The sequence below is a fragment of the Stomoxys calcitrans genome, chromosome 1 (assembly GCF_963082655.1).
Source record: "Stomoxys calcitrans chromosome 1, idStoCalc2.1, whole genome shotgun sequence".
Classification (NCBI taxonomy): Eukaryota; Metazoa; Arthropoda; class Insecta; order Diptera; family Muscidae; genus Stomoxys; species Stomoxys calcitrans.
This window is the reverse complement of record NC_081552.1, coordinates 54264839-54525431: the sequence shown is the minus strand read 5'-3', so window position 1 is coordinate 54525431 and position 260593 is coordinate 54264839. Positions and strand designations below refer to the sequence as shown.

At 35.9% G+C, this 260593-nt stretch overlaps 1 protein-coding gene across 3 annotated transcripts; it reads left to right on the top strand.

The window, feature by feature from the left end:
• The first annotated feature begins 42349 nt into the window (after window positions 1-42349).
• Window positions 42350-238924, top strand: LOC106090504 (uncharacterized). Of its 3 annotated transcripts, XM_013256715.2 has the most exons (7): window positions 42350-42574; window positions 43024-43831; window positions 228497-228829; window positions 228900-229064; window positions 229133-229233; window positions 238196-238361; window positions 238455-238924. In XM_013256715.2, the coding sequence occupies exons 3-7, from the start codon at window positions 228601-228603 to the stop codon at window positions 238742-238744; spliced, it is 951 nt and encodes a 316-aa protein (XP_013112169.1). In that variant the 5' UTR covers window positions 42350-42574; window positions 43024-43831; window positions 228497-228600; the 3' UTR covers window positions 238745-238924. The 3 variants fall into 3 exon arrangements, with proteins under 3 accessions (XP_013112169.1, XP_013112168.1, XP_013112170.1); XM_013256714.2 differs by having other exon boundaries at window positions 42350-43831; XM_013256716.2 differs by lacking the exons at window positions 42350-42574; window positions 43024-43831 and adding an exon at window positions 178897-178917.
• Window positions 238925-260593: the final 21669 nt, after the last annotated feature.

Below are 260593 nucleotides of genomic sequence, written 5' to 3'. Positions count from 1 at the left end.
TTTTGAAACTATAAAAAAGACAGGTATTTTTATGCTGCTTTAAGCTTATTCAATTGATATGATCTTTTTGAAATTTTCTAAAGTTACCAATGATGATGTCCGTTTTGTTGCATACTTAAAAATTCCCCTTTCGTTTGTTTAATAGCTCATTTTTTAAATAAATACTTCATTTGAATAATACATATAAGTTATAATAATCTCAATCATTGTATAATTCTTGTAATTCTGTAAAATTTATAGTTTTGTTTTTTTTTCTTTTTTTGTAAAGAAAAATTTCATATTTTTCCAAAATGTTTTTTTTTCGTTTTGTATTTTTAAGCCGTATTTACGGGAAATGTTTTCTGTTATTTATTCTTTAATATTTTGTTTACCGTCATTTAAAAATTAAAATCATATGTGTATATGTGTCTATTAGAATTTAAGAGCAAGAAAAAATTGAAATATTATTCAGCTGACCAAAAACCAAATCAGATAACCCTATATCCAATAAAGTTTATTGAAAGCCGAAACTATAGATAGCTAGAATTCTATTCAGTTGGTTAAAATCAAATGTAGCTGGAAACAAGTCAAATTCAGCGGAATAAATACATATTCAGTTCACTTATATCAAATTCAGATGGATTAATATATATTCAGCTCACTAAATTTAGTTGCCTTATAACTCAATTCGGTTGGCATATAATTGAAATTCGATTCAGTTGGGTTATAATTCGATTCAGGTGCCTTATAATTTAATTTAGTTGGCTAATAACTTAATTCGGCTGAACAAAAACAAATTCAGCTGGTTTTGAATCCAATTATGTTCAATAAAAGTCCAACTGAGATAGCTAGAATGCTATTCAGCTGCTACAAATTTAATTCAACTGAATGGATTAAAACTTACTACGTATAAATCATATTTAGCTGATTTATAATTCAATGTAAAATAGCTAAAACTTAATTCAGCTGGTTTAACATGCCATTCAGCCAGATAAAAATGCATTCAACTGTTAAATTCAATTCAGCTGACTAATATTTCAATTCAGCTGATTAATAATTCAATTCAGCTGGCTCAAAACTCAATTCAATTTGCTAATAACTCAAATCGGCTAGCTACAATAACAATAATACAGCTGCATAGAAACGCATTCAACTGGCTCATTACTTAAATAAGCTTATAGAAACCCAATTCAGCAGGGTCAAATCAAATAAAGCTGGCTAAAAACCTATTTAAGCTCATCAATAATAAAATTTAGCGGTATATAGACATATTCAGCTGGCTCATAACACAATTCAATTTGCCTAACTCAAATCGGTTAGCTAAAAGCCAATTTAGCCTATTAAAGTCCTATTGAGATTAAAAAAAATCAATTCAGCTGGTTAAGTTCAAATTAAGATGGCTTAAATCTTATTCAGGTCAGGATTGCCAAAATTAAAAATTCAGCTGGCTGAATTCAAAATTTAATTCAGGGTTTCCAAAAATCAAATTCAGCAGGCTGAAATTAAATTAAACAAGTTTTTTCTAATCCCCATATATATATATATATATATATATATATATAAAGATATTTTCTACTTAAATTACCATAGAGCCTTATTTTTGTTGCAAAGTTTTGCGTGAGATTAAACTTCCCTTCAGAATCCATAGATTGAACACACAAACACACATTTTAATGCTTTAAATCAAATTATTATTTTTTTTAGTCCTTTAAATCAAATTATTACACCGATATTCACAAAACATAATGTAGATTTGAAATTGGTTTGTTTGACAGATTTTCTTTATAGAATTGTCAAATAAACCTGTAATAAGGCTTCATTAAGTTTGGCGGATACGGTCGTAACAATCGAACATTTATAGAAAAAAATTTTTCGAGGTGCTTACAACTTCTATATACCCAATGCACTGAATAAATTCGATATGAGTGATTGATTTTTTATTATCCGTAACTTTGATATGACCGATAACTATGATATTCCAGGAATTCAGCAGGCAATTATATAAATTTTTTTCTAATGGACACATATATATAACTAGATATTTTTTACTTTAATTACCATAGAGCCTCATTTTTGTTGTAAAGTTTTGCGTGTGGTTAAATTTGGTTCAGAATCCATAGACTAAAATGTTAGATTTGGTTTAGAATCCATAGACTAAAATGTTAAATCAATTTTCTACAATCGAATATTTATGGAAACAATTTTTTTAAGGTACTTCATAAATGGGATATACCCAATGCGCTGAATATACTCGATATGAACGATTAATATGAAGGTATAATTTCGATATGACCGATAACTATGATATTCTCAAAATATGAAATATTCTCCATAAATTCGATATACCTCTATATGCCCGATAGCAAGTCATAAATGGAAATATATATATATATTTACTTTGACTGATTTGACTTAATTTGAGCTAAACTTCAAAGGGCTCTTGTCTATCGCGGTACGACCAAAGCTGCAATTGGCTGTTTCTTAGATTTCTCCAATTTGCTACAATCGAATATTTATAGAAACAAATTTTTTAGGGTACTTCATAAATGGGATATACCCAATGCGCTGAATATACTCGATGTGAACGATTAATATTAACGCATGATTTCGATATGACCGACAACTATGATATTCTCAAAATAAGAAATATTCTCCATAAATTCGATATACCTCAATATGCCCGATAGTAAGTCATGAATGGAAATATATATATCGGGCATATTGAGGTATATCGAATTTATGGAGAATATTTCTTATTTTGAGAATATCATAGTTGTCGGTCATATCGAAATCATGCGTTCATCCGGTGTTTTTTTAGAGGTTTTGCCATTCGAAAATAAATCCCATATTTGCAGGATTTATTTTCAAATCCCAAATAAACCCGATTTCATGGCTGTATAATAGATAAAAATACCAAAATATGCAACTGTTTTCAAGAATTGTATATGGATGTGTGTGATATGAACATTCAAGTATACGCACGTACGCTTGTGTATCCAGATCATAAAAAATGCAATGCAAACGTGCTATAAGTGTATGTCCATAAAGGAATGAGGAAGATTAATATCTGTACCCTCCTTTCAACCTAACCTAACCATGAATACCTAATATCTTGAACTGTAAGTCTAGCTTTTTTGAGGTATCGGATAAACTTAAAAAAATTCTTTGCTATGGAAAACTCCGACATTTTATGTTTTCGGTACAAAAAATAAAAGAACTCTTAAATATTAAAGAATTAAAGAAAAGTTGTCGAAATTAATTTCCGATTTTTTAAATTCGATTAACAAGCAATCAATATCGGATATCGAACATAAAACCTAAACACGTTAAAAATTTAAAACCGTCATCATAATAAAAGCCAGGAAGTACAATTTTGAATTGATAATCGATTGACATTTTATATTTGTCGATGTAAAATTGTTTAAAATTTTTTTGGCCACCATTATCGATAAATTATTGTTGCCACAGGAAATTCTTAAAAAAATCTGAACTGAAAATCGGCATTTGAAATCAACATTAGAAATTAATATTTTTTTTGTGTTATCGATTGACTTTGTTTGTTTTATTCGATTATCGGAAAACCAAATGTTTGCCATAAAAGAATTACATTTCAATTAAACAAAAGATTAAATTTAGTTGAAAGTAAAAATCGATTTAAACAAATTTATTTTCATGCCCGTTTTCAATCAAAAATTCTAAAAATAATAATTATACATTGAAATAAAAAACGCGGATAAAATTTCACGAAAATAAATTATTAAATGTCTATAATGAAATCACATTTTGAAAGCTTGTCGTTCTATATTTTGGCAAAAGTAATCTTCGATCTATCGATTAATAATTATTGATTGTTTTATCGCTCGATTACTGTCTTTAAACCAAAATTTTGCAACAAAAAATTCCAAGAAAAATAAGAAATTTATAAATAATAATAGTAACAAACCTACAACACTTTATATTTTTTGTGCGTATATCATAATCAAAAACAGAATTTTTCATGAATGACAGTATCACCTACGATTCAAAATTAGCTTTGCTTCTAAAAATTAAAAAAATAGAACAAAAAATCCATAAATTAATATTAAATTTTGTAAATTTTTTTTCAAGTTTTGATTTTTGGAATCTCAGAAAACTTCACTATTCAAAATTAAATAATAATTTAATTAATTTCAAAGTCTTAGGTGGTTTGTTTTACCTACTTGTAATTAATTAGCTAGAAAATTTTGTACTTGTCAATTTCGTTGTTTAACTCCTCATAGCAAGCAACTTAAATTAAGGCTCCTTGGTTAAGTCTTTCCAAATCAATATAATTTTTTCGTCGTTTTTAGCTTATTTACATATCTAAAACTTATTGCATTATTCTCTGTGGTTTTTTTTTAATGTTAACTTGTTTAAAACTTTAAAATATTCCATTGTAATTTCCTTGAGTTATTGTTTCTTTTTCTATTTTAATTTGTTTCCTCCCATATCATTATACATACATATATACTTAAAACATAGCATAGAGACTGTTTTATAAAAATTTATTCTAAAACAATTCTAAAACAAAAGAAAATAAGAAATAAATTTGTAATAATACTTGTTTGTTTATACTTCTTATTTTCTATCCTTTAAGTAAAGACAAAAGTGTTAATTGTTAAAACTTTACCATTTTTGAGAAGAACAAGGAGATAAAATCAAGTAGTTATATCCTGCCCCTTTCCTTTACTTTTGTTTACAGTGTAAAAACAGCCTTGAAACTGTGAAATCACACAATTGCCTATTTAAAACACAAAAGCAAATTAAATACCTACATAGCTTAATTTTCAATTAATAGACATTTTTTATAATTTTTTTTTTATTTTTATATTTTTTCTTATAAAAATAGATGAAACCATATTGTAAACGAATCATGCCAAATATTTAATATGTTTTTGAATCTCTTTCTGTATTTGAATTTATTGCTAGATTGTGAACATAGATATGATTTTCGATTTTTTAAAACAATTTCTTTATTTTTCTTTTTAAACTGAGATACCAAACAAGTAATAAAACTTAAATAGCAATAACTTAAGTCTAAAATATGTCAATTTGTTTTTTAAGAAATTTATTAAAAAAAACTAATCGAAATTAAAACACAAGAATAGGGGTTATCAAATGTCAAAAATAAGTAAAATTTCAACGTTATTTCAGTACTGACATTGACAAGTCTTGGGTCGAATAGAAGAAATCCCTAAATAAAAATTATATTCATAATAATAATAATCTTTAGTTCTCGGTTGACTTGGAACAATAACAGTAGGCTAGCACGGTCGATTGGCTAGCTACCTGCCTGTCATTCGGAACGCCTGATTTTATGGATCTTCAGTATCTCTAAGACTTTGTTTGAAGTTAGCCAAAATTGTGTTTTCTCCAAAATGGCTTCAAGTCACATTGCTTCGCTGAAACGTTATTTTTTATGTCTGGACCTATGATAAATGTAGATCGGTTGAAATTGTAAATAGGCCAGCTCGGTCCCATATAACAGATATCCCAATTTTACTTTTTGTGGCTCTCGAGGGCGAAATTCTTATCCGATTTGGCTACGTCACCCTCATATCGATCTCTCGATCTTACTTCTTGACCCTGCTGAGGGCGCACTTTTGGCTGAATTTTTGTACGATAATTATGGGATATCAGTGATGTGGTGTCGTTAAGCGGCACGCCATTTGGACTCGGCATAAAAAAGAAAATCGGTACTGGTAAATAATTTAACTTCTTGACGTCATTGAAAGCTCATTCGTCACTCAATATAATAGAATTCTTCATATGGCCTATTATCACATTAATAAAGTTTCAAAATTTCCCAAGTTTTATCTTGAAATTTTTTAGATAAAACAAGACCCAAGATCCATCTTAACCAAAATGGCCAATATGGTACCATTCTAGACCCAATAAGGGCCTACTGTAGGCCCATATGACCCATTGTTCACCCAATGAGGGCCCGATAATGATCCACTATGGCTGGAAAATACCCAAATGGCCAAAACCTATTATAGACCCAAAGAGGAATTAATATGGGGCTAACAAGATATAATATCGCCCAACCAGACCCAATATTGGTCCAATAAGACCCACTTAGGACCCAAAATGGCAACAGTATAGACCCATAATTGACCCAATATTGTACCATTCTAGACACAATAAGGGCCTAATGTAGGCCCTATGACTCAAATAAGAACCCATTATAAGGACCCAACATAGACCCATTGAGGACCCGATATGGCCCAAAAAAGACCCAATGTGAGGCCAATCAGACCCAATATAGGCCAAAGACCACCCATTCTAGACCCAAAAATTACTCAAAATGGCCCCAAATATAGACCCATATGGTACCATACCGGACCCAAAAAGTGCCGAATGTAGGCCCATATGACCCAAAAATGGACCCATTACAGACCCAATTCCGGCCCAATATAGCCCAAAAAGAACCATATGACCCAATGTATAACCAACCAGACTCAATATAGGCCAAACGCGACCCATTCCAAACCCAAAAATTACTCAAAATGACGCCAATATAGTCGCAATATGGAACTATTCTGGACCCAAAAAGTTCTCAATGTAGGCAAATATGACTTAAATGCAAAAATGCAAATTTTGCCCATGAACATTCCACTAAGGAACAGCAGCAAACTTCTCACGTATCAATGAGTGCAGTCCGATTCAAGTATAAGCTCAATGATAAGGGGCCTCCGAGTCCGAACGGGGTGTCGCAATGCGACACCTCTTTGGAGAGAAATTTTACATGGTATAGTACTTCACAAATGTTGCCAGCATTAGGAGGAGAAAATCACTTCTGAACATTTTTTCTGATGGTCTCGCCAGGATTCGAACTATCCTCTGCACTACGGTGGCCTCCATATGTCTTAAATAAGGACCCATTATAGAATAATTTAGGCCCAACGTAGACAAAAAATGGCCCACAATAACTTATTCCATGATGGATCCAATGTAAGCTCATATGACTCAAAATGAGACCCAATATGGGCCCAATATAGACTCAACAATGACTCAATGAGGACTCGAAATCAATCCAATATGGTAAAAAAAAACAAATGGCTTAATAGTAATAGTAGCCAATGTACCAACATGGATCCAACCAGTTTCCCATATAACCCCAATTGGCCCAAAAAGACCTATTATGTCCTACTAAAAACCCAATATGGCCCAATACAGACTTAATGTGACCCAAAAATACAAAAATTGCCTAATAAAGACCCGATATGGGCCAAAAAAGACGTCTAACGGATCCAATATAAAACCATTATAGACCCAATATGGGTCCGACTCAATATGGTACCATTGTAAAACCAATAAGGGCCCAATGTAGATCTACGGTAAGCCCAAATGTCCTAAATAAAGGGAGAATAAAGACTGATTATGAGTGCAATGTTTATCTAAAATACTTGTTCACAAAGTCCAATTGGGGTATTGTTTTTTTTTTTTTGGTACCGTTCGTTCTTCAGTTATAAAAAACTTCTCTACGACAAGTGACACGTGGCTCGAAATATATACATACATAAGTTGACATTTTGAAGCCTCGCCTTACACCTTGAAAATATCGTCTGTTTGTTTGAGACTGGACATTTCTCTACTTGTTATAGAAAATTTCTTTGTCTTAATAGCTTTTTTAACAGAGTTTCTATTTGATCTTAAAAAAACACAGTATTGCAATCATTTCGCAAAGAATTTACTCCAACAAAAAGCGGACATGAGTCTAAACGTTCAAATGAGTGCAGTCTTAGTTTAGAACCTCCAACTTGAAAAAAATTTGGGCAGCTTTTGAATTTACTTAACGTTGAAATTATGTAAGAAAAAATTTTAATATTTATTATTAAAATTATTATTATTAATATTTATATATAAAATTATTTTTTTATAAAAGTAAATTTTTTTATAAAAAATCGTTTTTAATTTAGTCAAAAGATACCAGCGTTTTGTTATTTTGCCATTTCTATGTTTTAGTATTCAACTTCGAGTTACTGCGATTTAAATTTCCGTCCTTCTGATAAAATATTTCCTTCAACTTTAATAATTGACATATTTTAGAATTTAGTTAATGTTATGTGGTACTACAACTGCTTGAAATTTCAACATTTCAAGTATTGTAATAACCGTTAACCGTTAAACAAAAGAGGAAGCAAATAAATTCAAAAGAAAAACAAAAAGAAAAAAAACTATCAATCCTTACACCTTACAACAAAACTAAAATGCTAACATTTCAAAATACCTCCAAACGAAACAAAACAAAAATAAGTTAATACAAAAAAAAAAAAAAAACAAAAATAACATAAATGTTTACTATTACAAAAAAAAAAAACCAATTGTTACAATTACTTTATAAACTAAAATAATAAACAAATACACATACAAAATAACAACAAATATTATTATTAATGTATTAGTTTTATCATCATAATTATATTATTTTTTTTAAGTAATTACAAAATTATATATATTATATACATCAAAGAAAGAAAACAAAAATAATAAGAAACAAAAAAAAAACAAATTTAGTACCAATACTTACAACAAGTTTTTAATCTACTTTTAAAACAAAACCAAGAAAGTAAGAACTTCATACAATATAAATATATACAAAACTAATATAGGCTTAGCTTATATTAATAATGACACTACACTATAAACGTGATGGGGAATATACTAAACAACATTTAAAATCATAATGAAACTTCAATGACAAGAGAAAGTCCTTCAAACTAACTTATGAATATATAGTACATGTATCCCATAACATGCACATCCCCACCCCCCATCCATTGTCCCCTGACCAATTAAACAATCGGTATAAAGTTTTAATTTAATTATAGTAGTTTATCAAATGTATACAAAAACAAAACATACAAATATATTGAAGTATAAGCTTTCTATTAGGTTTTTTTGTACAATTATATCTTAGTAGTCTGTCATTACCCATGGAAAATAGTTGCTGAACTTCTTGGAAAACTTTTTTTTTATTTTAATTTGTTTTTTAACGCTTTTTATGTAATCAGTGTGTTATTATTGGTTTTCATTACTAGCTCTCCCTGAGACCCCATGACAGAAATTGTCTACAAATAATTGTTTGCTTCCAAGAGTCTCTAGATTGGGTGTTTGCCAAATTTAATGTTTGCATTGGATTATCGCTGCGTAATTTTGTTTAGTAAAGTGTTCACCAGTTGAGTTAGTTCACTAGATAGTTTACTAGTTCAGTTAGTTCACTAGTTTGTTTTGTTAGTTTACTTGTTCAGTTAGCTTACTAGCTTAGTTTACTTGTTCAGTTAGCTAACTCGTCACTAATTCAGTTATTTCAATAGTTCGTTTGTTTAGTGAATACACAATGCTGAGTTAGACCTAAAGTGATCTTTTGAGGCGACTGTCCCAGTTGATGACGAAAAATTCCGACTGAAGGAAATTAATTCAGTTTGTTCATTTCAGTGAGGTTTTTAAATAAACTAACGAACGGACGTGAACTACCCAAAACTTCATACGTTACAATGGTTTTCAAAAACTCCTTACGCAAAGTTTTGATAGGACTTTTTCAGGCTGGTTTTTCTCATTCCGATCTCAAACATTTTGAGAAATATACTTGATGTTGGCCATATAACAGACTTAAAACAAAAAAAAAAACTGCATGAAAAATTCAATATTCAATTCAATAGAATGATCTCAAAGTGACCCAAATACTGTATCCAGTCCATAAGCTCTAGCTAGCTTAAGCTTCCTCGAACAAGGTATTTCGGAACCTTTTATTAGTTGTTCAAAAAGGCAAGAGGGCTGTGCTACTGAAGAGAATGCAGTCAGGGGAAAGGGTGTCAATTAACTGTTCTACGTCTATTCTCAACCAGGGCATTGCTACAACAAGTAATGCTTCCTTAGACCCAGATCGGAATGGTGCTATCCTCTTATAATGCTCCTATTATGCCAATGCTCCAATTAGCACAGAGGGGAGGTCCAGGTTCATCATTGATTCGTTCGTTGTTATTGTTATACCAATTAGCACCCTCATTGGTTGTCTGAGGTCATGCTTTCTAAGACCTTGGATAAGGAACTTTTCCCTACATCATTAGAGAACGCGTCATCGTAGAAATCATCATACTACTTCCCCGGAACTCTATAGTATATTTTCTCTTTCTTAGTCAGCTCTTCGGCATTCTAATTTCTCAGGCATGGGAGGCTACTTAGCCAGCCAGCCCTTGCCAAGCTTCGATCATATATCACATGAAAGATGTGACTGTACGACAGGGTAGCCACACCTGCCGTTTGTCGAGATTGCCGCAAAGCCTGCAAATGCCTAAAAACTGCGCCTCAAAAACGAAAAAATAAACCATGGAGGGAACGTTTTTGTTTATATAAGGTTGAAGAAGGGGGGTAAAGCCCGTCCCATATCCTAACATACACCTTAGCCAGCAACCGGTTTGTGGGATTAAAAATTGCAAATTTTGCCCATGAAAATTCCACTAAGGAACAGGGGTAAACTTCTCACATAACAATAAGTGCAGTCCGATTGAAATTTAAGCTCAATAAGGCGCAGTTTTTCCGCATTTGCAGGCATTGCGACAAACGGTAGGTGTGAATCACGACTCACAACTTAGGGTTGGTATTCCATTCTGCTTTCGGAATAGTGGCTAAAATTTTTAATTGTTTCGCGAGCGAAATTTGAAAGCAATCAAATGTTTTTGTTTCCACACTAAAACTGTTTTTTTTTTCGTCTGCACTTGTTGTTTTCTGTATTTAACTTTTTTTCGGAAATAAAACTAACATTTAAACTAATAAAAGAAAAAAATATTTTTTGCTATGCTATTCTTTGGATAAAAAGCATTAAACAATGGGCTACAACAACAACAGACTCAGGGCTAGTAGAACCAATCTATGTATATCCCGTAATAATGCCGTAGTTCTTTCCAACTGTGCTTCAGTAGGCGCCTCATCCCGCTCCGGTCATCATAAGTATATCATATTGACTTCCTTCTAACTGTACGTTAGCAGACTCATCCAATTCCGGTCTGGGACGGTTATAACGGATTTTTTACGCGTTTTGTCTGCTTTATTTTACCGTTTCACATTCCCGTTACTCGCCCATGTTCTTACTACGGTTTTTGTTGCCAGAGAAGACTTTGTGAGATTATCGCAGGCAAGCCTCTGTCAGACTGGTTTGTTCTCCTCAAGCATTATAAGCACTAGGAAGACCACCAGACGCAGTAGATTCGGTTCTTACTTAATTCGTGGAATTGTTGTCTTTCCGGGGACCTTTGCATCATATCGTCCCCTTACCGCCAAAAAGATGTAAGTGCCAAATTTTGGGATTTTCGGTGAGCAAGCTCGTTCCGGTCCCAAGGACCGATCGCCGCAGGAACAGGGTGGCCATTGGTTTTTTAAAAACCCAATAACTCGCCTTGTCATATAAAGCATCATAGAGCCATCACTGAGACTCTCCGTTCGATACCGCTGATTGTGCGCGACTGTTGTTTAATTTGGTTGCCGCTGTTTTTTTGCGCGTTTCAATAAATTATTTGTAGTCTTGGGCCGAAAACCGTTTAATTTTAAAATGCTTCTTATCTTATCTTTGTTAACGGTGTGATATTTATTGTCGCTTATTGTCAGCCCCTTTGTTTAAAATTCTTTGCCGTGTAAATAATCGTCCTTCTGGAATGCTTAGAGTGGAAGTTAATCAGTCGCTCCGAAGCCGTATCCTTTTCGTACCAATCCACTTTTATCTTTGTGCCATGCCGTAAGCCAATTGCGTCCAAGTATGCGAATTTATTATCCTTTTCCAATTCCTTTGTAAACTTGATTTGACTGTTATTCGAGTTCAATATAGCCAGTGTATTTTCTATCTCGGTTTTTTTGATGATTGCAAATATGTTTAGTGATCATCTTACTTATAGCTACATCCAATAGTTCGTCCATTATTATATCTGCTACGAGCGGAGAAGCCGTTGACCCCATAGGCATGCCTTTACGTTGTCGATATATCTTATCCTCATATTAAAAATACCGCGTGTCCTTGGTGCAAAAAGTGAGGATTTTTGTAAAAAGGTCTTTTGGTATATTTGTATGTTCCTCCAATAATTCCTATTAACTCTCTATCATCATCAGGATCCAACGTCGAATTAGTTTATAACTTCGTCCTCCTCTACGGCTACGTTATTTATTTTGGATGTAAAATCAATTGCATCTTTGACATTGTATTCAGTATTTGTGGTTATATTTTTCAGAATATCCACGATATATCGCGACAGACAATATCCACGGGAATTTATCGAAGAGCAGATAGGTCTTAAGGGCACCCCTTACTTATGGATCATAGGAAGTCCATAAATGCGTGACGCTAATGCCGTATTGTTAACTAATTTCTTCTTCTCCATTAACAAGTGAATTATTCCTCGCATGAACACCAGATGTAGGGTGTCTTTTCAATCTGTTGTATGTGCAGATGTCCATCAAAATATTGTTCATCTTACTTTTGTAGTCGTCTTTTGTCAATGCAATCGTAAAATCGCCCTTATCCGCATTTAAAATGAATATATTGTCGTTTTCCTTCAAAAATTTTCTTGTTTGGGCCACCGTCTCTCTGATGTACTTGTCCCTGTAGTTAAGCTATGTTTTTCTCAAACGTTCATCTATCAGCGTTGTAAATTGTGCTCACACTGTCTCTTGTTGTTCTATACCCTCTATTGTTTATTTTTAATCTTTTATTTTTTTATAATATTACTATTTTTTTTATTTGTTTTTTTTTATTATTTTTTATTTAATTTTTTTTTGGTTAATTTTTTTATTTTAATAACTAATACACTAAACGAATCCACGGGTGATTGCTCGAAACTATAAAATCAACTGATTCAAATAATATTTCGGCTCAAGTCCTCACACATTAACAAATCATCTGTTTTCAAACGAATTAATTCAATAACAATAAATAAACAATTACATTTTCATCTTATGGTCTTATTTTCTGGAAAGTTTAAGCGGAAATATATTTTTACTTTTTATCTAATCTTCTTATACAATTGTTTAATATTCCATTTAATTAAATAACACAACTGATTTAGTAGTCATCAACTTTCATTGCAAAAAAAAAAAAAAAAAAAAAAAAACATAATCAAAATATACGTCAAAATGTTTCAACAAACCAAACGAAATTTAGCAACTGAATGAAAGCAAGATCATTAAAAAAAATGTCTAAAAAAGCAACTTACAAAAAAAAGTAGTATGTAATATATTATTAATGGTATGACAAACAATAGCAACAACAACAAACTAACCACCCATAAAAGTAAACAATTTAGTAGGGAAAAACATTATAAGGTATATTATATTGAATTAAATAAACCAACAACATCAACAGACAAATATGAAAAACCAAAACTACTTATTGATGAGGATACTTTTAAATCTTAATTTAATAAATCACCTAAGAAGACTTTAATGAAAAAATAACTACAACAACAAGAACATCATAAGCAGCAGCAACAGCAACCGCAAACACAACAAATAAAACTTAATTATTAATTAACTAACAATAATGTCTTATAACAATAATCATAAAACTATCAAATCAATCCTATGTAATAAGTTTTTTAGAAAACTTCAGCTTTATGAGCCGAGAATGTTTTTTATTTTCTAAAAAAAACAACAACAAAACTGTACTTGGCTCAAATTATAACCCTATATCAAAAGCCTATATTCGGATTATTTTATATATGAAACAAAAATTTACCTTAATTTTAATATTTTCTTTTTCAATTTATAGTTATAAATTTGTTTCAAACAAGAAACAAAACTAAATTTTTTTATGTGTAAAATTTCACATTTTGGTAAAGGGTGATCTTTCAATACAAGTCATCTTATCAATCAACGCAAAATAACAGTCGTAAATGTCTCTAGTCATGTTTTCTAGAGGACTACTGCTCGAAGGCCTCCGAGGAACGAATGCATAATAGATTGTCACATCATTTTGCGGTAGCCAGCCACTGAGGTGGCTGGGACTTAATCCTAATCTTTCGTGGATGCACTATTGTTGACGATATCTGTTCAATAGGTTCTGTGCCATATCTGCTCATTCCAATTCTGGACACAAAGAACAACATGAAATTGTCCCAATTTTGTAATTCGGCTCAAATGCAGATTTACCATACGATTAATTTCTTCATCTTTTCATCTTTTTAAATTCTTCAACTTTTACATAAGATACGTTCTTTTATATATATATATGTATATATATATATATATATATATATATATATATATATATATATATATATATATATATATATATATATATATATATATATATATATATATATATATATATATATATATATATATATATATATATATATATATATATATATATATATATATATATATATATATATATAAAAGAACGTATCTTATGTAAAAGTTGAAGAATTTAAAAAGATGAAAAGATGAAGAAATTAATCGTATGGTAAATCTGCATTTGAGCCGAATGACAAAATTGGGACAATATATATATATATATATATATATATATATATATATATATATGACAGTCTTATTTGGTCGTCCAGGACTGCAAAAACACAGTTGTCCAAAGCCCGATGCCACTCCACAGTTGAGAATCGGTCCTAAAACAACAGCCGCTAACACCCAGTGTAACGTCTTCGGACTATGCCCTCAACTCTTTTTCTATCGGGTTGTGATAGGAATAGAGCGCATTCAAATACTTTTTGTCCACTTCCTCGACTTTCCTTCTCCAGCTTAGTTTCTGGTCAAGAACCACACTCAAGTACTTCGCCTCCAAAGAGAGCAGCAGTCTCCCTTCTATGTCCAAGATGTCCGCCAAAGTTAAGTCACCCACACCCAAATTCGGTACGATACGGTTCCTGATAAATGTGCCAATTAGTCTCTCCAGAGTCTTCAAAATGAAATATGAGAGATTGATTGGCCAGTAGTCTCTAGACGGAGGGTCGTTCGGCTGCCCTCGATTCCTTCGTCAGGGATTGTTTTAAAGCCGTCATCAGCACTGGTAAAATTTCTAAGTAACCTTTTTTATACCTATCACCATAGGATGGGGGAAATACTAATCTAGTCATTCCGTTTGTAACATCTTGGAATATTTATCTGAGACAATATAAAGTATATATATTCTTGATCGTCTAAACATTGTAAGCCGATTTAATAATGACCGTTCGTCCATCTGCCTGTCGAAAGTACGATAGCGTTCCAACGAATAAAGATATACGCTTAGAATTTTGCACTGAAAGTTCTTATTCATGAATGTCGTTGTGGCCGATTTCCGATCTTTATTTTAACCCGATTTGGCTGAAGTTTGGTAGAAGAACTGACTTTCAACATCAACATCCCCCGATTTGACTTATTGAGCCCCTAGAAGCTCAAGAAAAAAATTGAAAAAATTTTCAACCGATTTGGCTGAAATTTGGCACAAGGAATTCTGTTCTGAATTTCAACGTCCATGTTAAGTATGATCCGAACCAGTCTACAAACTGATAAAGCACCCCATATAAGCCGATCCCTGGTTTTGACTTCTTGAGCCACTAGAGGCCTCAATTTTCAGCCGATTTGGCTGAAATGTACAAGGCGCTGAATGTCAACATCCATGTTAAGTATGTTCCGAATCGGTCTATATATATGATATAGCCCCCATATAAGCCGATCCCCAAATTTGACTTTCAACCGGTTTGGCTGAAAATTGACAGAAGGAATTCTGTTCTGAATTACAACATCCGTGTCGATCCTGAAGATTTGATTTCTTAAGCCTGAAATTTGACAGAAAGAATTCTGTTCTGATTTTCAACATCCGTGTTACGATCCGAACCGCTCTATGAACTGATATAGCTCTCATTTAAGCCGATCTCCAGATTTGACTTCTTGAGCCCCTAGAGGCCTCATTTTCACACGATTTGGCTGAAATTTGGCAGAAGGACTTCTGTTGTGATCCCTATTACAGAATAATTCAATTAAAAAATGAGTTAATAGGGTACATTTTTAACAGAATCCATGGTGGTGTAGGTATCCAAGATTCGATCCGTATTCGATCGTACTTAGTACGCTTTTACTTGTTGTTCTCTTCATATCATCAGCATAGCATTAGCATGTCATGGCAAGGCATCGCCTCCTCCAGACCTACTTAAGTTAATCGGGTTGCTGCCTTTCTGCCCTTCTTTTGGCTAGACGTTTTACTCTGCACCTGTACAATTGGATACAAAGAGTTTTCTGATTAATCTATTACCAGATTACCATTTCGTATCTACAGAAGAGTGCAGGTATGTACCAACGGCACCAGTCTGATGTGTTATTCCTTGGTAACATTGCGGTTTCATTAGATGTGAGTCTTGATTTGCTCACGACCACTTCTTTAAATTTTTATATTCTTCCAATGTAAAAGCCGTTTCTCCTTTTCTTTCGTTATCAGTGGCGGAAGCCATTGGTGTCTGTAGCCTCTGCAAATTACCGACTTCTTTATTTCGCATTGTATCGGAGTCTAAAAACATAAAAGAGCTGAAGGCCAAAAGAAAGTGAGCGCGTTGAACTTTGAAAAATGGAACTGCTAACAAATCCAACAAAGGCAACACGCAAAAGTTAAAGACAATTCAACATGATCACCGGGCAATGCTAATTGGAGATTCATCTTCTATCCAGTGTGTCTTCAAGCATTTGAGAACTTTTGGTTAGTCATTTAAAGCTACAGATAGTTCTTTAAAATTTTCAGCGCGCAGAGGGCGATCCTGCACATGGTGCTGGCAACTGATTAACTTGGGTGTAGGGTGTCTTTTCTCTTCGAACATTTGCTGCAGTCGAACTAAGACGCCTGGTATTCTCGCTTGTTGCATTCGCAACAATCATCGCAATTGATCTCCACAGGTTGAACACATTCTGGAGTACTTCTACGACTGTTTGAGCTTTCCCATCTTTTAATTTGAGATCAGTCAACTTAATGTCTTTGGATTCATTCTTGAGGACCACAGCCGGATATTCAACGCTCTCAAGGTGTTCGCGGTCAAAGTGCAGCTACACTTATCCAGTTAAAGCGTGCTTACCAAGTACTCCTTCACATGACATGTGCCCTCAGCGAAAATCGGGTGTCAAACCAATGCTGCTCCGTGGGACGACAGTTTTGAGCTTGAAACAAGGCGTTTTGCATGCATGTTAGGTTATGCTTCCTTTTTATACCCACCACCGAAGGATGGAGGTATTATATTCAATTTGTCATTCCGTTTGCAACACATCGAAATATCCATTTCCGACCCTATAAAGTATATATATTCTTGATCAGCGTAAGAATCTTCTGCACCACTTCTGCAGTATTTTCTCCAAGGCTCGAGCTCCGGTCATCCAAAACTTCCCAGTCGCATGTTCTTGCGCTTAAATCTTCCAATACAAAGGTAATATCTAGTAACTCCGGCCTGACCCTGTTAAAAAAGGTCGGTTTATCCCCTTTATTACAAATCGCCAGATTGCATCTAATGATATATTCGATGAAAAGCTCACTCCTTTCGTTAAAATCCGAACATTCTCATATCTGGTGATGTGCATTAGCATCACCTGCTACAATGAGGCTCTTTTTCCCTGCAGAAGAAGCTTCAACCAGCAGCTTAAGGGTTGAAGGCGGCGATCTAGCCATGTCTGCCCGTCTGTCCGTCTGTCTGTTGAAATCACGCTGCAGTCTTTAAAAATAGAGATATTGAGTTGAAACTTTGCACAGATTCTTTTTTTGCCCATAAGCAGGTTAACTTCGAAGGTGGGCTAAATCGTACTATATCTTGATATAGCCCCCATATAGACCGATCCGCCGATTTAGGGTCTTAGGCCCATAAAATCCACATTTATCCAATTTTGCTGAAATTCTTGATCAGCGTAAAAATCTAAGACGATCTAGCCATGTCCGTCCGTCTGTCTGTTGAAATCACGCTACAGTCTTTAAAATAGAGATATTGAGTTGAAAAGTTGCACAGATTCTTTTTTTGACCATAGCAGGTTAAGTTCGAAGATGGCCTAAATCGGACTATATCTTGATATAGCTCCCATATAGACCGATCCGCCGATTTAGGGTCCTAGGCCCATAAAAGCCACATTTATTATCCGATTTTGCTGAAATTAGAGACAGTTGTATTAGGCCCTTCGACATCCTTCATCAATTTGGCCCAGATCGGTCCAGATTTGGATATAGCTGCCATATAGACCGATATCTCGATTTTAGGCCCATAAAAGGCGCATTTATTGTCCGATGTCGCCGAAATTTGGAAAAGTGAGTCGTGTTAAGCCCACGACATACTTCTGCAGTATGGCACAGATCGGTCCAGATTTGGGTATAGCTGCCATATAGACCGATCTCTCGATTTAAGGTTTTGAGCCTATAAAAGGCGCATTTATTGTCCGATGTCGCCGAAATTTGGGACAGTGAGTCGTGTTAAGACTTTCGATATCATTCTTCAATTTGGCCCAGATCGGTCGAGATGTGGATATAGCAGCCATATAGACGGATCTCTCGATTTAAGGTTTTGAGGCTATAAAAGGCGCATTTATTGTCCGATTTCTCCGAAATTTGGAACAATGAGTTGTGTTAGGCTCTTCGACATTTACCTATAACTTGGTCCAAATCGGTCCAGATTTGGATATAGCTGCCATATAGACCGATATTTCGATTTAAAGTCTTGGTCCAATAAAAGGCGCATTTATAATCCAATTTCACTGAAATTTGACACAGTAGGCTTTTCGACATCCGTGTCATATACCATATATCGGTTTATATTTGGATATAGCTACTAAAAAGTACAAAATTTTTTTTTTACACAATTGAACAATGACTAGTACTTATTAGTATTTGGTCCAAATCGGAACATATTTAGATATAGCTGCTATGGGGCATAAGGTATGCATTTTCACCGGATTTTGACGAAAGGTGGTTTACATACATACCCGAGGTGGCGGGTATTGTATTGTATTGTATTCAATAACTTGAATGGAAAAAGCGTTGTCATTATTCACGTTTATGGGCGCATCTTATTTTACGGTGGCTATATACCTGAGTTTGCACGTGTACGTTTGAAATTTTTTCATAACTTTCAAATTAATGACCCCTCATAATTGTGGCATCTGTAACAAAATCATCGTCAACAGGCAGCCAACGGAAAAACACACATCAATAAAAAAAAAATCACTTCTTTTCCTCCTTAAATAGAATGTAAACGGAGTGGCTTTAATAAAAAACCCCAAAGGGCAATTCAACATTAATTTAGAAGAGTATATTAGTATTCTACCACAATGATAAAATTGACATAACCTTTTGTTTCTCACTAATTTTCTTTACTACTGAGAATCATCAAAAATCAAAAAGTCGTCAACGGTTTTTCCAAAGATGATTTCCAAAGATGAAGTATGTAAACCGATTTTTACGATCAATATCTCATTTTGTGCATAGATTTTGTGGTTTTTCGTAAAAGTTATAAAACTAGACACATTTTTCCGTTTTGGAGTTGTATTTTTTTTTCTTCTCGTAACCAACTCTCAGGGGATAGGAAAGACAAGGACTGGAGGGGAGAAAGAGGGAGTAGTGTTTATTGATATTTCTTTTCTTTCTGAACGTCATTGTTGGTGGGAAAGCCATTAGCCGGAAGTCGATTCCACATATGAGTGATTCGGGCATTTTCTCGGTAATACATGGTCCGGTCAACTGGCCAATCAATGTCAAACGGGTGTAAGTTCTGGCAAGTCTTGTATTCCTGGTGAACATCCTTACGCCAGGAATAAGAAGACGGATATCACCGGAACAAACGCTATGAAAGTAACGATATAGCAGTACAACGTTACCCACATTCCGACGATGTTGAAGAGAAGCAGTAGAAAGAGGATATCCTACAGTCCCCAATCAACACCATCGCTCTCCGTTCAACCCGGTCTAGCAGTTCAAGGATGACTTTGGAGCTCTTCCCATATATGAGTTTTACTCCATCTTCGGCCTGATGTAAGTAGTATAGATATTAAGAAGACCAGAAGAGGTGAAATATTTTTTGCACCCCTTAAAAAAGCCTAAATCTTGACTGTTTCTCTCGACACTTCGAATACGTGTTTTGTATCTTCATGTCCAGACCATCAAGAGCATCTGACTGCTCAATGTCTATACCCTCGATACATATTGACGATTGTAGTGGGTCAGTGGATCGCTTATGAGACAAGAAACAGCACTGCGTCTTCTGTGTGTAAAAGTCTACCCTGTTTATTCTATGCCACTCGGATCAATGTATACTCATCGGATGAGAATCCATGTACAACCGCCCGTATAGTGCGAACTCTGCAAAAGCTCGATATAAATCGAACGAAGTTAAGACTCCAAAAGCGACTAGCTGATAAAAGTTCATCAAACTCTATTAAATGCCTTGGAGATATCCAGAGCCACGACTTCACTCTCACCAAACTGGTGGATAGAGTGACTCCAACGTTCCAACAGAAATGCCATTAGGTCCCCCGTAGAGCGATTTCTGCGGAACCCATACTGTATATCGCTAAGAAGGCCATTGGACTCTAGGTATCTCACAAGATGGTCGTTAACCTATTCTTCATAACCTTGGAGAAAGCGGGCAAATCACAATTGGCTGGTAATTTGCAGGGTTGTTCGCCTCACCCTTTTTGGGGATGGGCTAAACGATCGCAACCTTCCGACATGCCGGGAAAACTCCCGCACGGTAAGGAAGGTTGAACAAGTTACGTAATGGACGAGCAAGCGTCGAAGAAGACTTACAAAGGACAAGTGTTGATTTACCATCGACTCAACGTGTTCGAAAAGTGTAGCCTGAGATATTGAACTAGATACACTTTCAATCACTGAGAGTGGTTGATTGCTAAGCGACAGGGAAGAAGTTCCTGCAAACATTTCAGCCAGAAGATTGGCCTTATTGACCCGGTTGTGTAAATAAAGGTCTAAAAGTAGAAAAATGCAACTCTGCAAACAAATGTCAAAAAAAATTTTTAACTTTGACTGAAAACAATACTTCACGTATGGTAGCACAGAATGACTCTCGCCATCAAGCGTCTAAGTTGAAAATTTGTATACCCTCTACCATAGGATGGGCGTATACTAATTTCGTCATTCCGTTTGTAACACCTCGAAATATTCGTCTAAGACCCCATAAAGAATATACTTAAATTTTAAGTCGATCTAGCCATGTCCGTCCGTCCGTCCGTCTGTCGAAAGAACGCTAACTTTCGAAGGAGTAAATTTAGGCGCCTAAAATTTTGCACAAATACTTTTTATTAGTGTAAATGGGCCAAATCGGTTAATGTTTTGATAAGCTGCCATATAAACCGATCTGGGATCTTGACTTCTTTCTAGAGTGCGCAATTCTTATCCAACTGAGCCAAGTATGGTTTAAATCTGGCTATAACTTGATATAGCTGCCATATAAACCGATCTTGGTTCTTGACTTCTAGAGCTTTAGAGGGCGCAATTCTTATCCGATTTGGCTGAAATTTTGCATGAATTCGTTATGACGTCCAATACCTGTACCAAGTATCGTCTAAATCAGTCTATAACCTGAAATAACCGCCATATAAATCAATCACCTGATTTGACATATTGGGTCCTAGACGGCGCAATTCTTATCCAATTTGGCTGAAATTTTGCACATGTCGTTTTGGTATGACTTCCAACAACTGTGCTAAGTATGGTTCATAACCTGACATAGCTGTCATATAAACCGATCTCCCAATTTGACTTTCTGAGCCTCTTGAAGGCCCAATTATCACTCGATTTACCTGAAATTTTGGAGGTGATATTTTTATATGACTTGTACTTATATACTACTTATTCGTACTACTTATTTCGTCACTCCGTTTGTAAAACCTCGAAATATGCGCCTAAGATCCCATAAAGTATATATATTCTTAATTCTCTTGACATTTTAAGTCGATCTAGCATGCGTCTTGACTTTTTGAGCCACTAGTGGGCACAATTCGCATACGATTTGGCTGAAATTTAGCATGAAGTGTCTTGTTATGATTTCCAACAACTGTGCTACCTTAGTTGAAATCGGTTCATAACCTGATATAGCTGCCATATAAACCGATTTTGAATCTTGACTTCTTGAGCCAATAGAGGGCACAATTCTTATCCGATTTGGCTGAGATTTAGCAAACTGCGATAAATATGGATCAATCGGTAAATAACCTGATGTAGCTGCCATATAAACCGATCTGGGATCTTAACTTCTTTAGCATCTAGAGGGCGTAATTCTTATCCGATTTAGCTGAAATTTTGTACAACTGCTTCTCCCATAACCTTAAACATATGTGTCCAATTTGGTCTAAATCGATCTATGGCCTCATACAGCTTCCACTTAAACCGTTCTCCCGATTATGCTTCTTGAGCCCCTACAAGTCCCAATTCTGAACCGAATGGACTGACTTCTACTATGGTCTTCAACATTCAATTCACTTATGGTACGAATCGGACTATATCTTTTCCGCCTATTTTTAGTCAACATTTCAACGTGGAGTTTGACAGCGTTCCGCTTGAAAAGCCAAGCAATTTACCCTGCTTTAAGAGTGTCAATGAGGCGAATGTGAATTTAATATTTTTGTTTAATAAAAAAGATGATATTCGATTCTCAAAATCTAAAAAAATGTTAAAATATTGGTGTAGGGTTATAAAAACACCGCCCTTTCTTGAATTTCTTTTATAAGAAATACTTTTTTAAAGAAAACAATTCCAATTTCAAACAAAACCAACAAATGAACAACTAAATAAACCAAACAAATAACAAATCTTGAACTCAACTCAATTCTAGCTTCCTTTCCTTTATGTGTGTAACTGTTACTATTTGTTTAATATTTTAAATATACGATATATATACAATTTTTTATATTTAAGTATGCGTTTTTTTTAATATTTACTACTATTTACCAATTTATTTTTGTAACTAAATAAAACACATATGTCTTTAGTTAAATATTCCTCTAACAAAATATACATACAAAGAAGAAACATGGATGAAAGCAAAAACAAAAAACACAGTGATATAAACAAGACAAATGAAGAAAATATTATTATTATTAAATACTTTATCAAAAGCAAAAGCTAAACAAAGTAAAAAAAATTAAAAAATATGTGATCTTAAAGTTTATTATTAAAAATAATTAAAACAAAACAAAACCTATTATAAAACAATAAGCCAAAAACAAAACCAAGCGTAAACAAGTAATTAACACAAAACACCAGTATGGGGAAAAAGAAATATACTAAGAAAACAAAAACTCAAGTAAAAAAAAATACAGAACAAAAACATATATTTAAAAAAATCCAATTGCAAACCTTATAAAAAAAAAATAAAATAAAAAGAAATAACAAAAGAAACAAAAAACTCCAAAATTATTGATGTGTAGTTCACTAAGACACCAGAAAACTCCCAGAAATCCGTTAGGCCTAAAATCTCCAACCCTAAGGGGTTTGAAACTGTAATGAACCACTCAAGTCATTTCTATATTCAGGCATTCGAAAAATACAACTTTTAAAAAATTTTAATCACAAATCTTGAGTTTTATTTCCTAACCCTAGTTAAGGGGCAATTTGAGATTTCCTTTCTTCCAACAAACCAAAACAAACTAAATAACTGAAAACTATTGAGACCATTGAGAAAAGAAAACTATATATATATATATATATATATATAGAAATTTTGGCTTACAGATATATATATATATACAATGTATTATACTTGCATATACATACAATTATTATTATAATGTAACTAATTTTCATTTATTATATAATTATTTGTTAGTGGTACTAATTGACACACAAACAATATATATTACATGAAATTGTAATAGTATTACAAAAACAAAACAAAACAAACGAAACGAACAAGCAACCAACCAACCAATAAACCTTACTATTTTTGTATTTTAGTTGATAATAAAAAAATCGAAAAAATAACTCATTTAAGCAAATGAATTAAAAATACAATACAAAACTCATTTGAGAAAAAAATATCACCATCAACATAAAAACAAATAAAGTGAAATAAAAAAAAAAACAATATTAACACAAAAACCGCGCAAAACAAAAAACTTAACAACCAATTGTTTTATTTCAAATAAAAAAATTTATATAAAAATGGGTCAAATACCTTTTATCATGGCTATAATTTGGAAAGAATGTACGTAATAATTAATTTATAATAACAGAAACACAATATATTTTTACAGCCACCTTAATCCCAATCCCATGGCAGCCGGTTGTATGTACCGGATTGACCCGATGAATTCCTTCATCGGCAAGGGCTGCCGCCTCAGTGTACCACACACTGCTACTACAACAACAACAACAACAACAACCACCTTAAAAAATTTGAAAAAGAACATAATTAAATACGAAATTTAAATTAATTAATTGAAAAACTACAAAATCAAGTGCAGCCTTTGAATGTATCGAAAGAGAAGCATTGAAAATGGGTTTGGCAGTAAATGCAGTTAAGGCAAACTGGATTATATCAACTCCCACAAAGCCCTGTAAACCCGAGCAGGTAAAGAAAATAAAGAGAGAGTTGAGAACTACAACTTTTAGATAGTCAGTAACTTTATCTACCTCTGCACCGCCGTACATGAAACAAATGACACCAGTTTTGAAATAAAACGAAAGATGCTACTTTGGATTTTTAGCAAGCAGCTGAGGAGCAAAGCCATCTCTCGGCAGACGAAAATTACACTATACAAGACACTGATACTACCCGTGCTGTTGTATGGCTCCGAAGAATGGGTAGATGAGGTAGTACTTGAAGTGTTTAAGAGAAAAATCGTTCGTAAAATATTTGGACCAGTTTGCGTTAGTAGAGAAAATAAGCGTCGTATGAACCACTAGCTGTATGACGACGATAGCATAGTTAAACGCATCAAAATACGACTGTTGCATTGGCTACACGCAAACCGGGGCGACCAAGAGCCCGATGGAAAGATCAAGTGGTAGGAGAGTCCTTGAAACTTGGTGTCAGAGATTTTAGAAGGAGCGCAGAATATCGAGGCGCTTGTAACGCTATTCTATTGGGTTGCCCAAAAAGTAATTGCGGATTTTTTAAAAGAAAGTAAATGCATTTTTAATAAAACTTAGAATGAACTTTAATCAAATATACTTTTTTTACACTTTTTTCCTAAAGCAAACTAAAAGTTACAGCTGATAACTGACAAAAGAAAGAATGTAATTACAGAGTCACAAGCTGTGAAAAAATTTGTCAACGCCGACTATATGAAAAATCCGCAATTACTTTTTGGGCAACCCAATACGTTCGGATAATGGGACATATGTTCTCTCATACCCAATTTATGTAAGTAGGTAAGATTTTTTGAAACCGCCTCGCTAGCTTAATAATTAGCATGCTAGATTCTTGAGTTCGGGGTCTTGCACTCATAGAAAAAAGTTAGCTGAAAATAACAAACACTAATTTTGCTGCTACTGTAGCAGTAGTTCTACTATTACAGCAGTAGTTCCGCAATTTCAAAGCTTTCAGCTGTTGTTTGCTGAAAATGACTGCTGCTTAATTATGAAGGGGATGTTAGAAGAAACAAGTAAACATACTTAGCAAAGCTTTTGGAAGTCATATAACAGGTTATGTACCGATTTAAACAGTTTATGGAAGTCATAACAAAACACTTCATGCTAAATTTCAGCCAAATCAGATGAGAATTGCGCCCTCTAGTGGCTCAACAAGTCAAGATTCAAGATCGGTTTATATGGCAGCTATATAAGGTTATAGAATGATTTGATACTGAGCACAGTTGTTGGAAGTCATAACGAATACTTCATGCAAAATTTCAGCCAGAGCGGATAAGAATTGTGCCCGCTAGTGGCTAAAGAAGTCAAGATCCTAGATCGGTTAATATGGCAGCTATTTAAACCATACTTAGCACAGTTTTTGGAAGGTATAAAAAAACACCTCATGCAAAGTTTCAGTGGCTCAAGAAGTCAAGATCCAAGATCGGTTTATATGACAGCTACAATATATCAGGTTATGGACCGATTTGAACCATACTTAGCACAGATAATATGACCGCCCATGCCATTAAAATCGTTCTGGGAGATTTTAATGCGAAGATAGGGAAGGAAGACATCTTTGTTCCAACTGTCGGAAAGTTTAGCCTCCACCAGATGAAGTCCGGTAATTGGTTGAGGCTGATAGATTTCGCCGCGGCAAAAAACATCGTAGTTAGTAACACCAGATTTCAACATAAAAATATTCACAGACACATGGCGATCACCCGATCAAAACACGAGAAACCAAATTGATCACGTTGTGATAGATAGAAGGCATTCATCCAGGCATAGATGTACGATCGATCCGGGAGGCATAGATGTACGATCGATCCGTGGAGCGAATATAGATTCGGATCATTACCTTGTTGCAGCAAAGGTTCGCACCCGTTTGAACATGGCGAGGAAAGTACGATCTGACACTGCACGGAAGCTGGACATTTAAAAATTGCAAACACAACAAATGGCAGCGGTATACTCCACTCGACTGACCCAACTGCTTGATGAAAGCACTCCTTGTTCCGATGATATAATGGCGCAGTGGCAAACTATTGCCCCCTCCATGGAAAATGCCACGAAATCCGTAATCGGGTACCAGAATCCTCCCTCAAGAAACCCATGGTACGACCAAGAGTGTCGATATGCAACTGAAGCCTAGAATGCGTCATCAAGAGCAACCCTGCAATCAGTAGCAATGCGCCAGATGAAGAGAGAGGAAAAACGTCTATTCTCCAGAATGAAAAAGAAAATGTAAAGACGTGAGTTTGAGCGAATTGAGATGTACAGGTGTCAGAATCCGGAAATTCTACCTAAGAATTAAACATCAAACCGATGGCTTTGGTGCATGCCTCCTGCAGAGACAAAGAAAGAAATCTGGTAACTGACCCAGATAGCATGCTGCGGATATGGAAATAACATTTTACCCAATTGCTAGTGTCCAACTTTGGCGGCGAAGAGAATGCCCCAGAACCGATTCCTGATGATGGTATAGAATGTTTACCTTCTAGTCAGAATGAGGTACAAGTGGCAGTGAACCGACTGAAGAACACCAAGGCAGCAGGAGCCGACGGTTACTATGATTGGAACCGCAGCGTACTATGTTCCGTACACAAGAAAGGAGACAAGACGAGATATGCCAACTACAGAGGAAGCGTACTGTGTGCAAGATTAAAATCTAAACTCAAAGAGATAATTGGGCCTTATCAATGCGGCTTTAGACCTGGTAAATCCGCCCTATACCATATATTCACACTGCGCTAAATCCTGTAAAAGACCCGAGAAGGACAACTCAACACCTACCATCTCCTTGTTGACTACTAAGCCGCTTTCGATACCCTTTTACATCCAAAGGTATTTCAAGCCATGTCTGAGTTTGGTATCCCTGCAAAATTAATAAGACACTGCAGGATGACACTTGCTGATACGCGTTTCTCAGTCAGAATAGGAATGAATCTCTCAGAACCATTTAATACCAAACGAGGTTCCAGACAAGGAGACAGTCTATCGTGTGATCTCTTTAATATCCTGCTGGATGGAGATGATACACTAATGACAAAAGAACACATGCCTCACCTATGCCGACGATATCGACATCATAGGTCGGTCATCGGAAGTAGTAACTGCAGCCTTTGAAAGAATCGAAAGAGAATGAAAATGGATCTGGCGTAAATGGAGATAAGACGAAAGGGATGGTTTCAACTCCCAAAACGCCTTGTTCAACCAATCAGATAAGGAAAATGGAGAAAGTTTTGAACCATAACTTTGAGATTGTCAGTAACTTTATCTTCCTTGGCACCAACGTAACCGAAACGAACGACACCAGTTTTGAAATAAAGCGAAGAATAATACTGGCAAACAGATGCTACTTTGGATAAAGTGAGCAGTATAGAAACAGTGCAACCTCCCGACAAACGAAGATTACACTATAGAAGATAGAAGATTATATTGTTCTGAGACATGGGTACTTGTAAAAGCAGACGAGGCAGTGCTTAGAGTGTTTGAGTGATAGATTCTTCTTAAAATATATGGACCAGTTTGCATTAATGGAGAATATAGACGTCGTATAAACCACAAGCTTTATGACGACGGGACAACCAAAAGCGCAAACCGGGATAACCAAAACCCGATGGAAATATCGAAACTTGGTGTCAGAGATTTAAGAATGAGCGCAGAAGATCGAGACGCTTGGAACGCTATTCTACGTTCGGCTAGTGGAATAAATGTAAATGGTTATGCTATTAGAGCTATATGAAGTTATAGTCTGATTCGGACCATAAGTGAATTGAATGTTGAAGACCATAGTAGATCATAGATCGTTGGGTAATATTTCAGTCCATCCGGATAAGCATTGCGACTAGTAGGGGCTCAAGAAGCAAATCGGGAGATCGGTTTTTATGGAAGCTGTACGGGCTATGGATCAATTTAGACCATATTGGACACGCATATTCAAGGTCATGGGAGAAGCCGTTTTACAAAATTTCAGCCAAATCGGATATGAATTGCAACCTATAGATGCCTAAAAAATCAAGATCACAGATTGGTTTATAGGGCAGCTATATCAGGTTATGTACCGATTTAAACCATATGTAGCACAGTTATTGGAAGTCATAATGAAACTTCTCATGTAAATTTTTAGACCGGTCTATATGGCTGCTATATCCAAATATGATCCGATTTGGACCACATTTGACAGGAATGGGTAGGAGTCTACCGGAACACACTGTGCCAAATTTAATCGAATTCGGGTAATAAATGGATCTTTTATAGCCTAAATACCCTATATTGGGAGATCGGGCGGTCGGTCTATAGGGTAGTTATACCCAAATATAGTCCGATCTGAACCACACTTCACAGAAATTGGTAGGGGTCTACCAGAATTCACTTGCCAAATTTCATCGAGATTGGATGAAAAATTACCAATTTATTGCCTCAAGACTTTAAATCTGGAGATCGGTCTATATAGCGGCTATACATATAACTAAAATCCGATTTAATGAGATCAGAGGGTCAGGTGTATATACAAAGTACACGAAATCATTTAAAATGGTTTGGAAAATGTAAGATATCTGTAAAATTGTAAATACCAGATATCTGTAAAATTGTAAATTCCCATTTATCCACCCAACAAAAAATTTTCTGTTACTGTGAAATTGGTAAAGATACCTCAAAATTGTTTTGTTGGGAATTGTGGTCTCTGCTACGTGCAGAAATTGGCCCGTAGGCGGTGACATGTGCTTAAAGTCAGAGCTAAATTTTGTACGGCTTACCAACACACTATTTTCAGGCCGATCCTAATCTTTCAAAGCCTTCAAAATGTTCTTGTCTTTGCGAATATCTTAGTTTTATAATGATAGTTTTGACGAACCAGCTTCGCTTATTTTAATTTGCTCTCACACTAGTTTTATGATTTCAGAAGGTTATAGTTTGTGTCGGTCAAATGGTTTCAAATGGCTTTTTTTCCATAAAATTTTACGCAATGAAATTATAACATTAAGGAACAACAAAAGTTAATAAATGTTAAATGCTTAAATGATGCCGCTTATTTCTCCTTCCATGGCGAAACAATTAAAAGTGGTTCTTTGGTTAACAACCACAAATCATGTGGTGCAATCCGCCATCTCATCATCAAGATGTCATTTCAAAATCGGTATTGTTCTCAATACAACCAAAGAAACTTGCCCTCGTTTGCGTATGTGCACCAGTTAAATGAGAGAAAGAGAAACTTACACAAAGAGAACGTGCAAAAAAGTGGGGTAGTTTGCTAAGAATGTAAACACAGAACTGACATTTTAATACCGCCACCTGGCCGGCTGTTTTCAGCTGAGACCACCTTCATTAATACACCTTGTTCTCCTCCGAACTTTATAAAAATCGATCGAAAATCAAATTTTGAAGGAAAAGATGTTTGGTAAAAACTACATCCAACTATTGCCGCATATGGCTTTAATTTGCATCATGTCTTTACAAGCCCTAAAGTTTTTCTAATTTATTGGACATACAATTTTTTCTTTCTTTGCCCACTAATTTTTACTGTAGATGAAATAAATAAATAATTAATGTCAAATGACCTAGCGACAACCGTAAGTCTTATATACAACTTGTTCTCATAGATAAAAGTCTGCCGACTAATATTTTTTAAACTCATTTCTTTACTCAAGGTGGGTATTAAGTTCCTTTCATTGTAAATAGATTTTTTTTTTTAAAGAAAATCAAAAACTCTAAATGTAAATTTAAAATTTTTTTAAAAAATATTTTACTGTCTACACCCCTATGGTCAAAGCCTACAGAACTAATCAATTTGCTATTGACTGATAGATTTCGATCCTAACTCACTATGAGCTCCGTATCAATTACCTTAAATAATGTATTGTGAAATTCCAAGGAAAAAGAGAAATGGTTTATTTGAGATAATTATTTTAAAATGTAAATCTCGGTCTTTAAAGAAAATGTTATTAACCCATTAAATACGAAAGGGTAGAAAAATACCCAAAAATGGATTTGTCTTAGAATAATTCCTGCTCGAGCTAGGATAGAGGCATCCTAATGAAATTTGAATTGGCGTAAATTTGACGACTAAAACTAGTTTAAAAAAATTTATCCCGTGATATATGGTCATGTTTTGGGGAAAATTGGGTTGTCGGAATTCGCCAATTTTTATACCCTCCACCATAGGATGGGGGTATACTAATTTCGTCATTCTGTTTGTAACTCCTCGAAATATTCGTCTAAGACGCCATAAAGTATATATATTCTTGACCGCCATGACATTTTAAGTTGAACTAGCCATGTCCGTCCGTCTGTCTGTCGAAAGCACGGTAACTTTCGAAGTAGTAAAGCTAGCCGTTTGAAATTTTGAACGAATACTTCTTATTAGTGTAGGTCGGTTGGGATTATAAATGGGCTATATCGGTCCACGTTTTGATATAGGTGCCATGAAAAACGGATTTGGGATCTTGGCTTCTTGAGCCTCTAGAGGGCACAATTCTTATCTGATTTGGCTGAATGAATGGTATGAGGTGTTTTATTATGACTTCCAACAACTGTGCTGAGTAGGGTTCAAATCAGTCCATAACCTGATATAGCTGTCATATAAACCTATCTGGGGTCTTGACTTCCTGAACGTCTAGAGTGCGCAATTCCTATCCGATTTGGCTGAAATTTTGCACGACGTGTTTTGTTATGACTTCCAACAACTGTGTTAAGAATAGTTCAAATCGGTCCATAACCTGATATAGCTGCCATATAAACAAATCTGGGGTCCTGACTTCTTGAGCCAAATTAGCTGAAATTTTGCATGGGGTGTTTTGTTATGACATGCAACAACTGAGCTTGGAATAGTTCAAATCGGTCCATAACCTGATATAGCTGCCGTATAAATCGATATGGGATCTAGACTAGCCTCTAAAAAGCGCAAGAATTATCCGATTTGGCTGAAATTTTGTACAACGGCTTCTCCCATGACCTATAACATACGTGTCGAATATAGTATGAATCGGTTTATAGCCTAATACAGCTCCCCTATAAACCGATCTCCATATTTTACTTCTTCAGCCCCTTCAGTGCGCAATTCTTACTAGATTTTACACAATGACTTCTACTATGGTCTCGAATATTCAATATTCTTTCATCCTTTGTTTGCCTAAAAAGAGATACCGTGGATAGAGCTCGACAAATGCGATTCATGGTGGAGGGTATATAAGATTCGCTTTTACTTGTTTACATTCAAATATATCCCAAAATCTTAGGAGTGGATTTATGGCATCCAATTTAGTTTCTTGTTACATTTGATGGTTATGGCGATAAGTGAGCAGGTGCTGTTTTATCTCGATGTTATTAAATCCACCTTTCTTCACTAAATGGTTAAAAAATGTTAAAAGCATTGTGGCTTAGCAAATAAAAATAAGGTTTTTTATTTTTTTTAAAAATTTTCTTAAAAAAATTGTCTTTAAGGAAATTAAAAAAAATAACTACATCAATATAAACGCTCTAAGTTGTGAATATATGAAATTTCATCTAATTTGGAAATGGTAGTCGAGGGTCAAGAGTAATGGTTTAAAATTTTATCTTTAAAAATATTTATTAAAAATTGTCTATAAAAAAAATTTTAGAAAAATGTTTTTGTTTGAAAATATGTTATTGAAATTTATAGAAAACTAGCTGACCCGGGCCCGCTCCGCTGCGCCTTCTTTTACTTTATATGGAGCAAAAGTTTCCTTGGAATATTTATTTTCGACAATTAAGGAGCTTTTAGTGAAATACCATGCTACGAAAATAGTATATCACTTGACTAACAGTTTAACAATATAAGTGCCTTTATCTGAATCCCATATGATCTTTATTATTCGACGAATTTAAGTTTAGATGTAAGGTGTACTCCATTCTAAAAATACTTTATTTCAGCCCGATATTCTCGTGATGACTGATTTAGGGGTGAGGCGGTCCCCAGACACTTAACCCCGAAAAAGTATCAGCATCGTGCTCTTCTCTCAAATACAATTTATTTAAACACCATATTGCTATAGGTTTTGAGGGGAGTTTACAGGATGAGGCGTAGCCCAAATACGTGGTCCCAAAATTGGTTATCAAATTCGTTTTCTAATCTCAAATACCTTTCATTTGAGCCACATATTGGCATGGTCGAAAAATGTTTACCCTTTGGAGGGAGTTTTGGAGAAGGGGTGATGCCCTTAATACATGGTCCTTCATTTGAATAGCAAATTTGTATTCTATTCCCAAATACCTCAAAATTGAGCCCCATATTGCGATGGTTAGTAAAAAATTGCTGTTTGTGGGGTATTTTGGGAAAAGGGAAAGACCCCAGAAAATTGCTCCCGAAAGTGGGTATCAATTCTTGCTCGACCCCCCAATACCTTGCATTTAAGCCCCACATTGTCATGGTCGGTAAATATGCCCGATTTAGGGGTGTTTTGGGAGTGGGGTGGTCCCCCAAATTCTAAGCCCTGAAAATATATCAGCAACGTGCTCTATTCTCATATATCTATATATCATTTATTTGAACCCCATATTGCCATTGCCCTCAAAATTAGATATCAAATTCGTTTTCAAATCTCATTTAAACTCCTTATTGCAAAAGTCAGCAAATATGTCCGGTTTGGGGTATTAGCCCTAAAAACTATGAATATTTAGTTCCACTCTCTTTAAGACCCAAATTGTCTTGGTAAGCAAATACGTCCTATTTGGGGTTGTTATGGTGGTGGGACGTCCGCTAGATAGTTGGCCCCTAATGTTGATATCAGATATGTGGTCTACTCCCACATACCTTTAATTTGGGCCCCATATTTCCATAGTCGGAAAACATGACCGGTTTAGAGGGTGTTTTGACGAATGGGGCGGTTGGGTGGTGTTGTGGGGGTGGGGTGGCCCCATAAACACTTTTCCCGAATATTGATATCAGATTCGTGCTTTACTTCCAAATGCCACCATTGTGGTACAGGGTATTATAACTTTGTGCATTTGTTTGCAACGCTTAGAGGGAGAAGTGCTAGACCCATTGATAAGTATACCGATCGGCTTAGAATCACTTCCTGATTCGATTTAGCTATGTCCGTCTGTCTGTCCATGTATTCTTGTGAACAAGTTACAGGTCGCATTTATAGTCCGATTGTCATGAAATTTTGTAGAAGTCTCTTTTTTTGGCCCAAGGACGAACGCTATTGATTTTGAAAAAATCGGTTCAGATCTGGATATAGCTCCCATATATACCTTTCATCCGATATGGACTTTTAAGGCTTTAAAAGTCACAATTTTGGTCCGACATTTACAAAATTTGGCATGTGGTGTTTTAATTAACGTCTTCGTCCCTTAAATTGGTTTAGATTTAGATATAGCATTCATATTGTATATATCTTTTATCCGTTATGTAGTTTTAAGGCTGTAGCAGCCACAATTTTGGTCCGATATTTCCAAAATTTAGCAAGAGCTCTTTTTTTTGACGCCCTGGTTTGTTTACAAAATTTTTAAAAAATCGGTCTAGATTTCGATGCAGCAACCGTATATATCTTTCATCCGACTTTTGAGGCTGCAGAAGCCACAATTTTGGTCCGATCTTTACACAATTTGGCATGAGATGTTTTATTTGACGACTAGATTTCATAATGGGTTCCATGTATTGGGAGTAGTACGTATGGTACGGTGGTGTAGGGTATAATATAGTCGGCCCCGCCCGACTTTTGCCTTTCCCTACTGGTTAATTTGTATTTTTATGCCCACCACCGAATATTCAGTTTTCATTCCAATTGCAACACATTGAAATATCCATTTCCGACCCTATAAAGTACATATATTTTTGGTCGTCGCAAACATCTAAAAAACAATCTAGCCATATCCGTTCGTCTGTCTGTCCGTCCGTCTGTCTATTGATATCACGCTACTGTGTTTAGTTCGAAGATGTGATCGGAATATATCTTGATAGACCCCATACAGAACGATCACCTGATTTAAGTTCTTGGGTCCATTAAAGCTCCATTTGTTAACCGCTTTCGTTGAAATTTGGTACTGTGAGCTGTGTTAGGCTCTTCATCACCTCTGTAATATATAGGGCTTAGATCGGTCTATATTTGGAGATAGCTGCCCGATTTAAGGTCTTGGGCCTATAAGAATGCATATTTTTAACCGAATTCGATGAGACTTGGCACAAGGAGTTAGGCTGTTCGACGTTCGTACAATTAAGATCTAGATCAGATGTAGCGATCTGCAGATGTTTAGTTCTTCGGCCCATCGCATTTATAAACAGATTTCGCTGAATTTTGGCACAGTGAGCTGATTAGACTTTTCGATGTCCGTGCCTTATATGCTCCAGATCGGTGTCCGTGCCTTATATGCTCCAGATATGCTAGATTTAGCTGTCATATATAGCGATCTCCTGATTTTAGGTCTAGGGGCCATAAAAGCCGGATATTTTACCCTCTTTCGCTAAATTATGGTACAAAGTGTTTTATTAGACCCCTACACATCCTGAATATGGTTTAGATCGGACTATATTTGGATACAGCTGGCGAGACCATTTACCACATAGACCAATCTCCGGTTTTATGGTCAAGTACAATGAATTGTGTTAGACCCATCGACGTGTCTGGCAGCTATATCTAAATATAGTCCGATCTGAACCATATTCGATTCCCACGTTAGGAGACCCAAAACTACTCACTGTTTTAAATTTCCTCGAAATTAGTTAAAAATAAAGGCTTCAGACCCCTAATCGGGCGATCGGTCTATATGGCAGCTATATCTAAATATAGTCCGATCTGAATCGTACTAAGGTCAGATGTCAGGAGGCTTAAAATAACCCACTGGTCTTATATAGCAGCTATATCCAAAAATGTTGCGATTTGGTCCGTTCAAGAACTTAACCAGCGTGCATCAAAAAGACGTATCTGTTCCAAATTTCAGCTCAATATCTCAATTTTTGAAGCCTGTAGAGTGACTACAACAGACGAACGGACGGACAGACACACGGAAATCGTTAAATCGTCTTAGAATTTTACGACTATCCGAAATATATATATTTTGTAGGGTCGGAAATTGATATTTCGATGTGTTGCAAACGGAATGACTAAATGAATATACCCCCTATCCTACGGTGGTGGGTTAAAAAATATATAGTACAAAGAGATTGCAAATTGCAAATTTCGCCCATGAACATTCCACTAAGGAACAGAGGAAAGCTTCTCACATATCCATGAGCCTCTTTTTTTATAGCCGAGTCCGAACGGCGTGCCGCAGTGCGACACCTCTTTGGAGAGTAGAGATTACAGATATTAAAATATCATCACATCCATAAGCCTATTGAAAAATGGACAAACCAACTGTGGTCAGATGAATGAAAAATTGTATTGTAGGGTGGTTATCGGTCCTGAAAACATGAAAAGTAGTCGTAGAAATAATTACATAATCTTCGATAGACCACTAAAAGCGGTAAAACATGGGGGATCAAATGTAATGGTTCGGGCACGTTTTCCTCACTAGGGTGTTGGTCCTGTGTATAGCAAGGAAATATCACAAAATGCTACCAAATGCATTGAAATACTCCAAAATATTATGCTTCCAAGTGCGGAGGTGGAAATGACTTTATCTTGTAAACGTCATCGAGATTATCACCCGAGTATACCAGTCTTTTGGCGGTAAGGTGGTTTCAAGAAACTAATAACGACCGCCACCCATTGCACCCAAGAAAAAAAGGACCTCCCCCGGCAAACCAGAGTGGTTCTGGCTCAATTACGTTCCGGCAGATGCAGCCGCCTCAATTCCCACAGAGCTAGTATTGATGCCGACGTGCAAGATGGATGTCCCGATTGTAACCAGGGACTGCACGATACACGTCACCTGTTTAACTGCCCGGCCAGACCCACTCGACTCGCACCCCATCTTAGTCGCAGAGTTCCTGGGTCTTGACACTCAACAGAATCAAGTAGACGAAAGAAAGAACACAATAAACTGCTACAACAACAACAATAGCGACTTAATGGAAAGACTTGTATAGTCGCCGAGCCTTAATGCAATAGAAATTTTGTAGTGTAATTTCAAAAATGAGATGGCCATAGCAAAACCGAATAATAATTTTCAGCTTTAGTGTGTTATTCAAGGCGCCTGACAAAAAATCCGAAAGAAAAATTCAAAAATATATTGGATGCAGTAGAACGACTTTGTGAAAAAGTTTAACGCAACATAGGCTACCCAATAAATTACTAATTTATAAGAACTAAGGTATTTTAAGACATTTATGCAAAAAAAAATATAGTAATCTACATTTTTATACACACCACCGAAGGATGGGGGTATATTCATTTTGTCATTCCGTTTGCAACACATCGAAATATCCATTTCCGACCCTATAAAGTATATATATTCTTGATCAGCGTAAAAATCTAAGACGATCTAGACATGTCCGTCCGTCTGTCTGTTGAAATCACGCTACAGTCCATAAGCAGGTTAAATTCGAAGATGGGCTATATCGGACTATATCTTAATATAGTCCCCATATAGACCGATCCGCCGACTTAGGGCCTTGGGCCCATAAAAGCCACATAAATTATCCGATTTTGCTGAAATTTGGGACAGTGAGTTGTGCTACGCCCTTCGATATCCTTCGTAAATTTGGCCCAGATCGGTCCAGATTTGGATATAGCTGCCATATAGACCGATCCTCCGATTTAGGGTCTAAGGCCCATAAAAGCCACATTTATTATCCGATTTTGCTGAAATTTGGGACAGGGATTTGTGTTAGGCCCTTCGACTTCCTTCGTCAATTTTGCCTAGATCGGTTCAGATTTGGATATAGCTGCCATATAGACCGATTCTCCGATTTCGGGTCTTAGGCCCACAAGAGCCATATTTATTATCCGATTTTGATGAAATTCGAGACAGTGAATTGTGTTAGGCCCATCGACATCCTTCGTCAATTTGACCCAGATCAGTCCAGATTTGGATATAGCTGTCATATAGACCGATCCTCCGATTTAGGGTCTTAAGCCCATAAAAGCCACATTTATTATCCGATTTTGCTGAAGTTTGGGACAGTGAGTTGTCTTAGGCCCTTCGACATCTGTCTTCAATTTGGCCCAGATCGGTTCTGATTTGGATATAGCTGCCATATAGACCGATTTCCTGATTTAAGGTTTTGGGCCCGTAAAATGCTCATTTATTGTCCGATGTCGCTGAAATTCGTGACAGTGAGTTAAATTAAGCCGCTAGACATACTTTTGCAATATCGCACAGATCGGTCCAGATTTGGATATAGCTGCCATATAGACCGATATCTAGGTTTTAGGTTTTGGGGCCATAAAAGGCGCATTTATTGTCTGATGTCGCTGAAATTTGAGACAGTGAGTTTAGTTAGGCTCTTCGACGTCCTTCTTCAATTTTGCCCAGATCGGTCTAGATTTGAATATAGCTGCCATATAGACCGATCTCTCGATTTAAGGTTTTGGGCCCATAAAAGAGGCATTTATTGTCCAATTTCGCTTAAATTTGGGACAGTGCTTTAAGTTAGGCTCTTCGACATTTTTATGCAACTTGGCCCAAATCGGTCCAGATTTGAATATAGCTGCCATGTAGACCGATATCTCGATTTAAAGTCTTGGCCCCATAAAATTCGCATTTATAATCCGATATCACTGAAATTTGACATAGTCTTATGTTAGGCTTTTCGACATCCGTGTCGTATGTGGTTCAGATCGGTTTATTTGTAGATATATCTACTGTACTTATTAGTATTTGGTCCAAATCGTAACATATTTTAATATAACTGATATGGGACCTAAGTTATGAATTTTTCACCGAATTTTGATGAAAGGCGGTATATATATATATGTATACCCGAGGTGGTGGGTATCCAAAGTTCGGCCCGGTCGAACTTAATGCCTTTTTACTTGTTTGTAATGTTTTAGTTATCATTGCTGTTATTTTGACCGCCATTAATTGAGAAATAAACACATTTTTGGACTTTATTGCAAACACGTGAAACCTTTTACTTTTATTAAAGGGGAAAAAACAAGGGGTCAGAAAATGGCTATAAGACTATCTAAAAATATTAAAAAAAAGGGTGAGTTTTTAAGAGCTATAAGAAAGTCTAAAAACAAAAACACATAAAATTCAAAAAAAAATGCATTAAAACTTTATTTGAATCGATAGTACGGTCCATATTATTTAATATTTGAAGATTATTTCATGCAAATGTTGACCGTGACTGAGCCTCAAATTGTCCATCCTCTTAGTCCAATTTAGGCATAATCTTTTCAACATTTCGGCAAAAAAAAGTTGGATATCATCTCACGTTACGATTCGCATCAGTTTTGAAGAGGTACGGTCCAATGATGCCACCAGCCCAAAAACCGCAAGAAACTGTGACTTTTTCTGGATGCATTGGTAGCTCTTGCAATGCTACTGACTGATCTTCATTTTAAAATCGACAATTCTGCTTATTTACGTACCCATGGAGCCAAAAATAAGCTTCGTCGCTGAACACGATGAACTTTCTTAGGTTAGGTTAGGTTTAAGCGGCAGTCTGCCGTCAGACTCACTTAGACGTTTTCGTCCATTGTGATACCACAGGAACAGAAGAAGCAAGATTCCTTCTAGTTCCTACCGTTGAACCATCCATATCGCTTTAAAAAGCCCAATAATTTGCGAATGTTCACATCCGCTAAATCAGCCAGGTTCTCAAAGAAATGAGAACCTAAAGTGGAACTCCTTCTGACTGATTGTGCGGAACACTTACACAGCCTGCGGAACACAGCCTGTCAGCATGTTTTCCGATAAGACAGAGACCTGTCATAATGGACACAATGACTGAGACGTCTGTTCTATCCAATGACAGCGAAGCAGTAGACCTCTTCAAGTCTAGATGAGGCCACATAGTTTTGGAATGCTCACAGACCCCTCTTTGTCACCATCTATCATTCGTTGCCCTTCGGGCCTGGTCATGAAAACTTAGCTTATAAGTCGCTAGTGGCATACCCACAGATTCCAGAATCCCTGGGATGTGTAAGGTAGTTCCTAGTCTCGCAAGCTCGTCTGCTTTACAATTCCTTGGGATATCTCTGTGGCCCGGCACCTAGAACAGGTGAATTTTGAACTGTTTAGTCATCTCGTTGAGAGATCTGCGACAGTCGAGGGCGGTTTTTGTGTTCAGAAATACGTTCTCCCCGGATTTAATGGCTACCTGGCTGTCTGAGAAGATATTTATGCCAATCGTCGTAATGACATTATATCTTGGCCATTGTACCACTTCCTTAATTGCAAGGATCTTTTCTTGATACACACTGCAGTGGTCGGGTAACCTCTTCGATATGACCAGTTCTAGATCTTAAGAGTACACCAGCTAGTTTGGAACCATCCGTATAGAAGTTTATGTAACTTCTGTTACCAGGGATATCATAGTTCCAATCGGTTCTATCAGGAATAGTGGTATAGTAATTTTTATCAAAAAGCAGCTCAGGTAGGGTATCCGTGTCCGTAGCCGACACATGACCAATGAGAAAGCTCTCTTAACCTCACGGCAGTGGTCGCTGCAATTTGGGTAGCCACAATGTCCAGAGACATAAGATGTAGCATTAAATTCAGTGCATCAGATGGTGTCGTCCTCAGTGCGACTGTGATGCACAAACAAGACATCCTTAGGATCACGTTAAATATTGAGCATGGTGGATTTTTTAAGCGCCGTCGGCCAGACCACTACACCATATAGCATAATAGGTCTGACAACTGCAGTATATACCCAATGCATGACACGCGGTCTTAATCTCCAACTTTTGCCAATGGCTCTCTTGCAGGTGTATAGGGCAAGAGTAGCCTTTCTTGCCTTTTCCAAAATGTTGGATTTGAAGTTCAATTTTCTGTCCAGCAAAACACTCAGGTATTTTGGGCTTTCTGTAATTGGAACATTCTAGAGCTTCCTGAAGTATATCTATTAGAGTGCTGGAAAACTTTCCCCTAACCGCAACTGCCACGTCATCGACATACGCGACCACTTTCACGCTTTTTTCTTCCAGAGACAATAATATTTTGTTAATGGCTATATTCCAAAGTAGAGGAGACAGTACACCTCCTTGGGGAGTTTATCTGCTGACCCATCTTTTTAAATCCACAGATCCCAAGCCTGCCGTAATGCATCCTTTAGTATGTAAATTATTAATAAACTTTCTTACGGTAAAGCTGATGCCTAGAAACTCCAACTCCTTCATTATTGACGTCGGTTTTACATTATTGAAAGCACCTTCAATGTCAAGAAATGCTACCATTGTATATTCCTTGACAGCGAGAGAACCCTCTATGTACCGACTAGGTCGTGAAGGGCTGTTTCAGTGGAGCGACAGGCGATCTCCGGAGATCTTTGCCCTCAGATATGTTTCTATCAACCTCTCAAGAGTCTTTAGCGTAAAGGATGACAGACTAATAGGACGAAAATCTTTCGCCTTCGTGTGGTAGGGTTTTCCTGCTTTCGGAATGAAAATGACCTTCGAGTCCCTCCATCCCACAAGTATATATGACATTTTGATACAAGCAGAGTATATCTCCCTAAGCCAGGAAACCAGTCTACCAGACACAGCTTGTAATCCGTGATACATCATCAGGGCCTGGCGACTTAAAGGAGTCGAAACATCTTATCGCCCAAAGGATTTTCGGCTCACACACGATTTCCCAAATGGCCTCTGACGAATGCATATCAGTGACAACCTCTTCTGGCGCCACGTTGTCCGTTGGAGAATTTCCCGGGAATGTGTATCAACGAGTAGTTTTAGTGTTTCCTCACTACACATTGTCCATACATTCTCCGCCTTTCTTCTGTTGAGCCGAGGGACCACTACTTCAGTATTTCTCTAAGGCTGAAACTAATATAACGATGGTCAGAGAAGCTGTGGTCATCCGACACTTCCCAGTCGCATATTCTTCCGATACGAATGTAATATCTAGTACCTCCTGCCTGTTCCTGGTAATAAAGGTCGGTTTACCCCTTTATTACAAATCGCCAGATTGCAACTTACTATTCAATAAGCAGCTCGCCCCTTTCGTTGACATCCGAACTTCCCTATATCTGGTGATGTGCATTAGCATTACTTCCTACAATGAGGCTTTTCTTCTTAACAGAGCACGCATTTTGATAACAAAATTCAATAATTTGGAAGCATTGTTCGTTTTTAAGACGATTCATGGTTAAATTATAGACCAAACTGAAGATGTTTGACAGTGAAACTGTTTAAACCAGTGTTGCCAAAAAGATAATAGCTAAAAAATCACCCTTTTCTATATTTTTTCCCATTAAAATGTTTTATCATTCTGCACTGCAATTTTTTTGACCGCAGCTGTATATCCGAGGTGGTGGGTATGCAAAGTCCGACACGGCGGAATTTAATGCGTTTTTACATTTTTTTTTATAACCTTTCAAAAAAAATTTATGTTTATTTTAATTTATTTTCAAAATATTTTTTGAATTTTTAACTTCGAAAACTTACTACTTCAAACGTTGATGTACTGTTAATCATTGCTCAAAGTTCTTTTCCTGTTGAGCTTTCTCCATCGAATATCCTACTGTTATGCCGATACTGTGCTTTTTTTATATGAATTTCATCAAACACATCTGTTTGCGTTAACATTGTGGCGAAAGCTTGTCTCATACTCTCCAATTGCTTTATACAGTTCCAACTTATATTGTAGCAAAAGCTCGTAATTTAAGCTTAATTCTCATATTCTCCAATTTCCCTAACACACACTCGGGTATGTTTTTTAGGCTTTGCTTTATAACGCTCCAACAAAGTTAGTGAGCAACTTGGAGCCACTTAGTCATTCACTTAGTGTTCAGTTTAGTTTCGTTTTTGGGAGAGAAGAGTTTAGACGTGTTCGTGTTAAGCGGAAACTGAAAAATAAACAAATACCGCTACCGCGTTACTGCCGTTAACGTTGATTCGTCGTTTCGTTCCGTTTTGTTGTTGTTATTGTAGTTGTTGATAATGCTAAAACGTTAACTTGTTGTCAGTCGCATGGCTTAGAGGGGGGAAACGAAATACGAATAAATGGTGTAAAATGCGAAAAGAATAAGTGGTAAAGAGGCAAATCAATAAAAATAAATATTTAATACAAAAGTGAAAAATAAATAAATAGCAAGGCAATTGTGTATGCAGTTTGCGTGTGTGTACAAGTGTTTGTTGTGTGTGAAGTCATTTATAATAAAAAATTCAAGTAAGAAGAAACAAAATACACAAAAGTTGATATTATGGCAAACCACAAAAAAATGAAGTGCAGTGGGTTTGGTTTATTATACTCGAAACAACACCAACAGCAGTAATTCCAAAGGAAAAAGTGTTAAATGTAGGCATAAGTGAGAAAGCCGGAAGCTTTAAATTGCAGATGTCTGCCTTCGAAAAATGTCCAACAATGAAAGTTAAAATATAATAATTACATCAAAATTGTTAAAACCCTACGCGAACAAAGCGTAACATTTTTGGCTACAACAATACAAAAAATTATTAAGTTTCAAACTGTCATTATAGCAAAGGCAGATTCCCCTACCAGTTTTAGTGTGGCCGCCGCTAGAAACAAGAAAATAAACCATACTTTTTCATTCACAGCAGTGCAAACATACATACCTATCTGTAAAACACATTCGATAGTCAACAAAACTTGGCTTAAATCTACCTAAGAGGGGTGTGGTGGGCTGAAGTATGACAAGCCAAAGAAGAAACTCTGCCGTGTTGTAAAACAAACGTTCTGTTTTTACACCACATAGCACAGCAAAGAGTCGCTGGGGCAATGTACACACAGAGAAATTCCCACACACACCTTAACTAATCTTGACTTAAACCGGGTTCTAGCAGTTGTCATTGCATTGTTGTTGTTGCTGTTTGTCATATTGCCAATGAGAGTAAGAGTTGAGTATGAGAAATTTGCGCTCCCCACAATTCTACGGAACGAAAGCTTAAACGGCAAGAGAGTACATTGGAGACTTGTAGGAATTTATTGATGGTTTGGTTGAGAGAGAGACAAAGAGGGAGTAAGTGCTGTGTGTACCTTTGTTTGTCCACAGCGAACAGCAGCAACAGGTAGTAGTACCAGCCAAACATATTCAAAATCCTCAATTGTGCACTTACTCATACCATTGCAAAGCTACCACAACGAGGCGAATATTTTATTTGTTTTTGGTTTAAAAAAGAAGAGAGGAACCAAAAAACAATCAAATGCAAACGGAAACACATCAACAAAGAATGTTTTAAAGCAGATCCCGCTTTTTTGTAATGATTATCTGGTTTTTGCTGATCAACGATATTAATTAACATCAGTTTCTTCAATTAAAAATATCAGGTAAGTCAACTAATAATTCAATAAAGTTTACAAAATAAGAGATATTTTAAAACAAACCACTTACGGAATTTTATAAGTAAGCTTAGAGGGTATTTGAGTGTTTGTTTGTCAATGAACAGGGAAACCTTGGGTACCCACCCATCTCCATGTAAATGTAAACAATTTAGACCATTTTCAATTAGAAAATTCAATATTTATGCCATATTTTAAAGATATCACCGTTTTTATGGATGCAACATGCAATGATGCATTATACACTGTATTATGACGAAAGGTTTTTAATATTAGTACCCGAGCCGGTCACCACCGGAGGAGGCCACCGTAGCGCAGTGGTTAGCATGTCCGCCTATGACGCTGAACGCCTGGGTTCAAATCCTCGCGAGACCATCAGAAAAAAAAACAGCGGTGATTTTCCCCTCCTAATGCTGGCAACATTTGTGAGGATCTATGCCATGTAAAACTTCTCTCCAAAGAGGTGTCGCACTGCGGCACGCCGTTCGGACTCGGCTATAGAAAGGGGGCCCCTTATCATTGAGCTTAAACTTGAATCGGACTGCACTCATTGATATGTGAGAAGTTTGCGCCTGTTCCTTAGTGGAATGTTCATGGGCCAAATTTGCATTTTACCTGAGGCCGTGGGTAACCAAAGTTCAGCTCGGCCGAACTTAATGCCTTTTTACTTGTTTTAATTGATCCACTTAAAAAATTAATTAAAAATTTTTATAATTTTTTTTTTAATTGAATATGCAATTTTTTTAATTGAAGATTTTTTCAATTACTTTTTCAAAAAAGGTGATTCATATTATCATTTAAGAGATTGAAGCAGTTTCAATAAAAAAACTTATTGGATCAATTAATTTCGTGGTTTTTTCTGTGTAGGGTCGGCCGAACCCTAAGTTCGGCCAGGCCGAATCTAGGGTACTGCACAGAAAAAATATCACGAAAATGTTCGCCAATTTATTAAAAACAGCTGATTTTTAAGAGGGAAAACAGCTGTCTTCATTGAACTGGCGGACGAATCGAGTGTCAAAAAGAAAAAAATTTAGTTGTGTAGGCAGTAAGTTCTTTCAATAATTTTTTGAATGGAATCGGAAACTTTTTTAGACCCAACAGACAAATGCGGACAGCCATAACAGTATGGCTTTCCGCATTTGAAAACATCTAACCGCTCAAAATTTTGATAAATATTCGTTACATATAGAAGATAAATTTTTTCCACAAACTATCTAATTTTTTATACCCTCCACCATAAGATGGGGGTATACTAATTTCGTCATTCTGATTGTAACTACTCGAAATATTCGTCTGAGACCCCATAAAGTACATATATTCTTGATCGTCGTGAAATTTTATGTCGATCTAGCCATGTCCGTCCGTCCGTCCGTTCGTCTGTCTGTCAAAAGCACGCTAACTTCCGAAGGAGTAAAGCTAGCCGCTTGAAATTTTGCGCAAATACTTCTTATTAGTGTAGGTCTGTTGGTATTGTAAATGGGCCATATCGGTCCATGTTTTGGTATAGCTGCCATATAAACCGATCTTGGGTCTTGACTTCTTGAGCCTCTAGAGTGCGCAATTCTTATCCGATTGGAATGAAATTTTGCACGACGCGTTTTGTTATGATATCCAACAACTGTGCCAAGTATAGTTCAAATCGGTCCATAACCTGATATAGCTGCCATATAAACCGATCTTGGGTCTTGACTTCTTGAGCCTCTAGAGTGCGCAATTCTTATCCGATTGGAATGAAATTTTGCACGACGTGTTTTGTTATTATATCCAACAACTGTGCTAAGTATGGCTCAAATCGGTTTATACTTTTGACTTCTTGAGCCTCTAGAGTGCGCAATTCTTATCCGATTGGAGTGAAATTTTGCACGACGTGTTTTGTTATGATATCCAACAACTGTGTCATATATGGTTTGAATCGGTTCATAACCTGATATAGCTGTCATATAAACAGATCTGGGGACTTGACTTCTTGAGCTTCTAGAGGGCTCAATTTCTATCCGATTTGGCTGAAATTTCGCAAGACGTTTTTTATTGTTACTTTCAACAACTATGTCAAATAAAGTACAAGTCGGTTCATAACCTGATATAGCTGCCATATAAACCGATCTGGGATCTTGACTTCTTGAGCCTCTAGAGGTCGCAATTATTATCCGATTTGCATGAAATTTTGTACGACGGATTCTCTCATGACCATTTACATACGTATTTATTATGGTCTGAATCGGTCTATAGGCCGATACAGCTCCCATATAAATCGATCTCTCTATTTTACTTCTTGAGCCCACAAAGGGCGCAATTCTTATTCGAATTGGCTGACATTTTACACAGGTCTCCAACATATAATTTAATTGTGGTCCAAACCGGACCATATCTTGATATCGCTCTAATAGTACAGCAAATATTTTCTTATATCCTTTTTTTTGCCTAAGAAGAGATGCCGGGAAAAGAACTCGACAAATGCGATCCATGGTGGATGGTATATAAGATTCGGCCCGGCCGAACTTAGCACGCTTTTACTTGTTTTTATTTATTTTCATAAAGTTATTGTTTTAATGTAACATTTGAATACTTGAATCAATCAAATTTTTAATTGATCCAAATAAAAAATTAATTGGATATTTCGAAAATGTCAATATTTTTTTAATTGGATTAATTAAAAAATTAATTGAACATATTAAAAAATTCAATAATTTTTTTATTGGATCAATTAAAAATTATTTGGACAAAAATTTTCAATCATTTTTTTAATTGAATAAGCAAGTTTTTTAATTGAAAATTTTTTCAATCACCTTTTTCAAAAACTCTGATTGATATTATCATTTTTGTGATTAAAAAGTTTCAATTAAAAATTTATTACTTTTTTTTTTTGTATAACCACCACGGATTGTGCTAAAAATGTATCCTTGTTAACTCAGTTCGTATTTGAATCATTTTGATACAATCAATTCGGGTATTGATTGAGGCTTCTATGATCTCAAGAAGTCATATCGAGGTGTAGGTTTTAAAGGGGCCTATTTATGAATCTATCGTGGAGGAATTAGTTTTGAGTATTGGGGGACACAAGTGTACCTGACGTACTAAATTTCAGCCAAATCGGGCAAATACCGACGGCTTCAACGAGTCAAATCCGGAGATCGGTGTATATGAGGGCTATATATGTTTATTTACCTATTTGGTTGGGATTTGGCGTGAATGGTGGAGGGCATCAGGTGAAAACTGAGGTTTCTTGGGGCTTAAGAAGTCAAATCCGGGAATCGGTTTAGATGGGGGCTGCATTTGTTTATAGACCGATTCGGAACTTACTTGGCATAGATGTTGGAGGTCATAATAAAAGTTCAATTTCAGCCAAATCGGATAAAAATTGAGCCTTCTAGATGCTCAGTAAGTTAAAACCGGGGATTGGTTTATATGGCCCTTATACAATTCCCAATGATCAACATCAAAAAGACGTATCGTTGCAAAATTTCAAGCGGATGTCTTCATTCGTTTGAATGCTATGGTGGTTTCGACAGACGTGGGATGCCTTACAAATTTCGTCAGCATAACCAACGCTGAAATTTTTTTCTTTCTCTGCTCCTCCTCGGCATTTCGTTTGGAGCTGCCACATTTTTATTTGGGGTCCGATTTCCAAGTTTTTTACTGGATGATCTCAAAAAAAATCTTTTCAAAAAAGTACGCTGTGTAACTTGTATGTGAATAATCGGCATAATTGTTGTAAAATTTCCAAATCATGAATCAAAATCGAACAACAAGGGCCTTCGCAAATTTCTCAAAAAACGAAGCCGGTCTCGGCCAAAATTAACAATCGAATATCCCCGAAATCAGAAGAGAAATTTTTTCAGGGATTATTGTGCACTGTCGAGCAAAAATATTTCTGGAAATCGAACCATAAATAAAGATTTGACAGCCCGAAACATTTTTGAAATGGAGAGTCCATGAATTTTAGAAATCTGCCAAGATATACCCGGACCACATAGGAGCCTGAAATTTTAGATCACCACTTACATTTAAGCATTTGTCAATGACAATTCGTCTGCCAACCAAAAAAAAAACTCCGCTTGTTTTTGCATGCGGTCACATAGTAGACGACCTAGGAGCCTGAAATTTTGCACATGATCTCGTTAACACCTCAGATCTAACTATTTCATTTCAACAGGTTATGTTTATTTTTTCTCAGAAAGTTAATTTTTGAGTCGTTTTTCGATTCTACCCCAAATTTCCAAAGGAAGTTTTGATAATTCTGGGAGAGGGAGGGGGTTTTAATTAGTCCAACACCTACACATATGCATTTGTCAATAACATTAGGTCTGTTAAACCAAAAAACACTTGTCTTCTCATGCTCTCACATAGGAGTTTTGTGAAAATATGCGTTTAATTAGTTGAAAACACAAAATATTCAAAATACGTCAACAAGTTGGTATGAACATTGAACAATCGAACTCATTAGAAAAAAAGCTTTTAAAGCTCTAAAACAGGTTGCTAAGAATGTTATTACTCGATTGTTTATATTGAAAATAAACAAACTAGCCAAATTTATATGTATGCCAAACTGAAAAGAGCTCAATGACAAAAATAATAAATATTTGGGAGACAAAAAGAAGTGACAACTCTCTAATCAGATAAAAACACCCTTTGCAAAGTGTTATACTTTAATACGAGGGTTACCTTTTATATTTTGGGATTGGACAACCCTTGTGTTGCAATCTGGTAACTGACAATTTTATCGTAAAGCTCGACATTTTTGAGGTTATACGTACTCAGAATGTACGAGCGCTTTTTTTGGTGCTCACAGTTACTTAAAAGATTCATCTCGACCAAAAAGGAAATAAATCGTGAACATTTTCATGCGATTATTTTTTACCAATTTCGACGTGGATTAACTGAACAACAGTGCATCGATGAACTAAATTAAATTTTAGGCGATGAAGCTGAAGTTCTCTCCAAGGCGAATTTCGTGAAGGCTGTCAAAAACCAGTTGTTGTTCCAAAAACCATTGATGCTGTGCGCCAACTTATATTGCAAGTTTGTCATGTGACCTATCGTGAGATTAGGACAAGCTTAGGCATTAGTAGGACCGTCAAAAAATTTGTTCGCGTTGGACTCCTTACAATTTGTCAATCGCTCAAAATTTGTCAATGTCAATTGGTCGAAAGAAATGCTCCAAAAATACGAAACAACTGCATTTTTGTGCACTCAAAACATCGATTTGATGAGTCATCCGCCAAATGACGTATTTTATTCACGTACGTAAAAAATAAAATGGGAGTTCAACGTTTTTCGAGACTTGAAGTAGCGGTTGATGCGTTCAGAATGCATGTTTTGAAGATACCTCAATCAGAGTGGCAAAAGTGCTTCGACAATTGGTTCAAGCGCATGCAAAAGTGTACAGATCTTATAGCGGAATACTTTGAAAAACAATAAATCGATTTTCGTTGATAAATATTTGTTTTTGTGTTCTCTAATCCCGAAAAATAAAAGGCAACCCTCGTATAATGCTATTACCAGCTTAGAAATGCTTAGAAAAATTAAAATCATTTTCAATTTCCTATTAGACGAACTTTGAATAGCGTTCCAAGCGCTTCAATCTTCTGCGCTTTTTCTAAAATCTCTGACACCAAGCTGTGAGGTGTCTCCCACCACTTGATCTTTCCATCGGACTCTTGGTCGCCCCGGTTTGCGTGTACCACCGTGATCGCCTTCAAAAACTTCTTTGCTGGGCCTTCTTCATCCCTTCTGGCAACATGACCTAGCCACCGCAACCGTTGTATATTGATACGTTAACTATGGTAACGTCGTCATACATTTTTTATCTCCATTTTGTTGATGTTCTCGCCGGCATTCAAACCTAGGCATTCAGCGTCATAGGCGGACATGCTAACCTCCGCGCTGCGTCGACCTACTCCCATATCAGCTTTGCAGGGAAACGAAACTCAGACTTGAAATGGGAATGCAGGGAAAAGAAACTCAGACTTGAAATTGTGCAGATGAGCTGATGCATACGCCTTATCAGCATGTCGCCTCCGGTCTTAAACAGTTCAGTCGGCAACTCATCGGCTTCTGCCTTATTGCTTTTCAGCCGGGTTCCTGCTACATGGATGTCTTTCAGACTAGGTGACACACAATATGATGATGGTATATCAGGGATTGGTTCTGTAGTATACTCATAGTAACCATCATCGGACACATGCAGCGGAGAAAAGTGATCTTTCTATATCCTAAGAACACTATCTATATCATTTACCAGATTTTCTTCTTTGTCTCTGCCGAAGGATGTGCCTGTACCAAAGCCATTGGTTTGATGCTTAATTCTTTGGTAGAGTTTTCGGACCTCATTCGAAGGGCGGTTTGGAGTCGGGGCAAGCGCGTTCAACTCCGAACCAAAGTGCGACTCCGGCTCAATAGTCCGATTTAGACTCCGGCTTCAAAAGTTCGATTCCACAGCTCTGGTGCTAAGTACGTTTTAAATCGGTGTATAACCTGATATAGTTGCGATATAAACCGATCTCGCGATTTTACATCTTGAGGCTCTAGAAAGCGAATTTGCCGCCCGATTTGATTGATAATTTGCAGAATAATTTTTTCTGTGACTCTTAACATGCGTGCCAAATATAGTCTGAATTGGTTGATGATCTGATATAGCTCACATATACCGATTTCTCGATTCAAAATTTTAAGCCCCTGAAAGCCGGAGTTATTGTCCGATTTGTCTGAAATTTTGAACAGTAACTATTTCTATAATCTCTAACATTCGTGATAAATATGGTCTGGATTGGTCCATAACCTTATATAGCTCCCATATCAACCGATCTCCAGATTTGATTTGTTGAGCCATTAGAGGGCGTAATTCTTATCCGATTTGGCTGAAATTTCGAACAGTGACGTGGAAACATGGTCCGTATCGGTCTGAAATCTGATTTAGCCCCAATATAAACCGATCTCCCGATTGTACTTTCTGGCGCTCTAGAAGGCGTAACTTTTATCTTATTTGGCTGAAATTTTGTACAGTTACTTTTTCTATGGCTTAAATATATTTGCCAAACATAATCTGTATCGGTGTATAACTTGATATTCCCCTCATGTAAACCGTTCTGCTGATTTTACTTCTTTAGCCTTTAGAGGGCGTCTACTATGGTCTCCAACATTCAATCCAAGTATGGCCCCCATCGCTTCATAACCTCATATAACTCCAATAGCAATTCTTAACTACAATATTATCCTTTGTTTGGCTATAAAGAGGCAACGGGCAAAGAACTTGACAAAAGCGATCCATGGTGGAGGGTATATAAGATTTGGTCATCTTTTGACGTATTTGCGGTGTAACTCTTGTCGTTATAACAGTATATTACTTTTGAGTACAACTGTATGACACCTTGTAAAATGTTATACTGTTAATATAACGAAGCGACTTTATCAATTTTCTATCCTTAAAATCAAACATACTTTTTTCTTCGACAATCTGCCCACCGAATATGGAGGCCACCGTAGCGACGAGTTTAGCATGTCCGGCTATGACGCTGAACGCCTGGGTTCGAATCCTGGCGTGAACATCAGTTATGGTTATCCCTCGGCTTATCACTGAGCTTAAAATTGAATCGGACAGCACTCATTGATATGTGAAAAGTTTTCCCTTGTTCCTTAATGAAATGTTCATGGGCAAATTTGCAAATCTGCAAGTATTGATTGATTTTTCGGCTTTCAAAATACACAGTATAACACTTTAAAGTAAAAGGTATTTTTTTAGCTATTACCTTTTTGGCAACACTGATTAAACAGAATTGTCAATTTCAGAGTGAAGATCAGCCAGAAGCATTGCACGAGCTATCAATGCATCCAGAAAAAGTCGCAGTTTGGTGGGGTTTATGGGCTGGTGGCATCATTGGACCGTACTTCTTCAAAGGTGAAGCGTATCGTAATTTAGGTTACCTTAGGTTTAAGTGGCAGTCTGCCATCAGACTCACTTCGATGTTTTCGTTCATTGTGATACCACAGGAACAGAAGAAGGAAGATGCCTTCTAGTTCCTACCGTTGAACCATCCATATAGCTGTAAAAAGCCCAATAACTTGCGAATGTTCACATTCGGTAAAGCAGAAAGGTTCTCAAAGAAATTATAAGGTGTTCTATAGTCTCTTCTTGTTCGATGTCCTCACAGCATCTGCAAAAGTTGTTGCTGGCAACCTTCAGTCTGTCAGCATGTTTTCCGATTAGACAGTGACCTGTCATGACGGACACAATGACTGAGACGTCTGTTCTAGCCAATGACAGCACAGCAGTGGACCTTTTCAAGTCCAGATGAGGCCACATAGTTTTGGAATGCTTACAGCCCTCTTATTGTGACCATCTGTAATTCGTTGTCCTTCGGGCCTGGTCCTGAAAACTTAGTTTAAATGTCGCTAGTGGCATGCCCACAAATTCCAGTATCCCTGGAATGTGTAGGGTAGTTCCTAGTCTCGCAAGCTCATCCGCTTTACAATTTCCTTGGATATCTCTGTGGCCCGGCAACCAGAACATGTGAATTGTGAACTGTTCAGCCATCTCGTTGAGAGATCTGCGACAGTCGAGGGCGGTTTTTTGTATTCAGAAATACATTCTCCCTGGATTTAATAGCTGCCTGGCTATCTGAGAAGATATTTATGCCAATCGTCGTAATGACATTATATCTTAGCCATTCCACCACTTCCTTAATTGCAAGGATTTCCGCTTGATATACACTGCAGTGGTCGGGTAAACTTTTCGATATGACCAGTTCTGGATGTTTAGAGTACACCCCAAAGCTCATCTGGTCGTTTAGTTTGGAACCATCCGTATATATGTTGAAGCTCATGTATATACAGACAAGCCCGCTTCAATAGACGCATTGGGAGACAACATTTAAGCATTTATAATTTGATTTTTTAATGACGGTTATTAAAGTATAACACTTGACGGTATAACATGGCTAAACTTGACCGTATAACACATTACGGTACAACAATATAACACTTTATGGTATTACAGTATAGCACTTTACGGTATAAAACTAGGACACTTTGAAAAATGCTATACTGTTAATATAAGGAAGCGGATCCATCTTTACATCTTTATTTTTGATTTAAATGTTTCTCTTTCAAAACGAACAGAATTTTTTCATTGAGTGTCTACTGGTATTGATTGATTTTTGTCGGCTCGCAAAACCCCTACTTTTATGCCTATATTTTATTTGTTTCATTAGTGCGTGTGTGTATGTGTGGGTTTTCACATAAAAATTGGCTTTTTATCATTGAATCTTATGTATCTTAGCCTCAGTATCTTTTGTTTCTATTGTTATGGATTTGCATTTGTGCTGCTGTCTATCTTCTTCTCTGCCTTCTCTGACGAATATGGTGGCGGTTAAAATGTTGGTTATTCTTGCTGTTTTGTCTTGGAACATTCTCAGAGTAGACCCACTTGCCTCAATGGCTTTTGTCTTGTAACAAAAAGCTAAAAATTGCGTCTTTACTCCCAGCTAAATAATCTGATGGATGGTGCTGGTGGTGGTGGCCACCACTTTTAAAAGTTCAAAAAACTCTTCTGGTTTTCCTTCGCGGCTATGGCATGCGTTCTAAAACATAATGTGTTGGCCATGTAGTTGGGTTTGGAGTTTACAATTCCCAAACATAAATTCCCACAGTTAAATGTCTATGTATGGTGGTGATTTTTGCAAGTGTAATAGCTTTGGGAGAATAGAAGCTGTGGGGGTATTAGAATAGATCGTAAACATTTGCAGTGTAGCGAAAGTCATGCAAAAGTTGTAATTTTTAGCATGATTACAATTTACTTAGCAGGTTGTCCATTGAGTCGCTGCAGAACAATACCTGTATTGTACTAAACAAAATCATTCACTCGTCCATTTGGAGGCGGGAGCCTAAATGCTGTGACGGTTAGGAGACGAATAAGCCGCATAGAGATATGTTTTACGAGATTATGGGAGAATTGTGCATGCAGCCAGACAAACAATTAAACTTTTCCATTCAATTAATTTTTTGAAATAGAAGCGAATATTTGTAAGGTTTTCTATGGCATTTTAAAAGTGAGTTGACAACTAATATATAGACCCATAATATGTGAGGAAAGTCATTCTAGGGGAAAATTATGGCATGCGTAGGAAACAAGGGCAAATTTCGAAAACCACTATTTAAGCAAATCAGAGAAACAAAATCATTCGGTTTATTGGTAGTTGCTAACTGGGCAAATTGACTGTCCAAAATACAGGAAATTCCTCAAGGGCATTAACTGTATCAATTCCACTGTGGCACAATTTCAGGGTTATGATCTGGGTAGAGAAAAATTTCAATTGCTCTTGATCAGTAGAGCAAAGGCGTAAAAGAGTTTTGAGTTTTCAAACCAAATTTTCAGTTGCCCTAGATCAATAGAGCAAAGCCGTAAAAGGGTTTTGAGTTTTCAAACAAACCTTTTTTTTTAATGCTCTTTTAATATTGGCCTTTGTGTCCACGCTACAGCCTTTAAATATTAAGATATTGAGCTGAAATTTGGCACCGATGAGAATTTTGTCCATATGCAAATTAAGTTCTTGAGCGGGTACATTCATATCATTTTTACCAATAAAACGGGACCACCCACCTCCAAAAAAAGTCCCCTGGGATATGTAGACCGATCAGGACAATATGGGATTCAAATGAAAGGTCTTTGAATGCTGAATATTAATCTGATATTAATATTGGGTACAACACACACGAAACATCCCCCAAATGGGAAAGTGGACCGACTGGGCCAATATGTTTCCAAACAAGTAAAAAGGCATTAAGTTCGGCCAAGCCGAACTTTGGATACCCACCCACCTTGGTATATATAAACAACATTTCATCAAAATCCGGTTGAAAAATGCATGATGCGGAACCCATATCAGCTGTGTCGAAATATGGTCCAAACTGGACCAAGCTCGCCACAATTCACTGTTTCAAATTTCATCAAAATCGGGTAGTAAATACATCTTATATGAGTTCAAGACCTTAATCGGGAGATCGATATATATAGCAGCTATATCCAAATATGATCTGATCTGCGCCATATTTGAGGAGGGTGTGTAGTGTTTAAACATAGCTCAATCTACTTAGTTTCAGTAAAATCGGATAATAAATGTGTTATTTATTGGTGAAAGATCTTCAATCGGAAGATCAGTCTATATGAGGGCTGTACAAAAAAATTATCCGATATAAATTATATTCGACACGAATATTGAAGTGCTGAACACAGCTCACTGTGTTAAATTTCAGCGAAACCGGGCAATAAATGCGGCTTTTATTAGCTTGAGACCTTAAATCGGTTGATTAGTCAATATGGGGGCTTTATTAGAATACAGACCGATTTAAACCATATTCGACACGGATGTCGAAGATGTTAACACAAATTATTGTGCCAAATTTCAGGCAAATCGTTTAATAAATGCGGCTCGCTTAATAAATCGGGAAATCGGTCTATATGTAGGCTATATTATGCTACAGACAGATCTTGACCATATTCGGCACTGATGTCGACCATCTCAATATAAATTATTATCCCAAATTTTAACGAAATGGAGTAGTAAATACAGTTTTTTTGAGCCTAAGAACCTAAATCAGGAGATCGGTTTATATGGGAGCTATATCAAGCTAAAGTTCGATATAGGCCATCTTCGAATTAAACCTGCGTTTAGACAAAAAAAGAGTCTGTGCAAGGTTTCAGCTCGTAGTCTGGGCAAGGTTTCTCGTAGAAAAATAAAGTTCGTGTTAGATAGCCGGAATATTAATTTATCGACTAATTTTTCTTGACTAATTTTTTTCTTGACTTATTTTTTATATAATAGGTTTTGAAGCAAAGCAAAGTAAAATCGGTCGGGCCGAATTTTATATACCCTCCACCATGGATCGCATTTGTCAAGTTTTTTGAATGACTTTTTCAATATTAATATGAGCTACATCAATTTATTTTCCGATATGGACCATACTTGTCATGGCTATTAGAAGTCATAGAAAAATACCACCAGACAACCCCAAAATTTCAGGAAAATCGAGTGGAAATTGCGATTGATCGATTTATATATTTATATGGTTATATATATAAGAATTGCGCCCTCTAGAAGCTCAGCCATCTAATTGGTAGATCGGTTTATATAGAAGCTATATCAGGTTGTGAATCGATTTAGACCATATTTGGCACAGTTGTTGGAAGTCATGCCTCAGCGTTATGTGCAAAATATCAGCCGGGTATCGGGTAAGACTTGCGCCCTCCAGAAGCTCAAGAAGTCAAGACCCAATATCGGTTTATATGGCAGCTATATCAGGTTATGAACCGAGTCGGAAGTGATACCAAAACACCACGTGCAAAATGTCAGCCAAATCGGATAAGAATTGCGCCCTCTAGATGCTTATGAAGTCAAGACCCGAGATCGGTTTATATGACAGCTATATCAAAACATGAACCGATATAGCCCATTTACAATCCCAACTAACACTAACACTAATAAGTTATATTTGTAAAAATTTTCAAGCGTCTATCTTTACTCCTGCGAAAGTTAGTATGTTTTCGACAGACGGACGGACGGACATGGCAAGATCGATTTAAAATGTCATGACGATCAAGAATATATATACTTTATGGTGTCTTAGACGCATATTTCGAGGTATTACAAACGGAATGACGAAATTAGTATACCCCCATTAACATAGTTCCAGCCTTAAAGCAGCAATCAGCAATTAGAGTGTTTGCATACTCAAAAATTTGCACAAACTTTTATGGAAAGTAGTTCGTTTTTCTGTAAAAAAAAGTGTGAGAGCGAAAAACATTTGGAGAGTTTTGTAAACGCAAATGTAAATTTGTCCATGAACATTTCATAAGGAAAAGGGGTAAACTTCTCACATCTCAATGAGTGCTGTCCGATTCAAGTTTGAGCTCAATGATGTCGCCAGCACTAAGCCCCTCTTAACCACCGCTGAAAATTGTTTTTCTGATGTTCTCGCCAGGATTCTTACCCAGGCGTTCATCGTCAAAGGCGGACATGCTAACCTCTACGCCATCTGTCGGTTAAGGTTTATCATTAGGCTAAGCAATAAGTAAACACAGAAAGAAGTAAAAGCATGCTAAGTTCGGCCGGGCCAAATCACATATGCCATCCAATTTGGATCGCATTTGTCAAGTTCTTTCAAAGACTTTTCATATATTTATATAAGCTACATCAATATACAATACATAAAAATACCATATTTAAAATTTCGGGCAAATTGGATAAGAATTGTGCCCTCTAGAGGCTTAAGAAGTCTTATAGGGAGAACGGGTTAAATGCGGCTATATCAGTTTATGGACTGATTTGGGCCATACTTGACACAGTTGGTGGAAGTCATACCAAACGACATGTGCAAAATTTCAATCAAATCGGATACAAATTGCGCACTCTAGAGGCTCAAGAAATCTAAATGGGAGATGGGTTTATATGACAGCTATATTAGGTTGATTTAAGTTCTTTGCAATGCTATTCCTTGAATAGAAAGCATTGATTATGATCTCGAGCTGGAGCATGTTAAAGAACAATTTTAAAATGTTTTGCTTAAAGTAATCTCAAAAATTGTATCTATTTAAAAAATTACACTGCAATTCAGTCTTTAAAGAAAATTTCATTAAAATGTTGTCTTTAAAAATATTTATTGAATTTTGTCTTCAAAAATTATTATGTCTTAAAACCGAAAAAAATCATTTCGTTGTTGCAATTGTGTCCAGATTAGAACAATAGGGTTTGTTTTAGTTTCTATTAAGAATAGAAAAGCAAAATAAAAACAAGTAAAAGCGTGCTAAGTTCGGCCGGGCCGAATCTTGGGAACCCACCACCATGGATTCTGCTAAAAATTACACAAAATAAATTTAGTTTAAGGTCATAATTTTATTCTACATACCAAACTCCTGTCAAACCAGCAAAATTTAAAGCTTCTAGGAAAGGAACAAGGACTGCTTTAGCAAATTATAGACCGATTTTGACCATACTTGGCGAAGTTGTTGAAAGTCATAACAGACACAACATGCAAAATTTCAGCAAAATCGGACAAAAATTGCGGCTTGAAATGGCTCAAGAAGTCGAATCGGGAGATCGGTAATTATGGGAGCTTAATCAGGTTATAGACCGATTTTGGCCTTACTTGGCGCAGTTGTTGAACATAACAGAACACCGCATGCAAAATTTCAGCTAAATCGGATAAAAATTGCGGCTTTCAGGGGCTCACAAAGTCAAATCAGAAGATCAGTTTGCATGGGAGCTACTTGCCGAACCGGGCCCGCTCCGTTGCGCCTTCTTTAACTCTCTAATGTCGTTTTTGGGTGGAGACACTTCGCCCTGCATGTGGATATCGAATTTATGCCACTGTAGCTCATGTCCGCCTATGACGTTGAACGCCTGCGTTCGAATCCTGGCGAGAACATAGAAAAAGCCGGCGAAATTTGCGAGGCACCAAGCAATGCATGGTCTGGTGAATTCTTCACAAAGAGGTGTCGCATAGCGGCACGTCGTTCCGACTTGGCTATGAAAAAAGGTCCTTATCATTGAGTTTAAACTTGAATCGAAAAGCACTCATTGATGTGTGAGAAGTTTGCCCCTGCTCGGTTCATGGGCAAAATTTTACTCCCAAATGGCTTTCTTTTGGGTCCTATATTACAACTTTTGAAATATATCTTGTTTACGGGGTATTTCGGAGGTGGGCTGGCCACCCAGACACTTGGACCTTAAAGTTAATATAAGTAAAGTGCTCCACTTTCAAATAAATTTTATATGAGCCCTATATTAGCATGATCGGTAAATAAGTTCTGTTTGAGGGTGGAGTGGACCCCAGGGTCTTTGTCCCAAAAATGAGTATCAATTTCGTACTCTACTCCTAAATAGCTTTTATAGAAGTCACATATTGCAATGGTCGGTTAATACGTCCGATTAGGAAGGTATTTTGGCTCTCCAAATGGATATAAAATTTTTCTTTTTCCCTATGTACCCCATCCCAGATTTTGATACCAAATTTTTATTATTAGGTGACTGTAAATATGCAAACAAAATTTTGCTTAAATCGCTCTACCGAGATCTGGTGTTTAAGGTAAAAGGGAGGGTTCCTCCATTTCAGATATTTAAAATTAAAGTCTGTGAAAATTTCAAAAAAAACCGATTCAGCCGCTTTTGAGTCTATATAGAACACACAAACAAAAAAATAGATGAACATACACAAATTCGTTTGATAGCTTAGCCCGGCCAGCTCCGTTGTGCCTTAATTTACACCACACGAAAAATATGTTTCTTATTCTTTCTTCTTATTCTTACTCTAAAATTTTGACAAAGTTTTAACTTTTAAGATTTTTCTCTAAAATTCGTTTTCCATAGAAATTTGTGCTATTTTTATGAATGGCGAAGATTGGCACTTAAACTACCTAAAACACCTTTTGTTAGGGCGCGTTCTAGCAACAACCGCAACGAAATTCCGATATTTTATTATTTTTTATTCAAAGGACCAATAGATTGTCATAACAAAGATAAATGCTGCATGATCAATTTTGACTCTGTTCATGTTGGCTTCTCCAAATTAGCGCCATCTACTGGCTGTTTTCAATTGGATCAACTGATCCATCTACTGGCCAGTAGATGAGACTAACTTAAATCTTTGTGGTACTCCCTTGGAGTGGCATAATGCCTATAAAATTAATCATCATGTGGTAGTTGTTTCTCAATGACTATATGACTATCTATTAAATAGTCATCACTATATCTTTTTTTTATTAACTCAAATTGTCATATTAAACGATTCTCTGTGGTAAATAACTAATTTGCCGGTCCATATATTTGGTGCGGAGGCTACAGTTCTTAGTAATAAAACCATGTAATATTGTCTAGGAAAAGAAGGAAGAACTTCATGGTTTGCAACTCCTCCTATCACGCTGAACGTCATAACTTTGGGGGTATGTGTCCTGTTAGGTCGTTATGATTGAACGACTGTTTAGGGATGAGGTGGTCCGCTAAATAAAGGGTGATTTTTTTGAGGTTAGGATTTTCATGCATTAGTATTTGACAGATCACGTGGGATTTCAGACATGGTGTCAAAGAGAAAGATGCTCAGTATGCTTTGACATTTCATCATGAATAGACTTACTAACGAGCAACGCTTGCAAATCATTGAATTTTATTGCCAAAATCAGTGTTCGGTTCGAAATGTGTTCATTCACCGTAACGTTGCGTCCAACAGCATCTTTGAAAAAATACGGTCCAATGATTCCACCAGCGTACAAACCACACCAAACAGTGCATTTTTCGGGATGCATGGGCAGTTCTTGAACGGCTTCTGGTTGCTCTTCACTCCAAATGCGGCAATTTTGCTTATTTACGTAGCCATTCAACCAGAAATGAGCCTCATCGCTGAACAAAATTTGTCGATTCACTGAAAATGATTTCACTGAAAATGATTCACTGAAAATGATTTGCAAGCGTTGCTCGTTAGTAAGTCTATTCATGATGAAATGTCAAAGCATACTGAGCATCTTTCTCTTTGACACCATGTCTGAAATCCCACGTGATCTGTCAAATACTAATGCATGAAAATCCTAACCTCAAAAAAATCACCCTTTATATGAGCAGAATAAAGATATTAGATTCGAAGTCCATAACCGTATACTTTTCATTAAAACCCCATATTGTCATGATTGGTGCATACAGGCGTTTATAGGAGGGTTGTGCACTACATTCCATCTACCACTTGAGCACTCATTTGATTGACGCACTCCACTCAAAAATATCTATCACTTGATCCCCCATTGTTTGAATGGGTCAAAAAACCTATTGGAGTCAGATTCGAAATTTGCTCCCAAATAACTTTCATTTGAGTCTCATCTAGCTATGATCGAGTAACATTCATTTTTGGGCGGCTTTTTGGGTGGTGGAGCGACCCCCAATTACTTGGACCGCATTTTTATGTCATATTCATAGTCTACTCCCGAAAACCTTTCATTTATATCCTATATTGATATCCACGTCCAAAGTGTTTGTTTGAGCAGTTTTTGGGGTTGGATGATCCCTTGGATACTTGAATCTGATATATTCTACTCTCCAATACCTTTTATTTGATACCCATTTTGTCCCTATCGTTCAACTTTTGATTTGGGGTGGTGTTTTTGGGGTAACGGGGGAGGGTTCGCCCCCTTCCAATATCAATAAATAATATAGCGTATACTTCCTTCCTGACCATATTCGTAATCTACTCCCGAATAACCTTCATTCGAGTCCCATATTGTCATTATCGTCAAATACACCTTTTCTAGGGGGTTTTGGGGTCGTGGGGGCCCCCAATTACTTGGACCAAATTTTTAATATGAACTCATAGTCTACTCCTGATTACCTTTCATTTGAGTCCCATACTGTCTCGACCGGTTCACTTTTATTTTCGTGTCGTAGATTTGGTGTAAGGGAGGGGATCCGCCCCCTTCCGATATGAAGAAATTATATATAGAGCATTGTTGTTTCCAAATAAACAAACAAACACAAATTCATTTTTATAAATAGAGATATCCTAATCTGAACCGATATGGCCCATTTGCAATCCCCAACGACCTACATCGATATTATCTGTGCTAAATTTCAAGCGGCTAGCTTTACGCGTTCGACCGCTATCGTGATTTCGACAGACGGATGGACATGGCTAGATCGACTCAGAACGTCGAGACGATCAAAAATGTATATACTTTTGGGGTCTTAGACGAATATTTCGAGGTGTTACAAACGGAATGACTAGATTAGTATACCTCCATCCTATGGTGGTGGGTATAAAAACTTTAAAAAGATTTGACAAAATGTGCTGCCGCAAAGTACATTAAGAAGGAATACTTCGAGAATTTCTTACGGAAATTAAGTCTTTAGTTGGCAGCGGAGTCGGAGTCGAGCAAAGTTTCGCAGAGTCGGAGTCTGATATCGGATCTGACTTCTTCAGCCTTCAGAGGGCGCAATTATTATCTCATTTGGCTGAAATTTTGTATGAAGTATTTTGGTTTGACCATCAACAACTGCGCCAAGTATGGCCCAAATCGGTTCACAACCTGATATAGCTCCAATATAAACCGATCTCCCGATTTCACTTCTTGAGCCTCTAGAGGAAGCAATTCTTATGCGATTTGACTAAAATTTTGCATTAAGTCTTTTGATCTGATTTTCAACAACCATGCTAAGCATGGGTTAAACCGGTTCATGACCTGGTATAGCTTCTATATTACCGAACTTTCGGTTATACTTTTTGAGACTATATACTGCGGAATTCTTATCCGATTAGGCTGAAATTTTGTACAACGAATTCTCCTATGACCATCAAGATACTTACTAATTATGATCTGAATCGGTCTATAACCCAAAAAAAAATTGATCCCATATAAACTAATCTCCCGATAGAACGCAATTCTACCCGATTATGCAGAAATTTTGTACAACGACATCTCCTGTGACCTTCAACTTACGTGTCAAATATGGTCTGAATCAGTCTACAACCTAAAATAGCTCCCATACGAATATATTCCCGATTTAAATCTTGAGCCCCTACAGAACGCAATTCTTACTCAATTATGCTGAAATGTTGTACAACGACTTATACTGTGACTTTCAACTTACGTGCCAAATATGGTCTGAATCGGTCTATAACCTAAAATAGCACCCATACAAATCGATCAAATTTTGTACACACACTTTCCTGTGACCTAAAACATAGCACCCACACGCAAAAAAAAAACGTTTGGAAATTTTTACGACAAACAAAATACTTTTATCACGAAGTTTTGCTTTTATTGCAATCATGTAACGTTCCGCTTCAACATATCAAACGTTAGTCATAAACGTAGTGTCATTGAACGTAGCTAACTTTGATTATTGTAAACCTTTGTTGCAAAACCAAGAACTCTTTAATTACAAAAGTGTTTCGATAGCCGCAAATAAGTATTCGTGTATTGGGCCAATAATTACTCTCTTGTGTCTCTACTACTAGAGAGAAAGGGTGAGTATTTGATCGTATAGACCAGTGGTTGGCAAAAATATTCACTCTATTGCACATTACTTTGTACGTACACAAGAAAATAATCCCAAGCAGACCCATAGGCCAGCAAAATGATAGGGTTTTGGGAGAAAATTTTTACGGCAAATTGGCGGAGTGGCAGCTGCAGCCCCAAAACGCCCTCCAAATACTTATTTATCGACCATGGCAATTTTAGACTTCAAAGAAAGGTATTTGAGAGTAGATCACGAATTTGACATCCATATTTGGAGGAAATGTCTGATATACCATCCCGCCCCCAAATTTTATTTTTATAGAAAATTTTTGTCAACATTTTATTTCTATAGAAAAATTTGTCAAAATTTTGTTGCTGTAGAAAATTTTGTTTCTATAGAAAAATTTGTCATAATTTTGTTTCTATAGAAAATTTTGTCAAAATTTAGTTTCTATAGAAAATTTTGTCAAAATTTTGTTTTTATAGAAAATTTTGTCAAAATTTTGTTTCTATAGAAAATTTTGTCAAAATTTTGTTTTTATAGAAAATTTTGTAAAAATTTTGTTTCTATAGAAAATTTTGTCAAAATTTTGTTTCTATAGAAAATTTTGTCAAAATTTTGTTTCTATAGAAATTTTTTTCAAAATTTTGTTTCTATAGAAATTTTTTTCAAAATTTTGTTTCTATAGAAATTTTGTTAAAATTTTGTTTCTATAGAAAATTTTGTCAAAATGTTTCTATAGAAAATTCTGTCAAAATGTTGTTTGTTTTACCTTTTTTTTAATGATTTAGCTATTTTCAAGGAAAACTTGTGACTGTTGCGGGACTACAACAGGACAATTTTTGTTTTCCTGTTTCTTCGAAGAGGATACAATTTGAAATTCATTTCTGTTCCTCTTTTTTTTTTTTGCTAATCGGGTGTTTTTTATATGCCGTGTTTTGGGTTGGTAGGACACTATTATTGCGTGCCAAATGTGAAGCTTATTAAGAAGCCAAAAACAGCAGAAGGGTGGGTCCACAATGGTGGTTGTTTGGGTTAGTCTTTGTTTTAAGCACTGCACAATAACAAAGACGAAGTCACAAATGAGAATGTGAACCAGAGAGAAAAAATAGAGGATTGGTCAAGGTTAACTCCCCATGACATAGCATCGTAAATGGCAGACTTTGTATTGTTTTTGGTCAAAAATTGCATGTTTGTTGGATGTTTGGTATTCAATTTGGAGTATTTGGCATTTCCTGCTAAAGTAAACAAACGGTTGACGTATTAACGTACAAGCGCACGTAACATACATACGTGCCGTCGCTGAAATCCAAATTGGCAAATTGAATGGCCTAAAGAGAATGAGCGTAGTAAAATTGTTTTTTATTCAACACGAATTGGGTAACTAAAAATAGAGTGGGGTTGTTTGGCTGGAAGAGCATAAAATAGAAATACAATTTTATGTAGGAGGGAAGAGTCTAAGTTAATCTAATTATAGTATGTACAACAAACTGTAAATTTAGAACGATAAGATTTTTCTCAATACAACAACCAAAAAAAAATTTTACCACATATTACAAGAAATTTTATTTAAAAGAATATTAATAGCATTTTTTCAATTTTGTTTTTGTAAATCTTTTTGTGGTTTTATACAAATTCAAATCAAAATTTTATGTTCATGGAAAATTTCATGTAAAATATTGAAAATAGATAAGATGTTGCAAGATTTTTATTGTTATTGTTATAGGGTGCCAAAGGCCTAGTGGCCGAGTAATTCGCGATACAGGACGTGACTTAGAACGAGTACCTTTTGTGTCACTGCCCAGAAATTGCGAGGGGAAGACACAGGATAAGGCGTGAACACCTCCTTTTGAGCCTGGATTCCTTACAGGCTTTTAGCCCTCTTGTTATTCTTGAGTTCTGTAGAGCCCTGAATTGGCTGATTGGTTGAGTCTCGACAGTGAGTATGATAACAAATGCGTTTAATTTCGTTTGCTGTCTTGTAAAGTTCTGTGGTGAAATTTTGATAAAATTAAAATGTAAAATTTTTGTTTATTTCACTTTCGAGACGAGCTCAATGATCGGAGATGCAAATGGAAAAGAAAAGTCTAAGATAGCAACACACACCAACCACTATGGGACGCGTTTTGTCTTTGCTTAAAGACTTTTCAACCATATTAGGTGTGATGGCTTCAAGGGCCGTGCGTTGGTATGTTGTATTTGAATCGTATTAATAGCGAAAACGCATCTATGATACTATTACCACATTAACCAAAAATTTGATAGAATTTAAATTTTAATAAAAGTTTCTATAGAATTACGATTTTGAGAAATAGTTGTGAAAATAAAATTTAATTTTCTTTTTGAATTAATTTTTAATGTAAACTTTTAAAAAAATTTCTATAGAAAATAAAATATTTGAAAAATTAAATCTTCATAGGCCATCGTAGCGCAGAGGTTAACATGTCAGCCTATGACGCTGGAAGCTTGGTTTCGAATCCTGACAAGAGCATCAAAACAAAAATTTCCTAATGCTGGTTACATTTATGAGGTTCTTTGCCATGTAAAAACTTCTCCCCAAAGAGGTGTCGCAAAGTGGAATGTTCCTGGGCATATTTGCATTTGCAATATTTTCTTTAGAATAAAAAAATTTGGCAAACATTTTCTTAATGCATTTAAAAATGTGATGAAATATATTATATTTTTTCGGCACATCATATTTTTGCAGCTAATGCCATCAGTCTAGTATTTCTGTTGGAAAATAAAAAAAATTAACTTAAGCATGTAAAATGTGCTGATTTGGGCAGGCCGAATTTTGGGAACCCACCACCATAGATCTTGCTAAAAATTTGCTCAAATGAACTTAGTTAAGCAGCATTATAGAACGATTTAGACCGTACTAAGCACTCTGGTTGGAAGTCATAGCAAAACACTCTGTGCAAAATTTCAGCCAAACTGGAAAACAATTGCGGCTTCCAAGGGCTCAAGATGTCAAATCCGGAGATGGATTTATGTGGGAGCCATATCCAAACCTTAATCGATATGGCCCATTTACAAACCCCAACGGCTCATATTACTGAGTAGTATGTTAGCCGAATTTCGGATATCCGAATAGCGGATATCATCAAGCGTTCCAACGCTTTATAGGACCTCAGATCAATATTTCGAGTCGTAAGGTGGTGGGTATAAAAAATGAAATAAGAGATAACATAAAATGAAATAAAACAAATAAAAGCGTGCTAAGTTCGACCGGGCCGAATCTTTATACCCTCCACAATGGATAGCATTTGTCAAGTTCTTTGCCCGGTATTTCTTTACATGCATACAAAGCATACTACAATAGATAAGAATTGCTATGCTATTGGAGCTGAATCAGGTTATGGACCGATTCGGGATATACATGATTTGAATGATCGAGACCATAGTAGAAGTCATTGTGCAAAATTTTAGGGTAGCGCTATGGAGGCTCAAGAAGTTTAATTGGGAGATCGGGACACATGGGACCTATAGCAGATTATGCAGACCATTTTGGAGCGTAGGTTGAAGGACATAGAAGAAGTCGCTACGCAAATTGAGTCGAATCAGGTAAGAACTGCGCTCTCTAGGTGCTTAAGAGGTGCATTCGGAAGATCGGTGTATATGGTAGCTAAATGCAAATCTGGACAAACTGAGCTATATTGAAGAAATCACTGTCCCAAATTTCAGGGAAATCGTAAAAAAAAATTCGCCTTTTTTGGGTCTGGGACCTTAAATCGAGAGATTGGAATATGCAAATTTGCCCATGAACATTCCATTAAGGAACAGGGGTGAAACATATCTCACATATCTATGAGAGCTGTCCGATTCAAGTTTTTGCTCAATGATAAAGCCGAGTCCAAATGGAATGCCGCAGTGCGACACGTCTTTATGGAGAAGTTTTAACATGGCTGCCATACCATTTTCAAATGGTATATTTGCTCACAAATGTCGCCAACATCGGGAGGGGATAATCACCGCTGTTAATTTTTTCTGATGTATATCGGTACATATGGCAGCTATATCCAAATCTGGACCGATCTGGATCGTACTGAATATGAATGTCGTGGGCCTTACAAAGCTCACTGTCCCTAATTTCAGTGATATTGGATGGTGGTTTTAATGTGTCTTAGACCTTAGATCAGCAGATCGGTGTATGTGGGGGCTTTATCAAGATATAGTCTGATATAGCCCATCATCGAGCATAACCAGTCTATGGACAAACAAGTAAGTGCGTACTATGTTCGATCGGGTCGAAGCTTATATACCCCCCCCCATCAGGGACGTAGCCAGGGAGGAGAAAATTTTTGCAATTTTCAATTTTGAAAAAACGTGGGGTGGGCCCCTTCCAAAATAAAATCCTGGCTACGTCCTTGCCTCTCACCATGGACAGCATTAATCGATTTATCGATTTATTTTTAGACAAACAAAGAATAATGAATAAGGACTGTTATGCTATTGGAGCTTTATCAAGTTATAGACCGATTCGGATCATAAAAGATTTGAATGCTGAACATTGTTGACGTTATTGTGTACTATCTCAGTCCATTCGGATAAGAATTACACCTTGTAGGGGCTCAAGAAGCACAATCGGGAGATCGGTTTATATGGAAGCTGTATCAAGCCATAGATCGATTCAGACCATATTGGACACGCATATTGAAGGTCATAGGAGAAGCCGTTCTACAAAATTTCAGCCAAATCGGAATAGAATTGCGCCCTCTAGAGGCTCAAGAAGTCATGGTCCGACACAAACAATATGCCTATGAAATCATAAAACTAGTTCAAATTAAAATGAGAGCAATAGAAACAAGTAAAAAGGCGTTAAGTTCGGCCGGGCCGAACTTTGGATACCCACCACCTCGGGTATATATTTAACCACCTTTCATCAAAATTCGGTGAAAATTTCATACTTTATGTCCCATATCAGTTATATCAAGATATGTTCCGATTTGGACCAAATATTATTAAGTACACTAGCTATATCTAAAAATAAACCGATCTGAACTATATACGACACGGATGTCGAAAAGCCTAAAATAAGTCACTGTGTCAAATTTCAGTGAAATCGGATTATAAATGCGCCTTTTAGGGGGCCAAGACTTTAAATCGAGATATCGGTCCACATGGCAGCTATATCCAAATCTGGACCGATTTGGGCCAAGTCGCATAAAAATGTCGAAGAGCCTAACACAAAGCACTATCCAAAATTTCGGCGAAATCGGACAATAAATGCCTCTTTTATGGGCCCAAAACCCTTAATCGAGAGATCGGTAAATATGGCAGCTATGTTCAAATCTGGACCGATCTGGGCCAAATTGAAGAAGGACGTCAAAGAGCATAACCAAACTCACTATCTCAAATTTCAGCGACATCGGATAATAAATGCGTCTTTTATGGCACCAAAACCTAAAACCTAGATATCGGTCTATATGGCAGCTATATCCACATCTGGACCGATCTGTGCCATGTTGCAGAAGTATGTCAAGGGGCTTAACGCAACTCACTGTCCCGAATTTCGGCAACATCGGACAATAAATGAGCATTTTATGGACCCAAAACCATAAATCAAAAAATCGGTCTATATGGCAGCTATATCCAAATCTGAACCGATCTAGACCAAATTGAAGAAAGATGTCCAAGAGCCTAACACAACTCACTGTCCCGAATTTCAGCAAAATCGGACAATAAATGTGGCTTTTATGGGCCTAACACCATAAATCGGAGGATTGGTCTATATGGCAGCTATATCCAAAACTGAACCGATCTGAGCCAAATTGACAAAAGATTTCGATGGGCTTTACACAATTCACTGTCCCGAATCTCATCAAAATCGGATAATAAATGTGGCTTTTGTGGGTCTAGGACCTTAACCGGGGGATATGGCAGCTACTGTCCCGAATCTCATCCAAATCGGATAATAAATGTGGCTTTTGTGGGTCTAGGACCTTAACCGGGGGATATGGCAGCTATATCCGTATCTGAACCGATCTGGGTCAAATTAACGAAGGAAGTCGAAAGGCCTTACACAACTCACAGTCCCAAATTTCAGCGAAATCGGATAGTAAATGTGGCTTTTATGGGCCTTTGACCCTAAATCGGAGGATCGGTCTATATGCCAGCTATATCCAAATCTGAACCAAATTGAAGAAAGATGTCCAAGAGCCTAACACAACTCACTGTCCCGAATTTCAGCAAAATCGGATAATAAATGTGGCTTTTATGGGCCTAACACCATAAATCGGAGGATCGGTCTATATGGCAGCTATATCCAAATCTGAACCGATCTGGACCAAATTGAAGAAAGATGTCGAAGGGCCTAGCACAACTCACTGTCCCGAATTTCAGCAAAATCGGACAATAAATGCGGCTTTTATGGGCCTAACACCATAAATCGGAGGATCGGTCTATATGGCAGCTATATCCAAATCTGAACCGATCTAGACCAAATTGAAGAAAGATGTCCAAGGGCCTAACACAACTCACTTTCCCGAATTTCAGCAAAATCGGACAATAAATGTGGCTTTTATGGGCCTAACACCATAAATCGGAGGATCGGTATATATGGCAGCTATATCCAAATCTGAACCGATCTGGGCCAAATTAACGAAGGAAGTCGAAGGGCCTAACACAACTCACTGTCCCAAATTTCAGCAAAATCGGATAATAAATGTGGCTTTTATGGGCCTAAGACCCTAAATCGGCGGATCGGTCTATATGGGGGCTATATCAAGATATAGTCCGATATAGCCCATCTTCGAACTTAACCTGCTTATGGACAAAAAAAGAATCTGTGCAAAAAGTTCAGCTCAATATCTCTAATTTTAAAGACTGTAGCGTGATTTCAACAGACAGACGGACAGACGGACGGACATGTCTAGATCGTCTTAGATTTTTACGCTGATCAAGAATATATATACTTTATAGGGTCGGAAATGGATATTTCGATGTGTTGCAAACGGAATGACAAAATGAATATACCCCCATCCTTCGGTGGTGGGTATAAAAATGTCATCAAAATACTTTCGAAGGAGTAAAGCTAGTCGCGTGAAATTTTGCACAAATACTTCTTATAGATGTAGGTCGGTTGGGATTGTAAATGGTCCAAATCGGTCTATGTTTTGATATAGCTGCCATATAAACCGATCTTGGATCTTTACTTATTGAGCTTGTAGAGGGCGCAATTCTAATCCGATTTGGCTGAAATTGTGCATGAAGTGTTGTATTATGACTTCCAAAAACCATGCTATTTATGGTTCAAATCGATGCATAACCTGATATAGCTGCCATAGAAACCGATCTGGGATCTTGACTTCTTAAGCCCATAGAGTGGCCGATTTTGCTGAAAATTTTTACAACGGATTCTCCCATGACCTGCAACATACGTGACCAATATGGTCTGAGTCGATTTATAGCCTGATACAGCTCCCATATAAACCGATGTCCCCATTATGCCTTTTTAGCCCCTACAAGACGCAATTCTTATCCGAATGGACTAAAATATTACCCAATGACTTCTACTAAGGCCTTTAACATTCAATTCATAAATGGTCCGAATTGAACTATAACTTGATATAGCTCCAATAGCAAAACAATTCTTATCCTTTGTTCTTAGTTTGCCTCGACAAATGTGATCCATGGTGGAGGTTATATAAGATTCGGCTTGGTCGAACTTAGCATGCTCTTACTTGTTTTATATTTATACTAGCTGACCCGGTCCCGCTCCGCTGCGCCTTAGTTTACTTTATATGGAACAAGAGTTTTCTTGGAATATTTATTTTCGATAATTAAAGAGTTTTTAGTGAAATACCATGCTACGAATTTAAGTTTGGACGCAAGGAATACTCCATTCTTAAAATACTTTATTTCAGCCCGATATTCTCATGATATCTGATTTAGGGGTGTTTTCGGGGGTGATGTGGTCCCCCAGACACTTGGCCCTGAAAAATATCAGTATCGTGCTCTTCTTTCAAATACCATTTATTTAAACCCCATATTACCATTGGTTAAGGGGAATTTACACGATGAGGCGTCCCCCAAGCACATGGCCCCAAAATAGGCTATCAAATTCGTTTTCTAAATTCAAATACCTTTCATTTAAGCCACATATTGGCATTGTCGAAAAGTCTTTACCCTTTGGAGGGTGTTTTGGGAAAGGGGTGATGCCCTAAATACATGGTACTACATTTGGATATCAAATTCGTATTCTACTCCAAAATACCTTTATTTGAGCCCCATATTGCGATGGTCAGTAAAAAATTGATGTTTGTGGGGTATTTTGGGAAAGGGGTTGACCCCAGAAAATTGGTCCCGAAAGTGAGTATCAATTCTAGCTCTACCGCCCAATTTAAGCCCCACATTGACATGGTCGGTAAATATGCCCGATTTAGGGGTGTTTTTGGGGGCTTGGGGTGGTCCCCCAAACACTAAGTCATGAAAATATATCAGCAACATGCTCTATTCTCATATATCTATATACCATTTATTTGAACCCCAAATTGCCATTGGCCTCAAAATTGGATATCAAATTTGTTTTCTAATCTCATTTAAACTCCTAATTGCAAAAGTCGACAAATATGTCCGATTTGGGGTATTGGCCCTAAAAACTATAAATATTTAGTTCCACTCTCTTTAACACCCAAATTGTCGTGGTGAGCAAATACGTCCTATTTGGGGTTGTTATGGTGGTGGGACGTCCCCTAGACAGTTGGTCCCGAATGTTGATGTCAGATTCATGGTCTACTCTCAAATACCTTTGAGCCCTATATTTCCATAGTCGGCAAACATGACCCGGCTTGGGGGATGGGGCGGCCATTCAGTGAGTTGGCCTTGAAAATATATGTCGGATTCGTGTTCTACTCTAATAATCCTCTTATTTGAGCCTCATATTGCAATAGTCAAATACTTCCTATTTGGGTGGTGTGGCCCCATTGACACTTTTCTTGAATATTGTTATCAGATTTGTGCTTTACTCCCAAAGACCTTTCATTTTAGCCCCATATTGCTATGGTCGTAAATTTGTCCCCTTTGGGGATGTTTTTGGGAAGTGGCTTTTGGATATCAGATTCGAATTCTACACTCAAATACCTTTTATTTAAGCCCCATATTCCTGTTTGGCGGTGTTTTGGGGAAGGGGTGGACCTCCAGAAACGTGGTCCCACATGTGGATATTAGATTGGTATTCTATTCGCAATACCTTTCATTTGAATTCCATATTGACATGGTTGCTAAATATGTCCGATTTAGTGGTGTTTTGGGGGTTGGGGTGGTCTCCCTAACACTTGGTCCGACAATTGGATATCAGATGCGTTTTCTTACCCTAAATACCTTTCATTTGAGTCCCATATTGACGTGATTGGTCTAAATATATGTTTAGTAGGTTTAAGGGTGGGGCAGCCCCCTTAGGTACCCCATTTGAAATTTGGATACCAAATTTTTATTTTTAGGGTACTATATGAGAGCACACAAAATTTCGATTAAATCGCACCACCCATCTCCGAGATCTGGCGTTTCTGAAAATAAGGGTAAGGGTGGGGGTCCGGTTTAGATATCAAAAAATGTAGTACCCTATTTTCTCCACGGGATCATTACGCACCATCTGTGAAAATTTCAAGAAAATCGGTTCAGCCGTTTATGAGTTTATAAGGAACACACAAACCTACAAACAAACACAAATTGATTTTTATATATAAGATATAAGTTAAGTTTTAACAAAATCTTCTTTAAGCAATAAAATTGAATCCAATTTTTTACAGAAAAATATAATATTTTCTACAGTACTAGTTTTTCGACTAAATCTTGCCTGAAAATATTAAAAACAAGTAAAAGCGTACTAAGTTCGGCCGGGCCGAATATTATAAACCCTCCACCATGGATCGCCTTTGTCGAGTTCTTTTTCCGGTGTCTCTTTTTAGGAAATCAGAGGAAAGGAAATTAAGGGATAAAAGAAGAATTGCTATTGCTATTGGAGCTATATTGTGGTCCGATCCGGGCCATAATGGTACATATAAGTCATTGCCAAATCGAATAAGAATTGCGTTATAGGGAAGCTGTATTAGGTTATAGACCGATTCAGACCATATTTGACACGTATGTTGAAGATCATGGGAGAAGCCGTTGTACAAAATTGCACCCAAATCAGAGAATAATTGCGCCCTATAGAAGCTCAAAAATTCAAGACCCCAGATCGGTTTATATGACAGCCATATCAGGTTATTGACTGATTTTAACCATATTTAGCACAGTTGTTGGAAATCATAACACCTCATTCAAAATTTTAGCTAAATCGGATAACAATTGCGCCTTGTAGTGGCTCAAGAAATCAAGATCCAAGATTGGTTTATATGACGATTTGGCCCATTTACCGACCTACCGACCTACACCTATAAAAAGTATTTGTGCAAAATTTCACGCGACTAGCTTTACTCCTTCGAAAGTTAGCGTGCTTTCGACGGACAGACGGTCGGACATTGCTAGATTGACATAAAATGTTATGACGATGTTACTTTATGGGGTCTGAGACGAATATTTCGAGGAGTTACAAACAGAATGACGAAATTAGTGTACCCCAATCCTATGGTGGAGGATATAAAAATAAAAAAAAATAAAAATAAAGTTTTCAAACAATTAGTCTATCAAAACAAAATTCTGATGAAGTATTCCATAGAAATAGTAAAAAATCTGCGACATAACTTATTTCCTACAAAAAAATAATTTTAATATTTATTGTTATTTTAATTGACTGATTACAATAATACATGTGGGAATTTCACAACTAATATCCAAAGATGAATAGAATTTGTTGAACAAAGTTTACATAGAAATTTTCAACCATTTATTGCTCATTGTGCGTGATAACCTGTTGTTAACCTTTTTGCTTAGGGAATTTTCACATATGTCATTGTTATATACCATAACATATTAAATCCAGGGACATTTGCTATCAATCCCATAAAATTTCGATACATGACGTTCAATATTGCAAATTGCATAAAATTTTTTTGTTACAACAAAAAAGGTTAAGCTATAGTTTTACTTCCGGTTTTTTGTAGACTTGTGGCAGTCACCAAATTCTATACTCTGAATTTGAATGGGCTCAAGAAGATTGAGTGGTGGCATTATACGTGAATGCAACTTTCAATTGAGCTCGCTGTTCACAACGCATGCGTGACGGACAGCATAAGTATTCGGGGCGTACCCCACCCCCACAGAAGCAAATGTAAGCTTAACATGATGCCATAGGCAGGCCGTACGCAGGCGCACTTGAGTGCCACAAATAACTTGTTGTGCCTCTCATTGCTTATGTGGAAGGAGTAACGAGATTGGGTTGGGTTGGACTGGTCTGAAAAACGAAAAACCAGTATGAGAACTAATGTGTAAAGGTAAACAAAAAAATAAAAATAAAATGAAAAGCAGAAGAAAATACAAAAAAAAAACAAAGAAATTATTAAAGTTTTTTTTAAAGAACATTAGGGTGTACGGAAAAAAATTCAAAATGTATATAAAATATGAAATTAAAAAACATGATTGGTTTACTACAAAATATTTAATATAAAATTACTTTTTGTGGAAAATTTAGTTTTTGTTAAGGATATTAGGGTGTACAAAAAAACCAAAAACTGTTGCTAACAATTGAAATTTAAAAAAATAAATAGGAACGAATCCGTTATATTTTTACTTCAAAATCATATTAAAACATTTTGGTGAAAAATTAGTTTTTGTATAGGATTTAAAAATACAAGTAAAATTTCTCCTTCAAAATCACATAATTTTTTTGTTGAGTAAATTTAAATTCATTTCAAGAAAACAAGGCCTTCATTTTTATGCACTCCACCATAGGATGGGGTATACTTATTTCGTCATTCCGTTTGTAACACTTCGAAATATTCGTCTGAGATCCCATAAAGTATATTTATTCTTGATCGTCATGACATTTTAAGTCGATCTAGCAATGTCCGTCCGTCTTTCGAAGGAGTAAAGCTAGGCGCTTGAAATGTTGCACAAATACTTCATATCAGTGTAGGTCGGTTGGGATTATAAATGGGCCATATCGGTTCATGTTTTGATATAGCTGCCATACAAACCGATCTTGGATTTTGAATTCTTGAGCCACTAGAATTGCATTTCTCATCCAATGTGGCTGAAATTTTGCACATTGTGTTCTGTTATGACTTCCAACAAGTAAGCTTAGTATGGTTTAAATCGGTACATAACCAGATATAGCTGCCATATACACCGATCTGGGATCTTGACTTCTTGAGCCTCTAGAGGGCGCAATTCTTATTCGATTTTTGCTGAAATTTTGTACAACGGCTTGTGTTCAATATGGTCTGAATCGATCTATAGCCTGATACAGCTCCCGTATAAACCGATTTTTCGATTATGCTTCTTGAGCCCCTACAAGGCGCAATTCTTATCCGAATGGACTGAAATATTACCCAATGACTTCTACTATGGCCTTCAACATTCAATTCATGTATGGTCCGAATGGAACTATAACTTGATATAGCTCCAATAGCAACACAATTCTTACTCATTATTCTATGTTTGCCTAAAAAGATATGCCGCGCAAGGAACTCGACAAATATGATCCATGGTGGAGCGTATATAACATTCAGGCCAGCCGAACTTACTTCTTTTGTTTAAAACGTAGTCAAAAATTAATTTTTTGTGGAAAATTTACAAAATTTTCATTTTCAATTTTGTTTTTTGCCTGTTAGGGCGAAGATAATTTTAATGTTACAAAGTTCGTTTGTTCCTCTTTCGAGATCGAAGGAAAGCCAGAGATCACCACACACACTAACCACTATGGGACGCGTTTCGTCTTTGGTTTAGAAGACTTTTTGAAGGCTTCAAGGGCCGTACGTTGGAATGTTGTACTTACCGTATTTATTGCGAAAACACCTCTATGATATAAATACCACATTACCCACTCTCGACAACCATGTCCGCTAGTTATTCCTTTCCCAATGCATGTGTTTGTATAATGGCAGATTTATTGTCTACACAATAACAATACTCCCATGGTGTACCCATGATTCTGTGCACTTTTTGGAAGTTGTATTGATGGCTTCGAAAGCCGTGATAGAGATATAATTTTTTTGAGAAACAATAGAATTTGAAATTTTTCTAACAATTTGTTTTTAATTGCAAATTAAAAACAAAATTTTAAAAATAATGTAAAATTTTTCTTCAAAATCACATAACTTTTTTTGTTAAAAATGTGAAAAAATACGTAAAAAAAGAGACCAGTATTTGTTAGCTTAAAAATTATTCAAAAACTATCTTCTTATATATAAAAATCAATTTGAGTTTGTTTGTAGGTTTGTTGAATCGGCTGAACCGATTTTCTTGAATTTTTCACAGATGGTACATAAAGATCCCGTGGTGAAAATAGGGTACTATATTTTTTGATATTTTACCCTAATTTTCAGAAACGCCAGATCTCGAAGATGGGTGGTGCGATTTAAGCGAAATTTTGTGTGCTCTCATATAGTACCCTAAAAATAAAAGTTTGGTATCCAAATTTTGGATGGAGTGCCTAGGGGGGCCGCCCCACCCTAAAACCTACCAAACATATATTTAGACCAATCACAACAATATGGGACTGAAATGAAAGGTATTTAGGGTAAGAAAACGCATCTGATATCCAATTGTCGGACCAAGTGTTAGGGAGACCACCCAAACCCCCGAAACACCACTAAATCGAAAATATTTACCAACCATGGCAATATGGAATTCAAGTGAAAGGTATTGCGAGTAGAATACCAATCTAATATCCAAATGTGGGACCACGTTTCTGGAGGTCCACCCCTTCCCCAAAACACCGCCAAACAGGAATATGGGGTTTAAATAAAAGGTATTTGAGTGTAGATTTCGAATTTGATATCCAAATTTGGGACCAAGCATTTGGGGGGCCGCCACTTCCCAAAAATATCCCCCAAAGGGGACAATTTTACGACCATAGCAGTATGGGGCTAAAATGAAAGGTCTTTGGGGGTAAAGCACAAATCTGATATCAATATTCTAGAAAAGTGTCTATGGGGCCACCCCACACCCACAACACCGCCCAAATGGGAAGTATTTGCTAAACATTGCAATATAAGGCTCAAATAAGAGGGTTTTTAGAGTAGAACCCGAATCCGATATATATTTTTAAGGCCAACTCACAGAGTGGCCGCCCCATCCCCCAAAACACTCCCCAAGCCGGTCATGTTTGCCGACTATAGAAATATGGGGCTCAAATAAAAGGTATTTGGAAGTAGACCACGTATCTGATATCAACATTAGGGACCAACTGTCTAGGGGACGTCCCACTACTATAACAACCCCCAAATAGGACGTATTTGCTCACCAAGACAATTTGGGTCTTAAGAAGAATGGAACTTATTTTTATAGTTTTTAGGGCCAACCCCAAATCGGACAAATTAAAGTTTTTTCTGACTTTTGCAATACGGAATTTGATATCCAATTTTAAGGCCAATGGCAATATGGAGTTCAAATAAATGATATATAGATATATGAGAATAGAGCATATTGCTGATATATTTTCCGGGCTTAGTGTTTGGGGGACCACCCACATACCCATAACACCCCTAAATCCGGCATATTTACCGACCCTATCAATGTGGAGCTTAAATGAAAGGTATTGGGGGTAGAGCAAGAATTGATACCCACTTTCGGGACCAATTTTCTGGGGTCTACACCTTTCCCAAAATACCCCACAAACAGCAATTTCTGACTGACCATATGGGGCTCAAATAAAGGTATTTGGGAGTAGAATACGAATTTCATATCCAAATGTAGAACCATGTATTTAGGGCATCACCCTTCCCCAAACCACCCCCCAAAGGGTAAAAATTTGTCGACCATGCCAATATGTGTCTCAAATGAAAGGTATTTGAGATTAGAAAACGAATTTGATAACCTATTTTGGGGCCATGTGTTTGGGGGACGCCTCATCGTGTAAACTCCCCTAAACCAAAGGCAATATGGGGTTTAAATAAATGGTATTTGAAAGGAGAGCACGAAGGTGTTTTTTTCGGGGTCAAGTGTCTGGGGGGCCATCTCACCCCCGAAAACACCCCTAAATCAAATATCAAGAGAATATCTGGCTGATATAAAGTATTTTAAGAATGGAGTACACTTTGCATCCAAACTTAAAAGATAAAGGCACTTATATTGTTAAACTGTTAGTCAAGCGATATACTATTTTCGTAGCATGGCATTTCACTAAAAGCTCTTTAATTGTCGAAAATAAATATTCCAAGGAAACTTTTGTTCCATATAAAGTAAAAGAAGGCGCAGCGGAGGGGGCCTGGGTCAGCAAGTTTACAATATAATTTTAATAGAAAAATATATTTTTTTAATTAGATTTTTGTTTTTTGGAAAACCAAAAATTTTTTTTTGAAAAATTTTTTAAATTTTTTCCTTTAAAAACGCATAATGGTTCAACTTTACACCCTATGGTTCATTATATTTGCATGTGTGGATAGCCACTCGTTCATATAACTATGTTAGCCAAGTTAGCTTTGTTTACCACAATCTAATTTTTTATGTTACCTATATAAATTCTTGAGAATTTCATCACTTATTTCAAACCCAACTTGGGTCTCTAGGTCCATAAGCCTGTCTGTCCATCCTTTTGTTGCTTCCAACTCTATTGTGGCTCAGACATTTTTTTGTTGAATTTGAAAACGAAATGATTTCGAAAACGAATCCGAAGATGATTTGACACAATTTCCCGAAAAAAAAACACAACTATAAAAAGTGAAACTTGAAATATATGGCAGGGATGTGGGGAGGGGCAAAAATGGGTACCATCAAAGAGACCAGTTATGAGAAAATAAACAAAAGCTGAAAGTAATTAACACTTAAATGCAGCTTCAAGTTATTAAGACTCATTAAAAGGGAGAAACGATGGATGGCTTTAAAAACCTTGGAGTAGAATTTGGGCGGAAAATTTGAGAGTACATTTTCTGGCCAAAGGCCAAACAAACAAAAATGGTGATAAAATTTACACTACAAACAAAATGAAAATTTTCTATAGAAACAAAAATTTTGATGAAATTTTCTATAGAAACAAAAAGTTGACAATATTTTCAAAGATTTTTGTCTTTGTTCCTAATAGCATTGATGGATAAGTTGAGTTTGAACAAGAGAACGTAAGTTTTTACTTGGTTCCTAATGCGCTTATGGAGCGAGTAGTCTTTTAGGGGTCTGTTCAAATCCAAATGTGGGGTTTACACTATCTTAGTTGGAATGAAGAGCATTATTGATACATTTGACAAAATCCGCTGAAGAAAGTTCATGGCGAATCAAATATTGCGATACGGATAGCCAGTCAAATGTTTCTAGAAACACCAAACTTTTGCTGACTTTTACATTTTTTTTCCTATGGTATTCTTTGAATAGAAAGGCATGTAAAAAATGGTCTAGAGTCGGACAATATCCTGCAATGGAATCTCAATACTATTTTAAGACCGAAAAAAGAAAGCGCGGACAGACAAACATAATATTGATAATTTTTTTTCCATAAAAATAAATTTTTGAATAAATGTTTTTAAGAAAAAAATTGTTTAAAAATTTCTGTAGAAAAATATTTAGACAAAATTTTATTTTAGAAGCAAATATTGTCAAAATGTTCTGTATTAAAAATTTCCCATGTTTAAAAGAAAAATTTCCATGGAGACAAAATTTTAAAACATTTTCTATAGAAAGAATTTTAATGAATTTTGTACGGAATAAAATGTTGACAAAAATTTTCCATTAAAAAATTTTTATAAAGATTTCTGTAGAAAAAAATGTTGCAAAATTTTTGTATAGAAAAAATATTTGACAATATATTCAAAAAAAAAATTTTTTTTTGACAATACTTTCTTTGGAAAAAATGTTTCCAAATTTTTCGAAATTTCCTTTATAAAAAATTTTTACAAAGTTTTCTATAGAAAACAATTTTACAAAATTTTCTATGGAAAGAAGTTTTCTATAGAATTCAATTTTGATGAATTTTTGACTTCAAAAAATACTAACAAATATTTAATATAGAATAAAATTTTGACAAAATTATGTGTCGAAAACAAGTAAAAGCGTGGTAAGTTCGGCCGGGCCGAATCTTATATACCCTCCGCTATGGATCGCATTTTTCAAGTTCTTTGAATGACTTTTTCAATATATATTTATATAAGCAACATCAACTTATTGACCGATATGGACCGTACTTGTCATGGCTGTTAGAAGCCACCTCCAAAATTTCAAGCAAATTCAAGCTATGTTAGGTTATCAACCGATTTAGACCATACTTGTTGGAAGTTATACCAAAACGACCTATGCAAAATTTCAACCAAATTGGCACCAAAACCCCACGAGCTTGCTTTACAACCTACTTAAGTTGGGTTGGTACGTAAAGCACCATGATCTATTTGTCAAATTCTGCTTATATAGATTCTTGGCGAATCAGAAATCGCGATACGGATAGCCGATAAAATGTTTTTAGCAACATCATACATTTTGCCTTACTTTTGAAACTTCTTTACTGTGCATTAATCGAAATTGTCTATATCCGGACAATATCCTTCAATGTTAGATTCCATTGCAGGATATTGTAAGATTTTAAGACCAAAACAAAAGAAAGCGCACACGGACAAAAAACATGTTGACAAAATTTTTTATAAAAAAAAAATGATGACAAAGTTCTCAAAACAAAAAATTGACCCAGAAAACATTTTTGAGTAATTTTTTTTTTTTAACTTTGTCAAAACTTCCTTTAAATGAAATGTTTCAGAGTTAACAAGTTTTACCAAAATTTTTCATAGAAACAAAATTTTTTTGGGAACATTTTTCTATATAAGCCAAAAATGTATGCATCTTTTACGAAAAAAAGTCTGAAAAAATTTACAAATTTTCCAAAACAACAAATTTTTACCAAATTATGACAAAATTTTCTAAAATGTTGACAACATTTTCTGTAGAAAAAAGATTTGAAAGAATTGACAAAATGTTCATAGGAATAATTTTGACAAAGTTTTCTTTACAAAAAATTTTTGAGTAATTTTTTCAAGAAAATATTGTTAAAAATGTTGTCAAAATTTTCTTTAGACGGAAAGTTGCATAGTTAAAAAATTTTGACAAATTTTTCCATAAAAATTTAATTTTAAAACAATTTGTTTAGAAAGAAGTTTTTAAAAGATTTTTCTATAGAAGCCAATGAATGATGATTTTTTTATGGAAATAAAATTCTGACATAATTGAGAATAAAATGTTGATAAAATTTTGTATAGAATAAAATGTTTTACATAATTTTTTATAGAATAAAAGGGTGCCAAAATTTTCAATAGAAAAAACTTTAACAAAATTTTTTGTAAAACATGATTTTTATAAAATTGTATATGAAGGGTGATTTTTTTAGCTATGATCTTTTTTGGCAACACTGGTTAAAACAGCTCACGCACCTTTCGTGTTTTGTTTCACTGTCAAACATCTTTATAAATCGTCTAACAAACGAAAAACGCTTGGAAATTTTTGAATTTTATTATCAAAATGCGTGCTCGGTTAAGAAAGTTCATCGTGTTCAGCAACGAAGCTCATTTTTGGCTCCATGGGTAAATTTTTTGTGAAACAAATTTTAAGAAAAATATACCAATATACAACGGGAAATTTTCAAAGAATTACTAATATTCTGCATTAAGGACACCACATATTATAAATACAATCACAAGCTGTATGAACAGCTTAGAGGAATGCCAATGGCATGCCCCACTTCTCCCATTATTGCTGACATCGTAATGTAGGAACTTCTGAAGGACACATTTGACAAAATGGTAAAACCTAGGATATTGATAAAATATGTAGACGACATTTTCGCGATTGTGAAAAAATCAGACGGGGCAGATACATTGAAACTCTGCCCTTCTTCAACAAATTCATCCAATATCCGAAGGTAGAGGAATATGATGGCAAACTACCTTATTTAGACTCGGTAGTTTATAGACATGGCAAACCAGCTGAAAGTACAATAGATTGGTATCAAAAATCGACGGCCTCTGGAAGATTGATCAATTTTTACTCCAAACACCACAAAAGAGTAATAAAAAACACAGCCACGAATTTTATTAGAAGAGTATTTAGTATAAGTGATCCATTTTTCCAGCGAACGAGAGGAAAATAAAGGAAATTCTTAGAGCTAACGACTTCCCCATTTGGACAATTAATACACTATAAAGCAAAGCTAAGCAAGATCTTGGGAAAATCATTGACGGAAAGCAGAATACAGAAGGAAACATTTCACTGACATACATACATACAAGGATTCTCCGAATGATTTGGCAAATCAAATCTATACGACAAAGACAAATACAAACTCGCGTTAGGAACATGTAGAACTGTGAATTAATTATTCAGCATGATAAAATGTAAAATTAAAAATGATGAAAAATCAAACGTGGTATATTAAATTAAATGTAATGGCGACAAGTCTAATATATGCTCTATTTGCACTACCATGAGGAAATTGAAATCTAGGTTATCTGCACATAAATCTGAACAAAAAGTTGAGCAAAAAACTGCTCTAGCGGCACTCTGCAATGACTGGTCATCAGCCAAACTTCAACAACGTGGACATCTTAGCTCAAGAGAACAACTAAAAACGAAGATTCACTCTCGAGATGTTGCATATTATCGCCTTACCAACTGACGAGAGAATGCATTTCAAAAAAGACATAGAAAGCTGCGCGAAGGTATATCGCCACACAGTCAACAAGCACAGCAGAAGAGAACATTCAGTTGCCAACAGACAACAGATCGTGTAACAACTCATTAAATGTAATAGCAAATTAAAGATTCTTATAGTGGGTATATTCATTTAGTCATTTCATTTGCAGTACATCGAAATATCAATTTTCGACCCTACAAAGTATATATGTATATTTCGGATCGTCGTAAAATTCTAAGACGGTTTAACGATGTCCGTGTGTCTGTCCGTCTGTCTGTTGTATTCACGCTACAGCCTTCAAAAATTGAGATATTGAGCTGAAATTTGGAACAGAAACGTCTTTTTGATGCACGCAGGCTAAGTTCTTGAACGGGACAAATCGGACCATATTTGGATACAGCTGCTGTATAGACCGACCTGCTGATAAAGGGTCAAATACCCATAAATGCTTTATTTTTTCTCCGATATGGTGCAGATCGGACTATATTCAGATATAGCTGCAATATATACCGATCTGCCGATAAAGGGTCTGAAGCCCATAAAAGCTTAATTTATTAACCGATAGGACCCAAATATGGTTCAGATCGGGCTATTTGTAGATATAGCTGCTATATAGACCGATCTGCCGATAAAGGGTCTGATGTCCATAAAAGCTTTATTTATTACCCTATTTCGCAGAAATTTAAAACAGTGAGTAGCTTTAGGCCTCCAACATTAGACCCAAATATGGTTCAGATCAGACTATATTTATATATAGCTGCCATATAGACCGATCTGCCGATAAAGGGTCTGAAGCCCATGAAAGCTTTTTTATTACCCGATTTCGCTGAAATTTGAAACATTGAGTTGATTTGAGCCTTTTGATATCCGAACTTAATATGGTTGAGGTCGGGCTATAATTATATATAGCTGCCATATAGACGGATCTGCTGGTAAAGGGTCTGAAGCCCATAAAAGCTTTATTTTTTATCCGTTTTAGCTGAAATTTGAAACAGTGGGTAGTTTTATGTCTCCAGACATTCGTCCCAAATATGGTTCGGATCGGACTATATTTAGGTATAGCTGCCATGCAGACCGATCTCCTGATAAAGAGCATTTTATCCGATTTCGCTGAAATTTTAAACAGTGAGTAGTTTTAGGCCACTCGCCATCTGACCCAAATATGGTTAAGATAGGACTGTATTTAGATATAGCTGTCATATAGACCGATATTGCCGAGGGTCTGAAGCTCATAAAACCTTTATTTATTACCCAATTTTTTTGAAATTTGAAATATGTACGAAATTCAACAGTGACTCATAATTATCATACCACTCAATTTCAGTGCCGAATTTGGGTGCATAAGTTATCCAATTTTCACGAAAGGGGGTTTACATATATACCCGAGGTAGTGGGTATCCAAAGTTCGGCCCGGCCGAACTTAATTCCTTTTTACTTGTTGTATTCCTGTTTTTATTGTGTGTTTCGCTTTTACTAAAATTTGTGTTTTCCGTGTTTTTTTTTTTGTTTAAATCCATCTAGCCTTGAAAATGGTAAACGGAGTCTACCGAAATATTGGAATGAAATAAAAGAAATAACATTAAATATTTGTGTTTTCATGGACCTATAGCCGATACAATGCAACAAAATTGAAGAAATTTAATAACAGGTCAACAATATCCAAACCAAGAAAAATGTCTATAAAAAATGTTTGCAAACCTTTCAAACAAAGACATTTTGACGACATTTTCTATGGAATTTATGTTGGGAATAGTTATATGAGATCTTTGACAAGATTTTCCATGAATAAGTTTGTAGCAAATTTTCTTGTAGAAAAAATGTTCACAAGATTTTCTACAGCGGTCAAAAAAAGTATTCATCATTCAATGTTTTTTTTTTTAATAAGTCTACAAAAGATAATTGGAATAAAAACATATTAAACTAATGATGCAGTAGTGCTTGTGCGTGTACACAATTTCATTGTTTTTAAAGAAAAAAATAGTATTTATTGGAACAAAAAGGGCCATTTTACAGCTAAACACAAAAAATTAAACAAAAAAAGTATTCATCATTGCAAAAAAACAAAAAAATAAATAACATAATTTAAAAAAATTAATACTTTGTTATTCGACCACCGCGTCTTATAACTTCTTTTAAACGGTTTGACATCGATTGGACTAATTTAGCGGTTATATTTTGGTCTATATTAGTCCATTCCTCCATTATCACCTGTTGCATTTGACTCTTGCTCGAAAAATTGCGCGTTCTCAATTTGCGTTCGAGATGTTCCCAAAGATGTTCAATTGGGTTCAATTCGGGACTTTGAGGAGGAGTTTTAATGACTTTGGGGCAGTTGTACAGCATCCACATCTTGGTATTTAAAGCATAATGTTTGGGGTCATTATCTTGATAATATTGAAAGTTATTACCAAGCCCAAGTTTTACAGCACTATCTTTTAAATTCCTCTTTAAAATGTCAATGTAATACTTATGATCCATTACTCCATTAATAATTTCAAGATTTCCCGCTCCTGAAGCCGCCATACACCCCCAAACCATTAAACCACCTCCACCATGTTTTACAGTAGCAACTGTGTTTCGTTCTTCAAGCTCTGTATTTGGTTTTCTGTACACTATGACCTTTCCATCGCACCCAAAAAGATTAAACTTGCTCTCGTCTGCAAAAATGACTGTTTTCCAAAATGATTCGGGCTGTTTTACATACATTTTTGCGAAGTTTAGCCTTTTCACTCGGTTTATTTTATTTATAAAGGGCTTCTTACGTGCAGTTCTTCCTCTGTAACTATGCCTTTTGAGTGTATTTCGAATTGTTTGTGTAGTAACTTCCTTCCCTAAATATTCCATAGTGTTTTTACGAAGAATGGTCGCATTTGTGTTCGGAGTTTTCTGAACTTGCCGCACTAGCCAACGCACATCTCCAACTGAAAGTGCTTTTGGTCGACCAGATCTTGGTTTATTGTCAACAGTTTTCGTTTCTGTCCACTTTCTGATGATGGATTGTATAGTAGATCGTGGTCTATTTAATATTTCACTGATAGTTTTTTGAGTTAAACCATTCCTGTGGTGTTTTATTATCAAAACTTTTACCTCATCAGAAACCTCGTTTTGCTTACGACCCATTTTGACAAAAACTATATTTTCAATGAAATTAAATATTTGCTGTCAAGGGCAAAGCCTCCTTTACTAAATAAAACAGAAAAGGGGGATTCCCAAATAATATTTGAATTTGACTTTGATGATAGCACATCAATGATGAATACTTTTTTTGTTCTGTTTTTGGTGTTATTATATAAAATTGCATTTTTTGCGCTAATTAAATTTATTTTTTGAATTTATTTTAAAACATATTACGAAAAATAAACTATTGCATAAAACTGCATTATTTGTTTACTTTAAATTTTCTTCAATTACCCAAAATAAGTGAATTTATTATCAATTTTGCTAATGATGAATACTTTTTTTGACCGCTGTATATATTTTCAATGCAACTTATGTTCTGACAAAATATTCTACAAAAATTTTTTATAGAAACAAAAAATAGAATTTTGAGAGAATAAAATTTTCTATGGTCAAAAATTTTCCATTTTAATAAAATTTGATACACAAATAAAATTTTGAATAATTGTTTTTAAAAAATAATATTTAAAAAAATTTTTAAATTTTCTGTAGAAATAAAATTTTCACAAATTTTCTTTAGAAACTAAGTTTTTTACGGAAACAAAATTTTTTGAGCGAAATTGGTAAAAACCTTCTTTAGAAATTATATTTTGACAAAGATTTCAATATAAACCAAATTGTAATAAACATGTCCTTAACAAATTCTGTGTAGCAGCTTTATTTTCATAAAATTTTCGATGGAATAAAGTTTTTTTGTTTTTAAAAAAAATCAAATCAAAATCAAAAAATCATATCAAATATTTTTTGTGTCATATTCATTGCACAAAATTCCAATTTTAAACTTTAATTATGAAAATGCTGAAAATTTCACAACCTTCATTCGGTGAGAACTAAATGGCAAAACGACAATTATACCATAGCGTGTGTAGTATAATAAAACAATGTCACTTTAATTTTCGTTGCTCTAACTTTGGCGACAGTTTATTAATTTTTTTTTTGTATGTTGCTGACAACACGTTTTATATTGAAAGTATTTTATCTTTGTTTTATTCATACATATGCAACATTTGACAATTTCAGTTACCACGCCATGTCTATCACATTCACGAATATTTGTTTGGCATATTTGATTTGAAATTGTAGTATAGTTGAAAGTTTTCTAATTTCATAACTGCATTGTGGTGAACATGAGTCTTTATAAAGCTTTCATGATTGGAAGGTGTTATAAATGAATGCATTCCTCAGTTACACTTTTGCCAGCTTTGTGGCCTCGACTAACTTTCATTAACACTTTTTAAACTTGAAGTGAAATGGTGTGATTCCATCATGCGGCAGCATTGGGGGTAACTTAATGTCAAATTCCACACGCGTTTCACAATATGCACCAAATATGCTCTTTGCCTGTTTGAATATGACCGTATGACTGTCTGTCTTTGGCTTTGTTATAATTGTTTAATGAAAACAACTCCAAATATGGAGAAAATATGAAGACAATGTAGATTTGCTTGCAAAACTTATTTGCACCTATGGCTTTTTTTCTATCAACCAACACTCAGGTGATGCCCCCTATGAATGCAGAGCATTGCGTTGGAAATTAGAAATTGGAGAAGGGAAAAGGATGTAGTGTTTATTGACACTTGTCTTAAATCTCTGGATGTCATAGTGGATGGGAGAACATTATACGGAAGTCGATATATAAACGGTTCGGGAGAAATAAGAATTCTCCCTATAATACATTGTGCGGTCTGCTGTCCAATCAATTACAAGCGGGTGTGACTTCCAGGTATGTCTAGTATCCCTGACAAACATCCTTACATCAGGAATAAGAAGACGATTATCAGCCGAACACACACACCACGATGTTCAAGGGGGGCAATAGAGTTGGATACCCTACTGTCCCCAATCAACGCCATCGCTCTCCTCTGTACACGGTCCAGTAGCTCCAGGTTTGATTTTGAAGCTCCAGCCTATACATGTGAGTTGTACTTCATTTTCGGCCTTATGAAAGTGAGATAGATGTTAAGGAGATCAGAAGAAGTGATGCAATTCTTACACCGTTTAAGGAAGCCTAAGCTCAACGATCACTTTGTATTTCATGCCCAGAACATCAAGAGCTTCTGATTGCTCAACATCTATACCGTTTTACCATATGAGTCAACTCAACATAGTTTTCTGGAATGCAAATGGCTTGTCAAACCATATATTAGAAGTAAAGGAATTCCTAAGAACAAGACAGATAGATGTAATGCTAATTTGTGAGACACACTTTACACAAAAATCTCATCTTTTAATTCCACAATATGATTTTTATCATGTAAATCACCCTGACAGCAAAGCAAGAGGAGGATCGGGGATCCTAATAAGAAAAACCATAAAACATCACCAAGGAACACATTATTGCGCGCAAGAGATACAAGCAACTAACATTATAGTAGAAGACTGGCTTGGACCATTAACCATCTCCTCAATTTACTGCCCACCGAAACATAACATTAAAAAAGATTTATACATTAGTTTCTTCAGATCACTTGGAAACAAATTCTTAGCTTGTGGTGACTACAATGCTAAACATCCTCTATGGGGCTCCCGACTTACATCTCCAAAGGGAAAACAACTGTTTTACGCCATCAAAGAACTGAACTTGAACGTTAAATCCTCTGGTACCCCAACATATTGGCCCACTGATGTAAATAAAACCCCAGATCTAATTGATTTTTGTGTCTCAAAGGGTATCCCCGAAGGATCACAAAATTGCACATCGATCTGTGAACTCTCTTCCGACCATTCACCGGTTCTCCTTACCGTGCATTGCAAATATATAATACAGGACCAAAAATGTACATTACACAATAAGAAAACCAATTGGCACTATTTTCGGTATCTTTTAAGTACGAATCTAAGTGAGAACATTCCTCTTAAAACAGACGAAGATTTAGTAGATGCAGTGGAACATCTAGTCCGCAATATTCAACTAGCGTCATGGAATGCAACACCTCAGAAAAGTTTCTCCATAAATCACACTACTCCAACAAACGTCTTGAAAAAACTTTTCATTAAACGGAAAGCGAAGAAAACGTGGCAAAGAACGCGATCTCCTGATGATAAGAGGAAACTAAACAAAGCAACAGCCGAACTCAAACTTCTTCTACAGAATATACAAAATGAAAATTTTGAAAAAAATATTCAGGGTCTTGGTCCAAACAAGTCTACAGATTATTCCCTGTGGAAAGTGACCAAATCTATCAAGAGATACCCAAAAATAAATCACCCAATAAGAAAACCCGATAGTTCTTGGACAAAGAGTAACTTAGAAAAAGCAACTACATTTGCAAACCACTTATTTGATGTATTTACCCCAAATACAAATGAAGTTGTACCAGAAAATATTAAAAAAATCCTAGATGAAACCCACCAACTTGATCTGCCCATTAAAAAATTTTCGAAGGCTGAAGTTATTAAAGTTATCAACACCCTTAAAGCAAATAAAGCACCTGGTTATGATTTGATTACACCAACTATCTTAAAAGAACTTCCTGCAAATGCTTTAAATTTATTGACCTACATATACAACGCATGCTTGACTCGATGCTTTGTACCCCCGCAATGGAAGGTTGCGCAAATAACAATGATTCAAAAACCTGGCAAACCCACAGACCAAGTAAAGTCTTATCGTCCAATTAGTCTGCTGTCTGTACTTTCCAAAGTTCTTGAAATTCTATTTTTAAAGCGATTAACGCCAATTGTAAATCAAAAAGAACTTATCCCTGACCATCAATTTGGGTTCAGGAAAAATCACGGCACAATAGAACAAATCCATCGTCTGGTTGAAACAATACACAACGCGTTTGAATCCAAAGAATTTTGTACAGCTGCATTCCTGGATATATCGCAAGCATTTGATAAGGTATGGCACGAGGGCTTACTTTACAAAATAAAAAAGCTGTTACCAATCAATTTTTATCTGTTTATTAAATCGTATATTAACGATCGGCATTTTTATGTTCAAGAAGCCGGTGAAGCAAGTACCATCAAGAATATTCGTGCCGGTGTACCACAAGGTAGTGTACTTGGTCCACTGCTATATCTCTTATTTACAGCTGACCTTCCACGATCACAGAATGCTGTGATCGGGACTTTCGCTGATGATACAGCGGTATTAGCTGTCAGTAAAGATGCACAAAAAGCGAGTAATGCCCTCCAAAAGTACTTAAACACGTTATCGGTATGGCTACGTGAATGGCGTATAAAAGCCAATGAGTCAAAATCTACCCAAGTTACATATACATTGAAACATGCCACATGTCCCCCTGTTCAATTGAACCAAATTGAGATCCCACAGAAAGATGAAGCCCTATATCTTGGAATTTATCTAGATAGAAAACTTAAATGGAAGAAACACATCCAAACTAAAAGAAAGGCTCTCGATATTCAACTGAGAAAAATGAAATACCTAATTGGATACCGCTCGAAACTCTCTTTGGAAAACAAAATCCTCATATACAAATGCATATTAAAACCAATCTGGACATATGGCATCCAATTATGGGGGACCGCCTCAAATACCAATATAAAATTACTGCAACAGTTTCAATCTAAAGTACTAAGAATAATTACAAATGCCCCAACATACGTTACCAACGAACGCCTACATAAGGATCTAAACATAAAAACAGTAAAGGAAGAGATTTCATCGCAATTAATGTCATATAAATTAAGAATTGACGACCATCCAAACCCCCTAGCGGCCAACTTAATGTCAAATCGGGAAACTTTTACAAGGCTAAAACGAAAAGCACCACAAGATCTAATCGCATAAATAAAATCTTTGTATAAATATTGTTCCTCAAACTGAAATCTATGTATGTATATGTTAAATGGATTGACCACTGGGTTAATACCATCTAAAAGAAATTTAAAACACCAGAATAATGTTAAATATCAATGTTAGATAGATCGCATTAATAAAAATTACAAAAAAAAAAAAAAAAAAAAAAAATCTATACCGTTAATAGACAAAGATGATCGTAATGGGTTAGCGAATCGTTTGTGTGACAACAAACAGCACTGAGTCTTCCGCGCATTAAAGAGTATATCGTCCATAACCCGCCTCTTGTCCTCAATCTCTTGAAGACTCGGCCTATGGTCGAATGAGTACGAATAACAGAGATTACTGTCATCCACAAATGAGTAGATCGGATTGGATGACTGATTCAACAGATCGTTGATGAAAATAAGTAAAGAAGAAGGAGAAAAAAAAGAGCCCTGGTGTACACCTGCGATCAATTTATGATCGTTGGATGAGAACACATTTATAACGACTCGTATATTGCGATCTCTGAGAAAGCTCGAAATAAATAGAACGAAGCCATTACTTTTTACTTTACTTTAATCGGCTATGACAGAACATTTATTCCACTAGCCGAACGTAGAATAGCGGTCCAAGCGCCTCGATCTAATGTGCTCATTCTAAATTCTCTGACACCAAGTTTTGAGGTGTCTCCCACATCTTGATCTTTCCATCGGGTTTTTGGTCTTCCCGGTTTGCGTGTACCACCGTGTTTGCCTTCAAAAGACTTCTTTGCTGGAGCTTCTTCATCCATTCTGACAACATGAACTAGCCAACGCAGCCGTTGTATTTTGATGCGTGTAACTATGCTAGAGTTGTCATACAGCTCGTGGTTCATACGTCGGCAATATTCTCCATTAACGCAAAATGGTCCATATATTTTACGAAGAATCTTTCTCTCAAATACTCCAAGGACTGAGTCATCTGCTTTCACAAGTACCCATGTAGTATCAGTGTCTTGTATTATGTAATCTTCGTCTGTCGAGAGGTGGCCTTGTTTCTAAACTGCTTACTTAGTCCAAAGTAGCATCTGTTTTCCAGTATTATTCTTCGCTTTATCTCAAAAAAAGTTGTGGTTCCCAACTTTCTCCATTTTCTTTATCTGCTCAGTTGTGCAAGGCTTTTTGGGAGTTGAAACCATCCATTTCGTCTTATCTCCATTTACTGCCAGACCAATTTTCACTGGCTCTCTATCGATTCTTTCAAAGGGTGCATTTACTACTTCCGGTGACTGACCTATGATATCGATGTCGTCGTCGCCTTTGACGTCGCATGTGTTCTCTTGTGATTAGTGTGCCATATCTATTCACATCTGCATCTCGTATAATCTTCTCCAGCAGGATATTAAAGAGATCACACGATAGGCCGTCTCCTTGTCTGAAACCTCACTTGGTATTAAATGGTTCGGAGAGATTCTTTCCTTTTCTTACTGAGGAATGCGTGTCATCCTGCGGAGTCTTATTAATTTTGCAGGGATACCAAACTCAGACATGGCTTGAAATACCTTTGAATGTAAAGGAGTATCGAAGGCGGCTTTGTAGTCAACAAAGAGATGGTAGGTGTTGATTTGTCCTTCTCGGGTCTTTTCCAGGATTTGGCGTAGTGTGAATATTTGGTCTAGGATGGATTTAACAGGTCTAAAACCGCATTGAAAAAGGCCCAATTATCTCATTGACTTAAGGTTTTAATTTTTCACACAGTACGCTCGAGAGTATTTTGTATGAAATGGGAAGGAGACTTATTCCTCTGTAGTTGGCACATTCCGTCTTGTCTCCTTTCTTGTGTACGGGACATAGTATGCTGCGGTTCCAATCATCGGGTATGCGTTCTTCTAGCCAGATTGCGCAGATAAGCTGATGCATATGCCTTATCAGCGTGTCGCCTCCGGTCTTAAATAGTTCAGCAGGTAACCCGTCGGCTCCTGCTGCCTTGTTGTTCTTTAGTCGGGCCACTGCTACTTGGACCTCATTCTGACTAGGAGATAACCATTCTATACCATCATCAGGGATTGGTTCTGCGGTATCCTCTTCGCCGCCAACATCGGACTCTAGCAATTGGGTAAACTGTTCTTTTCATATCCTTCTTTGTCTCTGCAGGAGGATATGACTGCACCAGGGCCATCGGTTTGATGTTTAATTCTTTGGTAGAATTTCCGGACTTTATTCTGACTCTTGTACATCTCAATTCGCTCACACTCACGTCTTTCCATTTCCTTTTTTTTCTGCGGAATAGACGTTTCTCCTCTCTCCTTTTCTCCCTCTCCTTCATCTGGCGCGTTGCTACTGATTGCAGGGTTGCTCTATATGCCGCATTCTTGGCTTCAGTAGCATCTCGACACTCCTGATTGTACCATGGGTTTCTTGGAGGAGGCTTCCGGTACCCAAGTACGGATTTCGCGGCATTTTCATGGACTGGGCAATAGTTTGCCACTGCGCCATTATATCATCGGAACAAGGAGTGCTTTCATCAAGCAGTTGGGTCAGTTGAGTGGAGTATGCGCTGTTATTTGTTGTGTTTGCAGCTTTCCAATGTCCAGCTTCCGTGCAGTGTCAGATCGTACAATAGATCGACTTAAAATGTCAAGACGATCAAGAATATGTATATTACGAGAAATTACAAACGGTATAATTTTATTAATAAACCTCCCATCATATACAAATCCAGCTATGCTAAATTTTCTATAGAAATGTAAATTTTGCAAAATTTTTTGGTTTGTTTGGCTCGAGGTCATGAAAACAATTGTAAAAAAAAACTGATGGTATTGTATTTGAAATTTGTTTTATTATTGAAAAATCCTATATTTCAAATCCCCCGGTTTTCTTCCTCAAGGAATTTCAATTATTCTTGACAATTTCAAACGACTTTCTTCTAGCAATGTAAAACTTATACTGGATTGATGATTACTTTGTATCGGAATAGTTAAAAATAAGTCTCTATGCTCTTTTACCGCGCTTGAGAGAGCTATGGGACTTATTGAGCCCTGTTTCAGACCAAAAGCGTGCTGCACACCGTACTTAATAGTCGATGGGTATGTAGAGCACCTTAACCAATTTGACAAAAGTGTTGATGAAGAAACATGGCGTAGCAGAAATCATCACCCACTAGCCAGTCAAAGTGTTTTGAATAATAACACACACTTGCTCAACTTTTCTTCTTTGCTAGGCTATTCTTTGAATAGAAAGCATTGAATATGATATCGAGTTTTTTTAAGATCATAATAAAAGAGAGCAAGAGAGAAAATTTTAGAAAATTTTCTGTTTCAAACAATCTTAGAAATAATATCTTTTCGAAAAATTGCATTGCTCGATCTCGAACTCGATCTTTAACTAAAATTTAATTTCGTTTGAAAGGCTATTATTGAAATCTATCTTTTAGAGAAAATAATTTCGAGGGTGTCCAGGCCTGAGCAACAATTTATACAAAAAACAAAATTTTGTCATTGAAATTTAGTCTTTAAAAAAAAATTCATTGAAAAATGTCTTCGAAGCTTTATCTTTACATAGAATAAATTTAATTTTGTTGTTAGAATTGTGTCTAGGGTTTTGCTTTGGTTCTATTTTAATGGAGAAGTAAAATAAAAAGACTTTAGAAAAGTTAAGGCAAAATGTAGTGTCGCAAAATGCATTGAGCTTGCACAAAAAATTTCATTTCAATAATAATGGTGGGCTTAAAAAATAATTTCGATGTAGGCCTGAAACTAGATAAATGTTGGCCTTTAGAGAATTTTACAATAAAATCTAGTGTTAAGAAATAAAATTAAATAAAATTTAGTGTTGAAAAAAATTAATCTTAAAAAAAAATTCTATAAAAATGTTGTCTTTAGAAAAAAATTTATAAATGTTGTATCCTTAAGAAAAATATATAAAAATTTTGTTTTACAAAAAAAAAAAATTAAAAAAAATTTAAATTTAATTAAAATTGTATCATAGAAAATTTTTAAGCTAATTTTCTTTAAATAATAATTTCAAGATATGCCCAAAACTTTACAAACTGGGTTTTAGTCTTTAGAAAAAAATTTATATCAAAATTTTGTCTTTAGTAAAGAACTTAAATCTCCCGATTTAAGTTATTGGGACAATAAAAGCATGTTCATAACTCGATTTCGCTGCAATTTGACTCAGTGGACTGTGTTAGACTCTTCAACATTCGTGTTCAATATGGTTCAGATCGGTCTATGTTAGGATATACCTGTCATATGCATATACCGATTGAATTTCTTAGGCCCATAATAGGAGCACTTTTAACCGATGTATTTGGTGCAATGAGTTGTGTTAGACCCATTCATAGCCTTCCTGAATATGTTGGAGATCAGACTATATTAAGATATAACTGCTATGGGTTCATAAATGATGTATTTTTCACCGCAATATGACGAAAAGTGGATAATAAATACATGTATCCGAAATGGGGTATCTAAAGTTCGGCCCGGGCGAACTTAATGTCTTTTTACTTATTTTAATTAGTTTACCTTTTTTAAACGTTTTGCAAATCTTTTAATTTTTTGTGTTGTAGTCTTAGACTAAGGCCTAAGTCTACGCATGTCTATTGCAATTTTGTTTTTTTTTTCTACTTTGGCGACCGTTACCACTGCCAACAATTTGAAGTTAAGCTGCCGCTACTAGCATTTCTTGCTTCTTGGCACCAATAATGGTGGACTGAGAACTGGTGAGAAGGGGAGAGAGACATGCATATTTCATCATACCACCCAAAATGGCCATTAGGCCGTTGACATGCCACGTACCAAAAGTCTGCCAACGTTTTTAGCAAGTCTAAAATACACAACACATATGAATATACGTCTTCCCCTCCCGGCCGCTCTACCACTACATTTCCGTACTCAACCTTCATCAGTCGACGTTACCCCGCTCAACTATGCTACTACTCTACAACTTCTAATTAGTAAGTCGTAGTAGCTAAATGAACTCTTAAATAGGCCCATAAATATGTCTGTGAAACGGCTAAAGCGAATGACATAGAACATGCTAGTAGTAGTGGTGGTAGTGGTGGTGGTGGTGGTTGCAGTTGTAGTAGTATAAGCTAAATTTTGTTGACCTACATATATTTCAAAGGAAAGCATAAAAACACATCAAAAGGGGTTATTCAACTGTATTGTTTGCTTCTTTCGCTAAGGAAGAAGCGCCATAAAGCAAAATAAAAATAAGGCTTCCTTCCTTCTGAGAGCAATTTAGTGAAATGAAATCAATAAGCAAACAGTGAAGCGATTATAATCTAAATAAAATAGCTTTCCGACAAATAAAATACGCTATGTTGAGTTAGTTGTTAAATAGACTTTTTGAATTGTTTTGATGAAAGCTCTAATAAAAAGCAGAATATATCGAGACACTTAGTCGTGTTTTTGCTACGGTAATCTTTGTCAAGCTACATTTAGGGGAAATTTTGGATTTTAGAGTACTGTTTACTGTTTAAGTAAAGCAGGATGTATTTCGCTTGCCCAAATATTGAAAAATGTGATATATCACAGATGGGTCAATCTTAGGCGATTTTTGGTTTGTATTTTGGTAGTGTCTTTTTAGTGGCGGAGCTACCGGGCTTGAGAACCCTACCCCAATATTTTGGCTAAAGAAAAAATTTTAACTAAATTTATTCTAAACGCATAAATTTTTAGTATTATACAATATTTCATATTTAGAATATGCTATAAAGAGAAAATTTTGTTTTGGCCAGGGCCGCTTCAGAACAATTTTTCTTAAGCACAAAATTGTAATGAAATTCTTACTAAAAACTAATTTCTCATGAAATTTTTTCTTTATACAAAATTTCAGGGTAACTTTCTCTAACGACAAAACTTCAGCCAGGGCCAAAAGTTCATTAAAAATTTTTCTAAAGGCAAAATTTGAATTAAAGTTTTTTTAAAGACCAAATTTTTATAAACTTTTTTCTAAAGACTAAATTTCGGTAAAAAAATTCTCTAAGGATAAACTTTTGTCCCATCTCGAAATTATTTTTTATAGGAAATTTGCTTAAAAGTTTTTCTAGAGATAAAATTTTAATTAAATTTACATTTTTTATTAAATTAAATTTTATTTTTTCAAAACAAACTTTTTAAAAATTTTTTTCTAAAGATATAACTTCTTTTATAGAGATTTTTTCTAAACAATATTTTTTTCAAAACACTAAATTTTATTAAATTTTTTTGTAACACTAGATTTTAGTGTAAAATTCTGTAAAGACCAACATTTATCTAGTATTGGGCCTACGTCAAAGTTATTTTTTAAAGCCAACATTGTCATTAAAATAAAATTTTTTGTGCAAGCTCAATGTATATTGCGACACTACATTTTGCCTTAACCTTTTTAAAGTCTTTTAATTTTGCTTTTCCATTAAAAATAGAAACAAAACTCATTGGTATAATCTAGACATAATTCTAACAACAAAAGAAATGTATTAAAGCTTCAAAGACATTTTTTTTTTCTAAAGACTAATTCATTTTTTTTTCAAGATGTCAATGAAATTTGTATAAAAGCAAAATTTTAATGAAATATTGCCTAAAGACAAATTGTTGCTTAGGCCTGGACCTCCTCGAAACTATTTTCTCTAAAAGATAGTAGTACGGCACTTTAGTCAATTTGACAAAGGTGTTAATAAATATACATAGCGCATCAGAAATCATGATCCACTAGAAAGTGTTTTGAATAATAACACACACTTGCTCATCTTCTTTGAATGGATAGCATTGAATATGATCTCGAGCTGGAAGATGTTCGAAAAATTACCTATTAAAATTTTCTCTAAGCCAAAATCTTTTCTCCAAAAAACGTTTCAATAAAAAATGTTTCGTTCTCAGCAGGAGAACAAGTTACCTACAGTGGGACCTGTTTCCTTGGGAGGAGAGAATGTTCCATTTACTAATAGCGCTAAGTACCTAGGTGTTTTGCTGGACAGAAACTTGAACTTCAAAATCCAACATTTTGGAAAGAAAAAGAAACACAAGTCTTGACCCACACATCTGCACAAGAGCCATTGGCAAAAGTTGGGAGTTTAAACCGCGTGTTTTACACTGGGTGTATACTGCAGTTGTCAGACCTATAATGATATAATGCTATGTGGTATCGGCGCTTCAAAAGTCCTGTTCGATATTTAGTCGGATCCAAAGGACGGTTTGTTTGTGCATCACAGCCGCATGGAGACGACACCTTCTGATGCACTGAATTTAATGCTACACCTAGTTCATCCGGACATTGTAGCTAGCCAAATTCCTTCGACCACTGCTGTGAGGCTAAGAAAGCTTTCTGGTTGGTCAAGCGTCGGCTACGAACACTGTGTTGTCCTTGATACAATGCCCAATATTCCAGGCAGTGTGGGTTACACATTGCCTGAGTCGCTTTTTGATCAAAATTGGAACAACTATATCCCTGGTAATAGAAGATACATAGACTTCTCTACGAATGGATCCAACACATTATACATTTAAGGGAAACTGGAATCTGTGGATGTGCCTCTAGCGACATGTAAGCTATGTCGTCAGGATCAGGCCTGAAGGGCTACCAATTATGATGACCTATTATGTCACCGTATCTAGACTTGAAGAGATCTACAGTTTTACTATCGCTAGCTAGAACAGACATCTCAGTCATTGTGGCCGTCATAACTGGTCACTGTCCGATCGGAAAACATGCCGAAGCTGTGAGGACGTCTAGCAAGAAGAAATTATAGAACATCTGCTGTGTGTATGTCCAGCACTGGTAGTCAGAAGGAGTTCCATCTGATGGCTGACCGCCACTTTAACCTTACATAACCTTTAAAACAAAATTGTCTGTAGGACAAACATTTACCAAAAATTTCTCTAAGACATAAATCTCTTAATTCTAGTTTTATTATTTTAATTGAAGTTTTATCTGTAGAACAAATATTTTCTGACAAATAATAAATATGGTTTCAAAAGAATAATTATAATAATAAAGAATAATTATAGTAATAATTATTTGAACTACACCAGCAACGAAGTGAAAAATTTTAAGGGCTCAAAACACAATTCAAAAATGCCGAAATTATCACCCTGATTACTTTTTTTTAAATAATTATTTCAGATGAAACCATTTGGTTTTTGTTTCTTGGATTTCCATAATCCTCAAGTTTTCATAATCCTCAGGTTTGGGCACAATGAAACATTTTTTAAAAAATGTTCAAAGTTTAAAAATGTTGAAATTTAAGCACAATGTAGATGGCTCTTCCTAAAAATTGCTCACAATGTATTTGTTTAAATATATAACTATTATAGTTGCTTAATATTTTGGATTTTTTTGCGAAAAATTCTATGGAAATAGAAGTCTTTTCAAAACCAATTGACCTACACAAACAATAACCCGTCGAAATCATAAAACTTGTTTGAGCGCAAATTACAATGAAGAAAAATTCATCAAAATTCACTGAAACTATCATTACAGAACTAGGATATTCGAAAAGACAAGCACATTTTGAAAGATTAGGTTCGGCCTATAAACAGTATGTTGGCAAGCAGTACAAAATTTAACTCTGTCATTACGTCACTGCCAATGGGCAAGTTCCTGCACCCAGTAGCAACCACAAATTCCAATATCACAGTAACAGAAAAATTTTGAAAATTTTTCGATTATAAAAAAATGTGCGTTGCCTCCCCAATAAAATCCTGGCTACGTCCCTGTCACCTACGCTTTAATTCCCCTGATCTAAATAAACGTTCAATAATTGCAGTGTTTTATTTTAGTCCTATTCAGTGCAAGTCAGATGTTCTGGAATAAACATCAGTGCAAAGTTGTACATTGGTAAGTTATCGATAATCGATAGTGATTTGCACAATATAGTACAAAAAAAAAAAACAGCAAATATTGTCGGCGATAGATTCATTGATGTTTTTGTCCTCTTCGGCAACAGATAACACCTTAACCAAAGGTTTTATTTAAAAGTAACAAGAAAAAGGCGTTAAGTTCGGCCAAGCCGAACTTTGGATACCCACCACCTCGGGTATATATATAAATCACCTTTCATCAAAACCCGGTGAAAATTGCATACCTTATGTCCCATAGCAGTTATAACGAAATATGTTCCAATTTGGACCAAAGTAAGTACAAGTCATTGTTCAACTGTGTATAACAAAATATTGGTCTTTTTAGTAGCTATATATAGAAATAACCATGTACAACATAGATGTCGAAAAGCCTAACATAAGTCACTGTTTTTTTTTAGTGATATCGGATTATAAATGCGCTTTTTATGGGGCCAAGACTGTAAATCGAGATATCGGTCTATATGGCAGCTATATGCAAATCTTGATCGATCTAGACCAAATTGCAATATGTGGAGGGACTTAACTTAACTCTCTGTCCCAAATTTCGGCAACATCGGATAATAAATGTGCCTTTATCGGTCTATATGGCAGCTATATCCCAATCTGGGACGATCTGAGCCAAATTGAAGAAGGATGTCGAAGGGCCTACTCAGTGTCCCAAATTTCGCCGACATCGGACAATAAATGCGCCTCTATGGCCCTAAACCTAAAGCCAAGATATCGGTCTTTATGACAGCAATATCCTAATCTGGACCAATCTGTGCCATATTGCAATCTGTACCATATTGCATATATGTCAAGGTTCTTAACTTAACTCACTGTCCCAAATTTCGGCAACATCGGACAATAAATGCGCATTTTATGAGCCCAAAACCTTAAATCGAGGGATCGGTCTATATGGCAGCTATATCTAAACTTGGTCCGATTAAGGCCAAATTGAAAAAAAGATAATGAAGGTCCTAAGACAACTCACTGTCCAAAATTTTAGCAAAATCGGATAATAAATGTGGCTTTTATTGGCATAAGACCCCAAATCGGAGGATCGGTCTATATGGCAGCTTTAACCTAATCTAGACCGATTCGGGCCAAACTAACGAAGGATGTCGAAGAGCCTTACACAACTCACCGTCCCAAATTTCAGCAGAATCGAATAATAAATGTGGCTTTTATGGGCCTAAGACCCCAAATCGGAGGATCGGTCTATATGGCAGCTAAATCCAAATCTGGATCGATTCGGGCCAAATAGCGAAGGATGTCGAAGGGCCTAACGCAACTCACTGTCCCAAATTTCATCAAAATCGGATATTGAATGTGGCTTTTATTGGCCTAAGACCTTAATCGGCGGATCGGTCTATATGGGGGCTATATCAAGATATAGTCCGATATAGCCCATCTTCGAACTTAACCTACTTATGGACAAAAAAAAGAATCTGTGCAAAGTTTCAGCTCAATATCTCTATTTTTAAAGACTGTAGCGAGATTTCAACGACAGACGGACTGACGGACGGACATGTCTAGATCGTCTTAGATTTTTACGCTGATTAAGAATATATGTTAACATCAAAGATGTTTGCTGGGATGTCAGCCAAACAAAAAATTCTTTATATTGGATTTCGATACCAAAAAATTGCTGATTCTATTGATTAATTCATTGACCGCCGTCAGTCAACATTGTCCGCCTGCAACAACAAACAGTGAACCATCATGATTTGTAAGCAACAATATGAAATGGTAATGGTAATGAAATGTAAGCATTTCTACAGCTAACGCAAGGGTCAACAATCCGTATCCACCAGTACCGCAGGTCAACAGCAAACACAGCAAAGCGGGTAACCTGACACCTCATGACGACAACAATAACAAAATCGTCAATCAGCAAGAAACCAATAGCAGCACCAGCAACAGCACCAACCAACAGCAGCAGCGCCAACAGCAGCACCAACCAACTTCAACCTAAGTTTAAGATTTTTGATTCAGTTCTGAAAAAGCACTCAAATTAATAAAAACAGAAATGTAGCAACTGTTAACTGGCGCCCAACAATCCATCAACGCACCCGGAGGCTGTGACCAAGGACCAAAAAAACACCCTAGAAGACCACAGAGGCTGTAGCTACAACTACCGGCTCAACACACGTCAACAAGTAAGCGGACGATTCTCCAAGTAGATTTAACGAAAGGACAACGAAATCGCCTCCATGGACGTATGGAAAATCTTTATAGGGATACATTTGTAAGTAGGCAGTGAACAAAAAAAAAAAAAGTTGTGAATCGTAGATTTAATAATTAAGAAGAATTTAAATACAAAAGTGAAAGAAATGTGAAAACTCTGGTAGAGAAAAAAATTTTGGTGAATAATTAAAGAATTTAAAAATTGTAACTTCAGGAAATAGAAAAATCAATAGAATTAAGAAAAGTTGGAAAAAGTTAGATTTAATAATTAAGAAGAATTTAAGTACAAAAGTGAAAAAAATGTGAAAACTCTGGTAGAGAAAAAATTTTGGTGAATAATTAAAGAATTTAAAAATTGTAACTTCAGGAAATAGAAAAATCAATAGAATTAAGAAAAGTTGGAAAAAGTTAGATTTAATAATTAAGAAGAATTTAAGTACGAAAGTGAAAAAAACGTGAAAACTCTGGTAGATAAAAAAAAAAAAAAAAAAAAAAAAAAAAAAAAAAAAAAAAAAAAAAAAAAAAAAAAAAAAAAAAAAAAAAAAAAAAAAAAAAAAAAAAAATTTTGTGAATAATTAAAGAATTTAGAAATTTTAACTGCAGGAAATAGAAAAATCAATAGATTTAGGAAAAGTTGGAAAATAATTAGAAATATGGCTAACCCAAATGGTGACTTATTGAGACCCCCAATCCTTAACATTCCCAATCCACCGCCTCCTCTACCTAATGGTAATATTGACATGGATAGAATACTGCGGGCATGTGTAGAACAGTCTAGGCGCACGGTTAGGGAAATACTAAACCCTAACGCAGACATATCCGGTGTTGATCAGCAGATAGAAGAACGTTTTAGGGGAGAACTAGACGATCTAGATAGGATCCCTGACATAGTCAGATGCCTCAGGGAATTCTCCGGTAATCCGGGAGAATTTAGTTCGTGGAAGAAGAGCGTCGATAGGGTCTTGCAACTCTATGAGGCATCAAAAGGGACCCCTAGATATTTCGGAATATTGAATGTGGTTAGGAACAAAATCATTGGTAGCGCGGATGCCGCCCTTGAGTCATATAATACCCCATTAGATTGGAGTTGTATTTCCCGGTGTTTGACTCTGCATTATGCAGACAAAAGGGATTTGTCAACTCTCGAGTACCAAATGTCTTCACTGATTCAGGGACAGAGCACAGTTCAGGACTTCTACCAGAGCGTCTATGCGCATTTGTCATTGATAATGAACAAATTGGCTTGCATGGATATGGGTAGGGAATCGTTGGATATTATGACCCAGACTTATCGGGACAAAGCCCTGGACACCTTCATAAGAGGGCTTAAAGGCGATTTACCAAGATTACTGGGAATTAGGGAACCAACCGACCTTCCTCAGGCACTACATTTGTGTCTGAAGCTAGAAAATCAGCAATATAGGACGCAGTATGCTAACGCTCATATGAAAACGGATAAGGCTATGGCCCATCCGCAGTATCGCAACCACGGGCAACCGCAAGTTTCACATCATCCTCTTCCCACGCATAACTTCCAGAGTTACTCGCCTGCACGTTGGCAAGTGCAGCAATATGCTAACCAAATGACTCCACGGCAACTTTATGCAGGTAATTCCCCACAACTAATGCCTCCACGGCAATTCTACACTGGTAATTCCCCACCACAAATGCCTCCACGGCAATTTTACACCAGCAATAACATACCGCAAAGACCGACGATACCGAAGCCACAACCCAGGCCAGAACCGATGGATATAGATCGGTCTATGCGTACGAACACAGTTGATTACGTGAACAGACCTGGACAGGGTAATAGGTTTATGGAGAAAAGACCGCTCAGTCAGTCCTACCAAGTGCATCGACCTCAAAAGATGCAGAGGAATTTCAATATTGAATCCGAACAGGAGGATAGTCATCAGGGTAGTCAGGCAGTATCTTACGAAGAGACAATGGAGAATTATGAAGATGAGGAGAAGCTTCAACCCTTCGAGGACTATCTCGAGAAATATTATGATAGGGGTGACACCGAAGCGGACGACTTTGTTGATGTGAATTTTTTAGACTAGCGAACTCGTCCTTGCCCTATATTGAATGCAGGATGAGTTCAGGCCGTATATTGAAATTTTTGATAGATACCGGTTCAAATAAAAATTATATTCAGTCCGATTTAGTAAAGAATCCTACCCCTAATTTAAAAAATTTTTTCGCTAGATCTGTTGGTGGTAGGACCGAGATCACTCACCATACATTGGTAAGCGTCTTTAACGAAGACGAGAATCCCTTGACGTTCTTTATTCTTCCAACATTGAAGACTTTCCATGGCATCATAGGTAATGACAGTTTGAGGGAGATGAGAGCTGTCATTTATACGTTTGAAAATTATGTGGTTTTCAACAATAGGAGAAAAATACGCCTCAAGCAACAACTTTCACAATCCATTAACACCATTGACATTAGAAATACGCACATGTCTGAACGACAAATAAACGAACTTAATGTCATTATCAGGCAATTTAAGGGTTTATTTAGTGACCCTAATGAAAAATTGACGTTCACTACGACTGTTGTAGGTGAGATAGAAACAAAGAATGACTCTCCAGTCTATTCACGTTACTATCCGTATCCAATGCATTTGAAGGACGAAGTTGAGAGCCAAATTCAGGAACTACTAGACAATGACATAATCCGACCATCCCGGTCGCCCTACAATTCACCGGTTTGGATTGTTCCCAAAAAGGCAGATTTTTCGGGAAAAAAGAAGTACCGTTTGGTTATCGATTACCGTAAACTGAACGATATCACTATTCCAGACAAATATCCGATACCCAATATTAATGAAATTTTACCGCAACTTTCGAAAAGTAAATGGTTTTCAGTAATCGACTTAAAAAGTGGTTTCCACCAGATACCATTAAAGGAAAGCGATATGAGAAAAACCGCCTTTTCGGTTAACAACGGTAAATATGAATTTACAAGGCTTCCGTTTGGGTTGAAAAACGCCCCTTCTATTTTCCAAAGAGCCTTGGATGACATATTGCGGGAACATATAGGGAAGATATGTTTTGTCTACATAGATGACATTATCATTTTTGCAGAAGACGAGGAAACGCATTTGAAGAACCTGCACACTGTTTTCCAGACCTTAGAGGGTGCTAACCTGAAAGTTCAACTGGATAAGTGTGAGTTTCTAAAAAATGAAGTGGAGTTCCTAGGATTTCTGATATCCGATTCGGGAATTAGAACTAATCCAACAAGAGTAGAGGCCATAAAGAATTTTCCACTTCCGAGAACCCTCAAAGACCTAAGATCTTTCCTTGGACTTTCGAATTTCTACAGGCGCTTCATAAAAGACTACGCTAAAATAGCAAAGCCTCTAACTTTGCTTTTGAGGGGGGAGAAAGGTCGCGTCTCGAAACACATGTCTAAAAAAATTAATGTTGATCTGGATGAAAATGCGATAACAGCATTCAATAAACTGAAAGATTCATTAATTTCGGAAGACGTTTTATTGGCATACCCGGATTTCGGCAAGGAATTCCAATTGACAACAGACGCTTCAAACTATGCCCTTGGAGCAGTGTTATCGCAGGATGACAGACCCATCATATTCCTTTCTAGAACTCTCCAAAAGTCCGAGGAACACTACGCGACTAATGAGAAAGAATTGCTCGCAATAGTATGGGCCTTGAAGTCATTAAGGAATTATCTCTATGGATCGGCCAAGATGAAGATCTTTACGGACCACCTTCCCTTGACATACTCTTTGAATAATAAGAATTCCAATTATAAACTTAAAAGATGGAAAGCCTTCCTTGAGGACTATAAATATGAACTGCTGTATAAACCAGGGAGCACTAATGTTGTGGCTGACGCCCTATCAAGAATCCCACAAGGAGTGTCTCATATAAACTCCTTGACGGCGACACAGCATAGTGACGAAAGTTCACCCCAGGACTTAATACAATATACGGACGCCCCATTAAATGCTTTTAAGAATCAAATTATAATATCTCAAGAAGAAATGACGTCCTACAAATTCGATACAATTTTTCCACAATACCATAGACACACACTTGAGTTATCGGACACATCCGAGAGCAACTTATTGGACAATCTAAAAAAATGCTTGAACCCGTCAGTAACGAATTGTATTAAAACTTCAGATGAGATTTTAGGAAAACTTCAAGAGATATTTAGCACAAACTTTGGCAGATATAAAGCCAAATACACTAGGACAATGGTGCAAGACCTTACGAACGAGGATGAACAGGAGGAAGAAATTATTAGGGAACATGAGAGAGCTCATAGAAACAGTTCCGAGAACAAAGTACAATTGCTGAAGAGATTCTACTTTCCCAAAATGAGTGCTAAAATAAAGAAAGTTACCAAACTATGTAAAATTTGTAAAGAGAACAAATACGAACGCCACCCTAATAAGATTATGCTTCAGGAAACACCAATCCCTGAATTCCCGGGACAAATTGTCCACATAGATATTTTTATAACAGAGAGGAAACCAGTCCTAACCGCTATTGACAAGTTCTCTAAATACGCCCAGGCGAAGGTTTTGCAATCGAGGGCTACTACGGATATAAAGGAACCATTAAGGGAAATACTTCTAGCATTCGGCATGCCCGGGATAGTGGTTATGGACAATGAAAGGTCATTTAATTCTTCGGCAATAGTATTCATGTTGGAAAACCAATATAATGTAAAAATCTTTAAAGTTCCCCCATACGCTAGCTACGTCAATGGACAAATAGAGAGGTTCCATTCGACACTGACCGAGATTATGAGGTGCATCAAGGCAGAGAATTCCCCTGATTCCTTCTCAGAGCTCCTTCATAAGTCTCTGTTTGAATATAATAATTCGATTCATTCTACCACTGCACGAAAACCAGTTGAGGCATTCTTTGGAAGACGTGTCTTCACTGCACCCCAAGAACTGGAGAGGGAAAAAATGGAGATAGTCGAAAAACTCAAACAGAAACAGGCGAGTGATATGAGGGTCCATAACAAGAATAGAACAAACCATAAGGATTATGAACCAGGAGATAAAGTTTTCGTGAAGGTTAACAAGAGGCTAGGAACAAAGCTGAGTAAAAGCTATGCCGAGGAAATTGTTAAAGAAAATAAAAATAGCACAATCACTACGGAGTCAGGTCGCATTGTTCATAAGAATAACATTAGAAACTAAAGTAAATTCCATCTTTCCAGATTTTTATCCCTTTTTGCAAAGGCTGAGGTGCAGATTCTAGATTACTCCAACTCACAGAAAATACCAACAAAATTATAAAAATTGTAAAAACCAATGAAAATTTTATAACCATGCTCAAAATGAAAATTGACCTTTTAAAGGAAGAAATTGTTAATGTAAATTATGCCATTCACTGGGCAAAGTCCGGCATAATAAATTCATTTGTATTGTCGAACACTGAAGTGAATATTGCAAAAGAGCTTTTCGAGAAAGATTCAATTCCCTTTGTAAACATAGAAGAAATATTCGAATTCTCTGAAGTAAAAATTGCATCAAATGAAAAATCACTTATTTATATTGTCAATGTACCGACTACGAATTTAGATTCCTGCAGTAAACTCTTGATTAAACCCACTAAGAGTGGGGATCTTATTAATAAAATTGATTATAATGAAATACTAGTTTGTAAAAATGAATCCTATGGGATCCTTAAACCATGTAAATCTTTCAATAATCTGACTGTTTGTAATTTAAATAATGTCAAAAGAATAGAAAAAGAAAATTGTTTGTTAAATCTTTTAAAAAGCGTAGAAGCAAACTGTACTTTATTGAGACATAGCACCACCCCTACAGTAGAGGAAGTCTTGCCTGGGATGATTCTACTAAATCAATTCGATGGTACCATTCTCATCAACGACGAGCAGTACAATCTTACGGGAACCTTCATAATCAAGTTTCAAAACGCTTCCATAACAATTGACAACGAGACATACAACTATTTCCAAACAACGTATGCCGAACCATTACCTGCAATCCTACAACCTAGATCTCCTGGATCAAAAATAGAAGAAGTAACCACTTTGGAATTTGTAAAAAGGATCCATCTAAACAATACAAAGGCGATAGAACTGTTGAACATTAAAAACAAATGGAGTGCGGCCGTGCATTTACTCACAATAGCTGCAGCTCTCATTCTGGTATTGTTCTTGATAAGAAGAAAGCAGCGCCCATTGATTGAAACCGTTAATCTAGCACCTCCCAATCAACTATCAGTTCCGACATCGAATTCAACAAACTTTCCAAGAGACGTACCAAGATTATCTCAGATACCTTACTTCTAACGGTATTACGATCGAGGACGCTCGTAACTAAGAGGGGAGGTGTTAACATCAAAGATGTTTGCTGGGATGTCAGCCAAACAAAAAATTCTTTATATTGGATTTCGATACCAAAAAATTGCTGATTCTATTGATTAATTCATTGACCGCCGTCAGTCAACATTGTCCGCCTGCAACAACAAACAGTGAACCATCATGATTTGTAAGCAACAATATGAAATGGTAATGGTAATGAAATGTAAGCATTTCTACAGCTAACGCAAGGGTCAACAATCCGTATCCACCAGTACCGCAGGTCAACAGCAAACACAGCAAAGCGGGTAACCTGACACCTCATGACGACAACAATAACAAAATCGTCAATCAGCAAGAAACCAATAGCAGCACCAGCAACAGCACCAACCAACAGCAGCAGCGCCAACAGCAGCACCAACCAACTTCAACCTAAGTTTAAGATTTTTGATTCAGTTCTGAAAAAGCACTCAAATTAATAAAAACAGAAATGTAGCAACTGTTAACTTATATGTACTTTATAGGGTCAGAAATGGATATTTCGATGTGTTGCAAACGGAATGACAAAATGAATATACCCCCATCCTTCGGTGGTGGGTATAAAAATTAATCATCTTCCATAAAATGAATGCATGCTTAAACATCACCACAAATGACTCAGTTGTAGACTACAGGTTTTCACAATTGTAGAAAAAACTGGTATTTTCAATGATTTAATTCATTGCAGGTTATTTACACTACATTGTCTATGCAATTTTCTTCTCTTTAAATTTTATAAACTCATATTGAATATTTATGGCCCATATCATTATGTGGGAGTTTGGTAAAGTAATCAAATGCCCACCTATGTGTGTGCAATGTGAGCTTTGCACAATTATTTTATTCCTATGAATGCAATTGCTAATTTCAACAAAAAAATGAAACACTGCATTATTTTTATGTTAAAGTCAATATTTGTTAAGAATTCATTTCTTCGCCCATTGAAATTTCAAACATGTACGTCGCTGCCGCCACTTAAACACTCCGGTTTATGGAATTATTGTGAATACCATACCCCATGTCGTTGTTACGTTTCAGTTCGTAACGAAAAAGGCAAAAGAGTCGGTCGTTGCTCGATATGTGGTTGGGTGTTGTTGTGGACAGACCATGTGCCAAAAACCAAACCCACATGAATAAGCTCAGCTTCATGAGCGGTAAAAGGCGACGAGTCTGGCGCTGCAACGCAGCTACTATGCCTCTGGAATGTTACACTATGGGACATTTCAAAGCTCAGAGCAACAACGACATCAACAACCGGTGCCATTAAAAGTTATTCAACGAAATCAAAACCCAAATCAATAAACAAAATAACAAGAAAACAAGAACAATATACTGTCATATGGACGACGTGCGAGTTGATGGAAAACAAAAAACATAAACGACTTCAAAATTAAAACTGGCTTTGTGGATTTTGTTTGGCACACGCATTCTGTTTCTCTTTCAGAAGAGCCATGCAAAAAGAGGGAGAGGAGATGGTCTAAACGCCTTGGCGTTGGAGTTTTGGAAATAAACAAACACAAAAGCAAGTGTGGCCAGATTGATCGAATTTGATTAACAACAACGACGATCAAAACAATAACTGCAATAGCTGGTAGACAAATGATACCATAATCCGTTGAATGTCTGTCTGTCCGGCTATAGGCGGTAGCCATAATAAAAATCACCACCGACAAGGCCTATAACAAACCCTGAAACTGGTTTACATGAAAAACCACGTATCGTATGTTGAACTAAACAACGACATATCCATACATTGTTATGGTTGTAATCTACTAAAAGCAGTTGTAAAAGGGTGTACCGTCAAATTAAACTTTCAATTAAATGTCATAAACAAATTTTAGAAAACACTTTCAGATGTATAAGGATTTTTCTAATGGGGACTTCACAAGGCACATCATGATGCCGTTGTGTCGTTGCAATAGTATTGGTGAAAATTAAGGTGTATGCGTCACATGTACATGATTTTTGTACCCACCACCATAGAAGGGGTTATACTAATCTAGACATTCTAATCTAGACTTTGAAATATTGATCTAAGACTCCATAAAGTATATATATTCTTGATCTCTCGACATTCTGAATCGATCTAGCAATGTCCATCCATCCGTCCGTCCGTCTGTCGAAATCACTATAGTGGTCGAACGCGTAAAGTTAGCCTCTTGAAATTTTACACAGATACTTAAATTGATGTAGGTCGTTGGGGATTGGGGAAATGGGCTATATTGGTTCAGAATTACATAAAGCTCCCATATAAACCGATCTCCCGATTTGACTTGTTGACCCCTTACAAGCCGCAATTTTTGTTCGATTTGGCGGAAATTTTGCATGACGTGTGTTGTTAAAGCTTTCAACAACTGTGCCAAGTATGGTTTAAATTAAATTTTGTCCCAATTGGGTGAAATTTTGCTTTTAGAGTTTTGTTATGACTTCCAACAACTGTGCCAAGTACGGTCCAAATTGGTCTATAACCTGATATAGCTCACATATAAGCCGATCTCCCGATTTGACTTGTTGACCCCCTACAAGCCGCAATTTTTGTTCGATTTGGCGGAAATTTTGCATGTCGTGTGTTGTTAAAACTTTCAACAACTGTGCCAAGTATGGTTTAAATTAAATTTTGTCCCAATTGGGTGAAATTTTGCTTTTAGAGTTTTGTTATGACTTCCAACAACTGTGCCAAGTACGGTCCAAATCGGTCTACAACCTATAAAACTACAACCATATAAACCGATCTCGCGAAATTTTTAAATTAAATTTTTTCGAAACAAATTTTAATCAAATTTTTTCTAAAGAGATAATTTCAGCGTTATATTTTTAAAGGCAAAACTTCATCACAGTTTTTCCTAAAGATATAATTGTAATAATTCAGTGTAACATTCCCGTCAGCCCGGGCCCCATAATTTCATTTAAATTTTTCCTAAAACCAAAATTTTTCTAAAAATTACATTTAAATTTTTTTCTAAAGACAATATTTCAGTGATAATTTTTCTAAAGACAAACTTTTGTCCGGCCTACAGAGAAATTATTTTATAAAGCCAAAATTTCAATAAAATTTATTGCGCGTGATCAATGCATTTTGCGAAACTATATTTAAATTTTTTTTTATTATGCATGAAATATCACTTAATAAAATACAAAATGTAAGATTAGCAATGTAAAGATAAAACTTGAAACATATTTTGTTCTAAATGCAAAATTTCAATGAAATATATTTAAATGCAAAATGTTGCTCAAGCCCTGGCATCCTAAAAATGATTTTTTCTAAAGAAAGATTTCGATAAATTTCAATAACATCTTTTCAAGCGAAAACATTTTTCCAAAATTTTTTCTATAGAAAATTTTCCAAAAATATTTTTAAAGACAACTTTTTAACCCATTACGCTTGACCCTCGACTCCCTTGTCTAATTTGGATGAAATTTCATATATTCGTAATGTAGAGAGTTTATGTTGACGTAGGTACTTTTTTAATTTCTTTAACGACAATTTAAGAAAAATTTAAAAAAAAATTTTAAACATTTTTGAAAAATAAAAAATCTTTTTTTTATTTCACCACAATATACACAATGCTTTTGATATTTTATAACCATTTAGCGCAGAAAGGTTGATTTAATAAAATTGAGATAAAAACAGCACCTGCCATAAATTTATTTTGTTTAATATAGAAACCATCAAATGCCACAACACACTAAAATGGATTCCAGAAATCTTACTCCCAAGAGTTTTGAGAACATTTTTTTGGATATATTTGAACGTAACAACTAGACGAATTTTGTCAAGCCAATTTACGACCAAAAAAATTACCTTATATCACGGTCATTTTCAAATGAAGCTATTTCTTTTTTTCCTTGGAATTTTACAATACAGTATTAAGGCAATTGATACGTAGCTCATAGTGAGTTAGCAAACAGCATTTAATCTAGTAGAAATTTAATGGTTCTGTAGGATTTGACCAAAGAGTTGGACACAGTGAAATATTTTTTAAAAAATTTTAGAATGTTTGAATTATTGATTATCTTCAAAAAAAAAAAAAAAAAATGTACGATAAAAGTATTACAATGAAAATATCTAAATACCACCCTTAATTTGCCGCTATGTCATTTGACATTAACTATTTATTTATCTCATCTACAAAGTGAAAATTAGTGGGCAAAGAAAGAAAAAAGTTTATGGCTGCAATAACGTGGAAATCTCTTCGTATTTCTGATTACTAGTTCCACTACCTTTTCTTATTTTATCTCCAATAAATATTTGTGCGGCACGCCGTTCGGACTCGGAAATAAAAAGGAGGTCCCTTATCATTGAGCTTAAACTTGAATCGGACTGCTCTCATTGATATGTAAGAAGTTTGCCACTTAGTGGAATGTTCATGGGAAAAATTTGCATTTGCGAAATGTCAGTTCTGTGTTTACATTCTCAGCAAACTACCCCATTTTTTGTTTGAGTTTCTCTTTCTATCATTTAACTGGCACACGTACACAAACGAGGCTAAGATTCTTTGGTTGTGTTGAGAACAATGCCAATTTTGATCACATGGTTTCGGATTGTACCATATGATTTGTGGTTGTTGTACAAATGAGAGCACCTATAATTGTTTCGTCATGGGAGGAGTAAATAAGCGGCATCATTTAAGCAGAACGTAGATGGCTCGTCGTAAAAATTGGTCAAAATTGTTTTTTTGTTTTTAAATATTTAACATATATTGTTCCTTAATTTTTATACCCTCCACCATAAGATGGGGGGTATACTAATTTCGACATTCTGTTTGTAACTACTCGAAATATTCGTCTGAGACCCCATAAAGTATATATATTCTTGATTCTTTATGTCGATCTAGCCATGTCCGTCCGTCCGTCTGTCTGTCGAAAGCACGCTAACTTCCGAAGGAGTAAAGCTAGACGCTTGAAATTTTGCACAAATACTTCTTATTAGTGTAGGTTGGTTGGTATTGTAAATGGGCCATATCAGTCCATGTTTTGATATAGCTGCCATATAAACCGATCTTGGGTCTTGACTTATTGAGCCTCTAGAGTGCGCAATTCTTATCCGATTGGAATGAAATTTAGCACGTAGTGTTTTGTTATGATATCCAACAACTGTGCCAAGTATGGTTCTAATCGGTCTATAACCTGATATAGCTGCCATATAAACCGATCTTGGGTCTTGACTCCTTGAGCCTCTAGGGTGCGCAATTCTTATCTGATTGGAATGGAATTTCGCACGACATGTTTTGTTATGATACCCAACAAGTGTGCCAAGTATGGTTCGAATCCGCCCATAACCTGATATAGCTGCCATATAAACCGATCTTGGGTCTTGACTTCTTGAGCCTCTAGAGGGCACAATTCTTATCCGATTTGAATGAAATTTTGCATGACGTATTTTATTTTTACTTTCAACAACTGTGTCAAATAAGGTTCAAGTCGGTTAATAACCTGATATAGCGGCCATATAAACCGATCTGGAATCCTGACTTCTTGACCCCTAGAGGTCGCAATTATTATCCGATATGCCTGAAATTTTGTACGACGGATCCTCTCATGACCATCAACAAACGTATTTATTATGGTCTGAATCAGTCTATAGCCCGATACAACTCCCATATAAATCGATCTCTCTATTTTACTTCGTGAGCCCCAATGGGCGCAATTCTTATACGAATTGGCTGAAATTTTACACAGGTCTCCAACATATAATTTAATTGTGGTCCGAATCGGACCATATCTTGATATCGTTTTAATAGCAGAGCAACTCTTTTCTTTTATCCTTTTTTTGCCTAAGAAGAGATGCCGGAAAAAGGACTCGACAAATGCGATCCATGGTGGAGGGTATATAAAATTCGGCCCGGCCGAACTTAGCACGCTTTTACTTGTTTAATTTATTTGCGTAAAATTTTATGGAAATAAAAGTCATTTAAAACCAATTGACCGACACAAACAATAACCTGCTTAAATCTTAAAACTAGTTAAAGATCAAAAAAAAAAAAAAATGTGCGCAAAATATCATCAAAATACTGAAGCTGGTTCGCCAAAATCATCACAATAACTATCGCAAAACAAGCACACTTTGAAGACTTTGAAAGATTTCAGGATTAGGCCTGAAAATAGTGTGTTGGCAAGCCGTACAAAATTTAGCTCTGACTTTAATCACATGTCACCGCCGATGGGCTAATTCCTGCAACCAGAAGCGACGACAATTTTCAAAAAAAAAACTTGAGGTATCTTTACCAATTTCATAGTAACAGAAAAATGTTCGCAATTTTCGATTTTGAAAAAATGTGGTGTGGGCCCCCCAAAACAAAATACTGGCTACGTCCCTGATGGGAGCTATATAAGGTTTTGGGTCGATTTGAACCAAACATGGCACGTAAATTGGTCATTAGAGAAGTCTTCGTGCCAAATTTTAGCAATATCGGACACGAAGTTCGCCTTCTAGAGGCTCAAGAAGTAAAACCTGAAGATCGAAATATGGATCGATATGGCCCATTAACAATCCCAACCGACCTACACTAGTAGGACGTATTTGTGCAAAATTTCATACGCCTAGCTTTACTCCCTCGAAAGGTATCATAAATGCACTTCACTTACCATTTACGTCTAAATCAGTGCACTAAGAAGGAAATAGCCTTAGGAACCTACACTCATAGTAAAAAGTCTGCGGATAATAGCAAAAAATGTAAGCCGACTGTTTGTAGGTAGTTTTGCTGTTTCTTCTGGTGTTGTAGCAAATTGACTGACTGTTGACAAGTCTTTAATTTACTTTAATTGGCTATGACAAAACATTTATCCTCTTAGCCAAACCTAAAATAGGGTGCCAAACGCCTCAAGATTCTGCGCTCTTTCTAAAATCTCTGGCAGCAAGTTTCAAGATGTCTTTCACCATTTGGTCTTTCCATCTGAGTTTCTATGATCCCGGTTTGCGTGTACCACAATCGTATATATATAAAAAGTTGCATGGACTCGATAAATTTTGGAGTACCACAGGGTAATGGATTAAAAGCGATCTAAGTTCGGCCTTACCGAATCTTGGGAACCCATCACCATGGATTCTGCTAAAAATGTATTCAAAATAAATTTAGTTGAAGGGCATAATTTTATTCTACGTACCAAACTTCTGTCAAACCAGCAAAAATAATTTAAGCTTCGAACAAGGATGATCGAGAGATCGGTTTATATGAGAGCTATGTCAGGTTTTAGACCGATTCGAACCATACTTCCCACAATTGTTGGAAGTCATAAGGGAACACCACATGCAATATTTTAGCCCAATTGAAAAAAATTGCGACTTTAAGGGCACAAGAAGTCAAATCGGGAGATCGGTTTATATGGGAGCTGTATCAGGTTATAACCCGTTTTGAACCGTACCAAGCACTGTTGTTGAAAGTCATAACAGAACCCTATATGCAAAATTTCCGCCAAATCGGACTTAAATTGCGGCTTGTAAGGGATCAAAAAGTCAAATCGAGAAATCGGTTTGTATGGGAACTATATCCATATCCGAACCGATATGGCCCATTTGCAATACCCAATGACCTACATCAAAACTTCAAGGGGCTAATTTTATGCGTTCGACCGCTATCGTGATTTCGACAGACGGACGGACATGGCTAGATCGACACAGAACGTTGAGACGATCGGGAATATCAATACTTTGTTGGGTCTCAGATCATTATTTCGAAGTGTTACAAACGGAATTAATACATTTGTATACCCCCATCCTATGGTGATGGCTATAAAAAAATTTAAGTTCCAGGGTGTATGGGACCTATATGTAAAGTTGGACCGATCAGGACCATATTTGGCACAGCTGGACATAGGTCTGTCCTTCTCGAGTCATTTCCAGACTTTGGCGCAGCATAGATATCTGCTCTGTGGTGGATTTAACAGGTCTAAAGCCGCAGGAGACTTCTGTATTCTTCTGTAATTGGCACATTCCGTCTTGTCTCCTTTATTGTGTACGGTACAAAGTATGCTGAGGTTCCAATCATCGTTCTTCTGTTGTTGTAAAATGTTAGCAATTTCAGAACAGTAGACTCACTCCTGACAAGTCTGTACTTTACTATAATTGGCTATGCCAGAAGATATGTCCCATTAGCCGAACTTAGAATAGAGTTCCAAGCGCCCCTAGCTTCTGCGCTCCTTCTAAAATCTCTGGGAGCAAGTTACGAGATGTCTTTCACCACTTGGTCTTTTCATCTGAGTTTTCGTCTTCCCGGTTCGCGAATATGACAATCGTATACCGTATGTTGGACCGATCAGGACCTTATTCGGCAGGCACAATTGTAGATAGGTCTGTTCTTCTCGAGACTTTTCCAGGCTCTCTTGTATGCGTTGGGGGAGGAGACTTATTCTTTTGTGGCTGGCACATTCCGTTTTGTCTCCCTTATTGTGTACGGGACATAGTATGCTGAGATTCCAATAATCGGGTTTGTGTTCTTCTAGCGCAGACGAGTTGAAGTAGACGCCTTTTCAGCGTGTCGCCTCCGGTCATTGTAGTAAAGCGGGCGACCTATCGGATTCTGCTGCCTCGTTGTTCTTGAGTCGGGTCACTGCTACTTGGACTCCATTCTAAATAGGAGGTTAATGTACTATACCATTATCAGGGATTAGTTCTGTGGCACTAGCAGCTGGGAACAATTTTCTTTCCATATCCCAAGTACACTATCTCCATGAGTTACCAGATTTCCTTCTTTGTCTCTGCGGGAGGATGTGCCTGTTTGATGTTTGATTCTTTAGTAGAATTTTCGGACTTCATTATGATTCCTGTACATTTCAATTCGCCCACACTCCCGTCATTTCATTTGATTTTTATACCCACCACCAAAGGATGGGGGTATATTCATTTTAGCATTCCGTTTACAACACATAGAAATACCCATTTCCGATCTTATAAGTATATATATTCTTGATCGTCTTAAAAATCTAAGACGATCTACCCATGTCCGTCCGTCCTTCCGTTTGTTTGTCTGTCTGTTGAAATCATACTACAGTCTTTACAAATGGAGATATTGAGCTGAAACTGTACAGATTATTTCTTTGTGCTTAGGCAGATTAAGTTTGAATATGGACTTTATCGGACTATAGTTTGATATAGCCCCCATATAGACCGATCTGCCGATTTAGGGTCTTAGGCCCATAAAAGCCACATTTATTATACGATTTTGCTGAAATTAGAGACAGTGAGTTGTGTTAAGGCACTCGACATCCTTCTTCAATTTGACCCAGATCGGTCCAGATTTGGATATAGCTGCCATTAGACCGATCTTTCGATTTAGGGTTTTGAGACCATAAAAGGCGCATTTATTGTCCGATTTCGCTGAAATTTGTTATGGCTCTTCAATATCTCTGTTCAATTTGGCTCAGATCGGTCCAGATTGAGGAATAGCTGCCATATAGTCCGATCTCTCGATTTAAGGTCTTAGGTCCCTAAGGACTTTTTTGTCCGATTTCGAAATTCGATACAGCGACTTATGTTAGGCTTTTCGACATACGGGTTCGTAATGGTTTAGCTTGGTCTATATTTGTATATAGCTACTAAAAACACCAGTATTGTATCAAAATTGAACAATGACTTGTGTTTATTAGACCACTCAATGTCCGTGCCGACTTTGGTCCAAATCGGACCATATTTCGATATAGCTGATATGCATTTTTCACCGGATTCTGACGAAATATGGTTTACATATATACCAGAGGTGGTGGGTATCCAAAGTTCGGCCCGTCCGAGCTTACTTGTTTTTTTTTTGTCATTTGCGATAAAATGTCTTAATACCAAGTTAAATTTATGTTTAAACAAATTTTTCTTTAAAAAATATGTAAAATTGGACATCAATTATTTTAGCCTTTGACATTTGCTCCAATGTTTTAAAGTAAGGGCAAATATATTTTCAGTGTTGTTGATGAAAATATGGAAATCCTAATTCACCACCACCTCGGAATATTGATCTACGACTCCATAAAGTGTATATATTCTTGACCTTCATGAAATTCTGAGTTGATCTAGACGTGTCTATCCGTCTGTCGAAATCCCGATAGAGTCGAACGCGTAAGTCTAGCCCCTAGACATTAGACTTTTTATTGATGAAGGTCGTTGGGGATTGAAAATGTGCCATATCGGTTCATATTTCGATATTGATCCCATATAAGCCGATCTGCTTATTTGATTTCTTGAGCCCCTGAAAGCCCGCTATTGTTAACCAATTTGACTGAAATTTTGCACGAAAGGTTTTGTTATGACTTCTAACAATCGTGTCAAGTACGGACCAAATCAGTCAATAACCTGATATAGCTCCCATAAAAGCCAAGCACTTCGTTTGGAATTGTTGTCCGATTTGGCTGAAATGTTATACATTGTGTTCTTTTATGACTCTCAGTAATCGTGCTTAGTATGATTCAAATCTGTCTATAACCTGATGTAGCTTCCATATAAAACGATCTTCCGATTTGACTTTTTGAGCCCCTTTAAGTCGCAGGTGTTATCCGATTGGGGTGAAAGTTTGCACGTAGTGTTTAGTTACGACTTTCAACAATCGTGCCAAGTATGGTCTTAATCGGGTTATAAATTTTTTTTTCGCCTGATGGTGGGTTCCCAAGACACGGCCCGGCCGAACTTTGCACGTTTTTAATTGTTTTTCATAGAAAATTAGCACCCAATTACTTCCATTGAGGACAAGTGTTTAATTTTTAGCATTATTGTTCAAAAAGTTTAAAAATTATTTTTTAATCATGAAAATATTTCTTTTTTTTAAGGTAAAAATTCCTACTTTCTGGATCATTATATTTTAGTAAGTAAAAAAGTTTTTTTTTTTAATTTATGTACTTAACTGTTCATTATTTAAATTTTTTTTCTCAAGGTGTTACTTTCCACCACCCAACTCATGTGGGTTTGAAATTTTTTCATTCGTTTGTACTATCATTGGGAATTGTATTCATAATTAATCATCTTTAGTTTATATGCTATTTTTGTTGTTGTTGAAAAACAGAAAAAATTCAAAGATAAATTGCTCAAACGCCAAAATGCCGCCTTATTAACTATAGACCGAAATACAAGTATTATTGAGCTCATATTTGATCATTTCCCTCAGATAGGAATGTATTCAATAATGAAGAAACTGAAGAAGACATGTTTTGTCATCTATGATGGAAGAGGCCAACAGATAAGTGAAAAATCAACATTCATAATTATATATGCATTAAATTAATGACCGGGCAACAATTCGCTCAACATTTTTTTTGCCGCATAAACAGACTCAAGTGAATCCAAGAGAACAAGCGGGTGGTCAATAGATGCTGTTGTATTGAATGGTTAGATAATTACATAGCCGCTCAAGTAAGTAAAGCACATCTTGGAGGGGCGAGGAGTTGGCTTAAAGGCGAATTTTTTGCTTCACTATTGATCTGAACTTGAATATGGTAATATCGAACTCTTGCCTTAGAACAATGTTGAGACGAGTAATGGTGGAATTTTTAATTAACATTGATGATTTGAGTGAAAAATATTTTATGGGTTATTGACATTGAACTTAGTACAGTTGGGGGGGTGGGACCATAAGAACCAAAAGACAAATATCATCATATCACTCACCCATACCTTGCAAAAGTCCCAATAACAATGAGTCAAGTCCTATAGCATACATACATATTGGTTAGTGTATACATACATACAATATAAAGTATTCATATAAATAATAAATTTTATGATTATATTTGCTCTTCAATTTCTTTTGGTTAAGAAAGCAGACACTGATACATACATACGTACTTATAAAACTGACAATTCATACTACTAAGTGCTGTGTGGTAAGGACAGACGGACACTTATATTATGAGTGTATCTTGTTTCGTGATGTTTTCTTTTTTTGGGTATTTTTCAGCGATTGTAGCTCCTCTTCATTCATGATTGTGATGTTTTGATTTTTTTTTTCGTTTGTTTTCTACAAAATTGCTTCCCTTATTGTTGGTTTTCTTGGTAATACCGGAAAAGTAAATGATTTAATCAAATCTTTAAGGCATTCTGTTAAGCTACATTTACCACAACTTTCTCGCATTTAGCTATGGTGTATGGGATGCCCTACACTGTTAGGTAAAGTGATAAACATATTAGATGGGAGAAACAAAAAAGTAAGAAAATAAGAAGAAAGTTAAATTTTTAAGTATTTTTATTTGAAGAGATTTTACGAGTGCAAAAATTAGGCAAAGCTTGACAACTATAACAAAAATCCCCATGCCGGAAAAAAATTTTTGCAAAAAAAAAACCTTCTAAACCCACATGAATTTGGTAGTGAAACCTAACACACTGGGGAAAAAACTTTTATATCACAAAAAAATGTATTGTTATTACAATAGTTAAATTCTTATTATACTTATTACTTGCTGTTCAAACTTTATCAATTTCTTTTTAAAATTTGTAGCATTGTTTTTCTCTCAGAGGAAACATTTTTAATTAATTTGATTGAAAACTGTTGTCAAAACGTGTATATATTCCACACAATTTGTTATTGGAGATTCCGTGTAGAACGTCATTTGGCGGCTGCTGAATGCTTGGAAGCTGTGAAAAGTTCAGCTCCGGTTACAGATGCTGGGGATAATGTAGATTGGAACAGAAAGGATTTAAAAGCACAGGATGTTATTACTTCTTTTATCGACGACAATAACTTAGAATGAATTCGTGATCAATCTACAGCCAAATGTTAGTGGTATTCATTATTCGCTGTAGTTGTAAAGAAATTATCCACCAATCAAACATTAATCTGAAAGGAATTGGCAAATCTTCGTTTATATGAAGGGGGCGTTATGAATTCGCATTTTTAAAATTCGACTTGCTAATTCGGCAGCTCTAAACCGCTGGAGCAAAGCCAGAAAACACGGATATCAAATCTCAACGTTTTTTACTCTACCTGAATCTTATGACGCAGTTTTAGCAGCTTAAGAATTAAAGAAAAAATCGAGTCATGCAACAAGTTGTAGAATAATTGACAGCATTTTCAACCAACGGCAAAAAGAGTATCAATGGGAAGTATCATAAATGCGGTAAGTTTGGGCACATGAAAAAAGATTGCCGGGTGAAAACAGTCAACATAGCAGCGACATCGGATGCAGTCAGTTTTATGGTAAAGAGTGTTTCAAAATCCCATCTACAACTGATTCCCGCTGAGCAAGAAAGAAATTTTGCGTTAGACTCAAGAGCTACCGATCATTTTGTAAATGATACTACTTTGTTTGAGTCAATAAATAATTTGAATGATCCACGTTATATAATTGTTGCTAAAGCAAATTAACGTGTAGAGGTATCCAAAAATTGGTGATGTTACAGGAAAAAGCAATACCGAGTACAATTTAAAACGTGAAAACTTGATATCTGTTAAGAAAATAGTTGAATCAGGGCTTGTTCAGCTACAGGAGAACACAAGCTATCATTCAGAGAGGGAATGCTATAATTGCGGCAGCAAATAGTCATTGAAATTTATTTGAGTTATAAACAAGTAAAAGCGTGCTTAGTTCGGCTGGGCCGAATCTTGGAAACCAACCACCATGGATTCTGCTAAAAATGTATGCAAAATAAATTTAGTTAAAGGTCATAATTTTATTCTACATTCCCTATTTCTGTCAAACCAGCAAAAATTAAAGCTTCTAGAAATCGAATAAAGATAATCAAGAGACCGATTTATAAGGGAGCTATATCTGGTTATAGACTGATTTGGTCAGTACTAGGTACAGTTGTTGGAAGTCGTCACAGAACACCGCACGCAGAATTTCAGCCAAATCGGACAAAAATTGCGGCTTGTAAGGACAAAAAGTCAAATCGGCACATCGGTTTATATGGGAGCTATGCCAGTTTATAGACCGATTTGGACTTTACTTAGTACAGTTGTTGGAAGTCAAAGCAGAAAACTATGTAAATAATTTTAGCTAATCGGATAAAAATTGCCCCTTCCAGGGGCTCAGGAAGTCAAATCGAGAGACCGGTTTACATGGGAGCTATATCCAAATCTGAACCGATATGGCCCATTTGCGATCCCCAACGAACTACATCAATAGTAAGTATCTGTGAAAATGTAGAAGAAGAAGATTGACAAAAGCAGAATAATCCAAACTGTGGCATAGACGATTGAATCATATTGGATATAAAGGAATGCATGACTCGAAGAAATTTGAAATGGTTAGTAAAGGGTGATTTTTTTGAGGTTAGGATTTTCATGCATTAGTATTTGACAGATCACGTGGGATTTCAGACATGGTGTCAAAGAGAAAGATGCTCAGTATGCTTTGACATTTCATCATGAATAGACTTACTAACGAGCAACGCTTGCAAATCATTGAATTTTATTACCAAAATCAGTGTTCGGTTCGAAATGTGTTCATTCACCGTAACGTTGCGTCCAACAGCATCTTTGAAAAAATACGGTCCAATGATTCCACCAGCGTACAAACCACACCAAACAGTGCATTTTTCGGGATGCATGGGCAGTTCTTGAACGGCTTCTGGTTGCTCTTCACTCCAAATGCGGCAATTTTGCTTATTTACGTAGCCATTCAACCAGAAATGAGCCTCATCGCTGAACGGTGAATGAACACATTTCGAACCGAACACTGATTTTGGTAATAAAATTCAATGATTTGCAAGCGTTGCTCGTTAGTAAGTCTATTCATGATGAAATGTCAAAGCATACTGAGCATCTTTCTCTTTGACACCATGTCTGAAATCCCACGTGATCTGTCAAATACTAATGCATGAAAATCCTAACCTCAAAAAAATCACCCTTTAGATTGCTAACAGTGGAAATAGACGATTTTTGCGATATATGTACCAAAATTAAGGAAACTCGTGAACCATTTTCTGGTACCCGCTCTGACGTTTGTTGACCTATATCCCATGTGTCACGCGATGTACCAAATTATTTTGTGTCTTTTATTGACGGCTTTACTCACTTCGATGTTGTCTTTCCTATTAAGAAACCAGTTAAGAAAGGCTAAAGTCGGGCGGAACCGACTATATAATGCCCTACACCTGCCCTGTAGCTTTAAATTCGGGCAATATATATATGTTTATGAAAGCTAATCTAAATGTGAACCTACTTTTTTCTAAAGGGTGATTTTTTTGAGGTTAGGATTTTCATGCATTAGTTTTTGACAGATCACGTGGGATTTCAGACATGGTGTCAAAGAGAAAGATGCTCAGTATGCTTTGACATTTCATCATGAATAGACTTACTAACGAGCAACGCTTGCAAATCATTGAATTTTATTACCAAAATCAGTGTTCGGTTCGAAATGTGTTCAAATTTTGACAAATTTTGTTCAGCGATGAGGCTCATTTCTGGTTGAATGGCTACGTAAATAAGCAAAATTGCCGCATTTGGAGTGAAGAGCAACCAGAAGCCGTTCAAGAACTGCCCATGCATCCCGAAAAATGCACTGTTTGGTGTGGTTTGTACGCTGGTGGAATCATTGGACCGTATTTTTTCAAAGATGCTGTTGGACGCAACGTTACGGTGAATGAACACATTTCGAACCGAACACTGATTTTGGTAATAAAATTCAATGATTTGCAAGCGTTGCTCGTTAGTAAGTCTATTCATGATGAAATGTCAAAGCATACTGAGCATCTTTCTCTTTGACACCATGTCTGAAATCCCACGTGATCTGTCAAATACTAATGCATGAAAATCCTAACCTCAAAAAAATCACCCCTTATATCTATGTGGCCGCCGGGTTTGCGGCCACATAAGTGCAAACCCGGCGATAAATATATGTGGCAGCTATATCTAAATCTGAACAGATTTTGATAGAATCTTAAAAAGTTCTTAAGATTAGTAACAAAACAATCAGTGTCAAATTTTGGGCAGATTGGTTAACAATTGTAGTAACTACGGCCATTTAAGTAAAAGTCGGACAATACATATATATGAAAGCTATATCCAAATTTGAACCGATTTCGATAAAATCTTGGAGATATGTCAAGATCAGTAACAAAACAACCCGTGTCAAATTTTGTGCAGATCGGTTGAAACTTGTAGTTACTTAGGCCATTTAAGTGCAAATCGGGTGATACATATATATGGGAGCTATATATAAATCTGAACCGATTTTTATAAAATCTTGCAGACATGTTAAGATTAGTAGCAAAACAATCCGTGTCAAATTTTGTGCAGATCGGTTGAACAATGTAGTAACTGCGATACATATATGTGGGAGCTATATCCAAATCTGTACTAAGACCGACGGACATGGCTAAATCGAATCAGAGAGTGATTATGAGTGGATTGGTATACTTATTAATGGGTCTAACTCTTCTCGTTCTTAGCGTTGCAAACAAATGCACAAACTTATAATACCCTATACCACAGTGGTGATGTAATAATCAGAATATACTCAGTAATCAGAAATACAGAAGTTTAAGGAATATGAGGCAAAAGTAACGGCTGAATTTGGCTGCAGAATTTCAAAATTAACAATTGACCAAGGAAGAGAGTATACATGCAATGATATGCTTCAATTTTGTAAGGTAAAGGGTATTCAAATAATGTACACTATAACATACACACCTCAGCAAAATGGTGTCTCTGGGAGATTCAATCGAACTTTGCTGGAGAAAATTTGTAATTTGTTTATTTACACCCGCACAACAAGAATATAAAATTCTTATAACTAAAGTGCGGGTAATATCTCCAACAATTGTACATAGTAAACACTTAAAACTAAGAATCTATAGCCATACAATTCATCACAGATTTTGTATGAATAACTTACTAACGGAAAAAAACTAACATTTGTGGCTTTGTAGATTTGAATTTAAAAGAAGAAAAAAAAAACAAAAATGAATTTATCAATTAAAGAGGAATTAATAGACTTAGTTGATCCAAAAAAAAAGAATTTAAGGTAAGTTTATGAGAATAAACTAAATAAATAAATGAGTCTTTATATTCATTAACTTAATGCAGTAAAATGTTTTCAGTCTGGTTTTAAATGTTGCCGAGTTACTAAGTAATTGCAGATCACATGAAAATCAAGACAGCCTGTTTCTGATAACAACACACTTGGACTTCACAGGGTTGACGCACAGGTCATTGGCTTTCGCCCACGTGCTGACTCTTGACAGATCATGGTTAAGCAGACGTATGTTTTCAGCAATCTCATCCCCCGCCCATCCCAAAATGTGGACATTAATGTTAGCTTCAAATTTACCAAAATACCTTTGGCTTGAAGCATTATACTCAAGTGTTTACTTTTTAAAGAGGGGTCCAACAAAAGCTATACAAAGCTATACAACACAGGCAGAACGTTGGTTCCAATTGAAGCTTGACGCTTTTTATGGGACTAAGACCCAAAATTATAGGATCGGTCTATATGACAGCTATATTTGTATGGTATGATCTGATTCAAATTTGGGTGGGATCTTGGAAGGCTTAAAACAACTCACTATTCCAAATTTCAAAGAAATCGGGTAGTGAATAAAGCTTATATGGGCTTCTGGTCCTTACTCGGCATATCGGTCTATTTGACAGCTACATCGAAATATAGTCCGATCTGAACCATATTCAGGCCGGATGTCGGGAGGCTTAAAATAACAACTTACTTTAATTGGCTATGGCAGAACATTTAATCCACTAGCCGAACGTAGAATAGCGTTCCAAGCGCCTCGATGTAATGCGCTCATTCAAAATCTCTAACACCAAGTTTCGAGGTGTCTCCCACCACTTGATCTTTCCATCGGGCTTTTGGTCTTCCCGGTTTGCGTGTACCACCGTGTTTGCATCAAGAATTCTTGGCTGGAGCTTCTTCGTCCATTCTGACAACATGACCTAGCCAACGCAGCCGTTGTATTTTGATGCGTGTAACTATGCTAGAGTTGTCATACAGCTCGTGGGTCATACGTCGGCTGTATTCTCCATTAACGCAAACTGGTCCATATATTTTACGAAGAATCTTTCTCTCAAATACTCCAAGCACTGCCTCATCTGCCTTCGCAAGTACCCATCCTTCAGAACCATATAACAGATCGGGTAGTATCAGCGTCTTGTATAGTGTAATCTTCATTTGTCGAGAGGTGGCCTTGTTTCTAAACTGCTTACTTAGTCCAAAGTAGAATCTGTTTGCCAGTATTATTCTTCGCTTTATCTCAAAACTGGTGTCAATCGTTTCTGTTACAGCGGTGCCGAGTTAGATAAAGTTACTGACTATCTCAAAGTTGTGGTTACCAACTTTCTCCATTTTTATACCTCCACCATAGGATGGGGTATACTAATTTCGACATTCTGTTTGTAACTCCTCGTAATATTTGTCCATAAAGTATATATACTCTTAATCGTCATGACATTTTAAGTGGATCTAGCCATGTCCGCCCGTCTGTCTGTCGAAAGAACGCCAACTTTCGAAGGAGTAAAGCTACCCGCTTGAAATTTTGCAAAAATATTTCTTATTAGTGGAGGTCGGTTGGGATTGTAATGGGCCATATCGGTCCATGTTTTGATATAGCTGCCATATAAACCGACTGGGATCTTGACTTCTTGAGCCACTAGAGGACGCAATTCTTATCCGATTTGGCTGAAATTTTGTATGAAATGTTCTGTTATAATTTCCAACAACAATGCTAAGTATGGTTGAAATAAGTCTATAATCTGGTATAGCTGTAATATAGACCTATTTGGGGTCTTGACTCCTTGAGCCTCTAGAGGGCTCAATTCCTATCCGATTTAGCTGAAATTTTGCACGACGTGTTTCGTTATGACTTCCATTAACTGTGCAAAATATGTTTTAAATCGGTCCATAACCTGACCGGCAGCTATGCCATATAAACCGATCTTGAATCTGGACTTCTTTACCTGCTAGAGGGCGTAATTCCTATGCGATTTGACTGAAATCTTGCATGGGGTGTTCTGTTATAACTTCCAACAACTGTGCAAATATGGTTGAAATCGGTCTATAACCTGATATATCTGCCATATAAACCGATCTGGGATCTTGATTTCCAGAGCCTTAAGAAGGCCTAATTATTATCCGATTTGACTGAAATTTTGTACAACGGTTTATTCTATGACGTGTCAACATACGTGTCAAATATGGTCTGAATCGGTCTTTAGCCTGATACAGCTCCCCTATAAACCGATCTCCATATTTTACTTCTTGTCTTTATCTGCTCGGTGGTACAAGGTGTTTTGGGAGTTGAAACCATCCATTTCGTCTTATCTCCATTTACTGCCAGACCCATTTTCACTGACTCTCTTTCGATTCTCTCAAAGGCTGCAGTTACTACTTCCGGTGACCGACCTATGATGTAGATGTCGTCGGCATAGGCGAGTAGCGCGTGTTCTCTTGTGATTAGTGTGCCATATCTATTCACATCTGCATCTCGTATAATCTTCTCCTTGTCTGAAACCTGGTTTGGTATTAAATGGTTCTAAGAGATTCTTTCCTATTCTTTCTGAGGAACGCGTGTCAGCAAGTGTCATCCTGCAGAGTCTTATTAATTTTGCAGGGATATCAAACTCAGACATGGCTGGAAATACCTTTGAACGTAAAGGAGTATCGAAAGCGGCTTTGTAGTCAAAAAAGAGATGCTAGGTGTTGATTTGTCCTTCTCGGGTCTTTTCCAGGATACGGCGCAGTGTGAATATCTGGTCCAGGATGGATTTACCAGGTCTAAAGCCGCATTGAAAGGGCCCAATTATCTCATTGGCTTTAGGTTTTAATCTTTCACACAGTACGGTCGAGAGTGTCTTAAATGCGATGGGGAGGAGACAAATTCCTCTGTAGTTGGCACATTCTGTCTTGTCTTCATTCTTATGTATGGGACATGGTATGCTGAGGTTCCAATCATCGGGTATGCGTTCTTCTAGCCAGATTACTGTTTCCAATTTCAGCGAAATCGAGAAATAAATGCAGCTTTTATGGGATTCAGACCTATTTTTTGGCAGATCGGCCTATATGGCAGCAATATCTAAATATAGTCCGATCTGAACCATATTCAGGTAGGATGTCGCGAGGCTTAAATGGGCCTTTCTCGGCAGATCGGTCTTTATAGCAGCTGTATCCAAATATAGTGCGATCTGAACCATATTAAGGTCGGATGTCGGGAGGCTTTAAATAATTCACTTTTTCAAATATCAGCGAAATCGGGTAAAAAATAAAGCTTTTATGGGCTTAAGGCCCTTTATCGGCAGATCGGTCTATATAGCAGCTATATCCAAATGTGGTCTGATTTGGCCTGTTCAAAAACTTAACTTGCCTGCATCAAAAAGACGTATTTCTGCTAAATTTCAGCTCAATATTTAAATTTTTGAAGGCTGTAGAGTGATTTCAATAGACGGTAGGGCAAACGTCTTAGAATTTTACGACGATTTGAAATACATATATACTTTGTAGGGTCGGAAACTGATATTTCGATCTGTTGCAAACGGAATGACTAAATGAATTTACCCCCTATCCTATGGTGGTTGGTATAAAAATGGTTATTGGCTGTAAATAAAAACAAGTAAAAAGGCGTTAAGTTCGGCCGGGCCGAACTTTGGATACCCACCACCTCGGGTATATATGTAAACCGCCTTTCATCAAAATTCGGTGAAAATTTCATACCTTATACTCATATATCTCATACCGATCTGAACTATATACGACACGGATGTCGAAAAGCCGAACATAAGTCACTGTGTCAAATTTCAGTGAAATCGGATTATAAATGCGCCTTTTATGGGGCCAAGACTTTAAACCGAGATATCGGTCTACATGGCAGCTATATCCAAATCTGGACCGATTTGGGCCAAGTTGCATAAACATGTCGAAGAGCCTAACCAAACTCACTGTCTCAAATTTCAGCGACTTCGGACAATAAATGCGTCTTTTATGGCCCCAAAACCTAAAACCTAGATATCGGTCTATATGGCAGCTATATCCAAATCTGGACCGATATGTGCGATATTGCAGAAGTATGTTAAGGGGCTTAACTTAACTCACTGTTCCAAATTTCGGGGACATCGGGCAATAAATGAGCATTTTATGGGCCCAAAACCATAAATCAAGAAATCGGTCTATATGGCAGCTATATCCAAATTTGAACCGATCTGGACCAAATTGAAGAAATGTGTCAAAGGGCCTAACACATCTCACTGTCCTAAATTTCAGCAAAATCGGATAATGAATGTGGCTATTATGGGCCTTACACCATAAATCGGAGGATCGATCTATATGGCAGCTATATCCAAATCTGGACCGATCTGAGCCAAACTAACGAAGGATGTCGATGGGCCTTACACAATTCACTGTCCCGAATTTCATCAAAATCGGATAATAAATGTGGCTTTTATGGGCCTTAGACCCTAAATCGGAGGATCGGTCTATATGGCAGCTATATCCAAATCTGGACCGATCTAAGCCAAATTGACAAAGGATGTCAAAGGGCCTAACACAACTCACTGTCCCAAATTTCAGCGAAATCGGACCATAAATGTGGCTTTTATGGGCCTTAGACCCTAAATCGGAGGATCGGTCTATATGGCAGCTATATCCAAATCTGGACCGATCTGAGCCAAATTGACAAAGGATGTGGACGGGCCTAACACAACTCACTGTCCCAAATTTCAACAAAATCGGATAATAAATGTGGCTTTTATGGGCCTAAGACCCTAAATCGGCGGATCGGTCTATATGGGGGCTATATCAAGATATAGTCCGATATAGCCCATCTTCGAAATTAACCTGCTTATGGACAAAAAAGGAATCTGTGCAAAATTTCAGCTCAATATCTCTATTTTTAAAGACTGTAGCGTGATTTCAACAGACAGACGGACAGACGGACGGACATGGCTAGATCGTCTTAGATTTTTACGCTGATCAAGAATATATATACTTTATAGGGTCGGAAATGGATATTTCGATGTGTTGCAAACGGAATGACAAAATGAATATACCCCCATCCTTCGGTGGTGGGTATAAAAATGTGGGGGAGTATGTAAACCTGAGAACGTCAAGCTCTTAAAAATCAAGTGGGGTTTCAGAGCTGAAGAAAATGCCAATGGAAGACCATCCCGATACAAATCCTTCATGCAAATACCGTGTGTTGATTATGGGGAAACGTATTCTCCTATTGCAAAAATAGCCATAATAAGAACTGCGATAGCGTTTGGAGTTCGGCATGACTATTTATTTCATCAGATGGATATAAAAACAGCATTTCTTTACGGTGAATTGAAAGAAAACATTTGTATTGAAATTACCGAAGGTGTTTAAAGTGAAAAAAATGAAGCATTAAATTTAAATAGAAGTCTTTGTGGCCTAAAACAGAGTCCACGTTGCTGGAATGAAAAACTATACGATCATTTAGTGAACATCGGTTTTAAAAGGTCGCTCCATGACTACTGCCTATACATATGTCAAAAATTGTGAAAAAAATGTTATTTTTTTCTAATTTACGTGGAGGATGTTTTACTCCTTGCAAAAAGTATTAAGGAAATTGAACAAATAAAAACTAAATTAGAAAACCGATTTGAAACTTCCAACTGTGGAGTGTTGCAGCATTATCTTGGGTAAAAGCATAAGCGTAGAAAGGCTTCTGGGGGTGGGGTGCTTATCCCACCTTTTTAAAAATTTCTTTGTTTTTGTCAAATTTTGCTAATTTTATTGCTATTCGATAGGTTTTTGCACCTCCATAAAGCTGGACTGGCTTCACTAATGAGTAAGAATACAATCGAAAGATAATGGAATTTCAATGGGCCAAGAAATAAGGGAAAAAAAATATTAGCTCATTTCGGAATGATGAATTGTAACACTTGTATAACGCCCACAGAGAAAAATGTACATATATATTGTCCGCAGAAAAACAAAATGTTACAGATAATCCTTATTAAAAATTACTGGGATGCTTGATGTGTCTCATGGTTAGCGCACGTCATGCAATAGCATTTACAGTCGGGTATTTGGGGCGTTTTCGACAGTATCCTAGCGACGATCATTGGAATGCTCTGAAAAGAATTCTGCGATATTTGCAAGGCTCGAAGTCTTTGAAATTAAATTACCAAAAGGATGTTAATTCCTACAAATTGCTAGGATATGATGACGCAGACTCAGAAGCTGCTCAAACAGATAGAAAATCAACGAGCGGCTATGTATTTTACGCTTTTGAATGTCCAGTATCATGGTGCAGAAAAAAACAAAATCGTTGCGCTATCGTCTAGCGAGGCTGAATATGTAGCACGGCCTCCGAAGTTCTATGGATATCAGAAATCTTAGAAGACTTGAAAATTTTCCAAGATACCCAGCAAAAACTTGGTAAGTAAAGGGTGATTTTTTTGAGGTTAGGATTTTCATGCATTAGTATTTGACAGATCACGTGGGATTTCAGACATGGTGTCAAAGAGAAAGATGCTCAGTATGCTTTGACATTTCATCATGAATAGACTTACTAACGAGCAACGCTTGCAAATCATTGAATTTTATTACCAAAATCAGTGTTCGGTTCGAAATGTGTTCATTCACCGTAACGTTGCGTCCAACAGCATCTTTGAAAAAATACGGTCCAATGATTCCACCAACGTACAAACCACACCAAACAGTGCATTTTTCGGGATGCATGGGCAGTTCTTGAACGGCTTCTGGTTGCTCTTCACTCCAAATGCGGCAATTTTGCTTATTTACGTAGCCATTCAACCAGAAATGAGCCTCATCGCTGAACGGTGAATGAACACATTTCGAACCGAACACTGATTTTGGTAATAAAATTCAATGATTTGCAAGCGTTGCTCGTTAGTAAGTCTATTCATGATGAAATGTCAAAGCATACTGAGCATCTTTCTCTTTGACACCATGTCTGAAATCCCACGTGATCTGTCAAATACTAATGCATGAAAATCCTAGCCTCAAAAAAATCACCCTTTAGATGCCATTAATTTTGGCATGTAAAATTATGGATAACTCATTATCCTTAGATTTACTAGCTGCTAAAATATAATGAGTTATCAACAGGAATACCATCTGTGTTACCGGTAGTACAAATATCATTACATAAAACATTCGATGAGGCTCAAGAATAAGCACTTATTTGTAATAATAAAAAATAGTCATTATTATAACCTTGGTATTGGTAAAAATGCCATTAACAAACTGCGGCCAAAATTATCTCATACCCACGAGTGCTGTCCGTTACAAGGTTAAGCTCAATGATAAGGGACCTCCATTTGATTGGCGAGTCCGAATGGCTTGACGTAAAGCCACACCACTTAGTAGCACTAGGAGGGAAATGCCTCTCCACATATCTGTTGATTGTTCCGCATTATGTGGGCGTAATTTTAAAGAAATAAAAAATTTTAAAATCATTTTGTTGGTCCTAGACTCGAGGCCTTTGTATTGTAAATATTCTGATGTACACTCTGTGCCACAAAACTACTAAATCACTCCAATGTTTTAGAATATTGTGTTTATGAATACAATATGTCAAACAAACACAAAAGCATGGCCATCTTTAGTGAAAAAGAATTAAAGTTTGCTTTTGTGTTAGCTAATATTGAAAGGAGAAAAAAGTGTCTTATTCAAACAATAGTTTGTAAAGTTTTTGTAAAGTTTTAATTTCATTTATAATTTGAATTATTCATATAAAATTTGTCTTCAAAGAAACTGAGCATTGAGAATGTGGTGGTGGGGAAAGGCGCGGACATGTTTGAGTCTAAGTAGTTGTTTTTTAGCAACGTTCAACTAAGATAATATGTCATTATTTTTTGACAACTTGTTTACTTATTTTTGAACTATTGGTATGCTTGTGCGGATGCCATAAAATAAGTAGTTATTAGTTTTTTAATAAGCTTACCTTTCTGGATATTTGGTAATGAGAGTTTTTGCTGGGTTATGATAATTTTACTATTTTCGAAGATGATGCTTGATGTATTGCAGTGGCAAATAATTCTAAAATTTAAAGGGCAAAACATATCGAGATAAAGTACCACTTCTTACGTAACCATGTACACAGCGGCAAAGTGGTTATAAAGCCAGTATCCACAAAAGACTAAGTAGCAATGATTTACCAAATCATTGGACAATGGAAATTTTCTAGCAATGCGAAACTTGCTTAAATTTAATTTCTATTTTAAATTTGTAGCATTATTTTTCTGTCAGAAGAAATTTTGTTTTTATTAATTTTATTCAAAACTTTTGCAAACCAAACTTGTATTATATCCTCTTAAAATAAATCAAATATAACGAATCTTGGAAACGCACCACCATGTATCAGCTAAGCATACAAATATAGTTAAAGGGCGCATGTGTATTTTACTGCCAAATCATTAAAATTAGGTCATATCGGTTCGGATTTAGATATAGCTCCCATATAAACCGATCTCCCGATTTGACTTCTTGAGCCCCTGGAAGGTGCAATTTTTATCCGATTTGGTTGAAATTTTGCACGTAGTGTTTCGTTAAGACTTCCAACAACCGTGTCAAGTACGGTCCGAATCCGTCTATAACCTGATATAGCCCACATATAAACCGATCTCTCGATCTAACTTCTTGAGTCCTGACAAGCCTTAATTTTTGTCCGATTTGACTGAAATTTAGCATGGTGTGTTCTGTTACGAACTGTGCCAAATACGGTCCAAATTAATCTATAACCTGATATTTCCCCCATGAAAATCGGTCTTTCGATCGTCCTAGTTTGGTTGCTAGAAGCTTTAACTTTTGCTGGTTTGACAGAAGTTTGGTTTATAGAAAAAAGTATGTCCTTCAACTAAATATATTTTGTATACGTTTTTAGCAGAATCCATTGTGATGGTTTCCCAAGATTCGGCCCGGTCGAACTTAGCTCGCTTTTACTTGTTATACCCTCCACCATAGGATGGGGTTATAATAATTTCGTACTAAGTATTGTTGAAATCGGTTCATAACCCGATATAGCTGTCATACAAACTGGTCTGGGGTCTTGACTTCTTCAGCCTTTGGAGGGGGCAGTTATTATCCGATTTGACTGAAATTTTGTACAACGGCTTCTTCCATGACCTTCAACATTGGTGTCAAATATGGTCTGAATCGGTCTATAGTCTGTTACACCTTCCATAAAAACCGATCTCCCTATTTTTCTACTTGAGCCCCTAAAGGTATCTCTTTTGCTGGCCTAAACAGAGATACCGGGAAAAAATCTCGATAAATCTGATCCATGGTGGAGGTTATGTAAGATTCGGCCCGGCCGACTCTGCACGCTTTTACATGTTTCTTCTAACATCCCCTTCATAATTAAGCAGCAGTCATTTTCAGCAAACAACAGACTTTTCAGCAGTAAGCCAGGTACTCTGAAATTGGAGTACTACTGCTGTAATAGCAAAACTACTGCTACAATAGCAGCAAAATTAACTACTAACGTTCAGCAAACAGTGTTTGCTATTTTCAGCAAACTTTTTTCTTTGAGTGTACCAATTGATGCGATATCATGTATTGATGCGATATCATTGTATATTCCAATAAAATTTCTATAAAAGTTATCCTAAAGTAATCCAAAAAATTAACCGGCAAGCATAAAAAATAGCATTCTAAATTTTTCAGCAGATTTCTCCACTTAAAATAGCAGATTTTGTGTACCGGTTTAGCTGGCAAAAATGTAATACATTAACCCAATGTTTGTTGAAACATCAGTAATGTCTGTTTTCTCAATTTCAGCAGTCAAAAACTGCTGTTTTAGAAAACATTTTTGCTGTTTTGAATAACAAATTTGATTCAGTGTATGTTTATATGAGTGCTAGGCCAAACTATTTTTCTCTAGACAAAATGTCAATCAAAAAATCTCAATAAAATTTTGCTCCTAAAGAAAAAATGTCAATGAAATATTCTCTTTGAACAAAATTTGGCTCAGACCCAGCCCTTCTCGAAAAAATTTTTGCTAAAGATTGTTTTTTTAACGCTAAATTGAAATGTAATTTTTTTATACACACATTTTTGTAAAAATTTGTGTATGTTTTTTTAAAAATTCTCTAAAAGGGCCCCCTTGGAATTACATTTTTTCGAGACACTATATAATTTGAGTAAAATTAAATTCTAAATGTTAATTAATTTTTTTCTAAAGTTAAAATGTCAATGAAATTTGTACAATAAAAGACAAAACTTTACTACGGCCTGGCCCACTTCAAAGTATTTTTTCAAAAGTCATCTTTTTTATGCAATGTTTTTTAAAGACAAAATTTCAATGAAATTATTCTAAAGACAAAATTTCAATAAATATTTACTTTCAGACAAAATTTAAGTGAAACTTTTTCTAAAAGCAACGTTTTCATGAAATTTTGCCTTTAGAACATTTATACGCCATGTTTCAAAAAATTTGTTTCTAAAGTCAAAATTTTAATGATTTTTTTAAGACAAGATTTTAATGACGATTTTTTCCAAAAAACAAAATTTTTTCCAAAGAAAAATCTACGAAATGTCAATAAATTTTCATTTAAAGATACAATTTTAATGAAACTTCTTAAGTCAAAATTTCAAAACAAATCGGATAAGAATTGCGTCCTCTAGTGCCTCATGAAGACAAGATCCAAGATCGGTTTATATCGCATCTGTATCAGGTTATCAACCGATGTAGACCATATTTAGTGCAGTGGTTGGAAGACATAACAAAATATTTCATGCTAAATTTCAGCCAAATCGGATAAGAATTGCGCGCCCTGTAGTGCTCAAGAAGTCAAGATCCAAGAGCGGTTCATATGACAGTTATATTAGGTTATGAACCGATTTAGACCATTCTCAGCGCAGTTGTTGCAAGTCATAACGAAACATTTTATGCAAAATTTCAGCCAAATCGGAAGAGAATTGCGCCTTCAGTGGCTCTAGATATCAAAATCCAAGATCGGTTTATATGGCAGCTATACCAAAACATGGAGCGATAGGCACATTTAAAATTCCAACCGACCTACCAAATCGAAACATTCTCAAAATCTTTCTGCAGCTGTGAAATGGATAAAAATTCTTAAAATTTGTATACCCTCCACCATAGGATGAGGGTATACTAATTTCGTCATTCCGTTTGTATCACCTCGAAATACTCGTCTAATACCCCATAAAGTATATACAATATATTCTTGATCGTCATGACATTTTAAGTCGATATAGCCACGTCTGTCTGTCTGTCGTAAGCGGGCTAATTTCAAAGAAGCAAAGCTAGGTGCTTGAAATTTTGCACAATTAATTCTTATCAGTGTAGGTCGGTTGGCAATGTTAATGGGCCATATCGGTCCATAACCTCATATAGCTGTCATATAAACCGCTGTTGGATCTTGACTACTTGAGGCACTGGAGAAATTTTGCATGGTTTAAATCGGTACATAACCTGATATAGCTGCCCTATGAACCTATCTGGGATGTTGAATTCTTGAGCCACTAGATGGCGCAATCTCATCCGATTTGGCTGAAATTATGAATAAGGTGTTTTGTTATGACTTCCAACGACTGTGCTAAATATAGTTCAAATCGATTCATAACCTGATATAGCTGCCATATAAACCTTGGATCTTGGATCTTGACTTCTTAAGCCACTAGACGACGCAAATCTCATTCGATTTGGCTGAAATTTCGCATGAGGTGTTTTCTTATGTTTTCCAACAACTGTGCTAAGTATGGTATAAATCGATACAGAACCTGATATAGCTGCCCTATAAACCAATCTGGCATCTAGAGGGCGCAATTCTTATCCGATTTGGTAGAAATTTTGTAAAACGGCTTTTCCATGATCATCGACATACGAGTCCTATATGGTCTGAATCGATCTATAGCCTGATACAGCTCCCATATAAACTGATCTGCCGATTATGCTTCTTGAGCCCGTACAAGGCGCAATTCTTATCCGAATGGACTAAAATATTACCCAATGATTTCGACTATGGTCTTCAACATAACCATTCTTATCTATTATTCTGTGTTTGCCAAAAAAGAGATGCCGCGCAAAGAACTTGACAAATGCGATCCATGGTGGAGGCTAAATAAGATTCGGCCCGGCCGAACTTAGCGCGCTCTCACTTGTTTGCCTGTTGTTCGGCCGAAAAGTCGAAATCAGTACTAGGCTTAACCAAAAAATTATTAAAGCCTCTTCGGTCTATCTCTATCAGTCCACCCTAATTTGTTTTTCTTTTCTGTACAAAATGGTATTCACCACAAACCAAAAAACCTCAAACTAATTATTTTAGCATACAAAACCAATTCCAATGAAGGTATTCTCTATTTCTTAAGATTTTCCGCTTTTTCGAACCAAAGGAAATGGGTCAAAATGAACACAGATAAAAATCTTCTTCAAATGTCATCTTTTCGTGATGTTGTTTTTGTTTGTTTTGCTTGTTTCCGTTTTTTTATTTCAGTTGATCGTTGACTAGGTTCACCCGCTTACTTTCTTCAAGCTCGGCTTGGAGCAGCATTAGAGCGTCAACGACAACGAATGTAACAAAACTCAACAACTGTGGCTGTTAGGCAGCTAGGCAGTCATCCAGGCAGGCGATGGTTTGTGGTGGTTTTAGCGTCAGCTTCTTCTTTAATTTCTTTTACATTTGTCAGTTGCTGAGATGGAGAGCTTTGGTGCTTATCTCAGTACCCCTTTAGTGGAAACTTGAGATCCATTTGGTTGAAATAATTGAACTAGAGGAGAACTAAACAGCTGTGTGTTCATACACATGCATATATACACATTTACAAAAAAAAAAAAACTATAAATTTAAATACATAAGGGGCTAACATAACATCTTATATATAAAATTCAATTTGTGTTTGTTTCTTTGTTCCGTATAGACTCAAAAACGACTGAACCGATTTCCTTGAAATTTTCACAAATTGTGTAGGTTGGTCTGCAAGGAAACATAGGCTACATAATTTTTTGATATCGGGAGAGGAGCGGACACTCCCCCTTATCATAAAAGTACTATCCAAAAATAAAAGTGGACCGATCGGGACAATATGGGATTCCAACGAAAGGTATTCAAGAGTAGAGTACGAATTTCATAATAAAAGTTGGGTCGAAATACCTGGGGGCCGGCCCAAGCTCAAAACGGTAATGACAATATTCGGGAGTAGATTACGAATATGGTCAGGAAGTAGGAATTGGCTTTATAATATATTGATAACGGAAGGGGGCGGACCCCCCACGGTTACCTCAAAAACACCACCCAAAATCAAAAGTGGACCAATAAGGACAATATGGGTATGAAATGAAAAGTATGCGGGAGTAGATAACGAATCTGGCATACAAATTCATGTCGAAGTATTGGGGGTCACCCAACCCCCACAAAAACGCCCAAAATGGGCACATTAGCCAATCACGGATATATGGGACTCGGTTTGTTTGTTCCGTATAGACTGCGAAACGGATTAACCGATTTTCTCGACGGACCCTCCCCCTTATGCCAAAAACACAACCCAAAATCAAAAGTGGGACAATATAGGTATCAAATGAAAGGTATTGGAGAGTGGAATACGAATACGGTATTAAAATTTGAGTCTCAGTACCTATCGGGCCACCCCAACCCCAAAACTCGCTCAAACAGACATATCGGATGTTCATTTCAATATGTGGCTCAAATGAAAGGTATTCCGGAGTAGATTTGGAATATTGCATACAAAATCAGGTCGAAGTATAGGGGGTCATGCCACCCCTCCAAAACGCCATTAGATCCATTATGACTATATGATATTTTTCTGAACAGATTTTCTTAAAATTTTTATAGATTGCGTACGTTTGTCTGGAAGGAAACATAGGCTATATAATTTTTAGATATCGGTAGGAGGCGGACCCTCCTCGGCCGGGCCGAACTTTGGATACCCACCACCGCAGGACCGACCTGTACCAAAATAAACAAGGATATAATAATCATCCTATTTTACTATAACTCCACTACTATATCCTTAGTTATATCTTAATAGTGGCTGGTCTCCATCATATTTTATTCAGGTCCCTACAACTCTTTTACAAGTAACATATTCAGACAACAAATCTACTTTTTATGGGATTTTTTTTTATGGGACCCTAAATTGGAAGATCGGTCTATATGACAGCTATATCTATATAGTCTGATCTGATTCATATTGAAATAAAAAGAAAGCACATTGGTGTAAGTTTTTTTTTGCTTTTTGGTCTTTAGGTGGAAAAATGCGTTACGCATCTAACGATGGACGCCGCCTCTCGCCATATACCGGGCTCAGTCTCTACCGGCTTAAAACCCACCTTATTTCTCGGGATATGTAAACCATATCGGCACCGCTCTCGCATTACTCCGAGGTGGATCCCATTGTGGCACTTACGCCATATAACATTGATGTCGCGTCAAGGTCTGCTCTGCTCTTCTAGTCGAGCCCGGCTGTTGCCATTAATCGCTCTTATTGGGCCGTTATCTTCTCCGCTTTTGTTGTCGCGTACTGCGTCTGGGTTGTGTAAACGTCCCTTAGGTATTTCACGTGCCTTCTAGTGGGTAAGGCGACGTCCTCGATCCGCTTATGTATTTCCTCGTGAGTAGGAGTAGGTCACCCTCATAGAAAAAGTTTGATGAAAATAGCAAACACTGTCTGCTCAATATTAGTAGTTAATTTTGCTGCTATTAAAGCAGTAGTTCTGATATTAGAGCAGTAGTAGTTGAATGCTGAAAAGTCTGTTGTTTGCTGAAAATGACTGCTGCTCAATTATGAAGGGGATGTTGGAAGAAACAAGTAAATGCGTGCTGAGTTCGGCCGGGCCGAATCTTATATACCCTCACCACGAATCGCATTTGTCGATATCTTTGCTTGGTATCTGTTTTAAGGCAAACAAAGGATAATGGATAAGAATTGCTAAGCTATTGTACTTATATTAAATTTTGGTCCGATTCGGATCATAATTAAACTGAATGTTGAAGACCATAGTAGAAGATATTCAGCCAATTCGGATAAGAATTTCACTCTTTAGGGGCTCATGAAGTAAAATCTGGAAATCGGTTTATATGGGCTATAGACCGATTCAGACTATATTTGACACGTACGTTGAAGGAGAAACGGTTGTACAAAATTTCAGCCAAATCGGATGAGTATTGCGCGCTCTAGAGACTTAGAAAATATAATCGGGAGATCGGTTTATATGGGAGCTATATCTAGCTATGCAACGATTTGAACCATACTTAGCACAGTTGTTGGTAATCATAACAAAACATGTCATGCAAAATTTCAGCCAAATCGGATAAGAATTACGCCCTTCAGTGGCTCAGGAAGTCAAGATCCAAGATCGGTTTATATGACAGCTATTTCAGGTTATGCACCGATTTCAACCATAATTAGCACAGTTGTTGGAAGTCACAACAAAACACCTTATGCACAAATTCAGCCAAATCGGATAAAAATTACGCCGTCTAGTGGCTCAGGAAGTCAAGATCCAAGATCGGTTTATATGGCAGCTATAACAAAACACGGAACGATATGGCCCATTTACAATCGCAATAATTTCAAGCACGTAGCTTTAGTTCTTCGATAGTTAGCAAGTTTCTACAGGCGGACAGACGGACAGGGCTAGATCGACTTAAAATGTCATGACTATTATGAATATAAACTAAACTAAACTAAACTAAACTAAACTAAATTAAATTAAACTAAACTAAACTAAACTAAACTAAACTAAATTAAATTAAACTAAAATAAACTAAACTAAACTAAACTAAACTAAATTAAACTAAACTAAACTAAACTAAACTAAACTAAACTAAACTAAACTAAACTAAACTAAACTAAACTAAACTAAACTAAACTAAACTAAACTAAACTAAACTAAACTAAACTAAACTAAACTAAACTAAACTAAACTAAACTAAACTAAACTAAACTAAACTAAACTAAACTAAACTAAACTAAACTAAACTAAACTAAACTAAACTAAACTAAACTAAACTAAACTAAACTAAACTAAACTAAACTAAACTAAACTAAACTAAACTAAACTAAACTAAACTAAACTAAACTAAACTAAACTAAACTAAACTAAACTAAACTAAACTAAACTAAACTAAACTAAACTAAACTAAACTAAACTAAACTAAACTAAACTAAACTAAACTAAACTAAACTAAACTAAACTAAACTAAACTAAACTAAACTAAACTAAACTAAACTAAACTAAACTAAACTAAACTAAACTAAACTAAACTAAACTAAACTAAACTAAACTAAACTAAACTAAACTAAACTAAACTAAACTAAACTAAACTAAACTAAACTAAACTAAACTAAACTAAACTAAACTAAACTAAACTAAACTAAACTAAACTAAACTAAACTAAACTAAACTAAACTAAACTAAACTAAACTAAACTAAACTAAACTAAACTAAACTAAACTAAACTAAACTAAACTAAACTAAACTAAACTAAACTAAACTAAACTAAACTAAACTAAACTAAACTAAACTAAACTAAACTAAACTAAACTAAACTAAACTAAACTAAACTAAACTAAACTAAACTAAACTAAACTAAACTAAACTAAACTAAACTAAACTAAACTAAACTAAACTAAACTAAACTAAACTAAACTAAACTAAACTAAACTAAACTAAACTAAACTAAACTAAACTAAACTAAACTAAACTAAACTAAACTAAACTAAACTAAACTAAACTAAACTAAACTAAACTAAACTAAACTAAACTAAACTAAACTAAACTAAACTAAACTAAACTAAACTAAACTAAACTAAACTAAACTAAACTAAACTAAACTAAACTAAACTAAACTAAACTAAACTAAACTAAACTAAACTAAACTAAACTAAACTAAACTAAACTAAACTAAACTAAACTAAACTAAACTAAACTAAACTAAACTAAACTAAACTAAACTAAACTAAACTAAACTAAACTAAACTAAACTAAACTAAACTAAACTAAACTAAACTAAACTAAACTAAACTAAACTAAACTAAACTAAACTAAACTAAACTAAACTAAACTAAACTAAACTAAACTAAACTAAACTAAACTAAACTAAACTAAACTAAACTAAACTAAACTAAACTAAACTAAACTAAACTAAACTAAACTAAACTAAACTAAACTAAACTAAACTAAACTAAACTAAACTAAACTAAACTAAACTAAACTAAACTAAACTAAACTAAACTAAACTAAACTAAACTAAACTAAACTAAACTAAACTAAACTAAACTAAACTAAACTAAACTAAACTAAACTAAACTAAACTAAACTAAACTAAACTAAACTAAACTAAACTAAACTAAACTAAACTAAACTAAACTAAACTAAACTAAACTAAACTAAACTAAACTAAACTAAACTAAACTAAACTAAACTAAACTAAACTAAACTAAACTAAACTAAACTAAACTAAACTAAACTAAACTAAACTAAACTAAACTAAACTAAACTAAACTAAACTAAACTAAACTAAACTAAACTAAACTAAACTAAACTAAACTAAACTAAACTAAACTAAACTAAACTAAACTAAACTAAACTAAACTAAACTAAACTAAACTAAACTAAACTAAACTAAACTAAACTAAACTAAACTAAACTAAACTAAACTAAACTAAACTAAACTAAACTAAACTAAACTAAACTAAACTAAACTAAACTAAACTAAACTAAACTAAACTAAACTAAACTAAACTAAACTAAACTAAACTAAACTAAACTAAACTAAACTAAACTAAACTAAACTAAACTAAACTAAACTAAACTAAACTAAACTAAACTAAACTAAACTAAACTAAACTAAACTAAACTAAACTAAACTAAACTAAACTAAACTAAACTAAACTAAACTAAACTAAACTAAACTAAACTAAACTAAACTAAACTAAACTAAACTAAACTAAACTAAACTAAACTAAACTAAACTAAACTAAACTAAACTAAACTAAACTAAACTAAACTAAACTAAACTAAACTAAACTAAACTAAACTAAACTAAACTAAACTAAACTAAACTAAACTAAACTAAACTAAACTAAACTAAACTAAACTAAACTAAACTAAACTAAACTAAACTAAACTAAACTAAACTAAACTAAACTAAACTAAACTAAACTAAACTAAACTAAACTAAACTAAACTAAACTAAACTAAACTAAACTAAACTAAACTAAACTAAACTAAACTAAACTAAACTAAACTAAACTAAACTAAACTAAACTAAACTAAACTAAACTAAACTAAACTAAACTAAACTAAACTAAACTAAACTAAACTAAACTAAACTAAACTAAACTAAACTAAACTAAACTAAACTAAACTAAACTAAACTAAACTAAACTAAACTAAACTAAACTAAACTAAACTAAACTAAACTAAACTAAACTAAACTAAACTAAACTAAACTAAACTAAACTAAACTAAACTAAACTAAACTAAACTAAACTAAACTAAACTAAACTAAACTAAACTAAACTAAACTAAACTAAACTAAACTAAACTAAACTAAACTAAACTAAACTAAACTAAACTAAACTAAACTAAACTAAACTAAACTAAACTAAACTAAACTAAACTAAACTAAACTAAACTAAACTAAACTAAACTAAACTAAACTAAACTAAACTAAACTAAACTAAACTAAACTAAACTAAACTAAACTAAACTAAACTAAACTAAACTAAACTAAACTAAACTAAACTAAACTAAACTAAACTAAACTAAACTAAACTAAACTAAACTAAACTAAACTAAACTAAACTAAACTAAACTAAACTAAACTAAACTAAACTAAACTAAACTAAACTAAACTAAACTAAACTAAACTAAACTAAACTAAACTAAACTAAACTAAACTAAACTAAACTAAACTAAACTAAACTAAACTAAACTAAACTAAACTAAACTAAACTAAACTAAACTAAACTAAACTAAACTAAACTAAACTAAACTAAACTAAACTAAACTAAACTAAACTAAACTAAACTAAACTAAACTAAACTAAACTAAACTAAACTAAACTAAACTAAACTAAACTAAACTAAACTAAACTAAACTAAACTAAACTAAACTAAACTAAACTAAACTAAACTAAACTAAACTAAACTAAACTAAACTAAACTAAACTAAACTAAACTAAACTAAACTAAACTAAACTAAACTAAACTAAACTAAACTAAACTAAACTAAACTAAACTAAACTAAACTAAACTAAACTAAACTAAACTAAACTAAACTAAACTAAACTAAACTAAACTAAACTAAACTAAACTAAACTAAACTAAACTAAACTAAACTAAACTAAACTAAACTAAACTAAACTAAACTAAACTAAACTAAACTAAACTAAACTAAACTAAACTAAACTAAACTAAACTAAACTAAACTAAACTAAACTAAACTAAACTAAACTAAACTAAACTAAACTAAACTAAACTAAACTAAACTAAACTAAACTAAACTAAACTAAACTAAACTAAACTAAACTAAACTAAACTAAACTAAACTAAACTAAACTAAACTAAACTAAACTAAACTAAACTAAACTAAACTAAACTAAACTAAACTAAACTAAACTAAACTAAACTAAACTAAACTAAACTAAACTAAACTAAACTAAACTAAACTAAACTAAACTAAACTAAACTAAACTAAACTAAACTAAACTAAACTAAACTAAACTAAACTAAACTAAACTAAACTAAACTAAACTAAACTAAACTAAACTAAACTAAACTAAACTAAACTAAACTAAACTAAACTAAACTAAACTAAACTAAACTAAACTAAACTAAACTAAACTAAACTAAACTAAACTAAACTAAACTAAACTAAACTAAACTAAACTAAACTAAACTAAACTAAACTAAACTAAACTAAACTAAACTAAACTAAACTAAACTAAACTAAACTAAACTAAACTAAACTAAACTAAACTAAACTAAACTAAACTAAACTAAACTAAACTAAACTAAACTAAACTAAACTAAACTAAACTAAACTAAACTAAACTAAACTAAACTAAACTAAACTAAACTAAACTAAACTAAACTAAACTAAACTAAACTAAACTAAACTAAACTAAACTAAACTAAACTAAACTAAACTAAACTAAACTAAACTAAACTAAACTAAACTAAACTAAACTAAACTAAACTAAACTAAACTAAACTAAACTAAACTAAACTAAACTAAACTAAACTAAACTAAACTAAACTAAACTAAACTAAACTAAACTAAACTAAACTAAACTAAACTAAACTAAACTAAACTAAACTAAACTAAACTAAACTAAACTAAACTAAACTAAACTAAACTAAACTAAACTAAACTAAACTAAACTAAACTAAACTAAACTAAACTAAACTAAACTAAACTAAACTAAACTAAACTAAACTAAACTAAACTAAACTAAACTAAACTAAACTAAACTAAACTAAACTAAACTAAACTAAACTAAACTAAACTAAACTAAACTAAACTAAACTAAACTAAACTAAACTAAACTAAACTAAACTAAACTAAACTAAACTAAACTAAACTAAACTAAACTAAACTAAACTAAACTAAACTAAACTAAACTAAACTAAACTAAACTAAACTAAACTAAACTAAACTAAACTAAACTAAACTAAACTAAACTAAACTAAACTAAACTAAACTAAACTAAACTAAACTAAACTAAACTAAACTAAACTAAACTAAACTAAACTAAACTAAACTAAACTAAACTAAACTAAACTAAACTAAACTAAACTAAACTAAACTAAACTAAACTAAACTAAACTAAACTAAACTAAACTAAACTAAACTAAACTAAACTAAACTAAACTAAACTAAACTAAACTAAACTAAACTAAACTAAACTAAACTAAACTAAACTAAACTAAACTAAACTAAACTAAACTAAACTAAACTAAACTAAACTAAACTAAACTAAACTAAACTAAACTAAACTAAACTAAACTAAACTAAACTAAACTAAACTAAACTAAACTAAACTAAACTAAACTAAACTAAACTAAACTAAACTAAACTAAACTAAACTAAACTAAACTAAACTAAACTAAACTAAACTAAACTAAACTAAACTAAACTAAACTAAACTAAACTAAACTAAACTAAACTAAACTAAACTAAACTAAACTAAACTAAACTAAACTAAACTAAACTAAACTAAACTAAACTAAACTAAACTAAACTAAACTAAACTAAACTAAACTAAACTAAACTAAACTAAACTAAACTAAACTAAACTAAACTAAACTAAACTAAACTAAACTAAACTAAACTAAACTAAACTAAACTAAACTAAACTAAACTAAACTAAACTAAACTAAACTAAACTAAACTAAACTAAACTAAACTAAACTAAACTAAACTAAACTAAACTAAACTAAACTAAACTAAACTAAACTAAACTAAACTAAACTAAACTAAACTAAACTAAACTAAACTAAACTAAACTAAACTAAACTAAACTAAACTAAACTAAACTAAACTAAACTAAACTAAACTAAACTAAACTAAACTAAACTAAACTAAACTAAACTAAACTAAACTAAACTAAACTAAACTAAACTAAACTAAACTAAACTAAACTAAACTAAACTAAACTAAACTAAACTAAACTAAACTAAACTAAACTAAACTAAACTAAACTAAACTAAACTAAACTAAACTAAACTAAACTAAACTAAACTAAACTAAACTAAACTAAACTAAACTAAACTAAACTAAACTAAACTAAACTAAACTAAACTAAACTAAACTAAACTAAACTAAACTAAACTAAACTAAACTAAACTAAACTAAACTAAACTAAACTAAACTAAACTAAACTAAACTAAACTAAACTAAACTAAACTAAACTAAACTAAACTAAACTAAACTAAACTAAACTAAACTAAACTAAACTAAACTAAACTAAACTAAACTAAACTAAACTAAACTAAACTAAACTAAACTAAACTAAACTAAACTAAACTAAACTAAACTAAACTAAACTAAACTAAACTAAACTAAACTAAACTAAACTAAACTAAACTAAACTAAACTAAACTAAACTAAACTAAACTAAACTAAACTAAACTAAACTAAACTAAACTAAACTAAACTAAACTAAACTAAACTAAACTAAACTAAACTAAACTAAACTAAACTAAACTAAACTAAACTAAACTAAACTAAACTAAACTAAACTAAACTAAACTAAACTAAACTAAACTAAACTAAACTAAACTAAACTAAACTAAACTAAACTAAACTAAACTAAACTAAACTAAACTAAACTAAACTAAACTAAACTAAACTAAACTAAACTAAACTAAACTAAACTAAACTAAACTAAACTAAACTAAACTAAACTAAACTAAACTAAACTAAACTAAACTAAACTAAACTAAACTAAACTAAACTAAACTAAACTAAACTAAACTAAACTAAACTAAACTAAACTAAACTAAACTAAACTAAACTAAACTAAACTAAACTAAACTAAACTAAACTAAACTAAACTAAACTAAACTAAACTAAACTAAACTAAACTAAACTAAACTAAACTAAACTAAACTAAACTAAACTAAACTAAACTAAACTAAACTAAACTAAACTAAACTAAACTAAACTAAACTAAACTAAACTAAACTAAACTAAACTAAACTAAACTAAACTAAACTAAACTAAACTAAACTAAACTAAACTAAACTAAACTAAACTAAACTAAACTAAACTAAACTAAACTAAACTAAACTAAACTAAACTAAACTAAACTAAACTAAACTAAACTAAACTAAACTAAACTAAACTAAACTAAACTAAACTAAACTAAACTAAACTAAACTAAACTAAACTAAACTAAACTAAACTAAACTAAACTAAACTAAACTAAACTAAACTAAACTAAACTAAACTAAACTAAACTAAACTAAACTAAACTAAACTAAACTAAACTAAACTAAACTAAACTAAACTAAACTAAACTAAACTAAACTAAACTAAACTAAACTAAACTAAACTAAACTAAACTAAACTAAACTAAACTAAACTAAACTAAACTAAACTAAACTAAACTAAACTAAACTAAACTAAACTAAACTAAACTAAACTAAACTAAACTAAACTAAACTAAACTAAACTAAACTAAACTAAACTAAACTAAACTAAACTAAACTAAACTAAACTAAACTAAACTAAACTAAACTAAACTAAACTAAACTAAACTAAACTAAACTAAACTAAACTAAACTAAACTAAACTAAACTAAACTAAACTAAACTAAACTAAACTAAACTAAACTAAACTAAACTAAACTAAACTAAACTAAACTAAACTAAACTAAACTAAACTAAACTAAACTAAACTAAACTAAACTAAACTAAACTAAACTAAACTAAACTAAACTAAACTAAACTAAACTAAACTAAACTAAACTAAACTAAACTAAACTAAACTAAACTAAACTAAACTAAACTAAACTAAACTAAACTAAACTAAACTAAACTAAACTAAACTAAACTAAACTAAACTAAACTAAACTAAACTAAACTAAACTAAACTAAACTAAACTAAACTAAACTAAACTAAACTAAACTAAACTAAACTAAACTAAACTAAACTAAACTAAACTAAACTAAACTAAACTAAACTAAACTAAACTAAACTAAACTAAACTAAACTAAACTAAACTAAACTAAACTAAACTAAACTAAACTAAACTAAACTAAACTAAACTAAACTAAACTAAACTAAACTAAACTAAACTAAACTAAACTAAACTAAACTAAACTAAACTAAACTAAACTAAACTAAACTAAACTAAACTAAACTAAACTAAACTAAACTAAACTAAACTAAACTAAACTAAACTAAACTAAACTAAACTAAACTAAACTAAACTAAACTAAACTAAACTAAACTAAACTAAACTAAACTAAACTAAACTAAACTAAACTAAACTAAACTAAACTAAACTAAACTAAACTAAACTAAACTAAACTAAACTAAACTAAACTAAACTAAACTAAACTAAACTAAACTAAACTAAACTAAACTAAACTAAACTAAACTAAACTAAACTAAACTAAACTAAACTAAACTAAACTAAACTAAACTAAACTAAACTAAACTAAACTAAACTAAACTAAACTAAACTAAACTAAACTAAACTAAACTAAACTAAACTAAACTAAACTAAACTAAACTAAACTAAACTAAACTAAACTAAACTAAACTAAACTAAACTAAACTAAACTAAACTAAACTAAACTAAACTAAACTAAACTAAACTAAACTAAACTAAACTAAACTAAACTAAACTAAACTAAACTAAACTAAACTAAACTAAACTAAACTAAACTAAACTAAACTAAACTAAACTAAACTAAACTAAACTAAACTAAACTAAACTAAACTAAACTAAACTAAACTAAACTAAACTAAACTAAACTAAACTAAACTAAACTAAACTAAACTAAACTAAACTAAACTAAACTAAACTAAACTAAACTAAACTAAACTAAACTAAACTAAACTAAACTAAACTAAACTAAACTAAACTAAACTAAACTAAACTAAACTAAACTAAACTAAACTAAACTAAACTAAACTAAACTAAACTAAACTAAACTAAACTAAACTAAACTAAACTAAACTAAACTAAACTAAACTAAACTAAACTAAACTAAACTAAACTAAACTAAACTAAACTAAACTAAACTAAACTAAACTAAACTAAACTAAACTAAACTAAACTAAACTAAACTAAACTAAACTAAACTAAACTAAACTAAACTAAACTAAACTAAACTAAACTAAACTAAACTAAACTAAACTAAACTAAACTAAACTAAACTAAACTAAACTAAACTAAACTAAACTAAACTAAACTAAACTAAACTAAACTAAACTAAACTAAACTAAACTAAACTAAACTAAACTAAACTAAACTAAACTAAACTAAACTAAACTAAACTAAACTAAACTAAACTAAACTAAACTAAACTAAACTAAACTAAACTAAACTAAACTAAACTAAACTAAACTAAACTAAACTAAACTAAACTAAACTAAACTAAACTAAACTAAACTAAACTAAACTAAACTAAACTAAACTAAACTAAACTAAACTAAACTAAACTAAACTAAACTAAACTAAACTAAACTAAACTAAACTAAACTAAACTAAACTAAACTAAACTAAACTAAACTAAACTAAACTAAACTAAACTAAACTAAACTAAACTAAACTAAACTAAACTAAACTAAACTAAACTAAACTAAACTAAACTAAACTAAACTAAACTAAACTAAACTAAACTAAACTAAACTAAACTAAACTAAACTAAACTAAACTAAACTAAACTAAACTAAACTAAACTAAACTAAACTAAACTAAACTAAACTAAACTAAACTAAACTAAACTAAACTAAACTAAACTAAACTAAACTAAACTAAACTAAACTAAACTAAACTAAACTAAACTAAACTAAACTAAACTAAACTAAACTAAACTAAACTAAACTAAACTAAACTAAACTAAACTAAACTAAACTAAACTAAACTAAACTAAACTAAACTAAACTAAACTAAACTAAACTAAACTAAACTAAACTAAACTAAACTAAACTAAACTAAACTAAACTAAACTAAACTAAACTAAACTAAACTAAACTAAACTAAACTAAACTAAACTAAACTAAACTAAACTAAACTAAACTAAACTAAACTAAACTAAACTAAACTAAACTAAACTAAACTAAACTAAACTAAACTAAACTAAACTAAACTAAACTAAACTAAACTAAACTAAACTAAACTAAACTAAACTAAACTAAACTAAACTAAACTAAACTAAACTAAACTAAACTAAACTAAACTAAACTAAACTAAACTAAACTAAACTAAACTAAACTAAACTAAACTAAACTAAACTAAACTAAACTAAACTAAACTAAACTAAACTAAACTAAACTAAACTAAACTAAACTAAACTAAACTAAACTAAACTAAACTAAACTAAACTAAACTAAACTAAACTAAACTAAACTAAACTAAACTAAACTAAACTAAACTAAACTAAACTAAACTAAACTAAACTAAACTAAACTAAACTAAACTAAACTAAACTAAACTAAACTAAACTAAACTAAACTAAACTAAACTAAACTAAACTAAACTAAACTAAACTAAACTAAACTAAACTAAACTAAACTAAACTAAACTAAACTAAACTAAACTAAACTAAACTAAACTAAACTGAACTAAACTAAACTAAACTAAACTAAACTAATCTAAACTAAACTAAACTAAACTAAACTAAACTAAACTAAACCAAACTAAACTAAATCAACTTGATGCTTCCATACCTTATGTGGATGAATAAGATCCCTAACCGAGGACGAAACGCTTCCCACAGTAGTTGGTGTGTTGTGATGTCTGGCTTTCTTTTTCCATTACAGGGGATAATCGAGCCGAAAACTAGGAATAAAAGAAAGAATGAAATTCGCCATAGCAGGCGGAAACATTTATATTTTTTTTTTATTTCTTTTTATTTTTCGAATTTAATGTTAAAAATAATTTTTTTTTAATTTTTTAAACTGAATTTGATTTAATTTCTCTTGAGTTATTTTCTTTTAATTTATGCAATGAAATATAATTAACAAGTAACAAGGCGTTGAGTTCGACCGGGCCGAACTTTGGATACCCACCACCTCGGGTATATATGTAAACCACCTTTTGTCAAAATCCGGTGAAAAATGCATACCTTATGCCCCATAGCAGCTATATCGAAATATATCTCGATTTGGACCAAATTGTCATTGTTCAATTGCGGATAACAAAATATTGGTCTTTTTAGTAGCTATATCTAAAAATAAACCGATCTGAGCCATATACGACACGGATGTTTAGAAACCTAACATAAGTCACGGTGTCAAATTTCAGTGAAATCGGTTTAAAAATGCGCCTTTTATGGGGACAAGACTTTAAATCGAAATATCGGTCTATATGGCAGCCATATCCAAATCTGGACCGATTTGGCCCAAGTTACAGAAAAATGTCGAAGGGCATAACACGACTCACTGTCCCAAATTTCAGCAAAATCTGATAATAAATGTGGCTTTTAAGGGCGTAAGACCCTAAATCGGCAGATTGGTCTATATGGGGCTATATCAAGATATAGTCCGATATAGCCCATCTTCGAACTTTTCCTGCCCACGGAAAAAGAAGTAACATGTAAGAGCGTGCTAAGTTCCGGGCCGAATCTTATATACCCTCCACCATTGATCGCATTTGTCGAGTTCTATACGCGGTATCTCTTTGTTATGCTATTGGAGCTATATCAAATTATAGTGCGATTCGGACCATAAATGAATGCTGATCATTGTAGAAGCCATTGTGTTATATTTCAGTTCATTCGGATAAAAATTGCGCCTTGTAGGGGCGCAAGAAGCGAAACCGGAAGATAGGTTCATATGGGAGCTATATCAAGCTATTGATCGATTCAGACCATATTAGACACATTTATTGAAGGTCATGATAGAAGCCGTTGTACAAAATTTCTGCCAAATCAGATAAAAATTGTGCCCTCTAGACGCTCAAGAAGTCAAGACCCAAGAGTGGTTTATATGGCAGCCATATTACAACACGGACCGATTTGGGCCATTTACAAACCCAACCGACCTACACTAATAAAAAGTAATTGTGAAAATTTTCAAGCGACTAGCTTTACTCCTTCGAAAGTTTGCGTGGTTTCGAAAGACGGACGGACTTGGTATACCCCTATCCTTTGGTGGAGGGTATAAAAAAGAATCTGTGCAAAGTTTCAGCTTAATATCTCTATTTTTAAAGACTGTAGCGTGATTTCAACAGACAGACGGAAGGCTAGATCGTCTTAGATTTTTACGCTGATCAAGAATATATATACTTTATAGGGTCGGAAATTGATATTTCGATATATCCTTCGGTGGTGGGTATAAAAATAAATGTACAATAATTTGATTTTAATTTTTTGAAATAATTTTTGTAGCTGGTTTTCTTTCCCTTTTTTATTTTTATTTTTCATTTGATTTATTTAAATAGTTAACCATTTTTGCAATTTATCTAACTCATATACATGTGCTCTACAGCGCACTTCTATTCTGCATTTGAATGCATTTCCTTAAGTAGTGCTCAGTGACAGACTTTAACTGACTGACTGACCTACATTCGGCCCATATTTGTGGCCAAATACTATGTCATATTAACGTAATATTACTATAGGAAAGTCAACAAAACAAAACACACTTTGAAATACTAAACGATGTTGGGTTAAGACCCATCCATCCATTTTTATGTCTATTCGTCTATTTGTGAGTTTTTCTGACTGTTATAAGTGGTCTAGCAAACAGAGACCGCTAGAGAGAGAATGGCTGGCTTGAATGTAAGTGCGTCTTGCATTAAGTCTCGGCCTAATGATATTTAAATATACGTTAATTCAATTGGAGGTTATAATTTATATTGTGTGTCTATCTCAAAAATACTCTGTCAACGGAAAGAGGTGGGTTTAATCCGAGTTGAATGGTGGAAGGCGAAAGTGAAATGACAAATATGAAGTGCAAAGTGATAAACAAAAAAATGATTTATGAGAGTCAAGACGACCGAAATATCGAAACATAGACCTGGACGATTTCATTTTAAACCCATCATTCGAACCATACCTGTTACAAATGTTACAGAGCTTCAGCCCAATGGGGTAAAAAATTTGTTCTGCAGGTACTCAAGAATTCAAATTGGACAATCGGTGTATATGAATGCAGTATCAGGGTATTAAGACCATATGTTGACAGATATTCGGAGGAGGACGGAGGTCATGAGACAAGAACTGCGCTATTTACAGGCTCAAGAAGTACAATCGGGAGATCGGTTTATATGGAACCTATATCAGGTTATGAACCGATTTGGTAAATGGGCCCAATGACCTACAACTGTGAAAAATTTCAAGCGGATATCTTTTTTCATTCCCTATCGACATATCAAACGAAGTTGTGGCAATCAGGCATATATAAATGTATAGATTTCTATCTCAAAACAGCTTCTAGCTTGCCGTCTATTTTACTAGCTTCTGTAGTTTGACTAACAGCATGTTTGCAAGACTCGTGCCCGATTCCTTATCCGAAAACCTGTCATATTCTTCTTCCTTCTCATTAATTAATATCACTGTTCATTGGTCATGAGCCTGGAGTTTATTCCGCCATGCACTTCGAACTGACGTTCCTCAAATTCAGAAAGATATCGTTTATTGCCAGGACAATTGAGGAGACATTTTAGAGATATGTTTAGAAGACCATAAATCAAGAAAAATCGCCTAGCCGATATGAAAATTCTTTGGAACAGCAGACCCCCACATAAACAAAGCAAGTGTTCGATCATCTTCACCTCATTATCCTCAAGACAGACAACGACCACGATAGGGCCTATCGCACAGTGCCCGATTATTACTGATATTATAGAACTTAATGACATCTTCTTGAAAGCAAGCAGCTCGTTCATTCTTCCTTGCTAGATGCTTGTCCTGAGAGTTCGTCTCCATAAGATGAAAAGCCTGGCACGCTACAGACCGATTCAAACAAAGCAAGTAATGGATCTTCTTCTTCTCATTTTCATCAAGGCAGCATCACAGTGGTTATTATGTCGATGTACATGGCCAAACAGACTATCGCTGCCCGACATCCATGTATAAATTGCCACCTCCGCATTGTTTATCCCTTCTACTACTTGCGTTGGTAATTTAAACTCGGGCGTCACTCGTTTGCCTCTAAGCGATACCTACACATACACATTAGCATCACCGCAGAATCGTTCGTATTTTTTTACATGCTGTTTGCGTTGATTAAAGTTGAATGGGGGTGTTAGTTGCGTTGATTCAAAAAGACAGGTATTTATGCGGTGCGTCGCAAATGCGATACACTTCTATAGATCTCTGCTATGCAAGACTGAATACCGGTTCTCTCTCCGTGGACGGGTCCTTTCTGACATATTCGTCCGCATTATTATTTGGCGGAATATTACTCTGTCTGGGAACCTAAATCAGCGCAATGCCATAGGCCTGGAGTCAATTTAGGGATTCGAGCATTTCGTCACGCACTTCGACCTCACTATACTGGAATTCGAGGCTATGAGTGCCGCCATACAATCCATACTAATTCTAAGTTTTGACGGTTGATGAGCTTTTCCCAAGATCTCAGTTGCGACTATAATGATGTCTAAGATCTTTGCCTCAATCACCCTGCACTCGTCCGATAATCGCAGTGACCTATCAATATCAATTATTTGAGGGTAGAAGTACACCTCCAGTAGCGTCACTTTCTCCATCTTGAAGCCATCAGTGAAGACCAAGGTCTCATTGTTCTCAAACACAGTACCTGCTATCAAATAAACTATATTAGAAAATCGAATCCTGAAGATCATATCTCGAATTGGTATCGCTTCCTCTTCTCATACATAGGTATCCTGAATTGGATTATGAATGCCAAACTTCTTTAGATTGAGCCCAAGCCCAAGTGACGGTACATTTTCGAATATAGACCTTATTAGGCTTCCAATTCAGCATAACTTCCAAGCCCGCTTGAGTTTTGAACCTCTACGGTCCCGTCATTCCGACGTAGGCAGGTTTCCAGACCTTCTCAAACTTTGTAGTACGAATCCACCTACCCACAACCGTCCTTCTAGCAGTGCTCTATGCATCAGCACTGGTGTCACAATGGCCGTATCCGGTGAAGCATCTTTGTGTTTACTCCACACTTTCTACCAAACATCCTCCTACAGGAGAAGAAGCCGTATGTAGTCTTCTTTCCTCCGTATTTTCTCTAAGACAGTTTCGAATCGAAGATTGTGATTCTCAACCCTTTTCTTGTGGTGTATCTCGCTTCCAAATCTGCTTGAGTTGAGTACCTCAACGTTCCCGACATTCCGACGCAGACAGGTCTCCGGACCTTCTCAAACTTGATGGTACGAATCCACCTATCCACAACCGTCCTTTTAGCAGTGCTCCATGCATTAGCACTGGTCTCATAATGGCCGTATCCTGTAAAGCATATTTGTGTTAACTCCACACTTTCTACCGAACTTCCTTCCGCAGGAGAAGAAGCCGTAAGTAGTCTTCTTTTCTCCCCGTATTTTGTCCAAGACAGTTTCGAATCGAAGATTGGGATCTCAACCCATTTCTTGTGGCCTATTTCGAAAGTCTCCTCAGACAAATTTCAATGATCTCTTTGTTCGCCGAAGAATTCCATACCATGGAAACACCACCTCCAGCAGGATAAATTTTCTGAAGCTATGGCCTTAATAGCTTGGAGGCCACTGTAGCGCAGACTCCAAAGATGGACTCAGCTTTAAAGAGGAGGTCCCTTATAATTAGACTTAAGACTTGAATCAGACAGCGCTCATTGATATGAGAGAAGTTTGTAATGTTCATGGGTAAATTTGCATTTTACAATAGCTTACCCATATTCCAAGCAAGAAATTCTCATTAAATTGGGAGCACTAGCATTTTTTTGGGAGTAGTGAAGTGGTTTTTTGCGCTTAATTTAGTTCTTTTTTGATTTAATAGTGTAACGGAAGAAAATTTGTACCATTTCTAACATTGGACAATTCCAATTTAAGAAATTGAAGTGCTGAAACTAGCGCATTTTTGCTGCACTAGCGTAAGCGGGGGTTTTTCCTCCACATTCCTGTATAAAAACATTGTTTATGAGACGATCATTAACGAATGATCATAATTGGATATCCATGTTTATCTTCTTCCTCAACTCTTCATATTTTTGCAATACGTGTACTCTCTACAAGAGTTGTCTAAGGCACCCCTATATACAGGTTGCTTTGGAAATTAGGCCCCTTATTATATTATTAAACCTGCTCCATTGCATTGAGAGAAATTTTCTTATGCCATTCTATGACACTGTAAGCATATTTTGGTGTATCTCTCAAATGTTGCTCGTTGGAATTTATTAACCATCATTTTGTTGCGCCTTTGCGTGGCAACCTATACCCACTCAAACAATCAATTAGAAATTTCTCTAAACTTTCAATTATGATTGCTATGTGTGTTGAATTTGATATCAATTTCGTATGTTAAAGTACCCTACCCAATGGCTATTGGAGTTAATTAACACACAGCATTGATCGGCTATATTTGATGTTGATGCACAAGCTCTCCACAAACAACAATTACCCTATGACATAGTGACATAGATTTTTACTAAAGTGGGTATGAGTAACAAGATGACAGTCTTAAACACCTAGGTCGTCAATGATGATTTTTGGATAAGCTATTAACCCTTAGAGGGAGGACGCTAGGCAAAAGCAACACAAATGAGTTTTCGAAATCTCAGCTAATTGTCACTTAAACCAGAAATTACAACACACATAGTAAAAGTCAATGCCGATAATGTTTTAAATTGCTTGGTCAAGCACGTCATCCATCCGACAAGTAGACAATCACAGAATGTGTGATATCTGTGATTTTAGTAGTTTTTAAGTTATTTTCAATTCTTGGCTGTTGGTGTAGAGTCCATTTGAACAAACCTGATGTCCATGATGATGGTAGTGATGATGATGATATTGGCCTACGTCACCAATAAATAAATCAATTGTTTAGGTCGACAGAATTACACAATTCAATAGACAATGCAATGAATGAGCCGTTTGTTCATATAAGACCCATGTCATGTCATCCCATGGCAATACAAACAAACCAAAGCAAACCAAACAATACAACACAGACATAAAAATCTTGCCCATAAATCAGAAAATTTTTATTAAAAAATTTATTGTTGCTCAAATCGAAGTGACAACAAGAAGACCAAACCCCCCCAGAGCGAGGGAAGAGGTTTTAGGTCGCAGAGGGGTTAAAGGGTACCCTTTGGGGTTTTTTCTTCTTCACTTGACCCCACATACATGTATGTACGTACATGAATATAAATTAGAATTTTCTTTATTGCCCATGCCCATAGAAATTCAAATTCAAATCTTGGATGTGGGGGTAGCATTATATCAATTATTATTTGTTGACCCAAAAGTTAATTGTGTTAAAAACAATTTTGCACTTGAGTTGTTTAATGGAAATAATTATATATGTTCTGAGAGTGCATCATATACTAAGGAATCGTGGAGGGGATATGAAAATTGACGTGAGGCATATTTTTCTATAGAAAAACTGACGTGAGGCATATTTTTCTATAGAAAAATTGACGTGAGGCATATTTTTCTATAGAAAAATTGACGTGAGGCATATTTTTCTATAGAAAAATTGACGTGAGGCATATTTTTCTATAGAAAAATTGACGTGAGGCATATTGAGGCATATTTTTCTATAGAAAAATTGACGTGAGGCATATTTTTCTATAGAAAAATTGACGTGAGGCATATTTTTCTATAGAAAAATTGACGTGAGGCATATTTTTCTATAGAAAAATTGACGTGAGGCATATTTTTCTATAGAAAAATTGACGTGAGGCATATTTTTCTATAGAAAAATTGACGTGAGGCATATTTTTCTATAGAAAAATTGACGTGAGGCATATTTTTCTATAGAAAAATTGACGTGAGGCATATTTTTCTATAGAAAAATTGACGTGAGGCATATTTTTCTATAGAAAAATTGACGTGAGGCATTTTTTTCTATAGAAAAATTGACGTGAGGCATTTTTTTCTATAGAAAAATTGACGTGAGGCATACTTTTCTATTGAAAAATTGACGTGAGGCATATTTTTCTATAGAAAAATTGACGTGAGGCATATTTTTCTATAGAAAAATTGACGTGAGGCATATTTTTCTATAGAAAAATTGATGTGAGGCATACTTTTCTATAGAAAAATTGACGTGAGGCATACTTTTCTATAGAAAAATTGACGTGAGGCATATTTTTCTATAGAAAAATTGACGTGAGGCATATTTTTCTATAGAAAAATTGACGTGAGGCATATTTTTCTATAGAAAAATTGACGTGAGGCATATTTTTCTATAGAAAAATTGACGTGAGGCATATTTTTCTATAGAAAAATTGACGTGAGGCATATTTTTCTATAGAAAAATTGACGTGAGGCATATTTTTCTATAGAAAAATTGACGTGAGGCATATTTTTCTATAGAAAAATTGACGTGAGGCATATTTTTCTATAGAAAAATTGACGTGAGGCATATTTTTCTATAGAAAAATTGACGTGAGGCATATTTTTCTATAGAAAAATTGACGTGAGGCATATTTTTCTATAGAAAAATTGACGTGAGGCATATTTTTCTATAGAAAAATTGACGTGAGGCATATTTTTCTATAGAAAAATTGACGTGAGGCATATTTTTCTATAGAAAAATTGACGTGAGGCATATTTTTCTATAGAAAAATTGACGTGAGGCATATTTTTCTATAGAAAAATTGACGTGAGGCATATTTTTCTATAGAAAAATTGACGTGAGGCATATTTTTCTATAGAAAAATTGACGTGAGGCATATTTTTCTATAGAAAAATTGACGTGAGGCATATTTTTCTATAGAAAAATTGACGTGAGGCATATTTTTCTATAGAAAAATTGACGTGAGGCATATTTTTCTATAGAAAAATTGACGTGAGGCATATTTTTCTATAGAAAAATTGACGTGAGGCATATTTTTTGTATAGAAAAATTGACGCGAAGCTAAATTTTCTTATGCAAAAATTGACGTGATGCATTTTTTTCTATAGAAAAAGTGACGTGAGGCATATTATATATTTGTGAATTTATCATACAAACATCTGAAATTTTTTAAATATGAAAGTTTAGTTTTAGGTAACCATTTTTTTAGAAAAGTTCTCTGAGAGTTGTTAGCATCGTAACGAATTTTCATGAGAATGTGGCAACATTTGCAGTAAGATATATGCTGAGAGATGAGAACATTTAGAGCGACGCTCTCAAAATAGAATAGATCCATTTCAACGTCATGACGTTAAACTCTGATTCTAGCCGTGGCTGTTTTTTTGGTTTCCCATATAAAATGCAGGCAAAACAATTTGACGCTGACTCTTGGCTCTTTGAGTGGGTTTAGACTCAAACCCTCTTTTGCAACTGTTGGCGTGACATTGTGATTAGCGAGAAATATGATGCGTTTACCAGCATAAAAAGTGATTGTATGGCAGTAACAAATGAAATATAAACGGTATCATCGTCTAACGGCTAAATCTGTTCAAACAACTTGCTTAAAATAGACAGTTAGTTAGTTGCATGTACCCAAAAACCAGTTACTTAGGCCGGCGTGAACTTAAAACACATCGAAGGCAAGTGGTGTAAATGGATTGGTGTGTGTGAATATCATCATGGTTATATCAAGGCATCATTTTATAACGAGGAGACATTATCTAATGAATACATATGAAGCGGAAAATGTCATCCAATTCGAATAAGAAGTAAAATAGAGAGATCGATTTATATGGGAGCTGTATCGGGCTATAGACCGATTCGGACCATAATAAACACGTATGTTGATGGTCATGAGAGGATCCGTCGTACAAAATTTCAGGCAGATCGGATAATAATAGCGACCTCTACAGGCTCAAGAAGTCAAGATCCCAGATCGGTTTATATGACAGCTATATCAGGTTATGAACCGATTTGAACCTTATTTGACACAGTCGTTGAAAGTAAGAAAAAAATACGTCATGCTAAATTTCAGCCAAATCGGATAAGAATGGCGCCCTCTAGAAGCTCAAGAAGTCGAATCCCCATATTTGTTTATATGACAGCTATATCAGATTATGAACCGATTTGAACATACTTGGTACAGTTGTTGGATATCATAACAAAATACTTTGTGCCAAAATTCATTCAAATCGGATAAGAATTGCGCCCCTAGAGGCTCAAGAAGTCAAGACCCAAGATCGGTTTATATGACAGCTATATCAGGTTATGGACCGATTTGAACCATACTTGGCACAGTTGTTGGATATCATAACAAAACACGTCGGCAAAATTTCATTCCAATCGGATAAGAATTGCGCACTCTAGAGGCTCAAGAAGTCAAGATCCCAGATCGGTTTATATGCAGCTATGTTATGAACCGATTTGAACCTTATTTGACACAGTTGTTGAAAGTAAGAATAAAATACGTCATGCTAAATTTCAGCCAAATCGGATAAGAATGGCGCCCTCTAGAAGCTCAAGAAGTCAAATCCCCATATCTGTTTATATGACAGCTATATCAGATTATGAACCGATTTGAACCATACTTGGTACAATTGTTGGATATCATAACAAAATACGTCGTGCAAAATTTCATTCCAATCGGATAAGAATTACGCACTCTAGAGGCTCAAGAAGTCAAGACCCAAGATCGGTTTATATGGCAGCTATATCAAAACATGGACCGATATGGCCCATTTACAATACCAACCGACCTACACTAATAAGAAGTATTTGTGGAAAATTTCAAGAGGCTAGCTTTACTCCTTCGGAAGATAGCGTGCTTTCGACAGACAGACAGACGGACGGACGGACATGGCTAGATCGACATAAAATGTCACGACGATCAAGAATATATATACTTCATGGGGTCCCAGACGAATATTTCGAGTAGTTACAAACAAAATTACGAAATAAGTATACCCCCCATCCTATGGTGGAGGGTATAAAAACAAAACTAGTTAAAGTGTTTTGTTTTTTACGGTTCTTACATTATTTACGTTTAAGCTAATAGTTTGTTTTTGAATAAAAAAAAACTATGCCTAAAGCTCTGAGCATCCCAAAATGTGCATTGTTCTGCTGTTAATTCATTTTTTAATTCTATTTGCTTTTTTATTGTTCCACAATCTCATGTGTAAGGCATTAACAGAAAAATGTCGGACGATTGTGATGACAATACAATAGTTTCCCATTCAGTGTATTAACCTTGAAATTTAAGAGGCATCAGTACGACGAACAGTTCTCTGGATAGGTATGTATGTAGTTGAAGTAATTCGCATTATAATATTTTAAATATCTGTGACAAATGCACTGAAAGAATTTGATAAGATTTCAAATATTGGCTTAATTGTTTTCAAAATGATGGAAAAGACTGCAGAATGCAGCATAAGAAGAGATAGACTTGGTAAGGGTACAAAAAAAGATAAGGTTAGGATAAGGTAAGGATAGGATAAGGATAGGATAAGGATAGGATAAGGATAGGATTAGGATAGGATAAGGATAGGATGAGGATAGGATAAGGATAGGATAAGGATAGGATAAGGATAGGATAAGGATAGGATAAGGATAGGATAAGGATAGGATAAGGATAGGATAAGGATAGGATAAGGATAGGATAAGGATAGGATAAGCATAGGATAAGGATAGGATAAGGATAGGATAGGATAAAGATAAGGATAGGATAAGGATAGGATAAGGATAGGATCGGGATAGGATAAGGATAGGATAAGGATAGGATAAGGATAGGATAAGGATAGGATAAGGATAGGATAAGGATAAGGATAAGGATAGGATAAGGATAGGATAAGGATAGGATAAGGGTAGGATAAGGATAGGATAAGGATAGGATAAGGATAGGATAAGGATAGGATAAGGATAGGATAAGGATAAGATAAGGATAGGATAAGGATAGGATAAGGATAGGATAAGGATAGGATAAGGATAGGATAAGGATAGGATAAGGATAGGATAAGGATAGGATAAGGATAGGATAAGGATAGGATAAGGATAGGATAAGGATAGGATAAGGATAGGATAAGGATAGGATAAGGATAGGATAAGGATAGGATAAGGATAGGATAAGGATAAGGATAGGATAAGGATCGGATAAGGATAGGATAAGGGTAGGATAAGGATAGGATAAGGATAGGATAAGGATAGGATAAGGATAGGATAAGGATAGGATAAGGATAGGATAAGGATAGGATAAGGATAGGATAAGGATAGGATAAGGATAGGATAAGGATAGGATAAGGATAGGATAAGGATAGGATAAGGATAGGATAAGGATAGGATAAGGATAGGATAAGGATAGGATAAGGATAGGATAAGGATAGGATAAGGATAGGATAAGGATAGGATAAGGATAGGATAAGGATAGGATAAGGATAGGATAAGGATAGGATAAGGATAGGATAAGGATAGGATAAGGATAGGATAAGGATAGGATAAGGATAGGATAAGGATAGGATAAGGATAGGATAAGGATAGGATAAGGATAGGATAAGGATAGGATAAGGATAGGATAAGGATAGGATAAGGATAGGATAAGGATAGGATAAGGATAGGATAAGGATAGGATAAGGATAGGATAAGGATAGGATAAGGATAGGATAAGGATAGGATAAGGATAGGATAAGGATAGGATAAGGATAGGTAGGATAAGGATAGGATAAGGATAGGATAAGGATAGGATAAGGATAGGATAAGGAAAGGTAAGGATAGGATAAGGATAGGATAAGGATAGGATAAGGATAGGATAAGGATAGGATAAGGATAGGATAAGGATAGGATAAGGATAGGATAAGGATAGGATAAGGATAGGATAAGGATAGGATAAGGATAGGATAAGGATAAGGATAGGGATAGGGATAGGGATAGGGATAGGGATAGGGATAGGGATAGGGATAGGTATAGGGATAGGGATAGGGATAGGGATAGGGATAGGGATAGGGATAGGGATAGGGATAGGGATAGGGATAGGGATAGGGATAGGGATAGGGATAGGGATAGGGATAGGGATAGGGATAGGGATAGGGATAGGGATAGGGATAGGGATAGGGATAGGGATAGGGATAGGGATAGGGATAGGGATAGGGATAGGGATAGGGATAGGGATAGGGATAGGGATAGGGATAGGGATAGGGATAGGGATAGGGATAGGGATAGGGATAGGGATAGGGATAGGGATAGGGATAGGGATAGGGATAGGGATAGGGATAGGGATAGGGATAGGGATAGGGATAGGGATAGGGATAGGGATAGGGATAGGGATAGGGATAGGGATAGGGATAGGGATAGGGATAGGGATAGGGATAGGGATAGGGATAGGGATAGGGATAGGGATAGGGATAGGGATAGGGATAGGGATAGGGATAGGGATAGGGATAGGGATAGGGATAGGGATAGGGATAGGGATAGGGATAGGGATAGGGATAGGGATAGGGATAGGGATAGGGATAGGGATAGGGATAGGGATAGGGATAGGGATAGGGATAGGGATAGGGATAGGGATAGGGATAGGGATAGGGATAGGGATAGGGATAGGGATAGGGATAGGGATAGGGATAGGGATTGGGATAGGGATAGGGATAGGGATAGGGATAGGGATAGGGATAGGGATAGGGATAGGGATAGGGATAGGGATAGGGATAGGGATAGGGATAGGGATAGGGATAGGGATAGGGATAGGGATAGGGATAGGGATAGGGATAGGGATAGGGATAGGGATAGGGATAGGGATAGGGATAGGGATAGGGATAGGGATAGGGATAGGGATAGGGATAGGGATAGGGATAGGGATAGGGATAGGGATAGGGATAGGGATAGGGATAGGGATAGAGATAGGGGACAGGGAAAACTTGACGTAAGGCCTAGTTATCTAAAGGAAAATTTACATGAGGCATTTTTTCCAATAGAAAAATTGACGTGAGGCATTTTTTCCAATAGAAAAATTGACGTGAGCCATATTTTTCAATAGAAAAATTGACGTGAGGCATAGTTTTCAATAGAAAAATTGACGTGAGGCATATTTTTCTATAGAAAAATTGACGTGAGGCATATTTGTCAATAAAAAAATTGACGTGAGGCATATTTTTCAATAGAAAAATTGACGTGAGGCATATTTTTCAATAGAAAAATTGACGTGAGGCATATTTTTCAATAGAAAAATTGACGTGAGGCATATTTTTCAATAGAAAAATTGACGTGAGGCATATTTTTCAATTGAAAAATTGACGTGAGGCATATTTTTCCGTAGAAAAATTGACGTGGGGCATATTTTTCTATAGAAAAATTGACGTGAGGCATATTTTTCTATAGAAAAATTGACGTGAGGCATATTTTTCTATAGAAAAATTGACGTGAGGCATATTTTTCTATAGAAAAATTGACGTGAGGCATATTTTTCTATAGAAAAATTGACGTGAGGCATATTTTTCTATAGAAAAATTGACGTGAGGCATATTTTTCAATAGAAAAATTGACGTGAGGCATATTTTTCAATTGAAAAATTGACGTGAGGCATATTTTTCCGTAGAAAAATTGACGTGGGGCATATTTTTCTATAGAAAAATTGACGTGAGGCATATTTTTCTATAGAAAAATTGACGTGAGGCATATTTTTCTATAGAAAAATTGACGTGAGGCATATTTTTCTATAGAAAAATTGACGTGAGGCATATTTTTCTATAGAAAAATTGACGTGAGGCATATTTTTCTATAGAAAAATTGACGTGAGGCATATGTTTCTATAGAAAAATTGACGTGAGGCATATTTTTCTATAAAAAAATTGACGTGAGGCATATTTTTCCATAGAAAAATTGACGTGAGGCATATTTTTCTATAGAAAAATTGACGTGAGGCATATTTTTCTATAGAAAAATTGACGTGAGGCATATTTTTCTATAGAAAAATTGACGTGAGGCATATTTTTCTATAGAAAAATTGACGTGAGGCATATTTTTCTATAGAAAAATTGACGTGAGGCATATTTTTCTATAGAAAAATTGACGTGAGGCATATTTTTCTATAGAAAAATTGACGTGAGGCATATTTTTCTATAGAAAAATTGACGTGAGGCATATTTTTCTATAGAAAAATTGACGTGAGGCATATTTTTCTATAGAAAAATTGACGTGAGGCATATTTTTCTATAGAAAAATTGACGTGAGGCATATTTTTCTATAGAAAAATTGACGTGAGGCATATTTTTCTATAGAAAAATTGACGTGAGGCATATTTTTATACCCTCCACCATAAGATGGGGGGTATACTAATTTCGTCATTCTGTTTGTAACTACTCGAAATATTCGTCTAAGACCCCATAAAGTATATAAATTCTTGATCGTCGCGACATTTTATGTCGATCTAGCCATGTCCGTCCGTCTGTCCGTCCGTCCGTCCGTCCGTCTGTCTGTCGAAAGCACGCTAACTTCCGAAGGAGTAAAGCTAGCCGCTTGAAATTTTGCACAAATACTTCTTATTAGTGTAGGTCGGTTGGTATTGTAAATGGGCCATATCGGTCCATGTTTTGATATAGCTGCCATATAAACCGATCTTGGGTCTTGACTTCTTGAGCCTCTAGAGTGCGCAGTTCTTATCCGATTGGAATGAAATTTTGCTCGACGTGTTTCGTTATGATATCCAACAACTGTGCCAAGTATGGTTCAAATTGGTCCATAACCTTATATAGCTGTCATATAAACCGATCTTGGGTCTTGACTTCTTGAGCCTCTAGAGGGCGCAATTCCTATTCGATTTGAATGAATTTTGGCACGTAGTATTTTGTTATGATATCCAACAACTTTGCCAAATATGGTTCAAATCGGTTCATAACCTGATATAGCTGTCATATAAACAGATCTGGGGACTTGACTTCTTGAGCTTCTAGAGGGCGCAATTCCTATCCGATTTGGCTGAAATTTCGCAAGACGTTTTTTATTGTTACTTTCAACAACTATGTAAAAAAAAGTACGAGTCGGTTCATAGCCTGACATAGCTGCCATATAGACCGATCTGGGATCTTGACTTCTTGAGCCTCTAGAGGTCGCAATTATTATCCGATTTGCCTGAAATTTTGTACGACGGATTCTCTCATGACCATTAACATACGTGTTTATTATGGTCTGAATCGGTCTATAGGCCGATACAGCTCCCATATAAATCGATCTCTCTATTTTACCTCTTGAGCCCACAAAGGGCGCAATTCTTATTCGAATTGGCTGACATTTTACACAGGTCTCCAACATATAATTTAATTGTGGTCCGAACCGGACCATATCTTGATATCGCTCTAATAGCAGAGCAAAACTTTTCTTATATCCTTTTTAGCCTAAGAAGAGATGCCGGGAAAACAACTCGAAAAATGCGATCCATGGTGGAGGGTATTTAAGATTCGGCCCGGCCGAACTTAGCACGCTTTTACTTGTTCTATAGAAAAATTGACGTGAGGCATATTTTTCTATAGAAAAATTGACGTGAGGCATATTTTTCTATAGAAAAATTGACGTGAGGCATATTTTTCTATAGAAAAATTGACGTGAGGCATATTTTTCTATAGAAAAATTGACGTGAGGCATATTTTTCTATTGAAAAATTGACGTGAGGCATATTTTTCTATAGAAAAATTGACGTGAAGCATATTTTTCAATAGAAAAATTGACGTGAGGCATATTTTTCAATAGAAAAATTGACGTGAGGCATATTTTTCCATAGAAAAATTGACGTGAGGCATATTTTTCCATAGAAAAATTGACGTGAGGCATATTTTTCTATAGAAAAATTGACGTGAGGCATATTTTTCTATAGAAAAATTGACGTGAGGCATATTTTTCTATAGAAAAATTGACGTGAGGCATATTTTTCTATAGAAAAATTGACGTGAGGCATATTTTTCTATAGAAAATTTGACGTGAGGCATATTTTTCTATAGAAAGTTGACGTGAGGCATATTTTTCTATAGAAAAATTGACGTGAGGCATATTTTTCTATAGAAAAATTGACGTGAGGCATATTTCTCTATAGAAAAATTGACGTGAGGCATATTTTTCTATAGAAAAATTGACGTGAGGCATATTGTTTTAATAGAAAAATTGACGTGAGGGATATTTTTCAATAGAAAAATTGACGTGAGGCATATTTTTCAATAGATAAACTGACGTGAGGCATATTTTTCAATAGAAAAATTGACGTGAGGCATATTTTTCAATAGAAAAATTGACGTGAGGCATATTTTTCAATAGAAAAATTGACGTGAGGCATATTTTTCAATAGAAAAATTGACGTGAGGCATATTTTTCAATAGAAAAATTGACGTGAGGCATATTTTTCAATAGAAAAATTGACGTGAGCCATATTTTTCAATAGAAAAATTGACGTGAGGCATATTTTTCTATAGAAAAATTGGCTTGAGGCATATTTTGGTAAAAAGGATATTACGGACTAAAGAGTTTAAAAACGAAATCAGAGTTACAGGCCTCTTGAGGTCTAAATAAATGTATTCCTTCACCATCTCGTCGTATACGAATTTAATATTAGGCTTTCGTATAAGTGTGGTTTTCTTTTGATGGATTTGCTGTCAAAGTTTATTTCTCGATAGTCCGATTTTCTTTTTAAAGATTGACAAGGCATTGATTATTAAAGAAAATATTTTTTTTTGTCCACCAGACCAAAACTCCATATATCATTATATGTATGATAAATTGCATTATATACAGCCGTGCATGATATGCCGTTTAAACCCCACCGGTGGTCAATAGCTTTTTTCTGGTGTCAAATAACTATGGGTTTCAGTGCATTAGATTTCAGACTACTTATATACGACATTTAATTTTGATGCTGATTTCTTCATATCTTTCTTTTAATATCAATACTGTAAAACATTTTCCTGAGTGCATTACTTTATTAGTTATTTTTGTACTATTGACATAACATTATGTAATGTCGTATGTGTTTATAACCAAAATTACTGAATTTTATTGGCACATATGTTCAGCACGCTGGAAACTTTTAAGTGTCTACTGACAAAAGGTCAAACGAAAACGATGCTTAACACAGATACGGCACATTACGTTCATATTGGGATCAGTAATGAAATGACGAACCAAATCAAGAAATGTTTGGTTTTTGTGAAATATTCTCTGAAAAGAAATTATCTACCCATCACTTACATACCGATAGAGACAATTTGTAGGCAAGCCACGTAAAAGCCCACCATGGAATAGAGCGTATCCGTCACCATGTGTCAGACAGACGAGATATACAAAATGCACAAATCTTTGCATTCAATCTACGCAATTCCATTCCATTGCCAATCGAGTGAGTGTGCTTGGTGGCGTGCATGAATGTTTTTTGATTGAAGAATCGGTAATCGATTACTACAAATATGGTTATACGAGCATGCTGGCATGGTGGGCACAGCTCTGGAACTTTCAAGTATGTATGTGATTTAACTACTGCTTGATGACTACCGTATGGTTATACGCTACCAAGAGTACTATGTCTCGCTTAGATTATAAATTGCACACAAGTGAGTCATTATGGTGCATGAACGAGTAAAGTGTGTAAAGGGTGATTTTTTTGAGGTTAGGATTTTCATGCATTAGTATTTGACAGATCACGTGGGATTTCAGACATGGTGTCAAAGAGAAAGATGCTCAGTATGCTTTGACATTTCATCATGAATAGACTTACTAACGAGCAACGCTTGCAAATCATTGAATTTTATTACCAAAATCAGTGTTCGGTTCGAAATGTGTTCAAATTTTGACAAATTTTGTTCAGCGATGAGGCTCATTTCTGGTTGAATGGCTACGTAAATAAGCAAAATTGCCGCATTTGGAGTGAAGAGCAACCAGAAGCCGCTCAAGAACTGCCCATGCATCCCGAAAAATGCACTGTTTGGTGTGGTTTGTACGCTGGTGGAATCATTGGACCGTATTTTTTCAAAGATGCTGTTGGACGCAACGTTACGGTGAATGAACACATTTCGAACCGAACACTGATTTTGGTAATAAAATTCAATGATTTGCAAGCGTTGCTCGTTAGTAAGTCTATTCATGATGAAATGTCAAAGCATACTGAGCATCTTTCTCTTTGACACCATGTCTGAAATCCCACGTGATCTGTCAAATACTAATGCATGAAAATCCTAACCTCAAAAAAATCACCCTTTATAATATAAGACATTTTCAATTACTTCTGTCTTCTAAGAGAATGGCCCACATTGGCACCATGGTGATTGATGTGCTTATGTTTCATGAGTAAAGAAATACTCGTATTCACATATTTGCAATACAAAAAAAAATCATCCTCAACTTGCAAAAGTAATAAATTATTGTTTAAAAAATATAAATGGAGAAAAAAAAATCCACAGTGATATCTAACTCGTTTTTGTATTACAGATTATAATTCGAAATGAGAGATATTTTTTTAATACTCCCTCAAGAGTTATTAATGAGGCGAATATGACCATGATGGACTCTCAAATCGAAGAAGTGGACATTGTATGTGATGAAGATGAACAAGTTGGTTTGTTGATTATAAGTTCCTCTCAGAGAAATTAAATTCGCATTACGAAAGTGGTTCGCGGTGACACCTGCCTCCTTCATTAACTGAAGGTGCTATATAGCTGGCTGTTTTGCTGGACACAAAATTGAACTTCAAATCCACCATTTTGGAAAGGCCGAAAAAGCAGTTCTGTCACCTTACACCTGCAGGATATACTTAAAATGCTGTATACCGCAGTAGTCAGATGCGCTCCAAAAATTCTCTTACTATTCAGTACTCAGCTAGATCCAAAGAAAGGCTTGTTTGTGAACCTAAGCCGCATCTGCCTCTTTAAGAGGAGGCACCTATCTCCCTAGGAGGATAGAATTCGCATTTGCTGGATGCAAAGGGGCGCTGGATGCAAGAGGGCCGCTGGATGCTGAAACCACCTGTTATGCGCTAGTTGTATACTGCAGTAGTATGTGGTGTTTTGGTCTGGTGGACGACACACCAAAATCCACCCACTGTTCAATACTCAGCCGGATCCAAAGGATGGCTTCTTTCTGTATCTCAGTCGCTTCGATAATGACACCACCTGATTCACCTAATTTTAATGCTACACTTGATGCCATTATAGCCATAGAAATAGCTGCGACCACTATTGTGAGGCTAGGGGAGCTTTATCTTTGGCGGCCCCTTTTTAATAAAATGTTGTGTACCGTTATACCTCATAAAGTCGATTGAAGTTACAGTATCTCTTGTAATAGAAGGTTCGTAGATGAATGGTTTTACAATAGATGTGGGTTTTAGGGTATACTCTGAAAAACTAGGATTGGGCATATCGAAAACATTGCCTGATTGCTTTAGTGTGTATCAAACGGAAATACTTGCCAATAAAAAAATGGTGGAGTGGCTAAGGTACAAGATCTTAACGAAGTTTGGCATAAATATCTTCTCATATTTCCAGGTAAATTTCTAAGGAACTAACATCCAATTTGAAATCGTCCGACGATTATTTCACACCGAGTTGACTATACTATACCAACATGACCATATACCAACATGACCATAACGATATTCCAGGTAATTTTAGAGCAAAATGAGTTTACAAGACTAAGAATCATCTTACACATTCCAGGGGGAAGAGAAATCTGTGGGTTCCCAGCTACATATTAGCAAATATTTCAATATAAGGCGTCGCAAATCAGGGGCTCCAAGATTATGTGGACATCATAGTTTTGCAGTAATTTCGTAGAAAAGAAGCCGTTATGTCCGTTATGAGAGGTCACTCGCTGATAAAAAAAAACATGGTTGCAAGCAACGATTTCAGCATATGCTGTGAGGACGTCAAGAAGCTAAAAAAGCTAACTTTAGAACACTTCTTGTATGCCAGTTCTGTGTTGAAAAGTGGTAGGACTTATAGCTTATAATTAAAACAAGCCCACCCAAGCACGCTCCGCTGTTTCTTCTACAATACACAGAGTAAAAATTTACTTATATTTATAATCGTAGCTTATAGGTCTCATGGGTGTATCTTGATTTCAAATATACTCCACAAAGTTGGCATGTACAACTTGCCAATACCATTCGGTTAAATGCAGTGCATATTACAAAAGTTTAAGATTAGCCCAAAATGTTTTTTTTTTTTTTTTAAAAAAAGTGACCCTATGGTTGTGATAAAATAAACTACTATCGAATAAAGTTGAACTTCATAAAGCGCTTAAGACATTTTTTTGTCGTTTTTAGTTAATGTAAATCTAAAAATAATTACATCAAATGAACTTCATTATGGTTCAACGTTAAATAAATGGAACTAAATTATTCTTTACTCAGTGCATATGATAAACAATCGGAAAAGATATTATGAACTGAAATCAACACAATTAATGGAATAAAATATCTGAAATATTTACTGTGTGGTAATGCATCTGAATAAAATTTTGGCAAAATCTCGGCTTCTATTCCGTAAATTTCGTATATAGTAAGTATTAAAATAAAAACGTTTTCACATTTAGTTTTCAATGGCTTTGGAAAAATGCCCAAAAAAGTCGCATAGAAATAAGCACCATATTTTCCCAGAAGTTCCGTTACGCCATGTACTATTTTTATACCCTCCACCATAAGATGGGGGGTATACTAATTTCGTCATTCTGTTTGTAACTACTCGAAATATTCGTCTGAGACCCCATAAAGTATATATATTCTTGATCGTCGTGAAATTTTATGTCGATTTAGCCATGTCCGTCCGTCTGTCCGTCCGTCCGTCCGTCTGTCCGTCCGTCCGTCCGTCCGTCCGTCCGTCCGTCTGTCTGTCGAAAGCACGCTAACTTCCGAAGGAGTAAAGCTAGCCGCTTGAAATTTTGCACAAATACTTCTTATTAGTGTAGGTCGGTTGGTATTGTAAATGGGCCATATCGGTCCATGTTTTGATATAGCTGCCATATAAACCTATCTTGGGTCTTGACTTCTTGAGCCTCTAGAGTGCGCAATTCTTATCCGATTGGAATGAAATTTTGGACGATGTGTTTTGTTATGATATCCAACAAATGTGCCAAGTATGGTTCAAATCGGTTCATAATCTGATATAGCTGCCATATAAACCGATCTTGGGTCTTGACTTCTTGAGCCTCTAGAGTGCGCAATTCTTATCCGATTTGAATGAATTTTGGCACGACGTGTTTTGTTATGATGTCCAACAACTGTGCCAAGTATGGTTCAAATCGGTTCATAATCTGATATAGCTGCCATATAAACCGATCTTGGGTCTTGACTTCTTGAGCCTCTAGAGTGCCCAATTCTTATCCGATTTGAATGAATTTTGGCACGACGTGTTTTGTTTTGATATCCAACAACTGTGCTAAATATGGTTCAAATCGGTCCATAATCTGATATAGCTGCCATATAAACCGATCTTGGGTCTTGAATTCTTGAGCCTCTAGAGTGCGAAATTCTTATCCGATTGGAATGAAATTTTGCACGACGTGTTTTGTTACGATATCCAACAACTGTGCTAAGTATGGTTGAAATCGGTCCATAACCTGATATAGCTGCCATATAAACCGATCTTGGGTCTTGACTTCTTAAGCCTCTAGAGTGCGCAATTCTAATCCGATTACAATGAAATTTTGCACGACGTGTTTTGTTATGATATTCAACAACTGTGCCAAGTATGGTCCTAATCGGTCCATAACCTGATATAGCTGCCATATAAACCGATCTTGGGTCTTGACTTCTTAAGCCTCTAAAGTGCGCAATTCTTATCAGATTGGAATGAAATTTTGCACGACATGTTTTTTTTATGATATCCAACAAGTATGCCAAAAATGGTTCAAATCGGCTCATAAACTGATATAGCTGTCATATAAACAGATTTGGGGACTTGACTTCTTGTGCTTCTAGAGGACGCAATTCCTACCTGATTTGGCTGAAATTTTGCATGACGTTTTTTATTTTTTCTTTCAACCACTGTGTCAAATAAGGTTTAAATCGGTTCATAACTTGATATAGCTGCCATGTAAACCGATCTGGGATCTTGACTTCTTGAGCCTCTAGAAGTCGCAATTATTATCCGATTTGCCTGAAATTTTGTACGATGGATCCTCTCTTGACCATCAACATACATGTTGATTATGGTCTAAATCTGTTTATAGCCCGATACAGCTCCCATATAAATCGATCTCTCTATTTTACTTCTTGAGCCCCCAAAGGGCGCAATTCTTACTCGAATTGGCTGACACTCTACACAGGTCTCCAACATATAATTTAATAGTGGTCTAAACCGGATCATATCTTTATATCGCTCTAATAGCAGAGCAAATCTTTTCTTATATCACTTTTTGCTTAAGAAGAGATGTCGGGTAAAGAACTCGACAACTGCGCTCCATGGTGGAGGGTATATAAGATTCGGCCCGGCCGAACTTAGCACGCTTTTACTTGTTTATTTATATTTATATTATTCCAATACTTACCTTCAAAAGTGTCCGTCTGTAAATAAAGGGTGATTTTTTTGAGGTTAGGATTTTCATGCATTAGTATTTGACAGATCACGTGGGATTTCAGACATGGTGTCAAAGAGAAAGATGCTCAGTATGCTTTGACATTTCATCATGAATAGACTTACTAACGAGCAACGCTTGCAAATCATTGAATTTTATTACCAAAATCAGTGTTCGGTTCGAAATGTGTTCAAATTTTGACAAATTTTGTTCAGCGATGAGGCTCATTTCTGGTTGAATGGCTACGTAAATAAGCAAAATTGCCGCATTTGGAGTGAAGAGCAACCAGAAGCCGTTCAAGAACTGCCCATGCATCCCGAAAAATGCACTGTTTGGTGTGGTTTGTACGCTGGTGGAATCATTGGACCGTATTTTTTCAAAGATGCTGTTGGACGCAACGTTACGGTGAATGAACACATTTCGAACCGAACACTGATTTTGGTAATAAAATTCAATGATTTGCAAGCGTTGCTCGTTAGTAAGTCTATTCATGATGAAATGTCAAAGCATACTGAGCATCTTTCTCTTTGACACCATGTCTGAAATCCCACGTGATCTGTCAAATACTAATGCATGAAAATCCTAACCTCAAAGAATCACCCTTTAGTAGTAGAAATTCTTTGCGTTAAAATATACCATCATTGCATAAAATGTAGATCGCATTTCAATTTTAAAAGTTCCTGCAAACAAAGTTAAATAAATATCAGTAAAAAGAACAATAATTTTTGTTTTCATTGTTTGAACAGAAAGAAGAGTCGGATATCGTGAGTCACCAAATTTACCTTGGTAATTTATTTCATATTTTTGCAGCTCAGGTAAATAGTGGAAAATGTAAATAACGGATTTTCCTTTTTAAATAAGAATTTGTGTCAGTAATAAACCTTTAAAGAAGTTTCTAACATGGATATTTTTATCCTATACAAAGTGAAGTTACAAATCAAACGTTCTTGTATTATGATATTCTAAGTTTTTAATCATGTGATTATTGTATGACTGACAAACAACGTGTTTAAAAAACACTCTTATAATTGCATTAAAGCTGTTTAGTATTACTGAGAAGAATGGATTTAATCATCTCTGTCGCAAAATTTTCGAGAGGAGAGTCTCAGTGAGGAGTCAGGTGGCACTGGCTCTTAACTAAATACTGAGTGCCAATGATACTCGAGATGACAAGGCGAGTTATTGGCGCCTTCAAATAACCAATGGCCAACATCAGCGTCTGTTCCCAGGTTAGGGGCGGCTGGCGGCGAGCGTCGGATCTTGGAGCAAGCGGCTCGCCACAACGAGGGATACATGCAATCCCACAAACCCATGCGGTTGGGGCGCTGGGCCAGTAACCCGCCCCCGGAAAACATATAACTACTATGAAAAACAAAAGAATAGTAAAAACGGACCCCCCCAACGTTGACGACCCACGCAAACGAAAAAAGGACCATGATTTGCGGATCTGCACCTGGAATGTCCGCACTCTTTATAGAGAAGGTGCAGTATACGCGCTGGCGGATGTATTAGAGAAGTACAAGGCAGACATAACCGCCTTACAGGAAGTGCGATGGACTGGGAATGGCGTCACTACAACACCAAACGGTGACGAACTATACTATAGCTGCCATAACACGAGGCATGAATTTGGCTGCGGATTTGTGGTTAGTCGAAGACTGAAACACCTAGTCTCCAGCTTTACTCCGGTGGATGAGAGGCTAGCCACAATCCGCATAAAAGCCAAATTCTTCAATATCAGTCTTATTTGTGCTCATGCCCCGACGGAAGACAAAGACGAGCAGACCAAGGATATTTTCTACGAGCGCCTAGAAAGAGAATATGACCGCTGCCCCGCCCATGATATTAAAATCGTTCTGGGAGATTTTAATGCGAAAATAGGGAAGGAAGAAATTTTTGGTCCAACAGTCGGAAAGTTTATCCTCCACGAGATAACGTCCAGTAATGGGTTGAGGCTGATAGATTTCGCCGCGGCAAAAATCATGGTAACTACCATAGCACCAGATTTCAACATAAAAATATCCACAAAGCCACATGGCTGTCACCCGATCAAAACACGAGAAACCAAATTGATCACGTTGTGATAGATGGAATGCATTCATCCAGCGTGTTAGATGTACGATCGATCCGTGGAGCGAATATAGATTCGGATCATTACCTTGTTGCAGCAAAGGTTCGCACCCGTTTGAACATGGCGAGGAAAGTACGATCTGACACTGCACGGAAGCTGGACATTGAAAAGCTGCAGACACAACAATTGGCAGCGGCATACTCCACTCGACTGACCCAACTGCTTGATGAAAGCACTCCTTGTTCCGATGATATAATGGCGCAGTGGGACACTATTGCCCACTCCATGGAAAATTCCGCGAAATCCGTGCTTGGGTACCGGAAGCCTCCTCCAAGAAACCCATGGTACGACCAAGAATGTCGAGATGCTATTGAAGCCAAGAATGCGGCATATAGAGCAACCCTGCAATCAGTAGCAACGCGCCAGATGAAGGAGAGGTATCGGGAGAAAAGGAGAGAGGAGAAACGTCTATTCCGCAGAAAGAAAAAAAAAATAGAAAGACGTGAGTGTGAGCGAATTGAGATGTACAGGAGTCAGAATGAAGTCCGGAAATTCTACCAAAGAATTAAACATCAAACCGATGGCTTTGATGGAGGCACATCCTCCTGCAGAGACAAAGAAGGAAATCTGGTAACTGACACAGATAACATGCTGAGGATATGAAAAGAACATTTTACCCAACTGCTGGTGTCCGTTGTTGGTGGCGAAGAGGATACCGCAGAACCAATCCCTGATGATGGTATAGAATGTTTACCTCCTAGTCAGAATGAGGTGAAAGTAGCAGTGACACTACTAAAGAACAACAAGGCAACAGGAGCCGACGGGTTACCCGCTGAACTATTTAAGACCGGAGGCGACACGCTAATAAGGCGTATGCATCAGCTTATCTGCGCAATCTGGCTAGAAGAACGCATACCCGATGATTGGAACCGCAGCGTACTATGTCCCGTACACAAGAAAGGAGACAAGACGGAATGTTCCAACTACAGAGGAATAAGTCTCCTCCCTATTTCATACAAGATACTCTCGAGCGTACTGTGTGAAAGATTAAAACCTAAAGTCAATGAGATAATTGGCCCCTATCAATGCGGCTTTAGATCTGGTAAATCCATCCTGGACCAGATATTCACACTGCGCCAAATCCTGGAAAAGACCCGAGAAGGACAAATCAACACCTTTAGCATCTCTTTGTTGACTACAAAGCCGCCTTCGATGCTCCTTTACGTTCGAAGGTATTTCAAGCCATGTCTGACTTTGGTATCCCTGCAAAATTAATAAGACTCCGCAGGATGACACTTGCTGATACGCGTTCTTCAGTAAGAATAGGAAAGAATCTCTCCGAACCATTTAATACCAAACGAGGTTTCAGAAAAGGAGACAGCCTATCGTGTGATCTCTTTAATATCCTGCTGGAGTAGATTATACGAGATGCAGATGTGAATAGATATGGCACACTAATCACAAGAGAACACATGCTACTCGCCTATGCCAACGACATCGATATCATAGGTCGGTCACCAGAAGTAGTAACTGCAGCCTTTGAAAGAATCAAAAGAGAGTCAGTGAAAATGGGTCTGGCAGTAAATGGTGATAAGACGAAATGGATAGTTTCAGCTCCCAAAAAGCCTTGCACAATCGAGCAGTTAAGAAAATGGAGAAAGTTGGGAACCACAACTTTGAGACAGTCAGTAACTGTATATACCTCGGCACCGCCGTAACCGAAACGAATGACATCAGTTTTGAGATTAAGCAAAGAATAATACTGGCAAACAGATGCTACTTTGGACTAAGTAAGCAGTTTAGAAACAAGGTCACTTCTCGACAGATGAAGATTAAGCTATACAAGACACTGATACTACCCGTGTTGTTATATGGTTCTGAAGCATGGGTACTTGTGAAAGCAGATGAGACAGTGTTTGGAGTATTTGAGAGAAAGATTCTTCGTAAAATATATATAAAATATATTTGCGTTAACGGAGAATATAGGCAACGTATGAACCACAAGCTGTATGAGCTGTATGACGACGATAGCATAGTTAGACGCATCAAAATACAACGGCTGCGTTGGCTATGTCATATTGTCAGAATAGATGAAGAAGCTCCAGCAAAGAAATCTTTTGAAGGCAAACACGGTGGTACGCGCAAGCCGGGAAGACCAAAAGCCCGATGGAAAGATCAAGTTGTGGGAGACACCTCGAAACTTGGTGTCAGAGATTTTAGAATGAGCGCAGAAGATCGAGGCGCTTGGAACGCTATTCTACGTTCGGCTAGTGGAACAAATATTCTGTCATAGCCAATTAATGTAAGTGAAATAAGTATTGGCAAAGTACCGTGCCATTTCTATCAGTGTTATATTTGCCAGTAGTAGTAGGTGGATTCTGTGGTTTAGAGTGCATTATGGTCGACATAGCCCAACTTTTGCCTAACCTTACTTGTTTTTAAATCATTTAAGTACCTTCAAGTATTTTCCTTACCACTCAACTACTGTACTTCCATTCTCCGATCACAAGTAATGGTAACGTAACGAACAAAGAAACAATCAGTAAGAGTGTTTTAAACATTTCTCGAGTATTAGGATGCATAACAAACAATATACATAAATTAATTTTATAAATTGACATAAAATAAGATAGAAAAGCAACAACGAAAAAAGAAAGTAAACAAATAATGAGCCCACAAACCTAATAAAATCAACTTTCTTTGCAGGTTATGTATGTAGTGTAAATGGGAGACAATAATGATTGTGGCAAAGTGTGCTATGGGTTAAGTTCGTGGTGGCAAAGAAAATTGAGCTTTGCCATAGATGGGAGGTTTAAAGGTATTCCTTTTCGCCTGCAATAAAAGCAACAATTGAACACAATTCATGCATCTCCATATAGTGATATATGAAACTTTTCAAATTGAATTTTACTTAATTTGCTTTTTTATTCTTCTTTTTATTTTCAGGTATGCCAAAACTTTTCAAGCTGCAAACCAAACATTGTTAGGTAAGATCATGATTTTGTTATAGAGTTAAGGTCAGTAGCTTAGCTTTTGGCGGTTTATCATTCCAATGATATGTTGTGTACATTTTCTCAACACGACATGAAAATGACAACTGATTACTGTAGTTTTAAATTAAAAACAAGTAAAAACGTGCTAGGTTCCGCCGGTCCTACTCTTGGAACCCACCACCATGGATTCATTTAAAAAAAGTACACTTTACTGTTGAATCAGCCAAAAATTGAAACTTTTAGGCGCCGTAGAAGACTAATCGAGTTTATATGGGAGCTAAATCACGTTATAGACCGATTAGGACGGTACTTGGTACGTTTTTGTGGAGTCTTAGCATATCGTAGCATTCTTAGTCTAAGCATTCCGTAGCTGATAAGAAATAATTGAACTAACAACGAGCATATATTGGGTTGCCCAAAAAGTAATTGCGGATTTTTCATAAAGTCGGCGTTGACAAATTTTTTCACAGCCTGTGACTCTGTAATTGCATTCTTTCTTCTCTCAGTTATCAGCTGTTACTTTTAGCTTGCTTTAGAAAAAAGTGTAAAAAAGTATATTTGATGAAAGTTCATTCTAAGTTTTATTAAAAATGCATTTACTTTCTTTTAAAAAATCCGCAAGTACTTTTTGGGCAACCCAATAATTCTTTAGCGCTGTCGGAAGTTCAATATTTCACAAATGTAGGTCATTTTAATTAGTGTTGATATTCAAAACGTTTTGAGTGTAGGAAAAATTTCTTTAAAATTTTCTTAAAAAAAAAACATTTAATTGAAATTTTATCTTAAGAAAAAATAATTTCGGGCTACGTCCCTGGCTCCCATACAAAGCCGATCTCCTGATTCTTCTTCTTATGTTGTCTTGAGTCTATAGAAGGGGTGATTTTTTTGAGGTTAGGATTTTCATGCATTAGTATTTGACAGATCACGTGGGATTTCAGACATGGTGTCAAAGAGAAAGATGCTCAGTATGCTTTGACATTTCATCATGAATAGACTTACTAACGAGCAACGCTTGCAAATCATTGAATTTTATTACCAAAATCAGTGTTCGGTTCGAAATGTGTTCATTCACCGTAACGTTGCGTCCAACAGCATCTTTGAAAAAATACGGTCCAATGATTCCACCAGCGTACAAACCACACCAAACAGTGCATTTTTCGGGATGCATGGGCAGTTCTTGAACGGCTTCTGGTTGCTCTTCACTCCAAATGCGGCAATTTTGCTTATTTACGTAGCCATTCAACCAGAAATGAGCCTCATCGCTGAACAAAATTTGTCAAAATTTGAACACATTTCGAACCGAACACTGATTTTGGTAATAAAATTCAATGATTTGCAAGCGTTGCTCGTTAGTAAGTCTATTCATGATGAAATGTCAAAGCATACTGAGCATCTTTCTCTTTGACACCATGTCTGAAATCCCACGTGATCTGCCAAATACTAATGCATGAAAATCCTAACCTCAAAAAAATCACCCTTTATATATATATATATATATATATATATATATATATATATATATATATATATATATATATAAACATATATATATATATATATATATATATATATATTTATATATTTAAGATCTATTCAAATTATTCATGGTACATCGGTTGGAGGTCATAGGAGAAATCAACGTGCAAAGTTTTATCCAAATTTGATAAGAATTGCGCCTTCTACAGGCTAAAGCAGTATAATCGGGAGATCGGTTTATTTGGGGTAGGTTTTGGACCAAATCGAACTATACTCGGTACATCGGTTGGAGGTCATAAGATAAATCAACGTGCACAATTTCACACAATATATTTTTTTTTTTATTTACTTGGAGTATATTAAATATACTACAGTAAAATATGACCAATAGTAAACTGTTCAGTGTGAACATAGGGCACCAACAAGCTTTCTTTATCTAGCTCTATCATTGGCCAAAGCCTTAGCCTGATTCCATGATATATGGGTTGATTCCAACTCTGTTTTCGTGAGGCGGATCCATGTGTTTTTCAGCTTTCCCTCCTTCGCTGTCCTTGCGGGTTTCAGTACAGGAAATTTCTTCCATATCATTGTGCGGTCGGCGTAGGATATGACCCAACCAAGTTCATTTTCTCTTCCGGATTTCTACATGGACAGGGGAAGTGTTTGTTCTTATTTCCAAGTTGTACAACCATATAATAAACCAGTAAGGAAAGGCAAAAGTCAGGTTGTGCCGACTTTGTTATACCCTTCACTTACCCTATAAGTACAAAGTGGGAGTTATATCTAATTCTCAACCAATTTTGATGTACCTCGGTGGATGTGTCCAGCTGGGCTATTAAACAATTCGTATCAAATTTCGAGCAAATATGTTTAAACTGCAATAAATACGATTGACAAATGACAACATTACTGCAAACTACCCAAAATCTGACGAACATATACTACATCTACATGTGAAACGATTTTGACCAAACTTCTTAGATATTGTGGTCAGTATCGAGGAAAAAAGCACTGTGCACAATTTTGGCAAAATTGGTCAATAAATGCGCTTGCAGCGGCTCTTGGAGTGAAAATCTGGCGATATACATTTATGACAGGTATATCTAAATCTTAACCAATTTCTATGAAATTCATCAGTAATATTAAAAGTCATAAGTAAATCCTTCTTGCCAAATTTCGAGAGAATCGGTTAACAAATGAGCACTTTATTGCAATATTTCTCAAAATTGGACGAACATATATATAGGAGATATATCTTAATCTGAACCGATTTCGACCAAACTTCTTAGATATTGTGGATAAACGTCGAGGAAAGCGTTGTACAAAATTTTAGCAAGATTGGTCAATAAGTTGCTTGCAGTAGCCATAGAAGTGAAAATCGGGCGATATACATATCTAAATCTGAACCGATTTCTATGAAATTCCCCAGTCAAGTCAAGAGTCATAAACAAATCCTTTCTGCAAAATTTCGAGAAAATAAGTTAAGAAATGACCACTTTATATTTCTCAAAATCGGGCGAACATATATATGACAGCTATATCTACATCTTAACCGATTTCGACCGAAAGTTATAGATATTGTAAAAGTTGTCACGGAAAGCGTTGTACAAAATTTTGGGAAGGTTGGTCGATAAATGGCTTGCAGTGGATTTAGGAGTGAGAATCGGCCGATATATATATATATGGGAGATATATTGTATCTAAATCTGAACCGGTTTCTATGAAATTCACCAGTAATGTCGAGAGTCAAGAAAATCGTTCCTACCAAATTTCAAGAGAATCGGTTAACAAAGGGCCATTTTATTGCATTATTACTGTAAATCGGGCAAACATATATATGAGAGCTATATCCAAATCTGATCCGATTTTTTTCCAATTTCAATCCACAAGTCTCTAGACTTGTGGTTTGCACACAGATTATCATGGACAGACGGGCATAGCTAAATCGGATCAGAAAGTGATTCTGAGTCGATCGGTATACTTATCAATGGGGTTGTCTCTCTTCCTTCTGGGTGTTACAAACAAATGCATTTGATTTTCTAATCCGCGTCAATTTGGTCTTTGTTTTAGGCTTAGGTTAGGTTAGGTTACGTTGAAAAGAGGGTGCAGATATTAATCCGCCCCATGTCACTATTGACATACACTTAAGTATTCGACTTGTTGTGCGCTCTAAACACTATAAAGTAACCTCTAAAAAGAAAGTTTTAAGTTAAGAATTCCGTGCTACTTACAAAATCCCTAATTGGTTCATGTCTGATATTGTGTCTCCACCTAAGTGCCGGGCAATGACAAAGCCGGGCAATGACAAAGGAAATTCTCCAACGTCTCATCATCTTCCCCGCATGCCCTACGCATGCCCTCACTTGCCACACCGATTTTACATAAGTGAGCTCGTAGTCTTATGAGTCCTGTTATGATACCTGAGTCTGTAGAAGGCGTAATTTTAACGGGATTTGAGTGAAATTTTGCACGTTGATTTCTCCTATGACCTCCAACTGATGTACCGAGTATAGTTCTAATCGGTCCAAAACCTGCTATAGCTTCTACATAAACCGATCTCCCGATTAAACTTCTTGTGCCTGTATAAGGCTCAATTCTTATCATATGTGGGATCTCTAGCAGAAGTATTGAGTATGGTCCCGATAAGACTTTTTGTGCCTCAAGAAGGTGCAATTTTTGTCATATTTGGGTGAAATTTTGCACGATAATTTTTTCAATGACTTCCAACTGTTACCCTTAGTATAGTCCGAAACGGCCTATAACATGGTATGGTTAGGTTAGGTTGAAAAAAGGATGCGGGTATTAATCAGTCCCATGCCACTATGGACATAAACCTAAGCTAGTAATCGACTTGTTGTGCGCTCTACATACCAAAAAACGAAAAATTAAATCAAATTGGCCCACCTTTGTCTCATGAACAAGCAGATTTCAGTCTTCTCTGAGTTAATATTTAACCTTCAGGTTCGGATCCTTACCCCTTAGAAGTATTACAACATCGTCTGCATAGCAGACGGTTTCAAATCCCTCTTCAGTCAGCATCCGTAATAAGTTACTTATTTTGGTCATCCATAGGAGTGGCGATAAATTGCCCCCGTGTGGCGTGCCTTGTGCCACTTTCTCCCTTATATTAATGCCATGAGACCCACCGACCTTCACATGACATAGGCATGCAGTTTGTATCTGAGCAGTTCGCTGGATGTCCTACTCTTATCATCGTATCCACAATACTTTCCACGGTTTTGTGGAAAGAAAGGACGTAAGGCTTTTAGGTCTGTAGGCTTTTGGTGTCACATAACTTGCCTTGCCGGGCTTGAGAATAAATACCACCCTTGACTCCTGCCATGCTTTCGGAATATATGCAAGTCTCTGGCACGCTGTGAAAATAGGGGCCAGATCGGGCGCCAGATAGACGGCCTCCTTTGGTAGTAATGCTGGAAGTATTCCATCCGGTTCGGGTGACTTAAATGGTTTGTAGCTCCTCAAGGCTTCCTTGACCATAAATTCCGTTATGATAAGCCTACGATCAACCTGATTATTCCAAGATTCCGTTATCTCCGTGAGTCCTGTCGTACCCTGTGAAAAACGCGTTTTACACTCTCACTCCCATGTCGTCTACTAACGTTTCAGTTTGGATATGGGTTTTTGAGAGAAAGTTTTTCATTAACGCTTTCGACCTGTTCGCAAATAAGCTTCAAGGTGGCACGTTTTGCCGCTCTGGCAATTTTCCCAGGAAACTTCCGCTTTTTTACGACGTGCTCAGTTTTAAAGACTGCGGACCTCTTTTCCAATGTTACGAATCTCCCCGGTCATTCAGGGTTTTTCTTGGGATGATTTCCTTTCTCGAGGACAACTGTCTTCGAAAGACTCCACTATTGCAGTTGTAATCCTGTTGACATTTTCTTCAATGTCTGAACAACCTAAATAATCTTGCCCAAGACTTCTACTGATCGGTCTTCCGAATTTTGGCCAGTTGGTTTTAACATTATTACGGAAACTTATTGGATTTGGCGCTGGCCGTACTTTTCTAATTCTGATGAAACGATGGGCAGAGAAGAAGTGCACCTTGGAGACCCTCCAACCCTGAACCTCATCGACCAGATTTTTCGAACATATTGTCACATCTAAAACCTCCTCCCTAATCCTGTTAACAAAGATCGCGATGTTACCAATATTTAGTGTTAGCAGGTCGTTAGTATTCAAGAATTCTGCCTGGGCTTGGCCCCGCTTATTAATGTTGGTACTACCCCACGAAATGTGGTGAGAGTTCGCATCACACCCTATTGGTGCCTCATTTCATGTCTGCTTTGCTATCCCCACCAACCGTTGCTGCTCCGAAGTAGGTGGCAGTGTCGGAGAGTCGAAAGGCAGATAAAGTGATGCCAGGTATGCTTCACCGTCTCCCTGTCTCATCCGACGTTGATATCTCTGAGAAAAATATAAAATTTTTATCTGGATAGTCGTCCATTAGATGGTCTTCGTAGGATTGGTGATGGTCTCATCGTCTGCTCCCTGTTCTTTGGGCCGCATTTAGTTTCCCGTCACTGCACTGCCTGATTTTTTAATATTAGGATCTTTGCCTATCCGAATTTTGAGAATGTCGGTAATGGTTTCATCATCGAGTCCCATGATATAGGTCCCATATAAACCGAGCTCCCGATTTTGCTCCTTGATCCTCTTGACCTCTGCCAAATCAAAGTAATTCTTAACTAAACAAACAAAACCACAAGAATTTTTTGTAATGATCTTCCATTTTCCTTTTTATATCTACCACCCTAATTCATAGCCATTCTGTTTGTTACACCTCGAAACAGTGATCTGACAATTTGAGTTGATATAGCCATGTCCGTCTGTCGAAATCACGATAGCATTCGAACGATTGAAGATATCCGCTTAATATTTTGGGGATTGCAAATGGGCCACTTAAAAATTTGGATATAGCCCCCATATAAATCGATCCCCGGATTTGACTTGCTGGCCTTCTAGAGACCTCAATTTTCATCCGAATTGGCTGAAATTCGGCACAAGAACTTCAATTCTGACTTTCAGCATCCGTGTCAAGTATAGGGTTTATGAATTAATAAATTCTCCATCGAGTCCTGGATTTGACTACTTGAGCCTCTGAGACCTCAATTTTTATCCGTTTTGGATGGACAAGGACTTCTGCTTTGACTTTCAACATCCGTGTCAAGTAAGGGCCAACTCGATCTATACACCAATTTCTGAATTTGACTTCTTGGGCCCCTATAGGCCTCAATTTTCAACCGATTTGACTGAAATTTGGCACCATGACTTCTGTTCTGACTTCCAACATCCTTCCCTTGCCTCCAAGACTCACAGCAAATCTTACACGGACTTCTTGAGACCACAGAAGCTTCAATCTATGCTCTATTTGATTATTACAAATTACTAATTTGATGGTTTCTATATAAAAGTACAAACTGAGGTCATAAGGGTAAATTTTTAGCGGAATCCATGGGACCAAGTTTCAGCCAGGCCGAACATAGTAGGTTTTTACTTGTTTGGTTTCTGCCGAAATAGAAATCGTGCAAAGAACTTGAAAAATGAGATCCATGGTGGTGGAGGGTACATAAGATTCGACCCAGTCGAATTTAACTCGCTGTTATTTGTTATTCCAAAATCCAAAGAAAAAAATAAATTAAAACGTGCTAAGTTTGGACGGGCCGAATCCTTGGTACCCACCACCATGGATTGCGCTGAAAATGTACCCTAATTGACTGAGTTTGTATTTGAATTATTTGGTTGCAACAAATCGGTAATTTATGGAGACTTCAATGGTGACACTAACCGAATCGGTTAATATCACCATATCAACCGATTCGTATAAAATTTGGCACTGTTGTTAGGTTCTAGGGTCAAATTTCCACCAAATCTGGTAAATATTTTCTGGGGTATCAAGAAGTCAAATCAGGGGATCGGTTTATATGGTGGCTATATCAGTTTATAGACCGACTAGGTCCTACTTGGCATGGATGTTGGAAGTCACAACACTTGTCTTTGTTCCAAATTTAAGCCAAATCGGTTGAAAATTAAGGCTTCTATGGGCTCAAGAAGTCAAAACCGGGGATCGGTCTTGATCGGCATTTGTTCCAAATTTCAGCCAAATCTGGTGAAACTTGAGGCTCCTAGGGGGTCAAGAAGTCAAATCGGGGGATAGATTTTAATGGGGGATATATCCAAATCTGAACCGACATAGCCCAATTGCAATCCCCAATGACCTACATCAATAAAAAGTATTTGTGCAAAATTTCAAGCGGCTAGCTTTATGCGTTAGACCGCCATAGTCATGTCGACAGACGGACATGGCTATATCAACTCAGAATGTAAGAGTTGATCAAGAATATATACATTTTATGGGGTCGCAGATCAATATTTCGAAGTGTAACAAAATAGAATGACTAGATAAGTATATCCCCATCCTATGGTGGTGAGTATAAAAATCAATTTTGTCTTTGCCTAAAAACGTGGCATGGGCAAAATTTGATGACAATTGGTCAACAGGTGCAACCTCTACCTTGATCAGAGAGAAGGGGTGATAAGACTCAGGTTGTTAGACACTTGAATTTTTTTTTCGAAAACTTTCCACATTTTTGAGTTTCAATCTAATGTTCTAGTTTAAAATTTTCTTTAAACATATACGCAATATGTTAACTTTCTTTTTTTTGTCGAAATTCGATTTTAGTAGAAAGTTTTGCCAACATTTATTTTTTCAGAATATTTTATCAAAAATTGAGTTTTGTAAAAAAATTTTGCCAAAATTACATATTTGCCGAAAATTGTATCTAAGTTTTATTTCGAACATTTCCAGCTCGAGATCATATTCAATGCTTTGTATTCAAAGTATATAGCATAGCAAAGAAATTACATTATATTGGGTTGCCCAAAAAGTAATTGCGGATTTTTTAAAAGAAAGTAAATGAATTTTTAATAAAACTTAGAATGAACTTTAATCAAATATACTTTTTTTACACTTTTTTTCTAAAGCAAGCTAAAATTAACAGCTGATAACTGACAGAAGAAAGAATGCAATTACGGAGTCACAAGCTGTGAAAAAATTTGTCAACGCCGACTATATGAAAAATCCGCAATTACTTTTTGGGCAACCCAATATATGTTGGGCAAGGTGTGTTTGTATTCAAAACACTTTGAGTGGCCAGGTGTATAGCGATTTGTGGTACGCCATGTATCTTTATCAACACCTTTGTCAAGTTGATTAAGGTGCCCTACATACCCAAAGATTATTGAGTTTGGTGTAGAGTACGCTTTTGTTTCGAAGCAGGGCTCAATAAATCCTTTAAGATAGAAGAAAGTCTTACTCTATTGTGGAAAGGCAGATTTTCTTCTTTCTTACTGCGCTAGGGGGAGTTAGAGGACTCATGAGCCCTGTCTTAAAGAATGTAGATCACCTTAATAAATTTGATTTGATTTGATGAAAGATATTGGTGAAAATACATGGTGTTTCAGAAATCGTGATCCACCATGCCAGAGAAAGTGTTTTGAATGACACTTGCCCAACTTTTATAACTTCTTTGCAATGTTATTCTTTGAATATAAACCGTTGAATATGATCTCGAGCTGGAGATGATCGAAAAATTACGAATAGATTTTTAGAAGCAAAATAAAGGAGCGCAAACAGATAAATTTTATTATTCGTAGTATATTTTAATTAAAATTGATTTTTGAAAAAGTTGTATGAAAGATTTGATTTTTGCAATACAATTTTATTGAAAATGTCGTACAAACCATTCAGTTTTTTTTTTTGGATTTTTTGTTTGCTTTTCCTTTCCTCTTTACTTTTATAAAATGCAAAGTCCACTTTTTGTGTGTGAAGGGCCACGATACGTGGGCTTTGCCCTATTTTTATTTTTAACTCCAATGCAGCTATAATTATATAATAAATTACCGTTCCAGTTTTCAAAAATGTGATTTGAAATGCAATTTATTTCCCACCACTTAAAAAAAGTGTTAAGCTATCATGCGGCATGTACAATATATGCATAAGGAAGATAAGAAAAGCAATTTAAAATTTTTGTTTAGTTTTGTGGAAAATTGCGGCAATTAAGTTGCGTTTCAGTTACAGTTTTGGGATTTCGTTTCATTTAAGCTCACAAAACAAAAACAAAGGCAACGAACTACTTCGTCACCACCACCACAACTACTGCGACGACAGCAAAGCGAAAAATGTAGGTAAAAGTTAAATAAACTTTTGCCAAGGAAACCCTTCTATTTATGCTAGTTGTTGTTGTTGTGGTTGTTGTTTGTTTGAAAGTGAAATGAGGATGAGTAGTGAGTGAGTGTATAAGGGGGGCCAGAAATCCCCATGCAAGTGGTTTTTGGGGGAGTTTTTTATTTTGTTGTTATTGTTGACTGTAGTGTGAACTGTTACATTTGCCTTCACCATGGTAACAAGTGCATTGCATGTGCCAACACTCACCACCTTACCAACATCATGGGCAAATTAAAACACCTTTCTTCAACACCCTTCCGTTCTAAAAACTGGTAACTTTTGCAGATGTTTATATAACCCAGCAAACTTTTTGAATTGCTTTACTAAATATTCTTGGTTAGCAAAAGTTGTATAAGGGTAAATGATGGAGAAGGAATATGCCTTCTATTGTAGTTCCTATCGTTGAATCATTCCAATCGCTTTAGAAAGCCCAACAACTTGCGAATGTTCACATCCGCTAAATTAGACAAGTTCTCACAAAAATGAGAACCTAAAGTGGAAAAACCTTCAGCTTGCCAGTGCGGGACACACACATACAGCACATTTTCTATAGTCTTTTCTTCTTCGATGCCCTCACAGCTTCTAAAAAAGTCGTTCCTTGCAACCTTCAGCCTGTCACCATGTTTTCCGGTTAGTCAGTGCCTTGTCATGACGGACACAATGAGTCAGACGTCTGTTCTAGCCAGCGACAGCAAAGCAGTACACCTCTTCAAGTCTAGATTCGACCACATAATTTTGAAGTGTTCACAACCACCCCTTTGGGACCATCTGTCATTCATGGCACTTCGGACCTGATGATGAAGACATAGCTTATATGTCGCTAGAGGCATACCCACAGATTCCAGTTCCCCTGGAATGTGTAAAGTAGTTCCTAGTTTCGCAAGCTCATCTGCTCTACAATTTCCTAGGATATCTTAGTGGCCCGGCACCCGGAACAGGTGAATTTTGAACTGTTCAGCCATCTCCTTGAGAGACAGTCGGGACAGACGAGAGCTGTCTTTGAATTCAGATATACGTTCTACAGGGACTTAATGGCTGTCTGGCTATCTGAGAAGATATTTATGCCAATCGTCGTTATGGCGTTATATCTTAGCCCACCACTTCATTAATTGCAAGGATATCCGCTTGATACACACTGCAGTGGTCGGGTAACCTTTTCAGTTCTTCAGAGTACATCCCAAAGCCCACCTGTTCGTCTAGTTTGGAACCATCCGTATAGAAGTCTATGTAACTTCTATTACTAGAGATATTGTAGTTCTAATGGGTTCTATCACTAGTACAGTACTTATTATCAAAAGGCGGTTCAGGCAATTTGTAATCCACACTGACTGGAATATGGGACAATATCCGCAGGCACCACATGACCAAAGCGAAAGCTCCCTTAGCTTCACAGCAGTGGTTGCAGCAATTTGTCTAGCTTCAATGTCCAGAGGCATTAGGTGTACCATTAAATTCAGTGCATCAGATGCTGTCGTCCTCAGCGTGGCTGTGATGCACAAACAAGATATTCATTGGATACGGCTGAGTAATGAACAGTGGATGGTTTTTTGAAGCGCTGTCCACTAGACCACAACACCATATAGCATTTTAGTTCTGACAACAGTAGTGCATGCCAGGCGGTTCAAACCCCCATCTTTTGCCAATGGCTCACTTGCAAGTGTATTGGGCAAAACTTCCATTTCTTGCCCTTGCTAATTTGAAGTTAACTTTCCCGTCCAGGAAGACATCCAGGTATTTTCGCTTTCAGTAAATGGAACATTCTCTCCTCCCAAAGAGACAGGTGCCACTGTGGGTAACTTGTATCTCTTGCTGAAAAGAACTGCTTCTGTCTTGCACGGATTTTCGCCTGGACCACTTTCTGTATTCCACTTCGCTGTTGCTCTAAGAGTTTCCTGAATTATTGCTCAAAGAGTGCTGGGAAACTTTCTCCTAACCGCAATAGCCACGGCACACTATGGGCGAAATGACTGATTCAGCGCAGCAAAACTCAATTTTCAACTTGTCTAAATCGGAAAAATTATACCTCAATCGATTACAAACTTTCCCCTGATCTTAGAAATCGATTCTTCATTGATTGATTTGGTCCAGTAGAACAGCTGTAGGTTGTCATACCGAACATATTTTCAGCGGGTGCATACTAAGCATTACCATGTGTTTTTATACCCACCACCGTAGGAAAGGGGGTATATTACTTATTCATTCCGTTTGCAACACATCGAAATATCAATTTCAGACCCTACAAAGTACATATATTTCGGATCGTCGTAAAATTCTATATGACGATTTAACGATGTCGGTGTGTCTGTCCGTCCGTCTGTTGTAATCATTCTACAGCCTTCAAAAATTGAGATATTAAGCTGAAATTTGGAACAGAAACGTCTTTTTGATGCAAGCAGGCTAAGTTCTTGAATGGGCCAAATCGGAGCATATTTGCATATAGCTGCTGTATAGACCGACCTGGTGATAAAGGGTCTAATACCCATAAATGATTTTTTTTTTATCCGATTTCGCTGAAATTTTTATCAGTGAGTAGCTTAAGACCCAAATATGGTTCAGATCGGACTATATTTAAATATAGCTGCTATATATACCTGTCTGCTGGGTTCAGCCTCCCAACATCTGACCTAAATATGGTTCAGATCGGACTATATCTAGATATAGCTGCCATATAGACCGATCTCCCGATTTAGGGTCTGAAGCCCATAAAAGTTTTATTTTTTAAATATCGCTGAAATTTGAAACGGTGAGTAGTTTTACGCCTCCCAACATAGGACCCAAATATGGTTCAGATCGGACTATATTTAGATATAGCTGCCATATAGACCGATATCCAAATAAAGGGTTTGAAGCCCATAAAGTCATTATTTTTTAACAGATTTCGCTGAAATTTGAAACAGTGAGTAGTTTTATGCCTCCCAACATAGGACCCAAATAAGGTTCAGATCGGACTATATTTAGATATAGCTGCCATATAGACTGATCTGCCGATAAAGGGTCTTAAGCCCATAAAAGTTTTATTTTTTATCCGATTTCGCTGAAATTTAGAACATTGGGAAGTTGTGAGTCTCCCGACATCCGTTCCAAATGTAGTTCGGATCGGATTTTATTTAGATATAGCTGCCATACAGACCGATCTCCTGATAAAGAGTATGAAGCCCATAAAAGCATAATTTTTTATCCGATTTCGCTGAAATTCGCCGAATTTGGTTGCATAAGTTATCCAATTTTCACCGGATTGTGACGAAAGCGGGTTTACATATGTGCCCGAAAGTTCGGCCGGGCCGAACTTTGGATATCTATATATATATATATATATATATATATATATATATATATATATATATATATATATATATATATATATATATATATATATATATATATATATATATATATATATATATATATATATATATATATATTTTTTTTTTTATTTTTTTTTTTTGTCAACTGTTATTTTATATTAACAGTTGTTATATTATTTTAATGTAGCTAAACCAAAACTACAAAGAAAAAAACCAAAATATAACTTCCCTGGATGGAACTTGGGAGATTTGCGGGGATTCAATATAAATTCTCTTCTTTTTCTTTAACTATTTAATATGTTTTCTTATACATTTTTCTTCATATGAGTATGTGTTTTCATTTCGCTCCTCAAATGTCCGTATCTCGAAATAAATACTACCCATTACGAAAAATTTTGAAGCCTTTTTAGAGTAGGCAAGAAATGGACTCCAAAGACCCAACAGCTGCGGTTTGGCGTTAGACCTTAGCATGTTGTCCTCTCCTCCTATAGGTGTGGGTGCGGCGAAATCGCGACGGAACGCATGATGGTAGTGTTAAACAAGCTAAACCAAGATTTGGTCGTGAAGAAATGCGAGGTTTTCCACAGGGAGGAGAAGGAGGAATGTATTCTCCTTGTGGTGGGCATTGATTAAGTCTCCGTGGCAAGTTTAGTTAAGCCTAAAGGCATGACGTATTACGGGGCCATGGCTGTCTTTTTCAAGATTGGGAAGACTAGGATAGGCAAATATCCTCATATAGACGGTGCAGTGACTGGACACTTGATAACGCCTAACGGACAGGGGGCTGACGACGAGACAATCACCGACTTTTGATGAAAACGCGTTTTCCACAGGGTATGACGGAACTCACGAAGACATCGGAATCTTGGAATAATGAGGTTGATCGAAGGCTTATCATAACGGAATAATTTACTCCGAGGGAATAAATACTACCTTTGCCTTCTGCAAAGGAGGGACCGACACATTGATCCAATCCTTTGACCAGTAGCGGGTGGACCGGGTCCTTAGAGACTGGATAAAGCATATGCTAAGGAACAGATGGATAAATTGTCCCATGACATAAATATAAGGGAAAATGTGGCACAGGACACTCCATAGGGGGGCATTTTGTCACCACAACTTTGGGTGACCGCCATAAATAACCTATTATGGATGCTGACTGAGGAGGGACTTGAACCCGTCTGCTATGCAGACGATGTTATTATACTTCTTAGGGGTAAGGATCCCAACTATCTATGCAGAAGGACGTCGGGTGTGAACATCTTTACGGACAGTAAAATTGCCATGAGGGCAATAACAACCAGGATGGTAAGATCACGAACAGTGTTGGAATGTAAGAAAGAGATTAACGCCTTCTCTGAGGATGGCACAATCCGCATCGTTTGGGTGCCGGGCCATAACGTAGTAAGGGAAAATGAAAGGGCAGACGATTTGGCGGTGAAGGCCAGAGGACTGCAGTCAATAAACTTGGTTAACCGGCAGCCTTTCGGGTCGACGCAGTCCGAGTTAAGGGCGTGGGCGACGAACGCACAGGTAACACTGTGGAATAGCAAAACAGTCGGTAGGACGGCGAAAATCCTATGGGGGATCCGGATCGTGAGAGGACGAGGCTATAACTGAAAGGAAGTAAGAAGGATGTCAGTATAGCTCTCGGTATCATAACGGGAGACATGGGACTACGAGCTCACTTATGCAAAATCGGTGCGGCAAGTGATAGCATGTGTAGGGCATGTGTCCGGCTTTCGCGGTTAAAAGACACCTAAGGTGGGGACACAATATCAGACATGAACCTACTTAGGGGCGTGGCATGGAAAACATGGTTACTTTTTTAGTATTTAGAGTGCACAGCAAGCCGATTACTGGCTTAGGTGCATGTCCACAGTGGAATGGATCGGATTAATATCCCCACCCTCTTTTTCAACCTAACCTAACCTACACCTTTTTCTTACAGAGACAATAATATATTGTTAATGACTATATTCCACGGTAGAGCAGACAGTACACCTCCTTTAAGTGTTCAAATGCTGACCCCTTCAGATCCCAGGCCTGTCTTAATGCATCTTTTAGCAAGTAAGTTATTAATAAACTTACGATAGTGTTGATGCCTGGAAAATTCAGCTCCTTCATGATTGACGTTGGTTTTACATTACTGAAACCAACCTCAATATCAAGAAATGCTACCATTATACATTCGTTAACAGCTAAAAAACCCTCTATAAAGGTGTCTAGGCGGGGAAGAGCTGTTTCAGTGCTCTTACTATATGCATGCTTTTGCCGAGACAGGCAATCATCAGGAATATTGGCCCTATAGCATGCTTCTATCAATCTATTCAGAGTCTTCAGCAAGGACGACAATCTTTCGCATTCGAGTGGCAAAGTTTTTTTGCTTTTGGAATGAAAACGACCTCTGTGTCCCTCAATCCCACAGTTTAGAGGCCTCAGATGCATCCTCCAAGGAAGTGCAAAATTCCACCCAGGACTTGTTTCAAGCTTTTCTTAGCTAGACCTTATATTTTCTTAGCTCAGTCTTGTGGCTTTCGCTCTGTTGAAGAGTTTTCTGCTGCCCTTCCTTAGACCAACCATTTCAAGAAGTCCTATCGGTTTATATGCGAGCTGCATCAAGTTATAAACCTATTTGGACTATAATTTTCACAATTGGTTGGAAATCAAGCCAAAACACCTTGTGAAAAATTTCAGCCCAATCGAATAAGAATTGTGCCCTCTATAGGTTCAAAAATTCAACATCCGAGATCGGTTTATATGACAGCTTTATTAGGTTATTTCGCCGATTTGGAGCATTCTTGGTACAATTATTGGAAGTCAAAACAATACACCTTATGTAAAATTTTAGCCAAATCGAATAAGAATTGCTCCCTCTAGATGCTCAAGAAGATCTAGGTTTATATGACAGCTATATCAAAACATGAACTGATACGGGCCATTCACAATCCCAACCGACCTACACTAATAGCAAATATATTTGTAAAATTTCAATCTGCTTAGCTTTACTCCTTCGAAAAACACCGTGCTTTCAACAGACGAATAGACACACAGACAGATGGACATGGCTAAATCGATTTGGAATGTTAAGACGATCAAGAATGTATATACTTTTATGGGTCTCAGATCAATATTTTGATGTGTTACAAACAGAATGACTGACTAAATATACACCCATCCTATGGTGGAGGGCATAAACAAATTTCTCTAGAAACAAAGTTTCGAATAACCACCAGTCGTATAACGAGCAGCCCAGCAGAATGAGGCCAGACATAAGGTATTTTACTTCTCCAAAATCTGATGAGGCCACCGCAGCGCAGAGCTTAGTATGTTCGCCTATGAGGCTGAACGCCTGTTCCAATTCTGGCGTGAACAATTTTCAGCGGAGGTTATCCACTCCTAATGCTGACGACATTTGTGAGGTACTTTGCTATATAAAAGCTTTTCCCCAAAGAGGCGCCACACTGTGGCACGCCTTTCGGACTCGGCTCTAAAAGGAGCCCACTTATCACTTATCATTATTGTGCATTCCTCGTATGAACGATGGTAAAGCCTAATGGTTCTGAGATTGAAAAAAGCTTTTATTGGATTCGTGACACACATGGTTTTGTTTTTTCCCTAGCATAGTGCGAGCAGTAGGTGGATACAAAATTTAATTTTATATATTGAGCAAAATTAAGACACTCAGAAAAAAATACAGTTAATTCTTGCAGAGGTCCCACGCTTAGAACAACAATTTGACTATATTTGAAATGTTTCGAGTGATTATTTCTGTAACTAAATGCATACCTAAGAATATCTAATATCTATAACTTAGTGCAGTGGTTAACTTCTGAGAACTAACCTTAAGGGCTACATTTTAATGCAGAAATATAACAAATTTGGCGAAGTCAATTTTTTTTCAAAATTAAGCATATTTTGAGCCATCAGGCTTGAAGCCTGATGGCTCAAAATTTGAATAAGGGGCTTAAGGAGGCTTCCCAATCGTGCTTATTTTGCTTTTAGCAAAAAATTGATTTATAAAATTTCCCGATTTTTTTTTTACTTTTTTTTGTGAAATCTTTTTTGTTTGGTTTTAAATCTTATTTAAGAGAAAACTCTTTCAAAACTTTGGTTTTAAAGAAATTTTTTCATAATCATCTATTAAGAGTAAACCTTAGACTTTTTTTTCGAAAAAAAAAAAACATTTTAATAAACTCCTTCAAATTTTATTTTTTAAAAAAATTTCCTTGGAGTAAATTTTTTTAAAAGAAATTTTGATTTTGTTTAGTAATGAAATCACCATTTGGTTTTAAATCAAAATGTTTTCAAAAATGTTGTTCGAAACCTTAACCGGACTGCAGTTTCTGGAATTTCATCCCTTCATTTGCGGTATTCTTCGACAAATTACTCAGTCAATCATCCAAGTTATGCGCTAAGGGTTGATACTCTATTCGGCTTTTTACGTGAACAACTATCAAATTTCATATACAATAAAACGTATAAGCTTAAACCATATGTAATAAATAAATGAATTTTTAAAGCTAATGGCTTAAAAGAGGTACTTAAAAACATTTCATACTAGTGTAATATAAATGTAAGATTAAGCTAGTACCAAAATTTTCATGTCAATATGTTTAGAAAAATTATGATATTTAGTTAAAGTTGTTCGCAAAAATTCTGAAAGCTGAATAGAATACTCTGCTTTAAGCCTAGTACTGGCTCTGACTTTTCACACGAACAACTGTCAAAACGAACTATAAAAAAACGGTGGAGAAGATAATGCGAACATATTCCGTACAAGTGGTACTGAGTTCTATGAGCAAAATAGTAGCGACATGTCGATGCATTAGGATAAATTTCGCACAATTTTAATTGCAAATTTAATTAAATGCTCACGAAATGGGCCGAAACAACACTGCTTCAATACTGTTGTCGTTGTTATTGTTTGACTTTTGCCTATGTTCTGACAAAGAAAAGGGTCCGTCTAAATGTGGAAACACTGATGCTCATAACATCAAGGAAAGAAGTCAGTACTAATTATGAAAACATTTTGATTTTCATACAGCTGCAATATTTGCGTAGAGACTCCATTAGGTTTGTCATTGTTGCATAAGCAAGCTAACATCGTTGTACGCCACGTTTCATCTGTGTTTTTTTTTTTTTTTGGTACCCCTCTACACCTTTTTGTTGTCCCGATCGGATCATTCAACAAAAAGGTGTAGAGGTCTATCAAAACTCACTGTTTAAAATTTCATCAAAATCGGATGAAAAATTCATCTTTTATGGGCTCAATACTCTATATCAGAAGATCGGTCTGTATGGCAGTCATATCCCAATATGGTCCAATCTGGATGATGAGGGGTACCAAAACGAACTGTTTCAAATTTCATCATAATCTGATGAAAAATGAGGAATTTACTATCTAAACACTTATAGTCTAGAGATCGGTCTATATAGCGGTTATATATAACTAACGTCCGATTTCATAAGATCAAAAGGCAGGTTTACATACAAAGAATCATCAAAAAATTTTTTATACCCATGATATCTGCAAAATTTTAACTACCCAGCTGTTGGGTGTATGTTTACCCGGGTAAATACTTTTTGGGTATGACCGTCATGACATTTTAAGTCGATCTAGCCATGTCTGTCCGTCTGTCTGTCGAAAGCATGCTTACTTTCGACGAGGTAAAGCTAGGCGCTTGAAATTTTGCACAAATACTCTTATTAGTGTAGGTTGGTTGGGATTGTAAATGGACTATATCGGTCCATATTGTGATATAGCTGCTATATAAACCGATCTTGGGTCTTGACTTCTTCTGCGTTTTTAATACACATTTTGTGATCTTTTTTGTTTAATATTTGTTTGAAATTACTGATGTTAGAAAAAAGCTTTTTGAAATTTTGTTGTTAGAGCATTTGGAAAAATTTAGCTTTTTGCGAAAATTTGTTTAAAATTTTCTTTGGAGAATATTTTTTTGGAAAAGTTGTTTTTAGAGAAAAATCCTGTCTGCTAACCAATAATGTATATATATTCTTGATCGTCTTGACAGTGTTAGTCAATCTAGCCATGTATCCGCTTGAAATTTTGTTCTTCAATGCATAAAGTAGATCTAGCAATGTCCGTCTGTCGAAATCACGATAGAATTCCTACGAGTGAAGATAATCCGATCTTTGGATTTGACTTCTTGAGCTCGTAGAAACCTGAACTTTCCGCTGATTTGGATGAAATTCAACAGAAGGACTTCTGTTGACTTCCAACTTTGCACACTCGCACCAAATCCAATAAAGATATGTTCGTTAATAGATATAGGCCTCTCTAAAATCGATACCCCAATATGACTTCTTGAGACCATAGAGGACTCAATCTATATCCGATTCGGTTGTTACAAAATAATTAAAATACAGCTGAGGTAATACAGGCATCTTTTTAGAGGAATCCATGGTGGTGGGTATCCAAGATTCGGCCCGGCCGAACGTTTTCATGTGTTTTGAAAATTTTTTTTTCAAAATTTTGTTTTTTGTGAAAGTTTTTCAAAAAGTTTTTTAAAGCTGATTTTATGAATTTTTTTAAGAAAATTATTTAGTTTTTTTTTAACACTCTATATATATATATATATATAAATTTTTTTAAATATTTCAAAAAAATTTTTTGTTTTTATTTGATTTTTTCGAATTTTCTTTTTTAATACCTACATTAATTTTTTTTTTTCATTTCTTTGAAGTTACTGGCTTTAGAGCAAATTCTTTCAACAAATTTAATTGAAAATTTTATTTTTTTTTTTAATTTGTTTGATATTTTATCTGTTCACGCTCTTCTATTGTGATCTTTCAAATCTTTTCGTAATTTTTCGAACATCATCCAGCTCAAGATCATATTCAAAGCTTTCTATTCAAAGATTGGCATAGCAAAGAACTTATAAAATTTAAGCAAGTGTGTGTTGTTATTCGAAACACTTTGACTGGCTATTGTGTCATGATTTCTGTTACGCCATGTTACTTCCTCAGCACCTATGACAAATTGATTAAGGTGCCCTATATACCCAAGGACTATTGAGTACGGTGTACAGCACGCTTGTGTTTTGAAACTGGGCTCAATGAGTCTTCCAAATCTCCTTGGCGCAGCAAGAGAGAAGAAAGCCTTACTTTCCACAATTCGGATACAAACTCATCATTAATCCTAAAAACAACAAACACATTGAACATTCTTTGAATGTCATTGCAAGTGCTTTTTTTGTGCGTAAGCTATATTGACCTACACAGCGTAGGGCAGGTTCGTTCTTTAAAATCTTTTCGTGATTTTTGAAACATCTTCTTGCTCGAGATCATATTCAATGCTTTCTATTCATAAAAAGCATAGCAAAGAACTTATAAAAGTTGAGCAAGTGTATGTTGTTATTCGAAACGCGTTCGGTTTACAAACAAACTGAACGAATAGGCTCGTCGCTGTGCTGTAGGTCAATGCAGCCTACGCACAAAAAGGCGTAGGCTGCACCACCGAAGGATGGGGGTATACACGTTTGCAACACATCGAAATATCCATTTCCGACCCTTTAAAGTATATATTGTCTTGATCAGCGTAAAAATCTAAGACGATCTAGACATGTCCGTCCGTCTGTCTGTTGAAATCACGCTACAGTCTTCAAAAATAGAGATATTGAGCTGAAACTTTGCGCACATTCTTTTTTGTCCATAAGCAGGTTAAGTTCGAAGATGGGCTATATCGGACTATATCTTGATATAGCCCCATATAGACCGATCTGCCGATTTAGGGTCTTAGGCCCATAAAAGCCACATTTATAATCAGATTTTGCTGAAATTTGGGACAGTGAGTTGCGTTAGGCTCTTCGACATCCTTAGTCAATTTGGCTCAGATCGGTCCAGATTTGGATATAGTTGCCATATAGACCGATCCTCCGATTTATGGTCTTAGGCCAATAAAAGCCACATTTATTATCCGATTTTGCTGGAATTTAAGACAGTGAGTTGTGTTGGGCCCTTCGACATCCTTAGTCAATTTGGCTCAGATCGGTCCAGATTGGGATATAGCTATCATATAGACCGATCCTCCGATTTAGGGTCTTAGGCCCATAAAAGCCACATTTATTATCCGATTTTGCCGAAATTTGGGACTGTGAGTTGTGTTGGGCCCTTCGACATTTTTCTACAATTTGGCCCAGCTCCGTCCAGATTTGGATATAGTTGCCATATATACCGATCCTCCGATTTAGGGTATTTGGCCCATAAAAGCCACATTTATTATCCGATTTCGATGAAATTTGGGACTGTGAGTTGTCTTATGCCCTTCGACATCCTTCGTCACGTTGGCTCAGATCGGTCTAGATTTGGATATAGCTGCCATATAGACCGACCCTCCGATTTAGGGTCTCAGGCCCATAAAAGCCACATTTATTGTCCGATTTCGCTGAAATTTGGGACAGTGAGTTGTGTTAGGCCTTTCGACATTCTTCTTGAATTTCACTCAGATCGGTCCAGATTTGTACAATGCTTCCATATAAACCATTTAATGTTGGGCCCATGAAAGGCGCATTTATTATCCTATATTGCCGAAATTTGGGACAGAGAGTTAAGTTAAACCCCTCCACGTATTTCTGCAATTTGGTCTAGGTCGATCAAGATTTGCATAAAGCTGCCATATAGACCCATATCTCGATTTAAAGTCTTTACCCCAAAAAAGGAGCTTTTATAATCCGATTTAACGTAAATTTTACACATTGACTTATGCTAGGCTTTTCGACATCCCTTGTTTTATATGGTTCAGATTGGTTTATTTTTAGATTTAGCTACTAAAAAGACCAATAATTTTGCTATACACAATTGAACAATGACTTGTACTTATTAGTATTTGGTTCAAATCGAATCATATTTCGATATAACTGCTATGGGACATAATGTATGCAATTTTCACCGGATTTTGATGGAAGGTGGTTTACATATATACCCGAGGTGGTGGGTATCTAAAGTTCGATCCGGCAGAACTTAACGCCTTTTTACTTGTTTAATAATTCTTTTAAAATGTGTTTTATTAAGAAACTTTTCTGAAAATTTCTTTAAAGTAAATTTTTTAAAGAAACTTTTTTTTTAATTTTTTTTTAAGCAATTATTATTTTCAACATTTTGTTAAGGAAAAACTTGGCCAATTCTGTTTCAAAATTTAAAAAAAAAAAAAAAATTGCAATATTTCGTTTTTATAAAAAATCTTTAATTTTGTATGAAAATTTTTTTAAAATTTTAAATTTCAGTGCCATTTTTTATTTTTTTTTTAATTTCTCAAAAAAATTGGCAAACTAACTGATTTTTTAAAAAGTTTTTTTTTTTAGAAAATTTTGCTGTAATATTTATTTTTGAAATTTTTGTTTAAGATTTTTTTTTTAATTCTTTGCTGAGAAAATTTTTTCAAAATTATGTTTTTAAAGAAATTTGTTCTATATTTTGTTTAAAAAAACAAAATTTGCAAAATTTTCAGAAATTCTTTTATTTGCAGGGTAATTAAAAATAAAATGTCAATAAGTTACAAAACTCAGTCTCGGATTGCGTTTTATAGTAATTAATTAATACAAAACAAGTAAAAGCGTGCTAAGTTCGGCCGGGCCGAATCTTATATACCCTCCACCATGGATCGCATTTTTGAGTTCTTTTCCCGGCATCTCTTCTTTGGCAAAAAAGGATATAAGAAAAGATTTGCTCTGCTATTAGAGCGATATCAAGATATGGTCCGGTTTGGACCACAATTAAATTATATTTTGGAGACCTGTGTAAAATGTCAGCCTATTGGAATAAGAATTGCCCCCTTTGGGGGCTCAAGAAGTAAAATAGAGAGATCGATTTATATGGGAGCTGTATCGGGCTATAGACCGATTCAGATCATAATTAACACGTATGTTAATGGTCATGAGAGGATTCAGGCAAATCGGATAAGAATTGCGACTTCTAGAGGCTCAAGAAGTCAAGATCCCAAATCGGTTTATATGACAGCTATATCAGGTTATGCACCGATTTGAACCATATTTGAAACAGTTGTTGAAAGTAAGAATAAAATACGTCATGCAAAATTTCAGCCAAAACGGATAGGAATTGCGCCCTCTAGAAGCTTAAGAAGTCAAGTCCCCAGATCTGTTTATATGACAGCTATATCAGATTATGAACCGATTTGAACCATACTTTGCGCAGTTGTTGGATATCATAACAGAACACGTCGTGTAAAATTTCATTCCAATCGGATAAGAATTGCGCACTCTAGAGGCTCAAGAAGTCAAGACGCAAGATCGGTTTATATGGCAGCTATATCAAAACATGGACCGATATGGCCCATTTACAATACCACCGACCTACACTAATAAGAAGTATTTGTGCAAAATTTCAAGCGGCTAGCTTTACTCCTTCGGAAGTTAGCGTGCTTTCGACAGACAGACCGACGGACATGGCTAGATCGACATAAATGTCAGACGAATATTTCGAGTAGTTGCAAACAGAATGGCGAAATTAGTATACCCCCCATCCTATGGTGGAGGGTATAAAAATAAATGAAATAAAATTATTCAAATTTGAATTAAGTCTCAAAAAACTTTTAAGAATACTGCGATAAAAATTATAAAACAACAAAAAAAGAAGAAAACAAGTAAAAGCGTTCGGCCGGGCCGAATCTTATATACCCTCCGCATTTGTCGAGTTCTTTTTTCGGTGTATCTTTTTAGGCAAACAAAGGAAAGAATAAAAGAAAAGAATTGCTGTGCTTTTGGAGCTACATCAAGTTATGGTCCGAATCGGACGAATGAATGTTGGAGACCACAGTAGAAGTCATTGTGTAAAATTTCAACCAAATCGAATAAGGATTTCGCCCTTAGGGGGTCAAAAAGTAAAATAGGGAGATCGTTTTATAGGGGAGCTGTATTAGGTTATTGACCGATTGAGACCATAGTTGACACGTATGTTGACGGTCATGGGAGAAGCCGTTGCACAAAATTTCACTTTATCAGGTTATGGACCGATTTGAACCATACCTTGCACAGTTGTTGAAAGTTATAACGAAACACGCCATGCAAAATTTCAGCCAAATCGGATAATAATTGTGTCCTCTAGTGGCTCAAGAAGTCAAGACCCAAGATCGGTTTTTATGGCAGCTATACTAGGTTATGAACCGATTTGAATCATACTTAGCACAGTTGTTGTAGGCGATACCAAAACACCACGTGCAAAATGTTCGTCAAATCGGACCAGAATTGCGCCCTCTAGAGGCTCAAGAAGTCAAAATCCAAGATCGGTTTATATGACAACTATATCAAAACATGGACCGATTTGGCGCATTTACAATCCCAACCGACTTACACTAATAAAACGTATTTGAGCAAAATTTCAAGCGGCTAGCTTGGACGGACGGCACAAGGCATGGCTAGATCGACTTAGAATGGCATGACGATCAAGAATATATATACTTTATGGGGTCTTAGACGCATGTTTCAAGGTGTTACAAACATAATGACGAAATTAGTATACCCCCATTCTATGGTGGAGTGTATAAAAAGAATATACATGTATATAGGCATGAGGTTAAATTGAAAAACTCGTTGAAACTCCGAATAGCATTTTATATATCCAGAATGATAGGTATTGTCAGTGTTTAAAAATAACTTTAAATTTAACTTTTATTGTAAACAAAATCCAACGTTTTTCGGAAAAGAAGTTTACTTGGAAAATTGTCTTTTATGTGAAACCAATTATTTTTTTGCGTACATCAATACAACTTCCGAAAGATGCACACAAATGACATATGTATGTATGCCATGGATGCTAAGTAGTCCTATAGAAAAAACGCCTATCACTAAAAAGAAAATGCACGTTTTCGCGGTAGATGCGAGATAAGTACGACCTACCAATGTATTTATATATTAGAATATTTTCTTCGAAATCTTATTTTAGAGAACAAGAAATTTTTCAAGCCAAATATATTAAATTTAAAAAAAATTGTTCATAAGATGATAATCGATGATATCTCCAAATATTGCAGATATTACTGATTATTAAACAAGTAAAAACAACGATATATGTTTTTTGTTCTCGAGCCAGGTTATAAAACACAAAATTAATTTTGTTTTAAGATAAAAATTTAGCAAAAGAGAGCATTCTGTAGAATGTTGGTTTTTAGAGAATATATCGTTGAAATTTTGTTTTAGATAAATATTCTTTAAAGTTATGTTTAGAGTAAATTTTCAGATTTTTGTAATAGAGAAAAATGTTCGATATTTTAATTTGGTTTGAGATAAAATTTCATTGGTTTTTTGTTTTTGCTTTTATCAGAGCTATGTTTTCACGGAAGATTTCTAAATTTTTTGCAAATATTTTAGATATTGGCCACCCGCAGGAATGTATTTATCTCTTTTATACCCTCCACCATAGGATAGGGGTATATTTATTTCGTCATTCCGTTTGTAGGTAATCGAAATATTGATCTGAGACTCAACACAGTATATATATTCTCGATTGTCTTGGCATTCTCAATCGACTTAATGTCCGTCCGTCTGTCGAAAGCAATTAACTTTCGAAGGTATAAAGCTAGGTGCTTGACATTTTGCACAAATATTTCCTATTACTGTAGGACTGTAAATGGGCCATATCAGTCCATGTTATGATATATGGCAGCTTGATTTCCTAAGCCTCTAGAGGGCGCAATTATTATCCAATCTAGCTGAATTTAAGTATGACTTCCAACAACTATGCCAATTATGGTTCAAATCGGTTCATAACCTCATATAGCTCCCATATAAACCGATATCTAATGTTGATGTCTTAAGCCTCTAGTCTGCGCAATTATTATTCGATTTTGCCCAAAATTTTTCATGAAGTAATTTATTTTGACTTTAAAGAACTTTGCGACGTTTGGTCTTAATCGGTTCCTAACCTGATATTGCCTTCATATAAACCGATCTTCCGAGTATATTTCTTGAGCTTCTAGAGAGCTCAACTTTTATCCGATTTGACTAATATTTTGTACAACGACTTCTCCTAGGACCTCCAACGTACTTGCCAAATATGGTCGGATTAACCTGTTTTAGCTCCCATATAACCCGGTTTCCCGATTTTATTTCTTGAGCCTCTTTAGGGCGCAATTCCCATCTAAGATGGCTGAAAATTTGCACAATGACTTCTACTATAGTCCCCAACATCCAAGGCAAGTATGGTCCAAATCTTAGTACGATTTTTAATTTTTCGTACACCCAGAGAAACGTTACAAAAGATACCAAACGTGCTCACTTTAGTACCATGCGGTATAGATAGTAAAGCAACACCATATGGTACAAAAAAAAAATACCGGATGGTATGGGTGAGCCATAAAATGATTAGTACTGTTTGGTACTAGCTTTATTACCGAACTGGTATAGGTTTTAATACCAATTTATTATTGTTTTGGCAGCAGACCGTTATTGGTTTTAGTATCAAACCGTTATTGATTATTCCACCCTCTAATGCACAAAAAAACCTTGAAAACAGTTTTAATCTAATGTTATTTCAATTGTTTATGTTAATACAATAATTACAGAAAGAAATGTTACACCATGACCAACTTCCATGGATTCCCAGAAGTACATCAATACAGCATCGTTTTCCACACAATGGACTATCATGTTTTTGATGTAGAATGTCCTTAGAATTTGTAAAATTTCGATTTTCCCCGCTTTCAATATTTGAACAGCTTTTAAGCACTCAAATTGTATTAAAACATTTTATTTATTTCTTTAACAAATATTTTATAATTGCCACAATATTTTAAGTTCAAAGCTCAACAACACCTCTGGCGGGATGACAAGAACATAAATGTGACGCCGTCAATTCTTAATAGCTTTCTGTATATGGTATTGAATTGATACCAAATGGTATTAAAAATCTTTGCAAATGACGTGAACAAAATAATACCAGGCGGTATTGGCAAAGCACCGTAATTTTTCTATCAGTGTACCCTCTCCACCATTGGATGGGAATATACTCATTTCGTCATTCCGTTTGTAACACTTTGAAATATTCGTCTAAGACTCCATAAAGTTAATATATTCTTGATCCTGTCCGTCCGTCAGTTTGTCGATATCACTTTAACTTTCGAAGGAGTAAAGCTAGGCGTTTGAAATTTCTCAAAAATACCTTTTATTAGCGTAGATCGATTGGGATTGTAAATGGGCCAAATTGGTCCATGTTTTGAAGTTGCTGCCATATAAGCCGATCTTAGGTCTTGACTTCTTAAGCTTCTAGAGGGCGGAATTCTTAACCGATTGGGTTGAAATTTTGCACATATTGTTTTGGTATGACTTCCAACAACTGTGTCAAGTATGGTCTGAATTTGTCTATAACCTGATATAGCTGCCATATAAACCGATCTCCCGATCAGATTTCTTGAGCATCTAGGGGGCGCAATTGTTATCCAATTTGGTTGAAATTTTGCATGAGTTGTTTTATTATGACTTCCAACAATTGGTATAAATCAGTTGATAGCCTGATATAGCTGCCATAAAAACCCATCTCCCGATTAGACTTCTTGAGCTTCCAGAGGTCACAATTCTTATCCGATTTGGCTGAAATTTTGTACGTATCGTATTGGTATGACGTGTATGAAATGTGTAGGTATGATCTTGATCAGTCCATATGCTGATGTAAATGCCATACAAACCGATCTCCCAATTTGACATTCTGCACCTCAATTTGCCTGAAATTTTGGAGGTGTATTTTTCAATGATTTGTACGGCATGACAAGTACGGTCCATATTGGTCAATATGATAACTCTTAGGAAATATAGGAAATACCTACGGGAAGAAATTGTTAGTTTACAAAAAAAAAAACATAATTTTGAACCTTTTATTAAAAACATGCCAAATGTCATAAATGGTAAGCATTAATATACATACATTTGTCACTTTCTCTGAACTCCACATGCCTTTTAAAGGGCTACCGTCTGAATTCCATAAACGTTATTTTTTTGGTGTAACACACTCATTGCCCCATTTGCATAGCGAGCATAGCACTGACAGGTCGACATGCAATATTTTGCGATTTACAATTTTGGCCTAATTTCATTTACAACGAATGCTAAAAAAGTAACAAAACTTTACCAGTAAAAATACTATGAATAGAGCTAAGACAAAGGCAAAACAAAATCTCGAAGCCAAAGATTAAACAAAAGCCTAAATTTTGCAGCCTTTGGAGATTGTTATTCTACTATGCACCGCCCTACAAACGATTGTTACAAGAATTGCGTGATTTACGGCTAACACAAACTTATGGCCAAAAAGTTTACCTTTTTTAAACGGCAGCTTGGCAAACGGTTAGTTATCTAGGAGAAATTGTCAACCATGGATAAATTCGCTCTCAAAGAATCCCTGGTTTCTTCGTTTTTTTTTTCTTGGGCAGAAGAAAAGCAATGCCAAAAAAAATCATTTTGCTCTAAACACTGCGATGGCAATCGCGGTAGAAAAAAAGTAATGAGGATTGTAAAGACAAAGCTTTTAGTGCGATTATTGTATAGAAGGTAGATTCGAACTCTTAACATCAAACAGAGAGTTGCTTTGCTGCCAAGTATGACAAAAACAGTACTCTGCCATAATTGGAAAACAAAACCAAAAAAAGATGTAAAAACAAGTTAACAAAATATATAGGCTACCATTCCATTTGCTAATGGAATTATTTGGAGCCTTAAAAATTGAAGCTTTCTCTCCTATGAGACGCATGACAAATCTCCACATTGTAATACCCAACACGAAAGAAAGAACACCCACATCTAAATACTGTCATAGAAGGTATAATGCATTCAAACAGATGAATTATGACACCCATAGCGCAGAGCAATAAAACACTGTCCAGTTTAAAAGAATAATCAAAAAAGTATAAACGGCCTACATGTCAGTGAGGGTAACGAATACATTTTTATTTGAAGGTTTAAAAAAGGGACTATACATTTTATGGTGTTGAATTTGACCTAAGAAAACTATCAATGACTTTTTTCAAGAAAAGTTACCAAGTTTTTGTAAAGTATATGTTGAGGATCTATAAAGACCACCCAATAGTCTATGGCATTTAATATATCATATATCATCTTAGTTCGAATAAAATCTGTTGGAAATGGTAAACAGCTACTACTATATTAACTTCTAAAACTAAGACGAAAGCATACATTTTTCAAAAAATGTTTAATGGAATATTCTTAAAAAAAAAATACCTAAATTTTTTAATATCGTTATTGATGAAATAAAGATTTGACAACCTGGACAATTTTCGAAAATTTACCAAGGTGGCCAAATTTAGGGGCTTGCCAAGAGGCTCATTTCAAAGAGTTGCCTTTATCCATTCTCGAACGGCATATATATAATCTTTTTATTTTATCCCACTGTGTGATGGGACCCACCGAGACAATGAATTTGATCGAAGGCTCAACGAACTTTAAGGTAAAGGCAACCTTGAGGAGCTTTCAAGCAATTTAATCACCCGGACTTCATGACATATTTCTACCGTTATCACATAAGGAAGCGGGCTACCTGGCACTGCGAACATAGAGGCAGTTGGCCACCATATTTGTAGCTTGCATAGGACTAGCATATGGTCTGAAAGCCTAGCAGGAGGCAAGGGTGGTATTTATATCGAAGCCCGGCCAGGGAAGCTGTGAAACACCAACGGAGGGATAAAGTGGAGCAGGGTACGTCAAGAGGGGGTCATTTAACCGCAACTCCAATGGGTGACCGTCATAAAGAGGTAAATTCACGTCTGTTAAAAATACGATGTTATAATACTCCTGGGGGGTAGGGGGTCTAAACCTGCTATGTGGAAGGACCGAAAGAATCTTGGAAATGGCATACGACTGAGCTAGACCCAGTAGTCTGCATCAGATATCTGCAGAGGACGAACGCAACTTGTGTTCCACCCTCAAAATGAATTTGTCGAAAGAAAAAATTTAAATTCAATTTATTCGAAACAAAAAATGTCAGTAAAATTTTTTAAAAAGACAAAATTTCATAGCTAGACAAAGACAAAATTCTTCCGAGGCCGAGGCCGCCTTAAAATTATTTTGCGCAAGGACAAAATTGTAATGCAATTTTTTCTAAACAAATTTTAATGAAATTAACATTCTCTTATGACAAAATTTCACCACGAGACCCAATCCTACAGCATTTTTATAAAAAAATTTAATAACATTATTTCTAAAGACAACATTTTAATGTATTGTTTTTAAGGACTAAATTTATGCGAAAACTCTGTAAAAACAACCTAACTTCGAGATTATTTTTTACAGCCAAAATTTCAATAACATTTTGCGACACTACATTTTGCATAAACATTTTTAATGCCTTTTTATTATGCTTATCTCTCCCAAACACCATTTTCCTAAAATTTTTTCTACAGACAAATTTCAATAAATATATTTGAAAACAAAATTTTAACCCACTACGCTTGACCCTCGATTTTAAGGAAATTTTATATTATCATAATTTTGAGAATTTACATTGACGTAGCAATTTTTATACCCTCACCATAAGATGGGGGGTATACTAATTTCGTCATTCTGTTTGTAACTACTCGAAATATTCGTCTGAGACCCCATAAAGTATATATATTCTTGATCGTCGTGAAATTTTGTGTCGATCTAGCCATGTCCGTCCGTCTGTCCGTCCGTCCGTCCGTCCGTCTGTCTGTCGAAAGCACGCTAACTTCCGAAGGAGTAAAGCTAGCCGCTTGAAATTTTGCACAAATACTTCTTATTAGTGTAGGTCGGTTGGTATTGTAAATGGGCCATATCGGTCCATGTTTAGATATAGCTGCCATATAAACCGATCTTGGGTCTTGACTTCTTGAGCCTCTAGAGTGCGCATTTCTTATCCGATTGGAATGAAATTTTGCACAACGTGTTTTGTTATGATATCCAACAACTGTGCGAAGTATAGTTCAAATCGGTCCATAACCTGATATAGCTGCCATATAAACCGATCTTGGGTCTTGACTTCTTGAGCCTCTAGAAGGCGCAATTCTTATCCGATCAGAATGAAATTTTGCACGACGTGTTTTGTTATGATATCCAACAACTGTGCCAAGTATAGTTCAAATCGGTCCATAACCTGATATAGCTGCCATATAAACCGATCTTGGGTCTTGACTTCTTGAGCCTCTAGCGTGCGCAATTCTTATCCGATTAAAATGAAATTTTGCACGACGTGTTTTGTTATTATATCCAACAACTGTGCCATGTATGGTTCAAATCGGTCCATAACCTGATATAGCTGCCATATAAACCGATCTTGGGTCTTGACTTCTTGAGCCTCTAGAGTGCGCAATTCTTATCCGAATGGAATGGAATTTCGCACGACGTGTTTTGTTATGATACCCAACAACTGCGCCAAGTATGGTTTAAATCGGTCCATAACTTGATATAGCTGCCATATAAACCGATCTTGGGTCTTGACTTCTTGAGCCTCTAGAGGGCGCAATTCTTATCCGATTTGAATGAATTTTTGCACCAAGTATTTCGTTATGATATCCAACAACTGTGCCAAGTATGGTTGAAATCGGTTTATAACCTGATATAGCTGTCATATAAACAGATCTGGGGATTTGACTTCTTGAGCTTCTAGAGGGCGCAATTCCTATCCGATTTGGCTGAAAATTTGCATGACGTATTTTATTTTTACTCTCAACAACTGTGTCAAATAAGGTTCAAATCGGTTCATAACCTGATATAGCTGCCATATAAACCGATCTGGGATCTTGACTTCTTGACCCCTAGAGGTCGCAATTATTATCCGATATGTCTGAACGGATATGTCCGACGGATCCTCTCTGAATCTGAATCGGTCTATAGCCCGATACAGATCCCATATAAATCGTTCTCTCTATTTTATTTCGTGAGCCCCAATGGGCGCAATTCTTATACGAATTGGCTGAAATTTTACACACGTCTCCAACATATAATTTATTCGTGGTCCGAACCGGACCATATCTTGATATCGTTTTAATAGCAGAGCAACTCTTTTCTTATATCCTTTTTTGCTAAGAAGAGATGCCGGGAAAAGAACTCGACAAATGCGATCCATGGTGGAGGGTATATAAGATTCGGCCCGGCCGAACTTAGCACGCTTTTACTTGTTTTAAATATTTTGAATTTTAAAGTTTTGAATAACAAAAAAATTTGTTCTTAATATTTTATGGCCATTTAGCGAAGAAAGCTGGATTTAATAATTTTGGCATAAAATCGCACCTGCTGTCAGAAGAAGTAGGATAACTGCCTGTTCAAGCAGGGATCGACCTCTTATTAATTTGCTTTGGTGCTCATCACTATTGGCACATAAATAGTACTAGAGGTCAATCAACTCATCACTGTACTGCTTGAACGTTTCTTTTGTTATTGTCTCTCCACTCGTTACATTTATTGTAATCTAGTGGTTCAGTGGCAGAGACAAGGAAAGTTAGAAGTTTTTGTTTGTCAACGAGTGCGCACGCGCATTAAAGAGCCAAATAAAATATTATTTGAATATATGTAAGTCAAAGTCAGTGTTGTTATTATTTCTCGGGGAAAGAGACAAACTGAAGTGTTTTGTGGAAAAGCTTTTGAGCTTTATTTTGGTTCCGATTTAAAATCATGCTCGTTTCTTTGCCTGTACGGGCTGTGATCGTTTGGTTCGTCACAACAACAATTTGCTTGTCGTCTGGCTGCAGGTGGCCGTGGATCAAACGACAAAAACAACAAGAATTGGAGATTTGTTTCTTCGCCTTCGACTCTAACAGCAACAGCAGCAGCTTTGGTGGTAATTTCTTCCGTGTGGCCAGATACAGGAGTTTTGGAATACTACATCATCAGGGTGCCAGGGAATATTCGGTTCCATTGGGGTGTCCCTAAAAAGAGGTTGGTGAGTGCATCAACACGGCCATAAATTCATTTTTTAATATAGAAACCATCAAATTCATCAAGACATTCAATCGGATTCCAGAAATCTCACTCCTAAGAATTTTGAAAATTTTTTCTTTGATTTTTGGAATATAAAAAATTGTCGACTTTCGACAAGCCAATTTTCTCCCAAAACGTGACGGGAAAAATTGTTGTAATTGGTTTCAGTCGTTGACTCCACCAAATATCATTACGATACCTCTTTCCGAACTTGAGCTAGAATTTATATTTTTTGTCATTAATGAGTTAATGCAAATTTTTTTAAAGACCGAATCGCAATGTAATTTTTTTAAAAGATACAATTTTTTTGATTGTTTTAAACGGAATGTTATTAAAAGTCTTGCCAAAAATTTTGTTTATAAAACTTGTTCCGAAGGGCAAACATTTAACAAAAATCCTATGTGAGTTTACACTTAATTCTCGTTTTATTATTTTAATTGAAACTTGATCTTTAAAAAAATGTTGCTAGTTAGCTTGAAATTTTTTTAAATTTTTTTATTTGTATTACATCAGCAATGAAATGAAAAATATGGACTCGGAAACACAAATCGAACCCATGTTCGAAACCCGGCCGGGCTCTGCCGAATTTTTTCAAAGGCATAAAAAGACTTTAAAATGAAAAACAAGTAAAAAGGCGTTAAGTTCGGCCGGGCCGAACTTTGGTTACCCACCACCTCGGCAATATACATAAACCACCTTTCATCAAAATCCGGTGATTATTGCATATCTTCTGTCCCATAGCAGTTATGTCAAAATATGTTATGTCAAAATATATGTTTAGTAGCTATATCTAAAAATAAACCGATCTGAACCATATAAAACACGAATTTGAAAAAGCCTTACATAAGTCACTGTGTCAACTTTCGCGCCTTTTATGGGGCCAAGGCTTCTAATCGAGTTATCGGTCTACATGGCAGCTATATCCAAATCTGAACCGATTTGGCCCAAGTTGCAGAAAAATGTCGAAGAGCCTAACACTACTCACTGTCCCAAATTTCGGCGAAATCGGACAATAAATGCGCCTTTTATGGACCCAAAACCTTAAATCGAGAGATCGGTCTACATGGCAGCTATATTCAAATCTTGAAGGATCTTGGCCAAATTGAAGAAGGACATCGAAGAGGCTAACACAATTCACTGTCTCAATTTTCAGCGACATCGGACAATAAATGCGCCTTTTATGGCCACAAAACCTAAAACCGAGAGATCAGGACCGATCTGTGCCATATTGCAGAAGTATGTCAAGGGGCTTAACTTAACTTAATGTCCCAAATTTCGGCGATATCCAACAATAAGTGCGCCTTTTATGGGCCCAAAACCTTAAATCGGACCGATCTGGGCCAAATTGAAGAAGAATGTCGAAGGGCCTAACACAACTCACTGTCCAAAATTTCAGCAAGATTGGATAATAAATGTGGCTTTTATGAGCCTAAGACCCTAAATCGTAGGATCGGTCTATATGGCACCTATATCCAAATGTAAACCGATCTGGGCCAAATTAATGAAGGATGTCGAAGGGCCTAACACAACTCACTTTCCCAAATTTTAGCAAAATCGGATAATAAATGTGGTTTTTATGGGCCGAAGACCCTAAATCGGCGGATCGGTCTATATGGGGGCTATGTCAAGATATAGTCCGATATGGGCCATCTTCGAAAAAGAATCTGTGTAAAATTTCGGCTCAATATCTCTATTTTTAAAGACTCTAGGGTGATTTCAAAAGACATACGGATGGACATGTCTAGATCGTCTTAGATTTTTACGCCGATCAAGAATATATATACTTTATAGGGTCGGAAATGGATATTTCGATGTGTTGCAAACGGAATGACAAAATGAATATACCCCCATCCTTCGGTGGTGGATGTAAAAAACGGTTGGGTCCGGCCAGGATTTGAACCTGTGCACACGGAGCAACAGCGAGAGCGGTTGCAATTGTCAAGCGTTCGAAGCCATCAATACAACTTCTAACAGATGCACAGAATCATGTGTATACCATGGGAATAGTGTAATTGTGTAAAGAAAAAATCTGTCATTACACAAAAACGCATGCATTATGGAAAGTAAAGCTAATAGACAGGGTTGTTGAGCGTGGTTAATATGGTATTTATATCATTGATTTGCTTTCGCAATAAATTCGGTGGAAGTTCAACATACCAATGTACGGCCCTTGAAGCCTTCACACCTAATATGGCTGATGTGAAATTGCAACCAAATTACGAAACACGTCCCATAGTGGTTGGTGTGTGTTACGACCTTTGTTTTTCCTCTTCCATTTCGTTTTTTTCCTTAGAAATCCATAATTCCCAATACAGTTTATAAGGCAATTGATACAAAGGGATGAAAATTCAAGTAAAACTTTTTTTAGTTCTGTTAGGTTTGACCGAAAATCTTTTTACAATGAAAAGAATTTACAAATAATGATTTTCTTATGTGTTATGTGCGAAAATCTTTAATGAAATTCGACGAGTCAAATTGTTTAAAAAAAAGGTTGGTATTAAGGTCGTGTTTTATAGTTTTTCACGATTACTTTTTTGAAATATCACTTACTACATAACACTTTTATTAAAAAATTATCGCAAATAATGGGAAAGCCGTAATGCATGAAATCAGAAAGTCTTTTTGCTACAAAATCTATGATCAACAAAAAGTAATCATGAAAAATATTAATTTTCACTATGAAACACGAACTTAATACCCACCTTAATTGAGGAAATGTGTTAAAATAATATTAGTAAGCAGATTCTTTGCTATGAGAGCAAGTTTTATATTACACTAACATTTGCCGCTAGGTCATTTGACATCAATTAGTAGACAAAAAAAAAATAAAAAAGTTTCCAACTGCAATAATGTAAAGATCTCTTCGTGTTTCACATTTTTAGTTCTACCACCTGTTCTTTTTTTATCTCCAATAAATTAGGAAATCTTTAGGACTTATAAACCATGATGGAAATTATAAGCCTTTAATACAATATACATCTTTTGCATCAAAAACGGATTTTTGATCGATTTTAATACAGTTCGAAGAAGAAGTTAGCAACATCATTTAAGTAGAATGTTGATGGTTCTTCGTAAAAATTGGTCAATATTTATTTTTGAAATATTTAACATAAAATTTCATGGAAATAAAATAAAAATAACCTGCAATCATAAAACTAGTTTGAGAGCAAAAATGAGCGCAAATGAAAAAATTTCATCAAAATACTGAAACTGATTCGGCGAAACTTTCACTATAAAACTAGGATATTCGCAAAGACAACCACACTTTTAAGACTTTGAAAGATAAGGATCGGCCTATAAATAGTGTTCTGGCAATCTGTACATAATTCAGTTCTGTCTTTATGACCAAATATCATCGCTGATGGGTCAGTTCCTCCAACGAATACCGATCATAATTTTAAAATTTTTTTTGAGATATTTTTACCAATTTCACAGTAACAGAAGAATTTTGGCAATTTTCGATTTTAAAAAAACTTTAGACCCCCCCCCCAAAAAAAAAAAAAAAATCCTGGGTACGTCCCTGGCTGCCATATTAACCAATCATCCGATTTGATTTCTTGAGCCCCTGGATATAGCTCCCATATAAACCGATCCCCCGATTTGACTTCTCGAGCTACTGGAAGCCACAATTTTTGTTCGATTTGGCATGTAGTGCTCTGCTATTACTTTCAATAACTGTGCTGAGTACGGTCTTTAACCTGATATAGCTTCCATATAAACCTATCTCTCGATTTGACTTCCTGAGCCATTGGAAGCTACAATTTTTGTCCGATTTAGCCAAAAGTTTGTACATAGTGTTCTGTTATGACGTTCAAAAACTGTGCCAAGTACGGTGCAAATTGGTCTATAGCCCGATATAACTATCTTATAAACCGATCTCCCGATTTGACACCACTACTGTGGTACAGGGTATTATAAGTTAGTGCATTTGTTTGTAACACCCAGATGGACGAGAGATAGACCCTTTGATAAGTATACCGATCGACTCAGAATCAGTTTCTGATTCGATTTAGCTATATCCGTCTGTCTTCCTGTCTGTCCGTCTGTCTTCCTGTCTGTCCATGTTAATTGGTGTACATACAAAAAGTAGCAATTTTCATCCGATCTTCCTCAAATTTGGTAGAGGCATGTTTTTCGGCCTAGAGATGAAGCCTTTTGTCGAAGTCATTTGTTAACCGATTCTCTGGAAATTTTGAAAATATTGCAATAAAGTGCTCATTTGTTAACCGACTCTCTCGAAATTTGGCAGGAAGGAGTTTATTTTGACATTACTGGTGCATTTTCACTTCTAGATTTAGATGTAGCTCCCATATGTATGTTGGTCAGATTTTGGGTAATTTGTAATTATGTTGGCATTTGTCAATCGTATGTATTACAGTTTGAACATAATTGCCCGAATTGTTTAATAACTTATTTGAAAACCTCCGCCGAGGTCCATCAAAATTGGTTTGGAATTAGATAGAGCTCCCACTTTATACCTATAGGGTAGGTGTAGGGTATTATGCAGTCGGCACCGCCCAACTTTTGTCTTTCCTTACTGATTTTAAAATTAAAAAATTGGCAAAGTTAATCTGTTTCTGTAAAAGATAAAGATACCTCACATTTTCATTGAAAATTGTGGTCGCTACTGGGTGCAGGATTATATTATAAAATTTTATTATAAAGTAAGAACTAAGAGTTTTACTGCTTGCCAGCACATTATTTATAGAACTTACCTACTGTTTCAAATCCTTCCAAATGTGATTTCCTTCCGAATATCTTCGTTTTATAGTGATAGTTTCGGTAAATAAAATTGGTTTTAAGAATGTCGATAAAGTCTTCTTCGAACTTTAATAATAACGGTCGAAAATCCGTTTTTTGGCCCATAGATGCATTTATAAACCAATGTCGCTGAAATTTGGAAAAGTGAGCTGCGTAAGGCTTCTTAAAAATGGTTGTAAATGAAAACGACTTGAGGCGGCAAATTCTTTCTTCTTTGGTTTACTGATACACCTCAGAGAGATATTGAACAGGGTTAGAGAAAGAGTAAATAATAAATCCCAAAAAGGCTATGTAACCACTGTCTCTCAATTTCCCTGGGAAGAATTTTTTTACAAATTCAATTATAATTTGGTACAAAGAAGATGGTATTTCTGATTTCCCCCCACCAACATATTTTCAAATCACTAATTTCTGCTATTTGCCAGTTAACAACTAAAAGATGATGGCAGTTATGACGTTGATGATGTTGATATACCAACTTAGCTCCCCTTCTAACAATTTCAATATAACTTATCTTAATGAAGAGAGGTAGTAAAACGAGATGTGTAAGAATGTCTTAGAAGGTCTTAAAATACGAAACAAACAACTATTGCCGGAATGTTGGCAATAGTGCTTATGTTACTGTGCCTAGCAAGTCGGCTGGTCGCGTTGCCCAGTTAATAGTGGTGCCGGGTCTGGTTTAATAATCGTATTAAACACGATTGTGTTTTCCTTTGCTTGTTCATTCATTTCAGCCGCCAACCAAGCATTCACATTCTAACTCCGAAACTAAAATCTTCAAACAAGATGAAATGTTGCAAGACATTGTCTTGGTCATGCCATCCAAAAAAATGGAATAAAACGGAATTGTTATGATCACTTGGGCGTAAAATAACTGTCTGTACCAACATGCCATTCATGAATCCCTCTGTCTGTCCCTACATTCATACGTTTGTCTTGCCTCGTTGTCGGTAGTTATTAACTTGGCTTTTAATATTTTTCTATATGCATGAGAAGGCTTCAGCAGCGATATGGTATCTAGACTCTTGGTCCGTCATGGCATAAAGTGTTAGGAGATAAATTTCTATTTAATATCGCTACATGCTCTTCACTCTAAACTGTATTGCTTAGAACTCCTCTTTAAAAGGGTGAACAAAACTTCGAGCTGTTGCCTACGGTTTAGCCATTAACGTTATTGATGTGTTGTTTCTTTTTTCCTAAGCATTTGGAATTGATTTTGCTTTAAAAAGGTTACTAAAAACCATAACCGTGGTAGTTTGTTGCTCTAGTTTGTGTTTTGAATGGTGGTATCATGAAAAGGAAAACAAGAAAGCATGCATTGCATTCCTCATCTTGGGTGGCAAGAATTTGTTTTTGAGAATGAATGTAGGAAATAATAATGCATGATTATCCACAATTAGGGAATTTATTAAATGAATGGAAAGTAGTCTCTTAGAATTATTGGAAATTGTCTGCCAGACTTTCAAGAAAAGTCTCCCAGACTTTCAGGTAAAGTCTCCCAGACTTTCAGGAAAATTCTTCCTGCCTTTCAGGAAAAGTGTCATGGACTTTCAGCGAAAGTCTCCCATATTTTCAGGAAAAGTCTTCTAAACTATTTGGAAATTTGTCCCATTTTTTTGGAAAACCTCCCACACTTTTGTTTAGAATTGTTGGGAAAGTCTTTCAAACAAAATTTTCCCAAACTTCCATGGAAAGTCTCCCCGACTTCCATGGAAAGTCTCCCCGACTTCCATGGAAAATCTCCCCGACTTCCATGGAAAGTCTCCCAGACTTCCACGGAAAGTCTCCCAGACATTCGTGGAAATTTCCCACTTCAGGGAAAGTCTCACAGACTTTTATGCAAACTCTGGCAGACTTTTAGGGGAATTTTCCCTGTTTATTTGGAAAATCTCTCAGAATTTTTGGAAAGTTTCTTCAACTTTAGAAGTTTCTCAGATTTCCTCTGGGAAAGTCTGCTAGACTCTCTGGGAAAGTCTCCTAGACTTTCTGGGAAACTGGGAAAGTCTCCTAGGCTTTCTGGGAAAGTCACCTAGACTTTCTGGGAATGTCTTCTAGACTTTCTGGGAAAGTCTCCTAGACTTTCTGGGAAAGTATCCTAGACATTTTGGGAAAGTCTCCTAGAATTTCAGGGAAGGTCTTCTAGACTTTCTGGGAAAGTATCCTAGACTTTCTGGGAAAGTCTCCTAGCCTTTCTGGGAAAGTATCCTAGACTTTCTGGGAAAGTTTCCTAGAATTTCAGGGATGGTCTTTTAGACTTTCTGGAAAAGTCTTCTAGTCTTTCTGGGAAAGTCTTGAAGACTTCATAGAAAGTCTTGGAGACTTTCATAGAAATTTTCTGAAAAAGTCTCTCATAAGTACCAGGCAAGTCTTACATACTTTCAGGAAATATCTCCCGATGATCCAGAAAAGTCTCCCAAACTCTCCAGGTAAGTCTCCTAAACTTTTTGAGAATATTTCCCAGACTTTTTGCAAAAGTCTCCCAAATTTTCTGGAAAAGTCTCCCAGAGTTTCTGAGAAAGTCTATCAGGATTTGTGGGAAATTCACCCAGGCTTTTTGGGAAAGTATCAGATTTCCAGCCACTTTCGGGAAAAGTCCCTCAGACTTTCGGAGAAGTCCCCTATACATTATGAGAGGCTTTCCAGATATTCTCTTAAATTCTACAAGATATTTTGGGATGGAGTCCCAGAAATTCTGGTAAAGTCTCTAAGACTTGGTTAGAAAGTTTTCTACAAATTAAGGGAAATTTTCACAGCTTCTCTGGGAAAAACTCCAGATTTGCTTACTACATCTCCCAGATTTCCTAGATTTATCGAAAAGTTTTCTAGGATATGTTCAAAGGTTTCCTATACTTTCGAAAAATCTTCTAGGCTTTGTTAAAAAGCTTCCTTGACTTTTCTAGAAATTAGGGAAAATTTTCACAGCTTCTCTGGGAAAATCTCCCAAATTTGCTTACTACATCTCCCAGATTTTCTGTGAAACTACTTAATAATTTCCTAGATTTATCGAAAAGTTTTCTAGGCTATGTTCAAAGGTTTCCTATACCTTCAAAAAATCTTCTAGGCTTTGTTAAAAAACTTCCTAGACTTTTTGGTGAATTCTCCATGACTGTGACGAAAATTCTCCTTGATTTTGGTAAAAAATTCTCGACTATGTGCAAAAGTTTTCCAGTCTTTCTGTGATAGTTTTGCAGATTTTCTTGGAAAGATTCCCAGATAATCAGGGACGTTTCGTAGACATTTTGGGAAAGACCCCTAGTATTTTTAGGAAAGACCATTGAGTTTCTTAAAAAATATGCCAGATTTTCGGCTGTAATCTCCCAGCTTTTTTGGGAAAGTCCCATGACTTTCTGGGAAGGATTTCCAAAACTTTTTCTCAATCTTTCTGATATTGTGCATAAATAATAGCAACCAATACAAATTTATGCTTATATAATAATTTTTGTAGTTTAACAGCTGTTGGACTCTAACAAATACCCCAATTAATGTGAAATTAATTAATAGATATATGCCCAAGCTGTAGTAAAAGTGTGACACTATGGACGATTAGTAATTGCTAAAATTTCCTTCACACAAAATGGAATGACGATACAAGACTTTAATGGCAAATTGAATCATGTACATTTTTTGTGTTTTCTTTTGTTGTTGTTTGTCTTAAACATTGAAAACAAAACTTAAAGCAATTCAGCAAATATTCGAGTCGCTCAGCAGAGAATACGCCAAGAACTTTTCAACGCGTTTATTCGGAAATATTGAATGTCAATGTCATTGTCATTGCCAGTGTCACCCAGTATCAGTTACAGTTAAAATGTTAACCTTAATGGCATTTTTTCTAGCTGACTACAATGACTGTGTGACTAGCTGGTGGGCCAAGTAAATGCCTCGTAATCGTACCACTAGCTTAAGTTCACAGCTACCCTCCCTTCTTCCCACATTTATGTTTGCAAATCTAGAATGGAAGTTAGTATTTGTCATATCTTCCAAATTGTTTAATTGCGTGTTATATTAGGGTGGTACTAAATAAAATGGGACAGAATTGAATGATAATCTTCCATGCTATATTCAAGCCCGTTTTAAGGATAAAAAAGTAAAACTTTGTGTTGAAGAAAAATCTCCCTCACCATTTACCAAAGCCTCCCAGAAATTCCCACATTTAAGGGAAAATCTATCAGGCTCCTGGAAAAGTCTAAGAAGCTTTCTGCGAACGTATTCCAGATTTTCTGGGAAAGATTCAAACACCTTTGGAAAAGTCTGAAAAAACTTTCAGGAAAAGTCTACAAGAGTTTTTTGGACAGTCTTTAAAACATCCGGTAGAAGAAAGCTAGGTAGGAAATTCCCTACAACTTTCTAAAAAAGTCTCGCAACATTATTGGGAAAGTCTGCCTAACTCTCTGAAATAGTCTTTCAGAATTTCTTGTAATGTCTTCAAGAGTCTTCCAGACTGTCCTAGAAAGACCTCCAAATTTTTTTGGCACGTCATCAAGATTTTCAGAGAACCTCTTCAATACTTTCTGCGAAAGTCTTTAAGAGTTTTTGTGAAAGTCTCCTACAGCAATCTAAAGGTCTAAAAGACGAATTTTTAGAACCGTTTTTATGGTATTTGGGAAAGCTTTCTAGACTTTTTTGGGAAAGGCGTCTAAACTTTTTGGGAAGTTTTCCAGACTCTTGGTTAGTTTCCTAGACTTTCTGAGGAAGTCTCACGACTTTTCACTTAATTCTCCCAGACATTTAAAGACAGTTCACCAAAACTTTTAAAAATCTCGTTTAGATTTTCAGAAAAAGTCTCCAAGACGTTCATGCAAAGTCTAAAGAAGTTCTGGAAAAAAGGGAATGTCTCTAAGAAATTTTAGTAAAATCTCCAAAAAATTCAGTAAAGGCTTCCAGACTTCCTGGAAAAGTATCCAACACTTTCTGGAAATGTTCTCCAACAGGAAATGTTCTGCAAGCACTTCTGTGGAAGTCCCAAATAGTCTCTTTCCAAGAAATTCCGGGAAAGTGAATAAGACATTTTGGACTTTCTGGCAAAATCTATCCAATTAATTCGGAAAATCTCTCAGACGTTAGAAAAAATCGTCTGTGAAATTTCACCAGGCTCTCTGGAAAGGTCTTCTCAGAACTATCAGGAAGTCTCCCCAGACTTTTTGGATGTTTTAGACTTACTGACTGACTTTCAGGGAGAGTATTATTGATCTTCTGGGTCTAGTAGACTTTGCCTTCTTGATTTCCCAGTCTTTCAAGGAAAGTCTACTACACTTTCATAGCAAGTCTCCTAGACACTGGGAAAGTCTGGAAGGCTTCCAGATTGTCTGGGAGACTTTTGTACAATATTTAGGAGTCTCTCTTAAAATTTCTCGGAGATTTAGCCAGAATATTTGGGAATCTTTGACTTTCAGGGAAGGTGTCCCAGAGTATCAGGGAAAATGTCCCAGACTTTCGGCGAAAGTTTCCCAGACCTTCAATTAAAGTCTCACAGACATTCAGGGATAGTGTCCCAGACTCTAGGGAAAGTGTCCCAAACTTACAGTTAATGGCTCCCAGACTTGAAGGAAAAGTCCTCCAGATCTCAAGAAAGTCTCCCAGACATTCAGGGAATGTGTCCTAGAGTTTCAGGGAAAGTGTTCGAGATTTTCAGGGAAAGTGTCCCAGATATTCAGTGAAAGTCTCCCAGACCTTCCATGAAAGTGTCCCAGACATTCACGGAAGGCCTTCTAGACATTTAATTAGGTCTCCGAGACTTTAAGGGAAATCCAAAAGACTTTCTTGCAAAGTGTCCCATACATTCTGAGAAAGTTTGCAATACTTTCTGGTAGAGTCTGCCAGACTTTCTGAAATAGTCTTCCAGACTCCCATCTTTGTCTTAAATCCTTTCAGAATTTCTGGGAGAGCCTCTATTGTTATAAGAAATTCGGGCTAATTTTATTCATAGTTTTGAAATATCAATTTTATGATTGAATAACACATTTCATTCCCCCCTAATGTCAATAGATAAACAGACATTATTTCTGTTTCATTTCTTTGTTTGTTCATCTTCCCGAGAAAATTAAACGCTTAGAAATAGTTGTATCATTGGAAAGTGGGTCATGTGTGAGAGCTATGACAGTGTTGGAAGGCGAGCGCAAAAATGTAGCACCGTTGTTTGTTTTAATTGTCTCTTGCCACCAACGGCAGCTACGATTATGAATGCCAACTACGTACCAACCATAACTTAATATATTATTTGGCTCATATAGCGAAGATGTAGTCTACATTGGAAAAAGTTGTGGATTCTGAGAGAAAAAAATGCAACAGTTCTTATGTTATGTTTGGAAAATGAAGTGTTTTCCAATTCCTACAACGTCAATGATAATGGCGGTAGCCATACCCAACTAATGCCAGAGGCTGTTGTAGCGGAAAACCTTGTGAGTACATTATAAGAAGAAGGGTATTCCAGACAGCAAGGCAAACCCATGACATGGTACATCTTAATGGAAAATTATACGGTTTGGAAATTTATATAGATTGGTGTGAAAATGGAAACCGTTGGAATTATATTAAAGATTTTATGTACATATATAAACATTTTTTTCATGGCGATCAATTTGTCAGTTTCTGTGAAAATGTTGTCCAAACAAAAAGTGTAGATTTTTACAGAAAATTATGAAGTTCTTAAAAATTATGAAGTTCTTACAACCTTAGATTAAAAAAAACTCGTTGGCTTTTCTAGCTTTGCTTTTGCTTTCTGGTCGTTTTTGCAACACCTCAATTTTGTTGATTTGGTTGTCATCTAGCTCACGGTCTAGGCAATTAATCTATTTTTTTTTGCTATCGATTTTTGCCTTTCCATTGAACTAAAAAATTTAAATATCTTAATATTCCAGGAATCATTAGACAATCCTTGTGTTGTCTCTTTGTCATCTGTCAGCCTTTCATTGTTCCCTATGGTCGCAGGCAACTGGGCCAAGTTAATAACATTTCTTTTATGCCATCGTTAGCTCACGTTTTCTTCAAGACATGGCCTGAACTTCATGTTTTTCCGATGTGAGCTCTCCTACCGCCAACACCACGAAATGCGCACCACTTATATTTTAATAAGCTCAACATAGCAGACTCTAAGCAAAGGAACCATCCAAGCCATGTTCCTCTAGTCGCCATTCTTGTTTGCCTTAAGCTCCCACATAACACTTTTCTTGGACAAATTTATGTCCATAGTTCTTTTTAGATGCCGGCCTCCAAGTGCTCTGTTGTTTTTCTAGTTTCTGGGTAAAAATCGTGACAAATGAAAAAGCCATTTCCACTATAAGTCCCATCAAATGAGAATGGGAAAGCAGCCGCCTGTGCAGTATGAGGCAATTGAAGGTTGCGAAGAAAATAGTACAACTCCCTAGTCGGTCGATTGATATGTTAAAGAGTTTGATTATGAAAACCAAAACAAAATGGGGGTGGCGAGAAAAAACAACAATGAATGTTTGAAAAATGTTAGATTAGATACAAAAAAATTATATTTATATTGAACAAGTAAGAAGGCGTTTAGTTCGGCCGGGCCGAACTTTGGATACCCACCAGCTCGGGTATATATGTGAACCACATTTCGTCAAAATCCAGTGAAAAATACATACCTTTTGCCCCATAGCAGCCCTATAGATATCATCCGATTTAGACCAAATGCTTATAAGTACAAATCATTGTTCACCCGAGAGATCGGTCTATATGGCAGCTATATCCAAATCTGGACCGATCTGAGCCAAATTGAAGACAAATATCGAAGGGCCCAACACAACTTATTGTCCCAAATTTCGGCGACATCGGACAATTAATGCGCTTTTTATGGGCCCAAAACCTTAAATCAAGAGATCGGTCTATATGGCAGCTATATCCAAATCTGAACCGATCAGGGCCAAATAGAAAAAAGATGTCGAAGGGCCTAAGGCAACTCACTGTCCCAAATTTCAGCAAAATCGGATAATAAATGTGGCTTTTATGGGCCTAAGACCATAAATCGGAGGATCGGTCTATATGGCAGCTATATTCAAATTTGAACCGATCTAGGCCAAATTGACGAAGGATGTCGAAAGGCTCAATGCAACTCACTGTCCCAAATTTCAGCAAAATCGGATAATAAATGTGGCTTTTATGGGCCTAAGACCATAAATCGGAGGATCGGTCTATATGGCAGCTATATTCAAATTTTGACCGATCTGCACGAAATTGACGAAGGATGTCGAAGAGCTCAACGCAACTCACTGTCCCAAATTTCAGCAAAATCGGATAATAAATGTGGCTTTTATGGACCTAAGACCATAAATCGGAGGATCGGTCTATATGGCAGCTATATCCAAATTTGAACCGATCTAGGCCAAATTGACGAACGATGTCGAAGGGCTCAACGCAACTCACTGTCCCAAATTTAAGCAAAATCTGATAATAAATGTGGCTTTTATGGGCCTAAGAGCTATATCCTATATCCAAATCTGGACCGATCAAGGCCAAATTGACGAAGAATGTTGAAGGGCCTAACACAACTCTCTGTGCCAAATTTCATCAAAATCGGATAATAAATGTGGCTTTTATGGGCCTAAGACCCTAAATCGGCGGATCGGTCTATATGGCAGCTATATCCAAATTTGGACCGATTTGGGCCAAATTGACGAAGGATGTCGAAGGGCCCAACGCAACTCACTGTCCCAAATTTCAGCAAAATCGGATAATAAATGTGGCTTTTATGGGCCTAAGACCATAAATCGGAGGATCGGTCTATATGGCAGCTATATCCAAATTTGAACCGATCTAGGCCAAATTGACGAACGATGTCGAAGGGCTCAACGCAACTCACTGTCCCAAATTTAAGCAAAATCTGATAATAAATGTGGCTTTTATGGGCCTAAGAGCTATATCCTATATCCAAATCTGGACCGATCAAGGCCAAATTGACGAAGAATGTTGAAGGGCCTAACACAACTCTCTGTGCCAAATTTCATCAAAATCGGATAATAAATGTGGCTTTTATGGGCCTAAGACCCTAATTCGGCGGATCGGTCTATATGGCAGCTATATCCAAATTTGGACCGATCTGGGCCAAATTGACGAAGGATGTCGAAGGGCCCAACGCAACTCACTGTCCCAAATTTCAGCAAAATCGGATAATAAATGTGGCTTTTATGGGCCTAAGACCCTAAATCGGCGGATCGGTCTATATGGGGGCTATATCAAGATATAATCCGATATAACTCATCTTCGAATTTAACCTGCTTATGGACAAAAAATATATCTGTGCAAAATTTCAGCTCAATATCTCTATTTTTAAAGACTGTAGCGTGATTTCAACAGACAGACGGACGGACATGTCTAGATCGTCTTAGATTTTTACGCTGATCAAGAATATATATACTTTATAGGGTCGGAAATGGATATTTCGATGTGTTGCAAACGGAATGACAAAATGAATATACCCCCATCCTTCGGTGGTGGGTATAAAAAGTTGTTTTAACGAAATGTCACAAACATTCATCAAAGAGATTTTGTGAAAGGGCGCGAAAAAAGTCAATGAAAAATGGTACGGAAGAAAATTCAATAAATTATAAAAATGGTAATGCAAAATACTTAAGTATATTTACAATAAAAATATCGTTTGCCCTCGATATCATCGGAATAAGTCAGAAACATACTTAACCTTTATTCAAATGAGCTAAAGTTGTGAGCAAGCTGGAATTTTATACTGGCACAGAGCAAATAAAAAGGGCTTCCTTTATAAAGTAGGACTCTTTAGAAAAGTCTCTCAATCTTTTAGTGGACGTCAATCTGACACTCAGGAAAAGCTTCTATGATTTTCAGGCAAAGTCTCCCTGACTTTCAAGAAAACATTCCAGACTTACAGCAAAAGTCTTCCAGACTTTCAGGGAAAAATTCCTAGACTTCCGGGAAAAGTCTGCCAGACATTCTAAAAAAAGTGCTTCAGCATCTCCCCCGCCTTTCACTGAAAGTCTCCCAGATCTTCAGAAAAAGTCGCCCAGACTTTCAGGGAAAATCTGCCAGACTTTCGAGAGAAAGCCTCCCAGAATTTCAGAGAAAGTCACTCAGACTCTCGCAAAAACTTCCCCAATTTTCAAGCAAAAGACACCAAAATTTCCACGGAAAGTCTCCCAGACTTTCGTTCAAAGTCTTTTAGACGCTCATGTAAACTCATGCAGACTTTCGAAGAAAGTCCGGCAGACTTTTGTTGCGATTCTCCTAGACTTTTACGGACAGCATCGCAGACTTTTGTGGAAAGTCTCCTAGATTTTAGTGGAAAGTCTACTAGACTTTAGTGGAAAGTCTACTAGAATTTCGTGAAAGTCTCCTAGACTTTTGTGAAAAGTCTCCTAAACTTTTGTGAAAAGTCTCCTAAACTTTTCCCAAATTTTCGTGCGAAGTCTCCAAGACTTTCGTGGAGAGTTTCCAAGACCTTATTGAAAAGTCTCCTAGACTTTCGTGGAAAGTCCCCTAGAATTTCGTGTAGTCTCCTAGACTTTCCCCGAAAGTCTCCTAGGCTTTCGCGGAACTTCTCCTAGACTTTCGCGGAAAGACTCCTTGTCCTTCGTAGAAAGTATCCTGTAATTTCTTGGAAAGTCTATTGTACCGTCGTGGAAAGTTTTCTAGACTTTTGTGGATTGTTTCCTAGGCTTTCGTGGAAGGTCTCCTAGGAAAGACCAAAAGACTTTCGCCGAAAGGCTTTCTAGGAAAGTCTCACAAACTAGAAAAATTTTCTAGACTTTCTTGGATTGCCATTTGGAATGTTTTCTTTTCCTTTTGCGAATTCTTTCTTCAAAATAGTTTTTGAGAAAATATTTCAGGTTTTTGTAGAAATTTTTCCAGAATGTCGAGGAAAGTCTCCCAGATTTCATTGATTTTTATACCCTACTCCACTACTGTGGTACAGGGCATTATAAGTATTATAATTGAATTTGTCTCTAACACCAAGAAGGAAGAGAGTTGGACCCATTGATAGGTATACCGATCGAATCAGAATCATTTTCTGATTTGATTTAGCTATGTGCGTCTGTCTGTCTGTCCATGTTAATTTGTGAACAAAGTACAGGTCGTAATTTTCATCCGATTATTTTCAAACTTGGCACAGGCATATTTTTTGGCCTAGAGACGAAGCCTATTAAAATTGGAAGAAATCGGTTCTGATTTGGATATAGCGCCCATATATATGTTCGTCCAATTTCGACTAATACTGCAATAGTATCGTCATTTCTTAACGGATTTTTACGAAATTTGGCACAAGAGCGTCTGTGAATTTGATAGAAATCGGTTCAGAAAGATAGAGAGTGCCCATATGTATCAACCGCCCGATTTCAACTTGTAGAGCATTTGCAAGCGCATATATCAACCAATCTTCTGAAAACTTTACAATACGCTTTCTTCTACGACTACCACAAAACAAGCGGATTTTGGTCGAAATCGGTTTTGATTTGGATATAGCTCCTATATATCTGATCGCCCGATTTGGACTGATACTGCAATAATATAATCATTTGTAAACCGATTCACATGAATGTCGGAGGTCATAAGGGAATCCTTTGCTGTTGAATTTCATAGAAATCGGTTCATATTCAGATATAGCCCCCATATATATGTGTTTTACCCGACCTTCACTCTTAGAGCCTTTCTCACCTTATTTCTCAACAGATTTTTTCTACATTTTGCCCAATGTCTTTTTCTAAAATTTTAACTGTGTATACTAATTTTGGTTAAAATCTGTTAAGATTAAGTTATAGTTCTCATAAATATTTTCGCCCGATTTTGACTAATATTGCAATAATTTGGTCATTTGTTAACCGATCCTCACAAAGTTGGCCCTTACTTTTTTTTTAATTTCACCTTATGTTAATTATTCATTAAAATTTTTTTACTTATTTCAGCCTTTGATCTCCCTTTAAAACACCAAAATAATCACGAAAATATTACGATCATCGAGTAGTGTCTCTATTGGCTCCCAGTCTACTATGGTGATCGACCATAAAAAATGGCCAAATCGAAAATTGCTCTCTATGCTGCCGGTGTAACTTGTCTGGGATTCATTTGCTTCGCCTTAGCCTCTGCAGCCGTGGGCATACCCATTTGGGGTTACTATGATTCACAATCGGGTGGATATGATTTCGATCATGGCTACTTTGGACCTTTTAAAGTTTGCAAACAATTGGCCTACAACAGGGAGAAGTGTGGCAATGATGTATCGAAATTTCGTTTATCATGTAAGTTTTGATAGAACAGTCAACCACCTTATTTTGCAATAACTGAGAAAAATGCGTTTTGTTATTTCAGCGGCCATTTTCATAAGCGGCATTATGGCTGTGCTAAGCTCCTCGGCCTTGGGCCTCTTTTGTATATTGTCTGTTATACAGATTGCTATGATTTCGTCGCGCGAAAAGGTTGTTATGTCTTATGCCGGTTTGGTTATGACAAAAATGGTTTTGGCTTTAGTAGCTGGTAAGTGGAGCTGAAGTATTTCTGTGTTTAGAATTGGTTGTTATTAATTTTTACTTGGTTTTGTTTAGGTATTTTGGCGTTGGTGGCCACCGTCATGTTTGCTGTACAAATTGATGAATCGGAAAAATATGGTTTCCGCGTATCCAGAGGAATATCTTTCTATTTACAGGTATAGCCAATTTGAACAAAAACTAGTTTATCACCCAAGTCATCTAAGTGGAAAACAACAAGTAAAAGCGTGCTAAGTTCGGCCGGGCCGAATCTTATATACCCTCCACCATGGATCGCATATGTCGAGTTCTTTTCCCGGCATCTCTTCTTAGGCAAAAAAAGGATACAAGAAAAGATTTGCTCTGCTATTAGAGCGATATCAAGATATGGTCCGGTTTGGACCACAATTAAATTATATGTTGGAGACCTGTGTAAAATATCAGCCAATTCGAATAAGAATTGCGCCCTTTGTGGGCTCAAGAAGTAAAATAGAGAGATCGATTTATATGGGAGCTATATCAGGCTATAAACCGATTCAGACCATAATAAACACGTATGTTAATGGTCATGAGAGAATCCGTCGTACAAAATTTCAGGCAAATCGGATAATAATTGCGACCTCTAGAGGCTCAAGAAGTCAAGACCCAAGATCGGTTTATATGACAGCTATATCAGGTTATGAACCGATTTGAACCATACTTGGCACAGTTGTTGAATATCGTAACAAAACACGTCGTGCAAAATTTCATTCCAATCGGATAAGAATTGCGCACTCTAGAGGCTCAAGAAGTCAAGACCCAAGATCGGTTTATATGGCAGCTGTATCAGGTTATGGACCGATTTGAACCATACTTGGCACAGTTGTTGGATGTCATAAAAAAACACGTCGTGCAAAATTTCATTCCAATCGGATAAGAATTGCGCACTCTAGAGGCTCAAGAAGTCAAGACCCAAGATCGGTTTATATGGCAGCTATATCAGTTTATGGACCGATTTGAACCATACTTATCACAGTTGTTAGATGTCATAACAAAACACGTCGTGCAAAATTTCATCCCAATCGGATAAGAATTGCGCACTCTAGAGGCTCAAGAAGTCAAGACCCAAGATCGGTTTATATGGCAGCTATATCAAAACATGGACCGATATGGCCCATTTACAATACCAACCGACCTACACTAATAAGAAGTATTTGTGCAAAATTTCAAGCGCCTAGCTTAACTCCTTCGGAAGTTAGCGTGCTTTCGACAGACAGACGGACGGACGGACGGACGGACGGACGGACGGACGGACGGACAGACGGACGGACATGGCTAGATCGACATAAAATTTCACGACGATCAAGAATATATATACTTTATGGGGTCTCAGACGAATATTTCGAGTAGTTACAAACAGAATGACGAAATTAGTATACCCCCCATCTTATGGTGGAGGGTATAAAAACTTCTATAGTATGGCTGACACAGAGTGAGAAAAGTCAAAAACCCGAAAATGCACCATTTGGTGCTTCTTTTTTTTTGGAAAATTTAAGGGTCTAATTTATTTGTTTTTTTATCAAGTATAAATATTCTGTAAGTTTCCGGTTTCGTAGTATTACCATTTTCAAATTATAGCAACTATTGAAAAAAAAACGCCATAATAAAAAAGAACATTTAACTCAAACAAGTAAGAAGGCGTTAAGTTCGGCCGGGCCGAACTTTGGATACCCACCACCTCGGGTATATATGTGAACCACATTTCGTCAAAATCCAGTGAAAAATGCATACCTTATGCAGCATAGCAGCTCTATAGATATCATCTGATTTAGACCTAATGCTTATAAGTACATGTCATTGTTCAACCGAGAAATCGGTCTATATGGCAGCTATATCCAAATCTTGACCGATCTGAGCCAAATTGAAGATAAATATCGAAGGGCCCAACACAAGTCATTGTCCCAAATTTCGGCGACATCGGACAATAAATGCGCTTTTTATGGGCCCATAACCTTAAATCGAGAGATCGGTTTATATGGTAGCTATATCCAAATCTGAACCGATCAGGGCCAAATAGAAGAAAGATGTCGAAGGGCCTAAGGCAACTCACTGTCCCAAATTTCAGCAAAATCGGATAATAAATGTGGCTTTTATGGGCCTAAGACCATAAATCGGAGGATCGGTCTATATGGCAGCTATATCCAAATTTGGACCGATCTGAGCCAAATTGACGAAGGATATCGAAGGGCTCAACGCAACTCACTGTCCCAAATTTCAGCAAAATCGGATAATAAATGTGGCTTTTATGGTCCTAAGACCATAAATCGGAGCATCGGTCTATATGGCAGCTATATCCAAATTTGGACCGATCTCCAAATTGACGAAGGATGTCGAAGGGCTCAACGCAACTCACTGTCCCAAATTTCAGCAAAATCGGATAATAAATGTGGCTTTTATGCGCCTAAGACCATAAATCTGAGGATCGGTCTATATGGCAGCTATATCCAAATTTGGACCGATCTGAGCCAAATTGACGAAGGATGTCGAAGGGCCCAACGCAACTCACTGTCCCAAATTTCAGCAAAATCGGATAATAAATGTGGCTTTTATGGGGCTAAGACCCTAAATCTGAGGATCGGTCTATATGGCAGCTATATCCAAATTTGGACCGATCTGGGCCAAATTGACGAAGGATGTCGAAGGGCCCAACGCAACTCACTGTCCCAAATTTCAGCAAAATCGGATAATAAATGTGGCTTTTATGGGCCTAAGACCATAAATCGGAGGATCGGTCTAAATGGCAGCTATATCCAAATCTGGACCGATCTGGGCCAAATTGACGAAGGATGTCGAAGGGCCCAACGCAACTCACTGTCCCAAATTTCAGCAAAATCGGATAATAAATGTGGCTTTTATGGGGCTAAGACCCTAAATCTGAGGATCGGCCTATATGGCAGCTATATCCAAATTTGGACCGATCTGCGCCAAATTGACGAAGGATGTCGAAGGGCTCAACGCAACTCACTGTCCCAAATTTCAGCAAAATCGGATAATAAATGTGGCTTTTATGGGCCTAAGACCATAAATCGGAGGATCGGTCTAAATGGCAGCTATATCCAAATCTGGACCGATCTGGGCCAAATTGACGAAGGATGTCGAAGGGCCCAACGCAACTCACTGTCCCAAATTTCAGCAAAATCGGATAACAAATGTGGCTTTTATGGGCCTAAGACCCTAAATCGGCGGATCGGTCTATATGGGGGCTATATCAAGATATAGTCCGATATAGCCCATCTTCGAACTTAACCTGCTTATGGACAAAAAAGAATCTGTGCAAAATTTCAGCTCAATATCTCAATTTTTAAAGACTGTAGCGTGATTTCAACGGACAGACGGACAGACATGTCTAGATCGTCTTAGATTTTTACGCTGATCAAGAATATATATACTTTATAGGGTCGGAAATGGATATTTCGATGTGTTGCAAACGGAATGACAAAATGTATTCATTTTGTATTCCTTCGGTGGTGGGTATAAAAATATGATATTTTTATACCTACCACCATAGGATGGGGGTATACAAATCTAGTCATTTCGTTTGCAACACATCGCAATATCAGTTTCCGACCCTACAAAGTATATATGTATATTACTAATCGTCGTAAAATTCTATGGCGATTTAACGATGTCCGTGTGTTTGTCCGTCTGTCCGTCCGTCTGTTGTAATCACTCTACAGCCTTCAAAAATTGAGATATTGAGCTGAAATTTGGCACAGATATGTCTTTATGATGCACGCTGGTTGAGTTCTTGAACGGGCCAAATCATACCATATTTGGATATAGCTGCTTTATAGACCGATCTGCCGATAATGAGCATAATGCCCATAAATGCTTTATTTTTTATCCGATTTCGCTGAAATTTGAAACAGTGAGTTATTTTAAGCCTCCCGACATCTGACCTATACATGGTTAAGATCGGACTATATTTGCATATAGCTGCCATAAAGATCGATCTCTTGATAAAGGGTCTGATGCCCATAAAACTTTGTTTTTTATCCGATTTCGCTGAAGTTTGAAACATTGAGTAGATTTAGACCTCATTACATCGAATCCAAATATGGTTCAGATCGGACTATTTTTAGATATAGCTGCCACGTAGACCGATTTGCCGATAAGGGGTCTAAAACCCATATAACCCAAACGCCATCTGACCCAATTTTGTAAAGATCGGACTGTATTTAGATATAGTTGTTATATAGATCGATATGCCGATGAGGGGTCTGAAGCTCATAAAAGCTTTACTTAGTACCCGATTTCGTTGAAATTTGAAATAGTGAGTTATTGTAAGCCTCCCGACATCCGACCCAAATATGAGTCAGATCGGACTATATAAATATAGTAGTCATATATACCGATCTTCCAATTTAGGGTCTTAATCCCATAAAAAGCTGATTTATTGTTTGAAAATGTTACTTATATATGATCGAGACCAGCCCCTATTAAGATATAACTACGGATATAGTAGTGGAGTTATTATAAAATAGGATAATTATTATATCCTTTTTTAATTTGGTTCAGATCGGTCCAGATTTGGTTATAAGTATTATATAAATCAGTATCACGATTTGAAGTCTTGGTCCTATAAAAGCGCATTTATTATTCGATTTCAGTTTATATTTGGATATAGCTGCCAAAAAGACCAAAATTAAACAGTGACTTATATTTATTAGACCAATCAATGTCCGTGCCTAATTTGGGTGCATAAGTTATCCAAATTTCACCGGATTGAGACGAAAGGGGGTTTACATATATACCCGAGGTGGTGGGTATCCAAAGTTCGGGCCGGCCGAACTAAATGCCTTTTTACTTGTTGAGATTTAAAAACACTATTGGATTGTACACAGAAACCCCTATTAGAAAATAACTCAAAAGTTCGCCAGGGTTGCCACACACTGCGAAAATGGTAAAAATTCATTTATTTAATTTTTGCGAAATTGCAGCAAAGGGAAACATTTGCCCTTGTTCGAGGCTTAAAATTCTGTACGAAAAAGTGTATTAGAATTTTAAAACAATAACAACTTTGGTAAAAAACTTCAAACTTAAAAAAATATATAAATAAGATATTTTGTATGTTTCGAAACGCTATTGGATTGTAGACGGAAGAACCTCCATAGAAAAATTATATATAGATTAAGAATTTTAACTCCACATATAAGCTGGATTGTGAACACAGATAAATGAGAAATATCTAAGAACATGCCGCAAGCAGAATTCTGCTTTCATTGGCATGAATTTCCTTAATATGCATCATTTCCTCTCTGGTGAAGAGGTTCGGCAGTCTAAACTTCCAATATGTGTATCTTTCTTTTTTATACCCTCCACCATAAGATGGGGGGTATACTAATTTCGTCATTCTGTTTGTAACTACTCGAAATATTCGTCTGAGACCCCATAAAGTATATATATTCTTGATCGTCGTGACATTTTATGTCGATCTAGCCATGTCCGTCCGTCCGTCCGTCCGTCTGTCTGTCGAAAGCACGCTAACTTCCGAAGGAGTAAAGCTAGCCGCTTGAAATTTTGCACAAATATTTCTTATTAGTGTAGGTCGGTTGGTATTGTAAATGGGCCATATCGGTCCATGTTTTGATATAGCTGCCATATAAACCGATCTTGGGTCTTGATTTCTTGCGCCTGTAGAGTGCGCAATTCTTATCCGATCAGAATGAAATTTTGCATGACGTGTTTCGTTATGATATCCAACAACTGTGCCAAGTATGGTTCAAATCGGTCCATAACCTGATATAGCTGCCATATAAACCGATCTTGGGTCTTGACTTCTTGAGCCTCTAGCGTGCGCAATTCTTATCCGATTGGAATTAAATTTCGCACGACGTGTTTTGTTATGATATCCAACAACTGTGCCAAGTATGGTTCAAATCGGTCCATAACCTGATATAGCTGCCATATAAACCGATCTTGGGTCTTGACTTCTTGACCCTATAGAGGGCGCAATTCTTATCCGATTGGAATTAAATTTCGCACGACGTGTTTTGTTATGATACCCAACAACTGTGCCAAGTATGGTTCAAATCGGTCCATAACCTGATATAGCTGCCATATAAACCGATCTTGGGTCTTGACTTCTTGAGCCTCTAGAAGGCGCAATTCTTATCCGAATGGAATGAATTTTTGCACGTAGTATTTCGTTATGATATCCAACAACTGTGCCAAGTATGGTTGAAATCGGTCCATAACCTGATATAGCTGTCATATAAACAGATCTGGGGATTTGACTTCTTGAGCTTCTAGAGGGCGCAATTCCTATCCGATTTGGCTGAAATTTTGCATGACGTATTTTATTTTTAATTTCAACAACTGTGTCAAATAAGGTTCAAATCGGTTCATAACCTGATATAGCTGCCATATAAACCGATCTGGGATCTTGACTTCTTGACCCCTAGAGGTCGCAATTATTATCCGATATGCCTGAAATTTTGTACGACGGATCCTCTCATGACCATCAACAAACGTGTTTATTATGGTCTGAATCGGTCTATAGCCCGATACAGATCCCATATAAATCGTTCTCTCTATTTTATTTCGTGAGCCCCAATGGGCGCAATTCTTATACGAATTGGCTGACATTTTACACAGGTCTCCAACATATAATTTAATTGTGGTCCGAACCGGAATATATCTTGATATCGTTTTAATAGCAGAGCAACTCTTTTCTTATATCCTTTTTTGCCTAAGAAGAGATGCTGGGAAAAGAACTCGACAAATGCGATCCATGGTGGAGGGTATATAAGATTCGGCCCGGCCGAACTTAGCACGCTTTTACTTGTTTTATTTTTATTTTTTTTTTGCTATAAATATGTTTTGTTTTTTAATTTTTCGGCAGAGTTGCTAGCTTTAAAAAAAAAAACAAAATAATTGTCAAAACCTATAAGCTTGACATTTGTTGTTCTGTTATTTGAATCCTGTTTGTTGAACGTATCATTTAAGGGAACTTCTTAAAAACTAGGGGGGTATACTAACCAGGGATTCGGAACGGAGCAGGCCTATTTTTTCCGGAGAGGGAGCGAAATTTGCTGAACCCGGAGCGGAGCAGTTTCCAATCTCAAAATGACCGCGAGTTGTACTAAGCCCCCGATATCTGAACCTAGAATGGTCCATGTCGGGCCATAATTAGATATAAGATACCTACCGATTTAAGGGTGCGTTTATCACCCGATTTTGTTGAAATTTAGAACAGAGGGCCGAATATTTTATATGGAGCGATCTGCCAATTAAGGGTCTTAAACGTATAAAAGCCCAATTTGTTACCCGATTTCACCTATTTGGTCACTAGGCCTCTCGTTGTCCGACCTCAACACAGTCGGACAACGCTGTATTCTAGGTCGATCTGCCATAAAAGTGCTATTTGTTACCCGATTTCGATGAAATTTCAAACAGATAGTCGCACTGGGCCTCTCATTGGGTCTTATTCAGGGTCTTAAGCCCATAAAAACCGTATTTTCCTATTTCGATGAAATTTAGAGCAATGAATTGGACTAGATTTCCTGTTGGCCGAACCAAATTTGGTCCACATTGGACCATGCTTTGATATACATTTGGAACAGGGATATCCGAACCGTGTAGCTCCTCATTTATAACTTAATTTCCTTGAAGTTTTAAACTGGGTGGTGGTGGGTATCCAAAGTTCGGTACGGCCGAAATTAATGCGTTTTTACTTTACTTCTTAAAATATGGCAAGGAATTGATTAAGAAGTAAAGTCGGATGATTTGTTTTGTATAGGAGCGATGGACACGCATTCAGACCATAATTGGATACATATTGATGTTGTAAACGTAATGACAAAATTAATATATGACTTCATAGAGCACGGTCTGTATGAGAAGAAAATTTAAAAATAAATACCAATGGAGCGGGAGCGGAGCGGAGCGAAAAAAGATTGCCGAAGCTTGAGTGGAGTGGAGCGGAAAAAGGTATCCGCTCCGGATCCCTGATACTAACATCGTCATTCCGTTTGTAACACATTGCAATATTGGTTTAAGACCCCATTAAGTATATCTATTATTGATCACCATGACAATTCCAGTCGAGATAGCCGTATCTGTCCGACCGTTTGTGGAAAGCTCGATAACTTTCGAAGGAGTTTGAAATTTTGCACAAATACTTATTAGTTTAGGTGGGTTGGGATTGTAAATGGGCCATATCGGTCCATATTTAGATATAACTCCCATACAAACCGATCTCCCGATTTCTTGAGCCTCTAGAGGGCGTAATTCTTATTTGATTTGTCTGAAACGGCTATTTCTATGACCTCCAATATGCGTGTAAATTTAGGTCTGAATCGGTCTTAAACCTAATAAAGCTCCCATATAAACCGATCTCCCCATAATACTTCTTTAACCTGGAGAGGATGTAATTATCATTCGATGTGGCTGAAATGGTGCACAGTGACCCACAACATACGTATCAGATATGGTCTGAATCTGTTCATAATCTGATGTAGTTTCCATATAAACCGATCTCCGGATCATACTTCTTGAGCCTGTAGAGAGCGCAATTCTTATCCGATATGGCTAAAATTTTGCGCTATAATCTTTACTATGACCTCAAATATACGGTTTGGATCCGTCCATAACTTGATATAGCTTCTATATAAAACGATGTCCCGATTATCTTGAGCCTCTAGAGGGAGCAATTCTTTTCCAATGTGGCTCATATTTTGCACTATAACTTTTTCTATAACCACGAAAATACTTGTCAAATGTGAGCGAAATCGGTCATAACCCTGATATAGCTTCCGTATAAACCGTTCCTCCGATTATACTTCATTAGTCTCTAGCAAAAAAAATCAATATTTGCGTTTTTGACTTTTTCTTCGAGAGTAGCAACCCTAGCAAATGTTTGAATGTACCATTTAATGAAGGCTTTTGAGTAATTGGGAGTTTGTGCATTTTCAAATTATCTCGATTTTTTAGTTAAATATGCAGTTCTTAGTTTAAGCTCTTGTTCTCAAAAGTTACCGATGTTTACGATGTTTAATGTATAACACCCATTCGCTATTATAGCATTAAACTGTATACTTCATGTAGAAATTTTTCTTTGTAAAAAAAGTTTAAGGTATTGATTATCTTGCTGTTTTCCAGATTGTTGTTATTGTCTTAAGCATAGGCCTATTTGTTTTGGCCTTATATGATGTCCTTTATTCCAAACGTCCGGGGGGAGATCCCACCATGATGATAGATGCTGCTTCTCCTTCATCAGCGACAACGATAAATAATCCAGGCTTTAAGGAGCCTAAAACTAAAAATGGTAAATTTAGGTTTAAACAAATTTTAGAAACTTTAAAATTTCACATTGCTTTCCGATTGAATGAATTTAAAATTTTTTTCATTTTTCTTACAGGAATTTCCGTTACCGATGCTTCAGGCAAACCATATGCGGGTATACGCAATGGTTCGGGAAGTGTGGCCTCCATGAGTACCATGGTGACCAGTGTATCGAATGGTTCCACGGTGGAATCAGTAACCAGATCTCCTCTGCGATCGAGTCTTAAGAAACCTCGACCTTTACCCGATCCAACTTTGGGCATACAAAATCCAGGCTATTCGGGTTCAGGCAATTCACCGCCTCCCATGCGTCGAAATGGAAGTGTGAAAAAGGTTCGCATTCAAACCCACAGTACGGAAGTTTAGTTTAGTGGGGGGACCAATTGCCCAAAAAGAGGCCTAGGTATAGAAACATAAAAGCATAGAATTAGTTTTTTTTTAATTGTTTTTAAAATGTTTCATTAAAGACTGTGTACAGAGAAGTATAACAAAATAACTTTTTCCGATTAGAAACAAAGAATAAGAATCCCACAGTGGTTTCTCAAAATAAAGATTTCATATATATATATATATATATATATATATATATATATATATATATATAATTGTTTTAACTAAATTTGTATAAGATTATCTATATAAGAATAATACTTAAATATTATGTTGTTAATTAAGTATTTAAGCATAGATATATTTAGTATTTATTAAGTGCGTATGTATGTATTTGTCTTCCAGCAAATTTCAAAATTTTAAATTTTCGAAAATTACAGAATTTGGAAAAAGTAACAAAGCATTATTAAGAGAAAAGAAACAACTTGAAGAAATCAAAAAATCTGTATCTCAGAAAACCACCTTTCTTTTCTTCATAAAATGGTTCCTCTTTAAGCTGTTTGTATTGAAATTAGAATTTTGTTTAAATATATTATTTGTTAACAAATGTATATCACAAAAAATGTATTGGAATATTTTGATGGGGTCCCACATAGTTTTAAGCAGCTTAATTCTCTTTTATAACAGAAATAAATCTTTGGGATATGGAAACTTTGGTCTTTCTAGCTCAAATTTATCATACTATTGTACATACATATGTATATTTAAAAAAATCCAGGTGATTTCGAAATTGCTATAACTTTGTCAAATCTTCAATCTTTGAAGATCTGACGGCAAACCTGGCTTGCAAATTCTAAAAGGAATTATTTGCCAAAAAGGTTTTTCAAAAATTTTCACTTTAATATGTTTTGCAATTTTCAATTTTCGAAGCCCCAAAAGTAAAGCTAGTGGCTTAAAATACTATTTAATGCAATCCCAAGTGGTTTTCTTTAAGAAACAAGCTCATTATCGATTTTTTATTGTGGTACAATTCGAAAAATCCTTGCTAATTCAAAATTGCTGTGCATCCTTCATTCCTTGAGATTTCGAAATATGTTGGAAACCCTGGACTCCTAATTTCAAGTAGAATCATTTGGTTGATATGTTTTCCAAAAATTTTAAATTTTATATTTTTTGGCATCTTTCGATCCTTTGAAAATTTTCTATTTTCGAAACCCCAACTTTTTTTCAGTTAAGGACACAGAAGTGGAGTACATGGATTAAAATACTAATTGATGCTATACCCAAGGGTTTTCTTCAAAAAAGAAGCCCAAAATCGCAATATTTTGTACCTAAGTTCAAATAATCAGAGTACGTTCGAAAATGCAGTAACTGGTTGAAATCTTCGAACTTCGAAGAACTGATGGCAACCCTAGATTGCAAATTCGAAGAGAAATCATTTGTTAAAACCGATTTCACCAACGTTTTCCGAAAAATTTCACTTTGATATTTTTGGCATTTGTCGAGCAAGGGGGTCTTGAAAAATGTAAAGCTTCGAATCCCCAAACATATTAGAGTTAAGGACACAGAAAGGAAGTGTGTGGTGCAAAAAGACCATTTATCGCAATCTCCAAGGAGTTTCTTTAAGAAAACTAGCTAATAATCCTTATTTTACTGTTCTAAAATTCGAAAAACCTTCGTAAGTTCGAAATTGCTGTAACTATTACAAAACTTCGAATTTCGAAGAACTGATGGCAACACTGGATTGTAAATTCGAATAGGAATTATTTGGTACAAAAGTTTTCCAAACCTTTTCATATTTTAATATTTTTTGCATTTGTCGAGCAAGGGGTAAGCCTTTGAAAATTTTCCATTTTCGAAGCCCCAAAAATTTTCGAGTTTATGCCACAAAACTGAAGTTCATGGCTCAAAAAAAAATGTAAAGCAATCGCCAAGGACTTTTCTACAAAAACCATGCCCAAAATCGCAATATATTGTACCAAAGCTCGAATAATCCGAATATGTTCGAAATTGTTGTAACTCTTCAAAGCTTTGAATTTCGAAGAACTGATGGCAACCCTGGAATGTAAATTCAAAAAGGAATCATTTGGTACAAACGTTTTCAAAAACTTTTCATATTTTTGCATTTGTCGAGCAAGGGGATAGCCTTTGAAAATGTTGACTTTTCGTATCCCCAACATTTTTCGAGTTAAGACCCAGAAGTGGAGTTTATGGCTCAAAAATACTGACTTAATACCAAAGGGTTTCCTCGAAAAAAGCCCAACATCGCAGAATTTTGTACCAAAGTTCGAAAAATTTGAGTATGTTCGAAATTTCCTCGAAAAACAAGACAAAAATAGTAATATTTTGTAATAAAGTTCGAAAAATCTGAGTAAGTTTTAAAATGATATATCAACCAACACGCAGGGGATGTCCCCTATATATGTCGTGCATTGGTTGAAGACGATTGTTAAGGATAGGAGGGGGGAAAGAGGGAGTATTATTGATACTTACATTGAATTTCTGAAAGTTAATTCCGATTTTGGAGCTCATTGGTAAAAACGTTGCCCAAAAATTTTCGTTTTGATATTTTTTCGAATTTCTCAAACCTTTGAAAGTTTTCAGTTTTCAAATCCCCAAAATTTTTCGAGTTTAGGACGCAGAAGTGGTGTTCATGGTTCAAAAATACTATTTGACGCAATCCCCACGAATTTTCTTCAAAAAAAGAAGCCCGAAATCGCAATATTTTTAACCAAAGTTCGAATAATCCGAGTATGCTCGGAAATGATGTAATTTGTTCAAATAATTGAATTTCGAAGATCTGATGGCAACCCAGAATTGTAAATTCGATTTGGAGTCACGTTTTCCACTTGATATTTCTTGGCATTTACGAGCAAGGGTTACTCGTTGAAAACTTTAAAGTTTCGAATCCCCAAAACATATTTGAGTTAAGCCCACAGAAGTGAAGTTAATGGCGCAAAAAGACCATTTGTCGCAGTCCCCAAGAATTTTCCTTAAAAAACAAACTCAAAATACTAATTTTACTGTATTAAAATTCGAAAAATCTTCGTAAGTTCGAAATTGCTGTATCTTTTACAAAAGATCGAATTTCGAATAACTGATGGCAACACTGGATTATAAATTCGAGTAGGAATCATTTGTTAAGCACGTTTTCCAATAGTTTTTACTTTGATAAACACGTTTTCCAAAAATTTTCGCTTTGCTATTTTTTGGCATTTTTCGAGCCTTGAAAAATTTCAATTTTTGAAGGCCCAAAATTTTTTTTTTGTTAAGGACACAGAATTGAAGTTCATGACGCAAAAAGATCTTTGGTCGTAATTCCCAAGGGTTTTCTTCAAAATCAAGCTTCAAATCGCCAAATTATGTGCTAGAATTCGAAACATCTTCGTAAGTTGGAAATTTTTCAATATTCGAAGCCCCAAAATTTTTTGAGTTTAGGGCATCAAGGGAGTTAATTAATAACAACTTCACTAGTTGGTTGTCAGAACGGGAGTCGTTTTCTTTATTCAAATTTTTTCACAAGTACCAATAACTTAACAATAGAAATTACAGAATAGCTTAGCTTAACAAAAATGACTGTGAGAAAACTATTGCTAAAGATGCAGTTGAATGACTGTGTCAGCTTGTATGTATGTATGTAAAATGACTGTGAGAAAACTGTTGCAAAAAGATGCACCTGGATGACTGTGTGAGCTTTTACGTATGTATGTATGTTTGTGTGTTCTTAAATGTAGCAACCAGGTGTTGAAATGGAATGAAATGAAATGAAGTGACCTACATGTTCTTATATGAAATTTATTTGGAAATATTATAACGTAGGTGGATTAGGAAATGTTATTAAGGTTGGGATTGTGCTATCGTAACTCCTCCCTCCCTAAAATGAAGTGAGGGCCATAAGGGCTTGGGGCAATTTGTGGCCGGAACTTCATTAATTCGTTGCTCTAATGAATAAATAATTGAAGTTGATTTCTTCAAGATAATGATGATAACTAGTATGATAGTTAGAACAGTTAGTGAGCTGAATGCTGTATATGTCAATTTAAAATTTTTTGTAGAGCTTTTTTCCAAATTTTGTATTAATTCTGTGTTTTGAAATCTATATTCGTTTAATTTGGGAATTGTTATTTCTTCTTGTTTCGAAAGAATAACAATGTTGTTATTAAAGCTGGGTGGCATTTCAAATAGCTTGCCGTTGTCCCAGAAAATGTCGTTCTCATTGTTATACCATATATCATTGATGGCAATTTTACAATTTGTAAAATAGATTAATGATGAAGAATTTATTGTGTAGGTTTGAGTGAGGTTATTGCAATGTGTATATATTTGTTGTGTTGGGGGGTTTACAAGTATCAAATAATCATTCTCTGGACGTATAATGTCTATTTTTTGTCCTATATCTTTTAAATGGCATGATGCTGTTTGGTTTTTATACATGATATCCTTTATACAATTCGTATTTATATGTGATTTTAATGCGTTATTTTCATTACAGTAAAATTCCTTTTCTATTTCTTTACATCTAATTTTAATCATAACAAGTTCATTTTTATTTGCTAGTACATATTTTTCGCTTATGATTTCTAAAGTCTTATTAAATGGTATTGGTATAACATGGAAAAAATCAAAGACACTGTTGCACAAAATAGGGATTTTTATATTAAATATTATGTTCGTGTTGTTATAATACGCATTCAGTTCTAATAGTTCGTATAAGTGTTCTGAGGATTGTATATGTGTTGCATTGTATAAGGTCTTATAAATTGCAGTTAGCTCTAATGGGTCTAGAATCAATTTAGGAATAATATTTAACTTAGATAGTACTAGTGCTTCAGCCACATTGTTAAGGTGTTGAGTTAGTATGTCAATATTGTAGTTTAGTTGGTTTAGTTGTTGAATTTGCATTAGAGTATTTATTGTTGGGTTGAGGGAGTTTTGGGTCTGATCTTGAATATTTCTTATTGACTTTGTTATAGCTATTTGTTCATTGTTGATGTAATTAGTAATATTTTCGAATCTGGTTATCATGTTGGTGTTTAAAATTAGTTGTTGGGTAAGTGTGTTATTAATACGGTTATTACTTGTTAGTAAGTTGTCTATATCCTTGTTCAATCTCTCGGCATCTTCATTATCCATATTTCCCGTTATTACTTTAATAGCAGATCCCAAAACATTTACAAGTCCTCTTTTTTGCCTATATTTCGGTGTTAATATATGTAGTTTCGTTGATAATTCTTTTAATTTCAATTTAGTAGTTTTTAGTGCAGTTTCCGAAAATTTGGTTGTGTTAAAGTGATCTATTGTCTTCTCTAATTGTATTAAGTTATTAGCGTAGGCTTCCAGGTTTACTATATGTATTAAATGATTGTAGTCTGTTATAATTTTGCCTCTTCCCAGTTTCAGAGGAATGATGCCTTGTCCTTCTCCCACATTGACTATTCTTATATGAGCTTGCGTCCAAGCTAATCTAAAAAGAAAATTAGGTATAGTTTTTACGTTTCCTTTTTATTTTGGATTTATGTAACTTTTGATTATTGGAAGTAAGTAGGGTTACTTTTCCGTCCTGTTTTACTAAGCGTTTCGAGAACCTCGGGGTTATTTTATTGCGTCTACATTCTTTTCTGTAAATATTTTCGTCTTGAATAAAATTGTCAGGTGTGTCTCTATTGACGTTTAATTTGTCGATTCTTTTCTCTGTATCCTTTGACAACTTTTCTTTTACCATTGTGTATAGATGATTCTGAAAATCTTGTAACCTTCGTAGGTAATCGTGTTCGGTGTTATAAGTTAAATTCTTTTCGAAACTTTGAGTCCTACCATAAAATAGTTCAAAAGGGGTCAATTTAGTCGATGAGTGAATGGAGTTGTTATATGTCATTATGACTTCTGCTAGAATTTCGTCGTGGTCCAATGGGAGTTCGGAATTTTTATATTTCTGTAAGATGATCCTGTATGTTTCCGTTATTGTCGAATGCAGTCTTTCTACCGGGGAATTACCAGTGCTTTGTTGAAACGATGTATAATGAATTTCTATGTTGTTCATTTTGCAAAAATCTTTTATAATAGAGGCGCTGAATTCTGTGCCTTGATCGCAGATGATTTTTCGGGGTATGCCGTGCAGGCTAGTAAAGTGTTTTATACTCTTTAAAATGGATAGACTATTTCTTGAATCTAAGGAGTATGCTGCTGCGTATTTCGAAAACTTATCTATGAACGTCAAGATATTTCGCTTATTTATGCAGTAGACATCTATGTGGATTATATCCAAAGGGCTACTCGGAGTTTCGGGTTTTTCAAATTTCGGCTTCGGTGGTCTTCTATCATATTTAAGTGTTTGACAAGTCTCACAAAGGTTTATGTAACTTGCAATTTTGTTTTTCATATATGGGAAAAAGTATTCCCGTTTAAGGTGTTCGTATGATTCTTGTATGCCCCTATGGTTGTGATTGACGTGGTACTCACTAATAAGTCTATCCTGTTCGGCGATGTCTTTAATATCGGTTAGCATGACTTTACATCTCACTAGTTTGAAAAGTTTGTTATTGGAGAAAAATTTTGAGTATGTGCTTTGAAGTATCCTAAAATTCTCGTCGTCAGACATTATAGCACATAGCTTCTTCGAAGGTATGTGTTGTCTGAAGATCTCTGTCATGGTAGTCTCGTTATATTCCGGTCTACTAATTGTCTTCCTCATCTTATTCTTGAATATAGTCTCCAGCACCATGGCAGGTGCCCTGTCACGTATTTGGAGTATAATTTGGATGTTGAACTCGTTAATGGGTCGCTCCGATATGGGGATCCCATCGTCAAAATTCTCGTCCGCAGAATGAATCGTTGATCCATCCGTAACATTTTCAAGTAAATTGATGCCAATTTCGCTGGTCTTCGAAATCTCACAATTGTCTATCTTGATGCGGCTCAACGCATCAGCGTTTGTATTAAGTTTCCCTTTCTTATATGCTATCTCATAATCAAATTCCTCTAGTTTCAACCTCCACCTAACTAGTTTCGAATTCGGCTCTTTCAGACTCATAATCCAGGTCAGTGGCCTGTGGTCTGTTATAATCTTGAATTTTCGGCCGAATAGGTAGGGCCGAAAATACTTCGTCGCCCAGACAATGGCCAACAGTTCCTTTTCTATAGTGGAATAGTTAAGTTCAGTGTCGGTCAATGTCCTGCTAGCATAGCATATCGGTTTGTCCGCCCCAATTGTTCCTTGGGAAAGAATCGCTCCAAGAGCAAAGTCGCTAGCATCCGTAGTGAGATTGAAAGGTTTTGAAAAATCTGGGTATTGAAGAATCGGGTCATTAGTTAAAAGGTCCTTGCAGGTCTCAAATGCCTTTACATACCGTTCGTCGAAACGTATTCTCCGACCTTTCTTCAGACATTCAGTAAAAGGTTTCGTAATATTCGAAAAATTCTGAATAAATTTCCGGTAGTATCCCAATAACCATAAAAAGGACTTGATCTCCCTTTGTGTTTTGGGGATAGGAAATTTTCGTATAGCCTTAATTTTTTCGGGATTTGGCTTAATACCCTCTGTGGAAACAATATGTCCCAAAAATGCACACTCTTTGCATAGGAACTCGGATTTATCTAACTGAATTTTCAAGTTTGACTCTCTGAGTCGCTCGAAAACTTTCTTCAAATTCTCCGTGTGTTCTTGCAATGAGGTAGAGTAAACAATTATGTCGTCCAAGTAGACTAAGCAAACTGTTCCAATTAGGTCCTTCAAGACATTATCCATGACCCGTTGGAATGTTGATGGGGCATTTTTCAAGCCAAAGGGCATTCGTACGAATTCAAAATGACCTCCATCAACAGAAAATGCCGTTTTACAAACATCTCTTGGGTCCATTTCAATCTGGTGGAAGCCGCTTGCCAGGTCAAGTGTCGAAAAATACATGCTTCTTCCCAATTTATCCAATATATCCGTAATATTGGGTATTGGATATTTGTCGCATATAGTTTTTTCGTTTAACTTCCTATAATCGATCACAAGTCTCCATTTCTGGATGCCACTGGCGTCCTTCTTTTTAGGGACTATCCACACGGGAGCACTCCAGGGGGAGAAACTCGGTTTAATAATACCCTGTCGTAGCATCTTATCGATTTGACATCTTACTTCTTCCTTATGTATATAAGGATATCTATAAGATTTAGTGAATATTGGTATGTCATCCGACGTCTTTACTCGGTGTTTGATTTGGTTAGAGAAGGTAAGGGTTTCGCCTTCCTTGAAGAATATATCTTCGAAATTTTTGCCGAGGTTTATTAAAGCCTTCCTTTCCTCAACATTTAGATGGTTCATCCGAATGGATTTCCATACGTTATTAGTGAGGTTCGGGGTTCCCGCATCTATATTGAAGTTGTTAACTTCAATGAAATCCGCCTTCGCATATGGGATTGTCTTTATCGGTTGTTCAATGCATAGAATTTTTTCCTTGTCCGAGTTGTTCACAATTTCGACGAAACTGTGCCATTCTCTCGAGAAGTAAATACCTTCAGAAATAAATAAGTCGGGTTCCAAAAACGTTTTTCTCATAAAAAAGTCGCCGTTTTTGGTATCTACTGGGCATTTAATGACAAGTTTCGAACATGGCGGAATATGGAATTTCCCTGATGAAAAGTTTGGTCTAAATTTAAATGGGATTTCGATAGAGTTGGTGATCAGGGATTTCCTACCAAAATCTACTTTAGCTTTCAACCTATTTAAAATATCTACTCCAATTAATCCATCGAAATAATTGTGAAATTTGAACACGTAAAATTCTATTTCACCTTCGGTTCTGAATTCTAAAAACATTGGTAATTTAATTTTCCTATCCTACCGACTGCGCCAGTTAATTAATAACAACTTCACTAGTTGGTTGTCAGAACGGGAGTCGTTTTCTTTATTCAAATTTTTTCACAAGTACCAATAACTTAACAATAGAAATTACAGAATAGCTTAGCTTAACAAAAATGACTGTGAGAAAACTATTGCTAAAGATGCAGTTGAATGACTGTGTCAGCTTGTATGTATGTATGTAAAATGACTGTGAGAAAACTGTTGCAAAAAGATGCACCTGGATGACTGTGTGAGCTTTTACGTATGTATGTATGTTTGTGTGTTCTTAAATGTAGCAACCAGGTGTTGAAATGGAATGAAATGAAATGAAGTGACCTACATGTTCTTATATGAAATTTATTTGGAAATATTATAACGTAGGTGGATTAGGAAATGTTATTAAGGTTGGGATTGTGCTATCGTAACTAGGGCAATGTTTTGTGTTAAAATCCATCTAATGGTAGTGGATATGCGAATTTTAACGTATACTCAAAATCTGTGGGAAACAACAATCCAACAAACTCGGTGATTTAAACATCTCAAAGACCGTATTAATCTTTAAAAATTCAGCGTTTTTAACTTTGTGGGCTGACTTCTTATTTCAACACATACAGCATAACTATAAGTCCGTCCAAATGAAATGGCAAAAGTATTTAAAACAAACGAATGATTCACAAACTTATGTTGGTGGCAGTGGTGGGAGAGTTGAATGACATTATAAAGTATATTAAGGACCACTATCTATTGTATTTTTTTATAGAAAATTTTGTCAAAAGGCTTATTCGCCTTATTGTGTATACCTAAATGGTACACTAAACGAACTAAAATTCACCATACCTGCATTGTATGTGGGCATGCACACACATGGCAGTAGACACTTGTTTGGGTGTGGATCAGCGCTTCTCTTGATCTATGATCTAAGCAACATACCTTTCTCCATCTAGCCTTTATGTGAAATCACCATCTTGGTGTTTTTTTTTTTCAATCTAAAGTGATGTAAAAGAAATATAACTTTAAAATTGCTAAACTGCCACCATCATAACTCTCTTAAAACCAAGAATGAATTATAAAGAAAAAACAAAATTAGTCTTTATTTAGTTATAAGAAATAAACGAATAAAACGACACAATAAAGACAAATTTAAATAAAATACATCCATACATTGCAATATTTAATTTTTTACCCATAATTTATAAAAATTATTGTAATTATTGTAAGGATTTCTTTTAAGTGTAAAAAAAATGTTTATGAATGCACAAAACCAATCACGATCTTATTTATTTTTTTTTTTAGTATAAGTTTAATAGGATTTTAGAATTTTTGATAAAGAGATAAAAGCCAGCTTAAAAAATTAAAAATATAAAGGCGGTGTAAAATTTTATATGAAATAAAAAATACATATAGTGAGTAAAAATAAAAACTTCAATACATAATTCATGATAATATACAATAGAAATATGATTTTATATACAATAATTTACTTGATTTTTAAACTTTAAATTTGTTGAAATATCCTTAAAATTTATTATACATATATAATATCCAATAATTGTAGCATTATTTTTGTTTTTTTGGAATGTAGCGAAAAAATGGTATTCTCATTGCAATACTTAAAATTTTTTATTAAGCCTTATTATATTTTTTATTATATATACATAAAATAAAAACAACAACAACATTTTAATAATAATGAAAAAAAAATAATTAAAACGAAACGTTATATTGTTAATCATGTTTAAACATAAGTTAAATAAATTTAATAAAGAAATATTTTAACAAAACATATAAAAACAATATTTCAAAATGTGTTTTTGCGTACTAAAAAATATGCACACATTTTTGCGAGAAATCGTTTGCATAGTTTTTTTGCTAGCTAAAGAGAACTCTGGCGCTCTCTGCGAGCGAACAAACTTTTGATAGTTTGGTAATTAAAAATTGAAAATTACAGCTGGAGACTTTTTCCCACCAGTAATTGCAGCTTCGAACAGATGTTTTATGAAAACCAGGGGTTTTATTAAAACTAGCCCACCCAAACAGGCTCCGTTGTGCGTTCTACAATACACAGAATAAAAATTTACTGATATTTATTATCTAAACTTCCAAGTCTCATGGGTGTATATAGACTTCAAATATGTTCCACATAATTGGCATACACAATTTGTCAATATCTTTCATTTAAATGCAGTGCATATTTCAAAACGTTAAGATTGTGAAACCGCCAAAGCACTTAGGCTAAAATTTTTGTTTTTTTTTTTTAATTTTTATAAATTACTTGCCGAACCCTGCCCGCTCCGCTGCGCCTTCTTTAACTCTCTAATATCTTTTTAGGGTGGGGACACTTCGCCCTGAATGTGGATATCGAATTCGTGCCACTGTAGCATATGTCTTCATATGAAATTCGGAAAAAAATTAAAGCGGTGGTTATCCCCTCTTAATGCTGGCGACATTTGCGAGGTATCATGCCATGCATGGTCAAGAAAAAAAATTATCCTCAAAAAGGTGTCGCACTGCGGCACGCCGTTCGGGCTCTGCTTTAAAAAAGTTCCCTTATCATTGAGTTTAAACTTGAATCGGAAAGCACTAATTGATGTGTGCGAAGTTTGCCTCTGCTCGGTTCCTGGGCAAATTTTTACTCGTAAATGCCTTTCTTTTAAGTCCTATATTACCGTATTGGTAAATATTTCCTGTTTAGGGGGAATTTCGGGGGTGGGGTGGCCACCCAAACACTTGGGCCTTAAAGTAAATATAAGCTTCGATTTTGCTACTGTCAACTACATTTTATATGAGCCCCATATTGGCATGATCGGTAAATAAGAGCCATTTGAGAGTGGGATGGACCCGAGAGTCTTTGTCCCGAAAATGGGTATCAATTTCGTCCTCATTTCAGTACCATGCGGTATTGATAGTAAAGCAACACAGTATGGTACAAAAATATTATCTGATGGTATGGGTGAAACATAAAATGATTAGTACCGTCTGGTACAAACCCTATTACCAAACTGGTATTGGTTTTAGTACTAATCTGTTATTGGTTTTAGTACCGAACCGTTATTGATTATTCCATCCCCTAATGAACCAAAGAAGAAAACATTGAAAATATTTTTAATCTTATTTCATTTTGATTATTTATGTTAATAATTACAAAAGGTTATGTTATACAGTGACCAATCTCAGTTCTTTGTATTCAGCTGTTGATTCCATATTTATCAATTTCCAGAAGTGGTTTTTATATCACATCTCGTTTTCCACACAATGGATTATCTTATTTTGATTTGAATTGTTCTTAGAATTTGTAAAATTTCGATTTTCGCCGCTTTCGAGTATTTGAACAGATTTTTACGCACTTAAATTGTATTAAACATTATATATGTATTTTTTTAACAAATATTTTATAATGGCGACAATATTTTAAGTAGAAAGCTCAACAACACTTCTGGCGCGATGACAAGAATATTAATATGACACCGTCAATTCTTAATAGCATTCTTTGTCTGGTATTGAATTGATACCAAATGGTTTAAAAATCTTTGCCAATGACGCAAAGTACCATCATGTTTCTATCAGTGTACTACTCCCAAATAGCTTTTATATAAATCACATTTTACCATGGTCGGTAAATAATGGGTTGCCCAAAAAGTAATTGCGGATTTTTCATATAGTTGGCGTTGACAAATTTTTTCAACGGCTTGTGACTCTGTAATTACATTCTTTCTTCTGTCAGTTATCAGCTGTTACTTTTAGCTTGCTTTAGAAAAAAAGTGTAAAAAAAGTATATTTGATTAAAGTTCATTCTAAGTTTTATTAAAAATGCATTTGCTTTCTTTTAAAAAATCCGCAATTACTTTTTGGGCAACCCAATATTATTTTGGGGTGGGACGGCTCCTCAAGCTCTTCATTGGATATCAAAAAATTTCAAACGAATCGTATTGTCAATCTCCGAGATCTGGTGTTTTTTAAAATAAGGGTAATGAGAAGTGCTTTTTAGGGGAGGGATAGCACCTTAGACATTTCTACTCAAATATGGATATCGATTTCGTGCTCCACTCTCAAATCCCTTTAAATTGAGCCCCATATTGCCATGGTCGGTAAATATGAACCGTTTGGGGGTGTTTTGGGGCTGGGGCGGCCACCGGCACTTTGCCATGAAAAAAGATATCAAATTCGTTTTTTACTTCATATGGCTTCGTTTTACTTCATATTGCTGTAGTCGAAAAAGAAGTTTAGTTAAGGTGGTGCTTTAGGGCGTATCCCCAAACTCTTGGATATCAAATACATTTTCATCTCTCAAATACCTTTCATTTGAGTCCCATATTGTCATAATAGGTCAATTAATCTATTTAACGTATATGTAGGAGGAAAAGCGCTACCGAGACATGAATCTTATATACCCTCCACCATGGATCGCATTTTTCGAGTTCTTTGCGAACAAAGAATAATGGATAGGAATTGTTATGCTTGTAGAGCCACTTCAAGCTATAGTCCGATTCGGTTCATAAATGAATTGAATGTTTAGGACCATAGTCATTGGGTAATATTTCAGTCCATTTCGATAAGAATTGCGCCTTGCAGGGTCTCAAAAATATAATCGGGACATCGATTTATTTAGGAGTTTTATCAGGCTATATAGCGGTTCAGATCATATTGGACACGCATGTTGAAAGTAATTGGAGAAGCCGTTGTAAAAAATTTCAGCCAAATTGGGTAAGAACTGCGCCCTTTAATGGCTCAAGAAATAAAATTGAAAGATCTGTTTACATGGGAGCTCTCAGGTTATGGACTAATTTAGGTCAAATTTACCATCCAAATCGAGTAAGAATTTCTCCCTCTAGAGGTTCAAGAATTATACACGCCGCTTTGGGTGGTTCAGTGGCAGGGCAATCTTTTACACAAACCGCTGATATTGAACAAGTAAAAGCTTGCTAATCTTATATACCCTCCACCATGGATGGCATTGGTCGAGCTCTTTTCCAGGTATCTCTTTTTAGGCAAATAAAGGATAAAAGATACGAATAGCTATGCTTACCAGATGTTTCCTCTTCGAATTTGCAATCATTTTAATAATTTATTAGTTTTGTTTTTTTATATCTATTTATTAATTTATTTTATTAGTAACTTTGATTAAATTGTTAAATTTTCATTAAAGTTTCTTTTTCTTTTTTTTTATTTTGTTTTAACCTTTTTTTTACTTAAATATTGTATCAGTAACTTTGCTTAAATTGTTAAATATTTGGTACCAATTATTGTTCTATTTAAATGAAAACTTGTTGAACTCATTGTATTTATCAATTTACTAACCCATGCTTTATATAAGACACTGTCTTTTGTTTGGGTTTTATCATAATAAAATACAAATACAAGATTGTGAGATTGTTTTTTGAAGAAACTCCTTAGGTCCTTCGAAAATTGAAATCGTCAGTAAAATGCAAAAAAAAAAAAATATCAAAGCGAGGATTTTTGGAAAACGTGTTTACCAAATGATTCCCCTTCGAAATTGCAATCATGGGTTTCCATCAGATCATTGGTGATCATTGACAAATAGTGACTCGAAAAAAGTCATGAACTGGAACGTCTCCCCCCAGTGCTTATTTTCGGATTACTTTAGGATATGTTTTCAGCTCGAGCACGAAATGGGGAAGAGGAGACCATACAGAAACCCAAGATCGCATTTGTCTAGTTCTTTTTACAGGTAGAAACCAAAAAGGATCAAGAAACACCACCATAGGAAAGGAGGTACATTCATTTAGTCATTTCGTTTGCAACACATCGAAATAAATACCCTTTTCCAACCCTACCAAGTATATATATTCTGGATCATCTTAAAATTCTAAGATGATCTAACGATGTCTGTGTATCCGTCTGTAATAATCACGCTACAGCCTTCAAAAATGGAGATATTGAGCAAAAGCTTGGCACAGATTCGTATTTTGTCTATACGCAGGTTAAGTTCTTAAACGAGCAAAATTGGATCATATATAGATACAGCTTCCTTATAAATCGAACTCCCGGTTTAGGTCCTTAGCCCTTATTTATTATTCGATTTCGATGAAATTATAAACTGCGAGTTGTACTAAGGCCCCCGATATCCGAATCGAAAATCGTCCATATCGGGCCATAATTAGATATAAGAAACCTATCGATTTAAGGGTGCGTTTATCACCCGATTTTGTTGAAATTTGGAACAGTGACAACCTATCGACATCCGCACCAGTTTGACCCAAATCGAACTATATTAAGATATAGCTGTCATATGTACCGATCTGCCAATTAAGGGTCTTAAACTCATAAAAGACCCATTTGTTACCCGATTTCGCCGAAATCTTAAAGAATGAGTTGCACTGGGCCTCTTATTGTCCGAACTGAAAATTGTCCTGAACGGACCAAAATTGAATATAGCTGCTATATAATCCGATCTACCCATTTGGGGTCTCAAGCCCATAAAAACGCTTTTACTTGTTTTTATTTACCACAATATTTTTCTATTATCAAACTCTCGAAGGCGAATAAGTTACAGAATACCATCAAATGTGAAATTCACCTTCGACTACGATTGCTGTCGATATTCGCCTTCGACAATGGGAATAAGGGTGATTATTTTTTTGAATGTTTCTATGTTCGTATAGACTTAGATTTACTTGCAATATTCAGATAGTTTAAAATGACCATGTGATGAAAATAACGCACTTTATTTTTATACCCTCCACCATAGGATGGGGTATACCCCCCACGTCGTGATTTTGTTTGCAACTCCTTGAAATATTCGTCTAAGACGCCACAAAGTATATATATATTCTCCTTCGACGTCACATTTTAAGTCTATCTAGCCATGTCCGTCAGTCTGTCTGCTTGTCGAAAGCACGCTAACTTTCGCTTAGAATTTTGCACAAATACTTATTATTAGTATAGGTCGGTTGGGATTGTAAATGGGCCATATCGGTTAATGTTTTGATATAGCTGGCATATAAACCGATCTTAGATCTTGACTTCTTGAGCTACTAGATGACGCAATTCTTATCCGTTTTGGTTGAAACTTTGCATGAGGTGTTTTGTTATGATTTTCAACAACTGTGCTAAGTCCATTACCTGATTTGACTGTCATATAAACCGATCTGGGGTCTTGACATCTTGATCATCTAGAGGGCGCAATTCCTATCCGATTTGGCTGAAATTTTATGCAACGTCTTCTCCCATACGTGTCAAATATGGTCCGAATCGATCTATAGCCTAATACAGCTCCCATATAAACCTATCTCCTTATGTTACTTCTTGATAACCTAAAGGGCCACATTCTTTTTCGAATTGGCTGAAATATTACACAATGGTCTCCAACATTCAATTTAATTATAGTCCGAATCGGACCATAACTTGATATATAGATATATGTTGGAGACCATTGTGTAATATTTCAGCCAATTCGAAAAAGAATTGGGCCCTTTAGGTGATCAAGAAGTAAAATAAGGAGATCGGTTTTATGCGAACATTAAAAAAAATAATCACCCTTATTCCCATTGTCGAAGGCGAATATCGACAGCAATCGTAGTCGAAGGTGAATTTCACATTTGGTGGTATTCGGTAACTTATTCGCCTTCGAGAGTTTGATAATAGAAAAATATTGTGGTAAATAAAAACAAGTAAAAGCGTTTTTATGGGCTTGAGACCCCAAATGGGTAGATCAGATTATATAGCAGCTATATTAAATTTTGGTCCGTTCAGGACAATGTTCAGTTCGGACAATAAGAGGCCCAGTGCAACTCATTCTTTAAGATTTCGGCGAAATCGGGTAACAAATGGGTCTTTTATGAGTTTAAGACCCTTAATTGGTAGATCGGTACATATGACAGCTTTATCTTAATATATTGTTGTTCGATTTGGATCAAACTGGTTGCGGATGTCGATAGGATACCACTGTTCTAAATTTCAACAAAATCGGGTGATAAACGCACCCTTAAATCGATAGGATTTTATATCTAATTATGGCCCGATATGGAAGATTTTCGGTCCGGATATCGGGGGCCTTAGTACAACTCGCAGTTTATAATTTCATCGAAATCGAATAATAAATAAGGGCTAAGGACCTAAACCGGGGGTTCGGTTTATAAGGAAGCTGTATCTATATATGACCCAATTTTGCTCGTTTAAGAACTTAACCTGCGTATAGACAAAATACGAATCTGTGCCAAGCTTTTGCTCAATATCTCCATTTTTGAAGGCTGTAGCGTGATTACAACAGACGGATACACAGACATCGTTAGATCATCTTAGAATTTTAAGATGATCCAGAATATATATACTTGATAGGGTTGGAAAAGGGTATTTAATTCGATGTTTTGCAAACGAAATGACTAAATGAATATACCTCCTTTCCTATGGTGGTGTTTCTTGATCCTTTTTGGTTTCTACCTGTAAAAAGAAATAGACAAATGCGATCAGTGGTGAATGATACACAATATTCGGCCCTACCGCACTTAGCTTGTTGTCATTTGTTTTGACTTTAAGACGAAACTACAAATCTGTTCTCTAACATGCTTTCGATAACGATTTAACAAAAGTTAACTCTAAAGTTATCTCATGATAATGTAATAATTTTTATTTTAATTCGCCAAAAAACAACAAATTGTAAACCAAAAATATGTTTATTTTTATTTTGTCGGAGCGGAGCGGATGTTGAAATTGGAACCCGCTCCTCTCCGAGATCAAACAATTTCGCTCCCGGCAAAAATAAGTCTGCTCCGATTCGAACGTTTTAATCCCTGGTCATAGCACACAATTTAAAATCAATTAAGAATTACTCTCTTTAGGGCTCAAGATGTATAATCGAGAGATCGGTTTATATGGGAGCTATTTCTAAATATGGACCGATACGACCCATTTGCAATCACAACCGACACACACTAATAGCAGGTATTTGTGCAAAATTTCAAGCGCCAAGCTTTACTCTTTCGACAGACAGACGGACGGATGTGCATGGTTAGATCAACTGAAAATGTAAAGACGATGAAGAACATGTATACTTTATGGGGTCTTATACCAATATTTCAATATGTAACAATGACGATGTTAGTATACGCCCATCCTATGGTGGAGGACATAAAAACGGTGGAGGGTATAAAAAAAGGGGGCGACTATCCCTCCTTCGACAGCTGCGGGGTGATCCCGTCCAAAGACGACAGTCTGAATTCCGGTATCTTGTATCTACGAGTGAAGAGCACCAGCTCTGTCTTCCTTGGGTTGACCCTTAACCAATTTCTGGTAGCGACATTCTGCTCAGTGACCCTTCCATGGTCTCCCTAATCGTCGGCAGAAACCTGTCTCTGACCAGCAACATGACATCCCACAGTGGGTCAATTTCCTGAAATTTTTTTTACTTACTTCCAATTTTTTCGGCGTTTGGCCCACTGTGCATCGTGCGCATAAGCGATTATCTTCGTGCCATCTTCACTGAGATCCAACAGGATTTTATTTATCAGTGGTTCGACAGAATCGAAGAAAACACCCCTCACTGAGCCTTTCCCCATGGTCACCCGCCTTCTGCCCCCCTATCTTCGAGGTTTGCATTAATAAACCTGCCACGAAGCATATTATTTGTCACCGCACTGGACCGTGCTACTATTGATCCTATTTCCACATTTTTGAAGGCTGTCACAGTGTACACCTCCGGAGGACGTCTCGACCTCTCGTAACACTTCGTAAAGATCCATCTCTACCAACCTGTCTTTGAGGTATGCGTGTTGGGCCTCACTGAAGTTCTCCGGCGTCAGTCCCTCTCTCGTCTTCAGGTCTCTCAGTCTTTCCAGTGTTTTACGCGAAAACGATGTTAGTCTAAAAGGCCTATAATCCTTCGTCGTGATGTGGTTTATTTATTGACCTCCCCTCAGTTCTTGGTACATGGGACCACGCCAGACTCGTCCGGAAAATCCGTTCTAGCCAGGGTAAAGTGACTTCAAGGGACTCCTGCAGCGGTTCGTCAGGTCCGGCCGATTTAAATGGCCGGAAAGTGCGGACTGCCCACTTCTCTTCGTCAACGATGTCCTTAATGAGGTCATCCGCCACGATCAAGATATCGCAATATGTAGATATTGCGATATCTTGATATCCAAGCTGCGGGGGAAATGATTCTCCGTCAGAAGTTTCACGGTCTTCTGACTACTCTCGGTGTAAGTTACGTCCTCCTTCCTCAGGGAGCTAAGCGTGCTAGGATCCTTTGGGAGCACTTTGCGCAGTCTATATGCCTCACTCGTGCTTTTCAATTTCGCCCACAAACTACTATTCGCCTTCCTCTTCCTTCTTGAACTTGCCGAGGGCTTCGCTATATTCGTCCCAGCCCTCTGCCGTGTTCTCTTCTCTTGCTCTTTTTAAAAAGCCCCTCTGAGCACCTTCAGGTCCGATGACCACCATGACTGGCTTGTTTTATGCGACGGCCTCGTTCAGGCATCCCGTGAAAAGAATCACTGTGGCCTCCAGTTCCTTTGCCTCCTCCAGCGGCCTCCTAGGGAGCGCCAACTTCTGCACCTGTTCTCTGAACTTCCCTAGTTCCTTCCCTCTTGGGTTTCTGTATGGTCTCCTCTTCCCCATTTCGTGCTCGACCTAAAAACATATCCTAAAGTAATCCGAAAATGAGCAATGGGTGGAGACGTTCCAGTTCATGACTTTTTTCGAGTCACTATTTGTCAATGATCACCAATGATCTGATGGAAAACCATGATTGCAATTTCGAAGGGGAATCATTTGGTAAACACGTTTTCCAAAAATCTTCGCTTTGATATTTTTTTTTTTTTTTGCATTTTATTGACAATTTTAATTTTCGAAGGACCTGAGGAGTTTCTTCAAAAAACAATCTCAAAATCTTCATTTACTGTACTTAAAATTCGAAAAATTGGCTGGCAACCCTGGATTGCAAATTCGAAGAGGAAACATCTGGTAAACACGTTTTCCAAAATTTTTCACTTTGATATTTTTTGAATTTTTCGAGCAAGGGGTGAGACTTTAAAAAATTTTAATTTTCAAAGCCCCAAATATTTTTGAGTTAAGGACACAGAAGTGGAGTTCGGGCGCAAAAATACCATTTGACTCAATCCCCAAGGAGTTTTTTCAAAATGCAATATAAAAATTTTCATTTTTCGAAGATTTGATGGCAAACCTGGATGGCAAGTTCGAAGAGGAATCATTTGGTAAACGCGTTTTCCAAAAATGCTCACCTTGAAAAATTTCTATTGCATTTTTTAATGTTTACTGGAAGTTATTTGCGTGCTTTATTCGGCAGCAGAAGAGAACTCATGCGCTCTCTGAGAGTGAAAACATTTTGATAGTTTGGTAATCAAAAGCCTGCAAATTACGACAGGCGGCAAATTACCCAGCAGCGAATTGCAGCTTCGAAGAGATGTTTTAGGAAAACCAGCAGTTCTATTTAAAAAAAAAATAACGAAAGATAAATTGTGTTACTTTCCTGTATATTTTTCTGGAAATTAAACTCAATGCAATGTCTGCAAAATCCACAATGGAAGCCCTGTCTCATAATTCACAAATTGTTTCACAAACAAGTTTTCCAACTAAATGTTGCTATTGGGAATGCACCTTAAGCGAAGATAAGCATCATTCTTCATTTGTAATACTCACAATAGTAATAACGTCTAAGCAGGGACATAAACCTAAAATATCTAAATTTAAATTGTCATATCTAGATGGCAGAACGGTAAATACGAAAACTCTTACAAACTGGTTTGCTTCAGTTCAAGTTCACATTGCCGCAAGTGCACAGTAAATTTATTCATATACAACTAGCTGAGCCCGGCCCGCTCTGCTGCACCCGAAAAAGCTATTTTGGAGAAAAGTTCTCTAAATTTGGAAATTTCAGCCTAATATGAGTAGAAAATTTATTCCAATTTTCCTGTGAATTTTTCTTCTTTTAAATACCTCTTATTTAAAGGCCAAGTAAGTACAATTCCTGTTTGGGGGTGTGGTGGTCCCCCAGAGACTTGGTCCCAAAAGTGAAAATCACATTTCTACTCTCAACGACCTTTCATTTTAGATCCGTACTTCCATGGTCGGTTGTCATAACAAAGATAAATGCTGTATAATCAATCCCTGTTCATATTGGCTTCTCTAAGTTAGCGTCATCTACTGGCAGTTGGATTAACTAAATCCAATGAAAAACAGCCAGAAGATGGCGCTAATTTAAATGTTAGCGCATCTCGCTTGGCGTGGCTTAACGCCTATAAAAATGATCCTCATGTGGTAGTTGCCTATAAATGACTATGTAACTACTTTTTAAATAGTCATTATTTAGTCTTTTTAAACCCACCATCATAGGATGGTGGGTAGGGTATACTAATCTAGACATTCCGTTTATAACACCTCGAAATATTCGTCTAAGTATATATATTCTTTATCGTCTCGACCTAGCCATGTCTGTCTGCCTTTCCGTCTGTCGAAATCACGATAAAGATCGAACGCGTAAAGCTAGCCGATTGAAATTTTGCACAGATACTTAATTTCGATGTAGGTCGTTGGGGATTGTATATGGACAATATCGGTTCAGATTAAGATATGCGTAATCTACCGCCGAATACCTTCGTTCGAGACCCATATTGTCATTATCGTCCAATAAATCGTCGTATCGTCGTTTTGGGGTCAGGGCGGCCTCCCAGTTACTTGGATCCAATTTTTAATATAAAATTCGTACTCAACTCCTGAATACCTTTCGTTTTAGTCCCATATTGTCCCGATCGGTCCACTTTTATTTTTGAGTACGTCCACCTTCCTATATCAATAAATTGTATAGCCTGTTGCCACAAACAAATTTACCAACCCACAAACAAACAAACAAGAACGCAAACAAAGACAAATTCATTTTTATACCCACAACCATAGGATGGATAATCTAGTCATTCCGTTTGTAACACCTCGAAATATTGATCTAGGAAACCATGAAGTACAATATATATATTCTTCGTCTCGACGTCCTGAGTCGTCAGTCTGTCAAAATCACAATAGCGGTCGAACGCGTAAAGCTTGCCGCTGGAAATTTTGCACAGATACTTAATATTGATTAAGGCCACTGTAGC

Bases quoted from the DNA above. Each gene is read 5' to 3' on its own strand.
- LOC106090504 (XM_013256715.2), top strand. From the start codon at position 228,601: ATGGCCAAATCGAAAATTGCTCTCTATGCTGCCGGTGTAACTTGTCTG. The intron at 229,065-229,132 runs GTAAGTGGAGCT...GGTTTTGTTTAG, and splicing joins GGTTTTGGCTTTAGTAGCTG to GTATTTTGGCGTTGGTGGCC. The intron at 238,362-238,454 runs GTAAATTTAGGT...TTTTTCTTACAG, and splicing joins GGAGCCTAAAACTAAAAATG to GAATTTCCGTTACCGATGCT.